Source organism: Mobula hypostoma, chromosome 8 (genome assembly GCF_963921235.1).
Source record: "Mobula hypostoma chromosome 8, sMobHyp1.1, whole genome shotgun sequence".
Taxonomy (NCBI): Eukaryota; Metazoa; Chordata; class Chondrichthyes; order Myliobatiformes; family Myliobatidae; genus Mobula; species Mobula hypostoma.
In genome coordinates, this window is record NC_086104.1 from 45,979,128 (window position 1) to 46,267,485 (window position 288,358).

Here is a 288,358-nt window from a genome sequence, read left to right on the forward strand (position 1 = left end):
AAAGCGAGAGGAGGAAATTTAAAGGAGATTTGAGGCTTTTTTTTAAACTGCACAGTTTAATGTGCATGGAACACACTATCACTGGGAGCAGATACAATTGCAATGTTTAAGAAGCATTCTGACATGCACATGAACAGACAGGGAATGTAAAGATATTAATCATGTACAAGGAGATAGGATTCATTCAGAATGGCATTATGGTTAGCAGAAACATCATGAGCAGAATGGTTTGTTTCTGTGCTGTACATTTGTTTTGTTTTATTCCAATCCATTCCAGTCTATTCTGTTCTATTCAAAAAGTTATCATACAACATTATATGAATGCTAGCAAACTCAGCATGGAATCGTTAAAGTGATCCACAGCTCATGAATCAGATCAAAAATCAGCAGCAGGGAGCGGCTCCATAAACTCATGCCCACAGTAGTAGCAGAACTCAGTGCTAAAGTGGAAAGAGATTGGCTGAAAAAGGCAGAATTCAGAACCAGTTCTGATGAAAGGCTGAAAGACTAAAATATTAACTCATTTTCTCTTTCATACTCCTTCTGAGTATTTCAAGAATCACCCATTTTATTTCAATTCTTTTATGTGTTTGTTTTCTTTTCATCTAAATAAAGCTAATAAAAGCAGTACAAAGGATAGGCTGAAAATACCTTTGGGCTATGATGACCAAAAATTGTACAAAATCTGGAAACACTCCTGGTAATTCAAATAGCATGACAATCGCATGATTAAACTATCTGCACATAACTTGCTTCTTGTTCGATCACCACTCCTGTAACCCCACTTGCCAGCCTTGCTGTAGATGAGTGTTTCCCAACAAAATCATTCGGAGTCTTTCACAACCAGAAACCCTAGATGAATCATGAGATCTGCAATCTGCTGAGGGCCAGATCAGTGGCATTTAGTCTGGCAACCAAGTAAGATACAAGAGTTCCAGGTCTGGTCTCCGGAAAGCCATCTCTTATGCGAAGTGGCAATTCTGGACCAAACTTGAATCACTGAAGGACGCTTGACAGCTTTGGAAGGACTTGAATGCTATCGCCTCTTACTGAGTGAAACAAAGTGACATGGGTGACAACAAGGCTTCCATCCCGGATGAACTCAATGCCTTCTATGTTTGCAGTGCCAGTCAAAAGTGGAGGAATCTTCGCAAACTCCCACATCCCCTGCTGACTGGGTGATTTCAGTCTCTGAGATTATCCTTCAAGAAGCTGAACCCAACAAAAGCATCCAGACAAGAGTAGTAAAGATATGATGATCAACTGGCTGGAGAGTTCTTTGATATCCTTAATAGGTACATTTAATGTCAGAGAGATGTATACAATATACATCCTGAAATTTTTCTTCTTCGCAAACATCCACAGAAACGGAGGAGTGCCCCAAAGAATGAATAACCGTTAAGTGTTAAAACCCCAAAGCCCCTCCCCAACTCTCCCTCCCACACATAAGCAGCAGCAAAGCAACAACCCTCTCTCCTCCAGCAAAAAAGCATCCGTACACCCACCGAGCACTCAAGTGCACAGCAAAGAATCAGTAAGATACAGACTTGCAGTACCCCAAAGGCTACTCTTTCACCCACTAATTCGACATACCACAGGCTCTCTTTCTCCCTAATAAGGGAAAAAAGAGCTGCCCCGTTTCACAGCGAGAGGGGAGACATAACAAAGCAACTTGCTGATTTATGGTGTTAAAAGTCTGTTGCATCGCTTTTTCCGAGCTCTGTGCCCAAAGAGCTCAGGTTTCTGTGCACATAGCCAGCAGCCAGCTCGCTGCTTAAGATCTTCTATCTCCCACGATGCATCAGGCAGTGGCGACACCGACCTTGAGTCCATGCACCTCCAGAGCCATGAAAATCCAGCACCCTGAAGACCGTTAGTCTTTCTGATCGCATCCTTGGCATATCAAAAAGTGGTCCAATATGAGGCCCTGAGAGCGGGTCCCATTCCTGCAAAGAACCAAAGTCAGCCTGTAACTCCAGGTCAGGGGACCTTGAAAGGTAAAAAAAGAGATATCAAAGACAGAAATAGAGCTGTTGCATCTGAGGTATGCAACTGCATCAAGCAGGCTTCAACTATACCGGTGCCTAAGAAGATTGCGATAACTTGCCTCAATGACTATTGCCCTTACACCCACCATGATAAAATGCTTTGAGATGTTGGTGATGAAACATATCAACACCTGCCTGAGAAGTGATTTAGATCTGTTCCAATTTGACCACCAGCACAACAGGTCCACCGTGGATACCATTTCATAGGCTCTTCACTCAAGCCTGGAATTCTCAATCAGAAAAATGCATAAATCAGGATGCTCTTTGTTGACTACAGCTTTAAATTCCTCAGTGCTATTATTTCAGAGGATTTGTCCTGGGCCCATTTTCAAAGAATGCACAGCAGCATTTCTACTTCCTTAGAAATTTGCGAAGATTCGGCATGACATCCAGAACTTTGACAACTTTCTATAGATGTGTGATGGAGAGTATATGACTGGTTGCATCACAGCCTGATATGAAAATATCACTGTCGAATGGAAAACCTGACAAAATATAGTGGATACAGCTGGTCTATCATGGGTAAAGCCCTGCCCATCATTGAGCACATCTACACAGAAAAGTAGCATCCATCATCAAGGACCTCCATCACTCAGTCCATGCTCTCCTCTTTGCTGCTGGCATCAGGATAAGGTACAGGAGCCTCAGGACCCACACCACCAGTTTCAGGGACAATTATTATTCTTCAACCATCAGGCTCTTGAACCAATGGGTTTAACTTCACTCAACTTCACTCACCCCATCAACTCACTTTCAAGGATTCTTCATCTAATGTTCTCAATATTTATTGGTTATTTACTTATCATCATTATTTTCCCATTTTTTTTTTTGTATTTTCACAGTTTGTTGTCTTTTGCACATTGGTTGTTTGTCCGTCCTGTTGGGTGCAGTCTTCCACTGATTTTATTATGTTTCTTGGATTTACTGTTTAAGCCCACAAGAAAATGAATCTCTGGGTTGTATATGGTGACATACATGTTCTTTGATAATAACTTTACTTTGAACTTTGAACTTTGTCATCTAATGTCAAGGCCCAAAGGTCCAGAATTCCGAATCTTATCATCTCAAGCTTTCCACCACTCTTTCCTCTTTTTCAAGCTCATTAAAAGCTTGCTCAAAGAGGTGGGTTTTAGTCACCCATCCTATTACCTTCTTTGAATTTTTATCAGTGTTTGTCCATTCAGGTTCATGTGAAAAGCTGTGGAATGATTTAATGCTTTTTAAGGTATATAATTAATGAATATTAATTGTCGGCCGGAAAACCCGAGATCTTTGCGACCTTCAGGCATAGAGCTCGTAAAAAGCGACAAATTGGACTTTTTAACATCGTAAACCAAAGGGTTGTTGTTCAGTCTCCCGCTTGCTGTGAAAATGAGGGACAGCTCCCTCTCCCTTATTAGGGAGAGAGAGGACCTGTGGTTTGTCAAATGCCAGATGAAATGCGATAGTCTTTGGGGGTAATTGCAAGTCTGTGTCTTTGCTATCGCCTAGCTCACGCATGTGCTCGGTAGCGGGTGCACTTTTTTTTGCTGAGGAGGGAGGGAGGATCGTTGCTTGCTGCTGCTTACGTGCGGGAGTGGGGAGGTAGGGGGAAGACTTTGGGGTTCTCATGGTTAACTGTTGTTCATTCTTTGGGGCACTTCTCTGTTTTCATGGATGATTGCAAAGAAAAAGCATTTCATGTTGTATATTGTATACATTTTTCTGACATTAAGTTGGACCTTTGAATCTTTTATTATTATAATTGTGCTGGTTTGGGTATTTCCTTCAAGGATTCTGAGACCTATCTAGTTGCATTTTACCATAGTTTGAGCAGCAGACTGAAATTGGGTGAAGGTATGATCGTCTGGAGGTGAGGATATTTTGGGGTTGGATGGAGAAGGGGCAGGTGCATGATGAGCATAGGCAGATGAATTGAAGCCAGGGATTTGCCAAGACCAAGACACAAGAGTAGGGCACATGGTAGGTAACTAAAGCTGAACCTTTAACCTTGTGAGTCAGAGATGAAACCATTACTGTTTCAAACCACAGGTCACTCACCTCGAACCCAGCAAATGGTAATCTGGTTCTACTACTGGTTTGAACATACTTTTCTTCAGCTTGATTTAAAATTTTCTGTGTCACTGGGCCAACCTGCCACCACTGTTTTGGTGGTGCCATTAGCAGAATCAGCTGTTGGCACAGTTTTTAAAAGAAGCAAATTGCTCCTCTCTGTTTGTCACAACCATGGATTCAGCAATGCAGCAGATACTGCAATTGCGCTCATGAATATGCATGTGTCAGCTAATTATTATTTCATTGTGATGGTACTTAACCCCATTCTTTTCATTGTAACACTTGTCAAGGCTTGAGAAACGCACCCCAATGTTTCGCTGCCTGCTTGCATTTGGCCTTGCCTGAGACATTGGACTGTCAAGTCAACTGACTCTGAAGGCTAGTGCTATTTGTTTTAAATTTAGTTATTCCTTTCAGCCGCAGTGTTGGCTTCATTTTCCATTTGAGAGTTTTAGTTAACAGCCCTGTTTGGCCTAGCATTTATTATTTTCTTTTCCCTCTAACTCTGCACTTGGTCCATATCTAAATGCAGTGACAGCAAGTCTCAACCACATAAAGATGGACTCAGCAGAGAGACAGAAGCTGACCTTGGCCCTGAGATTCATTGGTCAGGTAAGAGACAAGCTACGGGCAATTGAATCTGTTCTGAGTGAAGTTACAGAAGCAATGAGGCAGAAAATCTCACGCCGATAATCCCAGTCTCATTTGGAGGAATAGGTATAAACCTAGCCGCAACTGTTCAATAACTCACTGCAGACAATTGGACTCAGGTGTCTGAGATTTCCACTCTCACAGCCATCGTCCATGAGCTGACTGCAGACAGCCAGCATCAGCTGATAGCCGTTAATGTTCTTGCCAACCCAATTCAGCAGCCTCTGGCTGTGTCAGTCCCACTCCCAACATCTCACAGGTCCTCCTTTTCTGCTGCCCCGACAATCTCTGCTACTAATGCTCCCTCTCCCATGCTCGGACCGGAACTGACTCCCGCCTTCGGACCCCCACAGACTCCCGCGTCTGTACAGGAACCAAGTATTCCACCTCCAGGAAGATATTCTGGTGATCCCGTTGGCTACAGGAATTTTATTATCCAATGTCAGCTGACAATTCAAGACCAGCCTGGTCATTTTGGTAATGATACGTGAAAACTAGTGTACATGGTCAATCGGCTAGATGGACCTCACTCAGCCTGTTCAATGCTTTACCGGTCTTTGATCTTCCAGTATGGGGTCAGGAGGCTGCCCACAAATTCTTGGATTTGCACCAAGGCAGAGGAACAGTGAGAGCCTATGCAGACCCATTCCTCATACTTGCAGTAGAGATGAGTTGGAATGAGAGAGCTGTCATCACTGCTTTCCAGCAGGAGGTCGCTGTCGGGGACAAGCAAGATAGTCTGGATGACCTGATTAATCCGGCTATTCGAGTTGACGACCAGATATCTGAGTGGGGCAGGGAAAAAAGTGTTTCAAGCTTCCTATGCGCCATCTGATCACCGTCTTTCCTCAATCTCTCTCCCTCCCTCACCACCCAGCACCCAGTCCACGGAGGAGCCTATGTTCAGGAGGATCAAGAGTGGCGCAGGAGAACAGGTTCCTGCCTTGATTGTGGTGATCCAGGATATTTCTGGGTGGCATGTCCCAAGTGTCCAGTAAAAGAGGTTGCCCGTCAGCAGGTCTCTCTTCAGTCAGCTTCCCTTAATTGTGTAATGGTTGCTGCTTCCTTGTCGTGGAAGTCTCAGACCCATGAACCTAAGGCGTTTATGGACTCCGGTGCAGCTGGGAATCTCATGGACATCACTCTATTTCAAAGATGGGGAGTTCCGATTCAGTAATTAAGGGAAAATAACAACATCAAGGCGCTAGGCGGTTGACTTCTGGGCACCAGCCACATCCACCTTTCCACCTAACCCCTCCAACTGGTGATTGAAGGCAACCATCATGAAGAACTCTCTTTCTATCTGGATGACTCGCTTGAACTGCCACTGGTAGTTGGTCTCCCCTGGTTATCCCAACAGAACCCTCAGATCAATTGGTCTCTGAAAGCACTCCAAGAGTGGGGACTGGCCTGTCTGTCTACCTGTTTGGGTTCAACTCAAGCTCCATTCCATGAATTTCCTCCTGTGTCAGCTAAAGATGTGGACCTTTCTGGGATTCCAGCTGAATATCCTGATCTCCTTGAGATCTTCAGTAAAAGGAAGGCCACCACCCTGCCTCCACACCAGCCATACGACTGTGCCATAGACCTCCTATCTGGCACTAGTCCTCCCCGAGGCCGGCTCTTTTTCCTCTCTTGTCCTGAAATGGTGGCCATGGAGGAATACATCAAGGAGGCATTGGGCATGGGGTTTATCCATCCATTAACCTCACTGGCAGGAGCAGGCTTCTTTTTTGAGAGCAAGGAAGGTGGCAAGCTCCGTCCCTGCATTGATTACCGGCCCCTGAACAACATTGCTATGAAGAACTGCTAAACTCCTCCGCATCTGCATTCGAACATCTCCAGGGAGCAACTATGTTTTCCAAAACTGATCTGCACAATGCTTATAGTCTGGTTCGCGTAAGAGAAGGGGATAGAGTGGCCCAAACCACCTACATTCAAACAGGTATGGTGCTTCATGGAGTTTGCGAACCTTTATCGCTGCTTCATCCAGAATTTCAGGTCTATTGCAGCTCCTATAAGTGCACTTACCAAAAAGACCTCGGTAGGATTCCATTGGATAGATGGTTCTGACCAAGCATTTTCAGAGTGAAGGTGACGTTTCACCACTGTCCCACTGCTACAGCACCCAGACCTATCACAGCCATTCATTGTCGAGGTGGATGTATCCGACGTTGGCATTGGAGCTGTCCTCTCTCAGTGCTCATCTGCGGATAGCTGGCTGCACTCTTGCGCCTTTCTTTCCTGTCTCTTAACTAGAGCAATGATAAGGTTAGGAACTGGAAACTTCTGGCTGCCCTGGAGGAATAACAACACTGGCTGGAGGAGGCAGAGCATCCTTTCTTGGTCTGAACAGTTCACAAGGACCTCTCCTACATTCAGGATGCAAAGGTACTCAACTCTTGTCAAGCCCAGTGGGCTCTCTTCTTCACACGTTTCAATTTCATCCTCACCTATCATCCTGTCAGCAAGAATACCATGATCGACGCTCTTTCCTGGTAGTCCAACGGATCTGAGGACAATGCCAATCCAGAACCCATTATTTCTCACTCGTGTGTTACTGCTCCGATGATCTGGGGAGTAGAGGCAGAGGTGAGGGCCTCCCAACAGTTGGACCCAGGTCCAGGAGGGGGACCTCCCAGATGGCTGTTTGTCCCTGCTGCGGTGCATGGGTCACTCCTCCCATCTGGCTGGACATCTGGGAATTCAACAGACCCAGGAGTTTATAAAAAAATCATTTTGGTGGCTATCTATGTTCCAGGATATCCACGACTTTGTATCTGTCTGTCCCATCTGTGCTTAGAACAAGGCATCATGCCAGCATCCTGTGGATCTGCTATGTCCACCGCAGTGCCCCACTGCCCCTGGTCCCACCTCTCAGTAGATTTCATTACTGAGCTGCTATGTCTAATGGAAACATCACCATACTGGTCATTGTGGATTGATTTTGCAAGGCTGCCCAATCCATTGCCCCCCCCCCCACCCCCCTAAGATCCCATCAGCTCGTGAGACTGCCACACTCATGGTTCAAATAGTTTTCAGGCTCTGTGGCTTTCCTCAAGACATAATGTCTGATTGTGGACCACAGTTCACTTCCCACTTTTGGAAGGCTTCTGCTCTTTTGTAGGAGCCACAGCCAGCCTCTCATCTGGTTTCCACTCCCAGTCCAATGGCCAGACTGAGAGAGTGAACCAGGAGTTGGAGACAACCCTGCACTTTTTTGCCTCTTCCAACCCCATGTCCTGAAGTTCTCATTTGGTTTGGGCAGAGACTGCCCACAATAACCTCCAGTCATCCTCCACCGGTATGTCTCCCTTTGAATGCTGGAAGGGATTCCAGCCCCTGCTCTTCCTTGATCAGGAGATTGATGTAGGAGTCCCTGTGACTGAACAGCTGATTCAGTGCTTCAAGCACACCTGGAGACGAGCCAGGGATTCTCTGCTGCGTGCCCAGAAATAACGTGCCCGGCAGGCTGATTAGCTCTGCTGACAGGAATGGCCTTTCAAGCCAGGAGAGGAGGTCTGGTTCACATCAAGGGGCTGAAAGTCAAGAGCTGTAAATTGGCACCACACCACATGGTAACATTTGTAGTGGAAAAGGCTATTAACAAGGTGTTGTATCAATTACGTCTACAGCATCACTGAAGGTCCACCCAGTATTCCATGTTTCCCAGCTCAAGCCAGTTACTACCTCTTCCCTGGTCCGAGTCACCCCACCTCCCCCTCCTCGCCACTTGGGAGATGGTTCCTCTGGCCTATACAGTGCGGTGCCTCCTGGCATCTTGCCGGATAAGTGGTAAGGTCCTGTAGCTTGTGGACTGGGAAGGGTATGGTCCAGAAGTACTTTCTTGGATCCCGGCAAAGAACATCTTGGACAAGTTGTTCATTTGGGACTTCCAGCAGAAACAGGCCTGTGGCTCCTTAGGGGCTGTGCCTAGAGAGGGAGGCCCTGTCACAACCACGTATTTGGCAGTGCAGCAGATATGGCAATTGCGCTCATGAATATGCACATGTCAGCTAATTATTTTTTCATTGTGATGGCATTTAACTCCCTTCTTTTCATCGTAGTGCTTGTCGAGATTTGACCAAAGCTCAGCAATGTTCCGCTACCTGCTTGCATTCGGCCTTGCCTGAGAAATTGGACAGTCAAGTCAACTGACTCTAAAGGCTAGCGGTATCCATTTTATATTTAGTTATTCCCTTCAGCTGCAGTGTTGGCCTTGTTTTCTATTTGAGAGTTTTAGCCAATGGTCCTGTTTGGCCTAGTGTTTATTGTTTTCTTTTTCCTCTAACCCTGTTCACATTGAAGTCTGTGAACTATCAACCTTCTTCAGTCCTTTGCTCCACACTTGGTCCATATCCGAACACAGTGACAGTGTTATTCTGCATTTATTTTTTATAAACAGTGCTTATCTAGTCCCAGTCATGTCTTCATTAAATAAAGAAAGTACTTCTGGTCGTGGACAGTGCCAACACATTACGTTATCTATACAAGATAAGGCGGAAGTTTTGAAAAAACTCCACAGTGGTGTGTCTATGAAAAACATATGTGACTTGTATAATATTAGCTCTTTCACAGTTTATGATATAAAGAAACAAATAGAAAAGTTGCTCCAGTTCTTAGCTGACAGCAAATCAAAAATAACAGATGTGCATAATGGAAACAATGAAAACTGGAAGATGTTCACCACTAGATAAAGTTCTCATTTATTGATGTGTTTGTTAAGTTAGTTTCTGATGAAAATTTAAGTCCCAAGCAAGTCTACAATGCAGACGAAACTGCCCTATTTTGGCTTTGTACTCCAAGACAAACACTGACTACAGCGGATGCAGAATCACTAACATTTTATAAAGCATCAAAAGATTGTGTCACTGTGTTGGGCTGCTCCATGCTGCAGGAACCCACAGGTGTAAACTGTTAGTCATTGGCACTGTACTTCAATAAATTTCATTTACTTTTCATTTGTCATTTCTTTTCTCTTTATTATACAAGGGTGAGGTGATCATCAAGTGTGTTAGAGGAATTTATTTATTTAATCTAACCTAACCACCTGTGATTTGGCAAAATCACCTGTAATGCCCTGGTTAAGATTTCTGCTGCGATGCAGTGAGGTATTTTGTTTTAACAGTTTTCTGTAAAAGCAGTGTGTCGTGCTGGTAAGAGTGTTTTGGCTTCAGTTTAAGATAAGGAGTTATGTTGTCCAGCTTAGGAATGTTGTGTCAGCCAGTCAGGAGTGGGATGGCATCGAACATCTTTGAGATCTGAGCGGGAAGAGTTTTCTGAAGGAAATATTCCAGTCTGGGGTCTTTTGGTGGGAGGTACGGAGAGAAGAGCACCAGAGAAGACACCTGGAGCATTCCATCTGAAGGGGAGACCTTGTTGCAAGGAGTTCTTTGTGAGGAGTGGGATTCCAAGAAGGGAAGTTCTGAATGTGATTGGTGAGGAGAATTCAGCACCATGAATAAAGCTACTCCTAGCTGCTACAGAATGAGCTCCAATGTAAATATACTTTATAATTTTCTACTCATTTCTGGGCTACCGATAACTGACGTTCCTGTTGGTTGAGCCCAAATCATACTGACCCTAGACATGCATTGCTTATGAAAGGTGGCCTTCCCACTACTGAGTCACGTGGTTGTTAGCAGAGTCAGTTGGTGAGCCAAGTTGGTGTATGAGCCCCAGTGACAGGTTTGCACACTAATCCAGCACTGCACAGGCCCCAATCATCCTGAATTTGATCAATCCGGATAGTTATTTATTTGCTTAATCAAGATTCTTCTGCTAGCAATTTGTGGACTACTGTGGTTAAGAATTCAGCGGGCTGCAATAAATATTACAAATGAATTATTGTTATAATAAAAGTGATTAAATCATAAAACATAGAAGCAGACATTTTGAACCTCCTTGTCCATACTGACCATTGTATTTGTCTACATTTATCCCACTTACCGTCTGTGGTGTATTTTATATTTCAGTAAAATTTGAGCAAGATTTTAACTATATTGTTTGATTAAGCATTCTTTGTTTAAAAAACAAATTAGGGTTTTTTGTAATAGTATGCAAATGACATCCATCATCATGCACCCTGTCATACGTGCATGACTTGCTAAAAGTAAAAACAAAACTAAGACGTTTAACTGGGCTTCCATCTATTTTTCTGCAATTAGTTTTATGTATTTGAGTGACAAAACATAACTGTGATGATGAGAAAGTTTTAAACGAACTTGAGATGACTACCTGTCTATTGAAGAGAACTGAGATATTCCGCTTTAAAAAAAAGTGCAGTGAGATATTCGAGCTTAAAAAAGAACTGCGGCACATGGTCTTTGGAAGACATGAGACGTTTTCATAAAAAAAAGGGACAAATTCACGGGTTCATAAACAGCGAGTACTGGGTGATAATAATCATAAATAATTTAATAAAGCAGAAATGGCTGGCTATATCAGAAAGATGCACATGTTCAATTGCACAAGCAATAACTAGATATTGTATTCTGAGCAAATTGAGGTGTATTTTGAAGCAAATGGAATAGCCAATGACAAACACGTACCGTTTTTACTGAGTACATTGGATGAAAAAGCATACATTTTGCTTAGAAATTTGACTGCTTCAACTAAACCAACAGAAATTAGCTTTTTTGATATCATGAAAGTAATACAGGAACCTTTAGAACCAAAACCATTGTTGACCATAGAATGGTTTAGTTTTCATAAGTGGAACCAAAAGGAAGGGGAGTCTATTTGAGCATCTGTGGCTGAATTGAAAAGATTGTCTGAGCATTGCCAGTTCAATGATGGACTTAATGATACACTGAAAGATTGCCTAGCTTGTGGAATCCTACAAGAAAGTGTTAAAAAATGGCTCCTAACTGAAACACAACTTACATTTAAAAGAGTAGTTGAAATAGCTTTATCAATGGAAACAGCAGACAAAGACACAATTGAGTTGCAATCTAGAATAAAAGTGAGCATGAACAAAACTGCAACAACTAAACAGAAATCTGCCTGGCCGAACAAACTGTGTTACTGTTGGGACAGGGGTTTGCATAGGCCAAACCAATGCAGGATTGAAGGTGAAAATTGCAGGAAATGCACAAAATGCACATACAAAGGGGAAAAAAAATTAATGGACTGCTCAGGGAAAAGAAAATTATAAAAAGTCAAGATGCAGTTGCAAAAAGAGCACTAATTTGCATTCATTTGTGCTGTACTTACAATTTTTTTGTTTGAATCAATTTGTGAAATCTTGCTGTACGCAGTTGGCCATCTACTGTAGTTAAAACGAGTATTGTTGAGACATTGAGTCAAGCATCTAAATATTTAGAAAATGCAAAATGATTTTTTTTGATTACAAGATCATTTTTTGGTCCATTACAATGTATTTACCTTAAAACATTAAAGTTAATTCATACATTATTTACTGGCTGAATAACCTTTGGCGAAGTAACGTATGGTCTATCACTGTGCAGAGTGCAAATCTGTGTGCCTCATGGTTTTGTTTCATTATTTTCAAATATATTTGTAATATGGACACTTTACTTACTTTTACCATGCAAATAACACAGTAACAATGATTCAGTCAGGACATTCAGTCCTCAATTTGCTATTACCTGTTTTGGTAAATAATATTCATTTTAAAATATTTATCATTAGTGTTAATTAGTATTTCAATGCTCATTTGGAAGAAATAGGGAGCTTTCATTAATTAAGATTTGTTCTTTTCCAATGTAAGCATGGAGAAGCTTCTACTGTTTTATTGCAGACTCAAGGATGCATCAGTGTCTATGATTTTATTGCTAATTGCTATATCGAGTCATTTCCAATCTGTGCACATTAAAATACATGAACAACTTTCATCATGCAATACAAGTGTTCCATTGATTTACAAGATCATAAGTGCAGTATTAATTAAATGGAGAAATAAGAGTAAACATATTGAGAGGAAGAAACTCCACAAGCTAGACAAATATTCCGAGACATACCCCCAGGAGAGCCCAAAAGGAAGTGTTGGGGGGGAGGATGAGAACCCCACCAGGATGGACCTAAGAATGTCAGCCGTTGTGAACAGGTTATCAATTGCGAGTGAGAGATGCGGCAAGGTCTGCAAAAACCTGCATAGTCTGAAAATACACAAGGCCAAGATAAAATGACTGGAGGAGGAGAGAGCAACAAATCTCTCAGGATTCACTCCTGATGAGATGTAGGAGGACCCCAGCCCAGAGTCACCCCAGAGTGCCCAGAACTTCCAAACGCCAGAAACTCCCACTCCAGGCAGAGAAACAGATGACTGGTGGGTTAAATGCCTCCCACTAAACATCTGAGGAATTGCCTGCAGTTTGAGGAAAAAGTAGTCCATATCACTGAGGCAATAGCCAAGGGAGACGTCGACAGATGATTCCAGACCATGTCAATGATCCTTGTCAGCTTTGCTACTGAACGATTCGGCAAAGCTCCTACATGAACAGTAGGGCAGCCAAAATATATCTAATGTGTCAAGAGCTTCGATCCCTGACTAAACAATACAGAGAGGCAAATGAAGAAGAGGAACCACCAATTGTTGAGCTCTGTAGAATCCTCAGAAGTAAGCTTATGACATGGCGCAGGGCAGAATTGCATAGAGGACAGGAAGAGAGAGAGAGCCACAAAATATGCTGCCTTTATTGCAGTCCCTATGGATTCACCGAACAGCTGCTTGGACAGAAGCATAGGACTTTCAAGCAACACACATAAAAGTTGCTGGTGAACGCAGCAGGCCAGGCTGCATCTCTAGGAAAAGGTACAGTCGACGTTTTGGGCCGAGACCCATCGTCAGGACTAACTGAAGGAAGAGCTAGTAAGAGATTTGAAAGTGGGAGGGGGAGGGGGAGATCCGAAATGATAGGAGAAGATAGGGGCGGGGGGGATGGGATGGAGCCAAGAGCTGGACAGTTGATTGGTAAAAGGGATATGAGAGGATCATGGGACAGGAGGCCTAGGAAGAAAGAAAAGGGGAGGGGGAAGCCCAGAGGATGGGCAAGGGGTATAGTGAGAGGGACAGAGGGAGAAAAAGGAGATAGAGAGAAAAAGAATGTGTGTATATAAATAAATAATGGACGGGGTACGAGGGGGAGGTGGGGCATTAGCGGAAGTTTGAGAAGTCAATGTTCATGCCATCAGGTTGGAGGCTACCCAGACAGAACATAAGGTGTTGTTCCTCCAACCTGAGTGTGGCTTCATCTTTACAGTAGAGGAGGCCGTGGATAGACATATCAGAATGGGAATGGGACGAGGAATTAAAATGTGTGGCCACAGGGAGATCCTGCTCTCTCTGGCGGACATAGGACTTTGCATGCAGCAAACAAGAAATAGATCTACAGCTTCAAATTTCCCTCAGTGATTCGGAGAAGGAGTGGGAGCTAGCACACCATAATGCCGTAGCAGATCATCCTCCTCCTGAGTTTGAGTTCAATGGCAAAAAGCCCAGCTAGAAGGAGATCCAGGAAGTAGTCAGCTATTTCTGCACCTAGTCCGAGTGGAGTACCCTACAAGGTGTACCAGTGCTGCCCTAAGTTCCTCTAGCTGCTTTAGAAATTCCTTTGGGTTATCTTAGGAAAGTCATAGTGGTTGGGTCTCTGGCAGTGAGTCTGCCTCTGTTACTCAGACGGGAAGGGGGAAGAACTGGTATGTTGTGGTGATAGGGGATTCATTAGTTAGGGGAATGGACAGGAGGTTCTGTGGTCAAGAACAAGATTCCTGGATGGTATGTTTTCTCCCAGGTTCCAGGGTCTAGGATATCTCGAATCAAGTCCTCAGCATTCTTAAGTGGGAGAGTGAACAGCCAGAAGTCATGGCCCATGATTTAGTCCAAAGACATGGGTAGCACAAGCGACAAGGTTGTGCATAGGGAGTTGAGGAGCTAGGTGCTAAGTTAAAGGCCAGGACGTCCAGGGTTGTGATCTCAGGATTGCTACTCCTCCCTCTGCTCTTGAGGCTAGAACTAGGAAGATTATACAGTTAATACATGGCAAAGGGAGGACATAAGAATTGTGTTGGAGGGAGGACATAAGAATTTTGGATCATTGTGCTCTCTTCCAGGGAAGGTGGGACCTGTACAGAAGGAACTGTTTGCACCCGAACTGGAGGTGAACTAATATGCTAGTGGGAAGGTTTGTTAATGCCTCACAGTAGGGTTTAAACTAGAGATGCAGACAGATGGGAACCAAGGTGCCGGAACAGTTAGTGGAGAAATTGTGGAGGCAGATTATGGTAAGAACTCAGACAAAGTTAGGAATCAAAAGGGAGAGCATGATACAACAAAATCAAAAAGGGTGAATATTAGACTGAAGGTGTTGTATCTGAATGTGCCCAATATACAGAATAAGGTAGATGAATTTGCAGCACAGTTGCAGATTAGCAGGTGTGGTGTTGTAGGCCTCACTGAATCATAGCTGAAAGATTATAGCTGGAGCATAATGTTTGAAGGATATACTTTGTATTGTTTAGGCAGGAAGGCAGAGGGAGTGGCATTGCTCTGTGGTAAAAAATTAAATCAAATCATTAGAAAGGGGTGACGTAAGGTCAGAAGGTGTTGAATCATTGTAGATAGAGCTAAGGAACTACAAGGGTAAAAAGGACCCTGATGGGAGTTGTATACAAACCCCATAACAGTAGTAAGGATGTGGCTTACAAATTACAATGGGAAATAGAAAATGCATGCCAAAAGGGCAATGTTACAACAGTCATGAGGGAATTAAATATGCAGATAGATTGGGAAAATCAGGTTTGTGCTGGATGACAGGAGGGGGAGTTTCTAGAGTCCTAGGAGATGGCTTTTTAGAGCAGCTCATGGTTGAACCCTTTGGGCAAATGATCTTAAAATGATTGAATTCACCCTGAAATTTGAGGAGAAGCTAAAGTCAGATGTATAACTATTACAATGGAGGAAAGGAAATTATGGAGGCTTGAGAGAGGAGTTGGCCAGAATTGATTGGAAAAGAACACTGGCAGGGATGATGACAGAGCAGCAATGGCTGGAATTTCTGGAATCAATTCTGGAAGAAATATTCTAAAGAGATGACATATAATAGAGCAAAAATTAATGGGAAGTTAGAGGATGGGAAGTTTTTTAAAAAACAACATAAAACAATTAAAACAGTCATTATGAAGGTCAACACACACAAAAAATGCTGATGGAACGCAGCAGGCCAGGCAGCATCTATAGGAACAGATACATCGACTGTACCTCTTCCTATAGATGCTGCCTGGCCTGCTGCGTTCCACCAGCATTTTTGTTTGTGTTGCTTGAATTTCCAGCATCTGCAGATTTCCTCGTGTCTGCATTATGAAGCTCAAGATAGAATACAAATGCAAGCGAGCCAATAATATTAACGAGGATACCAAACATTTCCCCAGATCCATGAAGTGTAAAAGAGGGGCAAGAGTAAATATTGGACCACTGGAAAATGATGTTTTTAGAGGTAGTAAATCACTAGATTCTGGAATGGTTGCAAATGTCACTCCACACTTCAAGAAGGGAGAAAGGCAGAAAAATAAAACTATAGGTCAGTTAGTCTGACCTTAGTGGTTGGGATGATGTTGGAGTCGATTATGTTGAGGTCCCTTTTCGAGGCACATCATAAGATAGGTCGTAGTCAGCATGGTCTCCTCAAGGGAAAATCTTGCCTGACAAATCTGTTGGAATTCTTTGAAGAAGTAACAAGCAGGATAGAAAAAGGAGAATCAGCTAATGTTGTGTACTTGGATTTGCAGAAGGCCTTTGACAAAGTGCCACAGATGAGGTTACTTAACAAGTTGTGAGCCTATGGTATTATAGGAAATATTCTAGCATGGATAAAACAGTGGCTGATTGGCAGGAGGCAAAGAGTGGGAATAAAGGGAGCCTTTCTGGTTGGCTGACATTGACTAGTGGTATTCCACAGGGATCTGCGTTGGGACCGATTCTTTTTATGTAATATATCAATGATTTGGATGATGGCATTGGTAGCTTTGAAGAATGGTGGAAGGGCAGGAAGTTTTGAGGAAGTAGAAGAGGTACAGAAAGATTTAGACAGATTTGGAGAATGCACGAAGAAATGGCAGATGGAATTTACTGTTTAGGAAGGGTTTGGCCATGCACTTCGGTAGAAGAAATGAAAGGGTTGACGATTTTCTAAATGGAGAGAAAATACAAAAAGTGGAGGTGCAAAGGGACGTCCTTGTGCAGGATTCCCTAAAGGTTAATTTTCAGATTAAGTCTGTGATGAGGAAGGCAAATGCAATGTTAGTGTTGATTTCAGAGAACTAGATATAAAAGCAAGGGTGTAATGTTGATATTTTATAAAGCAAAGGTGATTATGATTGGAGGATCGTGAGCAGGTTTGGGCCCCTTATCTTTGAAAGGATGTGCTGAAACTGGAGAGAGTTCAAAAGAGGTTCATGAAAATGATTCCAGGATTGAATGGCTGTCATATGAAGAGTGTTCGATGGCTCTGGGCCTGTATTCACTAGAACTCAGAAGAATGAGGGGTGACCTCGTTAAAACCTATTGAATGGTGAAAGACCTTGATAGAGTGGATGTGGAGAGAATGTTTCCTATGGTGGGATATTCTAAGACCAGAGTATATAGCCTCAGAATAGAAGGGCTTCCTTTTAGAATGGCGAAGAGGAGGTATTTCCTTAGCCAGAGAATGGTAAATCTGTAAACTTCTTTGCCTCAGGCAGCTGCAAAGGCCAAGTCTTTATGTATATTTAAGACAGAGGATAATAGATACTTGATTGGCCAGGGCATGAAGGGTTACCAGCAGAAAGCAGGAGGTTGGGTCTGAGAGGAAAATTGGATCAGCCATGATGAAATGGTGGAGCAGAAACTATGGGCCAAAATGTACAAATTCTGCACCTATACCTTATGATCCTATGATCTGACATAGGGAAAAGGTCATGGATCAGTGGAAGTGTGCAGAGGGAGTTTGTGTCCCCAAAGAGGAGAACTCCCAAGGACATTGAGCAGTTGAGATCCATCTCTCTGCTCGGTATTGAAGGGAAGATATTTTTCAGTATTGTTTCTCATCACCAACTGAGTTTCTCTTCAAAAATGGTTACATTGATACATTGGTACAAAAAGGTGGATTCCCAGAGTGTTAGGTTGCCTGAAACACACGGTTGTGGTTTTCCAGGCAATCAGGGTAGTGTGCAAAGCAATGGGAGACCTAGTTGTACTGTGGCTAGACGTTACCAATGCATATTGATCATTACCACATAAGGTGAAGGAGATCAAACTGAACCTACATCATATTCCAAGGAAGATAAAGGACCTCATCCTGGACTGCAAGGGGACCTGCAGATTCAGTCTCCTCAGGAACAACCACATCAGGCTGGCAGTGACTTGAGAAAGGTATTATAACTGGAAACACAGTCTCAGTGATCCTCTTCTCCTTGATCATGAACATGCTGGTTAAGGCATTCGAAGTCGGGTGTAGAAGCTGTCTGACTAAGACAGGCATGCGGCAGCCCCCAGTCAGAGCCTTCATGGATGACTTCAAAGTGACAACAATATTAGTCCCAGGCACTATCCGCAAGGGCTAGAGACAATTATTGCATAGGCAAGGATGAGCATTAAACTAGAGAAATCCAGATCATGGACAAATTCCATTTCTCCTTGGATATTATTGTTATCCCATCAATATCTGAGAAACCAGTCAAAAGGTTGTGGAAGGTTTTTGATTGCAGCCTAAGAAATATGGCTACCATCCAGAAGACCATCAAGGAGTTAGACATCTGGCTCACCAGTGTGGACAAAGCAGGCCTTCCTGGCAAGTTCTAGATCCACCAACATGCATCCTCCACCAAATCCTCTGGCCAATGCTGGTATTGGTACTCATGTCAACAGGTGGAGCTCTTGAAAGAAAGATCAATGGCTACCGTTGAAGAAGGCTGCCCCCCCCCCACCCCACCCCATGTAGCCTGATCAGCATTGCTCTGTATGGGAAGAGATATAAACTGCAACCTCCCTTTAGTAGCCTGAATGAGAAGTTTATGGTTTCCTGTAAAGAGAATGGCTGCTATACAGATATTCCAGTGACACCAAAGTCTTGACAGCAGGCTTTGAGGTCCGAACAGGCAGGAAGTGGAAGGCTGAGGATGCAGTGGAAATCTCCATTCATGTGTGTGGACAATAATCTGGTAAGGACAGAGGCATGTGGTCAGGCAGAATGGGTAGCTTCCCTTCAACTCACTTCAACAGGACCCAGGTAGGGACAAACACAAACTGGTCCAGGAAGAGGTGTGAACAGCTGTCTAGAAAGTGTGTACTACCAAGATGGTAGGAATAGGGCAGCAGGGAGCCTGGACAAGGTGGGAGAGTGCAATGAAGTGGAAGGTCTCCTTGTCCAACATCTGGCAGCCAGAACCCCTGTGCATCAAGTTCATGATCCAGGCTGTGTATAAGGTCCTCCCTAATCCAGTGAATCTTTTTACTTGGAGCAAAAGCAGGGTATCATCATATCCTGTCTTCCCTGGAAGAGGGTTCCTGGAACACATCCTCTGCAGTTGCCCAGATGCCCCAGGAGAAGGTTGCTACAACTGGTGCCATGACCAGTTGCTGAAGGCAGTGGCTGAAAATAATTCCTTAGTCATTAACAATAGTGAAAACATCTGCCAACCCAGAAAGCCCACTGCTTTTGTTAAAGCTGGAGACCAACCACAGCCAAAGCCCAGACCACCAGCAGGCTTGCTTGCCACGATGTCTGACTGGCAGCTGAAAGCCAATTTTGGCAAGCAATTAAAGTTTCTTGACTTCATCATATCATCATCACTGAGGCCTGACATGGTCATTCTGTTAGAAACCTCGAAGCAGGTCATCATGTTTGTACTGACTTTTGAGGGCTAGAAGGTTAAATATCAGGGCAGAGCCAGACAAGGGCAGAGGGCAAGTTGTGAACCTAAAGAGGTGGGATGTAGAGGTTATGATGGCTACTCACTCTGCAGAACCTACTTTCTCATTACCATTATTGGAACGGCAAACTTACTTTCAAACATATTAGAAGGTACTCTTTTCACATTGCATGGCTTAGTAACGTAGAATTTGTCTGAAGCAGAAGATTATGGATTTAAATACAGTAATTTATCACATTCCATCATCCAAGGTCTTCTCATAGCCTTGGATTTTCCCTGACTTCAATTCATCTGTGGCTTTATCAGAGCCCCTTGTCCTTCGCCTCTTCAACTTCACCAGCTCACCTTCAGTCTAATCATGCCCCCCTACGCCACTAACCCCACAGGATGTGGAAACTAGCTCATCCCAGTCTGACGTTCCCCCACAATATCTGGATTGGTTATTTCCCCATTAATCCTCTGGAGTCCGTTCATATATCCAACCACACACCCCCAGCCACTTCTCCTAATTTAGTCCTTTAGCTTATCCTGGTTTATTCATAGACAAAGTGTCCTGAGCTCACAGTTTTAGAATTCTTGCATGAAGTTGGATGTCTCAAAGTTGCTGAAGTTCAAGTTTATTGTCATAGACACACACACCCGAGAGACAAATGCCATGAAGATTAGCTTTTGCTGCAGCACCAGTACTTTACCAGCTTATTATTTATTGTAGTGCCTGCACTGTTTTGTGCACTTTATGCAGTCCTGGATAGGTCTGTAGCCTAGTGTAGTTTTTGTGTTTTTTCTTATGTAGTTCAGTGTAGTTTTAGTATTGTTTCATGTAGCTCCATGGTCCTGGAAAACATTGTCTCATTTTTACTATGTTCTGTACCAGCAGTTATGGGTGAAATGACAATAAAGAGTGACTTGACTTGACTCAGTTAACGTCAAATTAAATTAATAGAAATTAACATTAATTGTTACTAACTGTGATCCAACACTGACCTCATAGAGAACTTGCTGAAATTCCCAGCACTTATGCAGGTAAAATCTTCTGCTGTACCTGTGGTAGGCTAAGTCAAAATATCAGAAATTTGAATCCATGGGTCAAAATATGGCGTAAAGGAATGATAGTTTAATTCAAGAAACGATTGTATCAATACCGCAGGAAGCGCTAATTGTTCTGGTGGGAGAGACTTCACTAGAATCAAACTGGGATTAATGCCCTGGAAGATTAAGTGTTCAAAACTGCAGATATGTTTGGGTTTTAACTTAAATATTGATTTGGTGATAGGTTTGGGGAAAGGGGAATGGACAGAATGCAAAAAGGTGAATATAGGAAAAACAACCAAAAATTGTGAATGCACAATTTATTTATAATCACATAAATAAAGATAAATGGATTTAATCTAATAGTTGTTACTAGTACTTGCCTGCAAGGTGATCAGGGCTGAGAACTGAATCTGGTATGGTACATGTTTTTGAAAAGGTAAACAACCAGAATAACGGGAGATGGCGAGGTAAGAAACTGGTGATGGCATTTAATCAGCAGTGACAAAAAGCCTTTGGCCTAGAGGACTGGAAAGTTCAACTAGTTTGGATAGAAGCAATAATAAGTGTCAGACTTTAATGGTGGGAATAGTCTGTAAACAATCAAGAAAGAAAGGCACCTTACAGTAAAAGTAATACAATAATCCTGGGGTATTTTGATCCTCATAAACTGGCAAATCAAAATAACAAGGTTTATCCTGAGAAATGGAATATAGATGGGTTCATAGACCAATATATTATGACCTCAACTAAGGAACAATCTACTTTGGATTTGGTCACGTAAAATGAGACAGAATTAATTAGCATTTTCATGTTAAACGATCCTGTGAGGGTAAGTAATACTAATATGATAGAATACTACATTTAGGTATGAGTCATAGCTAGAGTCTTAGTCTGAGAACATCAAACTAAAGGTTGAACTTAATGAATTTATTCATTTATCTATTTATCAAATGTATTGTACATCAGATTTGGACTCTAATTCAGCTTTATATGTGTTCTAGTTCTGGTCGCTCATTTTTTTGCTGCTACTTTTGAGTGATTTTTGAATCACGGCAGCCTGCAGATAATGACAACTGAGCTGAACTGAAATAAGCCTTTTAATTTTGTGTTTTATGCTCTTGTGTTTTGTTGATTTTTTTTGTTGCAGTTAGCACAATTTCTTTTGCGTGTCGGGGAAGGGGTTCGATGATTTTCGTTGAACAGTTTGGATCCATGATACTTTGTTTCATGGCTGTCAGTGGGGAAATTGAATTTCAGGGTTGTATGCTGCATACACACTTTGGTAATAAATGTACTTCGAATCTTTGAAAACTTAGTGATGAAATGCCTCATTGAGTTAACAACAAATACAACCTAACAATGTGATGAGGGCAGACCCCAAGTGTTGCCATACATTCCGGCAGCAACATAGCATGCCCACGATGCTCGGCAGAACACAACAAGCACCAAAAACAGCAACGAAAAAAGCCCTGTTCCTCCCTCCCACACACCCACTCATGCCCAATCGCAGACCTCCAGCCCCACGAGAGCACATCTTCTGCCTGCAATGCACTTGCGAATTCACAGACATAGGACTTTAACTTCCCCAGTTAACCCTCAGAGATTCGCAGACCCAGGTTTCTGCAGACTTCTGGAATTCTGATTAGCTTCCAGGCTTTAATCTTCCGTATTGTCATCAGGACTCGCCGATGATGACAGATTGGAATGTAAGTACACCTAAGAAGACTGGGAAATTAGATTGTAAGCTATACACGGAGATTTAAAGTATCTCATAATATTTAATGTGGACACATTCCATAAAGAACAATACTATTAGAAAAATTATCTACCTGTTGCTAGAAAAAGAAGTTAGTAATAATATGAGGCTGAAAGAAAGGGCTCAAATTTGCCAATAGTAACAGACCAAATGCATGACTGGAAAATAATGTACTGAATGATAAAATGGAATGAATAAGCTGGCAGACCTGTCATGACAGCAGAGTTTAAAAACATCCACCAGTGTATGAAATGCAAGAGAACAGTACAAGTAAAGATTGTTTTTTTTTTAAAGCTGAAATGGGAAATAATGATGAGGAATAAGAAAATGGCAATGATAATAAACAAAGATTTGGTATCTGTCTTCAAAGTTGAAGACGTTAATAGCATCCCAAATTAATTGTAACCAAGGGGCATAAACACTGAGAAACATGAGACAATTAGCATCATTAGAGAGAAAAAGCTACACAAACTGATGGGAATGTAGGCTGATATGTCTGTTTAATCTAATCGTCTGTTTCCAAGGGTTCAAAATGATGTGAAGTCAACTTCCAAAATTTCCTCAATTTTAGGGAAATGGAAAATAGGAAATGAAACTTCACTGTCCAAGATGAGAAAAAAGCAAGACATAATGAACTTCATGCCAGTTAGCCGAACATCAGTGTTTTGGAAAATGTAGTGAATCGTCTTTAAGAATATGAAATATTGAGCAAAGCCAACGTGATTTTATGAAGGATATTGCTTCTTAATAAATTTGCAGGCATTCTTTGAAAACATAACTGGCAGGCTAGATACAGGAAAGCCAATGGTATTTTGTATTTTCATTTATAGAAAACATTTATTGAGTGCTAAATGATAGGCTGATGCTATAGATGAAGGACCAGTTAATAGACAAAGCAAAGAATAATGTTAAATGAATCTTTTTCAGGTTGGAAATCTACCTGGTGGGATGACAGGGAAAACTTTACATAAATGCACCTAAGTTTGCTGATAATACAAAGAGAGGTTGAAAGTTAACTTGAGATAAGGTAATAAGTGCCAAATGAAGACTACGTTTGTTGTTTTGAGCTCATCTGAAAACCACACCTGGTCCTATGGAATTTTAAATTCTTTGTTTAAGACTCAGCAATCTTCCCTCTTGCTTTCTCCAGCATATGCAATCAGTGGCCACTCTATAAGGTACACCCGTACACCTACTTATTAATGCAAATATCTAATCAGCCAATCAAGTGTAACAACTCAATGCATAAAAGCATGCTGACATGGTCAAGAGGTTCAGACCATACATCAGAATGGGGAAGAAATATGATTGAATGATTATTGGTGCTAGTGGGGTGGTTTGATTATCTCAGGAACTGCTGATCTCTTAGTATTTTCACGCACAACAATATCTAGGCTTTACAGAAGATGGTGCAAAAAACAAAACAAAGAAGTCTTGTTAATAAGGGAGGTTAGAGGAGAATGCCCAGATTGGTTCAAGCTGGCGGGAAGTCAGCAGTAACTCGAATAACCAAACAAACAATAGTATTTCAATACTAGGAATTATTAGCATACTTGCGTCATCCATGTCAGCATGGGAAGAAGATCAACTCCTCAAGCTTACAAATGACTGCGGGCTAAAAAGTATGTTTGACATAACATCTCTTCTGGCATTCTGGATCAAAGTCAAGGCTAAATATCCTAAGAAAGCCACAAAAGCACTGAAAACATTGCTTCCATTTCCAACGTATATTGCGGAATAGACTGGACATGAGGAACCCCCTTCGAGTATCACTGTCTCCCATCACCCCTCGATGGGTCCGTCTTGTTGCAGGGAAACAAGCCCAGGGCTCCCACTGATTCAGCGATATTGGTGTGTTGCAATGATTTTATATGTTCATACGAGGAAAATACGTGCTGTGTGTTTAATATCCAAACGTTACTCAAAATGTTATGTAGTTAACCGTTTTAGAAACAAAATTGAGTGTATTAGCCACTTATAAGTGACTTATAGTTGACTTAACACCTATATTCCGGTCGTGATTAACCACCCCCCCACTCCCCTCGGTCGGCCGGTCCGTAAGAATATTGTCAATATTAAACCGGGCTGCAGTGCAAACAAGGTTGGGGACCCCGTATTATGGCCTCCATTTTCTCCCTGTTTTTTAACTTGAACATCTCGCTGCTCTTCAACAAGTAGGTAATCTCCTTGGGTTTATTTCAACTTTCCTTGTTACCACTGTTCAGTTTTGTAACTCCATAACTTATCAAAAGGAAAACAGAGGGAGCCCAGTGACAAGCAATGTGTACTTTGTCTTTACGTTTTGTTAGGCGCGCACTTATGATGTCAGAGTGTAATGACGTATGCCATTCATGTACTTTTACATATAACTCATAATGAAATACGCAAGCAAATAAAGAATGCTTAATTAAAAATGTGTTTAAAATATTACTCAAATATTACTGAAATATTAAATACACAGCAAATTCCAATTTGGTCTTAATGCAAAGCACAAAACCAATGTTGCAAACCAAAGATTCATAAAGCTTAAATGCAGAAGAACATAGCAAATAGAAGCAGGAAATCCAATCTGCACTTTGTGTCAGAACTACGACTCAATAGGACTATAGCTCACATTTACCTCTTGTTACTTTCGCAAACCAAGCCCCAAGCAGAACAAAAAGACACACTTGAAGGAAATAGAGAGTGAAAATGAGGAGTCCCTATTGAAAGTCTGCAGCAGTGGGGTGGGGGTTCATGACATGGTGGTGGCAATAGCGTAGAGGGGCCATTAAACATCACTGTCTGGAAAAATTAGGGAAGTTCCTGAAGATCTTTGTAAATAGAATAAGGACAGAAGAGAAAAACCCAAAAGAGGAAGCAATTGTACATGGTGGCAAGAATATGGATGGTATCTGAAATAAATACTACTTATTTGTTTTCATTAAGGAGAAAACCACTATAATTGGAGAATTAAAATTGGAAGAGGGATAATAAAATTTCAGAACCGGTTACCACATAAAAAAGGGAGGCTTGAGATATCTTAGTGTAATAAAAGGAGGCATAAGACACCTTAATGTGAGAAAGCTGGATAGATCCTCAGTGGCTATTTTATAAGATACCTCCTGTACTTAATAAAATGGCCACATGGTGTATGTTTGTGGATTTCTGCTGTACTTCTACTTCCAGGTTCTATGTGATCAGCGCTCACAGATGCTTTTCTACATACCACTATTGTGGTGGTGGTTATAGTTATTTGAGTTACTGTCATTACATGGTTGTTTGAAATACTATTGTTTGTTTGGTTATTTGAGTTACTGCTGACTTCCCGCCAGCTTGAACCAATCTGGGCATTCTCCTCTAACCTCCCTTATTAACAAGACTTCTTTGTTTTGTTTTTTGCACCATCTTCTGTAAAGCCTAGATATTGTTGTGTGTGAAAATACTAAGAGATCAGCAGTTCCTGAGATAATCAAACCACCCCACTAGCACCAATAATCATTCAATCATATTTCTTCCCCATTCTGATGTATGGTCTGAACCTCTTGACCATGTCAGCATGCTTTTATGCATTGAGTTGTTACACTTGTATTGGACCATATCTCCGACTTGACTTTGTTTTTGGCAGCTTGCTGTCTATGAGCATTTTAAAGTCCACTGACGTTTTAACATATATTACTCTGCACCATTTTCACATGTGACACAAAATTTCTCATTATGAAGTTCCCATATCTTCTCTTCTGTCAAAGATGATTTTCCTAAAATTGTTTATTTTCCAAACTGAATAATGTTGGATTTCATTTCGATAAACATTTCTTAATTTAGTAAAGTATATGAATAGATGCTGAAGAGCTTCAAATAATCTTCAAGCTGTGGATTCGTTTACATTGTTTATCACTTTCATTATTTGCAAGATTTTGGCGGATGCATAAAAGATGTTAGGTTTACAAAAGGTGCTGTCATAAATTTAGTGGCAATGTCTCCTATTGCTGTCAGAGTCAATCTAGATAGATGCTTATCATCTGACAACGCTGGTAACTGCAGAGCAAATAACTCCATTGCTGTGGTTACTGGGGAAAAGCATACTGTAAATAACACAGCTTCTCATCCATTTGCTGGTAAAATACTAAGTTATTTCAGAGAATCTTTTTTTCAAAATAGAAGATTCCTTTACATAAAAATTAATGTAAGTACTTGTGTATTTGCTAATATTTAAAATGTACAGTACTCGGCAAAAACCTTTGGCACATATGGAATGGCAAAAGTGGAGCACAATAGGAGAAGTGTGGGACAGGTGGCAGAGAAGGAGCCTTGAGACAATAGGCAAGGGTCATTTGATTCCAACAATTGGTTTATTGATCATTACAGAATGTTTCTCTAGTGCTTCCCACTTCTTCCCCCTCCCTTCCTTTTCTCCCAACCAAGATTCCTCTCTCCCTGCCCCTTCCTACTCCCAGTCCACAATAGAAATCTATCTCAGAATCAAGTTTACCGTCACTCAGATATGTCATGCACTACATAAAATATTTTAAGAATATTTTTACTGAATCATTGCATCTGGTCAAGGATGGTCAGTGATTAGTCATTGGGAGCAAGGTCAGATGAAAGAACAAAGGACATTTAAAAGTTGGTTTATGGTGTTGAAGGTATCCCTGAACTGGATTGACAAATAAATTCCATGATTAAAAGTGAGTCACCTGGTGTTATAGCATATTGAAATTTAGTTTTCGGTGTACGGTGTTTCTGGATTTCTTTAAAGGGAATTGAAAACTTTCAGCTTGAATGGAGATACTTTTCTTAATTTAAAACAACAAATAACACATAACATGGGTTAAAACGCAGGAAGTTTCTGGACAGGAGTTTTCAGTTGGAGTACTGCATTGATGCAACAGAAGTGTTCCCATGCCGGTCCAGCAAAAAACTTTAAAACGCAAGATATTTTTCAACAGGAGCTTCTGACTGGAGTACTGCCCAGATGCAACAGAAGTGTTCCTGTGCAGGTCTGGTGAGGAGCTTTAAAACTCAGGAAGTTTTTCAATGACACACATAAAAGTTGCTGGTGAACGCAGCTGGCCAGGCAGGGTCTCTAGGAAGAGGTACAGTCGATGTTTCAGGCCGAGACCCTTCGTCAGGACTAACCGAAGGAAGAGCTAGTAAGAGATTTGAAAGTGGGAGGGGGAGAGGGAGATCCAAAATGATAGGAGAAGACAGGAGGGGGAGGGATGGAGCCAAGAGCTGGACAGTTGATTGGCAAAAGGGATATGAGAGGAACATGGGAGAGTTTTTCAACGGGAGTTTTTGACTGGGATACTGTGCAGATGCAACAGAAGCATTCCTACGCAGGTCCTGTGAAGAGCTTTAAAAACCCAGTCTCTATAAAAGAGGGGCACTGCCTAGCGGAGTGGTCATCATTGGAGTGGTTGTCGCCTCAGTAGTCTAAGTCAGAATAGTATGGTTTTAGCTCAACAAGGCTTCGGCGAGAACAGGCGGAAACAAGGTAAGTAGTTACATTCATTCCTTATTTCTTATATCTTTTTTTCTGAATTAACTCTAGAGAGAATGGGGGGTATGTCTACAGAGCCAATGTTCAGTTCTGTGTGTCAGATGTGGGATTTCCAGGAGACTTCCAGCCTCCCCAGTGGCCATACCTGTGCTAGGTGCATTGAGATGCAGCTTGATGATCTTCGGCTTGTTCGGGAAAGTGAAGTGGTGATAGACGGGAGCTACAGGGAGGGAGACAGACAAATGGGTGACTATCAGGAAAGGAAAGGGAGGGCCCACCTCAACCATAAGTACTCCATTTTAATTACTGTGGATGGGGGGGAGCGACCTTCCTGGGGGAAGCAACAGTGGCTGTGCCTCTGGCACTGAGTCTGGGCCTGTGGCTCAGAGGGGCAGGAAACTGAAGAGGATGGCAGCAATAATAGGGGACTTTATAGTTAGGGGAACTGATAGGTGATTCTTTGGATGCGAAAACGAAAGACAGATGGTTGTTTGCCTCCCAAGTGCCAGGTCCGAGATGTCTCTCAACGTGTCCACAATATCCTGAAAAGGGAGAGTGAGCAGACAGAAGTCGTGGTAGATATTGGTACCAATGACATAGGTAGAAAAAGGGAGGAGGCCTTAAAACAGAATACAGAGAGTTAGGAAGGAAGCTGAGAAGCAGGACCTCAAGGGTAGTAATCTCAGGATTGCTGCCTGTGCCACGACCGTGGGCACAGGAATAGAATGAGGCAGCAGATAAATGTGTGGCTGAAGAATTGGAGCAGTGGGCAGGGATTCGGATTTCTAGGCCATTGGGACTTCTTCTGGGGCAGGCGTGACCTGTACAAAAGGGATGGGTTGGACTTGAATCTGAGGGGGACCAATATCCTTGCAGGTAGGTTTGCCACAGTTGCTGGGAGTGGTTTAAGTAATATGGCAGGGGATGGGAATATGTAATATGAATGTAAGGAAGGACAAGCCAATGATTGTGTACAACTGCAGACAGAGCAAAGAGTTAAGTTGCACCACAGAGTGCATAAGGGCAAAGAATGCAGGACCGAGGGTGCTATATTTAATTGCACTCAGAATAAGGTGGATGAACTCATTGCGCAATTAGAGATTGTTCGGTGTGAAGTTGTGGGCATCACTGAGTCATGGCTGAACAAAACGTCATCATTGGGAGTTTAACAACAAAGGATATACTTTGTACCGAAGGACTGTCAGGGAAGCATAGGCGATGGTGTGGCTCTATTGGTAAGGGATAGAAAGAGGTGACCTCTTAGAAAGAGGAGACATAGGGTCAGAAAATGTTGAATCTTTGTGGGTGAAGTTAAGAAACTGCAAGGGTAAAAATATATTGGCCAAATAGTAGTGAAGATGTGAGGTGGAGATTGCAAAGGGAGCTGGAAAGGGCATGTAATAAGGGTGTTGTCACAATTGTAATAGGGGACTTCGATATTCAAGAGGATTGGAAAAATCTGGTTGGTGTCGGATCGCAAGAGAGGGAATTTGTTGTATGCCTACGAGATGGCTTTTTACAGCAACTTTTGCTTGGGCCTACTCGGGGAAAGGCTATCTAAGTTTGAGTGTTGTGTAATAACCCAGATTTTATTAGTCAACTTAATGTAAGGGAACCTTAGGAAGCAGTGATCATAATATGATTGAATTCATACTGCAATTTGTGAGGGAGAAACATAAATCTCATGTATCAGTATTACAATGGAATAAAGGGACTTACAGAGGCATGAGGGAGGAGCTCACCAAAGTGGATTGGAGGGAGATACTGGTGGGGTTAAGGGCACAACAGAGGTGGCTGAAGTTTCTGGGAATAGTTCGCAAGGCATAGGATAGATATGTCCCACAGAAGAAGAAGTTCTCAAATGGCAGGGCTAGGTAGCCATGGCTGACAAGGGAAGTTAAGGAAAGCCAAGGAAAGGGCATACAAGGTAACAAATGTGAGTAGGAAATTGGATGATTGGGAAGCTTCTAAAATCAATGAAAGACAATTAAAAAAGCTATAAGAAAGGGAAAAGATGAAATATGAGGGGCAAACTAACCAATGATATAAAGCAGGATAGTAAAAGTTTTTTTGGTTATAGGAAGTGTAAAAGGGAGGTGACAGTTGATATTGGACCACTGCAAAATGATGCTGCTGAGGTAGTAACAGGGGACAAAGAAATGGCAAATGGCAGATGAACTTAACAAGTACTTTGCTTCAGTCTTTACTGTGGAAGACACTAGCTGTATGCCAGAGGTTCGTGACTGTCAGGGAGCAGAAGTGAGTGTCATTGCTATTACAAAGGAAAAAACACTAGGCAACTTCAAAGTCTTAAGGTGGATAAGACACTTGGACCAGATGACTACATCTCAGAGTCCTGAAAGAGGTTGCTGAGGAGACAGCAGATGCATTGGTCATGATCCTTCAAGAATCACTTGAATCTGGCATGGTCCCGAGGACTGGAAAATTGCAAACCTCACTCCACTCTTTAAGAAGGGAGGGAGACAAAAGTCAGGAAATTATAGGCCACCTCGCCTGACCTCAGTGGTTGAAAAAGTATTGGTGTCTACTATTAAGGATGAGGTTTCAGGGTACCCAGAGAATAATGATAAAATAAGTCAAAGTCAGCATGGTTTCTGTAAAGGGAAATCTTGCCTGACAAATCTGTTAGAGTTCTTCGAGGAAGTGACAAGCAGGGAGAACAAAGGAGAAGCAGTAAATGTCATTTACTTAGATTTTCAGAAGGCATTTGATAAGGTACCAAATATGCTTAGCAAGATAAAATCCTATGGGATTGCAGGAAAGACACTGGCATGGATAGAGGAATGGCTGACAGGCAGGAGGCAGCAAGTGGGAATAAAATGAGCCTTTTCTAATTGGCTGCCAGTGGGACCACTGGTTTTCACATTGTCTCTCAATGATTTAGATAATGGAATTGATGGCTTTGTGGCAAAGTTTGTGGATTATACAGAGATAGGTGGAGGGGTAGGTAGAGCTGAGAAAGCAATATGATTATAGCAGGACGTAGGCAAATTGGAAGAATGGGCAAAAAAGTGGCAGATGGAATAAAGTGCTGAGAAATGTATGATAATGCATTTTGGTAAAAGGAACAATAGTGTGAACTATTACCTAAATGGGGAGAACATTCAAACATCAGAGGTGCAAAGGGACTTAGGAGTCCTCATGCAAGACACCCAGAAGATTAATTCACAGGTTGAGTCTGTGGAAAAGAAGGCAAATGCAATGATGAAATTTATTTCAAGAGGAATAGAATATTAAAAGAAGGAGATAATGCTGAAGCTATATAAGACACAAGTCAGGCTGCACTTGGAGTATTGTCTCATTATCTCAGAAAGGATGTATTGTCATTGGAGAAAGTCCAAAGGACGTTCATGAGGATGATTCTGGAAATGAAGGGTTAACATATCAGGAGTGTGTGGCAGCTTTGGGCCTGTACTCATTGGAATTTAGAAGAATGTTGGGGGATCTCCCTACTGAATGTTGAAAGTAGTAGATAAGGTGGATTTAGAAAGGACTAGACAATGGGGTGACCTGTTGGGGCACTCTTTGAGAGAAGGGCAGTACAGACTGATATGACCAGAATGAACATTAAATTTTCCTGAACGCTATTGGTATTGCTTTGCTTTGGAAAGTGAAGTAGAAAACCTCAGTTTATTAAAGAAGAACAACACATAGCAAAGCAAATATAGCTGCTCCTCCTTTAATGAAGTACACTTTTGATGGCATCATTTCTGGCTTATCTGCCACCCTTGTGCCTCTCGTTGTCATTCTGGAGATGTGCAGCCCTTTCATCCCGTCTCTTCAGCTCTCCTGCTGTTTGTTGTGATCCTGGAGACGTGCATGCCTCTCCTCCTCTGTCTCTTCTTCTCTCATCTTTTTTGGTCCTGACTCTTTGATCCTGGAGTCGTGCAGCCCCGGCCTCATCCGATTCTTGTTCTCTCCCTCACCAAGCCGCTTCCCGATGACGTTTGGCGTTATCCCTTGACCATAATGTCCCCCTTCCCTTTCCACGCAGCATAATTAGGCTGACCATTTTTTTTACCCTAATGCTGGATAGAAGATACGAAGCACTAACACCAAAAGATGCTGATTATTCTTGATGATGTGGTTGGCGCTCTGCTAAATGGATGTGATATAGTCACCGCTGTCCTTTGACTGCAGCAAAAGGTTTTATGGGTGTCTCGAAGTACGTCATTACAATAAGATTTAATTATCTCTTATTGATGGGTGGCAGTTTGATCTGTCCCAATCCTGCACATGCTGATGGTGATTAGCAGAATGTGACCCCTCGAAATACAGCTGCCCTGCCCTTTTGCTCCGGTAGGTGTCGCTGCTGAGGCTGGCCGTGCGCATGCGTCAGGCTGTCACGTCCCGATTTCCATGATGGCTGATCGGGTCTTGGGTGAAAGCCAGTCTGTTAACTTTTGGCGAATGAGCAATTTTATACGAATATATAACCCTGAACTTTGCCTGCATTCTGTAAGTTAGCGCATTTTAATTTGATTTAGCCAAAAAAAGTGCTTCTATAATGCACCGTTTGCGCTAATTGGACGTCACAAACAGACAGACAGACAGACAGAGCATGAGAGTTTTAGTAGTATATAGATGTTTCCTCTGTGGGGGTATCCAGAACTAAGGGGCGCAGCCTCAAAATTGAGTGGTGACCCTTTAGGACAGAAATAAGAAGGAATTTTTTTAGCTCGGGAGTGGTGAATCTGTGGAATGCTCTGCCATAGAATGCATTAGAGGTCAAGTCCATGGGTATATTTAAAGCAGAAGTTGACAGATTCCTGACTAGTCAGGGCATCAAGGGATATAGTGAGGGGATAGGTGTATGGAATCTGGGATCAGCCGTGATGAATTGGTGGAGTGGACTTGATTGGCTGAATGGCCTAATTCTGCTCCTATGTCTTATGATCCTATGGTCTTATAACTGATTTCGCAGTTAATTCTATGTGATTTAATGGATTGGTTTCAGTTGCCTAAAGTGGTTTAGAAGAAACTTTCCAGGTTTCCATTTTGCTCTGGGGTTCCTTTTTTTCCTTATTTTAAACCCATTTTCAGGTGATTACATCGTTGCTGGTGGAAGAATTGCCTGGTTGATAAAATAAATCCCAGACCTGACTGCAGAATGACCTTTAAGTAAATACTGCATCTTGCAAATGCAATACATAAATTGCTTACAGATATTTTAAATCAATATATACTAATTAAGGAACACACACAAAATGCTGGAGAAACCCATGCTGCATCTATGGAAAAGAGTACTGTCGATGTTTTGGACCGAGGTCCTAATGAGGACTGAGAAGAGTCTCAGTCTGAAACATCGACCGTACCCTTTTCCATAGACACTGCCTGGCCTGCTGAGTTCCTCCAGAATTTTGTGTGTGTTACTCGGATTTCCAGCATCTGCAGGTTTCTCATGTTTGTGATTGATATACTAATCAAGTATTATTTCATTAACATGAGAAAGTGTGCAGATGCTGGAAATCCAAGGCAAGGCACACAAAATGCTGGAGCATCTCAGCAGGCCAGGCAGCATCTATGGAAATGAATAAATAGTCGACATTTTGGACTGAGACCCTTCATCAGGACTGAAAAAAAAGATGAGAAGTCAGAACACAAAGGTTGGGGGAGGGGAGGAAGAAACACAAGGTGACAGGTGATAAGTGAAACGGGGAGAGGTGGTGGGGTGCAGTAAAGAGCTGGGAAGTTGACTGTTGAAAGAGTCAATTTTGAAAGAGTCAGTTGACTGTTGAAAGAGATAAAGGGTTGGAGGAGGAGGAATATGAAAGGAGAGAGTAGAAGTTCATGGAAAAAAGGGAAGTTGGAGGAGCACCAGATGGAGATGATGGGCAGGTAAGGAGATAGGAAAGAGAGGGAAACAGGAATGGGGAATGTTGAAGGAGAGGGAGGGGCAATTACTACCAGTTAGACAAATCGATATACATGCCATCAGACTGGATTCATTTCATTCATGACTTTCTCTGTGAACATAACCTAGGAATGGTCAGTTCCTTGCAGATCTTAGGATCTTGCCTTGACCAAGATACTACACTACAAAACTTTTATACATAGACAACCTACAACACAATACAGGTCCTTTGGCCCACAATGCTGTGCCGAGCATGTACCTACTTTAGAAATTACCTGGAGCTTAGAAAAATAGAGGGTTATGCTGGTAACCCTCTATTTTTCTAAGCTCCATGTTGTTATTATCCTCACTCTGGCCTCTTACCCCTTCTCACCTGCCTCTCCTCCTTCCCTTTCTTCTATAGTCTACTCTCCTCTCCTATCAGATTCCTTCATCTCCAGCCCTTTACCTTTCCCACCCACCTGGCTTCACCTTTCACCTTTTAGCTATCCTCCTTGCCCTCACCCCACCTTTTTATTCTGGTATCTTCCCTCTTCCTTTCTAGTCCTAAAGAAAGGTCTCAGCCCAAAACATCAACCGTTTGTTCATTGTGCCTGACCTGCTGAATTCCTCCAGCATTTTGTGTGTATTGCAGATGATGGTGCTGTTGCTTTGCCTATGTTACATGTTACTAAGCAGGGTTTTGGAAAATGCATGGTAGGTCAGGAGAAAAGAGAACTTGGAATTCTTGGTCGCAGATGAGTCATTGGGTATATTTCAAGTGGAGATTGATAACCGTGATCTGCAAGGGAGTGAAAGGTTATCTGGAGAAGGGAGAACAACGGGGTCGAAAGGCAAAAAAACCCAGCTATGATCAAACAGCGGAGCAGAGTCATTGGGCTACATGGTCTAATTCAGCTCCAATGTCTTATTATGTTCTTAATATTATTATTAATATTGCAGACTGCTTATATTGAAATAGGCATTTCTGGTACAGACTGAAAAAGTGGGTGATTAAAAGTTGGGGAATTTAATATCAAGTCCAGAAGGCTGCAATGTGCTCAGGGAGAAGAATAAGGCATTGTTTCTCAAGCTTGCATAGATCTCATTATAATCATCTCTGATAATGGCTCAGTTTGTTCATTAGAATGAAGTGGAAATTAGGAGACCTTTCTTGTGTGCTGAGAGGGCTAATAGGTCATCCGTGCTCAAGAGGTAATTTCCTGTGGAGTCAAATCCCAAGGATCTGGAAGCAGGACTACTGGAAGTGGAATTATCTTTTAATTCAAAGAATTCATTCTTAGATATATGTGTGTGGCCTCTGTTGGTCATTGTCGACCATGGGTACTGCACCTCTGGTAGTCACTGGTTTGTCGAGCAGCGTCGACTGTAGCTATTGAGGCCGATCCTGGAACAACAGGCTCTGCCGCAGTTGCTGCATGTGTAAGGCATCGTGGAATTATTGTCCGCTGTCTGCTGTGCTCTCTGTTTTGGCTCTCCGGTCCTCAAACTGACTCAGGATCACTATTTCGCCTCGCTCTAGGTGTTGTTGAAGAGTACCTTGCCATTTGTTGCGGTCATCTGCTGTATCCTCCCAGCACTCTGTGTTGATTTTTAAGGCTTTCATGTCGCACTTGCAGAAGTCCTTGAAGCGAAGCTGGGATCTACCAACATTCCTCTTGCCTATTGCTCGTTCTCTGTAGAGGATGTCCTTTGACAGTCTACCATCCTTCATACATGGCCTAACCAGCACTGTCTGCGTTGTCTTAAAAGCGTGAACATTGTGGGAAGTCCAGCACGGGAGAGGACTTCAGAGTTTGGGACTTTGTCTCTCCAGGTGATGCTGAGGATGTGGCGAAGGCTGCGCAGTTGAAAACTATTGAGTTTCCTCTCCTGCTTGGAGTAGATGGTCCAAGTCTCGCTACCATACTGGAGGGTGTTGATAACGCATGCATTGTACACAGCAGTCTTGGTCTTTGTAGCTAGTTTCGGATTCTTCCCAGACCCGCGAGGAGAGTCAAGCAAGGATCGATGCTTCTTTGCTGATACGCCTATTGATTTCAGCATCGAGGGAGGTAGTGTCCCTCATGGTCGACCCCAAATATGTGAACTCGTGAACCACTTCTATATCGTAATTGTCGATGGTAATGACTGGTATCTCCACTACGTTGTGGTCTCAGTGAGGACATTCAGACAGCAGCTGTGATAACCACCATCAGATCGATGTATGATGGTATCAAGAAGGCCCTTGGCCCATCGCAGAGCAAGACAGCACCCCTGAAGTCATCCAATGGTGAAATAATCACTGATAAAAGCAAGCAGATGGAATGCTGGGTAGAGCACTACTCTGAGCTCTACTCGAGGGAAAATGTTGTTGCTAGCTCAGCCATCGATGCTATCGTTCGTCTACCAGTCATGGATGAACTCGACTCCGAACCAACCATTGAGGACCTCAGCAAGGCAATTGACAGTCTGGCCCCAGGGAAAGCTCCTGATAATGATGGGATTCCTCCAGACCTGATCAAACACTGCAAGAGCTCACTCCTCCAACCTTTCCACGAGGTCCTCCATCAGTGCTGGAGGGAAGGAGCTGTACCACAGGATATGCGCGACTCCAAAATCATCACTTTGTACACGAACAAGAGTATTAGGAGTGACTGCAACAACTACAGGGGTATCTCCCTCCTGAGTATTGTCAGCAAAGTCTTTGCACGTGTAACTGTGGTATGTCTACAAACTCTGGCAGAACGGTCTACCCTGAGTCCCATTGTGGTTTTCGCGCAAGGAGGTCAACTGTCGACATGATTTTCTCATTTTCTAAACTCCAGGAGAAGTGCAGGGAACAACAGAACCCCTCTATGTCGCTTTCATCGACTTGACCCAGGCATTCGACCTTGTCAGCAGGGATGGGCTCTTTCAGATTCTCCTCCAGATTGGCTGTCCCCCAAAACTCCGAGTATCATCAAGTCATTCCATGACGACATGAGGGCTACTGCTCAGTATGATGACAGCTCATCAGAACCCTTTGGTATTCATAGTGAAGTCAAACAAGGATGCGTGTTGGCCCCAACATTATTCAGCATCTTCTTCTCTCTGCTACTGAAGCACGCGTTTGCGAAAGATCTTAATACGTGACATGCTCTTTGCCGATGACGCTGCTATAACCTCGCACACCAAACAGCAACTACAAACTCTCATGGACCGCTTCTCTAAGGCATGCAAGGACTTCGGCTTACCATCAGCCTAAAGAAAACAAATGAGATGTAACATCATTACTAATTCCACCACTAGCTTTAGATGGAGTTTAATACATACTCTGAACACTCATTTAGAATCAGAATCAGAATCCTTTATTATCGCCAAGTATATGGACACATACAGGGAACTTGATACCGGTTTCCCTGAGCTCTCGCTGTACAGAATCAAAAAGCAAACAAAACAATAGCGCAAATAATTGTGAAATATATACAATGAGGTATACTTGTGTATGAACAGGTGGACTTGGTTTATAATAGACTAAAATTCAAGTGTTCATAAGATTGATGACATACGGAAAGAAACTGTTCTTGTACCTATTTGTCCTGGCATACAGTGATCTAAAGCGCCTACCAGAAGGAAGGAGTTGGAACAGATGACATCCAGGGTGTGATGGGTCTACAATGATGCTGCTTCCTCGCTTCCTGACTCTAGATGCATATAAGTCCTGGATTGAGGGCAACTTCACACCAATGATCCTTTCCGCAGCCCTGATGGTTCTTTGGAGTCTATTCTTGTCTTGTTTGGTAGCTGATCCAAACCAGACAGTGATGGACAAACAGAGAACAGACTGGATTATTCCTGAATAGAATTGAATCAGCAGCTCCTGAGACAGGTTGTACTTCCTGAGTTGACATAGGAAATACAACCTCTGCTGAGCCTTTTTTATAAGAGTGTCCGCGTTGGGTTTCCACTTCAGGTCCTGGGAGACTGTGACACCCAGAAACCCGAAGGTCTCCACAGCAGACACAATAATGTTGAGTATAGTGAGTGGGGGGGGAGTATTGCGGGGCTCCTCCTAAAGTCCACTGTCATCTCCACAGTCTTGAGCGTATTTAGCTCCAGATTGATCTGACCACACCAGAGGGCCAGTCGTTCCACCACCCGTCTGTATGCAGACTCATGACCGTCTTGGATAAGGCCAATGACAGTTGTGTCATCTGCAAACTTCAGGAGTTTAACAGATGGATCCTGTGAGGTGCAGTCATTAGTGTAAAGGGGGAAGAGCAGTGGGGAGAGCACATATCCCTGGGGGGCACCAACCATCTCCAGTTACTAAAACTCATACCTAACTTTCAAATGGTTCACTTGACTCTCACAAATTCAGCACATTCATAAGTGTCATCCATGTCTTATATTTTGCACAAAGTGCCAGTTATCCATTTAGTAATGATAGAAATCTTCTCATCATCATATTTTATCACATTTTTGATATCATATTTTCTTAGCAAACGGCAGGTGGTCATTCATCCCTTCAGTTCTATGCCACCTCTCTGAGCAATCCCATCAGTCCCATTCCCCAGAGCAGCAGCGTAACACAGCAGGTAGTGTTATTGACTGAAGGCTTCAGGGACTCAGGTTTGATTCTGAATTCCAGAGCTGTCTGCTTGGAGTTTGCACTATTTTCCTATGACTGCCTGGTTGTTAGGTTATTTTGCCAGTGCAATTTATTTTTGGTACTGTTGGGTTGTAGCAGAATCAGAATGCAGTTGATTGGTGTGTGAGAGGGAATTGGTTATTGGAAAGTAAGTGAGGGAGTGATATTGATGGGCTTGCTCTAAGAGTTGGTATGGACTTGACTGATTGACTGAAATATCAGATTTCTAAATTGTGTCCAGATCTATGCTCTACAAAGTTCTGAGTCAGCCATAAGGATAATTTTATCAATGTATAATGTTTATAGTTCCACTGTTTCTAAGTTTATGTTCCGTTTATGAGTGTGTTATTAACAATTTAACATGTTTTTTCAGGAATTATGAGTGTAATAGAGAATTGCATATACATGGAGATCTTTCAGTCCTTTGTTTTATTGCCACATGCAATATTTTTCATCTTTTCAGACCTAACTGTAGCATCCATTTTAAGAAAATTTCAGAGTGCTTATTAAGTATTAAATTCAAAGGCTATTTTGACCCTAATTACTACTACTTATTTTGTGGAATCATCAAACCACCATGAATATTTAGCTCCGTAACTTGATATAGAGAGGGAATAAATATGTATATATCAAAAATATTTCTAACTTTGCTGACATCCATTCCATAGAAGGAAAACCTGCTTTTACAATTTCCATCCAATGCAGTGGACACTCCGTTCATAAAGCACCCAAATGTGGCAGATTTACTGCAGGATTGGAAAGGGAGAAGTAAATCTGGTCAAAATGTTATCACACCAAGCAATAAATTTGGTATCAAACTGAAGTATGATAACATCATTTTGCCTAATGGAAAATATCTCAACACCTGTGAGTCAAATGAGGTGAACAGAAGAATGGCTGCAAATTGTTACAGCTCTTGAGTAGTCACCGTATCTGTGTATTCTTTCCAGGAGAGAACAGTGCAAAAGCATCTATAAATCAAATGAACTAAATTATTAACTGCAATATATTATCAGCTTATAAGAAAGAATGCTTAGCACAAAATGGGCAAAAGTAAGTAAAGAGGGGGAGGGTGGCTTCCATTTCACCTCTATTCTCCCCAAGGTCGAGTGGGTTAAGTGCATTAGGTTGGGGGAGAGCCTAACTGAATACCATTTTAAAGGTGAATAATCCGACTGGAGAACAATAATTAAGAATTGGAATTACCCTGAGTGGACTTTAATAGAAAATTGAGAAAGGCTGCAGAAAGAATATCTATTCCAAAGAGAAGGTTTGAAATAACATAAAATATACAATGTGCAAATAGATACACAGAAGTCTAGGTTTAATTTTAAATCAACAATTGCTATCGACTGAAGTATATGGGTGCTAAGCTAAACAACAATGCTGCTGCTATTATTAAAAGCCTTAAGTGATGCAGGAACTTTGAAGTTTTTGCCTCAGTGGAATTAGACCTAATGTCAGAACTTTCCTCCTCACCTTCACCTTCTCCCAACCGCCACACAGACACGCCACCTCCTATAGAAAGGGGGCAACTACCTAAAGTCAATACAATGAAAATTTCAATGGTTGATTAGAAAATTGAATTGTTAAATTATTTTGAGGAGGTCCTTCAAACTTTGAAACTGCTGTAGATCTGTTTCAGAGATGCATGCATAAAAGAGATTTGAATCATTTGACAGAAGTCTTTTCTAAGCTGCCTTTGGTTGTCTAAGGGGTCTGAGGCACTTTATTTGTTACATGTGTTCAGCACAACAAGTCAATACTGACAAATGTTCGAGTCAGATTCCTTGTCACTTCCTAAAACCTCTGTCCTCTGTTCTCTTTGTCCTTGTTTGTTCATCAGGTAAGAAGTATTCTAAAGGGAGGCTGAAGCCATTGTGGCTGACAAAGGAAGTCAAAGCCAACATAAAAGCCAAAGAGAGGGCATATAACAGAGCAAAAATTAGTGTGAACTTAAAGGATCAGAAAGCTTTTGAGGCCAAACAAGGGTTTACTTTTCTTTTTAAAATCTGTTTTTTTTTATGATCCTAAGACTACATTATCCCAAAAATAACTGGTACAGTGGATCTACTGTATCAGTGATCTGTTCATTATTTGGAGCCGCCAGCCAGGGTGTTGAAGGAGCTGGCCAACGAGTTGGAGAGGGACAAGCCAGAGCTCAGGTAAGAGAAGGAGAAGCCGGCAGTCGGCCAGGAGAAGGAGGAGCTATTAGTGGTCAGCTGGGAGGAGGAGAAGCCAGTGGACGGACCAAATAGAGTGCTGAGGAACTGAACTGTGCTGCTGCCTGCTAAAAGACATTGGAGTTGGTGCACCAAAGTAGCATGCAGTGTAATCATGAGTGACTGTCGTAGATGTTTCTCTTGTGATCACAAGACCCTGTTGGACATTGATAATATGAGATATCGCAGGTCCGTTCCCTTGTTTGATGGCGAGACAGGCGACGAGGCAGCAGCGTGGCCTTGGTTGTAGTGAGGACAAGGCCTCAAGCTGGCTTGCCTGCTGTGACAGTCCAGGTGAGGTGACGCTGGAGGCGGTGTAGTATGGAGTCTGGGCTCATTTGGGAGCTGGCCTCTCACATCAGTGCTGCCTTCCAGTGTTCGACTGGCGGAATGTCAAGTGGATTGTCAGGAGTTTTAATGTCAATTTGTATGTCACGCAGGGATTTGGACTACACATGTGTTTTCCTTGCATAATGATGTGTGTGTGTGTGTTTTCTCTCTCGCTATTTTGAATGTATGTTATGCAGCTGGATCCCAGAGGAATGTTGTCACATTCGACTGTATCCATGTATAGTCTGAATGATAATTAAACTTGATTTGATTGATCTGATTTTTGATTTTAAAAACCAACAGAAGGTAACTAAAAAAAACATAAAGAAGGAAGTGATGGAATACAAAGGTAAGCGAGCCAACAATATTAAGCAGGATACCAAAAGTTTCCTCAGATATATGAAGGGTTAAAGAGAGGCAAGAGTAGATATCAGATCACTGGAAAATGACACTGGAGAGTTAGTAATGGGGGACAAGGAAATGGCAAATGAGCTGAATAAGTATTTTGCCTCACTCTTCACTGTGGAAGACACTAGCAGTAATCGAGAAGTTCAAGAGAGTCAGGGAGCGGAAGTGAGTGAAGTTGCCATTACGAGAGAGAATATTCTTGGAAAACTGCAATGTTTGAAGATAGATCAGTCACCTGGACCAGGATCTACCCCCCAGTGTTCTGTGAAAGGTGGCTGAAGAGATTGTGGAGGCAATAGTAATGATATTTCAAGAACCAATTGATTCTGGCATGGTTCTGGAGGACTGGAGAGCAGATGCAGTGAAGACGGAGGAATTGAGAGAAGAGGATGGCATACTATACCTCTTCCCACCCTGTTACTTCTCCATTCGTCCCTTCCCACTGGTCTCCCTCCTGGCACTTATCCTTGCAAGCGGAACAAGTGCTACACCTGCCCCTACACCTCCTCCCTCACTACCATTCAAGGCCCCAAGCAGTCTTTCCAGGTGAGGTGAGATTTCACCTGTGAGTCTGTTGGGTTCATATACTGTGTTCAGCGCTCCTGGTGTGGCCTCCTGTATATCGATGAAACCTGACATAGATTAGGAGACATTTTGCCGAGTGCCTACAATCCATCTGCCAGAAGAAGTGGGATCTCCCAATGTCCACTTCCCATTCCTATTCCAATATGTCAATCCATGCCCTCCTCAACATTTACGATGAGACCACACTCAGGCTGGAGGAGCAAAACTTTATATTCCGTCTGGGTAGCTTCCAACATGAACATCGATTTCTTAAACTTTCGGTAATGCCCCCCACCCCACCCCCTTCACCATTCCCCATTCCCATTTCCCTCTTTCACCTTATCTCTTTGCCTGCCTATCACCTCCCTCTTGTGCTCCTTCCCCATTTCTTTCTTCCATGGCCTTCTATCCCTACCTATCAGACTCTCCCTTCTCTAGCCCTGTATCTGTTTCATCAATCAACTTCCCAGCTACTTATTTCATCCCTCCCCCTCCCAGTTTCACTTATCACCTTCTGCTTCTCTCTTCCTTCCCCCACCTTTAAAATCTACTCCTCATCTTTTTTTCTCCAGTTCTGCCAAAGGGTCTCAGTTCAAAACATCAACTGCACTTTTTTCCATAGATGCTTCCTGGCCTGCTGAGCTCCTCCAGCATTTTGTGTGTGTTGCTTGGATTTACAGCATCTGTAGAGTTTCTCTTGTTTGTTTATTGTTTAAGAAAGGTGGCTTTCTAATCACCGAGTCCAGTGGTTGTTAGAAGAGCCGGCTAACAAGTCAAGTTTGCACAGGAACTCGGTGAGGAGGAGGACACATTATATATCAGTAATTTGGATGATGGAATTGATGGCTTTGTGGTAAAGTTTGCAGACAATGTGAGGATATGTGGGGGGAGCAGGTAGTTTTGAAGGAAGTAGAGAGGTTTCAGAAGGATTTAGACAGATTGGAAGAATGGGTAACGAAGTGGCAGATAGAATATAGTGTCGGGAAGTGCATGGTCATGCACTTTAGTAGAAGAAATAAAAGGGTAGACTATTTTCTAAATGGAGAGAAAATTCAAAAATCTGAGATGCACGAGAACTTCTTGGGAGTCCTTGTGTTGGATTCCCTAAAGGTTAATTTGTAGGTTGAGGCAGTGGTGAGGAAAGCAAATGCAACGTTAGCATTCATTCAATTATGAGAAGTCTAGAATATAAAAGCAAGGATGCAATGTTGAGACTTTATAAAGCCCTGGTAAGGCCTCACTTGGAGTACTGCAAGCAGTTTTGAGCCTCTCATCTAAGAAAGGATGTGCTGACATTGGAGAGGTTTCAAAGGAGGTTCACGAAAATGATTTCAGGATTGAAATGCTTATCCTATGAGGAGTGTTTGCTGGCTCTGAGCTTCTACTCACTGGAATTCAGAAGAAGAGTGGTAACCTCATTGAAATCTATCAGATGTTGAAAAGCCTCAATAGAGAGGATATGGAGAGGATGTTTCATATTGTGGGGGAGTCTAAGACTAGAATAGAGGGGTGTCCATTTAGAACGGAGATGACAAAGGATTTCTTTAGCAGGACAGTTGTATATCTGTGGAACTTGTTGCCACAGGTGGTTGTGGAAGTCAAGTCATTGGGTATAATTAGTCAGAGGTTGATAGATTCTTGATTAGTCAGGGAATGAAGGAATACAGGGAAAAGGCAGGAGGTTAAGTCTAAGGAGGAAACTGGATCAGCCATGATGAAATGGCAGAGCATACTTGATGAGCCAAATAGCCTAATTCTGCTCCTTTATCTTATGGTCATATCGAATTAAATAATCCTTTAAATTCACTGATGCATTCTGTGGTCATGAATTCCACATTTTTTCCAATTTGTTGTAAATATTGTTGCTTTTGTTTGATGTGGCTGGAGACTGGATGCTTATGATGCATATTTCATTACATTTACTCACCACATTTGGGGTAAATTACTGAAATATTCCTTGTCAGTTTATTTTTCCTATAAGTTGTCATTAGGCTTCAATGTAGATTTCATAAATAGCTTATACTTCTCGGTTTCCAATAGAGTACTCAAAAATATTAGAGTGGTATTTGCCATTAGGGAATACTAAGTATCAACTTCTCCCAAAAAAAACTTCTACCACATGTTCCCAAATTAAAGATTTTATAACTGGACTGCATGCACTGCTGATTATAGTGTGTTGTTTGAATGCTTTTGCATAAAGGGATCCACTTGATGCCAGACATTGACCTGATTGGAATTGGTACCTAGAATTTATTTGGACCCAACTCAGTTTTCTGGGCTTAAAACCAAATTCTAGTCCAAAATTGAGCTCAAGCATAAGGGTTGTGTGTCATGAATGTGTGACTATTATCTGGTAGCGTACTGGTGATATGGTTAAGTATGTCACTATAGATAATTGGGGTACTGTCTGGCTGGGCATAACCCTATCTCTATATAACCTTGAGAATAAAACTGCTGGGTGCATACCTGTTGCTACATAATACGAAGGTAAAATACTGATATGGGTTGGTCCATTGCTACTAATAAATGGACCTTCAAATAGCTCTTTTAGAGAGTTGGTATAATTAGAATGGGCAGTAAAATTCTTTTGAATTTCAATTTTTGTCAGAGTCTCTCTCCCATATTTTACTTGTGTTAGATACAGTCACATCTACATGAAATTGAGGAAATTAGTCATGCACAATAATTACTGAAGGGAAGACCTTCCAAAGTTTGGAAAGTGGACAACAGCTTCTCTCTGAGAAGATATAAGCAAATTTGGAAGAAAGCTTACAACAAGACATATATCAAGCTACTGTTTATTGAATGTAGCTCAGTATTCAACAGTATAATTCTCACAGTACTAATAACCAAACTTGAAAACCTAGGCCTTTTAACTATCCTCTGCAATTGAATCTTGACTTCCTTATTGGGAGACCACAGTCAATGTGTATCAGTAATAACATCACCTCCTTGTTGACAATCAACACAAGTCCACCTCAAGAATGTGTGCTTAGCCCACTGCACTACTGATGACTGTGTGGCCAAGCACAGTTCAAATGCCAACTATAAATTCACCAATGACAGCACTGTTGTTGGTAGAATCTCAGAAGGTGATGTGGAGGCTGACGTGAGTGAGGTAGATCTATTGATTGAGAATATCACAATAACAACCTTGCAGAAACAAATTGTGAACTCCAGAAAGGGGAAGCTTGAAAAACTGCTGAATCCCCTTCTGCAGTCCACAATCAGTTCCTTTGTCCTCATTGAGGAATCAGTAGTGGAAAGGGTGAACATCTTCAAGTTCATGGGTGTCATCATTTTTGATAATCTTTCCTGGGACCAACATATTGATACAATCACAAAGAAGGTGTGACAGCACCTCTACTTCATTAGGAGTTTGAGGAGATGTGTTATGTCATCTCAAATTTCTACAGATGTATTGTGAAGAGTATTCTGACTTTTTGCATTACAGCCTGGAATGGAGACTCCAATGCAAAGTATTCCAAGAGGCTGCATATTGCAGATGCTTATAAACTGAGCCAGCTCCATCACAGGCACAAAGCCCCTCCCTCATTATCAAGGACATCTTCAAGAGGCGGTGTCTCAAGAAGTAGTACCCTCCACATCTGAGACATGCCTCCTTCTCATGACTACCATCAGGGTGGTGCTGCAGGACCTAAAGAACCATGCTCAATGATTTAGGAACAGCTTCTTCCCCTCCACCATCAGATTTCTAAACAGTCCATGAACCCATGAATACATCCATCTTATTTACTTTGCACTATTTATATACTACTTAAAATTTATACACTTTTATGTCTTTATACTATACTGCCACAAACAACGCCAGTGATAATAAACCAGATTTCAATTTTGTCAAACATTTTCATTCTTAATATTTTTTATTACACTGAGCTTGTCATCTCTTCGTTTAAATGCTACCATATTCAAGAAAATAGATTTTGCACTTTTTCAAGACTTTGAATACCTGTGTTATTCAGTATATTCTGCATCAAACATACTTGATGTATGTCATTTGCAAAGTTTAATTTGAGAGAAGAAACCACTTTAGGAAGGCATTCCACCTGGATGCCTGGTTTGCAGCTGATTATATCCATCTGATGATTCCATAGAATAGTTTACTTTAAAATGGAGAAAAAGCAATTGAAACTTGAATCTGTGGACATAGCAGTCTGAAAGGGCTCCATATTAACTCAGCTTGTCTCCTGCCAGATTTATTTTGAAATATAGCAATGAGTGAGCAGTAATTGTTCAGATCTTCACAGTCCTATACAGGATTATGAAAAGTGACAGTCATTCTCAGTTGTAAGCCAATGTATCAGTGCATTATACATTTCAAAGTGCTTTGAATAAGGATTATAGAAGTTAATACTACAGAAAATCTATGCACACTTTTTGTGAACCCATAATAATGCATTAATTCAAAAATTAAAATAAATATGCAAACTTTTTTGTGAAAGTCTGGAAAATAAATCTGTCTTCATTGTATTCATCTGTGATTTAAAAAAAGGTTGCAAATTATAAGTTGTAATAATTATGCTAATTTTTGCATTCAATTTACTCTGGCCTTTAATGCTGACAGACTTATTGCGTTTCTAATAAACTTCTGATCTTTATCCAAATCTTATTTCTTTCGTCACAGTAGCACGAATTGTGCCAACTCCCTCAAGGATTCACACTATAAATGGTTACAGAGTTCAGGTGAGTTGGATTGAGGTCAGAGGTGTAATTGAGAAGTACATTTTCAAAGCACACAATGAGGACTGTCCCAGCACACTCACGTCAGGGCTAACATTACTGGCATTCAATTTCCAGCAGGTGAATTCCACAGACTGATGAAATGACCAAGAAAATGATTGTGTAATGAATGCATTGCAGATGATTGTAATTGAATTAAAGACAGTATGACACAGATATGGACACCTGTCCAATTACAGGCAGGATAAGATGTTTACCATTGCTATTCGGATCTACATGAAGACGACAAAAATCTTTCCGCCCACAGATTAATGTAATGAAGAGGGATAGATTACAGTGGATGCTGGCCAGACAGTCACTGATATAGCTACATAAAACAGAGACGTGTGCTTGCAGAATACTACATACAGGATGTGTACTTAATATTTTAATTTGATTATTTTAAGCTGTTATTTCTACATAATAAGGTAATTTATACTTGCCAATTCTTGTTTGTTCCCTTTATAGGAAACGACTGGCTTGATCCATTTTACAAATTACAGCATAACACTAGTTGTGTGAACTTTTGCTGGCTATGAAGAACGTGCTTCATGGAAACTTTTAACACTCGAGAAAGGTAAAACAATTTGAGGTTTTGCTCACATATAAGCAAAGAAAACTAAAATAGGTGAAAAACTAAAGAATTGCAAAGCAATTTGCTGGAAAACTCCAATTTAATTTGATGACAAAGTACATTGCCAGGTCATAATTGTTCCATTTTTGGTGAGAAAATGAATCAAACTCGATACCGTTTAATGACATGCATCTTTAATAGCTGTAATGCAGATTAATGGGCTTTTTAATTGCTGTTACATTGTTCATGCAAGAGCCTCGTCGTTAATATGAGGCATCTGAAAGATTAATGAAAGCTTCTTCATTTTACTACAGCAGGGAAGTAAATCTAAAGACATTCTGACTAAAAAGAATTGATTGTACGGCAAAGTATGAAATTGGAAATCAAATGCTTGATTTCCATGAGCTTAAATTGACAAAGATTTTTTTTAGCTAAGCCTTCTTAGTACATTGGAGTTTACCACATTATTTAACACATTTTATTTAACCTTCAAGTTCATTGTTTAGGCTGCCTCTGCTGCTTAGGGGGATAAGTTTCGATTTTGCCATGATGACTGAGGATAGACTTGAATATGCAGCACATCCATGAAGACAGAGCAGACCCCTGCCATATAAATTTCATTCAAAACTGCAAATGACTTAAACTTTTAGTGCCAAGGAACAGATTCTTCTGCAGAAACATATAATAGATTTACTTTTCAGTGCTGTGAAAGAGTAATTACCATCTTTTAATCTAATTTGGACAATGCTTCTTGAGTTCCTAAATGAAACAGAGGAATGACTTTAACAAGAACATAAATGCAGAATATATTAATACATGAAAATCAATGACATTAAATGTACTAAAATCTGCATTGAAACAACTGATTAATTATGATATATAATATATTAATCTGGAAATACAGTATTTTGTTATTATTGAATACATAAGTGTAAATAGTAAGCAGAAATATTCATCAATTTGTTTTGATCCAGTCTGTCATAACTTTTGGTCATTTTTTGCTGCTCATCTTCTGTTAATCAAACAGACTAGACCATGATAAAGCAAAAAAAGATGGAATCAATGTGTAGTTGATATGTAGATATATTTATTTGGTTAATGGAGCCAGTGTTGTGCATGCAACACATGTTGTCCTTCAAAGATTAGGTTTCCTCTAATCAGTACTATTCAGAAGATATTGCTGGTTATGCTGAATTACCTAATATCATGTTAGCCTTTCTCTCTTCAGAGCCACAGGTAGACTCGACAAATATTTGTATCATGTTTGGTTTATAGTTTGCCTTTTGAACTATTATATTCTTAAGGAGCTGCAAACTGAAATTCAATGTTACATATAATCATCACTTTCTGGAAATTACTGATAGCACTGTAGTCCATGAACTGCTTGTAAAACCATAACGCAATCAGACCATAAGATATAGGAGCAGAATTAGGCCAGTCAGCCCACCAGATCTGCTCTGCCATTCCATCATGACTGATTTATTATCCCTCTCATGTCAGAAAATGTAGAGGAAGTTTGACCCAAAAGCAGAGCAGTGGAGATGATTTAGCAGTAAACAAACTTTTACTCATCAACTGCTAAATAATGATGGACCACAAAACAAGACAGAACAGATCCTTAACATGACTAGGTAACAAGGTAACTGAAGGCTAGAGCATCTGTTTGAAGCTGGCTGGTTCATATGTATGAACAAGGATTGTGGATGATAGTAAATGTGTGGCAGATGATGATTTGGAGACGAGCGGCAGGTGACTCTTGTTAGCTGTGCAGCCCTGACAGGACCCACCCCTGCCCTCCACAACTGGCACCCGAAGGCTCAGGGTGGGTCCAGTGGAACTCTTCGAAGAACAATGGATCCAGAATGAAACTGGACGGCACCCAAGACCTCTCCGCCAGGTCATTCCCTTCCCAGTCACCCAGGTACTGCACACCCCATCCACAATGACATGAATCCATCAACCAGTAATCTGCTTACACAGAACCACCTTCCACCATCCTTACTTCCAGAACTGCAAGCTCACGTGGGTTGAGTGGTCTATGGACAATGGACTTGAGGCAGGACATGTGGAAGGTGAGTGTGATCCTGAGAGACGGTGGCAGCTGGAGGCGGTAAGTGACTGGTTGATGCAGTGGGTAATCTTACAAGGGCTGATGAACTGGGCTGAGAGCCTGCAGGAGTCGGTGCACAGGGGCAAATCTCGGGTGGACAGCCAGACACAGTCCCAGGCCAGAGTAGTTTGGCTGGATGCTGATGGCAGTTAGCCTGGTGGCAGTAGGCACAGCTGGCAGATAGGATGGCCCTCCATGCCCTCTTACAATCATTCTTACAGCAGTGAACTAGGGCCCTGGCAGACTGGAACTCCATCACTGCCTCCCCTGTGGATACAACGGAGGTTGGTAGCCATGAAACACTTCAAAGGGTGAAATACCTGTGGCAGAGGAGGTGTGTAGATTGTGGGAAGGCTTGGCCCAGAGGAGATACTTCTTCCATGTGGAAGGGATAGACGGCAGCAAAACAGTGATGTAACATCTCTATTTGCTTATTGGCTTTTTCTGACTAACCACTGGTCTGCGGATGATAGCCAGAGGAGAAACTCATTGAGGTGTGGAGGAGGGAGTGGAAGGTTCGCCAGAAGTGGGTGATGAATTGTGGGCCCGGCCCAACACAATGTCCTGAGGGAAGTCATGAAGGTGAACTACATGTTAGAGAATAACGTCCGTCATCACAGTGGCTGACAGGAGTTTGGAGATAGTAAAGAAGAACCGGATAGTAAAGAAGAACTTTGAAGAACCGGTTCACCACTGTCAGGATCATGGTAGTCCCATCAGGAGGTGGCAAACCAGTGATGAAATCCGTGGTGACCTGGGACCTCAAGAGACCAGCTGGTGCTCCAGGAGTCCGGAGGGCCATTGGCTGGAGGAACTGGACTTGGCACATCGAGAACAGAGAGTGACAATCTAATCATGATGGGCCACCAAAACTGGTGCCGCAGAAAATCCAGAGTCCATCTTGCATCTGGATGGCCAGAGGAGGGTGAGGAATGAGTCCACTGGTGTGCACGGCTGCTGGCACATACGTGTGGTTACCAGGTGTGTTGGCCGGAGCAGGCTCATGCTGTAGGGCCTGGCAGATCCGGTTCTCCAGGTCCCAGACTACCAGGGCAAAGTTCTGGGAGGATTGATGATGGACTGAGGGTTGATCTCCATTTCAGTTGGGCTGAAATGTTGTGACAGGGTGTCCACCTTAGTGTTCTTTGAGCTGAGGCAGTGAAGTTGAATTAATCAGAGAAGAGGGTGCAGTAAACCTGACGTGGGTTGAGTTGGTGGATATGTTGATTGGAGATGAGATTCTGATGGTCTGTCCTGATGAGGAAGAGCTCGGTGTTTCTCATCAGCCAGTGCTTCCATTCATGAAAGGCCTATTTGATGGCGAGTAGCCTCCTGTCTCCTACCTCATAATGGTGCTGTGTAGAGTTGAACTTGCATGAGAAAAAGGATAAAGGGTGTGTCTTGCCATCCAGTCCTGGCTGGGAGAGGATAGCCTCACTGGTCATGTCAGATACATCCACATCTACGACAAAAGGTCCTGAAAGGTTCAGATGGTGGAGAATGGGAGAGGAGGTGAAGCATCTCCTGAGTTCTTGGAAAGCGTGGTGCATGGCAGCAGACCAGGTTATCCATGAGGTAGATGGTTTGGTGAGGGAGGCAAGAGGAGCCATGATTTTAGTTTAGTTGTTGATGAAAAAGAACAAGATGAGTTGTTGCTGTTTGTAAGATCGAGATCAGGGACATTCAATGACAGCACACTCATTTCCCATGTCCATGGTTATTCCTTGGGGTGAAATGACGTAACTTAGGAATGGGAATTGACAAGGGTGTGGACAGACTTTTTTTTAAACTTGCAGTACAGTTGATTTTTGAGGAGATGATGAAGGAGTGAACAGACATGGTCTTAGGGGTCCTTGGAGAAGAGAGGATGTCGTCCAGCTAGACAAACACATACATGTGTAGCATGTCTCGTAGGATTTCATTGCTGAAGGCTTGGAAAATGGCTTGACTGTTGGAATGTCCAAAAGGCAACATGACATATTCATAATAGGTAGTGGGTGTTATGAACGCCGTCTTCCTCTCATCCCTGTGGTGGATGTAGGTCAGATTGTACGAGCTCTGTAGATCCGGTTTGATGAAGATCTTTGCCCCACAGATTTCTTCAATGCACTATCCATCAAGAGGAGAGGCTAGCAGCTCCTAATAGTGATTTTGTTTAGTTCACAGTAGCTGATGCAGGGATGTAGAACCCCTGTCTTTATTTTTAACTATGATGAATCCTGCACTGGCTGGGCACTAGGACTGTTGAATGAAGCCATGCTGTAGTGCTTCGGCATTGTAGTATTTCATGTCTTGGGTCTTTGAAGTGGAGACGGGGAAGAGATTACCTCAGAAAGTGGCGGTGTCTTTGAGGAGGCCGATCATGCAGTTGTGTGGTTTGTGAGGGTGCTGATTTCCATTTTACTGAAGGCGATGGCTAAGTCATGGTATTCTTCTGGGACTTTGGGTGGTCATGCTTTTCCTCCATCTCCATGTACTTACGGGTGAAGTCAGTTGAGGTTACAGGCAGGTGGTCTGTCTGGTGGGTCCCCAACTCAGCAGTGAACTCGATGACTAGCCAAAGTATGGGTCATGGGTGGAGAGTCAAGGGTAACCCATGATGAGAGGAGTGTTGGGCGAGTTAGTAAAGAGGAAATGGATGGACTTGCAATGTTCTCCGAAGCTCGTATACACAGGCCGTGTGCACACTCCCTGACCATCCCACAGCCCCAGGAACATCAGTTAATGATGCAGAAGGGATGAGAAATAGGCTTGGTAGGGAGTCCAAGCTGCAGACATAGACCTGCTTTGCTGGAATCCTCCAGAGGTTTGTGCAAAGAGCCATTGGTGGATGGAAGAGGACAGAGAGAGTGAGTTGGGCTATGGTGTTGGAACAGCAGGCTGGGGGAAGCTCCTCATCTCTACCTTGTGGTGCCATTTTCTAGGCATGGTAGGCATTTGTTGTGTGGATGATCGGCGACTCCACAGTAATCACACAAGATGTTTTTCCACCAACACTCAAGTTCTTGGGGTTTAAGGGAGCTCTCCCTAATGGCCGGGGTTTTGGAGGCATTTATGATGAAGGTCTTGCAGCCTGAAATGGTTCTAGGAATGGAAATGAGGTCCTGGTTGAAGATCTGAAGAGTTGTTCCATGAGATACTTGTCAATTCAGAGGGTTAGAGTGATGAGGCTTTTGAGGTCATTCGACATCTCCTTGGTGGATAACTTGTTTTTCAAGCACTCCAGAAGGATGTGATAGTAATGAGCCAGCAGCTCTTCTGCTTTCCAGCTGCACACCGCTGCAAGGGTCCTGAATTCCATGGAGTAATCCAATACTGATTGTGAGCCTTGATGCAGGTGAAGTATCTGATCCACTGCCTCCCATCTACTTCCCGGACGGTCCAAAACCTGGCACAACTCAGTGCTAGAATCTTCATATTTATTGCAAGTAGTGGTCTTGTTGTCCAAGATACCAGGTCAGAGTTCACCCTGTCAAGAGAGGAATGATGAAGGTAACTTTGGTACAGTCTGTAACATACAGAGATGGCTGGAGCCTGATGTGCAAGATGCCCTGGGCAGGAAGTTGTGGTATTGGATTGAGGTCCATCAAAATGTTAAGATGCCAGAATCTGGGGCTTAGAGGGAGGAGGTTGACTAGTGCAGTGTTGCTGCATTGAGATGGAGAGTTGGTTGAAAGTGGCGAGTAGATGATCAATGTCTTCCTGCTGCTTTGGGGTCATGTGCTCCTGACGACAGATGACTTCCTTTAGCTGAGCATACTTTGCTGGGTCAATTGCTGGGGGTTCACTCATCCTGTCAGGAAATGTCGAGGACACTTGACCCAAAAGCAGATCAGCAGAGGCAATTTAGCAGTAAGCAATGTTTTACTAATAAACTGCAAAATAACAAGCCATGAGGGGTCAAACAGCAAGAGAGAATAGATAGTTAACATGACAAAACAACAAGGTAACTGAAGGCTATGAGCAACTGGTTGTGGCTGGCTGGTTTATATGAGTGAACAAGGATTGTGGGATAGTGCTGGGTTTAAATTGGTTGCGTGTGATGATTTGGAAATGAGTGGCTCATAACTACTTTTAGCTGCATAGCGACTGATCGGGGCCGGCCTGTACAGGACTTCTCCCTGTAACTTTTGATACCCTTACTATTGAAGAATCTATGCACCTCCAATTTAAATATACACAATGACTTGACCTCCACAGTCACCTGTAGCTATGAATTCCATAGATCCACCACTCTCTGGGTAAAAAAATTCTTCTTCATCTCTGTGCTGAAGGGACATCTTTGTAATCTGAGGGGGTTCCCTGGTCCCAGAATCCCCCATTATCGGAAACATTCTCTCCAAATCCACTCTATCCAGATTTTCAATGGTTGAAAGGTTTCAATGAGATCTGGGTGGCAGGGTAAAGATATGTCTCTATCAAAGAAGGTGTAAGGCGCTCCTTCATTCCGCTAGCCTACGGGTCACCCTTGTGCAAGGTGTAGCACCTGCTTAGACCCCCAATCAGGGTCACATGACACCATGGGAGCAGGTGATAGATGGTTATATGAGCAGTTAGTGCAGATCACAAGTCCTGGTTATGCGACTATTGATGCCAGGCAGACAATCTCTGAAGAGTACAGATAATGATTGAGATCACCCGTCTTGTAAAGACACAGCCCAGAAGAAGGCAATGGCAAACCACTTCTGTAGAAAAAAATTGCCAAAAGGAATCTTGGTCATGGAAAATCTATTATTGCCCATATTATATGCACAGCACATAACGAATGAACAACTATGAGATGCCCCCTCCTCATTATTTTAATCTCTTGTGACTACAGGTTCAGATGATGCTCCCCATACATTAACCCTTTTATTTCTGGGATCAAATGGTGTTAAAGTACCTGATCAAGAAATTCCATATGTACAGTATAAGTTAAGGATTTTACCATTAATATTGACAAGAACCATGAAAAAAGCTAAAAATCTAAAATAAAAAGAGAAAATGCAGGAAATGCTCAGCTAGTCAGGCAACATCTATGGAGGGGGATAAATAGAATTAATGTTCAGATCAGAGACTTTTTAACAAACCTGATTATTTAATAGGTTCTGGTCATAATCCAAGTACCTAAATTAGAGATTCCAATTTTTAAAGTGAAAAGTTAAAAAATAATATCAAGAAAAATATCAACATTTTCAACACTGAACTTTAAAATAGAACTCCCATTAAAAGAAACAATAACATGTGTAAAACGTATCTATTAAGAGGTGAGTCAGTGGTTAAAGATTCATCACAAGAGTTCAGAGAAAACAAGTATCAACAGCAAATATTGTCTGAATATTTGATAGGTTATCAACATGTGATTTCCTTGCCATGTTATTGTTGCAATATTAACATCTCAACTAAACCTTCGGTTTAGAAGTAACTGTTGTGCTTCATTGAACTGGCTTTGACAAAGGGTGTTAGACCTGCAACATTAACTCAGTACTTTTCTGCCTATCTCTCAGCTTGGCTGAGAGCATTCAACAAATGAAGCTCATACTTTAAATCAAGCAGCATCAAGTTTAGGTTGGAGCAGTGTAGGCACCAAGGATAGAAAGATCAGAGTGGCAGTGTAATGGAAAATTAAAGTGATGGCTGACTGGAAACTCAGGGTCATTTTAGCAGGCCGAATGTACGTATTTTGAAATGAGACTACCCAGTTGAATTTGTTTTTTTTTTCCAATTTTAGGGGAGGCCATATTGAAAAAAATCAGAATCGGGTTTATTGTCACTAACATAAGTTGTGAAACATTCCAGCCTCTGCATTCTGTCACTTAACACTGACTCTGTGGGCACAATGCGTATTTGTAAACATTATTTTGATACAAAGACGGCAGTAACAAAGTAACCTTGTTTATAGTGAAAGCTTTATATATTGAATTTTTAAAAAATCATTGTCAAGAGTTATTTGATGAAGTGGATCACGCACTCTTCATAGAAAAGTCCTGAATTTCTTCATTCAGGTTGATGTAATATTGTTGGCTTCTACAATAGACTTCTGAACTTCTCATCTAATTAATTCATCTTGACTCTGTTAATTGAATGGCTACGTGTTGAAGATAAAAATTTAGCTTTTTATCCTTTCAGCTCCATTGAAGAATATTCTAAGAGTATAGCAAAGCATATATGCCAACATGTCAGTTATATCACATGACAATTGCATTCCACATCCACATCACCGAGGACCTCACGTGGTCTGTACGCACCAGCTGTGTGGTGAAAAAGGCACAACAGCGCCGCTCTCACCTCAGACGGTTGAGGAAGTTTGGTATGGGCCCTCAAATCCTAAGAACTTTTTACAGAAGCACAATTGAGAGCATCCTGACTGGCTGCATCACTGCCTGGTATGGGAACTGTACCTCCCTTAATCGAAGGACTCTGCAGAGAGTGGTGCAGACAGCTCAGCGCATCTGTAGTTGCTAACTTTCCATGATTCTGAACATTTACAAGGACAGGTGTGTAAAAAGGATCATTGGGGACCTGAGTCACCCGAACCACAATCTATTCCAGATGCTACTACCGGAGAAATGGTACCGCAGCATAAAAACCAGGACCAACAGTCTCCAGGACAGCTTCTTCCACCAGGCCATCAGACTAATGAACTCACGCTGATTTGAGTGTACTATAATATTGACTGTTCAATTTATTATAAATTATTATAAATTACGATGATTGCATATTTAGATGGAGACATAATGTAAAGATTTTTACTCCTTATGTATGTGAAGGTTGTAAGAAATAAAGTTAATTCAATTCCATGATTCTAATATTACTTTCATTGCGAAAGTTGAAACATAATCATTTCTAAGATCAGTTGATGTATTTTCAAAGGCACACAGAAAAGATGAAACCTAGAATTCTTTATATTCACTTTTTGCTTTCCTAATTTCTGCATTATTTTAATATTCAGTTTGTAAATCTCTGCAATATTTGCTTGAACTGCATCACGTCTATCAAAGCATAAAACTGAGATTGACAATAGCAGGACCATGGAAAATACAACTGCATGCTAGCTATTCACCTACAGCAAAGTCCATTGATTTTTTTCATGAAGTGCTTGAAGAGTGTGATATGCACAGTCTGATATTGACATTTGGTCTTGCCTTGGGTAAGTAAATTTTGACCTGGGGCATGTAGAGTATTCATCATGGCAAAACTTCTGTTCTGGAAAATGAACTGATGTCTCTTGATGTTTGTGTTCAGGATTGATGGAGTTCATTCTCATACTGTTGCTGTAATATTAAGACTGATGCTGAGTGACCTTATTATAAGAGCTGTATCTGAAGATGCTGTTGCTAATTTTAATGCATTTTATTACAAATTTACCAAAACCATGCAGTGACTACGAAATAATAATTTTACTTATAATTGAAACTTAAATGTACTTATTATTATAATCAAAACCAAGGAACATGTGTACATAATTTTCTACTCTATTTACAGTAGGAAAATTGAAAGTACAGTTTGTTAAAATGTTGTAAACCATCTTGGACTTTAAATCAACTAAGAATAACTGGTCCATTCATTAATACAGACTACTGTTAAAATGTATTTAACTTTATGTATAATTAAGCAATGTAGGAAATATCATCATTGAAATTCACATGCAGTGCATATTTTTAGTGTTTTGTGACAGATTTTGAGAGTAAAAACAATTGCAAGATATGGTGGCCTCATTACAGCACTTGCACATAATATGATTTACAATCAATCGCTTTCTTAAGTGGGTGACACCAATTCAGAAAGCTTAAGAATTAAAGAACATAATAAACAAGAGAAAAAAGGATGCCTCAGGTCTGCTTCATCATTCAAAGCAATCATGTTATTGATTTGATTTTAACCTGAACACCACATGCCCTTACCACATACCCACTAACACCCTTGTAGTCCAAATGTCTGCCAGCCTCCAACTTGATTATATTCAATAATTCCACCTCCACAGCTCTCTGGGCAAGAGTGAAACCTCCAAGAGAAGAAATCCCTTCTAATGTCTAGACTAAAGGGGCTTCTTCTTGTTCTGAACTGGTGCCTCTACTATGGGAAACACCTATTCAATATCCAATCTGTCAATTCACCTTAAAACTTTGTATGTTTCAATAAGATTATCTCTCATTTATTTGTTATACAAGCACATCAAACCTTTGTGTGTCAGAAACAAGGATCCCTTAATGTCTTTGTAACAGAATTGTTTGTAGTGCTACCTATTAAAATAATAGGTAGGTGTTCTTCATTTGTCTTCCAAACTCCAGTAGGGTTGAGTTTATTGTCAAATGCTCAGATACATCAGACATTATTTCCCTTTCGTTAGTCCCCATTGACTCTGTCCAATCCTATAATTATTTTCTAAGTGCCCTGCTGTAATTTCCTGAATAATAAATCTCAGCATTTTCTGCACGGCTGTTGACAGGCTAACTGATCTATGTTTTTCTGTTTCTTTTCTCCATTCTCAAATAGAAGCTTTACATTTGCTATCTTCAAGTCTTTCAGAATAATACTAGAATTTATGTAAGTTTGGAATGTGATAACTAATGCATCCATTATCTCAGCAGCAACCTCCTTTAAAACCTGTATGATCAGGTCATTGGACACTCTGGATTTATCACCATTTAGTCTCATTAATTTCTTCAGAAATGCTTCTAACTGATGCCAATTTCTTTGAGCTCCTCATTCACTTCAGACCTGTACTTCTGCACTATTTCCAAGAGGATTTATGCATTTTCTTTTGTGAAGACAGACCCAAAATGTTTGTTTTATTTCTGTAGCATTTCCTTTCCTTCCAAAGTAATTATACTTGCCTCGATCTAAAGGGAATCGTATTAAATTTTGTAATCTTTTGTTTATTACCTAGCTATATAAACTCCAACAATATGTTTTTTTTTGTATTAGCCTACGTTATTAGTACTTTGCCTTTTAACAGCTAGACAATCACAAGACAAACTCATGGACACTTGCTTAGGTATACCTGTACGTAATAAAGTGGCCACTGAGTGTAGGTCATGGTTTTCTGCTGCTGTAACCCATAAACTTCAAGGTTTGATATGTTGTGCATTCATGGATGCTTTTCTGCACACCACTGTTGTCACGTATAGTTATTTGAATTATTGTCACTTTTCTGTCAGCTTGAACCAGTCTGGCCATTCTCCTCTGACATCTCTCATTAACAAAGCATTTTCACCCAGAGAACTGCCATTCATTTGATGTTTTTCTTTGTGTTTTTGCACCATTTTCAGTAAACTCTAGATAGCATTATGTATGAAAAACCCAGGAGATCAGCAGTTTCTGAAATACTCAAACCACTTTGTCTGTCACCGTCAAAGTCACTTGGATCACGTTTCTTCTCCATTCTGATATTTGGTCTGAACAACAACTGAATGTCTTGCCATGTCTGCATGCTTTTATGCATTGAGTTGCTGCTACATGAATGGCTGAATAAATATCTGCTTTAACGAGCAGGTGTAGATGTGTACCTAATAAAGCGACCACTGATTGTAAATCAGGCTACAGCTTATTAATTAGACCCTGGTACTGAGCATCATCATTTTAACAGCACTATTAGCCAAGTTTCAAAACTTGTGTCGCTACCTCACTCTGCAACTGCAATCACAGCTTCCTAATTCAGAGACCACAGTCAGTGCAGACTGGTAGTAACATCTCCTCCTCAGTGACTATCAACACAGGTACACCTCAGGGGACCATGCTTAGACCATTGCTCTGCTGTCTCTGCAATCATGACTGTGTGGTTAAGCACAGCACAAACACCATTGGTTGTGGACTACAGGAAGGGGAAGTCGGGGGAACACACAGCCGACCATATTGTGGAGTCAACAGTGGAAGGGACGAGAAGACTTCATTTCCTGGGCAATAGTATCTCACAGGATCTATCCTGGGTCCAACACATTGGTGTCTTCATGAAGAAGGCACACCAGTGGCTCTGCTTCATTTAGAATTTGAGGAGATTTGTTTTGTCATCAAAGACTCTAGCATTTTTTTTTATAGATGGACAGTTGAGAGCATTCTGACTCCATCACAGCCTGGAATGGAGCCTCTAATACATAGTACTGCAAGAGGCTAAGAGGGTTGTGGACTGAGCCAGCTCCATATGGGCACAATCCTCTCCATCACAGGGGAGATCTTAAAGATGGCACATTATGCACACTTCACATTACTACTATCAGGGAGGAGGGACGGGAGCCTGACGACCCACACTCAATGCTTTCAGCACAGCTTCTTCCCCTCTAACATCAGATCTTTGAACGGTCCAGGAACACTACCTTGTTATTCCTTTTTTGTTTCACCGCTTATTTACTTAGCATGCAGATTTTTGTAACTTTGCACTGTACCTCCACTTCAAAATAATACATTTCACATCATAGGTCAGTGATAATAAATCTGATTTTGATTATGAATTCTGAAATTTCCCAATCCTCAGGGGTTACTGCTTTTTAGTGACGTTTTACACCTTTTCCTTTGATCTATAACTATCTTTGGCTTCTGTTCACCGCCATAGCTGGACTTTTCCTGTTGCTTTTTGTTTGTCTGAAAGGGATATAAATTACTGATAACTTCTTCATTAGTTATTCAAATATTAGTCATCGTTTATTGGTAGCCATACAGTACTTTTAAAAGTAGTTTAGGTTTTCCACTTAAATGATATCTCATACCTTCATGATATACTTTATGAAAAATTAAGTCCCTAGCTTTGGATTGAACTAAATCTGTTCCTATTTTTATATAAGGACGCATTTTATTTCCTAAACTCCCCATAACCATGAACTCTTTGTCATTCACAAAATAGCTTAAATAGCCTATTCCCTTGCTGTGTCCACCACATACTGATCTTAAAGGAGCATGTTTTATAAATTCCTCATTTGGTTAGACCAGTTCATGGATGATTTAAGATCATCCATGATTTTTGTATTATTTTTGTTACTAGTTCTTCATTAGCACTACTGTTTATAGCTGTAGACAACTTTCATCAATATTTGCTTCATTATAATTTCTTTCTTCCACCCAATCATATTTAACTTTTTGGTTTTCAGAACGACGGCCCTTCCTCTCCATGAACTTTATCCTATACCTTAATATCTGAGCTTCCACCCTTTCTTTTTCATGTTGGTCATCTCTTTTAAAGGAGCCGTCTGTAAATAGCTCTTAGATTGCATCCATTTATGCCGTTACTTCACCAGTCTTGTTATAAATGTTCGATACATTCTGATACGGCACTTTATTTTCCTTTACCATTTTTCCCATTTTGAACCTAACTCATCATACATTCTTATGTTTTAAATTTGGAAATTGGTTTATTATTTTCACAAATCACTTACAACCAAGGTACAATGAAATGCTTGTCTTGCAGATCATCCACACGATCAACTTGTTACAAATTTGAGGCAGTACAAGTGAAACCCCCTGTTTTCCTTGGCTGTGTAAGTCTAGGGAAGACACATGCTGGTCCCACCAAACCTGTGAGATTGAGATGGCTTGCCCATCCCAGCCCCGGTTTGTGTGGATTCTGTGTAACTTGCAACCCTGTTACAAATTAGTACCACAAAATTACAGACAGTGCACTGCAAGCAATTAAAGAAATTATATATACGAACCTTAACTTAACTAAAGGGTTAGTAAGAAAAAGCTAAAAGAAAAGGGCCTATTTTAATTAAACAGTCAAATGTGCACAAGTTGGAGTTCAAGGCTTCACCGATATGCACTGATCCTCAGTCAAACTTGTCACCGAGCTCCATTGAATCACAGTCCCGCACCGGGTTGAATCTTACAATCAGTTTTCTCCAGCATCTTCTGTCTTCATCTCCCACTGAACAAAAAAGCTCATGACCAACCTTCCTAATTGGATGACACACATTCCTCAGCATCTCTTATCTTCACCCATAACCCAAACAGGCTGAAAGCAGAACAGACTGCTCCTACAGAACTGTTAAAATGAAATAACTACAGCGTAACAGTAAAGGTGTGAACAAGGGTGTTACACACGGTAAAACAAAAGAACATTGCCGAATAAAAATGTTATAATACAGAAGAAGTGCAGGGAGACAGTAAGGTGCAAGGTCACAACAAGATAGATTGTGTGGTCAAGATTCCATCTTATCATATCAGGGAAACAGGGAAACATGCAATAGTCTTGAAACAATGTAGAAACTGTCTTCGAGCCTGGTGGTACATGCTTCCAAGCTTTGGTATCTGTATTCTGCCCAATGAGTAGGAGAGGGGAGTTTGAGAAGGCGGAACGTCTGGGGTGGGTGTGATCTTTGGTTATGCTTTAATGAGGCAGTGAGAAGTGTAAACAGAGTCCATGAAGATTAGGCTGGTTTTCAGGATATGCTGAGCTGTGTCCACTATTCCCAGAAGTTTTTTTGCTGTCATGGGCAGAGCTGATGTCATTCGAAGGGGTGATTCATCTGGATACAATGCCTTCCATGGTACATCGATAAAAATTGGTGAGGGTTAAACTAGAAATGCCAAGTTTCTTTAGCCTCCTGTGGAAGTAGATGTACTGTTTAGCATACTTGGCCATGGTGTCAATGTGATTGGATGGACCAGGTCAGGCTATTGGTGATGTTCACTATTAGGAATTTAAAATTAATGTAGACACGAGAATATGCATGACCACCAACACCCTCTCCCTCCAAGGTCAATGACCAGCTCTTTTGTTTTGCTGGCATGAAGGGAACGGTCATTGTCATGACGCCATGTCACTATGTTCTCTTCTCCTTCCTGTACTCCAACACACCATTATTTGAGACATGGCCTACCATGGAGGTATTGTCTGCAAACTTGTAGAGCACGGTACAGGTCATTTTACCCACGATGTTTTGCCAAACTTTTAACGCACTCTAAGATCAATGTAATCCTTCCCCTCACCACATACCCTCCAGTTTTCTTTGATCCATGTGCCTATTTAAAATATCTCTTAAACATCCCTAAGGTATCTGCCTCGACCACCGCCCCGGTAGTATGTTCAACACACCCACCACTCTCTTTGTTAAAAAAAACTATCTCTGATAATCACCCTATGCTTTCCTCCAGTTACCTTAAAATTATGCCACCTCATATTAGCTACTTTTGCCCTGAGAAAAAGTCGATGGCTGTCCATTCTACCTATGTGTCTTATCATTTTGTACACATCAATCAAGTCACCTCTCATCCTTCTCCACTCCTCTGCACCCTCTCCAAAGCTTTCACTTTCTTCCTATAATGAGGGGACCAGAACTGAATACAATACTCCAAATATTGTCTAAAAAGAGTTATATAGTACTGCAATATTACCTTGTGACTTTTGAGCTCAATCCCACAACTAATGAAGTCCAACACAACATATGCCTTCTTATCAACTACCCTATCAACTTGAAAGCAACGTTTAAGGGATCTATGGACATTACTCCATGATCCCTCTACTTCTCCGCACTGCTAAGAAACCTACCATTGACCCTGTATTCTGCCTTCAAGTTTGACCAGCCAAAGTGTATCACTTCACCCTACTCCAGATTGAACTCCATCTGCCAACTCTCAGCACTGCTCTGCACCTTATCAATGCCCCGTTGTAACCTACGACAACCTCTGAGCTATTCACAACACTACCGATCTTTGTGTCGTCTCTATCATCTTCAAAGTTGAAAGTAAATGTATTACCAAAGTACATGTATGTCACCGTATAGAACATGAGATGAAGAGTTCTTGAAAATGAATCCATTAGTTGTAGAAACATTTCAATGATGGGGCAAGTGAAGTTGAGTGAAGTTATCCCTTTTGGTTCAAGAGCCTGATGGCTGAGAGGTAGTAACTGTTCCTGAATCTGGTGGTGAGGCTGCTGTACCTTCTTCCTGATGGCAGCAGTGAGAAGAGAGCATGACATGGGTGTTGGGGTCCCTGATGATCATCTTGATCACCCAGTCAAGATGGCGCTTAGCTGCGATGTTGTGGCTCAGACGTAGTTGTTTATTAGGTCCATAGGGATAACTCTGGAGGCACCACAGGGAGTTAGGGGATAGGTTAGTGTTCAGGGACGCGGATGAGTGGAATTAGAGGTCAGGGGCAGTAAATGAAGAGTAAGAGTCAGGGCAAGGAGCTGAAGTCCAGGTCAGAATGCTCCACAGTAGAAAGCCAGCAATCCCCATGGATGGATAACTGGTCAACAAGCACTGAGACATAGACCAGCCATACCTGTGGTCAATGATCAAGTTTGGTGGTGTGGAGGAAAAGGGTTAAGAAGCTGTGTAACTAGGGTCAAGGAGACTGCAAAGCAAAAAGCATTGTGTGCAAATAGAAGAACATTACGTGCTAACTCTTGTGCGATAAGGTATGAGTCTAACCTGCTGCGACCCCAGAAACAAGAACTAATGTGTTGATCTCTGCAAGATAGTTTAACTTGTAACTGCTCCTTTAAGTTTTTTTAGTGAACAGTACCATACTGTTAGTGTGGTAACATTTCTATACAATGATTGGATATATTATAATAAGTCTGCTGTTACTATGCTGAACTGTATAAAAGGATGCCACTGTAACAGGAGAGCTGAGCTGGGAGCTGGTGTAGACCAGCTCTCACTCTCCTTGGTAGCAAGTAAAATAAAGGTCCTGAAATGAGACACTGGAGTCGAGGATTCTTTTCACCTGACTAAGGTCAAATTTCCATGACAGGTGGGCTCCATGGGTGAGGGCTGGTGACCCTTCAAGTTGGCAAGTACCCTAGGTCAGCGAGTCCTGGCATCAGAGGTCCGTGCTAGTCCAGATTTTGAAGCCAGGAATTCAAAGCCCTGTGATCAGTGAGCTTTGGGGTCAATGTCGAAGGTTAAGGACCAAAGTCAGCAAGTCCGGAAGTTAAGGCCAATGGTCCAATCCTGGAGTCCGGATGTCTGGAAGTTGGACGCCCACTGTCGTTCAAGTCTGTGAGTTGGGAGCAGGCACCAGAGTTTGGAGACCCAGGTGTGGCCTATCTTGAGGTTGCCGGCCTGTCTGTGTGAATGAGTGGGTGGATGGTGGAAGGAGAAAAGAGGGGCTTGTTTTGTTGTTGTTGTGTTTTTTTGTTTTATTGCTGTTGTTGTGTTATTGCTTTTCTATATATATATATATATTTGTGTGGTTGTATTTTTACTAATATTCTCTATGTGCTTGTACATGTGAAGACTGGCCCTCAAAGCCACGGGAGTTGAATGTCAGGGCGAAGACTGGGCCGCAAAGCCACGGGGTCGCATGGACAGTGGGGCTGGTTGACAGGTGATACCGTTGAGCTGGGGGGGGGGGTTTGAACTATATACATTCATATTCTGTGTCTTTGTATTTTACTGATATTTTATATAGATTTGTTGGCTTGTGTGTGCAAGGACTGAGCATCAAGCTGCAGATTTGGGGGTGGGGAGCAGTTGTTGGGACTCTCAGTACATGATTGTGATTTGGTGTGTGCTTACAGCAACATAAGACCTTGGTCAGACCCCATCTGCAGTAAGTACTGTGTTCAGTTCTGGTCACCTCACTACAGGAAGGATGTGGATACTGCAGAGAGAGTGCAGAGGAAATTTACAAGGATGTTGCCTGGATTGGAGAGAGCATGCCATATGAGAATAGTTGAGAGAACCTGGCCTTTTCTCCTTGGAGTGACGGAGGATGAGAGGTGATCTGATAGAAGTGTATAGCATGATGAGAGGCATCGATCATATAGATAACCAGAGGCTATTTCCCAGGGCTGAAATGACTAATATGAAGGGGCAAAGTTTTAAGATGCTTGAAAGTAGGTACAGAGGAGACGTCAGGTGTAAGTTTTTCACACAAAGAATGGTGGGTGTGTGGAATGCACTGCCGGCAATGGTGGTGGAGGCGGATACAATAGGGTCTTTTAAGAACCTCTTAGATACATAGAGCTTAGAAAAATAGAGAGTTATGCGATAGGGTAATTATAGGCAGTTTCTAGAGTAGGTTACACAGTCAGCAGAACATTGTGGGCCAAAGGGCCTATAATGTGCTGTAGATTTCTATGTTCTATGCTTTATGTTCTGCTGTGTGTGACTGTTGGTAATGTATCTTTGTACCTTGTCCCCATAGTAACACTGTCTACTTTGGTTGTATCCATGAGTATTCACGTGCGGTTAAATGACAATTAAACTTGAATTGCATTTAATCAAATTGAATTGATCTTGCTTATGTTGTGAGCACGCTAAACTGACGATGCTTATAGGCTGCCCTCAGCACATCTTTAGATTGTGTTGGTTTTCAACACAAAGAATGTGTTTCACTGCAGATTTCGATGTATGTGTGATAAACAAATAAATGAATCTGAGCAACTCACACAAAATGCTGGAGGAACGCAGCAGGACAAGCGGAAAGGAGTATAGTCGACATTTTGGGTCAAGACCCTTCATCAACCTGATTTGAATCTGACATATTTTTGTCACATCTTCAAAGATTCAAACAGGCTCTTGAAGCATGACCTGCTCGTCACAAAGCCATGCTCATTATCTCTAATCAGACCATGTTACTCTAAATGCTCATCACTCCTGTCTTCTCCTCTCCAGTAGTTTGCCCACCATTGACATAAGATTTACTGGTCTTTTATTCCCACGGTTAACCTTATTACCTTTCATAAACAAGGGAATAACATTTGCCATCCTCCAATTTTCTGATGCTACTCCTGTGGCAAATGAGGATGCAAATCTCATCGCTGAAGATGCAGCAGATTCTTCCCTTGCTTCCCCTAAGATATTTCCCATCTGGCCCAGTGACTTATCTATCCTAATGTTTTTCTAAATTCCCAGCAAATCCTTTCTGAACATTGACATGATCCAGCATATTAGCTTGTTCTATGCTGTCCTCACATTTGTCAGGGTCTCTGTTGTGTATTTAATATTTCAATAATTATTTGAGTAATATTTAGAAAACATAGAAAACATAGAAAACCTACAGCACACAGAGTTCTGCCGAACCTTAGAAATTACTAGGCTTACCTAGAGCCCTCTATTTTAATAAGCTCCATGTACCTATCTAAAAGTCTCTTAAAAGACCCTATCGTATCCACCTCCACAACACTCACCACTCTCTAAGTAAAAAAACTTACCCCTGACATCTCCTCTGTACCGACTCCCCAGCACCTTAAATCTGTGTCCTCTTGTGGCAACCATTTCAGCCCTGGGAAAAATCTGACTATCCACACAATCATCTTATACACCTCCATAAGGTCACCTCTCATCCTCAGTCGCTCCAAGGGGAAAAGGCAGAGTTCACTCAATCCATTCTCATAAGGCATGCTCCCCAATCCAGGCAACATCCTTGTAAATCTCCTCTGCATCCTTTCTATGATTTCCACATCCTTCCTATAGTGAGGCGATCAGAACTGAGCACAGTACTCCAAGTGTGGTCTGACCAGGGTCCTATATAGCTGCAACATTACCTCTCAACTTCTAAATTCAATTCTATGATTGATGAAGGCCAATACACCGTACGCCATCTTAACCACAGTCAAACTGCACAGCTGCTTTGAGCATCCTATGGACTCAGACCCCAAGATCCCTGTGATCCTCCACACTGCCAAGAGTCTTACCATTAATACAATATTCTGCCATCATATTTGACCTACCAAAATGAACTACTTCACACTTACTAACCCATCCCTTCACTTCCTCATCCAGGTCATTTATAAAAATCATGAAGAGTAAGGGTCCCAGAAAAGACCCCTGAGACACTCCAATGGTGACCGACCTCCATGCAGAATATGACCTGTCCACAACCATTCTTTGCCTTCTGTGGGCAAGCCAGTTCTGGATCCACAAAGTAATGTCCCTTTGGATCCCATGCCTCCTTACTTTCTCAATAAGCCTTGCATGGGGTACCTTATCAAATGCCTTGCTGAAATCCATATACACTACATGTACTGCTCTTCCTTCATCAATGTGTTCAGTCGCATCCTCAAAAAATTCAATCAGGTTCATCAGGCACGACCTGCCCTTGACAAAGCCATGCTGACTACTCCTAATCATTTTATACCTCTCCAAATTTTCATAAATCCTTCCTCTCAGGACCTTCTCCATCAACTTACCAACCACAGAGGTAAGACTCACTGGTCTATAACTTCCTGGGCTAACTCTACTCACTTTCTTGAATAAAGGAGCAACATCCACAACCCTTCAATCCTCCAGAACCTCTCCCATTCCCATTGATGATGCAAAGATCATCGCCAGAGGCTCAGCAATCTCCCTCGCCTCCCACAGTAGTCTGGGGTAAATCTCATCCAGTCCTGGCGACTTATCCAACTTGATGCTTTCCAAAAGCTCCAGCACATCCTCTTTCTTAATATCTACATGCTTAAGCTTTTCAGTCTGCTACAAGTCGTCAGTACAATCACCAAGATCCTTTTCCATAGTGAATACTAAAGTAAAGTATTCATTAAGTACCTCTGCTATTTCCTTTGGTTCCATACATACTTTCCCACTGTCATACTTGATAAGTCCTATTCTTTCACGTCTTACCTCTTGCTCTTCACATACTTGAGGAATGCCTTGGCGTTTTCCTTAATCCTGCCCGCCAAGGCCTTCTCATGGCCCCTTCTGGCGCTCCTAATTTCCTTCTTAAGCTCCTTTCTATTAGCCTTATAATCTTCCAGATCTCTAACATTACCTAGCTCTCTGGACCTTTCGTAAGCTTTTCTTTTCTTCTTGACTAGATTTATTACAGCCTTTGTACACCACCGTTCTTGTACCCTACCATAACTTCCCTGTCTCATTGGAACATACCTATGCAGAACTCCACACAAATATCCCCTGAATATTTGCCACACTTGTTCCATACTTTTCCCTGAGAACATCTGTTTCCAATTTAATCCTCCAATTTCCTGCCTGATATCCTCATAATTTCCCTTACTCCAATTAAACGTTTTTCTAAATCGTATGTTCCTATCTCTCTCCAATACTATTGTAAAGAAGATAGAATTATGATCACTAACTCCAAAATGCTCTCCCACTGAGAGATCTGACACCTGACCAGGTTCATTTCCCAATACCAAATCAAGTACAGCCTCTCCTCTTGTAGGTTTATCTACATATTGTGTCAAGAAACTTTCTTGAACATACCTAACAAACTCCACCCCATCTAAACCCCTTGCTCTAGGGAGATGTCTATTGATATTTGGGAAATTAAAATCTCCCATCACGACAACTCTGTTATTATTACACCTTTCCAGAATCTGTTTCCCTATCTGCTCCTCGACATTCCTGTTACTATTGAGTGGCCTATAAGAAAAACCCATAAAGTTATTGACCCCTTCCTGATCCTAACCTCCACCAACAGAGACCCCGTAGACAATCCCTCGATGACGTCCACCTTTTCTGCAGCCATGACGCTATCTCTGATCAACAGTGCCACACCCCCACCTCTTTTGCCTCCCTCCCCGTCCTTTCTGAAACATCTAAAACTCACCACTTGAAGTAACCATTCCTGTCCTTGAGCCATCCAAGTCTCTGTAATGTAACCACCACATAATATCTCCAAGTACTGATCCATGGTCTAAGCTCATCGCTTTGTTCACAACACTCCTTGCATTAAAATAGACACATCTCAAACATTCGGTGTGAGCGCGTCCCTTCTCTATCACCTGCCTATCCTCCCTCTTGCACTGTCTACAAGCTTTCTCTATTTGTCAGCCAACCTCCTCTTCCCCAGTTGCTTCAGTTCAGTTCCCACCCCCCAACAATTCTCATTTAAACTCTCCCCAGTAGCCTTAGCAAACATCCCTGCCACGATATTGGTCCCCCTGGGATTCAAGTGCAACCCATCCTTTTTGTACAGGTCACACCTGCCCCAAAATAGGTCTCAACGATCCAGAATCCCTGCCCCCTGCTCCCTGCTCCAATCCCTCAGCCATGCGCTTATCCTCCACCTCATCTATTCTCATTCTCACTGTCGCATGGCACAGGCAGTAATCTCAAGATTAGTACCTTTGCGGTCCTGCTTCTCAACTTCCTTCCGAACTCCCTGTAGTCTTTTTTCAGGACCTCTTCCCTTTTCCTATCTACGTCATTGGTACCAATATGTACCACGACCTCTGGCTGTTCTCCCTCCCACTGCAGGATATCTTGGATGCGATCTGAAACATCCCGGACCCTGGCACCTGGGAGGCAAACTGCCATATGAGTTTCTTTCCTGCATCCACAGAATCGCCTGTCTAACCCCCTAACTATAGAGTCCCCTATCACTGCTGCCATCTTCTTCCTTTCCCTACCCTTCTGGGCCACAGGGCCAGACTCTGTGCCAGAGGAATGGCCACTGTGCCAGAGGAACGGCCACTGTTGCTTCTCCCAGGTAGGTTGTCCCCCCCCAACTGCACTCAAACAGGAGTACTTATTGACAAAGGGGTACAGCCACAGGAGTACTCTCTAGTGCCTGACTCTTCCCCTTCTCTCTCCTGACTGTGACCCACTTGTCTTTCTCCTGTGGCCCCGCTGTGACCAACTGCCTGTAACTCCTTTCTATCACTTCCTCGCTCTCCCTGACCAGGCAAAGGTTATAGAGCTGAATCTCCAGTTCCCTAACTCGGTCTTTCAGGAGCTGCAGCTTGACACACCTGGTGCAGATATAGCCGACTGGGAGGCTGGGAGACTCCAGGACCTCCCACATCTGACACAGACCATAGAAAACGGGCCTCACACACATACTTACTCCTTTCCGCAAATAACACAGGTAAACCTACCTCGCCTTGTCCCATTACCGTCTAAGCCCATTGAGCCAAAGCCTATGCTGCCTCTCACTCTGCTGCCTGCTCTGAACGCTGCCCGCTGGATATGGCGGTCTTCTTTTTTAACCTTTCGCGCTCTACTGGCTGATGTATTAATATTTGTTGATTAAGCGTGCTTGTTTGTTTAAATAATTCATTATGTGTTATATTTATAAATACATGAATTGCATATGTCATTACAGTACTTTGTGATACGTGCATGTGTCACTTAAACTAAACTCAAATTTAGACACATTTCAAACTCTCCCCTGACTTCCTTTGAATTAATTTAATATTTTGGGAGGTACAAAACATAACAGCTCCTGTCACTGGTGAATCCTGAAGTCAAAGAACTAATTAAGCACCTCTCCACTTCCTCTGACTCCAGGCACATGTTTCCTCTTTTATCCCTCACTCTAGTCATCCTTCTGTTCTTCGCATACATGGAGAATGCCTTGAATTTTTTCTTAATCCTACTCACCAAAGCCTTCTCAAATCCACTTCTTAAACTCCTTCCTGGCTAACTTGTAACTATCTAGTTTGCTTTCTGATCCTTGCTTCCCAAATTTAAGTAGGCTTCTTTCTTCCTCTTGACTAGACGCTCCATATCTCTTGTCAATCATGGTTCCCTCGCCCTACCATCCTTTCCCTGTCTCATTGCAACAAACCTAACCAGAACTCCATGTAATTGCTCCCTGAACTATATCCACATTTCTGTTGCACATTTCCCTGAGTTAATCTGTTCTGAATTTATACTCCCAAGTTCCTACCTAATAGCATCATAACTCACACTTCTCCAATTAAATAGTTTCCCATACAGTCTGCTCTTCTCCATGTCCAGTTTATATCCAAAATGGTGACCGTGGATTCAGATGCATTGGAGGCTGTCAGAGTGGGTGTTAAAATTTCAACCACATTCTGTTCAAAATATACGTAAAATGCATTAAATACATCAGGAAAGGAAGTGCAGTTTTTGGTGCTTCCTGACTTTGCTTTATAGTCCTTTAAAATATTTATTTACTTATTTAGATACAGCAAGGAATAGGCCCTTCTGGCCCTTCAAGCTGTGCCACACAGAAACCTCCACAGACCCCTGACCCAGCTTTGATCGTACCCTAATCATTGGACAATTTACAATGACCAATTAACCTACCAACCAGTATGATCTTTGGGTTGATGGTGGAAACCAGAGCACCCAGAGGAAACACACACAGTCACAGGGAGAATGTACAAACTCCTTACAGAGAGCATTGGGAATTGAACCTCGGTCACTGGTGCTGTAAAGCATTGTGCTATCATGCTGCTCCATGCTACCGTATGCCCTGCCAGGAGTAATGACTGGTCTGGGACTCTAATTTAGACTGGTATTGTCTCCTGATATCTTCAATAGCTTTACAGAAGTTGCCTCTTGATTTCTTGTAAGGGTCAGAGACACCTGAATTGAAAGCTGCAGTTTCTGCTTTGGAAACAGCCTGCAGTCTTCTTTGGCATATAGTCCTCAAAACACTTGCTAATAAACTCTGTGAAGGTGAAGACATGCAAATTACCGTTGGGCAAGTAAGATCAGAAAATTAAATGAATGATTTAAAGTTCTGTATAGGAGAGATGTTCTGAATTTATGGCTCAATGGTAATGGTATGAGGGGAAGAGGAGCTGTTTTGTTAGTTTAACTTGAATCAAACTGGGACCAGTGTCCCAGAAAATCAAACAATTTTCTCCTTCCTAGCAGCCTCCGATTCTATTATGCATTTCTCGACAATGTATTTTCTGCAATTTATATTTTTTTTACTTTAGCAGCATACACGAAATGTTCAAGGAACTCAACAAGTCAATCAACATATGGCAGATTTGCTGAGTTGCTCCAGCATTTTGTGTTTTGCCCAAAATTTTCAGAATCTGCAGAATTTCTTGAGCTTATTTTTTTTTAACTTTATACATTTTCCCACAACCTCCCATTCTTTCTCCTCTTCCCTTTTCCCTTTATTGTATTTAGTCTGAAGACTTCATTGGTTTGTTTTTGCCACTCCATTTCAAGTTGCCCTCCAGTCCCAAGGGAATAACCTTAACTTTGGAATCAGGTAGGTAATGCAACCTTCGACTCACATTCACTTCTGGGTTAAACATAGAACATAGAACATAGAATAGTACAGCACAGTACAGGCCCTTCGGCCCACAATGTTGTGCCGACCCTCAAACCCTGCCTCCCATATAAGCCCCCACCTTAAATTCCTCCATATACCTATCTAGTAGTCTCTTAAATCTCAATAGTGTATCTGCCTCCACCGCTGACTCAGGCAGTGCATTCCACGCACCAACCACTCTCTGAGTAAAAAACCTTCCTCTAATATCCCCCTTGAAATTCCCACCCCTTACCTTAAAGCCATGTCCTCTTGTATTGAGCAGTGGTGCCCTGGGGAAGAGGCACTGGGTATCCACTCTATCTATTCCTCTTAATATCTTGTATGCCTCTATCATGTCTCCTCTCATCCTCCTTCTCTAGAGTAAAGCCCCAGCTCCCTTAATCTCTGATCATAATCCATACACTCTAAACCAGGCAGCATCCTGGTAAATCTCCTCTGTACTCTTTCCAATGCTTCCACATCCTTCCTATAGTGAGGTGTCCAGAACTGGACACAGTACTCCAAATGTGGCCTAACCAGAGTTGTATAGAGCTGCATCATTACCTCACGACTCTTAATCTCTACCCCTCGACTTATGAAAGCTAACACCCCATAACCTTTCCTAACTTCTTTCCAACAGCTTCTTACCAACTGTGATAAGACTGCTGAACGTATTCTGACCCAGGTCTGGGCCGTACCCTCCAATATCCAGACCTGCCTCTCGGTTTTTTGCACTACCTTACTTACCCTTTTCTATTTTGTATTTATGATTTATAATTTAAATTTTTACTATTTATTATCGATTTGTACTCCAGGGAGCGTGAAGCGCAGAATCAAATATCGCTGTGATGATTGTACGCTCCAGTATCAATTGTTTAGCGACAATAACGTAGAGTAAAGTAACTACTCTATCCACCTGTGAGGCAAATTTCAGGGATCTGTGGACATGTACCCTCAGATCCCTCTGTTCCTCCACACTACCAAGTATCCTGCCATTTACTTTGTACTCTGCCTTGGAGTTTGTCCTTCCAAAGTGTACCACCTCACACTTCTCTGGGTTGAACTCCATCTGCCACTTCTCAGCCCACTTCTGCATCCTATCAATGTCTCTCTGCAATCTTCGATGATCCTCTACACTCTACACTACCTACAACACCACCAACCTTTGTGTCGTCTGCAAACTTGCCAACCCATCCTTCTACCCCCACATCCATGTTGTTAATAAAAATCACAAAAAGTAGAGGTCCCAGAACTGATCCTTGTGGGACATCACTAGTCACAACCCTCCAATCCAAATGTACTCCCTCCACCATGACCCTCAGCCTTTGGCAGTGAAGCCAATTCTGAATCCACCTGGACAAACCTCCCTGGATCCCATGCCTTCTGACATTCTGAATAAGCCTACTGTGTGGAACCTTGTCAATTGCCTTACTAAAATCCATATAGATCACATCCACTGCACTACCCTCATCTATATGCCTGGTTGCCTCCTCAAAGGACTCTATCAGGCTTGTTAGACACGATCTGCCCTTCACAAAGCCAGGCTGGCTATCCCTGATCAGACCATGATTCTCTAAATCCTATCTCTAAGAATCTTTTCCAACAGCTTTCCCACCACAGACGTAAGGCTCACTGGTCTATAATTACCCAAACTGTCCCTACTACCTTTTTTGAACAAGGGGACAACATTCGCCTCCCTCCAATCCTCCGGTACCATTCCCGTGGACAACGAGGACATAAAGATCCTAGCCAGAGGCTCAGCAATCTCTTCCCTCGCCTTGTGGAGCAGCCTGGGGAATAATCCGTCAGGCCCCGGGGACTTATCTGTCCTAAAGTATTTTAACAACAACAGCACCTCCTCTCCCTTAATATCAACATGCTCCAGAATATCATCCACACTCATATTGTCCTCATCGTCATCGAGTTCCCTCTCATTGGTGAATACCGAAGAGAAGTATTCATTGAGGACCTCGCTCATTTCCACAGCCTCCAGGCACATCTTTCCACCTTTATCTCTAATCGGTCCTACCTTCACTCCTATCATCCTTTTGTTCTTCACATAATTGAAGAATGCCTTGGGGTTTTCCTTTACCCTACTCGCCAAGGGCTTCTCTTGCCCCATTCTTGCTCTTCTCAGCCTCTTCTTAAGCTCCTTTCTTGCTACCCTATATTCCTCGATAGACCCATCTGATCCTTGCTTCCTAAACTTCATGTATGCTGCCTTCTTCCTCCTGACTAGATTTTCCACCTCACTTGTCACCCATTGTTCCTTCACCCTACCACTCTTTATCTTCCTCACTGGGATGCATTTATCCCTAACATCCTGCAAGCAATCTCTAAACATCGACCACAAGTCCATAGTACATTTCCCTGCAAAAAACATCATCCCAATTCACACCCGCAAGTTCTAGCCTTATAGCCTCATAATTTGCCCTTCCCCAATTAAAAATTTTCCTGTCCTCTCTGATTTTATCCTTTTCGTGATAATGCTAAAGGCCAGGGAGCAGTGGTCACTGTCCCCCAGATGCTCATCCACTGAGAGATCTGCAACCTGACCCGGTTCGTTATCTAATACTGGATCTAGTATGGCATTCCCCCTAGTCGGCCTGTCAATATACTGTGACAGGAATCCGTCCTGGACACATTTAACAAACTCCACCCCATCTAAACCCTTGGAACTAATCAGGTGCCAATCAATATTAGGGAAGTTAAAGTTACCCATGATATCAACCCTGTTATTTTTGCACCTTTCTAAAATCTGCCTTCCAGTCTGCTCCTTGGTAGCTCTGCTGCTTCCAGGGGGCCTGTAGAATACTCCCAATCGAGTAACTGCTCCCTTCCTGTTCCTGACTTCCATCCATACTGATTCAAAAGAGGATTCTGCTACATTACCCACCCTTTCTGTAGCTGTAATAGTATCCCTGACCAGTAATGCCATCCCTCCTCCCCTTCACCCCCCCATCCCTTTTAAAGCACTGAAATCCAGGAATATTGAGAATCCATTCCTGCCCTGGTGCCAGCCAAGTCCCTGTAATGGTCACTACATCATAATTCCATGTATGTATCCAAGCTCTCAGTTCATCACCTTTGTTCCTGATGCTTCTTGCATTGAAGTACACGCACTTTAGCCCTTCTACCTTACTACTTTTACACCCTTTATTCTGCTTCCCTTTCCTCAAAGCCTCTCTGTATGTTAGATCTGGCTTTACTCCATGCACTTGTTTCACTGCTCTATCACTCTGGGTCCCATCCCCCTTGCAAATTAGTTTAAACCCTCCCGAACCATGCTAGCAAACCTACCTGCAAGGATATTGCTCCCCCTCGAGTTCAGGTTCAACCCATCCAATCTGTACAGGTCCCACCTTCCCCAGAAGAGATCCCAATGATCCAAAAATCTAAAACCCTGCTCCCTGCACCAACTTCTCAGCCATACATTCAACTGCCATCTCCTCCAATTCTTACCATCACTGCCATGTAACACTGGCAGCAATCCTGAGAACGCCACCCTTGAGGTCCTGTTCTTCAGCCTTCTGCCTAGTTCCCGAAACTCACACTTCAGGACCTCATCCCTCTTCCTGCCTATGTCGTTGGTCCCAACATGTATCATGACTTCTGGTTGCTTTCCCTCTCGTACCAGGATGTCGTGCACACGGTCAAAGACATCCCGGACCCTGGCACCCGGGAGGCAACAAACCATGCGGGTACCTACTTGCAGGTACCTACTTCCCTAAATTTTGGTCCTTATTACCACAATATTCCTTCTCATTCCTCCAAATTGATTGGTCCTCAATATTCAACAATAAGAAGCGGTCAGCTAAAATCATGAGCATAGGTTTACGCTATAAGACAGGAGATTTAGAGTGACTGTTGAATTAGAATCAGAATCAGAATCAGGTTTATTATCATCAGCATGTGTCGTGGAATTTCTTAACTTAGCAGCAGCAGTTCAATGCAGTACATAATAACATAGAAGGGAAAAAAGTAATCAATTACAGTAAGTATATACAGTATGCAGATTAAATAATTAGGTTAAAAACAGCACAAAACAGAAATGATATAAAAAAAGGAAGTGGTGTTCATGATTTCAATGTCCATTTAGAAATCGTACGGCAGAGGGGAGAAACTGTTCCTGAACTGCTGAGCGGTCCATATTTGAGAAATATCTAAGTGAACACTTGCATCACCGAGGTCAAGAAAACTACAGCCCTGCTGCTGATAAACAAGTATAAAAGGTTGTTTGATAACAGGCTTAAAGTCTTCTTTCTGTGCTTGATGACCATACGAAAAGTTACTGTATATCCTGCCCTATCGATAGAGCTTAAGAAAGATAAATACACATTTATTATAAGACATTTGATACAAAATTCACAAAATAGAGCTGATCAATTGCACTTAAACTTGGGTGCATTTTCTCTGTGTGTTTTGACACATCATTTGAACCCGCCTTAGCGACTAACGTCCAGTGGCACTGACTTCAACAATAATGAAGTGCTTTGAGCAGCTGGTTGTGGATTGCATTAAATTCCACCTTCCTGCTATATTGGACACTTTTCAGTTTGCTTATTGCGCATATCGGTCCACTGACAATGCTATAACCTCTGCCCTCCACTCCGTCCTATTCTACCTGGAAAATGGTGCTTCATACACCAGGATGCTATTTATTGATTTCAGCTTGCCGATAAATATGATCATCTCTCAGAAGCTGGTGGGTAATCTGCCCTCATTGGTCTCAACCTCTCTCTCTGTAACTGGATCTTGGATTTCTCTACAGAAAGACCATAGTCAGTCCATGTAGGTGGCTATATCTCTATCTCCATCACGCTGACACCAGTGCCCGTCCCCCCAAGGCTGTGTGTCAGCCCACTGCTGTTCATGCTGCTAACAATGTCTGTACAGCTGGATTAAGCTCAAACCAAACCATCTAGTTCATTGAGGACACAAGTGTGATTGGCCTGATCAACAATGATCAGATGGCATACAGGGAGTAGATAAAGCAGCTTGTAAAATGGTGCAAGCACAAATCGTGTCTCAACATGGACAAGATTATAGGTATGATCATGGACTTTAGGAAGATGCATATTGACCCCTCTTCAATGCACACAAACAGCTCCTCTGTGCAGGAAATTAGGAGGACCAAGTTTCAGGGATTTTCATAATGGACAATCTTGTCGGGTCCCTCAACACCACCACTTCAGTCCAGAAAGCACAGCAGCATCTTCACATACTGAGGAGATTGAGGTGAGCAAGGTTCCACCCCCCACAACCCATACTAACCAACTTTTCCAAGAGCACCATTGAGAGTGTCCTGACCAGCTACATCACATTTGGTAAGGGAGTTGCAAGGCATCTGACCACAAGGCCCTACAAAGGATTGTGAGGACTGCTGAGAGGATGATTCGGATCTCTCTTCTACCCATCAGAAATATTTATCAGGAGCACTGCATATGCAGAGCCTTTAACAGTTTTAAGGACCACTTCCGATCTCTTTGACTCCCTGTCACCAGGCAGGAAGTACTGTAGCATTATGACAAGGTCTGTTAGGATGGGAAATAGCTTCTTTCCCAGGCTGTGACACTACTGAACTGTCTGCCACCACCCTGGTCTCATCACATATGAAGCGTCAAAAGCATTACACTGTTTACTTTTTAACTTGTGTCGTATATTCACCTTATGACAATTGTCACTCTTCTGGAAAATATTTTATTATTTGTTAATTTAATTGTGGTAATATTACTTAATGTGGTGTGTGAGTAATACATACCGTGTTGTGCACCTTAATCTGGAAGGAAGTTGTTTCGCTTGGCGGTATACAGTACATGTACATTATATGGCTGAATGACGACAAAGTTGAACTTGATCAAGACACTGTACACCAGTGACATAATGCTCGGTCTCTCTTTACTGGCAAATAGTTAACACAATGCCACATTGGCATATTCTTTAGCAAGCCTTCCATTGTTGACCACTTTTGAAAACCTTTTAATGCTATCAGAAAGCGATTTATACAAGTGATCCTTTAGTGAATTCGCTAGTTTAGACCTACGCATTTTGCACTACAATGCATATGCTCATATTTAGAAGAGTAAGTATATTGCAAATATATCTGCATATAATTTCATTTAATTTTTAAATTCAGAACAGAACTGATAAGGTAACAAAGAAATAAGTACGCTACAATTGATATACAGTAAAGCTAGCAATAAACTGACCCAAATTTTGAGTGTTAGGACAAGTTGCAATGAATTTGAATAATTATTTGCATCTAGACAAGAGGACATAAGAATGATTAACCATTTTGATATAAAACAGTGAGGAAGGAAGTGATAAATTAAATATAAGTTGCTTTATTAAGAAGAGTTCTGTATAAATATGATTAGATAAATTTCCATTTAGTTTAAATAGTATCTAAGATCATTTTCATCTTACAGCAATATTTTTCACTTTTACCTCCTGGGGTTGTTCAGGTTCCATCTATATTTTTTTCTCTATGTCGCTGTCATGGTTTAAAGCAAAGCAGCCAAATAGTATTATCACCTATTACTTTTGTTAAAAGATGTAAGATAATCTATACAAGCAATGAGCTTGTATAGATTAGCTTACATTGTGTTGGGTAAGCTTTTCATGAATAATCAGGCACAAAACAGTTAAAATCTTAAGTAAAAATATACAGTCGGCTATTGCTGCATATGAAAATTTATGCAGCAGATATGCATACAAGAGGAAAGTTGTATTAACAGTCTTTGAACACATATTCAAAATGTAAATTACTTACTAGGATGACTGGTTTGTCATGAATTATTGTCAGGTTGCATTATTACAGATAATACAATCAAATATTGAGTTATTCTCAAGTCTCTGATTTTGTATGCTTCCAGAATTAATCCAAGGTTCAAAGGGGTTTGAGTTCATCCATACACCCCACATTAAAATAGACTGACTTTGTGAGATGAATTTTGTTCATTTTTTATTTACTTAAAAGACAGTTTAATTACAAAAGAAGCTTGGCTGTCAAAAGACTATTGAGCTCTTGTTTTAGTGGCTTTCATTCACTTACTATTTTAATATTTGTTTCATGTATCCCTCTACAATGCTTTTTTATGCAAGTTATTTATTCAAATTTTCGCTGCAGCTCTATTCCTTCTTGTGAAATGTTAATATCTCAGTACCTTCCTTTTCTATTTCTTTGCTCCTTTAGCAGTCAGTGGCTGCAGGCTGTATCCTTACAGTCTGCCATCTCTTATCATTTCCCCATTCAATTCCTTTGATCTTTTATCTTTACTCTTATCCTTTTGGCTCGGTCCATTATAATTTTCAACTCTTAACATTCAGTTCTATCCAAGCATTTTCACCTTTCTATCCTTTTTCAGTTTTGTATTTGATCAGCCATAGTGTCATTCACCTTATCCTGGCTTTATCCCCATTATCTATAAAAGGAGTTATTCACCAGCGCAAATGTTATGGTGACACCACAACAGCTGCTTGCACAGAACTACTGCTTGATTTGTGGCTTCTAGTTATTTTCAATTCTCTTTCAAGTTTATGTGACTACAAGGGCACGTATGCAGTTTTCCTCCCAATTTCTGCCTGAATAGACTAATTTGTAACTGATTATCAAGCAATTTGTCAAAACATTTTCGTTTGCTCTGTGCATAATTTTCTTGCCTTTTCTGTTGAGGAAGCCTATTTCTATGAGCCAGAGATAGGGATAGGAATTGTACATTCCCCACAATTTCAGGCTTCATACGTCTTACCTTATTGTCTTAATTTTATTGTTGGTTTTCATAGCTACTAATGCCTGGAATTAATATGACTGCAAATTAGCTTGTTACTTTTAAAATCATTAATTGTGTACAATAGCAAGGAGAAATTGCTCGGGGCTTTTCAAAATTAAGTGTCTCATGGGTCCCAAATGGTCATTATATTGCCCCAGATTGTTGATCCCCAGCAACATATTCCACTGCCTGATACCACCATGATAGTGTAGTAATAATGGAATACAGTATTTCTGTATGTGTGCATTTGGATAACAATAACACCAGCAGCAAAGTTGGGGAGCTGCATTCAGGGTAACAACATTATGTTTCTGGCCAAATGATGAAGATGATTCAGTGAAATGAACCAAGTGAAATGGAGCAAAGTTCAGGGGAGCATCAAGGAAACATGGTCATAACGGAGCTGAAGAAAAGTATATCAGTCATTTCCCTCCCCTTTCTCAAACTCTATGTCTCCATCTCTGGAGACAAACTGTCGGCCAACATCTTTTATAAATCTACCGATTCCTATGCTTATCTTGACTATACTTCTTCCCACTGTCTCCTGTAAAAATGCTATTCCCTTTTCTCTTTTCCTTTGTCTCCATCGCATCTGACTCAGGATGTGTTTTTTTTTCCAGGACATCAGAGATGTTCTCCTTCTTCAGAGAAAGGGGTTTCCCTTCCTCCATGTTTGATGCTGTCCTCACCCACCTCGCCTCCATTTCCCAAGCATTTGCATTCACCCCATTTTCCCGCCACCCTAATAGTGATAGAGTTCCTTTTGTCCTTACCTACCACCCATGAGCATCCACAGCCAACACGTCATCCTCCGCAACTTCCACCATCTCCAAAGGAATCCTCAGAACCAGAATCAGGATCAGAATCAAGTTTATTATCATCGGCACGTGTCGTGAAATTTATTAACTTAGCAGCTGCAGTTCAATGCAATACATAATATAGAAGAAGAAGAAAAAATAAAATAATAATAATAATAGATAAATAAATCAATTACAGTATACGTATACATATATTGAATAGATTAAAAACCATGCCAAAAAAAACAGAAATAGTATATATTAAAAAAATGAGGTAGTAGGAATCAGATGGCAGAGGGGAAGAAGCTGTTCCTAAATCACTGAGTGTGTGCCTTCAGGCTTCTGTACCTCCAATCTGATGGTAACAGTGAGCAAAGGGTATGCCCTGGGTGCTGGAGGTCCTTAATAATAAAAGCTGCCTTTCTGAGACACCGCTCCTTGAATATATCCTGGGTACTTTGTAGGCTAGTACCCAAGGTGGAGCAAACTAAGTTTACAAACCTCTGCAGCTTCTTTCGGTCCTGTATAGTAGCCCCCACCCATACCAGACAGTGATGCAGCCTGTCAAAATGCTCTCCACGGTACATCTATAGAAGTTTTTGAGTGTACATGTTGATTACTAGATTAATCTCTTCAAAGTCCTAATGAAGTATAGTCACTGTCTTGCCTTCTTTATAACTGCATCGATATGTTGGGACCAGGTTAGGTCCTCAGAGATCTTGACACCTGGAACGTGAAACTGCTCACTCTCTCCGCTTCTGATCCCTCTATGAGGATTGGTATGTGTTCCTTCGTCTTATCCTTCCTGAAGACCACTATCAGCTCTTTCATCTTACTGATGTTGAGTGCAAGGTTGTTGCTGCGAGACCACTCCACTAATTGACATATCTCACTCCTGTATGCTATCTCATCTCGATCTGAGCTTCTACCAACAATGGTTGTACCATCAGCAAATTTATAGATTGATCCTGCCAACAAACATGTCTTTACCTCCATGCTCCCCCCCCCCCACTTCTCCCTCTGTGATTCCCTTGTTCTTTCATCCCTCCCCACTAACCTCCCTCTTGGCACTTATCCCTGCAACCAGCCAAAGTGCTACACCTGCCCATTCACGTCCTCCCTCACCTTCATTCAGTGCCCAAACAGTTGTTCCAGGTGAGGGAAACTTCACCTGCGAATCTGCTGGAATCGTCTGTTTTGTCTGGTGCTTCCGATGCGGCCTCCTCTATATTGGTGAGACCTGTCATAAAGTGAGGGACCACTTCATTGAGTACTCCACTCCATCTGCCAAAAGCAGAGTTCCCTGTTGGCCAAACATATAAAATCTGATTTCATTCCTGTTGCGACATGTCAGCCCATGGCCTCCTCTTGTGCAAAGATGAAGCCACCGTTGGATAGCCTCCAACCTGATAGCATGAATATTAGATTCTCCTTCCAGTAAAAAAAAATTCCCTCCTCCTCCTTCTATTCCCCAGTCTGGCCTCCGGCTTCTTTTCACCTGCCTATCACTTCCCCCTGGGTCCCCACCTCTTTCCTTTTCTCCTATTGTCCTCTGTCCTCTCTTTTCAGATTCCTTCCTCTCCAGCTCTTTATAACACCAAAAGACCATAAGATATAGGAGCAGAATTAGGCCATTTGGCCCATCGAGTCTGCTCCGTCATTTCATCACAGCTGATTCAATTTTCCTCTCAGCCCCAATCTCCCGCCTTCTCCCTGTATCTCTTCATGCCCTGACCAGTTAAGAATATATTAAGCTCTGCCTGAAATATACATAGAGACTTGGCCTCCACAGCTGCCTGTGTCAAATTCCACAGATTCACCACTCTCTGACTCAAGAAATTCTCCTTCATCTCTGTTCTCAAAAGACTGTGAGACTGTGTCCCCTTGTCTTAGGCTCTTCCACCATAGGAAACAGCTTCTCCACATCCACTCTATCAAGGCCTTTCATCAGTTGAGAGGTTTCAATGAGATCATCCCTCATTCTTCTGAATTATACTGAATACAGTCCCAGAGCCATCAAATTCTCTTCATATGGCAAGCCATTCAATTCACTCTTTCCTAAAACACACAAAATGCTCGAGGATCTCAGCAGGCCAGGCAGCATCAAGGGAAAAGAGTAAACAGTTGACATTTAGGGCCAAGACCATTTATCAGGACTGTAAAAAAATATGAGAAGTTAGAGGAAGAAGGTGGGGGGGGGGGTGGTGGAGGAAGAAGTACAAGTTGGTAGGTGCAAGGTGAAACTGGGAGATGAGGAATGGTGAAGTAAAGAGCTGTGAAGCTGATAGATGATAGAGATAAAGGGTTGGTGAAAGGGGAATCTGACAGGAGAGTGAAGAAGACCATGGAAAAACAGTTGAGGGAAGAGCTCTGGAGGGAGATGATGGGCAGGTAATGAGATAAGGTGAGAGAGGGAAGTGGGATTGGGAATGGGAATGGTGAAGGGGTCAGCAATTGCCAAAAGTTTGAGAAACCAATGTTAATGCCATCAGGTTGGAAGCTACCCAAACAGAATACAAGGCGTTTCTTCTCCAACCTGAGTGTGGCGTCATCATGGCGGTAGAGGAGGCCATGGACTGAGATGTCAGATTGGGAATAGGAAGTGGAATTGAAGTTGGTGGCCACTGATGATGGGAGGATGGGGTGAGGGCAGATGTGTGCGAAATGGAAGAGTTGCAGCTGAGGGCAGTGTTGGTGGTGGAGGAATGAAAGCCCCTTTCCCTCATCCTGCTCTCTTGCCACTCCACCAGGGATAGGGCTCCTCTTGTCCCCACCTACCACCCAGAAACTTCCATGCCCAGCACGTAATTCTCCATAACTTCTACCATCTGTAATGGGATCAAACCACCAAGCACATATTTCCTCCCCCACTCCCCACTTTCCACTTTCTACAGGGATCACTCTCTGTGCAACTCCCTTGTCCATTCATTCCTCTCCACTGATCTCCCTTCTGGTACTTATCCTTGCAAGCGGAACAAGTGCCATCGTTGCCCCTACACCTCCTCCCTCACTACCATTCACAGCCCCAAACAGTACTTCTAGGTGAGGTGACACTTCACCTGTGAGTCTGCTGGGGTCATCCACTGTATCTGGTGCTCCTGGTGTGGTCTCCTATATATTAGTGATGTAGATTGGGAAAGTACTTTGTCAAGCATCTACAGTTCCCTTGTATGTTCCCTGTGTTAGAAAAAGTGGGATCTCCTGGTAGCCACCCACTTCAATTCTACTTCCCATTCCCTTTCCGACATGTCAGTCCACGGCCTCCTGTACTGCCGCAATGAGTCACATTTAGGTTGGAGGAACAACACCAGATATTTCGTCTGGGTAGCCTTCAACCTGATGGCTCGAACATCATTTTTGAACTAATGGTAAATTCCCCCCTCCTTCACCATTCCCATTCCCGTGTTCCTCTCTCACCTTATCTTCTTACCTGCCCATCACCGCCCTCTGGTGCTCCTCCTCATCCCCTTTTTTTCCCAAGGTCTTCTACTCTCTCCTATCAGGTTCCCCCTTCCCCAACTCTTTATCTCTTTCACCTATCAGCTGTCCAGCTGTTTACTTCACCTCTCCCCCTCTCTTGGTTTCACCTATCACCTACCACATTGCACTTCTTCCTCCCTTCCCCTCACACTCTTCACTAGCTTCTCATCTTTTTTTTCCAGTCCTGATGAAGGGTCTTGGACCAAAACTTCGACTGTTTATCTATTTCCATGGATGCTGGCTGACTTGCATTTTGTGTGTGTTGCTTTAGGTCATTTCAAAATGTAGCCAATTGATCAAGGACTATTTTGAATGGTACCTGAACATATTTAGCCTATGGCAATCAAAACAAAACCTGGCAAATCAAGCTTTCATTCAGCTATGAAATCATTTAAAGTGGGGGTGTTTCACTCACAGTCTATGAGGTAAAAAGGCAGGAAAATCAAATATGGAGCAACGTAGCTGAACAAAGGGTGGAAGGTAAAATGGAGGAGAGTAAACAGAACGTGTGAAAGATGCCAAGCAATCAATACTTGAAAACCAGGCTAATTGCTGAATGTTTAAGGGGAAGTGGAAAACAGAAGCATGGCAAAGCACTGGTAGCAAACTGAAGAGGGAATTCCAAAAATGTGGTTTGTGAATAGGGAAAGAACAGGTGGGCCTGATCAGAGACTGTGGGAGAAAATCTTCATATATGCTGATGGCATAGTTGAGAATTAAATAAGTACTTGACATTAGTCTTCACCAAGAAAGAGTGTATTCCTGGCACCTTTATAAAGGAAAATGTAGACTGGTATTCATGCAGTGAGTGGATAGTATTGGAAGACCAGCAGTTCTTTGTTATGGTTAAGAAAGGAAATTGGAAGAAAGACGTTAGGACAATTAAGCAAGAGACTCTGGGACTAGCAGGTGATCAGTCCGGATATTAAAGACTGATATTTCATTGAATGATCAGGAACTGCAATTGCAAATGGGAAGCTGGATATCAATGTCTGTGATGGGAAGATATATCAAGCAGTCAGCTGTTGTTGGATTGGAGGTCAGACCAGAGATTGGAGATAACTGCTTAAGGGAAACAATGGGCTCCAAAGGACATCTACTGACATAATATGTTAAATGACTTCTATTATTTCATGATTGTATAACAATACAACTCATCACATGCATGAATTTAAACCTGCAATCACAAATCAATGAAAACCTGCAGACTCTGGGAGTCTGGAAGATGAAGAGAAAATCTTGTCAAGGTTCACAGAAGCTGCCCGTCCTGCTGATATTCTTGAGCACTTTCTGTTTTAAGCCCAAGATCTGTCAATATGGCTCATCCACTAGCTCTACATGAACCTCAACCCTTTAAAATGTTACATTTAAATAAAAGCTATAAACAATAGACTTTCTAGGCACATGGCATGAAACTTTAATAGAAATTTGTCTTACATTAATATGATAATGAGAGAATGTACCCTTAATCCCATAGGGATAATTTTGGATGTGTTATTCTAATGTGTAGCCTTGAGAATATTCTGATGGCAAAGAAATGGTTACAGATGTCTTTGAATCGACAGTTGTGAATCATCTTCAAAGATCCCTTGCTTTTTGGTTACAAAAATGTATTTGATGGGATAGGTGAAAGGAAATTTAGAAAGTGTGCACTATGTAGATCAAAGTTCAAAGTTCCAAGTATATCTATTATTAAAGTATGTACACATTATACAACTTTGAGATTTGTCTCCTTACAGGCAGTCACAAGACAAAGAACCCATTAAAAAAGATCAACAACCACCCAATGTGCAGAGAGAGAGAATAACATCAAATCATGCAAACAATAAAAATAACCAAAAGCATTTATGATGATCATAAAGTACACGTTAGTATATAGGTTTCTGCTCATGTACCATAGCGTGTAGAACATAGGAGCAAGCCGCTTTAGTCCACAGTGTGGTGCCGAATCAAATAACTTAGTAATCAAATGGCCCACTAAACTAATCCATTATGCCTACACAATGTCCATATCCCTCCATTTTCCTCATATTCAGATGCTTATCTAAACATCTCTTAAAGTATCTGCCTCTACCACCACCACACCGGCGCATTCTATGGACTCACCACTCTCTGTGTATAAAAACATTGCCTCTCACATCTCCTTTAAAATTACCCTCTCTCATCTTAAATGCATGCCTTCTAGTATTAGACATTGCAACTTTGGGAAAAAAAGTACTGTCTGCCTATTCTATAAATGCCTCTCATAAAATTGTAAACCTCTACCAGATTTCCCTTTGGCCTCTGCCACTCTAGAGTAAACAACCCAAGTTTGTCCAACCTCTCATTATAGCACCTGTCCTCTAATCTTGGAAGCATCCTGGTAAACCTCTTCTGCACCCTCTCCTAAGTATCCTTCCTATAATGGAGAGACCCGAACTTTATGCAATACTCCAGATGTGGCCTTATTAGAGTTTTATAAAGGTGCAACATACTTTCCTGACTTTTGAGCTTAATGCCTCCACTAATAAATGCAAGCATGTTGAATGCCTTCTTAACCACCCTACCAACCTCCGTAGCCACATTCAGTGAGTTATGAGCTTGGATTCCAAGATCCTTCTCATCATCAACACTGTTAATGGACTTGCCCTTGACAGTGTATTGTGTCTTTACATTTGACCTACCAAGGTACAACACTTCACATTTGGTAGGGTTAAACTCCATCTGCCATTTCTCTGCTTGCAATCAGTCAATTTTCCATTGTATTCTTTGCCACTCAACTTGCAGACTTCTATTGGTTGGGGTTGACTACGGATGTGTATCCCAGCTGTCTATGTCATATGCAAGCCATTTCACAAACCTGGCCGTATGATGTGGAGAGCAAGCTGTTGCCCACGCAGCAGACTCTCCCTCCCTACACAGCTAATGAATCCAAAGGAATGGCAGAGATCAGTTCAGTTTCTATGCTATCCACAACATCAACAATTTTTGTATCATCTGCAAATTTACTAATCCCCCAAGCTACATTTTCATACAGGTCATTTATATATGAAATGTCACAAACAGCAGAGGTCCCAGTACAGATCCCTGCAGAATACCAGAAGGAATCAAGGACCTCTGGCTAGAATAAGTCCCTTCGACCACCACCCTATAGATTCTATGGGAAACCCAGTTCTGAATCCAATTGGCCAATTCACCATTGATCTCATGCATTTTAATCTTCTGGATGAGCCTCCCACGAGGGACCTTGTCAAACGCCTTACTAAAATCCATGTAGACAACATCCACAGCTCTACTTTCATCAATCACCCTCATCACCTCGTCAAAAAACTCAGTTGTTCAAAAGACATGACTTTCCCACATAAATCCATGCTGGCTCTCCCTAATTAGTGCTCATGAATGCTATCCCTAAGAATTCTCTCCAGTAACTTCACTACCATTGACATGAGACTCATTGGTCTATATTTTTCAGGACTATCCCTAGTTCCTATCTTGATCAATGAAACAATATTAAATATTTGCCAACTCTCTTCACCTGTTCTAGAGGGGACACAAAGACATTGGAGCAATCTCTTAACTTGTCTCTCTCAATAACCTGGCCTATACCCCATTAGGCTCTGGGGACTTAGAACATAGAAAACCTATAGCACAATACAGGCCCTTCGTTCCACGCTGCTGTGCCGAACATATATTTATTTCAGGAATTACCTAGGCTTACCCATAGCCCTCTATTTTTCTAAGCTCCATGTACATATGCAGAAGTCTCTTAAAAGACGCTATCGTATCTACCTTCACCACCGTCGCTGGCAGCCCATTCCACGCCCTCACCACCCTCTGCATAAAAAACTTGCACCTGACATCTCCTCTGTACCTACTTTCAAGCACCTTAAAACTGTGCACTCTCATGATAGCCATTTCAGCCCTGGGAAAAAGCCTCTGACTATCCACATGATCAATGCCTCTCATCAACTTATACACCTCTATCAGGTCACCTCTCATCCTCTGTTGTTCCAAGGAGAAAGAACCAAGTTCACTCAACCTATTCTCATAAGGCATACTCCCCAATCCAGGCAACATCCTTGTAAATCTCCTCTGAACCCTTCCTATAGTTTCCACATCCTTCCTGTAGTGAGGTGACCAGAATTGAGCACAGTACTCCAAGTGTGGTCTGACCAGGGTCCTATAAAGCTGTAACATTACCTCTTGGATCTGAAACTCAATCCCACGGTTGATGAAGGACAATGCACTGTATGCCTTCTTAACCATAGAGTCAACCAGCACAGCAGCTTTGAGTGTCCTATGGACTCAGACCCCAAGATCCCTCTGATCCTCCACAATGTCAAAGAGTCTTACCATTAAATCAATATTCTGCCATCATATTTGACTTACCAAAATGAACCACCTCACACATATCTAGGTTAAACTCTATCTGCCACTTCTCAGCCCAGTTTTGTATCCTATCTACGTCCCACTGTAACCTCTGACAGCCCTCCACGCTGTCCACAATGTCCCCAACCTTTGTGTTATCAGCAAATTTACTAACCTATCCCTCTATTTCCTCAACCAGGTCATTTATAAAGTCATGAAGAGAAGGGGTCCCAGAACAGATCCCTGAGGCTTACTACTGGTCACTGATCTCCATGCAGAATATGACCCATCTACAACCAATTCTGTGGGCAAGCCAATTCTGGATTCACAAAGCAAGGTCCCCTTGGATCCCACGTCTCCTTACTTTCTCGATAATCCTTGCATAGGGTACCTTATCAATTCCTTGCTGGAATCCATATACACTACATCTACTGCTCTACCTTCATCAACTTGTTCAGTCACATCCTCAAAAAATTCAGTCAGGCTCAGAAGGCACAACCTGCCTTTGACAAAGCCATGCTGACTACTCCTAATCATATTATACCTCTCCAAATATTCATAAATCCTGCTTCTCAGGATCTTCTCCATCAACTTACCAACCACTGAAATAAGACTCATTGGTCTACAATTTCCTGGGCTATCTCTACTCCCTTTCTTGAATAAGGGAACAACATCTGCAACCCTCCAATCCTTTGGAACATCTCCCGTCTCCATTGATGATGTAAAGATCATTGCCAGAGGGTCAGCAATCTCCTCCCTCACCTCTCACAGTAGTCTGGGGTATATCTCATCTGGTCCCAATGACATATCCAACTTGATGCTTTCCAAAAGCTCCAGCACATCCTCTTTCTTTACGTCTATATGCTCAAGCTTTTCAGTCCACTGTAAGTCATCCCTACAATCACCAAGGTCCTTTTCTGTAGTGAATACTGAAGCAAAGTATTCATTAAGTACCTCCGCTATCTCCTCTGGTATCATACACACTTTTCCACAGTCACACTTGATTGGTCTTATTCTCTCACATCTTAACCTCTTGCTCATCACATATTTGTGGAATGCCTTGGGGTTTTCTTTAATCCTGCCCGCCAAGGCCTTCTCATGGTCCCTTCTGGCTCTCCTAATTTCATCCATAAGCTCCTTTCTGCTAGCCTTATAATTTTTTAGATCTCTATCTTTATCTAGTTTTTTGAACCTTTCATAAGCTTTTCTTTTCTCTTGACTAGATTTTCAACAGCCTTTGTAAACCATGGTTCCTGTACCCTACCATCCTTCCCTGTCTCATTGGAATGTACCTATGCAGAACATTACGTGAATATCCACTGAATATTTGCCCCATTTCTGCCGTACGTTTCCCTGAGAACGTGTTCCCAGTTTATCCTTCCAAGTTCCTGCCTGATAGCTTTATATTTCCCCTTACTCCAATTAAACACTTTCCTAACTTGTCTGTTCGTATCCCTCTCCAATGCTATGGTAAAGGAGATAGAACTGTGATCACTACCTTCAAATGCTCTCCCACTGAGAGACCTGACACCTGACCAGATTCATTTCCCAATACCAGATCAAGTACAGCCTCTCCTCTTGTAGGCTTATCTACATATTGTGTCAGGAAACTTTCTTGAACACACCTCACAAACTCCACCCCATTTAAACCCCTTGCTCTAGGAAAAAGCCAATCAATATTTGGGAAATTAAAATAGCCTTACGAAACCTTAGAATCATCCACCTTAGTGTTCTTTAAGAGACTACTTTCTTCTTTACTGTGAAAAGCCTTAGCATATTAATTTGTGAAACCTTCCTGGATCACCTCGCAAATTTGGCCAAACTTGTACTAAGAAGGTCTCAGTTTATATCAGGGAAGGTAACTTCCCCATCACAACAATCCTATTGTTTTCACACCATTTCTTGATCTGCCTGCACATATTTTCCTCAATGTCCTGGTGATTTTAGGGAGGAATCTCTAATACAATCCTATCAGAATGATTGCACCCTTCCTATTTTTGGGTTCTACCCAGATAGACTCATATGTCATCGAGCCTTCCATTATGTCCCCTCTGAGCACAGTTATGATATTATCCCTGATTAGTACTGCAGCTCCACCCAGCTCCCTTTTACTTCCTTCCTATCTTTTCTGAAACATCGAAACCCTGGGACATTAAGCACCCATTCATGCTCTTCTCTCAGCCAAGTCTCTATAATGGCCACAATGTCATATTTCCTTGTGTTAATCCATCATCTTTACCTGTGATACTCCTAATACTAAAATACACCCACTTCAAACTAACCATCCCATTGAAACTATTACTTTGTTCCTGCCTGTGTTTTTACTGGCCTGGACATCTACCTTCCTTTCCTTCCCTCCACTTTCTGACCTGGCATGATGGTTCCCACCCCACTGCCAAACTAGTTTAAACCCTCCCAAGTAGCAGTAGTGAACCTCCCGGCCAGGATATTAGTTCCCCTCCTGTTTAGGTGCATGCTCTTGTACAGGTCACCCCTGCCCCAGAAGAGCCTCCAATGATCCACCAACCTGAATCTCTGCCCTTGTACCATTTCCTCAGCCACTCATTCATCTGTACTATTATCCTATTCCTACCCCGACTAGCACGTAGCACTGGGAGTAATCAAAAGATTGCCATCTATGAGGTTCTGCTTTTCAGCCCTTTTCCTAACTCCCTATACACTCTGTGCAGGATCTTTTCCCCATTTCTGCCTATGCCAGTGTTCACCATGACTTCTGGCTGCTCACCCTCCCCCTTGAGAATATTCTGCAGCCTCTCTGACGCTTCCTGGACCCAAGCACCTGGGAAGCAACATACCATCCTGATATCTCTTCGTGCCATTGAATTGTAAGGGATTAGTTCCTCTGGCATCAGCTCTGAAAGGTGATACCAACAAAGATCAGTTCAGGTATCAGCCATGATTTTTGGCCTTGGTCTTGTTTATTGAGCCAAAATATTTTGGTTTCAAGACTCACCTCAGGTAACTGAGCACAAATATTTGGATTGAACCTTCACTGCAGAAGTGAGAGAGTAGCTGGGGTTGTCGTCTATTCTGATAAGACTGCCATTGCACTCTTAAGTTAATACAGGGGATAATCAAAGTATTATTTGGAGAAGGGTCATTTCCAATTGCTATTGAAGGACAGAAAAGAGGTGTTGTGAAGTGATTTGGCTTCAACTGTACTGTCTATAAAGTATTTTAGAACATTTTTAGGTTGAAATGTGGTAGAGAACTGCAAACTGTCCTTCATTTAATACTAAAGTTAAAAAGCCATTGATCAAACCGTAAAAATTACACACACTCCAAGCTATCTAAAACAGGAACTATAAATCCATGGGGTATAAAAATCATCACCTTATTGATAACACCAAATTACAAACCGTGAAGAGAGGAACACGAGGAGATACAATGGTGCAGCTAGTAGAGCCAACTACCAATAACTGTAGTTATTCAGGTTTCCATTTAACCAAGTGCATAACCTTCCCACATCAACCCTTCCCTCCCATCTACCTTCCCACCCCAATACAAGTCTCTGATTTTTTCTGGCAACCCCAAGGCATGGTTAATTAGCCTTTTTAAGTTGCCCCTGAAGTCTTGGTGAGTTTTAGAATCGAGGAGGAGTGAATAGGAATATGGGAAGAGTAGGTTAAAGAGAAGATTCATCTGGTAATGAGATGGCTTTGTGAGCCAGGGTAGACTCAGTGGACTCAAATGGCTTCCTATGTTAAAGAACATGTGAAAGTAAATTTTCACATCAGATAAAGCAAATTTCTCAGCAATTTTAAAATGCTGTAACTTATTTTGCGTAAAACTATCATACTGTGCTTTATTGCGATTACTGAAAGCTGATTAAAGTTGAACTTTGAATTGAAATTCCACAGGGGATCAACTATTTGCCCATTATAACTGTATGCAAGGTCCATGGACACATTGATGCAATGAAATAACTACATTTTACACTACCCTCCAGAGTTTTCATGGATTTTCTGTCAATGATATGGCAGATGGTCAGAACTTCAACAGCTTCATCTTTAGCACTCCTTACATATTCTTCTTTCATAAAGTATATAATCTGTGATGCGGTTAATTTAGGTACAGTTGATAATTTAAATAGCTTAATCCACATACATACATTTATATCTCAGATTAGGTCCCAATTAATTCCTCCCATTTCCTTCTACGTGTTACACTTCCTTAATTATAAGAAATTATTTGTCACAATCTTTTTTTTAAATTCTGCATTCCATAAAATGCACTATAGCCAATCATCTGGAAAAGATATCTTGAAATGGCTATAAATTATGTATCATTCTAATCTTTAGATATTCATCTGTTTATTTCATAAAATAGATCAATGAAATTCTCCAACAATAGCAGGAAATCAATTGGAAAATTGCACATCATTTATGGCCTTTATTGCAAGTTATAGTTTGTTTGACAGTAATCAACGGCTCCCACTTTGTCACAATGGTTCTCTCAAGTGATGCTATGTCTTAGTTTGGAGAGAATTATAAGTCAAACCTTTGAACCTATGTTTGATTTTGAGAGAAGATGGGGTTCATTTGCTCATTATTATCATTTGAGTTAATTGATGGATTTTCCACGACCTAATTGTAAATTTTTTTTGGTACTTATTTTTTGCTGGAGGTTTGACGTTTATCTTTAGAAGCTTTATGTATGACGCATGGCTTTGGGGTTGAACACCTAATGGGATTTTTCTTTTTTCCCACTTTCTTGCTTATAAGGGTTTTTTTTAATCACAAAATTTTTTCAATCTTTATACAATGTTTTTTTCTTGAGACATTGTAAGTGTTGTTTACTTCGATGTACTCATGTTTGTTTTGGAAAAAAATAATAAAAAGATTTGAAAAGAAACGACAGTAATCAGGTAGGTTCCATACAACACATGCAGTTTCTTGTAACACATCTACAGAAAAAGTTTGTTGATCCATTTCTAATATTACAACTGTGATCTATTTTTCTTGCCTGTAATGCTTAATTTTCTGCAAATAATGTAATCTTTGGAATGTACAAAATTGCCTTGCAATCACAAAAAGGATGGGGATAGATTGTCACAAACCGTATTACAGGAAGACATCAGGCTAATATCAAATGTAATGAAATATCCATTGATCTATAATTATTATAGGTCTATTATTTTATGCAAATTGTTTGGGGTAGTTATATAATTCAGATATGTGCATCTTGAATATAACTTTCCTCCTTTGTTTGCTCCATCTCCCACTACAATAAAGATCTATCCAATTGGATTATGGAAGTCATAAGAAATTGTAAATAATTACTTCAATCATTGTATAATTTGTAACTTGTTGTGGCTGTGCAACTACATATCAATTAAATAAAAACACACAGAAGCTGGCTTTAACTGGAGCATTCACATTGCAGTGAGAGAGAGAGTGAGGGAACTATGTGCATGCGCAGACAACAGATCATACCTAGTGATAAGGGGAGTTATTGCTCTAAAAGAAATAGGTTCATATATGATTCTTCCTCTCTTCAGGTTAATGTAACACTAAACTGTATATGTACAAAACATTCAATTTCCATTTCACAAACCATATTCAAATAAACATGTTTTCACAATAACGGTCCGTCGTCGTGGCTATCCCTCGAGGTCGAGGATGATGGTCTTCGTTCTGAAGAAGTGGCCCACAGAATGAAGATGCCTGTGCGTGTATTTGTTTAACGTATACTTGATGTTGCACTCCAAGAGGCACATGATATTTCACAAATCAACCAACTGATTCCAATGGCATGGAAACCACGATGATTGGAGTTGATGGATTTGTTGCAGCCTTCATCTGCCTTCACAGCCGTTGAGTTCAAAGTAACTTCTTCCGCCTGTTCCACCATTGAGGTCTTGGTTGGAATGCTCTTTGTCAGGGACCTCACCCTCGACCTTACCACCATGGGTGACCCGACCAGGAGCATAGCTCCAGACGGCATTGCTCTCGGGATCACAGAACCACACAAGCTTCTCCACCACGACAAGGTGACAATCCACGGAGAAGAATAACAGTCCGTAACTAGCTTCACTGTCCTAAAGGTTCAGTCTTCTGGGTATTGCTCTGTTTCTTTCAGGATAGCACCTCTAAACCTGTGGAGAGGCATCTGGTTTGTTAGGTATCTTGTCTAAGGCAACATTCTCAGTTGTCGGTGTCAAGTTGCTGTCAGTGACATGATCATCACTGAGAGGTAAGTTCAGTGGCTGTGATATGCCCATTTTGCTGGATGCAGTCAGCTCAGATGTGTTCTTTGGATGCACATCCAGTATTTAATCCACATGATGTATGATCTCCAACAACCATTGTGAATCTTGCTGTTCAATTCAATTTTGGCTTTCATGCCTTTGAATTGACCAATCCCCTTCTCAGACAACCTCACATTACATTAAGCAACTGTGACAGTCTCTGGTTAGTGCTACCGTTTGGGTTGCAGTTGCCTGTTGATGCCATATTGAGAGTTTTCATTGTGTGCCAGTCTAGTTGGATTTTTCTCAACCACTCATGTTCAAAAAGTGCTGGCCCTCCATTTTTCAACAGATAAAACTCTAACTGCTGTCTTTTCCCTCCACATGACATATTCCATAGTTAGAGATGCAGGCAGGAGATTCTGTGTCTATGAGAGAGACACCCAAATGGTATGTTGCCTCCAATGCCCCATGTGTCAGGGTTGTCTTGATTTGAGTCCACAGCATTCTGAAGTGGAAGGGTGAACATCTGGAAGTTGTGATGCATATTGTTACCAATGACAAAGGTAGGAAAAGGGAGGAAGTCCTGAAGAGAGAATATAGGGAGGCAGAAAAGTGGAAAGCAAGATCTCCAGGGTAGTAATCTGTGGATTGCTGCCCAGGTCACATGCCAGTGAGAGTAAGACTAGGATGATTTCACAGATGAAAGTATAGCTAAAGAATTAGGGCAGGGGCAGTGGTTCACATTTCTGGATCATTAAGATATCTTCTGGGGAAAGTATAAGGCCAGAAGACCATAAAACACAGGAGCAGAATTAGGCCATTCAGCCCATTGTGTCTGCTCCGCCATTTCATCATGGCTGATCCCGGAATCCAATCAAACCTATACACCTGCCATCTCACCATATCCTTTGATGCCCTGACCAATCAGGAAAGGATCAACTTCTGCCTTACATGTACATTTGGACTTGGCCTCCACCACAGTCTGTGGCAGAGCATTTCACAGATTTACTATTCTTTGGCTAAAAAAAAAAATCCTCCTTACCTCTGTTCTAAAGGGTCGGCCCTCAATTCTGAGGCTGTGCCCTCTCGTTCTGGATACCCCCACCATAGGAAACATCCTCTCCACATCTATCCTATCTAGTCCTCTCAACAGGGTGTCATGAGACTGTGAGGAAGGACAGACAGATGATAGGGAAAGTTGCAGGATAAGTTAAAGTATAACAGGGGACAAAATCAAAAAGAGTAATGAATACAGGACTGAAGGTATTATATCTGAATATACGGAATAAGGGTATGATCTTGTAGCGCAGTTAAAGATGGGCATATCCAATGTTGTGGGCATCTTATGTAGTGGGTGAAAGAAGATCATAGTAGAGAGCGTAATCCCAAGGACTTACATTGTATTGGAAGGACAGGCAGGTAGGTAGAGGAGATCACAGGTTTCTTTTGGTAAAAAATGAAATCCTTAGAAAGAAGTGACATATGATCAAAAGATGTAGAATCCTTGTGAGTAGAGTTAAGAAACTGCAAGGATAAAAAGACAAGCCTTCAAACAGTAGACAGGATGTGGGCTACTAATTACAATGGGAGATAGAAAAAGCATGTAATAAGGCCAATGTTATGATAGACATGGGTAATTCTAATATGCAGATAGATTGGGAAAATTAGGTTGGTACTGCGTCCCAAGAGTGGGAATTTGTAGAATGCCTACAAGATGGCTTTTTAGATTAACTTGTGGTTGAGCCTTTTAGGAGAATGGCAATTTTGGATTAGATTAGGGAGCTTAAGGTCAAGAATCCCATAGGAGGCAGTGATCAAAAAATATCAGAATTCACTCTGCAACTTAAGAAGTGGAAACTAACATCGGAATAAAAGAGAGATAAAAATGGAAGATGGAAAATGACTCTGGAGGGGTACTAATGGTAGAAGAAAGAAATGGCAGTTGAATTCAATAAGTATTTTCCATCAGTGTTCACTGTAGAAGACACTAGCAAAATGTCAGAAATGTGAGAATGTCAGGGACAAAAGTGAGTGTAGCTGCTATTACTAAGGAGAAGGTGTTTGGGAAGCTGAAACACCTGAGGGGGGATAAGTCACTTGGACTAGATGGACTACATCCCAGGGTTCTGAAAGAAGTAGCTGAAGAGATTGTGGAGGCATTTCTAACAATCTTTCAAGAATCACTAGATTCTGGAATGATTCCCGAGGACTGAAGAATAGCAAATGTCACTCCAGTCATTAATAAGGGAGGGAGGCAGAAGAAAGGAAATTATAGGCCAATTAGCCTGACATCCTTCCAAGAGATCCACAACCTTGTCTAGTTTGGAGATTTGCGTGCCTCAATGACCAGGAGAGCTATGCTGGCTGAAATCAGGGCATTATGCTTTGAGTCTTGAGGGTCACCCAAGCCAAACAGGTCAAAGGGTAGAGGCCAGACTAAAAGTGGTCTACCAGTCCTCTAAGTCGGGGGGTTCAACTTTGGGCTATGAATCCTGACTGGTCAAACAGAATTGTTACAGAAAGAGCAATGAAGACTCCTTTTTTTGCATCTGAGTGGCTGAGGATAGACAGAGATGGAGTACATTCATTGGTTCCCTAAACACCAGCAGGTGTAACAGACAGTAAGCAGCCTGACATCAGTGGCTGGAAAGATGTTGTAGTTTATTATTAAGGATGAGTTTTCAGAGAACTTGGAGGACCATGATAAAATAGGCTACAGTTAGCATAGTTTTCTAAAGGAGGAATCTTGTTTAACATATCTTTGGAATTCTTTGAGGAAATTGTGACAACAGAGCTTGACGAGGATGGTTTGGATCCAAATGCTGAAGTATCTGATGCAACGATCGAGACACAGTATCAAACTGGATAGAGAACTAAGCATAAAACAAATGCTAGACAAAATCACCAATAGGGTTTACGATTGAGCACTGAACCTAAATTCGGGTGCTTTTTAAATACTCAATTCTTGGTGCCCAAAACATGATTGCCAATTAGTGGGACGGTCCTGAATCTTTAAAGGGGCCATGCCAGCTATCCATATTCTGGAGAGTTAGAGTGTCTAAATCCCAGAAGCTGGCACGGTTGATTGCATGTTGTAAGGGCTGGGGTCAATATTGGGACCACTTCTTTTTATGTTACATGTCAATGAATCAGATGAAGGAATTGATGGCATTGTGGCCAAATTTGCAGATTTTATGAAGATAGGTGGAGGAGCAGTTAGAGTTGAGAAAGCAGCGTATCTGCAGAAGAACTTACACAGATTGGGGGAATGGGCAAAGAAGTGGCAGATGGAATATAATGTAGGGAGTTGCATGTTCAGGCAGTTTGGAAGAAGGAATAAAGGGATGGACTATTTTCTAAATAGGAAGAAATATTAAAATACAGAGGTGCCATCCCATCATTGAAACTTATTGAATAGGGAAAGGTGAGGATAGAATGGATGTGGAGAGGATATGTCCTATAGTGAGTGAGCCTAGGACTAGGTGACACAGCATCAGAATGGAGCAACATCCATTTAGAACAGAAGTAAGGAGGAATTTCTTCAACCAGAGGGTAGTGAATTTGTGGAATTCATTTCTGAAGACGGCTGTGGGGGCTGAGTCACTGGGTACCTTTAAAGCAAGGGTGGATAGGTTCTTGATTAGTCAAGGCATCAAAGGTTATGGAAGAAGGCAGGAGAACTGGTAGAGAGGGGTAATAAATCAGCCATGATTGAATGGCAGAGGAGACTTGATGTGTTTCATGATATAATTCTGCTCCTATATCTTATGGTCTTATGGTCTTACGTTGAGCAAGAGTATCAGTCTACCATGCCCGTTTCAATAGAGGCCAGTATTCCATATATATTCCAAGATCTTTCAGCTTCAGAATCAGATTTACTTACCACATGTTAACCTACAGTGAAATGCATTATTTGCGATAACAACCAACACACCTAGAGATGTGCTGGGTGCATCCCACCAGTGTCAGCACACATTCCAAAGCCAACGTAGCAAGTTTACTCTGCCCAGCAGAACAGCACAGAACATAACAAGCAACAAAACAACAACAACAGCAAAACAAGCCCCTTCCTGCCTCCCTTCCCTTCCTTCCATGCACCCACACATACAGACAGTCCTCCAATTCCAGAACAGGCCTCCTTTCTTCATGGTTAGGTCATCGGGCTTTCACTTCCACGCTTCTGATCGAACTTTAGTTTCAGTCTTCAATCATGCTAATGATTTTGTGCAAGGCATATAGATTCACTCCAAGCAACATTTTGATTTCTTAGTTCTCCTTGAAGGAAGTCCTCTTCAATGTATCAAAGTCACAGTGTAAGTTCTGTGTATTTCCTTTAAAAAGAAGCATACAAAAGAATTGAAAAAGATTTATATACAGTATATTTTGATAGCGTTGCAGCTTATAATTTTAATGCCACAATATTAATTATGATCCAAAGTAGCTACACTTACCTTGTTGGTTCTACTGATACGACAACCCGTATACCAAATTTGCTCCCAAGACTAAGAAAATATAAGTTTGTCTCTTCTTCCACAATACTACTGACTATCAGAAATAGCCTTGAGAGCAATTGCTTGAGTGGATATTCTAATATTCAGCCAATTGTACTGCTACCACCGGCTCCTGCAACCCAGATGCTATGTTAACCACAGTAGAGTTTATCTGCGAGCTTCCTTTTGGAAACTCCAATTTCACCTCCTATCAAAAATTCTGATGGTAGATTAATTATCTATGATATTTTAAAAAACCCTTAGACGAGGTGAGTGGCAGGAGAATTGGGGGAACTGATAGACATGCTACTTGGAAAGCAAGTGAAAGGAAATCTCTGAGAGACGGAATTGACTTAGTTGAAGGCTATTGGGCCTACAAGGTTATCCGGAAAATTGAATGATGAACCTACATTCCCTTTATTCATTTACATATTATCTAGTTCTATTTTACAGTGTTAGTTATCCTCAAAGAGTTCAGTCAGAACTGCCCTTTTCCTTCCCTATTTGAGTGTTAATTTGCAAAACTAGATGAGCCTTTAGTTGAACTTTTCATAGATCCATAACAGATATTTGATAAAATGCAACTTATAAAATATCTTTTCTATTTAAAACAAAACATGTAATAGTCAAATTTTGATTATCGTGTAATTTTGGTAGAATATAATGTGTGCAAGTCCCAATGTCTCATTTCTAAAACATGTTAAATACATTTAATTTTCTTTGCTTTTTCCCTCACCTCTTTTTTTTAATATTGGATAATAAGAGCCACTGTGCTCTATTTAATATCTCAAAAAGCTTTTGATCTAATAGAATTTGTCTTTTTAATTCTGGTAGATTGAATTAAAATTTAAAAGTACTGTATTGGGAAAACAGCTTTCATTTGTTTCTTCAAGAATGATGTGATCCTGTTAAGGGCAGTGTCAGTATTACAGTGCAACAGTTTCATGTTGTAAATGTATTATTGAACTTTTTATCCTATTTGCCATACGGTCATGAGCACCGCAAACAGGCACATGAATGAAATAATGGACCTACAATATGCAGAGAAAGAGCAGCAACACATTGAGATTCAGCTTGTGGCTACTGTAAACTGAATAAAATCAGCTTAAAGACAAATGAAGAATAGAGTCCGTGGTGAGAAGAAAAGTATTATATTTTTAACATCTAAATGGACATTACTGCTACATTAGTATATTTTAAGTGCAACAGATATTTTTAACCAATTATTGAAGTATTTTTGGATCAGTACAAAAAATAACCAGTGCTATCTGTTCAGTGTTTGTATAAAGGTAATGATTACATCTCATACAGTTACAACAGTTATGCTTTCCTCGGCTGCAATGTTTTCTGATTAACTATTGGCAAGGAATTGTATTAATGTATGGTAGCATTCTGTGTCATCTTAATACAGTTTGTACCACTCACAGATAAAAAGGGAACTTTAGTTGTGTATTTCACAGAACACAATGATGCATCTCCCTGTGTAATGCCATACTGAAATTGGTTTTAGTAGTTTAATTCAATTCAATTAAAATTGGCTTTCACCATTCGGCAATGTTTCAGCTTCATAAAACCCTAGTTAGAGCACACTTGGAATATTGTGTTCAGCTCTGGTCATCTCATTATAGGAAGGATGTGGAAGATTTAGAGAGGGTGCGGAGGAGATTGACCAGGCTGCTGCCTGGATTAGAGAGCATGTCTTATGAAGATAGGTTGAACAAACTAAACAAGAGAGCTTATGTTAGCATCAAGGAATTTAAAGCTACTGACGCTCTCCACATCTGCTCCCTTTATGAGGACTGGCTCATGGATCTTCAGCTTCTTCCTCCTGTAGTCTATAATCAGCACTTTGATTTTGCTGCCATTGAGTGAGAGGTTGTTCTGCCCCACTTGATCATATTTTCAGTCACTCTCCTATATGCTGAGTCATTACCACCTTTGATTCGGAGCTGTATTTAGCCAAACAATCATAACTATAACTATATAACAATTACAGCACAGAAACAGGCCATCTCGGCCCTTCTAGTCCGTGCCGAACACTTACTCTCACCTAGTCCCACCGATCTGCACTCAGCCCATAACCCTCCATTCCTTTCCTGTCCATATAGCTATCCAATTTTACTTTAAATGACAATATTGAACCTGCCTCTACCACTTCTACTGGAAGCTCGTTCCACACAGCTACCACTCTCGGAGTAAAGAAGTTCCCCCTCGTGTTACCCCTAAACTTTTGCCCCCTAACTCTCAACTCATATCCTCTTGTTTGAATCTCCCATACTCTCAATGGAAAAAACCTATCCACGTCAACTCTATCTATACCCCTCATAATTTAAATACTTCCATCAAGTCCCCCCTCAACCTTCTACGCTCCAAAGAATAAAGACCCAACTTGTTCAATCTTTCTCTGTAACTTAGTTGCTGAAACCCAGGTAACATTCTAGTAAATCTTCTCTGTACTCTCTCTATTTTGTTGACATCTTTCCTATAATTTGGTGAGCAGAACTGTATGCAATACTGCAAATTTGGCCTTGTACAATTTTAACATTACATCCCAACTCCTATACTCAATGCTCTGATTTATAAAGGCCAGCATACCAAAAGCTTTCTTCATCACCCTATCCACATGAGATTTCACCTTCAGGGAACTATGCACCATAATTCCTAGATCGCTCTGTTCTACTGCATTCTTCAATGCCCTGCCATTTACCATGTATGTCCTATTTTGATTAGTCCTCCTAAAATGTAGCACCTCACACATATCAGCATTAAACTCCATCTGCCATCTTTCAGCCCACTCTTCTAACTGGCCTAAATCTCTCTGCAAGCTTTGAAAGTCTATTTCATTATCCAAAACACCACCTATCTTAGTATCATCTGCATACTTACTAATCCAATTTACCACCCCATCATCCAGATGATTAATGTATATGACAAACAACATTGGACCCAGTACAGATCCCTGAGGCACACCACTAGTCACCGGCCTCCGACCTGACAAACATTTATCCACCACTACTCTCTGGCGTCTCCCATCCAGCCACTGTTGAATCCATTTTACTACTTCAATATCAATACCTAACGATTGAACCTTCCTAACTAATCTTCCATGTGGAACCTTGTCAAAGGCCTGACTGAAGTCCATATAGACAACATCCACCGCTTTACCCTTATCAACTTTCCTAGTAACCTCTTCAAAATATTCAATAAGATTTGTCAAACATGACCTTCCATGCATAAATCCATGTTGACTGTTCCTAATCAAACCCTGTCTATCCAGATAATTATATATACCATCTCTAAGAATACTTTCCATCAATTTACCCACCTCTGACCTCAAACTTACAGGCCGATAATTGCTAGGTTTATTCTTAGAACCCTTTTTAAACAATGAAACAACATGAGCAATACACCAATCCTCCGACACCATCCTCGTTTCTAATGACATTTGAAATATTTCTGTCAGAGCCCCTGCTATTTCTACACTAACTTCTCTCAAGGTCCTAGGGAATATCCTGGCAGGACCCGGAGACTTATCCACTTTTATATTCCTTAAAAGTGCCAATACTTCCTCTTCTTTAATCCTCATCGTTTCCATAACTTCCCTACCTGTTTCCTTTACCTTACATAATTCAATATCCTACTCCTTAGTGAATACCGAAGAAAAGAAATTGTTCAAAATCTCCCCCATCTCTTTTGGCTCCACACATAGTCGTCCACTCTGATTCTCTAAGGGACCAATTTTATCCCTCACTATCCTTTTGCTATTAATATAACTATAGAAACCCTTTGGATTTATCTTCACCTTAATCACCAAAGCAACCTCGTATCTTCTTTTAGTTTTTCTAATTTCTTTCTTATGATTCTTTTTACATTCTTTATATTCCTTGAGCACCTCATTTACTCCATGCTGCCTATATTTATTGTAAATATCTCTCTTTTTCCGAACCAAGTTTCCAATATCCCTTGAAAACCATGGCTCTCTCAAACTTTTAACCTTTCCTTTCAACGTAACAGGAACATAAAGATTCTGTACCCTCAAAATTTCACCTTTAAATGACCACCATTTCTCTATTACATCCTTCCCATAAAACAAATTATCCCAATCCACTCCTTCTAAATCCTTTCACATCTCCTTAAAGTTAGCCTTTCTCCAATCAAAAATCTCAACCCTGGGTCCAGACCTAACCTTCTCCATAATTTTATTGAAACAAATGGCATTGTGATCATTGGACCCGAAGTGCTCTCCAACACATACCTCCGTCACCTGACCTATCTCATTCCCTAATAGGGGATTCAACACTGCCCCTTCTCTAGTTAGTACCTTTATGTATTGCTGCAAAAAACTATCCTGCACACATTTTACAAACTCCAAACCATCCAGCCCTTTTACAGTGTGGGCTTCCCAGTCTATGTGTGGAAAATTAAAATCTCCTACAATCACAACCTTGTGCTTACTACAACTATCTGCTATCTCCTTACAAATTTGCTCCTCCAATTCTCGCTTCCCATTTGGTATAAAATAAGTTGAGCAGTGTCTCAGCACACAGCCTTGAGGTGCATCTGTGCTGGTTGTGAATGTGGAGGAAATGTTGCCAGTCCTTTCTAAATGGGGTCTGCCAGTGAGGAGATCAAGTATCCAATTACATAGGGACATTTAGTAATACTGTACCATCGGATCATCATTGTCAGTCTAAAATCAGTAATAAAGTAACTTCTAATGTGTGAAATAATTAGACCCCTTTGGTCTGTAAAGACTCTAATGAAGTTCCAGTGCAGATGATGGAAAAAAGCTGCAGAGAGTTGTAAACTCAGTCAGCTCCATCACAGATTATGATCCTTCCCAGCATCAAGGACATCTTCAAAAGTCAGTACTTCAAGAAAGCAGCATCTATCATTAAAGACCCACTCCGTCTGAGACATCCCCTCTTCTCATTACTACCATCGGAGAGAAGGTACAGTAGCCTGAAGAGACAAGCTCAGTGTTTTAGGACAGCTTCTTTCCCTCTGCCATCAGATTTCAGAACGGTCCATGAAACCATGAACATTACCTCAGTATTTCAGTACACTATTTATTTACTTATTTTTATATTTTTTCGTGAGCATTAATAATTTTTTATGCCTTGCACTGTACTGGGGTGGCAAAGTAACATGCCCGTTAGCGTAATGATTTACTGTGCCAGCAACCCGAGTTCAATTCCTGCTGCTGTCTACAAGGAGTTTCTACGTTCTCCCCATGACCATGTGGGTTTCCTCTGGATGCTCTGGTTTCCTCCTACATACACTACAAAGTCATACGGGGAGTAAGTTGGTGCCAGAAGCATGATGACACTTGTGGGCTGCCTCAGGCACATCTTCAGACTCTGCTGGTCCTCTTGACAGATGACACTTTTCGTTGAATCTAACTATGTTTCAATATACAAATAAAGCTTATTTGTTGCTTATCTGCTGCTGCAAAACAACAAATTTCATGACTTATTGTAATAAACCTAATACTAATTCTAAACAATTCCAAGCCATGCCTTATATTTGATTATTATTCCTTTATTAAAATAAAATACATTATCAACTGAAAAATTCCCAAGGAATAATGTAATATTAATTCTTTTCCATTGTCCAGTGGTTTAGCTCCATCACAATGAAATAGCAGGGCTTGCCCAATTTCCATACAATAGTAAGCACAAATGTATTAATTTAGGTAATTGAGGTTGGTTTCTTCTAAAATTCAATCTCTTCTCCAAGTCTGCTGTAAAGAATATTAATTCCATATCACATGTTATTACATTTGGTCGGTGACGGTTCTATGTTTACTCAGCTAAGAACCGGAATTATATCAGTGAAATGAAAATTATACCTCACTGGTTTTGAAAATGATAGAAAATTCTTGGTTCTGCAACTGAAGATATGCAGATGTGAACATTAAGAAAAGTCCCCACAAAGTAAAAATAAATTACTAAAGTAGGAACAAAGCAGCAGGGAATTTCTTTGGAATTTGTACTCTGACTTCAACTAAAATGCAACTGAAAGTGCTTTTATAAATATAATCCTGCTGTATTGTTGATGAAGATAATGAAATTGAACTAGAGGGAAATTCTCAGCACATAGATATTGTATTTAATGAAGGCTGTGGTTTCAGAAATATTCTCAACAGTAACAGCACAACTCTCGGGTGAAATAAAACTTTGTACTGCAAAGTATAACAGCAGAATGCTCATGTTCAACATAATGAATGTTAAAATCAGGAATAAAACATGATTGTAATGGAGTAAAATTTTCTACAATATTTTTAGTCTTCTAAGTCTCAAATGGTAAGTCAAACATGCCTTGTTCCCTTGCCACTGTTAACATTCTGCACTGACATCAGTTGGAGTTGCAGCATGTACATTCATTGGCTGTGGAAACAGTTCCCAGATCACCTTTCTCACTGCACAACTGCCATCACTTTATGTTGATGCACCAGCCCTGGCTTTCTTGGACTCAAGAAGCATACAGTATGCTGTATATCCCGTAAGCAGCCTCTACTAAGTTAGGTGTTGGGTAAATCTTTCCTGAGTGTTCAATCAGGAGGGAGCTTATGACAGAAAATTTAATTTAATATGATTAAATGCTTCAAAGTGATACTATGAACCTTTGATTATCATTGGTGAACTTAATGTAATTCCTGAGTTTAAGCAATTAAGTTAGTTACTTACATTTTTATGGACATTTCTTTATTTGCTGAAATTTAGGAATAAAGATTACTTCACATCCTTTAAACTTATAAGGTACTACTATATTTAAAAGAGAAATATATACATTTCTTTCAGAATTTGAGTAGATACAGATAGAATTATTTAATTAATCAGTATTTTATATTTCAATGCCATATGATTACAAAAGCCAAGGATTCACCAGAATTTGATATTGATTAAAGAAATTTTTTTTTGTCACACGTAGATCAAAGTGAAATTTGTGATTTTGCGTCTATGACCAACACAATCCAAGTATGTGCTAGGGCAGCCCACAAGTGTCAATGCACTTCAGGCACCAACTTACAGGCCCAAAACTTACTAACCCTAACCTGTACATTGTTAGAATGTGTAGGGAAACTGTTGCATCCAGAGGAAAGCCAAGTGGTCATGGGGAGAACATACAAACTCTTTACAGGCAGTGGCAGGAATTGAACCCCAAACACAATAATGTTATGCTGATTGCCACACTACTGTTCTGCCCACATATAAAGTCAAAAAGTTTGGATTAATAAGGATATTCAATTATATTTCAAAGTTTGCTGATGACACCACTGTTCTAGGCCGACTGAAAGGTGGTGACAAGTCAGTATATAACAGAGAGATTGAAAATTTGGCTGAGTGGTACCACGGCAACATCCTCTCACTCAATGTCAGCAAGACCAAGGAACTGATTATTGACTTCGGGAGGAAGAAATCGGAGTTCCATGAGCCAATTCTCACTGGGGGATCAGAGGTGGAGAGGGTCACCAACTTTAACTTCCTCGCTGTTATCATTTTAGTGGCCCTGTCCTGTGCAATAATGAAGGAAGCACAGCAGTGCCTCTACTTAGGAGTTTGTGAAGATTCGGCATGACAGCTAAAACTGATAAACTTCTATAGATGTGTGTTGGAGAGTATTACAGCCCGATATAGAAACACCAATGCCCTTGAATGGAAATTCCTACAAAAAGTAACAGATATACCCAATACAGGTAAAGCCCTCCCCATCATTGAGCACATATACATGGAGCTTTGTTGCTGGAAAGTAGCATTCATCATCAGGGACCTCTACCACCCAAGTTATGCTCCCCTCTCATTGCTGTACCATGACCACAAAGGTGGTACAGGAGCTTCAGGACTCACATCACCAGGTTCAGAAACAGTTATTACCTTTCAGCATCAAGCTCTTGAACTAAAGGGGATAACTTCACTCAACTTCACTTGTCCCATCATTGAAGTGTTTCCACAACCGATAGCTTCACTTTCAAGGACTCTTCATCTCATGTTCTCAATATTTATTGTTTATTTATTACTATTTCATTCTTTTTGTATTTACATAGTTTGTTGTTTTATGCACATTGGTTGAATGCCCAAGTTTGTGGTGTTTCATTTATTCTTTTATGGTTATTATTCTATTATGGATTTATTGAGTATGCCCATAAGAGAAATGAATATATGGTAATATATACAAACGTACTTTAATAATAAATTTACTTTGAACTTTGAAGATCTATTTATCATATATCAGTAGACCTAAAACACATCTGAAAACTCTTTAGGATTTTATTATATCTCACTGTGTTTAAAACAGCGGTCCCCAACCACCGGGCTGCAAAGCGCGTACTACCGGGCTGCAAAGTAACGATATGAGTCAGCTGCATCTATCCTCATTCCCTGTCATGCACTGTTGAACTTGAACATAGGGCTGCTATCTGTCCCATATTTGCCAGGACATCACGTATATTGGGCTAAATTGATTTGTCCCATATGGGACCGCCCTTGTCCCGTATTTCCCCCGCTAAGGTAGAGTGTTCCTGTGAAACCTTTCGTGCCGAAATAGCGTAAAGTGAAGAAGCAATTTCCATTAATTTATATGGAAAACATTTTTGAGTGTTCCCAGACCCAAAAAATAACCTACCAAATCATACCAAATAACACATAAAACCTAAAATAACTCTAACATATAGTAAAAGCAGGAATGATATGATAAATACACAGCCTATATAAAGTAGAAATAATGTACATACAGTGTAGGCAGGAAGATTAAGCCAAAACCGATTTGTAGGAAAAAATCGGCATGTACGCACATGCGCACGTCACATATGTGCACATCACGCATGCGCACACAGGTGCCCACGCAAGGCTTCATGGTCATGGTAGTCTTTCTTGGGGTAAACACAAGTGTCCTGTCAACACACATAAAAAATGCTGGTGAACGCAGCAGGCCAGGCAGCATCTATAGGAAGAGGTACAGTCGATGTTTCGGGCCGAGACCCTTCGTCAGGATTTGACTGCTACTTTTATCCCTTATTTGGGAGTGAGAAAGTTAGCAACCCTAACTGTAAAAGACATGTTGAGGTGAGTTTAACCCTACTTGAACATCACCCCCCCCCACCCCGCCCCCAGTCGGCCGGTTCACAAGAATATTGTCAATATTAAACTGGTTGGCAGTGCAAAAAAGGTTGGGGACCCCTGGGTTAAAACACACTATTGTAAAAGCTATATGTTATGTAAGATTTTTGAATGGAATAAACAATTTAAGTGAGTGGTAAAGCTTGTGAATCATATGTAACATTTTGGACAATAAAGGGGTCTTATATCATGCTGAATAAAAATATATTTTTAAATATAGTAATACATTATGGAATCAGATTGGTGAATCAGACAAAGACTACTTGAATCCAATGTTATTTGTCCAGACACTATTGCACATTTCATTTTCCACCATGTTTCAGTTCTCCCATCTCTCTATTTTATCAAGCAAAGAGTAGGAAAAATCAAAAAAATACCGCAGATCCTGGGAATCTCAAATGATAAATCAAAAAATGCTGGAAGTACTCAATAGGCATATTGAATATAGCCAGTGGCTGCACTTCTTGTGGATTCTGGGGAGATCTGGTATGTCACCAAAGACTTCAGCAAATTTCTACAAGTGTGGTGGAGAGCATTCAGACTGCTTGCATCAATGCATGGTACATAGCCTCCAATGCATGGTACATAGCCTCCAATGCATGGGATTGAAAGAGGTTGCAGAGACTGCATATTTAGCCTGCTCCATCACTCACACAATCCTCCCCACCATCACGAAGACCTTCAAACAACAGTGCCTCAAGAAGGCGGCATCAATTATTAAGTAGTCCCAACACTTGTGACGTGCCTTTTTCTTATTTCGACCATCGGGGAGGAGGTAAAGGAGTCTAAAGACCCATCCTCAATATTTTTGGGATAGCTTCTTCCCCTCCGTTATTGGGGGAGAGTGCAGAACAGACCAGGACACCCGCATGCAGGATACTCAATTGAACGTTATTGACAACCCTGCTTGTACAGTATGTGAACTCTTTCCATATGGGAGTGGCAAACTAAGTGGCATGGGAATACCACTATTAACTACCACTACAGCTTTCCTGTTGAAAAAAAGAAAAACTAGGTATATATTTACTGTCCATAGAACTACACAGAAATTATAGTCATTGAAATTGAGCAATTTAGTTACCTTCACCCATAGCATGTAAGTTTCCAACATTATAGCTATCTTCCTCTTTGTTTCTAATGGTCTCTCTTTCTCTCCCTTTCTCTCTTTCTCTTTCTCTTTCTCTCTCTCTTGGTTTTCCTCCTTTTTCACCAATTCCTTTTTTTAAGAACAGTCTCATTTTGTGAAATGTTTTCAACATTAGAACTCTTTTAAAAAACACTAAATCGAATGGAAGTCGGGGTGGACTACCCAGACACTCTGGCAAAGTGAGAGGATTAGTTTGCCACTTTAGTCACTTGCCCTAAGCTATTAGGCTATGGAGTATATCTCTGTGGTGGTACAAATAGATGACTCAGTCTGGTATAGATTCCTGGAAATGTTGTGCATGACAGGGAATGTTGGAGAGATTCTTGAACAGGTACATCCACCTCAGGTGAATAGTCCTCGTCATAAGGACCAGGCCACTCTATCATAAAGCAGAGCTTATTTCTTTACCAACATTAGCATTCTTTGATCCGAACAAAGCAACCAAAGTCTCAGCAGGTGCCTCTTCCTTTGGCTTAGGTGGAGTGCTCATGCAAGACTGCAGTTGTGCATGGAAACTGGTGGCATATGCATCAAGTTTACTGACATCTCCTGAACAGCATTACACCCAAATCAAAAAGGAGACACTGGCCCTTGTGTGGGCTGGTGAACACTTCATCTACTACTTGATTGGCACTATATTCCTACTTGAAACAGACCACAAGTCACTTGTCAACCTCCTCAGCTCTAAACACTTGGATGAGTTACCTCCCCGTCCGCAAAGATTCAGAATGAGACTTATGCAATATTACTATGACATTCAACATGTCCCCAGCAAATCTTTCACAACACCAGACACTCTGTCAAGGATGCCATGTAAAATTGAGTGGGCAAAAGCTGACTCTGCCTTCATGGGAGATACCAACATCTACTTAGCTCAGGTATGTGAAAACTTGCCTGCATCACAGAATAAACTGGATGAAATTCATGTTGAGTTGAAAAAGGAGCAAATTTGCAATAAGGACATGCAATACTGTGGGCATAGATGACCAGTTGTTCCAAAAGGAACTCATGAAATCGGGCCTTACTGACTTGAAAAAGAAACTCACCATTCTTGATGATTTGCTGCTAAAGGGCTCCAGACTCATCATTCCTGCTTCTATGCACACCAACATCATCAGTCAAATCCACTAAGGACATTAAGGCATCGAAACATTTTGTCTAAGAGCAAGGCAATCCATGTGGTGGTCTGATCTGAGCACACAGCTAGGAGATTATGTATAGCAATGTGAAGTATATAGAAAATTACACAAAAATCATGTTGAACTTCTCTGTGCACAGAACTCCCAGACTTTCCGTGGCAAATTGCAGGCACAGACATTTTTGAGCTGAGAAGAGTCAAATATTTTCTCACTGTGGAATACTACTCATGGAATGTTGAGGTGTCCTAGTTGTCCTCCACACCCTCACCAGCATTTATACAGCACCTGAAAGCTATATCCACTCACCATGAACTACCAAAGACACTTGTCTCAGATATTGGTCCACAATTCAGCTGCTCAGATTTCAAAACCTTTACTAGGGACTATCACTTCAAACACCAGACAAGCTGTCCACAGCACCCACAGACAACTGGAGAAGTGGCAAGAGTGGTGCAAACTGTTAAGAGTCTCTTACTGAAGGAAAAGACCCCTACAAAGCACTGCTACCTTATCACTCCACACCTCTTGTGAATGGCTGAAGTCTACAGACTGTTGATGGACTGAAGACTGATAACAAGCCTACCCGTTCTTTCTTCTCTGCTGCAACCTCACTTACCAGACCTAGACAAAGTGAGAATTTGAAACACAGCTTGAGGAAGTAAAGAGCATGCATGATCTCCGACATGGAGCAAAATCTTTGTCGCCGCTCAGGAGTGGTGAAGCTGTTTGGGTTTCAGACCAAATCACCAAATAAACCATAGTCCAGCAGCATGCACCATGGTCAGAACATCACAAGATGAAATCAGTGGAACTGGTGTGTGCTTGTGCACCTTCAAAGTCCACGAAATGTAGAGGAAGAAATAGAGTGGACTAGGACTGATAGATGCTCAGAAAAAGAACCATAGCAATAGCTTTCTCTAGTGTGAAATCTGCCTGCAACTGATGTCTTTCGGACAATTTGGTATCTAGTAGCGCAACAACATTCCTATTACTAATGGGTTCATCTCTCATATTTCCATATGCTCAGTTGTCTGACAAGACATACAATGTTGTGATGAAGTTATTAACTTTTTCATCTGGCTGATGTTTTCTGGAGTTGAACTTTGTCCTCTCATATATCACATTTCTCTTTCCTGTGAAATATTCTTTGAGTTTGTCCTGCATTGTTTTGTACTCCTTTTTCGGAGCACCTGTAAGTCCTAAAGATGTCCTCTGCATTGTCACTCATGCAACATATCAATGTGCTTCTGACGCCTGAATCTTCCGATCTTAAATCTCTCAGAGTCTGAGCCATCTCTCAAAGTCCACTGGTTTAGAGAAATCATATGTCTCAGGGGGCTTTTTTAGGTGTGTAGATATAGGTACTGCATGCATTTGCTCCATTTTCCTGTGTGTTTGTTTATTTATTATTTTATTTACTTGGACTACAAAAATCTTCTTTTCTCTCCCTAGCAGACTTCCCTGACTTTTCTGTTGTGTCTGTGTCTTTGTGCACTTCCCCAGGCTAGTGGTCCACAGATTATTAAGATGTATTCACTTTTGGGTATAGTTTGAAGGCGTTGCCTAGCAAACCTGGCTCAGCCTCATGTGCATACAATTAGCAACTAGCATAGGCGGTTTGCGTTGATAATCTATGGATATTTTGCATAGATATAGGTGAACAAAAACAGCCTTACTATAATTTCTTTTCTTGTTGGGGATCTTTCTTGATCTGCAGCACCAATTCATCAACAAGCAACCACTTCTGGCATCATGTTATGCTTGTTATTGAGGGAGAGTGCAGAGCACACCAGGATGCCAGTATGCAGGATATACAACTGAACTTTATTGACAACGGTGCTTGTGCAGTATGTGAATTCCTCCCATGTGAGAATGGCTGAGTAGCATAGGAATACCATTATTAACTATCACTACAGTCATCATGTTTCCATGATCATCACAAACCCATGAATACTACCTTGCTATTACTCTTTTGTACTGGAACACTCACAATGCGCTGGAGGAACTCAGCAGGTCAGTCAGCATCAGTTGAAAAGATTAGCACATCTTTCCCTCTCCACCCCTCTCCGCTTTCCGCAGGGATCCATCCCTCCGCGACTCACTTATCCGCACGTCCATCCCCACTGATCCCCCACCCGGCAGTTATCCCTGTAAGCGTAAGTGCTACACCTGTCCCTACACCTCCTCTCTTGCCACCATTCAGGGCCCCAAACAGTCCTTCTAGGTGAGGCAACACTTCACTTGTGAGTCTGTTGGGGTCATCTATTGCATCCGGTGCTCCCGGTGCGGCCTCCTCTACATCGGTGAAACCCTACGCAGATTGGGGGACCGCTTCATCGAGCACCTCCACTCCATCCGCCACAACAGACAGGATCTCCCGGTAGCCACCCACTTCAAGTCTGCTTCCCATTCCCATTCAGATATGTCCATACATGGCCTCCTCTACTGCCATGATGAGGCTAAACTCAGGTTGGAGGAGCAACACCTCATATACCGTCTAGGTAGTCTCCAGCCCCTTGGTGTAAACATTGAATTCACCAACTTCTGGTAATTCCTTTCCCCCCCATCCCTATTTCACATCACCTCCCTTATAGTTCCGCCTCCTTCTACTACTGCGCATTGTTCTCCTGCCAATCACCTCCCTGCTTCCCCTCCCCCTCCCCTTTGTCTTTAAAATTACTGTTTTTTTTCAACTACCAGCATTCTTCAAACCCTCCCCAAAGTTCTTCCTTCAGTCCTGACGAAGGGTTTCGGCCCGAAACGTCGACTAATCTTTTCAACTGATGCTGACTGACCTGCTGAGTTCCTCCAGCGCATTATGAGTGTTCCTTTGACAACAGCATCTGCAGATTATTTTGTATTTACTCTTTTGTACTGTTTTTTTGTAACTTACAGTAACGTTTATATCTTGCACTGTCCTGCTGCCACAGACAACAAATTTCATGAATATGTCAGTGAGAATAAACCCTGATTCTGAAAGGTCAAGCTGAAACTGTTCTAAAATAATACCTTGTGTATACTATATTTTTTTAGTGGAAGATCAGAGGAGGAATGAAGCAGAAATGCATTGCAACACACACAAAAAGCTGGAGGAACTTAGCAAGTCACCTAGCATCTATGGAAGTGAATAAACCGTCGACATTTTGGGCTGAGACCCTTCTTCAGGACTACTTATATCTAACCTGTCCTGAACTAATCACATTTTTTCATAAAGCAAGGTGCAAAGAATTAAACAACTATTGGTTAAGCATTATCCATCAGTTAACAGAATTGTCATCAGCCTGGGAGTAGCATCTGTAGATTATTTTACATTGCTGTTCACTACAGTATTGCAGTAACATATACAATAACATCAATAGTAATGGCCTGGCACTACATAGTTCTTAACATACGTACCATTTTACTGCACGTGTACCATTATTCTGCATGTCTCCCTTCGAGTATTTAACCAAACATCAATTCACTCACTTCTTCAGTCATCTTGATAGCAAACTCTGGTTTGCAGCCTAATTTTATTTATGCAGAGTGTTCATTCCTATTGCTAATAATAAGCATAGATCAATTTTCCAAACATACTTCATACACAAGTCCACATAATTATTCTCATCTCCTGTACTACTATGGTTACATTGCTATTCACAGTACAAATATTTTGTATAATATTTCCCAAACAGCAGCTTTAACCGTGAACAGAAATACAGGCTTGAGCAGTTATTGTAGCATCCAAAATTTGGTAATATGAGTGTAATTTACACACATATTATACCCAAATATATCATTTTCAATTTTAATTGCTTAAGGATTATCATCCTCGTGTCTCTGCCCTTATTCTATTTTGAGTCTTGGCTTGGTGTAGGCACTGAACCGTATCCCTTTCTTGTTCTCTCTACTGAAGTTAGAAAGTCATCACTAGAAACATAGAAACATAGAAAACCTACAGCACAATACAGGCTATTCGGCCCACAAAGCTGTGCCGAACACATCCTTACCTTAGAACTGCTGAGGCTTACCCATGGCCCTCTATTTTTCTAAACTCCATGTATCCATCCAGGAGTCTCTTAAAAGACCCTATCGTTTCTGCCTTCACCATCCCCACCGGCAGCCCATTCCACGCACTCACCACTCCCTGCATAAAAAACTTACCCCTGACATCTCCTCTGTACCTACTTCCAAGCACCTTAAAACTATGCTCTCTTGCGCTAGCCATTTCAGCCCTGGGAAAAAGCCTCTGACTATCCACATGATCAATGCCTCTCATTATCTTGTATACCTCTATCAGGTCACCTCTCATCCTCTGTCACTCCAAGGAAAAATGGCCAAGTTCACTCAACCTACTCTTATAAGGCAGGCTCCCAATCCAGGCAACATCCTTGTAAATCTGTTGCCTTCCTTCTCTTGATAGATTCTATTTGGATTTATCAGTTTTCAGCCTCCTGTACCCTGGCTATGTTGACATCACAAAGTCCATGAGACATACCGCTATAGAGTCATAAAGCACAACAGCAGAGAAACTGACCATTTGGCGCATAGTCCATGCCGAACTATTATTCTACCTAGTTTCATCAGCATGTAGCTGGACCATAGCCTGCCATTCCCCTCCCATCCATATAGCTATCCAAATTTTAATGTTACATTTGAATCCATATCCAGCTGTTCCGCTGGCAACTTGTCCCACACTCGCACCAACCCCTGAGTGAAGAAGTTCCCCCTCAGGTTCCCCTTGGATATTCACCTCTCGACTTTAACCTATGAGCTCTAGTTCTAATCTCACCCAACTTCAGTGGTAAAATCCTGACTGTATTTACCCTAACTGTATCCCTCGTTATTTGGAAAACCTATACAAATCTCCCCTCATTCTCCTGCACTCCAGGGAATGAAGTCCAGACCTGTCCAATCTTTCCCGATGACTGAAACCCTCAAATTATATCAAATTATGGCAATATCCTGGTGAATTTTCTCTGTAAGAGTCTGTAGCATCATTCGAATTTTTGATCATGTCTTCCTTTAAGATATCCAACTGATTGAGTACATGTAATGTAAGAGAGCTCAGCAGGCATTTAACCCTTTTCTCAAGGCTTTTACTCCTGTTGCAGCATCTAGAGCAGCAGATGGGAGGAGTCAACAGCTTTAGCAAATTAGATAACTGGGAGCTTGTTTTTCTTTAGTTACAGATCCGCAGCCAGATCAGCAGAGGTGAAGAGCCAGCTATTTGGACAAAGATTTTACTTACAGTTCAGGGATTATTTTTCTCCAGATGCAGCAACCAAAGCAGGAGAGGGGAGGAGCCAGCAGCTTTGAAGAAGTTGCTTCTGTTTGGCTAGGTTGCCACGCACTATGCCAATGAAGGAGTAGAGTGGCCATGATAGGAATGGAGACTTGAAGCATTGGTGAGAAGGCACAGGTGAGTGGCGGACAAGAATCAAGTAAAATTTTAATTTTATGATTAAATTTTAAAATTAAATTAAATGTCAAGTAGGGGGCCGTGCATAATCCTGATTTGATGGAGACAGACGTGAGAGCACGGAGGAACATCTGGAGAAACCTCTGAAATGCCCGCTTTGCTGCCACAGCTACTGTGTGATCCAGAATCTCCGGAGGGGAAGGCCCCGAGTCCTCGGCTTTGCTTGTTGCTCGGCGGCCGGGGCAGGGTCGAAGCACTCAGCAGAGATGGTGCTCGGTGATGGGTTTCGGAGGGCTGGTCGGAGGCTCGAAGTTTTCGGACGGACTCACAAGAAAGAGGGACATATGTAGTATATGGCAGAATTTTTGGGAACATTATGTTCAGAGGGATCTTAGTGTGGAATTTCTTAGCACCATAAAGTCAGCTGTGGTCAGGTGCTTCCAATGCATTGGCAGTTGTCGGCATCTGGAGGTTTATGGTTGGGAGAGTTTCTCCTTTTTGTCGCCTGCTATCGGGACTATCATTCCCATGGTCTGCTCTTTATCAAATTATGGTATTGCTTTGCAGTGCTGTAACTATATGTTATAATTATGTGGTCTTGTCAGTGTTAGTCTTTGGTTTGTCCTTTTTTTTGTGATATCACTCTGGAGGAACATTGTATCATTTCTTAATGCATGCATTTCTAAATGACAATAAACGAGGACTGTGTAGATAAAATGGATGTCAAGGCAAAGGAAGGCCCCTCCTGCAAGATGTGGAATATCAAGGAACTTGTATTCATGGGAATTTCACCCTGCTGCCACTCCAGTCAGACTGGGTAAAGCAAACTGGAACTGGGTTTGGATGACTTGGGATAGTGAAGGTATCGTAGAGGAGACATTTAGTGAGGCAGTCAGGTACAAGCTACAGATGGATCGATGCATGACCACCAGGAGACGTCAGGGGAGTAGGCAGACAGGGCACAATTCCCCTGTGGATATTACCCTCATTAATGCAAATACCCTTTGGTAACTGTTGGGGGCTATTGGGAATGACCATTTAGAGACCAGTAACTAGGTCAGTGAATCCATTCCCAGTACTGAGGCAATAAAGAGAAGAGTGAGTCAGGCAGAATGATAGTGATAGGAGACTCAGTCGTAAGGGCACAGATACAATTTACCATGTCTGCAGTTGCGACACCAGAATAATGCGTTGCCTCCCTGGTGCAACATACTGTTGCCAAGTTTATGGTGCTGAGAAATTCCACAATAAGATCCCTCTGAACATAATGTTCCCAAAAGTTCTGCCATATACTACATATGTTCCTCTTTCTTGTGACCTGCCAAAATGCCTCTCCTCACACTTGTCCAGATTAAACTTCATTGCCATTTCTCTGCTCAGGTTTCCAACTGATCTATGTTGTACTGTATGCGTTGACAACCTTTTTTACTAATTAAAAGTATATTTCTTTGTAAGCAGAATTTCAACAGATAATCAGTTCAACTGTTTTGGAAAACAGGAACTTCCAAGGAAATTAAAACACAGATTACAAAAGGAAAAAAAAAGATAAATCTGAATATTTGTAAAGTTGGTTGAGGAAAACGGAAAATTAATATATGTTTTTGCCTTAAGAGGGAGAAAGTTTAAAGATGCCCAAATAAAGTTTAAAGAGGCCCAAGATTGTGCTGCAAAGGAAAGTGACAGAGCAGCTGTGATAGCAAAGGACATTTAGACAGACATATGTACAGGGGGAGAATAGAGATACTATAAATAGAAAATGGTGCAGTCAGATGGGATCAGTTTAGGTTTGGATCATGGTTAGCACAGGCATGGTGGGGTGAAGAGTATATTCCTGTGCTTTACAGTTTTATATTCCAAAATTTGAAGCTTGTGACTTCTAAACTTAATTTGCCTGCTCTATGGTTTTTCAGGTGTTTGATACGCCACACTAAAATCTACTGGACAGGCGATCTTTGTCCTTCACCTTGATTTCGCATTAATAATCTTTTCTTTGGGGAAGAAAGGTCCACTTTTTGTCGTGATATAGTACGGTGGATGTCTGATGGAGTTGTTGAATCTGTTTTTCCAGTCAGTGTATTGATTTATTCAGCCATTAGTTTCAGAATTAGGCCATTATCTTCCCACCGTCGGCCCTAGTAATGGGAAAGTATCTCCTGTCTAAAGCTAGTCATTTTAAAAGAGAACACGTGGTAATCAGAAGACAGAAGTAATCTGATTCCTTGCTTTCACTGGTCATTTATTAGTGAATTGTGAGTCCTTTATCCTTGCTGGTAAAGTTCAGGGGTGGATGGAGGAGGGAGAAAGATAACTATATTGTTGCACTTTCATTAATTCTTAAGCTATGGATAGCTTCAATATTCACGAGTTACTAAATGGGAACCAAAAGGGAAACTGTTAAAAAAATGAACAATTACCTGTGCAATTATTTTTCTAAAAACACATTGTAAGTAACTGCTTGATTATGAAAATATTGCAGTCACATTACTAGGCTATCTAAAGGCTTGTACTACTGATGTGGAGACAAGTTGTGGTATTTCAATTCAGTTAATTCACTAAATTTGATATACAAAGCTGGTTTCAGTATTGGTGTTCCATGAAATCACTACGCTGTTGTGTATTATTCACTAATATCTTGGGATCAAGAAATTCTTCTTCACTTTGAACTATGCTGATAAGGTTGGATTGTGTATCTTCATGCCTTCATGCTCTGGTTTGCCTGAAGAAAATGTAAATCAAAATTGAATACTCCGTTAAAATTGACATCTGTACCCGGCTGGAGGCCCAAGAAGAGTTTATTCATCATATATGCTGGAAAAGCACGAGATCCTTTTGTGAAATCAGATCTTATTCAAAATCTGTGTTTTTTTCCACACTCTGGGAAACTCATGCATTTCATGCCTGTTAGCGAATAACTCAATCACTGTTAGTCCCTCCGGCCACCTTTCTCTCCTAAAATCACAGGTCTTCTGCAGGACTCTTGCCATAGTTTCTTTTTCGTCTCTTTAGTATAAAATGAAGTTTAAACACAAAGAATGTCTTAAATTTGTATTCAGTTGGCCTTTGAACTCATTGACATTCTCATCAAAATTGGTTCTTGGTTGTGAAGCTGTAAGTTTCCTCATGTGTGACATTATGATGGAACATAACAGTGGATGCTTTGCAGGCTGATGCACAAATGTTGGGAGGCATCTGTGTATGTGCCCGCTTTTGTGAGAATTAATGGCTACGCAACAAGTCTCCCGAGTTATCTTTATCCCCCTTGCCCTTAGATCAAGACTTTGCTCTGTTAATCTCATGTGATAATGTGTGCTGGCTGGTCCGCAAGTTCCTCTCCACAATACTAAGTTCAGAAACTGGAATTTTAGGACCCTCACAAACCACCTTAGTTGTGAGTACAAAGCTGGTTTACAAAATGGTGGTCACAGAACACCCTAATTGACCTGATTTATCATAGCTTAGAAACTTCATTCATTAAAAGTGATATAATCACTCTGAGAGAGACACATAGTCCAAGAGCTGCCCAATTCAAAAACAATGTGGTGGGTACACTTTCTTTTGGACGGGCACAGTGGAAGAGGAATACCATCCTCGCATAGTGAGTTTGCCATTAAGAGTAAGCTTGTCAGGGGACTGAATAATCCTCTTGCAGAATGAACAAATGTCTTGTGATCCTTTGGTTCACTCAGACACAAAATCATGTTTATAACTGCATACATCCTAACCTTGAAAGCTTCAGCTGAACTCACAGAGGATTTTTATAACTATTTTGGGAAAAAAACTCCCAGTCTACACTCTATTAAATGAGAAGCTGCCCACCCGGGGTGACTTCTCTAAGGTGCGAAGGAACATAGTCCTCTTTCAAGAATGAAAAGCAAGGAAGGAGTCAAGAAAACTAACTTCAACAAAGTCCTGCCCAATATATCAGCATCAGAATCAGGAGAAGTATCTCTGGCATATGTTGTTAAATTTGTTTTGCAATACATAATAAAAGCTGTAAGTTGCAATAAGAAATATATAATATAAAAATATTATTTAATAAGTAGTGCAATAAGAGATCAAAGAAAATAAATTGAGGTAGTGGACATGGGGTCATTGTTCATTCAGAGGGGAGAACCTGTTCTTTAAACATTGAGTATGTGTCTTCAGGCTCCTGTACCTCCTCCTTGATGGTAGATGGTAGAAGAGTACATGTCCTGGGTGATGGGCGTCCTGAACGATGGATGCTGCCTTGTTGAGGGGTTGCCTTTTGCAGCTGTCTGGAACTGGCTCAGCTTGCAACTTTCTGCAGCTTTTTGGGATCTTGTGCAGTAGCCCCTCCACACTAGATAGTTAGAATGCTCTTCACAGTACATCTGTAGAAATTTGCAAATGTCTTTGATGACATACCAAGTCTCCAACTCCTAATGAAGTATAGCCACTGTCATGCCTTCTTTGTAATTGCATAAATATGTTGGGCTCAGCACAGATCTTTAGGGATGTTGACTCCTCAATGAGGATTGGTGTGTGTTCCCTTTAATTGCCCTTCCAAAAGTCCATAATAAATTCATCGGTCTTACTGACCTTGAGTGCAAGATTGTTGTTGTGACACCACTCAACTAACTGATGTATCTCACTGCTGTACGCCTTTTCATTACCATCTGAAATTCTGCCAACAACGGTTGTGCCATCGGAAAACTTAGACATAATGTTTGAGCTGTGCCTTGCCACACAGTTGTGGGTGTAGAGAGAGTGAAGCAGTGGACAAAGTATGCACTCTTGAGGTGCGCCTATGTTGATTGTCAGCAAGAGGGAGAAGTTATTTGCGATTGGCACAGACTGTGGTCTCCCAGTGAGGAAGTCAAGAATCCTTTTGGTGAGGGTGGAGCAGAGACCCTGGATTTTGTGCTTTTTGATTAGCGCTGAGGGTATGATTGTGTTGGGCGCTGTGCTGTAATCAATAAACAGCAGCTTGGCATAGTTATTACTATTGTCTAGGTGGAAAAAGGCCGAGTGAAGAGCCAGTGAGAATATATCTGCTGTAGACCTATTGTGGCAATAGGCAAATTACAGTGAGTTCAGGTACTTGCTTAGGCAGAGCTGACTCTGGCCATGGCCCGGTTCTCAAAGCACTGCAGTAGATGTGAGTGTACCTGGGCGAGAGTCGTTGAGGTAGCTCACCCTGCTTTTCTTGGGTACTAGATATTCCAGGTCAGGCAAGCAAAGCACAGCCAGAAGTGTCACATCTGTTCACTACAATGAGTTAATCATGAAGCGTACTCTGCTTCCTCTACCTTTAAAGACTCAGCTGTTCTGCCTTTTTACCTCACCAAGTGTTTCATCACTGCAGTAGATGTGAGTGCAGCTGGGTGACAGTCATTGAGGCAGCTCCCCCTGCTTTTCTTGGGCACTGGCATGGTTGTCGCCTTTTTGAAGCAGGTGAGAAACTCCAACTGCACCAGTAAGAAATTGAAGCTGTCCTTGAGCATTCCTGCCAGTTGGTCAGCACAGGTTTTCATTACTCTACCAGGTACACCATCAAGGCCTGACGCCTTGCGAAGGTTCACACTCTTAAAAGATGTTCTGATGTTGGCCTCAGAGACAGAGATCACAGGTCACCATATGCTGCAGGGATTTGCACAGGTGTAGATTTATTCTCCTTTCAAAGTGTATATAAAAGGCAGTGAGCTGATCAGGGAGTGAAGCACACTGCCATCCTTGATATTGGCTTTTGCCTTGTAGGAAGGAATAGCATGCAAACCCCGCCAGAGCTAACATGCATCCAATTTCATCTTTCTCTTCAATCAGAATTGTTTTTCTCACTCATAAAATAGTCTTCCATAAGTAATACCTGGACTTCTTATATAGTTTTGGATAACTGGTCTTGATTGCCACTGATCTAGCTCTCAACTGAAAGTTCACAATCATCCACACGCATTTTGATGAAATTGTTGACAACTATGTTGAAATTGTTGACAACTATGGCGTCTGCATTCAGATTCAAAGTTTTATCCACTCCACCAACTCAAAGCAGTCCTGTAAGCTCTCCTCTGCCTCCTTTGAACATAATTCTTGGTCCTCACCACTGGAGCTGCCATCTTTGGGCTCTGCCTCTATGCCAGGAATAGAAATACAGCCAGGTGATTGGACTTAATAAAATGTGGGCATGAAATGGCATGGTAAGCGTTCTAGATGGTGGTATAACAGTGGTCAAGTGTGTTGGCTCCTCTGGTTCCACAGGTGACATGTTGGTGATAGTTGCTCAGAGACTTCCTCAAGCTGGCCCAGTTGAAATTTCCCACAAAGATAGGGAAGGCATCAGGGTGCACTGTTTTGTGACTGGTGATCACGGTACTCAGCTTCTCCAATGCCTGCCTGACATTGGTCAGGACCGGAATGTGTGCTGCTACCTGGTTGATGGCAGAATATTCCCATGGCAGATAAATGAATGACATTTGACCGCAAGATGTTCCAGGTCAGGGGAGCAGGAATGAGAGAGAAACATCACATCTGTGCACCACGATGAATTAATCATAAAGCCTACTCCACCTTCACTACCTTTAAAAGACCCAGATGTTCTGTCTTTGTGGTGAATGGTGAAAGCCTTGGGCTGCAGCATTGAGTCTGAAATGGCAAGGGTGATCCATGTTTCTACGAAGCAAAATACCTCTGTCCACCTGGTGCAGCAGTCTTGTTCTAGGTCTTCATTTTCATTTTCCAGAGATTGTCCATTCGCCAGCAGGAGAGTGGGAGTGGGTGTGAGAGAGGTCTATGGCCTCCGCATTTAAATCGTCCTACACTTGTTTGATTTTCAAAGATGCATTAGCTCACTCTTAGCTTATTGAAATCAATATGTGACTCTCGGCCCACTTCCCAAACTGATTAAGATCCCCCTGTAATCCAGCAGAACCTCCTTCTCCATCAACAACACCTCCTAACTTCATGCCACCTGCAAACTTCCTGATCAAGTCTTGTGCATTCACATCCAAATTATTTATATAAATGAATACCAAGGGTGCCAACATTGACCCCTTTAGCGCACAAATCATTAGTATCCATTCCAAGAAAAAAACCTTAAACCACCACCATCTGCTTCATACCTCTGCACTAATTTTGGATGAGTTGCAGTGTAGAAGGGGGCAACATCAAAAGGACTGAAGGTTTTATATTTGAAAACACACAGTATATGGAATAAAGTAGATGATCTTGTAGCACAATTCGGGAATTGCAAGTATGATGTGTGAGCACCACTGAGCCATGGTTGAAAGAAGATCATAGTTGGGAGCTTAACGTCCAAGGATACACATTGTATTGAAAGGACAGGCAGGTAGGCAGAGGGGCTCTGATGGTAAAACTTGAAATCAAATCCTTAGAAGGAGGTGACATAAGATTAGAAGATGTAGAATCCTTGTGGGGAGAGTTAAGAAACCACGAAGATAAGGAGACCTTGAAGGGAGTAAATAAAGTATACAGGCCTCTGAACAGTAGCCAGAATGTGGGCTACAAATTACAATGGGAGATATAAGATCCTTGTCAAAAGGGCAATGTTCTGATAGACATGGGGGATTTCAATACACAGATAAATTGGGAAAATCAGGTTGGTGATGGATGCCAAGAGAAAGAAATGGTAGAATACCTTCATGATGTCTATGTAGAACAGCTTGTGGTTGAGACCACTCGGGGATCAGCTGTTCTGGATTGGATGTTGTGTGATGAACCAGATCTGATTAGGGATTTAAGGTAAAGGAACCCTTAGAAGGCTGCGATAATAACATGATAGAATTCACCCTACATTTGAGAGGGTGAAGCTAAAGTCAGATATATCATTACTACAGTGGAGTAAAGGGAGTTACAGAGAGGAGCTAGTCAAAGTTGACTGGAAGTGGACACTAGCAAGGATAACAGTATAGCAGCAATGGCTGAAGCTTCTGGGAGCAACTTGGAAGGTGCAGGATAGAACATAGAACATAGAAATCTACAGCACATTACAGGCCCTTCTGCCCACAATGATGTGCTGACCACGTAACCTACTCTGGAAATTGCCTAGAATTACTCTACCACATAGCCCTCTATTTTTCTAACCTCCATGTACCTACCGAAGAATCTCTTAAAAGACCCTATTGTGTCTGCCTCCACCACCGTCACCAGCAGTGTATTCCACGTACCCACCAAACTGTGTGAAAAATTTACCCCTGACATCCCCTCAGTACCTACTTTCAAGCACCTTAAAACTATGCCCCCTTGTGTTAGCCATTTCAGTCCTGGGAAGAAGCTTCTGGCTATCCACACTATCAATGCCTCTCATCATCTTCTACACTTCTATCAGGTCACCTTTCATCCTCTGTTGCTCTAAGGAGAAAAGGCCAAATTCACTCAAGCTATTCCCATAAGGTACGCTCTCTAATCCAGGAAACATCCTTGTAAATCTCCTCTGCACTCTCCCTATATCCTTCCTGCAGTGAGGTGATCAGAACACAGTACTCCAAGAGGGGTCTTGGAAAGGGGTCTTATATCACTGCAATATTGATACATTGCTCTTGAACTCAAACCCATGGTTGATGAATGGCAATACACCACACGCCTTCTTAATAACATTGTAAAACTGCGCAGCAGCGTTGAGTGTCTTATGGACACGAACCCCAAGATCTCTCTGATCTTCCACGCTGCCAAGAGTCTTACCATTAATAATATATTATGTCTTCAAATTTCACCTACCAAAATGAACCACTTGACACATCTGGGTTGAAATCCATCTGTCACTCCTCAGCCCAGTTCTGCATCCTATCGATGTCCCACTGTAATCTCTGACAACCCTCCATACTATCCACAACAACCCCGAGTTTTTTGTCATCAGCAAACTTACTAACCCACCCAAACAACAGGAATTCTGCAGATGCTGGAAATTCAAGCAACATACATCAAAGTTGCTGGTGAACGCAGCAGGCCAAGCAGCATCTATAGGAAGAGGTGCAGTCGACGTTTCAGGCCGAGACCCTTCGTCAGGACTAACTGAAGGAAGAGTGAGTAAGGGATTTGAAAGTTGGAGGGGGAGGGGGAGATCCAAAATGATAGGAGAAGACAGGAGGGGGAGGGATAGAGCCGAGAGCTGGACAGGTGATAGGCAAAAGGGGATACAGAGGATCATGGGACAGGACGTCTGGGAAGAAAGACGGGGGGGGGGGTGACCCAGAGGATGGGCAAGAGGCATATTCAGAGGGACAGAGGGAGAAAAAGGAGAGTGAGAGAAAGAATGTGTGCATAAAAATGAGTAACAGATGGGGTACGAGGGGGAGGTGGAGCCTTAGTGGAAGTTAGAGAAGTCGATGTTCATGCCATCAGGTTGGAGGCTACCCAGATAATACCCAGATAAATAAACCCACCGCTTTATTTTCACCATGGATGTCCAGTCCTTATATACCCACCGCTTTATTTTCACCATGGATGTCCAGTCCTTATATAACACTTCTCACGCTCTTAAACTTTTCGATGATTTTAAGTTCCCTGGCCCCCACCGCTTTATTTTCACCATGGATGTCCAGTCCTTATATACTTCCATCCCCCATCAGGAAGGTCTCAAAGCTCTCCACTTCTTTTTGGATTCCAGACCTAATCAGTTCCCCTCTACCACCACTCTGCTCTGTCTAGCGGAATTAGTCCTTACTCTTAATAATTTCTCCTTTGGCTCCTCCCATTTCCTCCAAACTAAAGGTGTAGCTATGGGCACCCGTATGGGTCCTAGCTATGCCTGCCTTTTTGTTGGGTTTGTGGAACAATCTATGTTCTGTGCCTATTCTGGTATCTGTCCCCCACTTTTCCTTCGCTACATCGACAACTGCATTGGCGCTGCTTCCTGCACGCATGCAGTACTCGTTGACTTTATTAACTTTGCCTCCAACTTTCACCCTGCCCTCAAGTTTACCTGGTCCATTTCCGACACCTCCCTCCCCTTTCTAGATCTTTCTGTCTCTGTCTCTGGAGACAGCTTATCCACTGATGTCTACTATAAGCCTACTGACTCTCACAGCTATCTGGACTATTCCTCTTCTCACCCTGTCTCTTGCAAAAACGCGATCCCCTTCTCGCAATTCCTCTGTCTCCGCCGCATCTGCTCTCAGGATGAGGCTTTTCATTCTAGGACGAGGGAGATGTCTTCATTTTTTAAAGAAAGGGGTTTCCCTTCCTCCACTATCAACTCTGCTCTTAAACGCATCTCCCCCATTTCACGTACATCTGCTCTCACTCCATCCTCCCACCACCCCACTAGGAATAGGGTTCCCCTGGTCCTCACCTACCACCCCACCAGCCTCCGGGTCCAACATATTATTCTCCGTAACTTCTGCCACCTCCAACGGGATCCCACCACTAAGCACATCTTTCCCTCCCCCCCTCTCTCTGCATTCCGCAGGGATCGCTCCCTACACAACTCCCTTGTCCATTCGTCCCCCCCATCCCTCCCCACTGATCTCCCTCCTGGCACTTATCCGTGTAAGCGGAACAAGTGCTACACATACCCTTACACTTCCTCCCTTACCACCATTCAGGGCCCCAAACAGTCCTTCCAGGTGAGGCATCACTTCACCTGTGAGTCGACTGGGGTGATATACTGTGTCCAGTGCTCCCGATGTGGCCTTTTATATATTGGTGAGACCCGACGCAGACTGGGAGACCATTTTGCTGAACATCTACGCTCTGTCCGCCAGAGAAAGCAGGATCTCCCAGTGGCCACACATTTTAATTCCACATCCCATTCCCATTCTGACATGTCTGTCCACGGCCTCCTCTACTGTGGAGATGAAGCCACACTCAGGTTAGAGGAACAACACCTTATATTCCGTCTGGGTAGCCTCCAACCTGATGGCATGAACATCGACTTCTCTAACTTCCACTAAGGCCCCACCTCCCCCTCGTACCCCATCTGTTACTCATTTTTATGCACACATTCTTTCTCTCACTCTCCTTTTTCTCTCTCTGTCCCTCTGAATATGCCTCTTGCCCATCCTCTGGGTCACCCCCCCCCCCGTCTTTCTTCCCAGACGTCCTGTCCCATGATCCTCTGTATCCCCTTTTGCCTATCACCTGTCCAGCTCTCGGCTCTATCCCTCCCCCTCCTGTCTTCTCCTATCATTTTGCATCACCCCCTCCCCCTCCAGCTTTCAAATCCCTTACTCACTCTTCCTTCAGTTAGTCCTGACGAAGGGTCTCGGCCTGAAACGTCGACTGCACCTCTTCCTATAGATGCTGCTTGGCCTGCTGCGTTCACCAGCAACTTTGATGTATGTTACTAACCCACCCTTCTACTTCTTCATCCAGGTCATTAATAAAAATCACGAAGAGGAGAGGTCCCAGAACACATCCCTGCGGAACACCACTATCGCACCTGATTGGTCCTATTCTCATATGGCTCATTCTCTTGCTCCACATACTTGTAGAATGCCTTGGTGTTTTCCTTAATCCTGTTCACCAAGGCCTTCTCATGGCCCCTTCTCGCTCTCCTAATTTCATTCTTAAGCTTCTTCCTGGCAACCTTGTAATTTTCTAGTACTCTATCAGTACTTTTTGTAAGCTTTTCTTTTCTTCTTAACTAGATTTTCTACATCCTTTGTACACCATGGTTCTTTTACCCTACCAACCTTTCCATGCCTTGATGGAGCATTCCAATGCAAAACGCCACGCAAATGTCCCTTGAACATTTGCCACATTTCTGCAGTGCATTTTCCTGAGAACATCTGCTCCCAATTTATGCTCCCAAGCTCCTGCCTAATAGTACCATATTTCCCCCACCACAACTAAACATTTTCCAAAATTGTCTGCTCCTATCCCTCTCCAGCACTATGGTAAAGGAGGTAGATTTGTGATCACTACTTCCTAAATGCTCTCCTACCCAGAGATCTGATACCTGACCAGGTTCATTTCCCAATGCCAGATCCAGTACAGCCTCTCCTCTAGTTAGCTTACCTACATATAGCGTCAGGAACCCTTCCTGAACTCACCTAACGAACCCCATCCCATTTAAACCCCCTGCTCTAAGGAGATGCCAGTCAATATCACGAAAGTTAAAATCTCCCATCATAAAAACCCTATTATTTTTGCACCATTCCAGAATCAGCCTCCCTATCTGCTCCTCAATGTCCCTGTTATTATTGGGAGGGATCTATAAAAAACACCTAGTAGAGTTATTGACCCCTTCCTGTATCTGATGTCCACCCACACTGACTCAGTAGATAATCCTTCCATAACTTCCACTTTTTCTGCAGCCATGACACTATCCCTGATTAACAATGCCATGCCCCCACCTCTTTTGCCTCCCCCTGCCCTTTTTGAAACATCTAAAGCCCAGCACACTCTGCAGTCATTCCCGCCCCTGAGATACCCAAGTCTCTATAATGGCCACAACACCATAGTTCCATTCTCTAAGTTCATCCAAGCAGCACACTCAAAATGCTGGTGGAATGCAGCAGGCCAGGCAGCATCTATAGGAAGAAGTACAGTCAACATTTCAGGCCGAGACCCTTCGTCAGAACTGTTCATCCACTTTGTTTACGATACTCCTTGCGTTAAAAATAGACATATGTCAAACCATGTAGCGGAGTGCATCTTTGCTCTATTATCTGCCTATCCTTCCTCACAAACTCCCTACAAGCTTCTTTACTTGTGTATCAACCACCCCATTCTCTGCCTCTTAACTTCAGTTCCCACCCTCCTGCAACTCTAGTTTTAATTAAGGCATCCGTTAGTCTTGCGAGACCATGGATCCGCGCCTGGAAAGTCTTCACTCTCCAGGGCACAGGCCTGGGCAAGGTTGTATGGAAGACCGGCAGTTGCCTATGCTGCAAGTCTCCCCTCTCCATGACACCGATGTTGCCCAAGGGAAGAGCAAGGGCAAATACAGATTGGCACCAGTGTCGTCGCAAAACACTGTGTGGTTAAGTGCCTTGTTCAAGGACACAACACGTTGCCTCGGCTGGGGCTTGAACTCACGACCTTGGGGAGTTTAATCCCTCCCCAACAGCATTAGTAAACTCCCTCCACCTAACAGCACTCAACATGGAGCACTTACTGTTAAGGGGGATGGCCACAGAGGTGCTCTCCACTACCTGACACTCTCCCTTCCTTCTCCTGACAGTCACCCACTTATCTGGCTCCTGTGGTCCCGGTGTGACTACCTGCCTGTAGCTCCTATCGATCACCTCCTCACTTTCTCTAACAAGCCAAAAGTCATCGAGCTGGAGCTCCAGTTCCCTAACTCAGACTCTAAGGAGCTGCAGCTCAATGCACCTGGCACAGATGTGGCCATCAGGGAGGCTGGAAGTCACCCAGATATCCCACATCTGACACCCAGAGCAGAAAACTGGCCCTGCAGTCACAGCCACTAGTCTTAAATTAGGGAGGAAAACAGAGATATGAACGTAACTTACCTCACTTAGGCCTATCCTCGCTGAAGCCCCAATGAGACAAAACCCAACTACTATGTCTCACGCTACTCCGACGACCACTCCTTCAATGACCTGTACGCTGGGCAGTTTCTCCCTTTTATCCCGGAACTTTCTCAGTGGCCTTGCACGATGACGAGCTACTGTGTCCATGCACTTCTCCCAATCAAACCTCCCAATTGGATAAATAATCCCAAAGAAGAGGTATTCTGAAGGCAGGTTGACATAACTGCGGCTGACAAGGGAATTCAAAGCCAACATAAAAACCAAAGAGACAGCATATAATAGAACAAAAATAAGTGTAAACTAAAAACCAACAGGACGCAACTAAAAAAGCAATAAGGGGGTAAAAATGAAATACGAAGGTAAGCTAGCCAACAATATCAAAGAATATCAGAAGTTTTTTTGCAGAAATATAAAGATTAGAATAGAGGCAAGAGTAGATATTGGACAGCTGGAAACTGATGCTGAAGATGGGGGACAAGGAAATGATAGATGAACTCAATATATTTTCCATCAGTCTTCGCTGTGGCAGACACTAGTAGTATGCTGGAATTTCGAGAGTGTCAGGGGGCAGAAGTGAGTGTGGTTGCTATATGTAGGGAGAAGCTGCTTGGGAAGCTGAAAGGTGTGAAAGTAGGTAAATTACCTGGACCACATGGATTACACCCCAGTGTTCTGAAAGAGGTGGCTGTTGAAATGTGGAGGCATTAATAATGATCATTCAAGAATCGATGGATTCTGGCAAGGTTCTGGAGGACTGGAAAATTGCAAACATCACTCACTTCAAGAAGGGAGAGAGGCAGAAGAAGAGAAATTATAGGACGGTTGTTGGGAATATTTTAGAGTGGATTGTTAAGGATGTGGTTTCACGCACATGGTAAAATAGTCCAAAGTCAGCGGTCATGGAGTTTGCTGACAGACGACTGAATCCAGGTGCGTAGTAATGACAGATTCCCATGTAGAGACAGAAACAAAAGTTTATTCATAGGAATTCCAACAGAACATCAGAGATTCAACTGAGTGACACCACAATAAGAACATAAGAAACAGGAGCAGGAGTAGGCCATCTGGCCCATCGAGCCTGCCCCGCCATTCAGTAAGATCATGGCTGCTCTGTCCATAAACTCAGCTCCATCTACCTGCCTTTTCCCCATAACCCTTAATTCCCTTACTATATAAAAACCTATCTAACTGTTTCTTAAATGTATTTAGTGAAGAAGCCTCAACTGCTTCCGTGGGCAGAGAATTCCACAGATTCACTACTCTCTGGGAAAAACAGTTTCTCCTCAGCTCTGTCCTAAATCTCCCCTGAATCTTGAGGCAATGTCACCTAGTTCTAGTCTCACCTACTAATGGAAATGACTTTCCTACTTCTATTTTACATATCCCTTCCAAAATTTTGTATGTTTCAATAAGATCCCCTCTCATTCTTCTGAGTTCCAGAGAGTATAGTCCCAGGCGACTCAACCGCTCCTCATAAGTTAACCTCTTCATCTCTGGAATCAACCTGGTGAACCTCCTCTGCACTGCCTCCAAAGCCAGTATATCCTTCCTCAAGTATGGAGACCAGAACTGCACACTGTACTCCAGGTGCGGCCTCACCAGTACCCTGTATAGTTGCAGCATGACCTCCCTGTTCTTGAATTCAATCATAGAACCACAGAACCATAGAAACTACAGCACAGAAACAGGCCTTTTGGCCCTTCTTGGCTGTGCCGAACCATTTTCTGCCTAGTCCCACTGACCTGCACACGGACCATATCCCTCCATACACCTCCCATCCATGTATCTGTCCAATTTATTCTTAAATGTTAAAAAAGAACCCGCATTTACCACCTCGTCTGGCAGCTCATTCCATACTCCCACCACTCTCTGTGTAAAGAAGCCCCACCTAATGTTCCCATTAAACTTTTCCCCCCTCATCCTTAACCCATGTCCTCTGTTTTTTTTCTCCCCTTGCCTCAGTGGAAAAAGCCTGCTTGCATTCACTCTATCTATACCCATCATAATTTTATATAGCTCTATCAAATCTCCCCTCATTCTTCTACGCTCCAGGGAATAAAGTCCTAACCTATTCAACCTTTCTCTGTAACTGAGTTTCTCAAGTCCCAGCAACATCCTTGTAAACCTTCTCTGCACTCTTTCAACCTTATTTATTTATATCCTTCCTGTAATTTGGTGACCAAAACTGAACACAATACTCCAGATTCGGCCTCACCAATGCCTTATACAACCTCATCATAACATTCCAGCTCTTATACTCAATACTTCGATTAATAAAGGCCAATGTACCAAAAGCTCGCTTTACGACCATATCTACCTGTGACGCCACTTTTAGGGAATTTTGTATCTGTATTCCCAGATCCCTCTGTTCTACTGCACTCCTCAGTGCCTTGCCATTAACCCTGTATGTTCTACCTTGGTTTGTCCTTCCAACGTGCAATACCTCACACTTGTCAGTATTAAACTCCATCTGCCATTTTTCAGCCCATTTTTCCAGCTGGTCCAAGTCCCTCTGCAGGCTCTGAAAACCTGCCTCACTGTCTACTACACCTCCAATCTTTGCATCATCAGCAAACTTGCTGATCCAGTTTACCACATTATCATCCAGGTCATTGATATAGATGACAAATAACAATGGACCCAGCACTGATCCCTGTGGCACACCACTAGTCACAGGCCTCCACTCAGAGAAGCAATTCTCTACCACCACTCAAACAACAGGAATTCTGCAGATGCTGGAAATTTAAGCAACACACATCAAAGTTGCTGGTGAACGCAGCAGGCCAGGCAGCATCTGTAGGAAGAGGTGCAGTCGACGTTTCAGGCCGAGACCCTTCATCAGGACTCTACCACCACTCTCTGGCTTCTTCCATCGAGCCAATGTCCAATCCAATTTACCACCTCTCCATGTATACCTAGCGAATGAATTTTCCTAACTAACCTCCCATGCGGGACCTTGTCAAAGGCCTTACTGAAATCCATGTAGACAATATCCACTTTCCTGGTAACCTCCTCGAAAAACTCTAATAGATTGGTCAAACATGATCTACCACGCACAAAGCCATGTTGACTCTCCCTAATAAGCCCCTGTCTATCCAAATGCTTGTAGATTCTGTCTCTTAGTACTCCCTCCAATAACTTACCTACTACTGATGTTAAACTCACCGGTCTATAATTTCCCGGATTACTTTTCGATCCTTTTTTAAACAACGGAACAACATGAGCCACTCTCCAATCCTCCGGCACTTCACCCATAGACAGCGACATTTTAAATATTTCTGCCAGGGCCCCCGCAATTTCAACACTAGTCTCCTTCAAGGTCCGAGGGAACACCCTGTCAGGTCCCGGGCATTTATCCACTTTAATTTTCCTCAAGACAGCAAGCACCTCCTCCTTTTTAATCTGTACAGTTTCAATGGTCTCACTACTTGATTCCCTCAATTCCATAGATTTCATGCCAGCTTCCTTAGTAAATACAGATGCAAAAAACCTATTTAAGATCTCCCCCATTTCCTTTGGTTCCGCACAAAGCCGACCACTCTGATCTTCAAGAGGACCAATTTTATCCCTTACAATCCTTTTGCTCTTAATTTACTTGTAAAAGCTCTTTGGATTATCCTTCACTTTGACTGCCAAGGCAACCTCATGTCTTCTTTTAGCCCTCCTGATTTCTTTCTTAAGTATTTTCTTGCACTTCTTCTACTCCTCAAGCACCTGATTTACCCCCTGTTTCCTATACATTTCATACAACTCCCTCTTCTTCTTCATCAGAGTTGCAATATCCCTTGAGAACCAAGGTTCCTTATTCCTATTCAATTTGCCTTTAATCCTGACAGGAACATACAAACTCTGCACTCTCAAAATTTCCCCTTTGAAGGCTTCCCACCTACCAATCACATCTTTGCCAGAGAACAACCTGTCCCAATCCACGCTTTTTAGATCCTTTCTCATTTCTTCAAATTTGGCCTTTTTCCAGTTCAGAACCTCAACCCTAGGACCAGATCTATCCTTTTCCGTGATCAAATTGAAACTAGCAATCCCTCTAGCAATGAAGGCCAACATTCCGTTTGCCTTCTTAATAACCTGTTGTACCTGCAAGCCAAATTTTTGCGATTCATGCACAGGCACTCCGAAGTCCCTCTGCACAACAGCATGCTGCAATCTTTCACCATTTAAATAATAATCTGCTCTTCTATTATTATTTACAAAGTGGATGATCTCGCATTTACCAACATTGTATTCCATCTACCAGACCTTGGCCCACTCACTTAACCTATCTATATCCCTCTGCAGTCTCTCCGCATCCTCTGTACAATTTGCTTTTCCACTCAGTTTAGTGTCATCAGCAAATTTTGCTATGCTACACTCAGTCCCCTCTTCCAAATCATCAATGTAAATGGTAAACAGCTGCGGACCCAGCACCGACCCCTGCGGCACCCAACTCACCACAGACTGCCAACCAGAGAAATACCCATTTATACCATCTCTCTGCCTTCTGTTGGTTAACCAATCCACTATCCATGCTCATACACTTCCTCCGACTCCATGCATCCGTATTTTATTTATAAATCTCTTGTGCGGCACCTTATTGAATGCCTTCTGGAAATCCAAGTATACAACATCCACCTGTTCCCCTCTATCCACTGCACTCATTATGTCCTCAAAGAACTCCAGTAAGTTTGTCAAACAGGACCTGACCTTTCTGAATCCATGCTGCGTCTGTCTAATGGAACCACTCCTTTCTAAATGTTTCACTGTTTCTTCCTTAATGACAGCTTCAAGCACTTTCTCAACCACAGATGTTAAGCTAACTGGTCTATAGTTGCCTGTTTTTTGGCTACATCCTTTCTAAAAAAAGTGGCGTGACATTTGTTGTCTTCCAAACTGCCGGTACCTGCTCAGAGTCTGGAGAGTTTTGATAAACCTCCGCCAATTCCTTCAACACCCTGGGATGCATCCCATCAGGACCAGGGGACTTATCTACCTTCAGGCCCTCTAGTTTGCTCATCAGTATCTTTAGTGACAGTGATTTTATCTCGATCCTCACCTCCCATTTCGTCCATAACATCATTCTTTGGCATATTAGACTTGTCCTCCACCGTGAAGATCAACACAAAATAGTCGTTCAATGCCTCAGCAATTTCCTTATCACCCAATAACAATTTCTCTTTCTCATCTTCCAAGGGACCTACGTTGACTTTAGCCACCCTCTTCTGCTTTATATATTTAAAATAAACTTTTGCTCTGTTTTTATATTTTGTGCTAATTTATTTTTATACTCTATCTTCCCTTTCCTTATTTCTTGTTTAATTGTTCTCTGTTGCTTTTTAAAGTTTTCCCAATCCTCCAGACTCCCACTACTCTTTGCAACTTTGTACACATGAGCTTTTAATTTGATACTGTCTTTTATTTCCTTAGTTATCCAAGGCTGGCTCTACCCACACTTACTATCCTTACTTTTGACTGGAGTATACTTTTGTTGAACACTGAAAAATCTCTTTGAAAGTATTCCACTGTTCCTCAACTGTCCTACCAGATAGCCTGTGCTCCCAATCCACATTAGCCAACTCCTCCCTCATCCTGTTGTAGTCTTCCTTGTTCAAGCATAATACACTAGTTTTAGATCTAACTATTTCATCCTCCATCTGAATGCAAAATTCAATCATACTACGATCACTCTTTCCAAGAGGATCCCTGACTACAAGATAGTTAATCCTGCCTGTCTTTGACAAGGTGAATCATTCTCCAAACACAACAGCCCTGTGATAAGCACTAATCGGGAGTCAGCTTTAAATAATCGCGGTGCATGGAAAAACCCACGTCAGTCAAAATAAACTTGAAAAGATTAAACAGAAAGTACTCAGCTAAATTATTCCAGATAAAACAAGAATTAAGGTGCACAAGCCCATGGGGCTCATGACAGTCAACATGGTTTCCTTAAGTGAAAATCTTGGCTGACCAATCTGTAGGAATCCTTTGAGGTAATAACAAGCAGGAAAATCAGTGGATGTTGTGTGCTTGGATTTTCAGAAGGCTTTTGACAAGGTGCCACACATGAAGCTGCTTAGAAGATAAGAACCCGAGATATTACAGGAAAGTTACTAGCATGAATAGAGCATTGGCTGATTGGCAGGAGACAAAGAGTGGAAATATAGAGAGCCCTCTCTAATTGGCTGCCTGTGACTAGTGGTGTTCCACAGGGACTGTTTCTTTTTATGTTGTATGTCAATGATTTTCCATGATGGAATTGATGGTTTCTGTGGCCAAGTCGGCCAGTAATTCGAAGATAGGTGGAGGTACAGGAAGTGTTGAGGAAGCAGGGAGTTTGCAGAAGGACTTGGACAGATTAGGAGAATAGGCGAAGAATTGGCAAATGGAATACAGCGTCGGGAAGTGTATGGTCATGTACTTTGGTAGAGGGAAGAAAAGTATAGACTATTTTCTAAACTGGGAGAAAATTCAGAAATCCAAGGTGCAAAGGGACCTGGACATTGGTATTTCCAAACCAATCCATGATGCAACCAGTCAGGATACTGTGCACTGTGAATGGAAGAAGTTTGTCAAATTTTTAGATGACATGTCAAAAATATGTAATCTTCTAAGCAAATAGAGGCCCTGTCATGCCTTCTTTGCGATGGCACTTGCATGCTGGTTCCAAGTCACAGACATCATTACTATTACAAGCCATTACTATGAAAGCAAACAGCACCTTGTTTCCTGTTTCAATATTCCAGATAGAAAAGTTTGAATTCCTGTCAGGACTTCTCACATTGAATATAATTTTCATGTACCCATTCACTATATTGCACTATGTATGATGTTTATGCGTTCACTGCTCCATTAACCATTCACTAGCGCTTTGCTGAACTTTTGTTTGAAATTTAACCTAAAATAGCTTATGTTACAAACTCCAACAGATGTGTGAAATTTAAAAATGATTAAATGTTTTAAAGATTAAATTACCACCTAAAACGCAGTTAAGTTTCTAAGCAATGAATAAAGGATGAAGGATTTATTTAGCAAAACCTGGACCAATAATGTAGTGGCACTAGTAGAAACAGCAGTGTGTACATGCAAGCGAACAAAAGTTTTAAATTTTAGATTATCAGCAATTACCATTCCGAATTAGAGAATGTTAACAATGATCCTATTTTCACTCCTATCTATCCACAAGGTTATGCAAATTACAGCGTGCATGTTATGAAAAGGGCATTAATGCACTGGTGGGAGAAATTTCCACTTGTCAAGTATTGATGGTTAAATCTTCAGAACTAGTTCTTTTTAAATAAATACTTCATGTATTAATTTGATGCTAGAGCACATTTTTGGGTGATTTCTGGATTTTTGTATGAATAAAATAGACAAAATAACTTTTCCTATTGATAGTCATCTTTTAATTATAGAAAAGCTAGCTTCTCAGGATTTACATTATTTTTTTTGAGTTCTGGGAAAATAATTGTGCTAATTCTAAAAGAGTGTTCCCTAACAATATCCCATGTGAACTGACAAAAGGGACAAAAAGCAGAATGGGAGAAAAGGCTTGCAAATTACATTGTAATGTCAGAGCTTTCCCTGTTCCCATTCAGTATCCGGATTCTAGAATAAAGTTTAGCAATGGCATAATTGTGAAAGTGGATTTAAAGTGCTGAGAAGTTTTGAATAAAAGTTACTATTTTGATCTATGAACCATTTTCTTTTTTCTTTAGTTCTTAGTTGGACTGGTGCGGCTATAATGTTTCCTTTTTTGGTTACCCTTATAGGGCTTTGTTTACATGTTTAACACCCCTAATTGAAATGCTTCTCTGCACCAACCCTCCATTTATGTTATCTGGAAGAGAACGAGAAAGGCACATTCAGAGAACCCAAACTGTTCTGTCAGGACACAGGCTGTCCATATTTGTGAGACCACAAGAAAGAGACATCTTTATTCATTGCTGAATAAGTCTGCACACATAATTTTAGTGCTATCAGTAAATGTAATGGAACTTGTCTTTGTGCATTTTATTTCCATCATGGTTATATGGTACTTGCTCCTGTCAAAATTAAACCTATGCTCTTAGCATAAGAATGTGAGGTGGATGATTGATTTAATCCTCCAGGGGTATTGAGCACCTGAGGTGACCTTTATGAGCATGCGCAATGCTCTCAGTGCAGATTCTATGCCATCACACTTACAGTATTGGACAGTGCTGGTAAGGCAGCAATGTGCCATATTATTCTAAGACACAACATGGAAATGCATGTCCAGGCATTTGTACTGGGTGTCAGTACTCCATATTAGATGTGAGAAATCTTGTACAAATCATTCTTGAAGCAGAATTCATGAACATTCTTAAAAGAGAATTAGACACCATGGAGTTAAAATTTATCTCTGCCTGGTTTTGCAGTTAGAGTCATGCTTTGAACATCAACTGTATTCACCGTATACGTTTACATTAGGAATTTGCTGCGGTGTGTTGGCGCAACATGAAACAAAAAAAATCAACATTCAACAATTATGAAGATTATATAAAAAAAGTTAGAGCCTAAATGTGCATAAATACATAAATAACCTACACACTTACAATTAAATGGCTTTATAAAAATTAGGCAAAATATTGATGCTCTGGAACGTGAATGTTGAAACAGTGCTAACTGAAGAGCTTTTTGATGACGAGCTGGAGGAGAGGGGATACATTTTTTCCTGAAGTCGGTATGCATTTCTATGGTTCTGAGGGTATTCATTACCAAGTTGTGATTGAACCAAGACACTCGCTTTTTTACTTCCTGGTGGTACTTGGATTCATTGCTTCTGGTGATTAGTCAAATGGTAGTGGTGTCATCCACAAACTTTGTTAGTTTAGCTGATAGATCACTGGAGACACCATCATTGGTGTATAGAGAAAATAGGGGAGGGGAGAGAACACACTCCTGTGCCTTACCAGTGCTGACGGAGTGTGATGTGCTTGTCTATTTCACACACTGCCTCCTGTGACAGGTGAAGATTGTGATCCATCGCCTGATGGAACTGGTATGTTAAGTTTGGAGAGTTTCTCCTGCAGAAGCTCAGGAATGATAGTGCTGAGGGTTGAACTGAAATCGGACAGAATCCTGGTATGTTTGCACTCCAGTCTATTCTGGGGTTGGCCAGCAGGGGCAGACATAGCTCCCTAATGGCTTTTCTGAACTCGTTGGACTCTCTTGTTATTGATCATTGACCGCACATGTTCCCAATTAACATCTGTATTTAAACCCTGCTTCCTGTACCTAACTTGTCTTAATCAATGATGTCTTCACAAAGGTACTAGTGGATATAGGTAGGTTACTGTTTGTGGATGATGGGGCCTTGTGGAAAAGAGGCAGGAACATGGACCATATAATCAGGAAACTACAAGAAGCAATTGATGAAGTGGTGGAGTGGGGTTATGATTGGGGATGTAGATTTTCAGTAGATAAAACTCAAACTGTATTTTTTACCAGGAAAAGGGTTGAGGTAGGAAAGAAGTTAAGGATGTATGGGGTTGAATTAGAAAGGGTTGCATCATTTAAATTTCTGGGAGTTATATTTGATTCATGATTAACATGGGCAGACCATATCAGGAAAGTTGAGGAGAAATGTAAAAAAGTAATAAATGTGATGAGATGTTTGACTGGTAGGGAATGGGGAGCAAGTTGTTCAGCTTTGAAGAGAATGTATGTGGCTTTAGTAAGATCTATATTGGATTATGGAAATATAGTATATGGATCAGCAGCTAGGTCTCTTATAAGGAAACTGGATGTGATTCAGGCGCAGGCCTTGAGAGTGTGCAGTGGGGCTTTTAAGATGTCACCAGTGTCAGCACTACAGGTAGAAATGGGAATAATGCCTTTGGAACTAAGAAGGATGCAACTGATGGCAAAGTACTGGGCTAACTTGCAGGGGCACAATGATTCTCACCCTACTAAAGGAGTGTTGCAGGAGTGCTGGGAAAATGGGAGGTTTCAGAGGGATACCTTTAGTTGGGTAGGGAATGATATTGTGAAAGAATGTGGAGTATTTGACCTGAGGATAAGTCCTTCAGTAGTTTATCTGGTTGTAGCTCCATGGAAGCTTGTATGGCCTGACATAGACTGGCATTTGTTAGAGGTAAAAAGGAAAGAAAGATATAAAACAGATTTGGTAAATGCATTTAACTGTCATGTGATGGAAAAGTATTGTGATTATTCTCACATTTATATGGATGGTGCAAAGGAACCTGAAACAGGAGTGATAGGGTTTGGGGTGGTAATACCAGCAAAAGAAATTGGAATCAGCAGAAGAACATCTAATAAGTTAGGGGTGTTTACAGTGGAGATGCTGGCAGTGTTGGTTGCGTTGCAATGGGTGCAGAAAGCCAGACAAGCCAAAGCATTGATATGTTCAGATTCATCCTCAGTTCTAGCAAGTTTAAGGTCTTTTCACACAAACAGTCGGCAAGATGTACTTTATGAAGTCCTTCAGTTAGTTACACGAATTGCAAATCAGGGAGGTCAGGTAAAATTTCTATGGGTTCCAGCACATGTAGGGGTGAAGGGGAATGAGAGGGTGGATGAGTTGGCAAAGAGGGCGTTAAAGAAAGAAAATGTGGAAATGCACATTAGTATCAGTACAGCAGAGGTTAAGTGTGTAATCTGGGAAAAAGTCAACTGAATGTGGCAAGAAAGATGGGACAGGGAGGGGAAAGGGAGGCATTTATATCAAATACAAAAGAGTGTTGCAGTTACTAGGGTAGGTAATGGAAACAGAAGAGAGGAAATTGTGTGGACTAGGTTAAGGCTGGGGCATTGTGCATTAAACAAAACATTGAAAATGATAGGGAAACACCAGACAGGATTGTGTGAGGAAAGTCAGGAAGAGGAGTCAGTAGAACATGTAGTTCTGAGTTGCAGGAAGTATGGGATACAGAGAGAGATGATGAGAAATAAATTAAGGGAGTTGGGGATGCAGGAATTCACATTAAAAGGGTTGCTGGGCATGGGTGACAGAGCACAAGTCCGGGTATTTTTAGCGTTTTTAAGGGGTACAGGGTTTTTTTATAGAATATGATGAATAAACAGGAATAGGATACTAGGATGGTCAAAGATGGGAGGGTGAAGTGTGTGTGTGTGTGAGATTCTGGAGCGGAGGGTGGTGGTAATGCACCATCAAGCTGGATGCCAACCGCTGTAAAACAGACAGACCGACCTAACTTGTCTCAGTCTTAAAGTGTGATCTTGAAAGTTGCAAGAGCCTTGTGTTTTTTTTAAAGTAATTACGTGTGTTTTTTTAATGTCTAGTTATTGTCTGCCATTTCTGGATCTATTTGTGCATCAAGATTTTGGATTATTGAATATATGTTTGGATTGCTGGATTTTGGAGTTGGACTGGTGGCCTGTTTTTGCCCATGCTTGCTTTTTGCTCATCTTGGCTAAAAGAAAGTAAACCTTGCATTTGACTGGTTTTCCAGTTTTAGTGAATGTATTTGATAGTTTTGATTACCTTCTCCAGCTTGTATGTGGCCTTTCTGAGCTCTGCTTTATCTTCACTCGTGAAGGCTTCCTCCTTCAGATGCAGCGGCAGAAGCTCTGCATTGAACTAGGGTTTATTATTGCTGAGACTGCTGACAGTATTAATGGGGATGCAAGCATCTTGATGAAAGCTGATACAGGAGGTATGTGCCACTTTAAAAGTGGCCATTCAGGTCATCTAAACAGTTTAAACTTTTGTTTATTTTTTAGCATTCATTAAGGATCCCCATCACTCAGGCAGGGCATGTCTGCTTCTCATTGTCACCATCGGGGAGGAGATATAGAAGCTAGAAGACACACACTTAGTAATTCAGGTACAGGTTCTTCCCCTCCGCCATCCAATTCCTAAATGGACATTGAACCAATGAACACTTTTTATTATGTCTGTTATTGCATTATTTTTAATTTAGCTATTTAATATACATATATCTTACTGTAATTGTTTTTTTCCATATCGTGTATTGCACTGCTGCTGCTAAGTTAACAAATTTCATAACATATGCTGATGATATTAAACCTGATTCTGATTCTAAAATGATTTTGTAATTTAAATGTGTAGTTCAGCAAAACTATCCATGCCACTCCATTACAAAATTAACCAACTCTTCTGGGCCATAATAAACAAGTTAGAGTTTATTGTTACCAGCTTTTTCTAATTAAGGCTGTACAACTTTAATATTGATCATTTGGTATTTAAATTAACAAAGTCGCTCCATGTTTGTTTGGAAAATGTTTGAGGTGCTATCAATGAAACTGCACCTTTCAAAATTGAGCAATCTCACAATTTCATTAAAGGCTCAATAAAAGTGGGGAAAATATATTCCTCAAACAACAACAAACGACAGGAATTCTGCAGATGCTGGAAATTCAAGCAACACACATCAAAGTTGCTGGTGAACGCAGCAGGCCAGACAGCATCTCTAGGAAGAGGTACAGTCGACGTTTCGGGCCGAGACCCTTCGTCAGGACTAACTGAAGGAAGAGTGAGTAAGGGATTTGAAAGGGGGAGGGGGAGATCCAAAATGATAGGAGAAGACAGGAGTGGGAGGGATAGAGCCAAGAGCTGGACAGGTGATAGGCAAAAGGGATACGAAAGGATCATGGGACAGGAGGTCCGGGAAGAAAGACAAGGGGGGGGGGCGGGGACCCAGAGGATAGCCTCCAACCTGATGGCATGAACATCGACTTCTGCTAATGCCCCACCTCCCCCTCGTACCCCATCTGTTACTTATTTTTATACACACATTCTTTCTCTCACTCTCCTTTTTCTCCCTCTGAATATACCCCTTGCCCATCCTCTGGGTCGCCCCCCCCCTGTCTTTCTTCCCGGACCTCCTGTCCCATGATCCTCTCGTATCCCCTTTTGCCTATCACCTGTCCAGCTCTTGGCTCCATCCCTCCCGCTCCTGTCTTCTCCTATCATTTTGGATCTCCCCCTCCCCCTCCAACTTTCCTTCAGTTAGTCCTGACGAAGGGTCTCGGCCTGAAACGTCGACTGCACCTCTTCCTAGAGATGCTGCCTGGCCTAAAATATATTCCTCCTAATTTTGTATGGGGAGGAGGGGGAACGAATACATAGGCCCCAAATTATCAGTTATTCATTAAGAATTTCCTGGTTTACCTTCCATAAAATAGGAAGCAATATGAATTTACAATCTATACACAAACAAAAACAATGTATATTATGAGGGGAGTAATTTTGTTTGAAGTTAAATCTAACCACTTAATATATGTTAGATATATTTTACTAAGAAACATTTTTTTACTAAAGGCTCTTGCTTTGGCCTGCAGATCCTATTTTGTAGCTTGTTTTCAGGGATATGCCATTGAAGTACAATGACAATCATTTCAGGATGACGTAGCACAATTCTGGAAATTGCACTTGGTATTCCCCATTGTGGCTCAATTATACTCCTGTGCAATGGTGTCGCTTTCTCTGAAAGAATCTTTTAGAATATTGCAGTGTTTTTTGTTTGTCTGTTTTTTTTTACTGGATTGCCAGAAGAGTGAGACACAATTCAGGGACAACCAGGTTTTACTATTATTTTTCCAACTGAGTTCCTAATTCCTGCATTTATCTTGATCATAGATCCAGGCCTCAAATTCTGAACCCTAAAGTTCCTGACCTTGTTGCTTCTTCCCACTCCCCTTCACAACATCCATGTCAGTTTTTTATGCAAGTTTCTGATTCACTGTCCTTGAGGTTCCAATCCTTAATCCAATCATAGACATAGGAACATTTGACCCAATATTTCATCATGGCTGATCCATTTCCCTCAATCCTATTCTCTGGCCTTCTCTCCTTAACCTTTCATGCCCTGACAAATCAAGAACCTGTCAACCTCTGTCTTAAATACACCCAGTGACCTGGCCTCCACAACAGCCTGTGTCAATGAATTCCTCTGGCTAAAGAAATTCCTCTTCATCTCTGTTCTAAATGGGCATGCCTCTATTCTGAGACTGTGCCCTCTAGTCCTAGACACCCCCACCAAGGCGAGTACAGGCCCAGAGCCATCAATCTCTCCTCATAAGATAACCCTTGCATTCCCAGAATCATTCTTGTGAATGTCCTCTGAACCATCTCCAATATCAGCACATCTTTTAAATAAGGGGCACAAAACTGCTCATAATACTCCACATGAGGCCTCACCACTTAATGCCTCAGCATTGATTTTTATATTCAGTCATTTTGAAATGAATGCTGACATTGCATTTGCCTTCCTCACCACCAAGTCAACCTGCAAATTAACCTTCAAGGATTCCTGCATGAGGACTTCCAAGTCCCTCTGCACTGTGGATTATTGAATTCTGTCCCCATATAGAAACTAGTCTATGCTTCTATTCCTTTTTCAAACTGTATTCCATCTGCCACTCCTTTGCCTATTCTCCTAATCTAAATCCTCTTGCAGCTCTTCTACTTCCTCAACATCCCCTCCACCAATCTTCATATCATCCAGAAACCTGACCAAAAAAGCCATCAATTCCAACATCCAAATCATTGACATACAATGTGAAAAAGCAGTCTCAACACTGACCCATTGTGGAACACCACTTGTCACCAGTAGCTAATCAGAAAAGGCTTACTTTTACCTCACACCTGCTAATCAGCCAATGCTCTATTCATGCTGGTAACTTTCCTGTAATTCCATGGGCTCTTGTCTTGCTAAGCAGCCTCATGTGTGGCACATTGTCAAAGGCCTTCTGGAAATCCAAGTATACAACCTCCACTGATTCTCCTTATCAATTGACTCCAACATCTTCCCAACTACTGAGGTCATGTGAACCGGACTATAATTTCCTTTCTTCTTGCCCCCCCTGCCCCCCTTGAAGAGTGGAGTGATGTTTGCAATTTTCCAGTTCTCCACACCCATGCCAGATCTATTGATTATTGTAATATCATTAGAAATGCCTCCACAATCTCTTCAGCTACCACCTTCATTACCCAGGGTTGTAGCCCATCTGGTCTAGGTGACTTACCTACCTTCATACCTTTCAGTTTCTCAAGCTGCTTCTCCCTAGTAATAGCAACTGCACTCACTTCTGTCCCCAAGACCCTTGAACTTACGGCACATAGCTAGTGTCTTCCATAATGAAGACTAGTGCAAAATATGTATTCAGTTTGTTCCCCATTATGACCTATTTAGTGCCATTCTCCAGTGGTCCAATATCTACTCTGACCTCTTTTACTCCTTGTATATCTGAAAAAAAGACATTTGGTATTATAGTTTATAGTTCATCTTTCCCCCCAAGGGTTTTTAGTTGCCTTCTGCTGGTTTTTAAATGTTTTCCAATGCTCTAACTTCCAAATAATTGTTGCTCTATTATATGCCCTTTCATTTGCTTTTATATTGGCTTTGATGTCCCTTGTCAGCCACAGTTGTCTCATCCTCCCTTTAGAATATTACTTCATCATAGACATATGAACTAAAGCACATGGCCACTAACCTTTCTGGCTCTGAGGGTTGATCAAGCAGACAGTCCTGGTCCAAATGATCTCAGACACTATCCTCTCAACCCAATTTTTAACTTTGACCTTCTTTGATTGCCAGCCTGAATCCAACTCGAAGCCTTCACCCCTGACCTGCCCATCTTCCTGCTTTATTTGGATCCAGTCTTTAAACAGAGCAGGATATCCTCGAATAGAAGATGAGCTATGCCACAGAATTTGCAGCAGTGCTGTGACTGAAAAGGTCATTATTGAGGGATTACCATCCAATCTGACACACCCATTTGAGTGCACTAGAATTTCTAGGTAATTATTCCTGAGTTCAATGTGATTAATTGATCTACAGTGGATAATTTTTGTGGTTCCAAATCAAGATAGTCTATATGTAAACATTGCTTCTGAATCTGTATATGTGTTTAAAAAGACTTGTGTAATTTCAAGCTCAGATTCCTTTTAAAACATTATTGGTGTTTCTCAATCCCAGTGATATTGATTCTCAATGAATCTAGTGATGAATAATGTGTGATACCACAGATTTATTTACTGAGGTAACTTACTTGTTTATCATACCTGAAGGTCTAACCTTTCTGGTGTTTAAAAAAATAATGTCGAAGGTAATGTTTATTCCTTATAAAGGTGCAAAACTACAACTAAAATACTTAATCTATTTATACATCATAAACTGTACATGTTGGAGCATTGAATAAGATGTCACTTTACTAGTTACAAAACTAGCACTAGTCATGTTTACATAATATAAATCAATCAAAAATTTCAAAGATGCTATTATTATCTCTTGTCTACAGTCCTGTGTGTTGGATACGGAGTGTGTATGTGGTGTTTGGCAATTTCTGTTCTTCTATGAAATAACAATGTTCTCTCTGCAAAGCAGAAAATAAAAGCAAATTGCATAAATGTGAAAAAGAATTTGCAGGATAGAGAAAAATTGCTTAAGGAAGGGACTGAACTAGAGAGTTGTTCTGGTTTGGCATGTACTGATGGACGAAACAGCCAGCCTACATGCTCGAACCATTTCCATGAATACCCGATAAGCATACCCAAGCTTAACTTTTTAATGAAATATGGGATCCTCATTCAAATGTGCGACTAGGCTGAATTCATCTCTCATGTTTGGCAAAAGCCTTATAGGCCGGATATAAAGTTTATCTGTCCCTCAATGCAGGGTGATGTAAACTATGTTGGACTCAATGGAGAGACCAGCAGATCAGATGCACAAATATCTATCTCCATAGTACTCAGGACTTGGGTGCAACAGTATACAGGACACGAGTCATGGTCATGCTTGACTCTGCCGAAAAGCACAAGTATGTTTGAGACCAGTTACTTCATATCCCCTTTTGACTGACTTCAGTTTAAAGTTGATTATTTCTTTTTATCTAGCAAACTAGAATTGACCTGTCATACTGTTGGCTTCAACAATATGAAGAACAATAATATGGAATTTTATTGCACTTTGACAGAGTACACCATCCCAATTCACTACACAAGTTGCAGCATAATGAGATAATAAGACACCTGGAGGCTGGTTTTAAGAAATATTTTAAATGAGGAGAAAGAAGTGGATGTGCAGAAAGGTTGGGGAATGAATTGCAGAATACAGGAGTGGGCAGTTGAAAATATGAGAGGTAATGATGTGATTTTTGTTTGTTCATTTTTCTGGATGTGGCCATCATTAATAATAATAGGGCTGATTGCTCATTGCCACTTCCCAGAACTGTCCCAGTCCTTCTGGTGAATATTGTCCAGGGCATAGATTCAGCAGTGGTGAAGTGACATTACATATGTGTCAGGATAGTGTGCAACTTGGAAGTAAATCTGCAAATGGTGCTGTTCTAATGCACTTGCTGCCCTTGTCTTTCCTGGTGGTAGTGGGTGTGTGCTGTTGCTGTATCCCAGGTGAGCAACTGCAGTGCATGTTTAGAGGGTACATGTCAGAACTATGTGTTGGAGACAGAGCATGTCCCTTTAAATTCCATGAGGTGCCCCTCCTGGAGGCTGCTTCATCTTAGATGGAGAGCTGGATGATACTCATGAAGCAACATTCAACCAGATAAGTAAAGAGCATTCTGTTGTACTCCTCACTTGCATTTTATGGAAAGGCCTTGGAATATTAGAAGCTGAGTCATTAGTTACAGGATAGCCTGAATCTAAACTGCTCTTGTAGCCACAGGGTTTACCTAACAGGTCCAGTTGAGTTTTTGGTCAATGGTGACACCTCAGGATATTGACCGTAGGGTGGTGATGCCATTGAATATCACTGCTAGGTAGTTTAGACCCTCTTGCTCAGGAGATGGTTTTTGCCTGGCATTTTTTTGATGCAGATTTAAATTCCTTGGGCATTGAAGTTGCATACGCCAGGTTGCTCTTCATTAACAATAGCTCTGCATTCAATACTATCATCCCCTTAAAGCTCATCACTCAGCTCCAATACCTGGGTCTCGATACCTCCCTGTGCAAATGGATGATTGATTTAATCACTGGCAATGGTGTCTCCTTCACACTTGCCATCAGCACATGTGCATGACAAGCCTGCAAGTTTACACACTGCTTTAATAATTTTATACATGTGATGATTGTGTGTCTATGTAAAGCTCCAATGCATATTTAAGTTTGCTAAAGATACCACTTTTCTGCCCAAACCAAAGGTGGTGATGAATTGGCATATACGAGGGAAATTGAAAATATCATTGAGTGGTGTCACAATGATATTCTCTCATTTAACATCAGAAAAATGAAAGAGCTGTAGTTGACTAAAGGAGGAAGAAGCCAGAGGTTCATAAGTCAATCCTCAGGGATCAGAGGTAGAGAGTCTCAGTTTAAATTCCTTTGCACAAACTTATCAAAGGATCTGTCTTGGGACCTGCATGTAAGTGACCTATCAGGGTGCACATTTGGCTGGGTTAAACTCCATCTGACATTTCTCTGCCAATATCTGTAACCTGGTCTATATCCTGTTGTATTCTTTGCCGGTCCAATCCCAGTACAGATCCATGCTGAACACCATTAATCATAGATATCCAGCTGAAATAATTCCCTTTGACCACTACTTTCCATAGGTCCCTTGCATCTTAATCTTCTGGATGAGCCTCCCATGAGGGATGACTTACTAAATTCCATGTATACAACATCCACAGGTCTACTTTCATCAAACACACTTGCCACCTCACCAAAAAATCTCAAACAAGTCAGTAAGACATGACCTGCCCCACATAAAGCCATACTCCCTAATTAGGCTATGGCTTTCCAAATGTTGGTAAGTCCCATCCCTAATTCTATAGTCACCAGTCTATAGTTTCCAGGACTATTCCTGGTTCCCTTCTTGAATGATGGAACAACATTAGATATTCGCCAGTCCTATGGAAACTCACTTATGGCTAGAGAGAACATGAAGATATTGGTCAAGGTCCCAGCAATTCTTCTCTTGCCTCTCTCAATAACATGGACTATATCTCATCAGGCTCTGGAGTTGTATCCACCTTAATGTTCTTTAAAAGACCCAACACTACTTCCTCTTTACCTCAAAATGCTCTAGCATATCAATACTCTGATCAGCATATCAATACTCTGATCGCCATATCCTCACATTCTCCTCCTTGGCAAATACTAATGTAAAGTAGTCATTAGGGATCTCATCTATATCCTCTGTATCCAAAGCAATTCTTTGCTCCATTATCCTTGAATGGTCCTACCCTTCCAGTAATTATCCTCTTACACTTGATGTACAGTATGTATAAAATGCCTTGGGATTCTTTTTAATTCTACTCGTAAGGGTGTCATGGTCCTTCATAGCTTTCTTAATTCCCTCGAGTTCTTTTCTGGCTTCTTTATAATCTCCAAGGACTCTTTTGATTCCAGCTTCCTAAGGTTTTCATACTTTTTTCTTGACTAAATTCACCTCTGTTGGCATCCAAGGTTCTCATACTTTGCCATTCTTGTCCTTCCTTCTTACAGTAACATACCTGTCCTGTATTCTGTGTAGGTGGCCTTCAAATACCTGTCCTGTATTCTGTGTAGGTGGCCTTCAAACACCCTCCATGTATCAGATATGGACTTGCACATAAACAGCTGTTCCCAAATAGCTCCCTAGTTTATGTCTAATGATGTCATAATTTGTCATGCTCCAATGTAATACACAAGGTCTATACCTATCCTTATCTATGGCTGTCTTAAAACTTAAGGAGTTATCATCACTGTTTCCAACTGTTCACCCACTGAAAGGTTGGTCACCTGGCCAGTCTCATTACTGAATGCCAGGTCCAATACAGCCCCACTTTTTGTTGAACGATCTATATATTGGTTTAAGAAGCACTCCTGAATGCACCTAACAAACTCTGCCCCACCTAAACCACTTGCACTCAGAAGATCCCAGTTTATGCTTTCTTATAGGTTCCATAGATTCTTTTACATTTTTTTCTTCTGTAAATGGCTGCAAAAAAAAATCAAGGTAGTACTGTATATAGTGACATGCATGTACAAATGTACTTTGATAATAGATTTACTCTGAACTTTTGCTCATCATTCCTTGTCATATTATTGTCCAATATCAGTGCTGGCAATGCTTTACTTGCTGAAGAATTGTGTAAACAATTGAGCTTATGCAAACAACTCTTTTACTGACCTGATGGAAGAAAAGTCCCTTCCCATTATGCACTATCCCAGCTCCATCCCCACTCCCACCATCTATATGTGGGCATCTTCTGTATGGTATCTTAAACTCTAATTTTCATATGCTATTATGTAAAGCATTGGATGGCACCATATTTCAAGCTGTGTGAGAATGATAGAAGGATATATTTTCTATTAATTGTGTAGAAAACTTGCCGAATTTCACTATCTAAGTTGATGAATGTCATTTACCCAAGGGCGTTTAGGTTTTCCAGCACTTGTGAAACTGAGCCAGTTACTTCAAATTATGAAGAGAAGGTGATTAAATGTTCCCACAAAAAATAAATTGAATTAAGTGTCAAATGCCATATTGAACATTTAGAAACTTCTGGCACTCATTCATGGTAGAGCAATCCTTGGTTGGTTGAGCAACTCTGGAATTGTTTTTAATTGTATCTCCTGAGTAGGTCCAGTTTAAAAATAGGTAGATAATTTACCAATTTAATTCTGACTTTTAATGAATTGCAGTCAGCAGGATACTATTGGTGGGTGAAGCCCTGCATCCTGAAATTTAAGTAGGGGCATTTTTGCATCAATAAGACTTCAGTACATTTCTAACAAAGGATATGAGTGGTCTTTCCTGTTTCGAAGAACAGGTGGGGGCAGAAAAGATCTTTCAGATAGATCCCACCCATCAGTTTATCCCACTCAAAATGTGAATTGTACAACTGGTCATTAAATATGCCTCAGTTACTTATATAGAGGCATTACAAGATTAAGTGCTGTGATTATCACTGGTTTTCCAGATCCATCTCCGCCTAATTTAGTAAAGAGACCTGAAACAGGATTTCTGTTTGGATAATGAGTCTAAAAACCTTTTAACAAACCATTTTTTTGCAGCCACTTTGCAACAACCAGCACTATGGAATGTTGCAGAAATGCAATGGCAACTGGGACCATGTCTTTGATTAAGTATATCCTAATTAATTAACTTTATTAAAATTCAGTGATTTTTGCCATGGCATAGGAATAACCTTTTTTAATTATTGAGGGCTAAGAATTCCTGGGCACAAGTTCGACATTTACGTTGTTTTGATTGTCTTCCGGTGCTCTAAAGTCTATGATATCATTGAGCAGATGAAAATTGGCATTATTGGGCAGTTCACATCAGAATGCATGATCTCAAGTTCATGTGTACCACTGACCACTTCCAATTCAATTTGTTGCCATTGCCTGTGCTTGACCATGTAGACTGGTAGTTAATGTCATCTGTTAAAGGTATACTTACAGTACTATTGGCATTCTTTAAGCTACTAGAGGGTTCTGATTGAATTTCTGTAAATTTTCAGACTTCTCAAAGTGTTCTTTTTCATCATGCCTAATTGTGAATGGAAGTAAAAAGCGGAAGTCGCTCCAAGAACATCGTTGCCACGCAGCATATGAATGCTTAAGTCAGGGTTGAGGTGAGGGAAGGGGAACAGTTATCTAGGTTCCATGGAGGTTGAGCCTAGACCACAGTACTGACTTGGAGCAGGTTATCCCTACAATGAGGAAGGTTCTACCATATCTACTGTACAATTGCTTACAGCAATGCCTGGGTCTGCCAGATAATTTGGAGCATGTATGAATTTGTGTCCACAGACTCTCAGGAGTCAGTGAGGACCTAGAAAAATCTGATTCACTCTTCTACGGCTGAGGAGGCCACTCGTGGTTCTCGCAACCCTTTGGTAAATCTGAATTATCAAGTTGATTCCCAGGGTAGGCAAATTCCTGCTCTATAGAGCCTTGTTTCAGTTCTCAGGATCAGCCATGTTCTTGGGTCTTTTTGCAAGTCTTGGAAAACTTATGGGTGGTGATCTCGTATGCACATTCTGAAGAATATCTGATTTATCTATCTGTCTGATGGCATGAGAGTCCAGTGGATGCACTACCTGCCTGCTCTCAGCATGTCAGGGTTTTTTTTGCTGCAGCCTCTCACTGTCAGGCACTTTCCTCACCAATGAACCCAAACCTGTCTCCTTGATGACAAGTGCCAATAGGCATCTTGCAGTCTGCAGCTGGCCTATCTAGGGTCTATCATGAGCTCACTGAGAAGACGTGTATGTCTTGGTGTCAAGTTAAAAGACAACCTTTCTGTAGCCATGTGGTTTCCCAAAGGGAGCATTGTTGTAGTGTTGAAGTTTCCAAACTGACAGGGAAAATGACAAAAGTAGGTGATTATTTTGATCCTTTTTAAATGTTTCCTTTAGATCTAAACATTTGTGCATTGAAGTAATTGTGGCATTTGTCAGTTCATGCTGAGTGAAGCCATTTAATTTGACTGACTATAAATTCTGCTCAGGTTTTTCATCTCTCTGTTCCTTGCCCTTGCTTAACCAAGGTAGGTAGGGAAATTTTGTGCTGCTGTCACTACAAATGCAAGATAAATGCCATGTAAATTGATGCAACTTGTATTGTCATGTGCTGCACGAGTATGTGGTCTCATTCTTGTGTGATCCTTAAGCGTACTTTGAATAAGCTGCATGAAATCATTTGAAGGAGGGACAGAGATGTCAAATGGACTGCAGTGTTCAGGTCTGACTGCAGTTTCGAATGAGATTTTAAGCTTCAGAATGTATTTCTTGATCAAATGACACAATCACCATTTATAGTTCATGCCTGAATATTGCGTTGAATCAAGAAGGCACTTTTAAGAGCAGCTCTGCTACTGTATATTCTTTTATGAAATATCACATGCAGTATTCAGCTGTAGGATAGAAAACAAAATAGGAGCAGGTATAGGCTGCTGGGCTCTTTGAACCTACTTTGCCAAACAGTACAAGCAAGTTTTAGATATATTCCTGCTCCCTTGTCATACCTCTAGATGCACATTGCTTCCAGAAATATATTTATTTCCTTAAATATATTCAGAAACTAACCTTTGAGAGCAAATTCTGCAGTTTCTGAGTAAAGTGATTGTTCCCTTCTCAGCCCTAAATCTCTGGCCTTGCAACTTGAGACTGTGGTGACTCATTTGACACCCCAGCCAAAAGAAATATCATTCAATATCCAGTATGTTATATGCAGTTCTGTTGAAAAAAATTATTTGTGTCTTCAGTGAATTCGTATTTGTTTAATTGTTCTGCCATTATTCTAACCCAAGGACATCATTCTAGGAATTCCTCAGGGTAATATCCTTAGTCCACCAATCTTCACAAGTATTTCACGATGTTAAATTCCAAGCACAATTCCGCAGCAAATTAATCAGCTTATCCATGTATGCATGCAGTAAGATTAAGACAAAATTCAATCGTGGCCTAATAAATGGCAAGTACCAGTCATGTCAGAAAAGGGCCATATAATGACCACCATGATCAAGATCATCTTGACATTGAATGACATTACCATCGCCATCAATGTCTTGGAGGTCAGCATTGATAACAAACTCCAAAGTGCAGATATGAACGAGTGACTCACCACCTGACATATCAAAATTATTTCCACCATTTACAAGACACAAATCAGAATGGTGATGAAATACTCAGTGCTTGCCAGGATGAGTGCAATACTTAAAAATCTAAGAAGCATGGCACAACACAGACAAAGCTGCATATTTAATTGGCATTCCATTAAGTTCCCTAAAATTCCTTCCCTCCGTCACCAAGGCTCAGTGGCCACAGTATCAAATATCTACAAAATGCATCGCAGTGCCTCCCAAACACACAAACAAAGAAGGAGAATGACAGCAGGTGCAAGGGTACACCACCACCCTCAGGATCCCCACTAAGTTATACACAATTGTGATTTAGAAATAAATCATGGTTGCTGATCTAAATCCTAAAACATCCTGCTCAACTGTGCACATGTGCAGGCAAGTGTAGATTCACATGTACATAAGCACACAAACAGTCTGACTTTAAGTTCACTGCAATTTTTCTGTCCTACTCTTGCTGGATCAATCATTTCCTTTGTCTTTTTCTGGTGAAACCATAACTATTTCCAGTTCACAAACCTATACTCTACCTGCTAATCTTACATAACTCCTCTTTGTATCAAACAATATTCCTATCTACTTCTGTCAGCCATAATTGATCTTTCCATTTGGCAAGAAGGTTTAACAATTGTAATTCCTGTATTCATTCTTTGATCACCTATTTCAAATGATGCCTTTCAATGAAGCTCCCCTATCTATTTTATCTACTTCACTCTTCACACGTTCAGTGTTTCCTTTGCTTAGATTTAGGACCTGAATTTCAGATTGAAATACTTTTTGAATCATAATGAAGAATTGTTTCCATTACAGTCTCACATCTTGAATGAGTCACACAGAAGAATATCGACTAATCTATTCTTCATGCACAAAACACATCTCTAGTAATAATGACAAGAACTTTTAAAGGCATTTGCTTTGGGAAGTTTGTCATAATGGTAAAATCCTTTGCCCAATTTGCTTATTCCTGCAGGCAGAATGCAATACAGACTAAATCTCCTCCTCTAGAACAGGGGGCAGTAAGGAAATCCCTACTTGCATTGGTAAGCAGAAGGCTGTGACGTGTAGCATCTGTCAGCAGCTGTGGTTAGGAATGGTTCCTGGGCTAGGAAGCTGAGAATAAGGGTGACCTTGACTTTGAGAGAGCAGTGCAACAGATGGGAGAGCTTGTTTCTGAGGTTTGGTGAGAATAAAAATCTCAGCAATAACTACTTAATGGAAATAAAACCAGTATAAGTATTTTTTGTCAAAAGTTTAGTCAGTAATGTGCCTTCCATTAAACCCTGGGCAGAAAAGACCTTCAGTGATGATTCCTTCATTGTCTGTTTTATACTGTGGTGTGCTTTGGAGAACTTCTAGGCAAATCTCCATTATGGTAGTTTTTACTGCAGAATAGTGTTTGCAGGTACAAAACAAATGCTCAGCCTTCAGAGAAGCTGATAATCTGCAGTGTTCTATGCAACCATCTTGCTCTGAATGCAGTCTGAGTGTAAATAGCCTTTGAAACGGCACTGTTTTTGTACAACTGGCCTTGGTAAAAACTGGTTGGTTTGTGAGTAAACAATTATCATTTTTTCAGACCAATATTATTAGGTGTTCTACAACAATTTATATTTTAAGGAATCATGGTGAAAATATATTAAATGCAAGCAAACACAGAAATCTCATTGAGAAATGAAATGTTGATGCTGCTGATGGATCCCAATACAACCAGAAACATGAAAAATTGCTCAATGCTTCTTTCACAGAATTTTCACCAGTAAAGTACCATGCTTCAACCAATAAAATAGTTTCCATTTCAGAGAATTATTTGAGGAAATTCCTAACTTGGAATACTTTATTCACTACTGGGCAAATATTCATATATCATCTAAAAACCTAATTTCACTTTTCAATTTTTTTATTTGCATTTAATCTCCCTCCTAAAATTTGGGAACATTTGATCATCCAGTTTCTACTAAACATGAGAAACCTGACATGGCAGCTCTATTTTATGCACAGTAATCAAGAAAGAAAAAATTGTTTGGTATAGGCATTAGATGATGAAAAAGTATAACGACTAAACAGAAACCATCACTGAAAAATTAAAATATTATTTATCTTAACAAAGTTTCTAAGTATTTAGTTAAGCACAGAAATTTTTAAATAGCTTATTTCTAACTACTAGAGCTGTCAATGATGTCTATATGATTAGATTTTTCTGCATTATTTATAGATCTGCTGTGGTTTTTGTATATTTTTTCCTCTTTCATCCAACCTACTTTTAACCATAATTGATTTAATACAATATTGAATGATTTGAAAGCATTCTTTGATGCTGAAAAAAAAATTGTTAAACAAAAGATAATGATGTATATAATAGCTGAAAAATATATTGCTGATAAATACAATTATGTTAACAGTTTTCCCAATGCTTTGTAACCACATTTATTGGCAACATATTTTACCCAGAGTGAAATGTAATAATAATCCCTTCCTGGCTTGTCTTGTGTCACTCCAGAAATTTCCAGAACACATCTTGGAGTTATTCATCCCTGCATAGCAATGGTGACTCCCATCTCAGTAATGCACCAGATGGTATTATTTTGCATGCCATGAAGATGATATTTGACCAAGCTGTCTTAAGAGTGACCATTGCTAGGAACTTGCAAGACAATTAAGTTTTACTTCATTTGTGTTTTATGAACAGAATAATGCACCAAGATCTCACACACAGAGACACACACACACACCCCTTCAATTCATTTGCTTGCATATCACATGATGCTAACTTGAACTCTGCATCTCTAATTTTCTTTCCTACCACTTGAGGTCCAAATCCTGAAATCCTCAATTACTAAGTGCAGGAAAAGGTGATCTTGTGTCACAGTAAATATAGTTGATACCTCATAGTTCCAATGATCCAAATTAAATCCTGACCCTTGATGCCATCTGTTTTGGGTTTGCGCATTTTCTCTGTGACTGTGTGTGTTTATTTAGAGTTTCCCCCCACTTCCCCAAATTGGGTTGATGAGTTAATTGGCTACTGTAAATCATCCTTGGTATGTAGATGAGTGGTGGAAAAGGGGGAAACTGATGTGACTGTAAGGAGAAGAAATAGGTTAGGAGATAATTAGAGTAAGAATAGGTGTTTAGTGATCAACATGGAGTTGGTGGGCCCAATGACCTTTCAGTGTGAAATATTTTTCTGTGATTCTGTTACTCTGGGAGAGTACTGCTGAGGTAAAAGGCCAGAGTTCTGCTGTTATTGAAAGTTAGTGGAAGTACCAGAGAAGAATGACTAACTTCTATTTCTACAACCCTCCAATGCTAATTTCCTTTGATACTTCCTTAGAGTTTCAGCCATACTCTAAATCTTTGATCTTCTTCTGCCCCTCTAATCCCCAGATGTTTAAATTCAACCTCTTCCAATGATCCCATGCCCTGTTCCTCTCCCAATTCTTCTTGAGCCTTAATCTCTATCACACTATGCTCTCCTACCTACTTACCCTTGCATACCTCAATCCTTGCTCTTTAGCCAATTTGTCACAAGGCCTCTCACTCCATATGCCTGTGCCCTCCAAAACCTAAGCCTCTGCCCCATCTCAGTGATGCATTTTTTTTTACCATGGTAAGGTATAATAATCTTCAGCTTAAATGGAGAATAAAGGACCATATTTACATGCACAGGAGAAGGCAATCTGAAAGAGAAATACTTTTTCCTGTGTTTCATCTATTTGCATCATGGCTGCTCAGGATTTCAGCTTATTTTTTTTTATTTTCTTTGTCTCATCTTTTTTTCCTCCTACATTCAGGTATCAAGAATATGACCAATTTATTCAGTTGTCCAGTGCTGTTTCTCTTTTATCTTAGTAATATAAAATCTCTGCCTAAATAAATACTCATAATAACATTCATAATTATCAAGTAAATTAATTACTTGAGGAAAAAATGAATTTTGAGTTGTAGCATCTTAAGAAAGCTATTATTTTACATAACAGTAAAGAATAAAACTTAATTTTCAAGTATATTTTCCTCCTCTCAGACAAACATCAGAGGAAGACGGGAAAAATAAGTCAGTCTAATACTGCTATACCTGAAGAAAGTACTGTCAAAAAATGTTCCTGCTCCGATCTTCGACATTTGACTCCTTCAACGTCTCATGGATAACACCAGAGATACCAAATGGTAGGTGATTTTTTTTTTGCCTGAAGTTAAAAACATGATTAGCAAAGGTAAATTAATATTCTAGATGACAAGTTATATGTGGCACTTAATTTTTAATGACCATTTTAGCACCTAAAAAACTCCTGAGATAGCATCATTTTATATAGCTTGGATATTGCAGTCATTTAGCATGTAGTATTTAAATGGCTCAAAAGTGCTCCCTTTTGACAATTGTGGGGTACTGCATGTAGAAAACATGCATGCCAGCAACTTAACAACACAGATCTTTGCTTTCCAGGTCCGTATAACCATATATAGAATGTGTTTGCTTTTAAGATGTCAAGCTTTCAATGAAAGATCATTGAGTTTTTTCTAGTATGTGCAAAGTGACACTATTGTGATAAAATCCTAATTATGAGCTTGATTCAAAGGGTTATTCTTATTTTTCTTGAATCATGGGGTATTTTCTTTCCAATATGGGTGCTAGAGCAGAAAAGTAAGTTTGCTTGTTTGGCTAACCTCACAGGATTTTGAGATCAGATCAGCCCCATCTACAGATGAAGTAAGCAACACATGAGGGGCATAGTGAGGGTGGAAAGCTATGCAATATAAATAGCATTTGAAAAGAGCTATGCAGATCTCTCAGAAATTTAGTTATTTAGGGGGAAAGCAGTTCCAGCCCTTCTAACTGACGGACACGTACTTAAATCAACATTTCAATCTCTAAAATAAATTGTTAGACAAGCCCAAGTGGAAAAACATTAAATATGAAGGTAAGAACAAAAGTTTTTCTGAATGATGCACAGCAGCTGATATTATTGTTGCATGAGATCACTGTAACAAAACTTAAGCCTGTTTAAGACATCAAAGCATAATGGAAGCTTGCTTACTATGCTCAGTCAGGAGGTAATATAAAATATCTGCATTGCCCAGGTTGACTTGCCAATAGGAATCACACACATTCAAGAAGCTGGTAAGAAAAGACTGCCCTGTAGTTTTTTTTTTGCCAAGTAGATTGATAAAATATGAAATGCATGTGTATGGCGCCTCAGTTTGTTGTCTATTTGCTGCTAGGTCATGCCAAGTTCTCACTTAGCCTTACAGCACTTTCATTACTTATCATGCGTAACCATGCTCTACCCAGGCACATGTTCAAGCTGAAACTTGCAACTAGCTTGGCAAGCTTGCATCTTTAACCACTGTTGCAAGCAAAGTTGATTGCTCACTGATGAACAGAATGGGTTACTTGCTGGTCATTTTGCAGCTCCTTTGAGGAATATCATCATATTTTTGCAGGGAGAGATGAAAAGTGTAGCTGTATTAGCCATTTTCCTGTTGCTCTTTGTTTCCATTTTGATGGATATTGCTGATGATGTGTGTGACAGCTTGGGAGGAACCAGAGACAGATTTGCTGAGCAAAACGGGAAATCTTTCCAGACACTAGTGTTGCTATCAGTGTTCATCAGGTTTACTGCATGTTTTCTTGAATCTAATTAGCCAGGTCATCCCTAAATTTGGCTTGCTGCCCAAACTCGTTGTCCGCAATTCCTTTACAGAGTACAGAATACCAGCCAAGTTGAGTCATCTAGTAAAGCAGAACAGTGACGACTAGGCCTTGAGTGGCGTAACAAGTCTTGCCTCCAGAGAGCTTTGATAGTCTCTTGCTGTCAAAGGGCTTTGAATTAGTTTTAAATGACAATTTTAAAATGTATTTAAGAAGACCTAATCATTTAAAAATTATTATTTTTAATTAAAACACCTTAAAGTACTAGAAATTAATAAAGGTATGAAAATAAGTTAATAACTTACCAGCACTTGCCTTGAAACTCAACCTTTTCACTTGAATGGAATTGCAAATATTATGCTTCTTACACAGCTATCCTGGGCTACAACTAAGGGGTCTGATATGAAATGCATTTGGCCCACATTCTACTACAGGTATCACTGGTGACTTTAGCAACAGAGCCTGGAACAGATTTCCAGATTGTACACTCTGTCCACTTTTCAGAGTGCAGATAAGCTAAAAAGAAAATGGAAATTAAACTTGCTGACCCAGAAACTGAAAGTTTCCCATTAAATTTGCATGAAAGTTTTTTTAATAAGAGATTTATCCCATATAAAAGCTCTGCTAATTTTATATTGGATGCTGGGGTGGCCTTCATTGGAACCTGGAGAACGGTCAGTCGTGGGTATGATGGATTTTCTAGCTCCAAAAGCAGGTGGTTACCCTGGTGGGTGTTTGTCTGCTGTACTCATGTTAATTAGCTGTTTACACATCCTCAGTACTACTGATACTGTATTGAGTGGTTTCATCTTGAGTTTTTGGTTAATATCATACAGCATGGAAATAATATCTTTCATCCTACTGAATCCATACCAACTATCAACCATCCAGTTATGGAAGGAAGCCAGAGATCCCAAAGGAAACCAACACCGTTACAAGGAGAATGTTTAAACTTTATAAAGACAGCACAAGATGTCATGATTGAACCCATGTTTCTGCATTACATTACACCACAGTACAGGCCTTTTGACCCATAATGTTCTGCGGACCTTTTAACCTACTCTAAGATCAATCTAACCCTTCCCTCCCACATAGCCCTCCATTTTTCTTTCATCCATGTGCCTATCTAAGAGTCTCTTAAATGTCCCGAATGTAACTGCATCTACCACCACGCCTTGCACCATGTTCCCTGCACCTCCCACACTCTTAAAAAGCCGATCTCGGACAGCTTCCCTATATGTTCCTCCAATCACCTTTAAATGCTGGACAACATAGTATCAAACCTTATCACCTGCAATTATATGGTAGGAGTTCAGATTTTATCTGAAAGCTTGAATCCTGTTGACTACATCTGAGGTTGCTGGAAAACCTCAGTTATCTTGGCAGCATGATAGCAAGAAGATTCAAATTCATAAGGTTTACTTGTAAATCCTAGCCTGATTCTGGAACTATCAAGAAGGCATTGCTGTATTGTGGGAGGAAACAATATCAGATAGCACAAATGTTTGAGTCCTCCGTTAAGCTGATTAGTTTTGAGAAGGAGAGCTTGATGTATAGAATGCTTTAGCTCTCCTTTCAAGGGTCAGAGTAGTCCTGCTTTTTCTGATCCCATCTGGAAAGTTTTATTTTAATTACCTTACTTTCTGATCTTAGTTCTATCTTCCTTTAGAGCAGGGGTCCCCAACCTTTTTTTATGCCATGGACTATTCAGCAAGGGGTCCATGGGATGCTAGGTGGGGAACTCCTGCTTTGGAATATACCATAAAAGCCAGAGTGGTTTCCCATTACTGTTAAAATACAATAGTTATCCCTAACTCATAATTAGAACCCAGTCTAAATATTTATCCTGCCATTAAGAATTGCAATCTAAGATTCTACAGAGAAATATAACAAAAAATAAGAACAGCAGTGTGTTAGTCCCCTAAGCTTTGTGGGTTTCTGAGACATTACTTTCTAACATACAGTACTATGGGGCATCACCTGGACTTAGGAAGATACAGAAAAGCTTGATCAAATTCTGATATAAACTGATTGTGTTAATGGCTTGAACAATAATGCACAGAGATATTTAAAATGAAGAACACTGAAATGGGTTATTTTGTTTTACATTTATTGGTGTTTACATTCCAAACAAATGATTGCACTGATCTACCCAGCAGTAACAGATCTTCGTCTAATCTTTTTCTCCTCTTATATACATGAAACAATATCATGAAAATCTTTTGTAAACTAGTCCAGATTTTACATCTCTGGAGAAAATCGTAAGTAGCTTTATAGTGGATCTATCCTCAGCTTCCTGCATTAGAAGTACAAGTGTGAAAATGGAACATGCAGTACTTTCAACACCTAAAATCATTTGAATTTCACTGGTGTGAAATGAATTAACTGGGTCATTGAATTGTACTTAGAAGGAAAAATTGCATACACATTACACGTAGAGGAACCTATATCTACACAATGAGTGCACACCAAAGAAGTTTGCTAGTGAAGCAACCTTTCATACGATGCTAACAACTGAATATGTTCACTTCCATAAAGCAATTAATTTGGAAGGATTATATAAAACAATGGGCCAGAACATGCTAGATTGCTAGAGGATGATTGTTGGTTTTAACAATGAAGTATATTTTAAAGTTTGTCACAGAAGATTCTCAGTGATAGGAAATTATTTGTATGTAATAAGATAAATCTGATTACATTAATTTGTAATTTATTGGTAAACAGTTTTATGCACTGATTTTCTTACAAATACAAAAATATGCATTTAAAATTGTTTTGTAAAACAAAGTTAATGTCAAATTTAAGTTTATTGTCAAATGAACAAAAACATGTATGCATATGTGCAATGAAAAACTGACTTGCAGCAGCATTTACAAGAGAAACATGAATTAAACATAAATTATACACCATTTTTGTCAAGGAAGAACACAACTAGAACAATGAAGTCCACTTTAGTGAAATGTGATGAAAGTGGTTTTAGTGTGCTATATTGAATTGCTTGTGTTTTCTTTTCCCACTCAGTTCAAGAACTGAACAATTGATGGGAAGCAGCTGTTCTTGAACATGGTGGCGTTGATCTTCAGGGTAACTCCTATCCAATGGTAGATGCCAGATGGTAGCTTGGCCCAGATGAGGGAGATCATTAAAGATGGATGTTGCCTTCTGATGGGAAGCATGTGTCTATGATGTATTGAGCATAGTCCACTACCCTTTGCAACCTCTTGCATTCCTGTGCATTTCAATGTCTTTACCAGACCATGACACAACCAGTCAAGATATGTTCAGAAGTACCTTTGTAGAAGTTTGTTATTGTTCAGTATCAAGCTCAACCTCTAACTTAAAATAAACAAATGAAAGATAAAAATTACAAAGAAATAATACACTTGTTTATTTTCAGTTCATAATTGATGTTTACAAAATTCTGTAATTTTAATTTTGAATAATTCATATAAGATTAATATTCAAATATGTAATATGATTATAGCAACCTTGCAATGTTCTTCCAAATGAATTAATATCTAATACTAAAGATCAAGGAGCTGGATTCGCTCAGGACCATGCAGGAGGCTGCAGACTTCATAGTTGATTTACTGAGGTGGTCACGTCCAGAGTGCAGGCTTCAGATAGCAGATGAGTGATCAGCAGAAGAAGTAAGAGTAAGAAGTCAGTGAAGGGTTCCTCTGTGGCCATTCCCCTCAGTAACAAGTATCCCTTTGGATACTGCTGGGGAGAGGACCTGACAGGGAACAATAGCTGCATCCAGGCCAATGGCAGTATTACTGGCTCTGTAGCTCAGCAGGTAAGGGTAAAGTCAGACAGACTATGGTGACAGGAGACTTGATATCTAGGGGGATGGAAAGGAGATTCTGTGGCCGCAAAAGAGATGCCAGGATGGTGTGTTGCCTCCCAGGTTCTAGGTCCAGGATGTCTCAGAATGGCTGCAGAATGTTCTCAAGAGGGATGATGAGCAGCCAGAGGTCGTGTGCATATTGGCTCCGATGACATAGGTAGAAAGGGGGAAGAGCTCTTATGCTGAGTGTCAGAAGTCAGGGAAAAGGCTGAAGACCAGGACCTTCAAGGTAGTAATCTCTGGATTACTCACAGTGCCACATGCTAGTCAGGGCAGGAGTGGGATGACAGTACAGAGGAATGAATGTCTGAGGATCTAGTGCAGGGGGCAGGGTTTCAGATTTCCAGATCATTGGGATCTCTTCTAGGGAAGATATGACCTGTACAAAAAAGACTTGTTACAGCTGAACCAGAGGGGGACCAATATCCTTGTGGGCAAGTTCACTAGAGTTGTTACGAAGGGTTTAAATAAAGTCATCAGGGCCATGGCAACCAGAGTGATAGGGCTGAGGGTGGGCACTTGGAATACAAGTCAGTGCAATGTGTACTGAAGCTGAGGATGAACAGGCAGGCGATGGGGCAAAATTGCAGTCAGTGGGATGAACTGAAGTGTAACATGGGGACAAAATCGAAAAAGGTGATGAATATGGAACAGGTGTTAAAATCTAAATACACATAGTATACAGAATAAGGTAGCTAATCTTGTTGTGCAGTTAGATGTTGGTAGGTTTGACATTGAGGACATCACTGAGGCATGGCTGAAAGAAGATCATTGTTGGGAGCTTACATTCAAGGATACAACTTGTATTAAAAGGACAGGCAGGTGGGCAGAGGGATGTGGTGGCTCTGTTGGTATACAAATCCTTAGAAAGACTTGACATAGGATCAGATGATCCTCATAGGACTTATATACAAGTTTCAATGGGAAACAGGCATGTATTAAGGGCAATGTTATGATAGTCATGGGGGGGATTTCAATATGCAGGAAGAATAGTAAAATTAGGTTGGTGCTGGATCCCAAGAGACGGAATTAGTAGTATCCCAAAGAGATGGTATTTTAGAGCAGCTTGTGGTTGAGCCCACTAGGGGAAAGGTAATTTCGGATTTGATGTTGTGTAATGAACTGAATTTGATTACGGAACTTAAGGTAAGAGAACCCTTGGGAGACTAATCATAATATGATAGAATTTATCCTGCAGTTTGATTAGAAAAGATAGTGAGATGTGTCAGTAAAGGGAATTAGAGGCATGAGAGGGGAGTTGTCCAAAGTTGATTGGAAGAGGACACTAGCAGGGATGACAGCAGAGCAGCTGGAGTTTCTGTGGGCAAATTGGAAGGTGCAGGATAGATGCATCACAAAGATGAATAAGCATTTTAAATGGAGAATGAGGCAACTGTGGCTGACAAGGGAAATGAAAGCCAGCATAAAAGCAAAATGGAGGTCATATAATGCAGCAAAAATTAGTGGGAAGTTAGAGGACTGGAAAGCTTTTAAAAACCAACAGAAAGCAACTAAAAAAAAAAAGGACAGAAAGGATAAAATATGAAAGTAAGCTAGCCAATAATATCAAAGAGGATATTAAAAGTTTTATCAGCTATATAAAGAGTAAAAGAGAAGCAGGAATGGATACTAGACTACTGGAAAATGATGCAGGAGAGGTAGTAATGGGGGACAAAGAAATAGCAGATGAATTTAAGTGTCTTGCATCAGTCTTCACAGTGGAAAGCACTAGTAGTATGCCAGAAATCCGAGTGTTGGGGGAAAAAGTGAGTGAAGTTACTATTACTGAGGAGAAGGTGTTTGAGAAGCTGTAAAGTCTAAAGGTAGATGAGTCACCTGGACATGATGGACTACACCTCAGGCTTCTGAAAGAGACCATAAGATATAGGAGCAGAAGTAGGCCACTCACCCATCGAATCTGCTCTGCCATTCAATTATGGGCTGATCCAATTTTTCCAGTCATCCCCACTCCCCTGCCTTCACCCCATACCCCTGGCTAATCAAGAACCTACCTATCTCTGCCCTAAATGCACCCAATAACTTGGCCTCCACAGCCACTCGTGGCAACAAATTCCACAGATTTACCACCCTCTGACTAAAGTAATTTCTCCGCATCTCAGTTCTAAAACGACATCCTTCAATCCTGAAGTTGTGCCCTCTTGTCCTAGAATCCCCTACCATGTGAAATAACTTTGCCATATCTAATCTGTTCAGGCCTTTTAACATTCTAAATGTTTCTATGAGATCTCTCTCATTCTCCTGAACCCCAGGGAATACAGCCCAAGAGCTGCCAGATGTTCCTCATATGGTAACCCTTTCATTCCTGGAATCATTCTTGTGAATCTTCTCCAAACCATCTCCAATTTTAGTATATCCTTTCTAAAGTAAGGAGCCCAAAACTGCACACAATACTTCAAGTGTGGTCTCATGAGTGCCTTGTAACACCTCAACCATCACATCCCCGCTCTTATATTCTATACCTCCAGAAATGAATGCCAACATTGCATTCACCTTCTTCACAACTGACTCAGCCTGGAGGTTAACTTTTAGGGTATCTTGCACAAGGACTCCCAAGCCCCTTTGCAACTCTGCATTTTGAATTCTCTCTCCCCATCTAAATAATAGTCTGCCTGTTTATTTCTTCCACCAAAGTGCATGACCATACACCTTCCAACATTGTATTTCATTTGCCACTTCTTTGCCTATTCCCCTAAACTATCCAACTCTCTCTGCAGGCTCTCTGTTTCCTCAACACTACCCGCTCCTCCACCTATCTTTGTATCATCGGCAAATGTAGCCACTGATCCCTTAATTCCATGGTCCAAATCATTGACATACATCGTAAAAAGCAGCGGTCCCAACACCAACCCCTGTGGAACTCCACTGGTAACTGTCAGCCAGCCAGAATAGGATCCCTTTATTCCCACTCTGTTTTCTGCCGACCAGCCTATGTTCCACCCACGCTGGTAACTTCCCTATAATTCCATAGGCTCTTATCTTGCTAAGCAGCCTCATCTGTGGCACTTTGTCAAAGGCCTTCTGAAAAACCATGTACACCGTGTCAACTACATCTGCTTTGTCTACCCTGCTTGTAATTTCCTCAACTAATTGCAGTAGGTTTGTCAGGCAGGATTTTCCTTTCAGGAAACTATGCTGGCTTTGGCCTGTCTTGTCATGTGCCTCCAGGTACTCCATAATCTCATCCCTAACAATCGATTCCAACAACTTCCCAACCACTGATGTCAGACTAACAGGTCTATTGTTTCCTTTCTGCTGCCTCCCACCCTTCTTAAATAGCAGTAGCATTTGTAATTTTCCAGTCATCCAGTACAATGCCAGAATCTGTCCATTCTTGAAAGATCATCATTAATGCCTCTGCAATCTCTCCAGCTACTTCCTTCAGAACCCGAGGGTGCATTCCATCAGGTCCAGGAGATTTATCCACACCCAGACCATTAAGCTTCCTGAGCACCTTCTCAGTCATAATTTTCACCGCAAAAACTTCACTTCCCTGACACTCTTGAATGTCCGGTATACTGCAGATGTCTTCCACTGAGAAGACTGATGCAAAATATGCATTCTGTTCCTCTGCCTTCTCTGCATCTCTCATTACGCCATCTCCAGCATCATTTTGTATTGGTCCTATCTTCTTTACCCTTTAAAAAAAGCTTTTAGAGGTAGCTGAAGGCAATAGTGATAATCTTTAAAGAATCACTAGATTCTAAAAAGATTCTGGAGCACTGGAAATATCACTGCAAATATCACTCTAGTCTTCAAGAAGAGAGTGAGGCAGAAGAAAAGAAATAATAGTCCAGTTAGACTGACTTCAGTGGTTGGGAAGATGCTGGTTTCAGAGTACTTGGATTCACATAATAAAGCAGGTCATAATCAGCATGATTTCCTTAAGGGGAAATCCTGCCTGACAAGTTTGTTGGAATTCTTTGAAGAAATAACATCATAGACAAAGAAGAATCAGTGGATGCTGTTTACCTGGATATTCAGACAAGGTGCCATACATGAGGCTGCTTAACAAGTTAAGAGCCCATGGTATTACAGGAAAGACACTAGCATGGATAGAAGATTAGCTATTTGAGTAGGAGACAGAGTGGATTTTAGAGCAAATTATAGTTAAGCCCACTATGGGAAAGCCAACTCTGGATTGGATGTTGTGTAATGAACCAAATACCAGATTTAATTAGAGACCATGAGGTAAATACAGGCAGCCTGCTCTGGTTGGCTACAAGTGGCACATGGTGTTCTGCAGGGATCTGTATTGGGACTGCCTCTTTTGAAGTTGCACATCAACGATTTGGATGATGGAATTAATGGCTTTTAGGCCAAGTTTTCAGAAAATACTAAGAAAAGTGGAGGAGCAGGTAGTGTTGAGAAAGCAGGGAGTCTCCAGAAGGACTTGAATAGATTAGGACAATGGGCAAAGAATTGGCAGATAGAATATAAGCAGAGATGTGTATGGTCATGCACTTTGGTCGAAAGAGTAAGGGCATAGATATTTTTCTAAACTGGGCGAAAATTCAGAACTAAGACATGCAAAGGGACTTAGGAATCATCATGCAGGACTCCCCAATGGTTAAGTCGCAGGTTGAGTTGGTGTTAAGGACAAGAAATGTAATATTAGCACTAGTTTTGAGAGGTTTAGAATATAAAAACAAGGATGTGATGCTGAGGCTTTATAAGGCATTGGTCAGACTGCACTTAGAGTATTGTGAGCAGTTTTGGGCCCACTGTCTAAGGAAAGATGTGCCAGCATTATAGTGAGTTCAGAGGAGGCTCAGGAGAATGATTCTGGGAATGAAAAGATTTATGTATGAGGAGTGCTTCATGGTTTGAGGCCTGTACTCACTTGAGTTTAGAAGAATAAGGGGGATCTCACTGAAACATATTGAAAGGTCAAGACACAGTGGATGTGGAGAGAATATTTCCTGTAGGGGATCCAAGGGCACAGCCTCAGAATAAAGGGATGTCCATTTAGAACAGATATAAGAAAGAATGTCTTTAGCCAGAGGGTGTGAGTCTGTTGAATTCATTGCCATGGACAGCTATGGAAGCCAGGTCATGTGTATATTTAAAGCAGAAGTTGATAGGTTCTTGATTAGCCACGGTGTCAAAGGCTGATGAAAGCCTAATTTTCCACAGGGAACTGATGAAGTGGATGGCCATAACTAGGTCCAATTTTGTTGTCAGCAAATGTGATTTTATTCACATGTGAACAAAAAAGTGATTTTTAAAAAAAACCTCCAATGGCAATAAGTAAGAGAGTGAAGGGCCAAAGACTTTTAAAGGCCTGGGTTTAAAGGTAATTAAAAGATGAAGAACATACACCAAATATAATAAAGTGATATATTAATTTTTTTCTAGAGGATTAGAATTCAAGTTATCCTTCAACTAACCCTGGTTTGACAATGCTACAGATGAAAAAGACTGGGGCCACACCTAAGAAAAGCTATTGGGAATCAACATGATAATGCAACCAACAGAAGTTTTACACTGCAGTTCTTTATTTTAATGCTAATAGCATTATAATTACATACAGCAAAGAAAAGTAAATGAATGACTAAACTCAGTCACCTGGAGCCAAATCTCCAAAGAAGATTTTCAATGAGGAAAATTCTGATGGCAATGAGGAGGTGTACAATAAATGAGACAGATCAGCTGTATAAGTGGTGTTGCAAAAACAACCTTGAACTTAACACCAGCAAGACCAAGGAATTGTTGGTGGATGTCTGGATGGGAAAATTGGAAGAACATATACCTGACCCCCTCCCTCTTCAGTCCTGATGAAGGGTTCCGGCCAGAAACGTTGACTGATCGTTTTCACGGATGCTGCCCAACCTGCTGAGTTCCTCCAGCGAGTTGTGAGGGTTACCTGACCCCCTTGGAGGGTGGAAAGGGTGAGTAGTTTGAAGATCCCTTGTGACAACATTTCAACGGATCCAACAAATTAATAAAATCACAACGAAGGAGAGTTGGTATTTCAATAGAAGTCCCATGGAGAGCATTATAACTGGTTGCATCACTGCCTGGCATGGAAGCTCTCCTGCACAAGTTTTCAAAAGCTGGCGGCGGGGAGGTGGTTTTAGGGTCAACAATTCCCATCACGGACACAATCCACCCAACCACTGAATCCCATCTCGGTCACAACCTTCCCGTCCACTGAGTCCCGTCACGGACACGACCCTCCCCACCGCTGGGTCCCGTCATGGACACGACCCTCCCCACCATTGAGGCTATCTTCAACAGGTGATCCTCAAGAAGGTGGCATCCAGTACTAAGGGCCCTGCGACATGCCGTCTTATTGTTGCTATCATCAGAGAGGTGCTATTGGAGTCTGAAGACACCCACTCAGTGATTCAGGAACAGCTTTTTCTCTTTCATAATCAGATTTGTGAATGGTCCATAAATCCCTGCACGCTATCTATTAATATTCCTTTTTTGCACTATTTATGCTGTAATTATAGTGATTTGATGGCTTTACATTGTTAAATAAGAGAATGATAAATCTAATTCTGATTGTGATGATGTTGCTAATCAGCTGTCAAATGTGCATCAAACTAACCTAACAAAAATGCATTTTCACAATAATTTTATATAGTATTTGGAAAAAAATTACGATTTGAACCATTTTTCATAAAAGCAATCACGTGTAGTTCTGGGCTACACTACCAGTGAAGCTGAACTTGCTTAATTCTAAATGTCAGAATTGCAGTGTAGCCCTATTCACTGTGCTCCACATTCACAACTGGCATTCCATCAGATTCAACAGAAATTTTTGTGAGCTGGGGCCTGAGGAAGTTCAGACTTTCCAGCCTTCTTGAATAGAATGAAATATATTTGGAACATAGCTCACCAATATCAAATTTATATTTCTGAAAAAAATGCCAATTGCATGAGAATTCTGGATACTTAATTACTGAATAAATGAGAGTTTACTATCTATCTTCCCTCAATCTAAATCTTTCCTCCCTTTCTGTCAACTAAACAGCCAATTTTTATATATATATATATTTATTCACTTACAGGATGCGGGCATCGCCAGCTAAGCCAGCATTTATTGCTCATCCCTAGTTGCCCTTGAGAAGGTGGTGATGAGCTGCCTGCTTGAATCCACTGCAGTCCCTGAGGTGTAGGTACACCCACAGTGCTGTTAGGGAGGGAATTCCTTGATTTTTGACCCAGCGACAATGAAGGAATGGCGATATGTTTCCAAGTCAAGAAGGTGAGTGACTTAGAGGGGGATTTCCAAGTGGTGGTGTTCACAGATATCTGTTGTTCTCGTCCTTCTAGATGGTAGTGGTCGTGGGGCTGCCTTAGGAACTTCAATTCTACACTTAAGCCTAAATCATTAGAAAAGACAGAACTTCCTCAGTTTACTCAAAGGAATATATGTTTGGAAACTTTTTTATAAAGTGAAACTGTGTAAGCAAATAAAGTTGTGTTAAATGTTTTGTATGTATTTCAGTTCAATGCATCATGGTGGATGTCAAGAGGTGCACTTTTTTAAAGTGAAAAGTAACTTTTAAAATTGAAGATATTCCTCAAAATAGCAATGACATTATAGCAGAAATTTGTATTTCATTCATAAATTAAGGTATTTCTGTATTATGATAATCATGAGACTGAGCTCTGCAGTCCTACTTATCACTGTCTTCTAATCACCTATCAGCCATTACCTAATGTTTCCTGCCTTTGGGTCGATTTTGGATCCAATTTGACACTGTCCCTTGCATCCCAGGAGCATTTCCTTTTTAGAACAGTGAGCCATGTGACACAGTGTCAGAATCCATGTAAATCACATCTGATGCACCGGCCTCATCAGCCCACTTACTCATCTCAAAGAATTCATCAGGTTAGTCAAACAGGGCCTTTTTTACAAATCTGTGATGAACCTGCCATTAATTTGTGACTTTCTAAATGCAGTTTATGATGTTTCTTTGAATGGATTTCAATAATTTGCCCATAATTAAACTAATATTTGAAGGGAGGTGAAATTTATAAAGTTTTTGGAATATTACGAAGTGACTTGATCCCAGTCTTCAAAATATTAAGCTGATTGATGGGGAGAAACTATTTTATCAGTTTGGAGAACACTGTGTCTAATCCATTTTGCTCAAAGTTTGTTGGGATATTTTGACATCCACCCTGATTAATTACTATGGATTCACAAGTTTATGTGGACCAGTGAAACTTAGTACAACATCTGCAACTCCCTTCTTATAAATGGATTTTAAAGTATTAGATAATTTACATTTTATTAATTAATATGGTCAACATAACTAATTCCATTCTTTTTAAGTGCTCATAATTTCACTTGTTTTTAATGATTATTTAATAGTTTGTTAGTTGGGGTGTGTTGTAAGACAATTTTTTCATTTTAATATTTTAATGCCTCCATAGTGAGGACACTTCCCAGCAAGTTGATGCCAAGCAATTGTGAGCAGTTATTTTTGTCCAGCAGTGAGAAGTGTGAGTGAACTACTGCTAGTTAGAAACTCTAAGCTGTGCATGGAATCAACACTAACTTCAAGGCAATATAACCTTGAGGAGATCAGGTGAAGTAGTGATTAAACACAGTTGTAAATAGAGAAAAGTTTCTGTGATTTGTTAATGAATTGAACTTCTCACTTGGTTCTCTCTCCAAAAGTCAGGTACTTTATTTAAATGGATAATGTAAAATTTGTAGGAGGATTTTATTCATCTAACTTAATCTTTAGGAGAATATGCTTCATTTAATTGGTGCATAACATTCTCATGAAAGAAAAAATGTAATTGCCTATCAGATAATATTTACACAGAATTAATTGGCATGTATTATATAATAGGTTTACTGTTTATAATTATTTTTGTCTTACTGACCATAAGTACTGTCATATCCTTATTTGTGAATGGAAAATGTCTCTATCTTACTTATATTCAATCCTAACATTCTAATACTTTGGAGTCTCTACACCTTTCGAGTTTAAGTTTGTAATGCAAAAGGCTATGCGTTCCATCCCCTGGTGAGTACCTCAATTTAAATTCGCCCAGCATACAGAATGTCAGATGGCAGTGGATATCTGAAATATAATGATTCATATTGGTCAATACAAACCATCTGGCAGTGCATGACATTTTATCAAATGCCATTCACTGCTTGTTAAATAGTGGTTAGATTGTACTTAGTACTTGGCCACTGTTCCAAAGTACTTTATCAGCAATTCCGCAGAAAGCTACGATCTTTTATGAATATAATATCTTGGAAAAAAGGTGATTTCACATATAATTACTCTTGCTAGTTTTATATCTCTTTATTTCTATGTATATGTAATTTTAATCTAAAATATTACCATAATACGGCTATAAAACAAATGTAATATAAAAAGAAACGTTTCCTTACTCTTCGCATACGCTTCTTGTATGATGCACTTTCTCAGACAAAAGGTAGGTTTGCGAGCGTCACTGGGAAAATGGAAGGACATTTAGTGGTTTTGACCATTTCATTTTCCCTCCCTTGTATTTAACAAAGATAATTTTATATATGAATGAACATTTTCATGACAGAAGCAAAAACAATAGTAAGCATGCTGATTGTAGGTAGATCAGTATTTGACTGTGTTCTATGAGGTGGAAGTAACAAAGAAGGAAACAGTTCTCTTGTGACTGGCATTTTGTGAATAATGCCAACAATTCATTATTTTTTCATGCATGGAAAAGGGCTGAAGTTCTAGTACTTGGCTGCAGGTTTTGGGAGGGTGAAGCATAGATTCTCCAAAAATGTATTGGAATTTACATGTATGTTGTTAGGATTGACTACACAAAGTACCGTTGTTTCCTTGAGCTCAGAAAATTGAGGGTGCTAAAATAGAGCATTGTACAGTACAGCACAGCACAGGCCAGGGCATTTGGCCCAGGATGTTTTACCAATCTTGATCTCTATCTAAATGTCTTCCTCTTGTGTATCATCATTATCTCTGCATTGTCAGGAAACGCAGAGGAGGCTTGACCCAAAAGCAGAGCAGGGCAGACGATTTAGCAGTAAACGATAACTTTAATAACAGACCACAAAATAACAAGCCATGGGGCCACAAAACAAGGGAGAACAGAATCTAAACAACAAGGGAAACTTTAGATTCAAGATTCAAAGATTCAAAAAACTTTATTGTCATTCTAACCGTACATCAGCTCTGCAGGGCAGAATGAGACAGTGTTTCTCAGGAGCAGTGCAATCAGAACAGAACAAACGCAACACTAAATAATAAACATAACAATAAATAGTAAAACACAACAAGCACATGTCAGTTAAAATCAAGTTATAAGTGTCCAGTGCAAGTTAAAAGTGTCCAAAGCAGAGTCAGGTAGAGCAGCTATTTAGCAGTCTGACTGCCTGTGGGAGGAAGCTGTTTAGTAGCCTTGTGGTTTTAGTTTTGATGCTCCTGTAACGCTTGCCTGATGGCAGAAGAACAAACAGTTCATGGAGAGGGTGTGAGGGGTCTTTAATGATGTACCGTATCTCCCCTAACCACCCTCTGTGAGGCTTTTTTGTCGACAGCACTGCAGCTGGAGTACCAGGTTGTGATGCAAAAGGTCAGCACACTCTCAACCACGCCTCTGTAGAATGTAGTTAAGATGTTAGTGGGGAGTGATGCTTGTTTAAGCTTCCTTAGAAAGTGCAATCTCTGCTGAGCCTGTTTCACAATCCCAGTGGTGTTCCTGGAACAGGTGAGATTGTCCGAGATCTGCACCCCAAGGAACTTGATGTTTTCCACTCTCTCCACTGTGGAGCCGCTGATGCTGAGGGGTGTGTGCTCAGGCTGAGATCGTCTGAAATCGACGATCATCTCCTTGGTTTTGGTGACATTAAGCATCAAGTTGTTATCCCTGCACCAGCTCTCTAGGTGTTTGACCTCATCCCTGTACATTGTTTCATCATTTTTTCTGATGAGCCCCACCACTGTGGCATCATCTGCAAAATTAATGATCAGGTTCTCCTTGAATCTGGCTGTATAGTCATGTGTTAGCAGTGTAAACAGCAATGGGCTAAGCACACAGCCTTGTGGGGATCCAGTGCTCAGTGTGATGGAGTCAGACGGGGAGAGTGAAAGCTAAGAGTAACTGATAGGCCCGACAGGGCCACTCCCACCCCAACCCCAACCCCCACCGGGCCGGCCCCAGATGGCTCAGGACAATTCGGATGTGTCCTGTGGAACTTATGTTCTGGAGGTGTAGGCTTAGTTGAGCTGACTGGTCCATAGACAACCAGCTTGAGACAGGACACATGGAAGGTAGGTGTGTTCCTGAGGGATGGTGACAGCTGGAGACAGTAAGTGACCAGATTGATGCCATGTGTGAACAAGAAGGGGCCGATGAACCAAGGCAAATGCTTGCAGGAGTCGATGCACAGGGACAGTTGGGTGAACAGCCAGACACGGTCCCCAGGCTCGAGTATTCTGACTGGTCACCAATGGCAGTTGGCCTGAAGGCAGTAGATGCGGTTTGGGTCTAGGATGGCCTTCCATGCCCTCCTCTAAGCATTCCGGCAGTGGTAAACACCAGGAGGATGGAATACATAGCCTTTTGCAGTACAAACTTAAACTTAAAAGGTATAGAGACTCCAAGGTATTCTAATATTAGGATTGAAACTAAGTAAGATGGAGGAGTTTTCCATTCACACAAGGGCAATATTGGTACTTGTGGGGGTTCTTGGAGATGATGAGGGTGTTGTCAAGGTAGACCAATACATACCTGTGTAGCATGTCTCAGAGAGTCTTGTTAACAAATGCCTGAAAAATGGCTTGGCTGTTAGAAAGTCTGAAAGACATCACCAAGTATTCATGGTGGCCAGCGGGTGTCATGAATGCTGACTTCCACTTATCCCCCAGGGAATGCAGATCAGGTTGTATGCACTCCATAGATCCAGCTTATAGAAGATATGGGCCTCGTGGAATGTTTCGAATGTGCTATCCATCAAGGATAGAGGGTAGTGGTTCTGGGTGATGTTTTTGAGTCCACAGTAGTCAATACAGGGATGAAGACACCCATCTATCTTTTTGACAAAGAAGAACCCTGCACCAGCTGGCGGCTGGGATGGGTGGATGAAACTGTAGTTCTTTGGCAATGTAGTCATTCATGGCTTGGATCTCAGGAGGAGAGAGAGAGAATAGATGGACTTCAGGGGTGCCGGTGCCCATGAGGGGGTTAACCACGTAGTCGTGCGGTCTGTGAGGTAATAGGATGCTGGCATCCCTTTTCCTGAAAGTGATCACTAAGTTGTCATATTCCTGTAAGAGTTTGAGGTTGAGGGTTTCCTCTGTGTCCATGGATTGATGGAGTGAATGCAACGGAGATTGCCGGAAGGTGATCTGACAGATGGGTCCCCAACTCAGCAATGCACTAGATGATAAGGCGAAATGAGGTCTGTGAGTGAAGAGACGGGAGTAACCCAGGTTGAGAGGAATGTTGAGTGAGTCAGATAGGAGGAATTGGATGGACTACCAGAGAGGGTGGTGAATCTGTGGAATTCTTTGCCACAGATGGCTGTGGAGGTTCTTGATTAGTCAGGTCATCAAAAGACATGGGGAGAAGGCAGGAGAATGGATTTGAGAGCGATAATTAATCAGCCATTATTGAATAGCAGACATGATGGGCTAAATGGCCTAATTCTGCTTTTATCTTATGGTCTCCACCGCACATCTATAGAAGTTTGTTAAAGCTTTAATGATATGCTGAATCTCCGCAAACTCACAATTCACACTCCTGTTCAGCTTTATTCCGTATGGAAATTTGGAAATATTACATTTAATTCCCCCCCCTAAATCATTAATATGCAGTATATTATAAATAACTGGAGCCCAAGCACTGAATTCTGTGGTACATTGTCAGTTATTGCCTGCCCCTTAGAAAAGGATCTGTTTATACCTGTTTGACTTGGTCATTACTAAACTTAGGCTTAGTCCTGTCAAAGCTTTTCAAGAGCTCCACTATTATATCTTTAATCACAGTCCTTAGCATTTTTGACACTTAGAATATCAGGCTAAGTAGATAATCATTCCCTCTCTCCTTTAATAAATTAATGAGGTTCTGTTCCCCATCATCTTTTCTAATATCATTTCACTACTAGTATTCATTTTGTATTATTCCTCCATCTCATTAGACCCGGATTCCCTACAATGTCAATAATGACCTAATTTGTGAAAACAGAACTTGTTCAGTTGATCTGCCATTTCTGTTTTCTCAGTATAAATATCCCTGTTTCTTATAGTTACAGACCTACATTTGTCTTCATCAATCCTTTTCTCTTTCCTAATTTATACTAGTTCTTATGGTCCATTTTTGTTTTCAGTAAACTTGCTCTATTTTTGTCACTTCTGCTTCTTTCTTGTCATTGGTTCCTCTTCTTCCTTTTACCTTCAGAAGTTCTATATCCATGCCAATCCTCCCTAGGAGCACTGACAATCAATCAGCCTTGGACTTTGGTCAAGATCCTGTGTTGGAACAGCTCATTCTGCTTGTACTGGTCTTTCCTCTCACAGAAGTGTTTCCAATGTCCCATGAAGTTAAATTTGTTCTAATTGTCTGTTCATATATCAGTATGCAAGCACGTATATTGGAGCATTAGGCCACTTGGTGTTCCAAATCTGTTCCATCATGTAATAAGCCATGGCTGGTCTAATGGTAACTTCAACTCCACATTTCTATTTTTCCTTAGTAACCTTTCACTCCATTGCTTATCAAATATCTATCCACTTTAACATTAAAAACATTTGAAGAGTCTCTGCCTTTAGAAAAGAAAAGAGGTTCAAAGATTCAAGACCTTCTGAGAAGGAAATCAAGACATTTCATCTTTGTCCTAAATGGGTAGTCCCTTCTTTATAAACAATGATAGCTAGTTCTTGAATCTCCCACAAGATGAAGCCTCATCTCAACTCTGTCACTATCAAGACCTCTCAGGATTTTGTATATCTCACTCTTTGAAACTCCAGTAGATACAAACCTAGCCTGCTAATTCTAATGTTTTCATTATTCTTGTCCTTATTCCCCCACTATCTCTACCTTGCAGCGGGTGTGTACACACAGAGTGAGGTATGTCTTTTGCAGTGTCAGACTTCAGTATCTAGGTGCTATGTGAGTCATACGTAGCTTTACTTTTACTTTATTTGTGCAGTGGCAAGCTTCCATCCTGGAATTTTATGAAGCTGTTGCCAAGCAGTTGTAGCTTACAGATTGTGACTTGGGCCAGTTATAAACCTTCATTGCATGGTACCAACCTTGTAGGGTTTCCTTGTATCTCACTGCTGCATACTCATCCCCCTTGCGCTGTGTGTGACTGTTGGTACTGTGTTTCACACCTTGGTCCTGGAGAAACATTTTGTTTGACTGTATTCATGGGTATTCATGTATGGTAGAATGGTAATTAATTTTGAACTTTAAGTAAATCTCTCTGCTGTGCTACAAAGTCAAGATTTCACTATTCCCAACGATGACTTTACTATTACTAACTATACCCATACATTAGTACAATATTTTATGGTGATTAATATCCTGTTTTAATGATAATGGTTCCGTAGCAACTGTCAGTGTTGCTACAGCATCTTTTCTAATTCTTAAATGGGTAGTCAGGCTAAAGTTGTAATGAAGTAAGGCAGACCTCCCTTATTTTAGATGTTCAAGTATAACAAAGTAACTTAAGCCTAATTTATTATCATAAAAGAGAAAGCTCAAATAAATCACACAGAATACTGGATAACAAGTCAGAAAGATTTCAGGGCTCATGATTCATAATCACCGCTTGATTGTTGCTGTTGTCAGGGGAACTCTGAATTCTGACTCACTCGTGAAACCACCTTAGGCAATGGCAATGTTTCCAGTCTTGGTTGAAGTCCAATGAAACGAGGGTAACGCATCCCAATAAATACAAGTTTCACAAGCGTAGAGCAACCACAAAACAGACAAACCCTTTGACCTTCTGTTCTTATACCATTAATTCAGTCTGGTTTCTTTCATTCAAACAACACAGCTGTCCATCAACACCGTGTTCAGCATGCTCTCATAAATCAATTAGACACTTTAATGGTCACTCTTCATCGATTAGTCCACCAATGTTTTAGACACAACATTCTTTGGCCTTACAAAAGAACATTAATATTACATATAAGCAATAAGCCCAAATCCAAAAAAAAGAATCCGTCAACGCAAACACGAGGAAATCTGCAGATGCTGGAAATTCAAGTAACACGCACAAAAAGTGCTGGTGAACGCAGCAGGCCAGGCAGCATCCATAGGAAGAGGTACAGTGGACGTTTTGGGCTGAGACCCTTCGTCAGGACTAACTGAAGGAAGACTTAGTAAGAGATTTGAAAGTTGGGTGGGGGGGAGATCCGAAATGATAGGAGAAGACAGGAGGGGGAGGGATGGAGATAAGAGCTGGAAAGTTGATTGGCAAAAGAGATACGAGGCTGGAGAAGGGAGAGGATCATGGGACAGGAGGCCCAGGGAGAAAGAAAGGAGGAGGGGAGCCCAGAGGATGGGCAAGGAGTTATAGTGAAAGGGACAGAGGGAAGGAAAAAAGAGAGGAATAAATAAATAAGGGATGAGGTAAGAACGGGAGGAGGGGCATTAACGGAAGTTAGAGAAGTCAATGTTCATGCCATCAGGTTGGAGACTACCCAGACGGAATATAAGGTGTTGTTCCTCCGACTTGAGTGTGGCTTCATCTTGACAATAGAGGAGGCCGTGGATAGACATATCAGAATGGGAATGGGACGTGGAATTAAAATGTGTGGCCACTGGGAGATCCTGCTTTCTCTGGCGCACAGAGCGCAGGTGTTCAGCGAAACAGTCTCCCAGCTTGCGTCGGGTCTTGCCAATATATAGAAAGCCGCATCAGGAGCACCGGACGCAGTATATCACCCCAGCCTATTCACAGGTGAAGTGTCGCCTCACCTGGAAGGACTGAGGCCCTGAATGGTGGTGAGGGAGGTAGTGTAAGGGCATGTGTAGCACTTGTTCTGCTTACAAGGATAAGTGCCGGAAGGGAGATCGGTGGGAAGGTATGCGGGGGGGGGGGGAACGAATGGAGCCAACTTGACGGGCACTAAGAAAAAATCTGAAAACCTGCCTCTCAAAGTGGCCACAGACTTTTAGTTATTATCAGATTTCCTCATGTTAGTGGTGCTTGAGAATAAGAAAGAATCTAGCTACAGATATTAACAGATCTGAAGTGTTTCTCTTCACACTGCTCTATATTGGCTATTGTTCCTCTTCCCTCTCAATCCAAAGCACTAACTTACACATTTTGCCTCCATGGATCCTGTTTGACTGACTCAGTTTGACCAGTATTCTACTACTTGTTTCAAATTTCAGCATCTGCAGTTTTTTTTTAAATCTTCAGTTTAATCGGAAGCAGGATCAGAATCAGCATTGGCATTATTAATTGTCAGTATATGAAACATACCGGTATTGATTCGGTGCAGAGCATAAAACACAGGGCTATACCATAACAGACAACACAATAGTAACCAACAATTTACAAGACAATAGTTCAAACAGCCACGAACAATCAACCATTAACAGAACGGTCACGTATGCAAACATCAATAATCAAACTTAAATAAATTTCAACCTATGAAGAGATTCATCAACTATCAACAGAACAAGGGGAGCAGAAAAGATCATTCAACAGGTATTGTGGAGAGGCAGTTAGGGTGAGATTTGCTGGATAGCTACAGGAAGGAAGCTTCAGAGATGACATGCAGTCCTGGTGGTTATGGACCTGTAGCAACTCCTGGCATGCAATTTCATAAAGAGGTGACTGCTAGGACGAGTCGAGTCAGTAGTAATTTTTCCATCTGTGTTTTTTGCTCTAGCAATGACCAAGCCTTTTAATGTTGGTAGCTGACAGCCAATGGTTTTCTCTGCTGTGTGGACAACTAGCTGCAACCTGGACTTGAAGGAGGTGGCAGAGGGACACCAAATGGTGATAGCGGTGGTCACAACATTCTCAATGATGGCTGAGTAAAATTTTACCAGGATATGCTCTGAGATGGAAGTTTCCAAAGTTGGAGTAGGAAGAGCAATCTCTGCTGGGCGTTCCTAGTGATGAGCGTAACCCGCTCGTTCCACTTCAATGTATTAGTAATGGTAATTCCCAGGAATTTCAAAGACTCGACCATAGTTGAGTCTGGTCGTTAATGTGCTGTTTATCCGTATATTGAAGTAGGCATGTTTTTTTTCCTGAAATGTGACTGCAGTTTTTCATTCCTGTTGTCAAACTATTACATTTGTTAACTTAACCTGATCAATTCTAGGTTAAAGCCCAAACCCTGGAATCTGTATCAAAGATTGTGTCACTCGCTGTGATTATTAAAGAACTCAATTGAATCAAATTAACTGGACACCTCCAAGCCAACAGGATTTTTGACATTGTCTATTATTTTAATAGGACTTTTTAAATGTAGACTGAAGTAAGCACAATAAAATAAAAGCTTCTTTCCTGCTCTTGCTTTCAAAAATAAGACAATTAAACAATTACTCACCAAAATAACAGTATATTCATAAACATATCTCTGATTCTTGAACCTTGTATATAGCTTTGAAAGTCCTGCTGTTAACTGCAAGCTGGGTAAGTAATATGCAATTTCCCAAGAATCCTTAATACTGGAGAAGGTCATGTGATTCTCTTACACAGTAGTTGATAATTCCAATTACTTCACTTCATAACTGATGTGTAAATTGTTGGTAATTATTCACTCAGTTGTATCAATTTGTTTTGCATGGTGTGCGGCCTTGTACCTACCTTGAATGCCAAAACAGGACAAAACTAAAAGATGCCATGGGGTGGGAGCAATCACTCGAAAGGAAGCAAAGTTAAAACATTTTTAAAATACTCTTCTAAAAAAATTGAGATCAAATTCCATTTTCATTTAATTGTTTACCCCAAATTCTAGCCAAGGCAGAGGTACTTGGTGCAAACAGTTAAATGAAAGCAGGTTGACTCTAATAGGTTGGCTATATCAGGTTTTATGTCCTATCAAATAACTTAGTGCTCATACAATTGGATATCAATGGGAAATCATGTGTTTCCCTTGGTATTTTATCATTATTGTTAAGTTTTATATTTTAAATGTTAGTTGCTGACAATCTTGCTAAAATAAGAGTAGGTTCCACAGACAGGAATAATAGATTTTGTTGCTGCTCAATTGTATACTGTGAGAAAATTTCTAGTCAGCTAAGCCAAACTGAAGTAACATTTCCATTCTTGGCTCAAACCTGTAAGGATTAAACCAAGCACAAGTTAATCCTACATTACCTCATTATTTATTTTGTCATATTTTCAGCAACAGTGCAATAGATCTTCCTGTAGTTTCTAAGGCTTTACTCAGAAGTAGGATAATTTTTTTCTCAACAAATCAATTATCAATGCAGTGGTGAATTCCAAGAGTACAGAATGACAATATGAATCTTTGCCATGATTTACGAAAAGTGGGCTACAGCATTCTGCCATAGGGGCAACGTAAGCTTTAAAGACTTTAAGGACGTCATTTATATAAGTATGGTCAGGTTCTTTAAATAATTTGCAATGATCAACTAGCTTCATAGCTGCTTTTATCAGAAGGTTGTCTAACCATGAATGAGATGTAGTTATAAGCTTAAAGCAACAGGAAGGGGGCCATGCTATTTATCTAGCATTAAAATGAATGGGCAGTGTCGTCTCTAATGCTTGATGCTTGTGGGTTGAAATATTTAGAACACTATTTAATTTGTGCACACACACAGACTGCAGATGCTGGAATCTAGAGTATCAAGTTGATAGAGGAACACAATAGGACAAACAGGATCTTGAGCAGAAAACTCAATGATTCATTTTCATTCATAGATGCTACTTGACTTGCAAATTGTAAGCAATCACATAGATTGCTTACATCCACCTCAAACGTTAGTTATCAATAAAGAGAGAGTATGGATATCAAGAAGATCACTCTGGGTAGATTTGAGGAAATCAGAACATTAGATATTCAGTGGTTTCAGCTGATTTCCTTTTGGCATTGGAGAACATGTTTGCAGAATATTTGTCTAAGGATGTAAGGATCGACAAAAGGGTAGAAGTGGAAATAAGGAGTGATTATTTTTTCTTTAATGTACCTGAAGTAAATTGTATCTGGTACAAAGGCTATGAATTTTTCCACAGTTGCACTTGAGCTAAGAAAAGAGTGAGCAATTTCAAGTTCCTGGGTATCAACATCTCTGAGAATCTATCCTGAGATGAACGTACTGATGCATCACTGACAGACTGCATCACGGGGGTGGTGGGGGGGGGGGGTGGCTACCGCACAGGATTGGAAAAGCTGCAGAGGGTTGTAAATTTAGTCAGCTCCATCTTAGGTACTAGCCTACAAAGTACCCAGGACATCTTCAAGGAGCGGTGTCTCAGAAAGGCAGCGTCTATTATCAAGGACCTCCGGTACCCAGGGCATGCCCTTTTCTCATGGTTACCATCAGGTAGGAGGTACAGAAGCCTGAAGGCACACACTCAGTGATTCAGAAACAGATTCATCCAATTCCTAAATGAACATTGAACTCTTGAACACTACCTCACTCTTTAAATATATATTATTTCTGTTATTGCACGATTTTGAACCTATGCAATATACGTATACTGTAATTGATTTATTTATTTTCTATATTATGTATTGCGTTGAACTGCTGCTGCTAAGTTAACAAATTTCATGACACCCCCCAGTGATAATAAACCTGATTCTGATTCACTGACAAAGAAGGCATGATGGCGTCTAGATTTCATTAGGAGTTTGAGGTGAATTGGTATGTCACCAAAGACACTTCCAAGTTTCTACAGATGTACCGTGGAATCTAACTAGATGTACTGTGGAATCTAACATTGCCATCTGGCATGTAGGGGGTTTGGTAAAGAATCGGAAATAGCTGCAGAAAGTTGTAAACTCAGCCATCATAAGCACTAATTTCCCCAGCATCCAGTATACCTTCAAAAGGCGATGCCTCAGAAAGGTGGCATCCATCACTAAGGATCCCCATCACCCAGACTTGATCTCATCTTATTGCTGCCATTAAGGAGGAGATGCAGGAGCCTGGAGACATACACTCAAAGTTTCAGGAACAGCTTTCCCCCTCTGCCACCAAATTTCTGACCGGTCAATAAAGCCATGAACACTTCCTCAATCATTTTTGCCCTCTCTTTTTGCACTACTTTTTATATATACTACTTATTGTAAGTTACAATTTTTATTACTATGCATTGCAATATACTGCTGCCACAAAACAACAGATTTCAAAAGTTCATAAGTTCATTTATTATCAATGTATACAACTCTGAAATTTTTCTTCATGGTATATGCTGCTGATATTAAACCTGATTCTGATTCTTATTGACTTAATTCTAAGGCTACCCACTTGCTTTGAATTTTCTGTGGAATGCACACAGGAATATTTGTTAAGTTATTTATACCATTTCAGCACATTGACAACCAGAACCAGGTACAATACTTACTGGGGTCACAAGCATGCAAAGTAAACAGGTAATTATGTTCATAACAGATTTGGGGTCAACAGTTGATGCAGCTTCAACTCTTATTCTCAATCTACCTAGCAACAGGAAGAACTATTTTAAACTCACTTGCACCATTTAAAGGAATTGTCTACTCCTGTAAATTTGTTTCAAATCACTTCATTGGGTTGTTATTTTCTGAAAATTTCTGCTATATATTTGCGAACTTTATCTGTTTCTACAGGGAATTACAAAGTGATCTTTGCAATCTATTGGAAGACAAATTACTGAAGTGCCTTACTACAAGGCTCAATGGCATTCACGGCCATTGTGTAGTATGAACTTGCATCGCTGAAAGGCATTGCTTTCAGGATGCAATCTGTGCTTTCACAGCAGGGACTTTTACTTTCACTATTGCACCCAGAAGGTGAGTGGATTCTGCTCATGTTGCATTGGAGCTAACTGGCATTTTGACTACCACTGCTTCCTGTTCAATGCCACATTGGATATAATGTTTAAGCATGGTTTAAATGTTAAAAGTATATTCCGGGTGAGTTTGCCGGTAAAGACCACTCAAGGGAGACATGCACTTTGCTCCAAATTGGCTATTGCTGAACATGAGCATTATTTCAACTTCACTCTGCCTAAGAACCCCTGTGACCTATCATTTGATGAAACTGTCTGACATTTTTGATAGGTCACAGGGGTTCTTAGGCAGAATGAAGTTGAAATAGCAGTCATCTCTCTTCATTGTTCGCTACCAATCCCTAACCACAATGCTAATGACTTTATTACATATACCAGTGTTGTCAGTCAAGAAGGTGGAAAGTTCAGGAGGGGTAACCTGATTGAATCATTGTTCAAATGCCTGATTTTTTTTATTTGCAGACTTCAGGCCCCAAGAAATGAAGACATTTGTAACTGGCTCCTGGGCAGACTAGAGCAAGAGCCGGACATGTCTTCACAAGCTGTCAGTCAAGATTGTCAGCGTATGATCAACCTGAAACATGATTCCAATTGGGTAGAACTGGACTATGTCAATGCAGTTTCCAATGGTCACAATGAAGGCCTTTGTGATCCTTCACTGTTTTCTAAGCAGTGAAACACAAGAACAAGGAATTTTTGAATCCATAAAAATCTGCAAGGAATTTGATGGTCATGTTCAAAGTAGACTTTGCCCCCAGGAGAAGGTATATCAATGTATTTATCAATGGTTGGTCAAGCTACAACTCAATATTGTGTCAGACATCACTATTATCTCCAAACACACATGGCAGGTATTTGGGTCCCCTGAGGTAAAACAGCATATCATCCCACTGACAGTGCATTAGGTGGAACACTCCAGCTGATTGGTGAGCTGCACTGCTTGGTAAAACTGAACGGTAACCAGGTTAATGATGTGTGTCACCGCACAGACCAGCCAGATTTGATTGTCCTTGGCACTGACTGGATGGACCGGTTTGATCTCTGGAGCCTCTGAGGTCTGCTCAAAGACATTGGCTATTCAAATCAGTTAATGCCATACCACCATCAATAAGTGACACTGTACAACAAGGCTATGCAGCAGTGATTTAGAAAGGTTCATGTTGCTGCACCAAACTGCAAGTTGATCTGAATGTCCTTGACATTGACTGTATAGACAAGCTTGAACTCTAGAACATCCCTCTGTAGGAAGACATTGGCCATTTAATCATGTCAGTCGATACCATACCACCATTAGTACACAAAAGCAATCAACAGCATTATGCAGCACTGACTTAGGGAGGTTTGGGTTACTCCACCAAATTGCAACCAGAACTCCATCTCCATCCAGATGCAAAGCTAATCTTCTTTCCCAAAATGCCAGTACAATATGCTGCCTTACCAATCCGTGGAGCAAGAACTAGATCGACTGCAACAAGCTGGTGTGATCAAATCTGTCAACTACTCATATTGGGAAGCTCCAACAGTCATTATTCAAGAAAGCCAATGGCTTTGTGTTGTGAGGTTGTGTACAGACTTCTCAACTGGTCTCAATGCGGCTCTGGAGAAATAGCAGTACCAGCAGATTACTTTGCAAAATTGAACCATTGTCACAGTGTGAAGTTGGACTTGTCTGAAGCCAGCCTCCATGTCAAAGTGGCAGAAAATTCACCATTACATCTTATAAAGGGATGGTTTACCTCTTCCATCTGCCTTTCAGGGTAAATTTTAATTTTCCAACAGCTTGTGGACACCATACTGAGTGGTATTGATGGTGTTGTTATTTACCTTGATGACATCATTGCAATGGGCATGGATCAGACAGAACAATGCTAAATGCTGAATCATGCTTGAACATACTACAAGACTTAGGATTGTAACTTCAAGAAGAAAGATGCAACCACCTGATATATTGAATTGATATCTGGGATTCATTATAGATGAGCTCTGTTGTCACCCAGATCCCGAAAACATCACTGCTGTCTTAAAGATGCCTCAACCATCAGATGTCAGGTCTTTATGATCATTTTTGGGTATGATCAGTCATTATTTGGCGTTTCTCCCAGAAAAATGCGCCGGTGCTACGTGGATATGGTCCAAAGAATGCCAAGAGGCTTTTGACCAGGTGAAGACTATGCTGTCATCCAACCTTCTTTTTATGCATTTCAACCCAGAGTTACTAATCGTCACCATGACAAATGTGTTCAACTACAGGGTGGGAGCTGTCATATCCCATATATCCTGATGGTTCCAAAATATCTGCTATGCATACAGCCGGATCACAGACCACAGCAGAAAGGAACTATGGACAAATTGAGAAGGTAGCCTTAGGAATCATCTTTGCTGTGAAGAAATTCCACACACCCTCCTTACTGATCATAAGCCATTGTTATCATCTTCAGGCATAAGAAAGGCATCCCAGTGTATTCAGCTAACCTTCTATAAAGATGGACAACAATGTTATTAGGCTACGAATTTGAAATCAAATGCATGTCGACCCAGGAACTTGGTCAAGCAGATGTCCTCTAAAAACTTGTGAACCAGCAGGTTGCTGCAAATGAAGGAGTAGTCATGGCTGCAATTTTAATAGATTCTGAAGTTCACCAGGTTGTATGGGATACTGCTGAAGATCTTCTAGTCATGGTCAATAAGATCAGAGCAGAAATAGCTGCAGACCTCTTCACCGTAATTTCCAGATACCTTATTGATGGATGGCCAGTCAATGTTGAGGAAGATGTCGTGCCCTTTTACCAACGTCATATATCACTCTCTACTGTGGACTCCTGCTTAATGTTTGGAGATAGAATAGTGATTCCACAAACATCTTGGGCATCATGATAGGTTAGCGGTTAGCACAATGCTTTACAGTACAGGTGCCCTGGGTTCAGTTCCTGCTGCTGCCTGCAAGGATTTTGTATGTTCTCCCTGTGACCATGTGTGGTTCCTCCAGGTGCTTACGTTTCCTCCCACAGTCCAAAGACTTCCTGATTAGTAGGTTATGTGATCATTGTAAATTGCCCTATGATTAGCCTAGGATTAAACCAGGGGACTGCAGGGTGGCACAGCTCATAGGGCTGGAAAGGCCTATTCTGTGCAGTATCTCAATGTATAAATACATTTCACCCTTGTTTGCTTTTGGCTTCTATTCACTTAGTCTGTTAATGCATGGGAAAACATAGACTTGCAGAATGCAGAGAGGGACATATGTGATCTGGCAGATTTTTTTTATCTTTTCATAATTTAATATTTCACACATTAATCATTCAATTATATGCATTTTATATATTGGAACACCACCATCCCTGAATGATACATTTAAGATTGAAATATTGGTCTTCCCCAATGGCTCAGCAAGTTAAGCTGGCAAGGGAATGATCCTTGCAGTCCAAGAAAATTCAAAGTTTGATTGCTAATCTGTTTTAAATGATCTGATCTCAGATAGGGCAGGATTTGAAGCTATTAATTATCTTAGCTCTCTGGGATTAGACTGGGGAAGATCAGTAAAGATATCTGTCCCTGCTTTTTGCTCACCAAACCTGATAGAAAGAGTACACAGGTTGATTGAGATTAGTCATGTATCCTCAAATTCCAACATCAAATGGTCTCCAGCCAGTCAATGAAAAAGCTCACATATGGAGATATGCAACTTGGGTGAAGTACTTACTATCAGGTGAGCAGTTTCTTTTACCCATAGCTGCCATTAAGGGTAAATTCTCACAGGAAAAAAAAAGGGAAAGCTGAGTGGAAAAGGAGAAAGAGAAATGAAAAATGTATTAAAAATTTGTACCCAAAAAAATAGATGGACTAAAGTCAGAGTTAATAGGTCTAGCACTTGTATATCATGTTTCTTAAAGTGAATGTAGCAGCTGAGTGTGTATTTTTTTTAACCAAACTACTGAATAATAAAAACATTTGAAGTTTTGAATTCTTTTTGAATTTGGTCTTGTCAATATTGATCAGCCAATTTCAATTATGTGAAATGCCCTTGAGGGTTCTGTTTCAATGGCCTTGGTTTCTGATTATGCACACATTGGCATATTTAAATTACTTTATTAGGCAGTATTGAGTGAAAGCATAACCAACAAATCAAATTAATAAATGGCACTATTATGACATTAGTCACAGTTGCACTATTTTGGAAATTCCAGATCAAGTCAGGATTGAATTCTGTTTGATGAAAATGATAGTATCATTTTTAAATTAGAACACAAAAATTACAAGAGTACATAATTCCAGAATTCCTGTGAAGCTTTGGTCTAGCTTCATGGACGAGTTCTAAAGATGAGAGGGTTCTTTCCTGTTGAAGCTGAGTCTATAATCTGATAAAGATCAAAATGATGGCAGTATCATTTTCAGTTCCAACACAAAGAAAAAATGTGACGGTTGTAACTCAAAATTGCTTCACAGAATTTTGTAGGTTAGCGTGCTGGATGATAACCTTTATTTTTGAAGTTACGCTTGGGTGAATAAAATAATCAATACAACATTTAAAATATCAATGTGATTTGACTGGAAAACACAGATGTAGACAATAATGCTGGTATTTTGTTGTTGCTGTACATTTGTCAATGAGAATGGTCAAGGATTCCATGGCAAACGGAATCCATGGATTCTATGACAGTATGAGAAGGTCAGGGGCATTAAACAACCTCACTGCTTTTATTTTATCTTCTTTTAGAGTAAAATCTTGCATGTTATTCAAATAAAAATGATCCATAATTGCCAATTGCAAATCATTCAAGAAGTCAAACTGAACTAATACCAATGCTATCAAATTGTTATTATTGCAATGTTGAGGAATACAGTAAGTGTCTGGATTTGAGAGGATTGCATGATACAGAGCTTTCAATAAATGTACAAAATAGGAATGTGACACTCCAAGAAGGGCACACACAATCCTCGAGAAACATGTTTAATTAAAAATCAAATTGGATTATCCCCTATTGAAACTGACCTGTGATGTCATGTGTTCACCCTTTAAAGGAGAACTGACCACCTGAATAAAGTTACAGAGCAGATTGAGCAGCACATAGCCATGGAAACATCGGCACAGAACTGGCAACTGGCAACTCTCTTCCATTTGTGGTGTCTTCAATACCTAAATGGAGATCACATGCACAAAGAGTTCCTTTCCATTAAGAGATAGGAATCCACTGTGCAGAAATAGTGTTGGTAAAAAGATGAGGCCACAGAGAATGCAGCCTGATAAAATGCTCAGATGCCCTGAACCTCGTGATGCAAGAATTTGAATGCCTCGCGCATTAGATTCAACTCCGACGCAGACCGTCCCAAGCCCAGCTGTGAAAGGACGGTTGGGCGTAGGGCAACCTCATCCCGTAAATCCCAGTGCAATAGAAATAACAACAGAAGCTCCAAAGATCTCATCCCTGAGAAGGGAAGAAGAAGATGGGTTACACCTGGTATAACATGACAGACTGGCTCAGAACAGAGGATTCTGGTGAGCTGTTGTTGGCAGCCTTTGCCTCAGTTAGGGGTGAGTGGTTTAAGCAAGTAAGAACACATTAGATTCAGGCCAATCAAAATAGCAAGGAATCCCATCTGTCAATAGCTACACCACTACATGTGCATCATTATCAGTAGCACAACTATCTACCTAAACCTTGCACCTTACACGGACTTAGCAACTATTCACTTATAGCAACCATATTATTTGTACACATTGTAACACTTTCAACAGTCCCTCTCTCCCCCTCTCCCCCATCACCCCTCTGCCCTTTTCTCTCCCCTCCTGCCCTTCCCTCTCTTCTCCTCCTCCTCTCCCCCCTGCCCGCCTTACAATCAAATACGCTGACCACAAATCAAGCAGGGTGATGAAAAAAATGTGATTTCTGTAACCATTTGTTCTGAATGAAGAATGATGATGATAATCATTTGGCTGCTATGGAGCTACTAGTCAGCAGTGGATCATGGAAGTCATTGAGAATGAAAGTATGCTGATACCTGATCCCAAAGGAATGAGAATTCATGATTCCTGCATAGAGTGGTATGCTGAAAATTATGATATTTGACATAAATTGCCCTCTGCTCTCTTAAATGACCCCCAGGTGAAACGGTTAAGGATGAAAATGGCTATCACTTCTACAGTAGATAAATCCAGATACTGCTTCACTGCCAGAGCTCTCATAATTTGTAGTAGATCTCAGTCACTCCTTTATGTATTGTTGGAAAAAGTAAAAAGGGGGGAAAAAGTAATTTTTTTTATATAAGTAGCTGCCGGAGGAACCTTGATGAAATAAGCCCTCTGCCCCTCCTTAGACTCCCTCTGGAAAATACTTCCCCTGGGTCTCCTTCCTCTTCCCTTTCTCCTATTGGCCACTATTCTGTCCTATCAGATTCTTCCTTCTCCAGCCCTTGACCTTCCTCACTCACTTGGCTTCACTTATCACCTTTCAGCTAACCTCTTTCCCCTCCCCCCACCTTCTAATTTAGGCATCTCGTCCCTTCCCACTCAGTCCTGAAGAAAGATTTCAGTCTGAAACATGGACTGTTTCCTCTTTTTCATAGATGCTGCCTGACCTGCTAAGTTTCCTCCAGCATTTTGTGGGTGTTGCTTTGGATTTCCAGCATATGCAAATTTTCTCATGTTTATGATTGCCATTGGCTATTCTCCTCCTGAATTTGACTGCTGGACCATTGCTCAATAATCAGCTATAAAATTCTAATTGTGGTGTCATTCTTCATCCAGTTTTACAGCAAGGCTTAGTAACATTCTAGTTGTATATTGTTTCCTAGGATGTTTAGGATGATTGGTTTGTTATACTTTTTCTCCATTTCCTTTTTGAACTTTCTATCACTTTGTCATATTTCTTACTGCCAGCAATGTTTAGTTATTGGCAAATGTTATTTTTATGACTTTTAATTTGTTCATTTTGATTGAATATGAAACTTTACACCTAGTCGAAAAACAGATAAAATCAAAGAGTTTTGATTTTCCATGAAATCAAGTTTTAGAGTGTACCATTAAATATGGAAAGGGTGAGCATCATTTCCAAATTAAAAAAGGACACCGGTTTCTGAAATTAAACAATGAGTTTGAATTTTTAAAAATATATAAATAGGCTAAACTACACAGATAACATTTAATAGGCAAATATGAAATGCTCTATAATCAAAAGCAAAAGATTTGAACAAATGGACTGTGAATTTTGTATATAACAAGTTTTTTAAAAGCCCTAAATGATTCTCTATTGTAACTTCGATCACAAAATATGACTAGGAACTCATCGCTCTCATAAAAGCTAAAGTGGATCTTGATCCAATGCTTCAACGTGCATGAGCACCTACAAATGAAACAAATACCTGGATGTATGCTTGTTTCATGCCTTTCCATGAGCAATGGATTTCTCTCCCTTGCCAATTTGAATTAGAGGCATACAAGTAGTACCTGGGATAAATGCCTCATGTCTTACAGGGACTTATCCTTCATCCCCTTTTTTTAAAGTTATCCTCAATTGTTCATGCATTCAATGGGAAATGGTTTGGAAGAGAGTTTATTGCAATTCAGTTGAAATGATCCATTATTGTTAGTAATTTTCATACCATAAGGAAAACAAGCCTATTTGGTTAATGAATGTTTTGGGCATTTAGGCAAAAATAATTAAGCCACTGTTCTTATAGTTCTGCAATAGTTGTAAATCCCACGCCCCTTTGGCATCATTTCTTAAGATTTAGGGTGAAAGTATTAAAATCATTCACTGGCCACTAGTGTAGTGGCATCTGCACTGGACTTTGAGACAAGTGGTCCCAGGTTAGTCAGAGGCTTTTTCCCAGGACTGAGATGGCTAGCATGAGAGGGCATGGTTTTAAGGTGCTTGGGAGTAGGTACAGAGGAGATATCAGGGGTGAGTTTTTTACGCAGACAGTGGTGAGTACGTGGAATAGACTGCCGGCGACGGTGGTGGAGGTGGAATGATAGGGTCTTTTAAGAGACTCCTGGACAGGTATATGGAGCTCCAAAAAATAGAGGGCTATGCATGACCCTAGGTAATTTCTCAGGTAAGGACATGTTCAGCACAGCTTTTCTTTGCTTCTATGTTTTTATGTTCAAATCTGGCTTGCTCCTTGCACTCTTTCCATACGGGCTGGGTTGAGCATCAAGCTTGCAACTCATTTAAAAAAAACAGAAAAATGCTTAAGAAACAGGGAGGTTCCCACCTGATGCACCACAAGACGCGGAAAGGAACAACAAACATTGAAATCTTTGTTTGTCAAACCATGCTTTGTGACCAGCAATGATGCAGAAATTACAGTGAACTGCACATCTCTACAGGCAGGTTAGAAATTCAGGGCTGTGTTGTTCTCAATTGCCACTGGTGATCAAAAGTTATTCTGAAATTTCACCTGTCCCATCTGCAGATTTTCACAATGCCCTACTGTGAGAAACATGATGTTCTTCGTTACTGGCATGCTGCATTTCACAGTCTGTCATTCGAGGCATGTAGGCTCCAAGAAAAGGGCAAGTCCCACATTGCACAATATTTCTTTCTACCCTTTATGTCTAGGGCAATATGCAAGTTACAGGTTCCCTTTATATGATTAATCTGAACACCACTCAGTGCATCTTCAACCTCCCAAATAAATAATTATTCGATGACTATCTGAATACATAGTCTCCATTTTTGCAAATGGAACTGTTTAATTCTGCAAATAGTGCAAATACTAAACAGGTCAAGCCACATCTATGGGAGGAGAAATGGAGTTAACGTTTCACGTTGAAGACCCTTTATCACAAATGTTCTGATGATGGATCTTCAACCTGAGGTGTTAACACCATTTCTATTCTCTTAGATGTGGCTTGACCTGCTGAAGATTTCCAATAATTTCTATTTATATTTCAGAAAATGCACTAGCTTCTCTTTACTTAATTGAAAAGGCGGTAAGGGATCTGAAGATACCCAAGCTTCCAGGAAGTTTGCAATTCAGGTACTCAGTTTCATGGACATATGATATACATCTGAGAGGAGATCCATGGGAGCATCTCAGATCATTGCATAATTTTATAGCAAGACATCTTGCTATTTAATGTCAATGATTTTATATCAGCATCTGTGAATGTAAACACTTCCCTCTGCATTTATGCTTCAGGATTCTCTGTGGCTTTGCTACAAGGAAGGGAAGGTGTGCTCCTTTCACTAGCCTTCCTTGTTATTCTGCCATGTTCCCCCTTTCTTTCCGGTCCTGGTGAAGGGTTTCAGCCCGAAATGCCGATTGTTTATTCACTTCCATGGACGCTGCCTGACCTGCTGAGTTCCTCTGGCATTTTATATGTGTGTTGCTTTGAATTTCCAGCATTTGCAAAATTTCTTGTGTTTATGATATTTAACATTTCTTTTGAACAGCAGCACATCTGATAATGTAATACTCCTTCAGCCTTTGCAGACAAACTTTAATGTCGATTTAAACCTATAACCTTCCAACTTTAAGCAAAGGCACTACCAAATGTGTCAAGCTGATGGTGTACACTTTTCATGGCCCTTTTGGGCCATCGGTAGTGCAGTGCTTGAGAGAAAAATGAGTAAAATTGTGCCTTGACTGTAATTGAGGAGAATCTTTTTGAGAACTGACCTTTACAAAAAGCTGGTGCATCTCTTTAATTGTAGCAGGTAATTTGATGTATTCTTCTGTACCAGTGTGACATTTCAGTTTCCTACACTACCCTCTTTATAAGCTCGCTGAATGAGATTGTCTAATTAGTACCAAATCATAGGTAGTTTTGTGCTGTGGATTTATGTCCATTGGGAGCCAGACTGCTGTGCCTGAAACTCATTTCAATTAGCACATTTAAAAGTATTCAGAAAGACATCCTTCCTATTTTTCCAGATCCTAGAAGTCAAACAATAGTATTCTAACCTAATGCACTATTCCCCTTAGTGTTACATAAAAGGCAGTACACCATATCATAATAATGTTTAATCAATTTCATGAAAAATTAATTCTTTGGTATTGGTATTTGTTATGATTTGTAACTTCAAAAACTAATTGAAAGAAAAACATGGGAGATGGGGATAACATGTCTATTTCGTTTGCCCTTAGTGAGGTGCTCACATACGATGTGACGGCATAATGACATATACTATTCACATCCTTCTTATCTACGTGTATAATCGATAATGAATTATGTAAGCAAACAAAATATCCTCCATCAAACAATATACGTACAATATTACTTAAATATTGCTGAACTACTAAATGCACTACACTGCTCCCTGCTTAGCTATAAACTCCAACTCAATATAGAATGCATCTTAACTCAAATATATAATGTGTTGCTCTCCAGTCATCTTATAGTCTCTAGTCATCATTAAATTGTCCTGTTCAGGCCTAAAAATTTAATTCCTGTGGAGGATTTCTTCCTGACGGGGGTGGGGAGGTCACTCTGCGTGGCAGTGATACTTGGGGCTGTAAAGCAATCTCAGGTTCTGGGGCCTCCTTCATGGTGGTTGTACATGTTGACTCTGGGACCGCAGGAAGTGGTTCTGACAGCTCTGGACATCTTTTTTTCTCTAACAGTTGACTATATTCTCCTCAATTGATTGATGTGTTGTCTCCAGATGACATCAAGACGCAATCTCCACTGTGTAGGAGAGTAGTCCAGTTCTGTCCTTAATCTTTCCAAGTACCTGCTCGTTACAGGAGCCCTCAGTTTGACTCAGCTGTTGGTCCTGCGTACTCCTTCTGAGATTGATATGCAAGGAGGAATTTGCTGAACTGCCGTGTCAGTGTCGTGTGTTCTGCTGACAATGCTCACAGTACATTCTTTAGATTCTGAACAAGCCTTTCTGCCAAGCCATTTGTAGCTGGGTGATACAGTGTAGTTATAATATGGGCAGATGTAATATATCTTATTCCATTAATTTTAAGCAGTAAGTGAAATTGTCCCACAACAAACTCTGGTCTATTGTCACTGAGGGTTTTGGGACACTAGTCCTTGACAAGAGGCTTCTCAACACATCGGCAGTTTGCAAGGCTGTAGTGGAGGCTACTGAGAACACTTCTGGCCACTTTGTAGCTGTATCCACTACTACCAAGAAATTTGTGCCCATGAGTGTCCTGGCAAAATCCACATGAATCCTCTGCCAGGGCAATGCAGTCCAATACTAGAGATGGAGAGGAGCTGCTCTCAGCATCTTCTGGATGGGATGGCATCCCAAACAGTGCATGACAAGCTGCTTGATCTGCTGATATATTCCTGGCCACCTGATGAAGCCTCAAGCCAATGCTTCCATTTTGACCTCACCTAGATGACTAGCATGTACGTCCTCAGCTGACGGACACTTTAAATCTCAATCCTAACATAAGGCAACCCCTGTCAAGGGCAAGTTCATCCCAGTGCTGATAAAGATGGGGGAACTAGAATTTCTGTTGCACATTTCAATATTCTGGGTTGCCATGTAAACCTGAGACAGTGTGGGGTCTTTTCTGATTTCTCTTTGGATAATTTCTGCCGTAATAAGGACACTTTTGATTTGAATGAAGAAGAATACGTCAAGCGGAGAGTCGTCTCAGGTATTTCCTTTTCCAAGGGTAAGTGATACAATCTATCAGCATTTCCTCCTGAATTCAATCTTGTAATTGTGTCCTCCAAGAAAAACGGCCCATCTTTGCATTCATCCTGCTGCTATTAGTGGACACTCTTCTGTGGATTGAAAACGGACACTAGTTGTTGATGATCAGTAATGAGGGTAAACTTTCTCCCATACTGGTTGATATGTTTTATACTCCAAACTAGACCCAAACCAGACAGATTGTCTTGTATGTCAATCTGTGTTTAAATTTTTTTTCTGCAGCAGTAAGGGAACATGTTGCAAAGGCTATGGGCATTCACCTCCATCATTCAAAACATGTAGCATGACTGCAGCTGTACCATAAGGCGAGGCATTACATGCAAGCTTCACTGCATGATGTGGATCATAATGAGTGAGTACAGTGTCTGATGTCACCATTTCCTTTGCCTTTTGGAAAGTCACCTCACACTGCTTTGTCCATTGACATGTTTCCTGATCAAGAGTAATGAATTCAAGGGATGGAGCACTTTTGCCAGATTTGGCAGCAACTTGTTACAGTAAATGACAAACCCTAAAAGGGACCGCAACTGTTACACATCCTCTGGTTTTGCAGCATCCACCAGTGTTTGAATTTTCTCAATACACTTGTGTAATTCTTATGTGCCAATGATGTGACCAAAGCAAGTGATGTTTTGTTTAAAGAATTCGCAATTGGGTTGTGCTCTGAGCCCATAATCTTCTACTCTTTTTAACACTGCCTTGAGATTTTGGCAATCTCCCTTGTCATTCTTACTGATAACAATGATGTCATCCAGGTAACACTGAGTGCCTCATCAGCCTTGCAGCACTTGGTTAATAGTTTTCTGCCAGAGTGTGGTTGCAGATGCTTTAAATAAGCTTGATTTAGCAATCAAGCCTTTGTGAGTGTTTATATTGAGAAAATTTTTGGACTCTTCTTTATCTCCATCTGTAGGTAGACCTCAGCTAGGTCCACTTTGCTGAAGTGTTTCTCTCCAGAAAATATGGCAAAGATAACCTCTATCCTGAGTGGAGGCTATGATATATAACTAGTACTGGGTTGATGGTCCTGACTGACGAATCCATTTTGGCTATTGAGACATCTGGCATTGCCCATGGGCTCCACATAAACTTGGAAAGAGTTCCTTCAGCCTCCATGTGATCCACCTCAATGTCTACTTTATCATAGATGGCAAAAGGAACCAGTTGGGCTTTGCAAAACTTGGGTGTGGCATTTTCATTTAACACTATTTTACTCTTGATATTTTTGAGTATTCCATTGCCATCCTTGAACACTGCTGTGGCATCATCCAATGTCCTTCTTAATTCACTTTCAGTTGACCTTATTGCAGGTGATGTTGCATGAAAATAGTGGACGGATCTCCAATCAAATTGTATTTGTCTCAGCCAATCATAACCCCACAATATAGTTTTTAACTGCATACAAGCCCAGTGTGGCTTTTTGGTTGTTGTATTTCACTGTTACAAATGTCATTCCCACAGCAGTTATCTTGTTTCCAGTCACAAACAAGAGAAAATCTGCAGATTGCTGGAAATCCAAGCAACACACGCAAAATGCTGGAGAAACTCAGCAGACTAGGCAGCATCTATGAAAAAAAGCACAATCGACATTTCGGGCTAAAACCCTTCAGCAGGACTGGTGGAGAAAAACGCTAAGGAGTAGACCACCTTTCAAATCTACTCCCCAGCCTTTTTCTTCACCAGTCCGGCTGAAGGATTTCAACCCGAAACATCAACTGTGCTTTTTCCATAGATGCTGCCTGGCCTGCTGAGTTCCTCCAGCATTTTGTGTATCTTGTCTCCAGTGTAGCTTCTTAGTAGGATATCTGCAGCCTTCAGTTCAGTATCTTTGAAATGCTATTCAAACATATTTCATGGAATGAGTGAAACAGTCAGTGCCCAATTCCATTTTAATTAAATTGTGTTCACTCCTGATGTAAGCATATTGCTGGTCTCCTGTTAGTTTTCACATTGTAAGTCTGAAGGTTACTCAGTCCTGTGTCACTCTGATCATTATCTATTTTTTTCATCAACAGCATGTGGATTAGTGCTCTTTCTGAAACTGCAACTTGACTTTTTATCTTTTTCTTTTCCTTGTGCAGTCCATTTATTGTTGTCTACCTGATGTACTCTTTTATATCACCTACTTCTTTGCATTTTCTGCAAGTTTCATCTTTAAGCCTGCATTGATCTGGTGTATGTGAGCCCCTACCACAATGGTAACACAATTTCTTTGCCCAGGTGGGTTTATGATTAGACATTGAAATTTTTTTCATGCTCATTTTTGTTCCTGACTGCAACTCAATTGCATCTCTGGCTGCTGTTTCCTTTGTTACAGCAAATAGACCTGCTCTTTTAAATATGATTTGTGCTCCAGTTAGGGGCCATTTTTGAATGCTTTCTTGTAAGATTACATAAACTAAACAATTTCTCAGTGCAACGTTAAGCTAGTTACTGAACTGACAATGCTCGAACAATCTCCTCAATTCAGCATGTAAAGGGAAATAGACTCCCCTTTCTTTTGATTGCACTTATGAAGCTTCTGCGATCAACAACGGTTTCAGTTCTAAACGTTCCTGCATTACATTCACAATATCATCAAAGCTCATGTTGGTTGGATTGGTTGGAGCAGTTAGCTTCCAGGCAAACTGTGTACTTTTCCACCTGTGGGACTCAGTAACACTGGCGCTCGCTTTTCATTGGCTATTTCTTCTGCTTCAAGATACTGCTCAATCTGTCTAGCATACATGATCCAGTCACCTGTCATGCAGTCGAATGACTCTATCTTTCCAATGTAGCCAGCCATTTCTGTTTATTATTTATTATTGATATTATCACCATAATACTAAATGTTTATGAACTTGTAAATTTCGTCTACCTTTCTTTAACTCAACTGTTTCTCTGTCCTTTCGAAGAAAGATATGCTGTGCTTTTTTTTTTCAACTTGAACATCTCTCTCCCCTTGTGAAGGAAAGAAAATGCTCTTGCTCCAACAGGTAGGTAATCACCTTGGGTTTGTTTGAAAACGTATTCATTGCCACTGTTATATTTTGTAACTGCATAAGCTAATGGAAAGAAAGGCATGGAAGATGGGATAAACGTGTATACTTCATTTTACTTTTGTGAGGTGCTCACATATGACGTGGAGACATAATGATGCATGCTGTTTATGTACTTTAGCATATCACCAGTAATAAATTCTGTAAACAAAAAAAGAATGCCTATATTTAAATACACTACAGGATTGGTTTATTATTGTCACATGTACTGAGATACAGTGAAAAGTTTGTATTTTTCAGGGCTGTATGACAATTTTAATGATTTGATACCAATAGGACATATTGTTTATTTAAGTAACTTATCACATGTTTATTTACCGTGTCTAAACTTCTAGAAGTAATAGACAACATCAGTGGCTTGTATTTGGTGTCTCTTATCTAGTAGTAACACACCATGGCATCTCAAATGAGTAACAGCAAACAAAATCCACAGAAGGATATGTTAGGGGTAATGACTTGCTCACTCAGAGAAGTACTGTAGCTATTGAACAATTCAAGAGACTTATTGAAAGATTTTCAGAGCTTGGACAAAGACACAGAATTTGGGTTTGAAATAAAAAGCTGGCATTGAATAATCTAATAACCAAACAAACTTTGCTCATCTATTGTTTACAGGTTCCATTTAGAATTTGATGCTTTGACCATTGAAAGTATGGCTGCATTTGATTAATATTGTGTATGTTTAGAGAGCAGAACAACGCTCCAATAGTAATAGAGATAGCCCAGTAGTAACAGGGATATCAAGGAGCAGATAGGGAAACAGATCCCGGAAAGGTGTAATAATAACAGAGTTGTCGTGATGGGAGATGTTAATTTCCCAAATATCAATTGGCATCTCCCTAGAGCAAGGGGTTTAGATGGGGTGGAGTTTGTTAGGTGTGTTCAGGAAAGTTTCTTGACACAATATGCAGATAAGCCTACAAGAGGAGAGGCTGTACTTGATTTGGTATTGGAAAATGAACCTGGCCAGGTGTCAGATCTCTCAGTGGGAGAATATTTTGGAGATAGTGATCATAATTCTATCTCCTTTACAATAGCATTGGAGAGAGATGGGAACAGACAAGTTAGAAAAGCATTTAATTGGAGTAAGGGGAATTATGAGGCTATCAGGCAGGAAATTGGAAGCTTAAATTGAAAACAGATGTTCTCAGGGAAAAGTACAGAAGAAATGTGGCAAATGTTCAGGGATATTTATGTGGAGTTCTGCATAGGTCTGTTCTAATGAGACAGGGAAGTTATGGTAGGGTACAGGAACTGTGGTGTACAAAGGCTGTAATAAATCTAGTCAAGAAGAAAAGAAAGGCTTACAAAAGGTTCAGAGAACTAGGTAATGTTAGAGATCTAGAAGGTTATAAGGCTAATAGGAAGGAGCTTAAGGAGGAAATTAGAAGAGCCAGAAGGGGCCATGAGAATGCCTTGGCAGGCAGGATTAAGGAAAACCCCAAGGCATTCTAAAAGTATGTGTAAAGCAAGAGGATAAGATGTGAAAGAATAGGACCTATCAAGTGTGACAGTGGGAAAGTATGTATGGAACCGGAGGAAATAGCAGAGGTACTTAATGAATACGTTACTTTAGTATTCACTACGGAAAAGGATCTTGGTGATTGTAGTGATGACTTGCAGCAGACTGAAAAGCTTGAACATATAGATATTAAGAAAGAGGATGTGCTGGAGCTTTTGGAAAGCATCAAGTTGGATAAGTCACCGGGACCGGATGAAATTTACCCCAGGCCACGGTGGGAGGCAAAGGAGGAGATTGCTGAGCCTCTGGCGATGATCTTTGCATCATCAATGGGGACGGGAGAGGTTCCGGAGGATTGGAGGGTTGTGGATGTTGTTCTTTTATTCAAGAAAGAGAGTAGAGATAGCCCAGGAAATGATAGACCAGTGAGTCTTACTTCAGTGGTTGGTAAGTTGATGGAGAAGATTCTGAGAGGCAGGATTTATGAACATTTGGAGAGGTATAATATGATTAGGAATAGTCAGCATGGCTTTGTCAAAGGTAGGTCGTGCCTTACGAGGCTGATTGAATTTTTTGAGGATGTGACTAAACACATTGATGAAGGAAGAGCAGTAGGTGTAGTGTATATGGATTTTAGCAAGGCATTTGGTAAGTTACCCCATGCAAGGCTTATTGAAAAAGTAAGGAGGCATGGGATCCAAGGGGACATTGCTTTGTTGATCCAGAACTGTCTTGCTCACAGAAGGCAAAGAGTGGTTGTAGACAGGTCATATTCTGCGTGGGGGTCGGTGACCAGTGGTGTGCCTCAGGGACCAGTTCATGGACCCCTACTCTTCGTGATTTTTATAAATGACCTGGATGAGGAAGTGGAGGGATGGGTTAATAAGTTTGCTGATGACAAAAAGGTTGGAGGTGTTGTGGATAGTGTGGAGGGCTGTCAGAGGTTACAACAGGACATTGATAGGATGCAAAACTGGGCTGAGAAGTGGCAGATGGAGTTCAAACCAGATAAGTGTGAAGTGGTTCATTTTGGAAGGTCAAATATGATGGCAGAATATAGTATTAATGGTAAAACTCTTGGCAGTGTGGAGGTTTCAGAGGGATCTTGAGGTCTGAGTCCATAAGACGCTCAAAGCAGCTGCGCAGGTTGACTCTGTGGTTAAGACAGCATAAGGTGTATTGGCCTTCATCAATCATTCAATTGAATTTAGGAGCCGAGATGTAATGTTGCAACTATATAGGACCCTGGTCAGATCCCACTTGGAGTACTGCGCTCAGTTCTGGTCTACTCACTTACAGGAAGGATGTGGAAGCCAAAGAAAGGATTCAGAAGCGATTTACAAGGTTGTTGCCTGGATTGGGGAGCATGCCTTATGAGAATAGGTTGAGTGAACTCAGCCTTTTCTCCTTCGAGCGATGGAGGTTGAGAGGTGACCTGATAGAGGTGTATAAGATGATGAGAGGCATTGATCGTGTGGATAGTCAGAGGCTTTTTCCCAGGGCTGAAATGGTTGCCACAAGAGAACATAGGTTTAAGGTGCTGGGGGGTAGGTATGGAGGAGATGTCATGGGTAAGTTTTTTTACTTGGAGAGTGGTGAGTGCGTAGGATGGGCTGCCGGCAACGGTGGTGGAGGCAGATACAATAGGGTCTTTTATGAGACTTTTGGATAGGTACATGAAGCTTAGAAAAATAGAGGGCTTATTGGTAAGCCTAGTAATTTCTAAGGTAGGGACATGTTTGGCACAACTTTGTAGGCTGAAGGGCCTGTATTTTGCTGTAGGTTTTCTATGTTTCTATGTTTCACCTGAGAGGATTATAAGGCTGTAAGAAGTTACTGTGATTGGGCAGGGTGTAGCCATGGAAGGGTTCAAAAGTGAGAAAGAGAATCTTTTAACAGAGGAATTGCTTAGAAAAGCAATAGACGAACACAAAGTAGCTGATAAAACTAAGTTTATATCTAGAATTTCCCATTCCCTGAGACAGTTATGGAATGAGTTCTGGAATAAGTAGTTTAATATCGGTTGTTCTTCCATAGTTTCATCTGGCTAAATTTAGGACAGAATGTGCAGAAATTATTTGCTGAACAGTGAATTGCCCATGCAATGATGTGCTACTTTTATCACATTCTAGCTTAGAAAAATAGTCAACTTCTAAATCTGAAAAAATGCAGCTCTAAATCCCAACCAGACACAGAATTGCAATGGTTTGCAAATCAAGATCAGTCTTCAGAATTTCACAGTGTAATTATTATTAATACTTTTAAGAAAAGGTGTTCAAAATGTCAAGTACGGTCGTTTATTTTCAGATGCTTTTAACAAAATTGCTAAGTTAACAATTCTACTGCCATAAAACTCAGTGACAAAATATTTCTTTAAACTGTTAAAAGCCCATTCCCCACTTTAAAGTAAAATAAACAAACCAATTTCTAAACTCAGCCTTTACTGAAGCTGGAGTCTCCCTTTGCACTTTGAAATATCCTGCTCTGAAGCACTTGTAAGATTATGAAGTGTGAGACCGATGATCAATTTGAAAAGTAGAAATGTTTTGGCCAAGTCCACAACAGAATAGCAAATTCAGCTAGGGTAGCAAGGTGAATAATGCAACAGCCATGTACCCTTGTGTTTAATCTTGCATTGTTTTTTGCACAGCAAAATTTTGCTTGCCTGTAATTCATGTCATCTTCAGTTGTCAGAATGTCCCTCACATCATCAAAATAGTATTAAATGTTATAAGCTGAGCAGCAAGAGAACTTCCAAAAGTCAGAACCCTTTTATAGAGCAGTGCTTATAGAAAATGGATTCTGTTCTCAACAGAATTTTCTTTCACTTCTTTCCACTGAGAAGTTTACTGATTTCTCCCAGTGGAATCGGCTGGAATTTATCGGTTCATGGTTGGCAGTCACAGATTAAGGTAAATGTCGATCTGTAATGACCCTCTACATGTTAGTATTGCAGTAAAGCTGGGCTTTTATGTCAAAGATATCGGAGAGGGAGCTATTACACATGACAGGGGTGATCAAGGGACTCCAGACCAAGGCAAGCATTATTAAATATTGACTACTTCTGTGATTTATGTAGAGCTTGAGGAAAAAAGTGACTTTTTAACCATTATATATTCTTCAGCATGGAAAACCATTCATTTATCTTATGGTGGAAACAAATAAAGCATTTTGTTTTCATTTAAGACATTGTAAATTGCAAATGCTTTGATGTTATTGTTAACAGTTTGCTGTCTAGAACATTACCAGATGACTGTTCTTTTTACTTATATATACTGTGTGTGTTAAAAGTACACCATGAATACATTATACAAACATTGTCATTAATTATTTCTGATTCAGTCCTTTTATTTTTGCATGAGCCTTTATGCACTCAGAGAATGGCCATTAACAAATTTGGGCTGTTTTTATATTGAGTGATTCCACACAACACTTTTCATTGCCATCATTTGAAATAATACATACACCTCCAGCAATAAAAGCCCCAGAATATATTCACATGTCAAATAACTTATTCTAGAAGGTTTACAGATTCATTTGTGCTGAAACATTGTATTTTACAGTGGAATAGCATTTGACAACATGGACTTCGCTTTGCATGATTTCTTCTGGCCTGTTCCAGCATGCCATGAAAGCAAATAAAATAGCAATAGTGTTGTTAATGCAGGGGTTAAACTATACCAATTCATTACATTGAACAAACTATTTATTGCATTCATATAAATCAGCTTTATAACACGCTTTGATTGTTCCCTGGGTCAGCTTTTCCAAGTTGAAATCAATAGGAGTGCAAGTGACCTAATCAGTCTATTTTTTTTATTACAGATTCAAGAACCAGGTCCACACAGTAGCATTCAACTATTCCCTTTCTGATTAGTTCCTCAACAATGACTCCTAAATTCCATCTGACTGCCATCAATTACCAACATAAATAGAAATTACAGGCCCAACAACAGGCCATTTGGCCCAACACTTAGTTCTAGCGCTTATCTTCTAACAAACAGTTATCATAATTTCATATTAAAATAAATATCCTGTTCTCATGTTGCTTATTAATTATTGCTTTAGTTCCCTTAGTCTATACTTAAAAGTTACCAGTTTTTGTTTCATTGATTTATTTAGTCTGCCAGTGCATTCAAACATCACACAACCCATTGTGATGTTTTTTTGTCCTGCTCACTGTCTTAACTTTATTGTCATTTCTGTCTCCCTTTGCTCTAGGACCCTCAATCACTGCTAACATTAGAAGGATTAAAATCAGTTTTTAAAGTTGTATACTCAGAAACCCATTAAGCTTTGCTCTGCACCAGACCTAGCTGAGGGATTACCTCAAAATGGCTTCATACTCTTGGCTAAATGAGATTTCAGAAAGTTCCATTGTCCACTTAACAAGAAAACTTCAGACATGGTTTCAATTTGAGAGAAGCTTAAGTCTATGTGTGAGTGAATCAGCAGGAGGGGGCATGAGTGGACAGGTAGTTTACAAACCTTCAAACTTCCATTGATCAAGATTTCAACAAATGAGTAATTATTTTCTTCATAATCCCAGATTGTTTTATTTACTTTTTATTGATGCATAAGAACCGTTTTCAGCTTTTTGAAGGGGTACTTTTCCAAGACAAAACTAAGTGATACTTGAGCAATTTAAAATATTCTGGTTTGATCAAAATTCAGCTGAATATCTTTAACATGTTTTGGCTAGAACTCCGCCTTCCACCCCTGTTAGGTTATAAGAAAACTTTTGCTCCAGGATGAAGCTGCCTTAGGCTATCCTTATCTTTACCAAAGTGAAATACCATGCTCACTGTTGCAAGTACAGGACTCTGGCTCCACTCTTCATAGAAATCTGAGGCCAAGGGAGAGGCTGATACATACAGTAGTCTCGTGCACCTGCTGTATCATCGACTTGTGAAATCCTGTGCTTTCATCCAAATTAAAGGGCCCACAATGTAAATGGAACAGTTCATTGCGCAGCATGAATTATGCGTAAAGTAAAATGTAAGTTTCCAGGGAGATCCTTTCTTATAAATAGCTCCTAATTTTTAAATGTACCAGGAAGAAAATTGCTCCATTGTCCCAGCAGTCTTCTCATGTTGGAAGTATCCATGACATCACAGAATCACAAAGGTTTAAAAACTGATGGAGACCATCTGGCCTAATAAGTCCATGGCAGATTAACATAAAAGTAATTCAGTTTGTCCCACTCTCCTCTGCCCACATCCACCCAACCATGGTCTTTGATTATTTTTCTTTAAAACATTGCCTTTTGAACACAATAATTGTTTCTGTTTTCATGACTTATTTAATGGTACGTTTCAGATTCTAACCAATTAAAACTTTTGAATCGTTTTTGAATACTTTGCAAATTGTCTTAATCTTGTTTCCTTTGATTTTTGATCCTTCTACCACTGAGAAAACTTTCTCTCTACCTACCGTGTCTGGAGTCCTCATAAATATTTATTTTTCATGATCAGATCAGTTTACAAACCCCTATCTCAAGGATACTTTATTTGAGAGTTTCCTCACCCCTGGAATAGCTTATGGATATCTCTTTTCCATCCTTTCTAACACTTTCAGATCTTTCTGAAATATGATGTCTAGGGCTAGATAGAATGCTCCAGTACACAACATTAGTGAGACTACATTTGGAGTATTGTGTGTCAGTTAATTAGTCATTGTAAATTTTTCTGCAATTAGACTAGTTCTAAATCGGGGGATTGCTGGGCAGCATGGCTCAGTGGGCTGGAAGGGCCAATTCCACGCTGTATCTCTCACTAACATAAAATAAAATATTGTTCTGGCTCCCACACTATGGGAAGGATAGGATTGAGCCAAAGGGCACAGGAATATTCACACAGATGTTGCTTGGACTAGAGGGCTTGAGTTATAAGCAGAGATTTGAAAGGATGGGTCTGTTTTCCCTAGAGCAAAGGAAGTTAATGGATGATGTTATAAAGCTTTATAAAATTATGAGAGGCATAGATAAAGTAGATAGTCACAATCTTTTTGAGGCGAATGGAATTAGCTTGTCCAAGTCATTAATATATGTCGTCCCAGAGCCATGTTTTCCTCTAATCCAAATAATAGCTGTTGTTAGTTATAATAGCCCTTCATTACTACAGGCTCAGTCCAGAACGAGACGGGCACTTCTATATCGGTCTGCGTACCATGGAGCAGAGGACATTTCACTGGCCCTGGAAGAATTTTGAGGGGTAAGTCTTAGAAATATTTTGCATCGATGATATATAAAAATAACTTGGCAGGATAAATTTAAAGAGATCAAAGGAATCTGTTGCCTCTTTCCTCTAATCAATGTGGATGAGAGAGTAATATTTTATGACATCTCAGAGCATGCAAGAATTAGGATATGGAAATGGCTGGTGCTGGTACCTGCGTTTCCTATTCTAATGAGGCTACTTCTTAAAAACCTCCAGTGTGGTTTCAGCGTAAGAACATTGTTTAAAAACTTAATTCTGGTGTTTCTGTTTTCGGATTACTAACTCAATGCCATATTGTTGCTGGACAAAGCACTTTTAAAGTATATATGTATTTCAGTTTTTAGATATCTAAATTTATTGTGATAGATTTATTGTGATAAGGTGGGAATGTGAAATATTACAAGGCCTAGCTTTAAGGTGAAGCGGGAAAGTTTAAAGGAGATTTATGAGGCAAGTGTTTTTACACAAAGTGGATTAGACACCAGGAACATGCTGCTATGGGAAGAGGTGGAACCAGGTACAATAGCAATGTTTAAGAAGCAATTAGATAAGCACATGAACTGGCAAGATATGGAGGGATATGAAGCAGATGGGATTAGTTAGGATTGAATCATGAATGCACAAACATCATGGTCTGATAGACCTGGTCTTATGCTGTGCTTTTTCTTGTTTTATGAAAGTGTAGGGGTGTCCCAATGGCCAAATTACTCTGTTTGTAGATCCTCAGAGAGGAACTAGCAGAAGAGGTAGATGTGCGCGATAAATTGTCAGTATCTTGAGGCTCTTCACCACACATCTATTCAGGACCAGAAGTAAAGGCATCATTTGAATAAGTGTAGCAATGTCTTCCAGAACACAGATGATCCAGTTGGTGACAGTGAAGATAACAGCTTTAGCAGCTGAGATCAGTATCACCTTTTCCAATCTTCAGTGAACATCTGCATCATGTAGGGCACTGAAACATAGTTTACCAGCAGATTCATTAGTGTCTTTTAAAACACAGTCAGCAGCAGGGAAGCACAACGTTATTCAGAGATATGGTACCATTCACTGTATTCATCTAGCCAGACATGATCTTATATCTATGACTTCTCATAATAAATAAAGAAAAAGTCACTTACATTATGAAGGTGCAGCTGGTTTGCAAACAAAGGATCAGAGTTATGCATGTGTTACCTTTGAACATGTGGCATGATTGCTTCTGTGAGTGGCAGTTAATGGTATCAACATTACTCGAAAGGATACAAACACCACAGATGTGCCACTTGGGTAGCAGGGATATCCACCCCAGTGAAACTCAAGGGCAGTACTTGAGAAGAGGTAAAGCACAGAACATATTTCCTTTAGAATCTTAGTGCTGTCCAATAACATGATTCCAAAGCAGAGATTCAGATACCTTAATTGAACAAGATGTTTGTTATAAAATAGTAATCTGTTGATTTTTGGTTGTTACTGGAACATACAAAACAGTACAGCATGGGAACAGGTTTTTGAGCCAATGATATTGTGCCAAACTGATTCAGCAAATGATGCCTAATTTGGCTATTCACTTCTTCCTGTGTATGGTCCCTCAATACCCCTCCTTTCTCTGAACATTCATGCGCCTAAGAGCCACTTAAATACCTCATTCCTGTCTACCCCTTCCACTACTCCAAGTAGTACATTCCAAGCACCCAACACTCTCTGTGTAAAACAAACACAAAAAAAGTCTGCCTGTACACCTTCTCCAAACTTGTCCACCTTAAATGCATATCCTCGGTAGTAAATATTTTAACTCCGGGAAGTAAGACCAATTTCCTACTATTTCTATGAGTTTAATTATTTTATAACCTTTTATCAGGTTTCCACTCTGCTTCTGTCACTCCAGAGAAAACAGCTCCAGTATGTTCAACCTCTCCTTATAACTCAATCCATCTCCAAAGTTTCCATATCCTTCTCCAAATGGGGTGAGCAGAAATGAAAGCTGTTTTCCAAATGCGGCCTAACCAGAGCTGACGATCAACACTGGCGCACCTCAGAGGTGTGTGCTTAGCCCACTGCTCTACTCTCTATATACATATGACTGTGTGGCTAGGCATAGCTCAAATACCATCTACAAAGTTGCTGACGATACAACCATTGTTCTTAGAATCTCAGGTGGTGACTAGAAGGTGTAAAGGAGTGAGATATGCCAACTAGTGGAGTGGTGCCGCAGCAACAACCTGGCACTCAGCGTCAGTAAGACGAAAGAGCTGATTGCGGATTCAGGAAGGGTAAGACGAAGGAACACATACCAATCCTCATGGAGGGATCAGAAGTGGAGAGAGTGACCAGCTTCAAGTTCCTGGGTGTCAAGATCTCTAAGGATCTAACATGGTCCCAACATGTTGATGTAGTTATAAAGAAGGCAAGACAGCAGCTATACTTTATTAGGAGTTTGAAGAGATTTGGCATGTTAACAAATACACTCAAAAACTTCTATAGTTGTACCGTGGAGAGCATTCTGACAGGCTGCATCACTGTCTGGTATGGAGGGGCTACTGCACAGGACCGAAAGAAGCTGCAGAAGGTTGTAAATCTAGTCAGCTCCATCCTGAGTACTAGCCTACAAAGTATCCAGGACATCTTTAGGCAGCGGTGTCTCAGAAAGGCAACGTCCATTATTAAGGACCTCCAGCACCCAGGGCATGCCTTTTTCTCACTATTACCATCAGGTAGGAGGTACAGAAGCCTGAAGGCACACACTCAGCAATTCAGGAACAGCTCTTCCCCTCTGCCATTCGATTCCTAAATGGGCATTGAATCTTTGGACACCACTTTTTTTAAATATATAGTATTTCTGTTTTTGCACTTTTTAAACCTATTCAATATACTTAATTAATTAATTAATTAATTTGTTTATTTATTATTATTATTATTTTATTTGTTATTATTTTTTTCTCTGTTGGATTATGTATTGCATTAAACTGCTGCTGCTGTTAACAAATTTCACGTCACATGCTGGCGATAATAAACCTGATTCTGATTCTGATTATAATGCTGCAACATAACCTCTTGCCTCTTGAATTCAGTACCTTAACTAATAAAGGCAATCATATCTTTGGCACCCTATCAACTTGTGTGGTCACGTTCAGGGAGCTATGGACTTGGGACCCACATCCCTCTGTACACCAACACTGTTTGGGGTCCTGTCGTTAACTGTGTACTTTCCCTTTACATTTGATTTCCCAAATTGCACCACTTCACACCCCCCTGGATAAAATGCCATCTGCCACTTTTCTGCCCTTGTCTTCAACTGATCTATATCTTGCTGTATCCTTTGGCAACCCTCCACACTTTCCACATCACTGCTCCACTGTGATAGCATTATCCATAGAAATCCTAAGAAGACATCCCTGAAATTCCCTAACCCAGTATTCAATAGATGCCCAGTGAATAAATGAACATGTCTGGTAATAGATTTTTTTTCGAATTTAAGTGGATTAGGGTATCTGGGAGTAAAGGTGGAAGTGTATGAATGTCTATGATCTTACTTAATGGTTGGATATGTTTGAAACAGCATTTAACAAACTGATTATATATCTCATGTGAAGGTAGACCATTGTAGCACTTCAAGGCCAATGATCAGGGAGTAGGCACATTCTGCATAAATGATTGCATAGATTAGGTGATCCCGCAGCAGTGCACATAGCCTGGTTGTGGACACTTCCATTGATTTCTCCCTTGCTAGCTATTTAACATATTTTCAATTACTCCATGAATGCTGATGTTGATCTTTGAAAGAAATTAGTAAGCAACTGTCAAATACTAATCTCTGAGCTCAACCGCTACAGGAGCTCTCTGGTCCATTTATTCTTCCTAACTTCCTCATGCTTCACCTAATGTGCTGTCCTTGAACTCTCAAGCTCACCTCAGAGTGAATGTTTGGGTGTTATGAGTATTTATTTGAGGTGATGGCTGGATATTTGGAAATTGCAAGGTATTTGAGGCAATGCACTGAGCCTTGCAGCTTCTGCGCTTTACTCATTTAAAAGAACAGAGAGGCTTCCATACCGCTTCAAAAATATTGCAGTATGTTGATGTGAAAAGCTGCAATATTCAAATGTGATCAATTATGGTATTTTTGTCTTCGGGTCCTTGAGCTTTGAGTTTTATCCTACTCAGAGACTTGTGCTCATAATTTACGTTGGAAGTCCATGCAATATACAGTGCCTTCAAGAAGTATTCAGTCCCCAACCCTTTGTTCATATAAATGAGTATTACAACCAGGGATTTTGATCAATTAAATCGATATTTCTTATTTGTGAATCACATGCTAACTTTTTCACAGTACAGCCCCCAAAGAACAGGGAATATTGTAAAGCATGAAAAATAAAAATACAAAAACTGAAATGTCAGCTGTTCAGAAGTATCCATCCCACCTTGCTCAGTGTTGAACCAGCTCTCACAGCTATTACAGCCAGTAGTCTAATCACAAACAGGAGAAAATCTGCAAATGCTGTTAATCCAAACAACACACTCAAAATGGTGAAGTAACTCAGCAGGCCGGGCAGCATCTAGGGAGAAGTGTATAAATGACGTTTCGAGCTGAGACCCTTAGGCAGGAGTGGAAAGGGAAGGAGGTAAAATGGCTACATCTGCAGTTCCATAGAAAATTGTTGTGTGGAGATTAGTGGTTATGGTGGAAACAAATGACTCAATGAGAACAGAGGAAATGGTCTCTTCAGAATTCTGAATGAGAATAGGAAGATGTGCCTGGTGGTAGCAGGTGTTGGAAACTACGGGGATGATTTGTTGAATGCCAAGGCTGATATTGAAGAATGAAACTCTATCCTTGCTCTGGGTGGGAGAAGAGGGTGATTACAGATGTATGAGTAGGAGTCTTGTGAACTGTAATGGAAGGGAAATCACCTTTGAACTAAAGGTATGGGAAGCAGCATTGCAAGAGTTTAAGCAACAAAGATGGAGAAGTGTGGGCGAAGTCAAGATGGCGCTAAACAGCATCTCCTTTGCTTGCATCTTCAGAAACAGCTCTATTTCTATCTTTGATATCTATTTTTTTTTCTCCTTTTCAGGGTGTGGTGGGGGGGGGCGTGTTCGGTTTAAAGACCCTGACCTGGAGTTTCACTCTGACTTTGGTCCCTTGCTGGAATGGGGCCCTCTCTTAGGGCCTCACGACTGGCCACTTTTTGATATCCCAAGGACGCGGCCTGGAAGACGAGCACACATTCAGGGTTTCAGTATTTTGTGGCTCTGGGGACATGCTGATTCTAGTCTGGTGCTTCCGACTGAGACGTTGCAGGAGAACATGGAACATTGGGAGCGGCAGGTGAGCAGCAGGGAGTTGTGTGTCAGGAGAACTACGTCTTTTTGGTGCCGACTCTCTAAGCACAGAGCTCAGAAAAAGAAACGCAGTAGACTTTTAACATTGTAAATCAGTGAATTGTTTGTTATGCTTCCCCTCTCGCTGTGAAACAGGGATACCCCTTTTTTCCTCATTAGAGAGAGAGCGAGCCGGTGGTATGTTGAATTACCTGGATACTGCAAGTCTGTATCTTTATTGATGTTTTGCTGCATGCTTGAGTGGAGGACGCTGCTGCTTCTTTGCTGGTGGGGGTGAGGGGTGGAGCTGGTTTGTTGCCTTGCTGCTGCTTGTGCGTTGGAGGAGGAGTTGGGTGCTTTGGGATTCTAATATTTTAACTGTCATTCATTCTTTGGGGCACTCCTCTGTTTTCATGAACACCTGCGAAGAAAAAGAATTTCAGGATGTATATTAGAAACACAGAAACATAGAAAACCTACAGCACAATACAGGCCCTTCAGCCCACAAAGCTGTGCCGAACATGTCTTTACCTTAGAAATTACCTAGGGTTACCCATAGCCCTCTATTTTTCTGAGCTCCATGCACCGGTCCAGGAACCTCTTAAAAGACCCTATTGTATCTGCCTCCACCACCATTGCTGGCAGCCCATTGCATGCACCCACCACTCTCTCTGTGTGAAAAAACTTACCCCTGACATCTCCTCTGAACCTACTTCCAAGCACCTTAAAACTGTGCCACCTCATGCTAGCCATTTCAGCCCTGGGAAAAAGCCTCTGACTATCCACACGATCAATGCCTCTCACCATCTTATACACCTCTATCAGGTCACCTCTTATCCTCCATCACTACAAGGAAAGAAGGCCGAGTTCACTCAACCTATTCTCGTAAGGGTTGCTCCCCCATCCAGGCAACATCCTGGTAAACCTCCTCTGCACCTTTTCTATGGTTTCTATGTCATATTTCTCTGACATTAAATGTACCAATTGAAATGAAAGCAAGTTGTGGGTGGGAGTGTTGTCAAGGTAGCTGTTGGCGTCTGTAGATTTCTGGTAAATACTCCTGAGACAGATTCAGTAGTGAACAAAGGAAGGTTATTAATGGATCACACAAAAGTAAAGGCAGGGTAGAAATTAGCAGCAAATGTGATGAAGTGTTATAGTTCTGTATGAGAGCAGGAATCAGCATTGACGTACCAGTAAAAGACAGAGAAGTGATGGGGGGGGGGGGAGGTCAACCTAAACATGGAATGGTCTGCGTGTCCTATAAAGAGAATGGTATGTTAAGCCCATTTGAGTCTCCAGTGCTGCATCTTTGATTTAGGGGAGGAAAGCAAAGGAGTGAAAAGAGTTTTGTTCAGTCTGAGAACTCATAACACAAAGGAGGTTGGTGGTGGAAGAGAAGAGATTGAGCCTCTTTTTAGGGAAGAAGCAAAGGGACTCTTAGGCCTTCTTGGTATGAGATGGAGATATAGAAAGACAATATCCAAGATGAAATGTGGCAGATGAGTCAGGAAACTGGAAACTTAAATCTGTGGAGAACTTCAGGTGTTTTGTGGATGTACATCACAAGAAATTGTATAAGGAAAGATAGAAGAGAGAAAAGGCAAGAAGAAATGAATTTTGTGGTGCAACTGCTGGAAATGATGTGTCGCCCAAGGCATTGCTGCTTGTGGACAATATAGAGTGCATGTTGGAGAGACAATGAGGTTGTAGGCAGTAGAGGGAAGATCTCCAGAGAAAATGAGATGAGAGACTGTTTGGGAAACAGTAGGCTGGTGTTGCATGGTAAGGTCTCTGGAAGAATTGTGCGAAGACAGAGCTGGAGTTCATCTTCTGCAAAGTAGAGGTTATTTTCCTAAATTACCAATGCTCTTTTCAGGACAATTATTCACAATGTTGATGTTGGTCCTCCATAAGCAGAATGCCACAAATTTAATGAAAAGGTACAGGTCAGTCTGAGTAATTAACAAGAATTAAGATGATCAATGACGGTCTACTGAAGGCAGTAGAAAATAACCATTATTTTCTACTCCCAGTTCTATGACAAATGAACATGCAACCCCAAGGAATGTAAAACATACTACATGCCAATCAAATGAAGATGGGGTTGTCCCAAAATAGTTACTTATATGGTTGTTATTTGTGGAAGCTTGCTGTGTCTGAGGGAGAATGTCATGTAAGTTTTGCCTTAGAGATGGTGCAGGAGAGAGTGGAGTAGGATACATGCCAGCTGAGGGTTTGTCACTGAATTCTACTTCTCTTCCTACTATACTTTGTATTATTTGGCACCATGAAACTTACTTAATTCCCACTTGATTTGAAGTGCCAGCTTCAGAGCCAGTAGCATTTGTCACCCTGTCCCTTCCAACTTCAATGTCTAGTAATTTAATAAGTTCAGAAAATTACACGCATACGTTTCAGCCAGTCCACTCTGATATCTAATCATGTGGCCAAAAGGATGCATTCTACTTGAGAAGTTCAGCCAACTGCTAGTCTGTCTTAGTATTTATCTGGCATGAGCTAATGGCCAAGAGATTCTCCCACTACTGGAATAACCAGCTGTTTCATTCATTACTGCAAATCAGATCGAATTGAGTGGAGATGCTGGTAGTTAGGTAAGACCAATAAAATCCAGCTTGGTAAAGGACTTCATATTATGTTCACACCAGCATTACGAAAAACAACAGACGGTATTGACAGACAATTAAACAGAATAGGATTACATAATGTTTTCTCATTTGCTCTAATTTTATCATGTAGTGATTTTACTCTTCGCAATGTTTGGAAGCAGCTTTTTATATAACGATATGAGTAAAAGTAGAGAATTCGCAGTACAGAAAACAAGGATGTGAATAGTTTTATAGGTTGCTGTTAAAGATGTGATCAATCTGTTTTTTCTGCACCACCCTTGAGGGATATTGATAAAAATATGGGGAAAGTAAAATGGATTAGTGTAGCATTAATATAAAGGGGCGGTTGGTAGTCAGCACAAACTCACTGGGCTGAAGGACCTGTTTCTGTGCTGGTCTCTCTATGACTCCACAGCTAACCACATTACAAGTTACACACATCAAAGTTGCTGGTGAACGCAGCAGGCCAGGCAGCATCTCTAGGAAGAGGTGCAGTCGACGTTTCAGGCCGAGACCCTTCGTCAGGACGAAGTTAGTCCTGACGAAGGGTTTCGGCCTGAAACGTCGACTGCACCTCTTCCTAGAGATGCTGCGTGGCCTGCTGCGTTCACCAGCAACTTTGATGTGTGTTGCTTGAATTTCCAGCATCTGCAGAATTCCTGTTGTTCACATTACAAGTTAAATTAGTCCTGATTTTCATTAGTAAAACAATATAATCATTTTTAAGAGAGAAAAGTTTCAAAGCTGCAGCAGTTATGATTTCATTCTTTATCTGTTTTAATAATTATTCCATCAGTTAGCTCACCTAAAGATCTTATAGATATCTTTATATCAGTTTTCACACCTTCATGTAAAGAGTGAAAACCGATATAATGATATCAAAAAGAGGATGACTTTCCAATTCAAGAAATACTGCATAAATGGCTCAAAATAACCAAGAGTATGTGACAAGTGACCTCACAACAATGAAGATACCTCGGGGGGGGGGGGTTAAACATTGTAAAGAGGAAGTTTTTTCTCAGCTGTTTGTAAGGTTATAGCTGTTCCCTGTGTAAATTCTGCTTGCTTCTGTAAAACAGCTTATCAGCTAGAAATGAAATATACTGCATTGAAAAATGCTGCTAAAAAATTCACTGATCATTGAAGGGTGTATATAAAAATAATATTGACATGATGCACACAACTTAATCTGTTAACACTCTAGAAGTCAAAGCTCATAATAACAAGTTTAGAATTTTGCTTCAAATATTACACCTGAAATTCACAAGGCATTCATAAATAAACTATTTTTATTCATTAAGCTTATTTTATGTCACATTAAGCAGAATTCTAGGTAAGCTGTTTGTGCATTCCTTGCTGTGAACAGATGACTTGTAACTATCTTCCTGTAGTCTGTTTCCAGATATTAGTCTGGACTCAGTTGTAACATTCTTGGCTGAGTTAGAAAGTTGTGAATTCCAGACGCACGCAGAAAACTTGATCATGTAATTTAAGCTGACATTTCAATGCAGTAGTGAGTCAGTGCAACAACATTGAAAATGCTGGCTTTTCAGGTGCAATGTTTTACTGACGATTGGTCTGTCTTTTCAAATAGATAACAAAGAATCATTTTTATCATTGGAAAAAGGAAAAGGAAATTCTCATTTTAGCCGTGAACCTTTTAACCATCAGAATAAAATTATATTAGCTTATGTTTTATCTCTTTGTTGCTTGTAAGATTTTTGTCTGTGCCATCTACATTACAACAGTGACCACAATTCTAAAGTACTTCATAAACTTTAATAAGATAAGATTAGCTTTAATTGTCATATGTACATCAAAACATATAGTGCAATGTGCTGTTGGCGTCAATGACCAAGAACGTCTGTGGAGATGCTAGGGGGGCAGCCTGCAGGCAGCATAGCATGCCCATAGCTTACTAACCCTAATTGATATGTTTTTGGAATATGGCAGGAAACTGGAGCACCCAGAGGAAACCCACACAGTCCTGGGAAGAGTGCAAAATTTCCTTACAGACAGCGGCAACTCCATGAGTAATTTTTATTATTATCATTACATTGGATGCAGCTCCCAAATAATCCCTCTACTTGTGTCCATACATAGCTTTCCACAGAACTGATGCCCAACTCCCTGATTCCCAATCACCCTTATCTCCTTCATCACTGGGCCTGACTCCCCTTACACCCTTCCCTAAGCCATCAAGGTCTGACTCACACCCCGACTCCTAATCAGTCATCTCTTCCTACCCTACACCATAATCCACAGGCCCTGAAGCCCTGATCACACAACCCTAACCTCTTCCACTACCCTAGCCCATGATCATCATGAAACCCACATTCTGCATGTGATTGATGTGATCCCAGATTTCCAATCAGCATCCAGTTCTCATCAAACCTTCCACTATCAGCATTTCCACTTATCTTGCTGCATTTCCACTTATTAAAGTGTGACAAGTCCTAGGAACCCTGAAACTCCTAGACTGTAATAGCAAGGGTAAATTTCACTTTTGGAGTCACCTTGAAAATTTTGAGCTGTTTCGCTCTGCCCAATATTGTTACAGTGGGTCATCCTCATTTTTACAGATTAAAATGGTGTTCTGCAGTACATACTTAAGCAGCAAGAATTGATGTTCATTCTTGGAATCCCCATTTGTAAGCATAAAAGATCCAAAAATGATGAATACTAAAACAACTTGCCTAAATTAGTGAGGCCCTCAATGTGAATCATAGAGATTTTTAACTGATTTTCTTCTGTCAAAATATACAATTTTTTTTCATTTTAATACACACTGTAATTGTGTATCTTACAGCATTGAAGTACCCTTTCTGTGACCTATTTGGTAGTTTAAGCTGCAACAACTCATTGACTAAATAGGTTTTAGTTCATGCATTCTTCCAGTTAATGAACTGAAAATATAGTAATACAGATTAACACGTAAAATTGTATGAAAAAGGCATATGCCATATGGCTGAATATGTGTGTTTAAGGGGAGTTAAATTAGCACTGGGAGATGTAACATACTCTATAAAGAAAATCACTTACCTTACCTTTTTCACAATCCATAACAAAATGATTAATAAATGAGCCGATATAAATGTGAGCAAACTGGGAGCTTTAAATAATTGCATCCCAGTCCATTTTATGTTAATGTGCATTCAACTATAATAGTATAATTTTCTGCTTTTAAAAGTATTGTCAGCATAATTCAGGTTTCAGTAGGCTAATTTAAATTGCAGAAAAGTTATTGAGCATTGCAAATGGTGTGACTTTTAAGCACACTAAGGGGTATATTTTCTTTTGAATGAAATTAAAGAAATTCTTTTACCAAATTTGAGGTTTATATTGACAATTTAATGAATACATTACTTATAAAGGCATTAGTCATTTTTAACTATATAGGTGAGCAAAATAGACTCTTAACTGAAGGTAAGACTGGAATGGTCTCAGTAGTTTGGAGAAAATAATCTGTACACAGTGCACTGGAATGGTTAAAATTCTTTTTATCAGTCCATCCTTTATAAATTGCAGAATGATCAAAAAGGGATGCCACAACTCTGCATATGATTGGATTGTGGAATAGCAAGCTTAAGTCACGTTTGTATATTTATGAGCAAGAGACCTTTGGACAAATGGTCTTGATGTGTGTTGGTATAGACAGCAGTAAGGAATATTGTAACATGTTCAAATGCAGAAGAAAGGCATATATAAGCATATAAATTTTAAATATACAGAATTGGCTTAGTTCTTAAAAGTATTTTGCAGTTTTAGTGAAGTCTGGTCAAACCTGCCCTTGTTACATCAAAGAATCGTATAAAAATCGAAAAGAGAATGAAAGAACATAAAAGGGCATAGTTTAAACTGATTAGTGACAGTATTCATATCCACATGGTAGAAAGAAAATATTTCACAGCATCCCTTCTTTTCATATTAACAGGAAGCTTTCTACACTGCTGTAGTTTAAACTGTACCTTTTCAAACAATTTCTGTTCCTTGTGAGTATTGTCATTTTATGCATAAAGATGCAATATTTCAGTCAGTCCAAATTTTATTTTACTGATTTTAAAGCTGATTCACCACATATTTTATGCATGCATATTTAAAAAAATATTGAAAATGCTCTCAAGATTTCCCTTTGGTGATAGATCTTAGCCCCATGCAATGTGCAGTTTCTGTTTTTTTTCAACAATTTTCCTCTATTCCTCTTAGATTCTGCTAATCTAAAAAACAAGGAGCTAGAAATATCTTCACACCACTACAAACAAAACATGTTGTGCAGTTGAAAATCAGGCTAATCTTGTCACTAAACACTTACAAATGCATTCTGGAAAGAAATTCATCTCCTATTTTTTCATTGAGATTTTTGTTCTCCACTGTAACATTTTTTCAGATAGTTAACAGTGATACAACACGCAGGGTTAGCCTATGGTGAGATTTTCAATTTTAAGTAGAAATTCTTAACTACTCGCAGAGTAGCCAGTTTACCAACCTTGTTTACTCAGACAGAGTGCTGCTTAAAGGAATAACACTTAAATTATAGATCTCAGTGAGGACAAAGAATGTAACCTCTTATGGCGTCAAATACAACATCTCAGTGTATACCTTCACCGTATTGTGCTTGGAGGTCAGGTGCTTGAACATTGATGAAATCCTGGCAAAATACCCCAGAAAGTCTCTCCATTCATTTCAAAGTCCTCTTTACCTCCTATAGTAAGTGAACAGTGAAAGATCTTTGGCAAGAAGAAATTCATCCCTGGAAATAAACCTCTGCAGCAGAAAAAAATACAATGACACCCTATAGTATATATGCAGTGTGTTTAGTTCTACCAAACAAGGATGAATTTCTAGGCAGATATATCCTCAAGCTGCGCTTGAATCTTCTGCAACAACCTGTTTATTTCTTGTTGTTAAGAGAGGGCATTAGGTCAAGTACTGTTCACTGAAATGCTTTCCATGCTCATTAATGAGCTCTGGCAAGCAATTTATGTGAAATTTAGTGCCTTAACAATCCTGCAGGTAGCTGTTCCTTCCAAAGGCATTAACATCCCCAAGAAGCTGTTTTGCGCTTAAACAGAGTCTAAAAGATGCTTAAGCTAAAGATCCTATTTGGACCACCAGTGGCTTATTAGCACCTGAAGGAGCAATTGAAAATTGATACGTTCATCTCTGTTCCTTTCCCACTTCTTTCTGTTTCTTCCTTTCTTCTGTCATTCTCCTCCATATTTCTACACCTTCCTTGCCCTCTTCCCACCTTCATATTTTCCTTTTCTCTGCTTCCTATTTTCACTCTTAATACTCAGTTCCTTGCTTAATTCCAAGTGTTTTTCCTTTTTCTCTTCATCTGCTCCTCATCTTCATCCTTTTCTCATGATATTTCTGTCTCCTTCCATTCTTCATCTTCATTGCTTCCTATTTTTGTCCCTTTTATTTAACGTCAACAATACAAAGAAGAATAGTTAAACACATTTTCTACCAAACTTTGTCCTCTTCTGATTTGTTGAACTATTGATTGAATCCAACAAGTTTTTAACAACCTCTTCAATCACAAAATCAAGAAGTGATATATCTATGTTATGAGAGATCTGATAAATGATAACTTTGCTCCCAGTTAGGTTATTATTGATAGGAAAGGCTCTTTTGCTCAAAGTTTATATGTGAATCATCAAACTGCCACAGAGCTTCCTTGAAGGCACTTGCAGATTATTTAAGGAGTGATTAGCTGCTTACTGATCCTCCAGATGTCAGTTTCTGCTCTAGATCTGAACTGTTTTATACAGTTGTTGAATTTATTGAGGACAAACCAATGATTTAGTTTAAGAGCGAAAGGCAAAAAAACAGTAGATGCTCAAAATCTGAAATAAAGCCAGAATATACTCAACAAGTCAGGAAGATTCTGTGGAGAAAGGAAAACAAGGTCAACATTTCAGGTCAATGGCATTTCATCAGAATCTTTACCGGTCCTTAGGGCTGGAGAGAAAATTTAGAAAGGGAAGCGAAGAATCTAGCTGTTGTGAGCCATCAATGACATGGTTAGAACAATGCAAAACCTTCTGCAGAGGGGTATAAAGAGTGAAGATCTAAGTAAGTAAGTGGAACCACAAAAATATTAAATGTAAAAAAAAAACTGGCTGAACCATGTGTAAATTAGCATAAAATTAAGAGATGGAGAAACGACACAAAGTACTCGATAATTGGAGGTGATGTGGCTTAATAGGAAGTAAGTAAAAAGTTAAGCAGAGCACTGGCAGATGGAATTTAATGACAAGCTCAAGGTGATGCATTTTGAGAAGTCAGATATGAGTAGTATATGACAGGGTGCTAAGGAATGTTGATGAAGAGAGGGACCTTAGGGGATTGAGTCCATAGTCACTGAAAGTGTCAACACAGGACACTAAGGAGATGAAGAAGGCTTATAGTATGTTTGCATTCATAGGTCGAGGCATATAATATAAAGGTTGGGAAGTTATATTGCAAATTTACAAAATAACATTTGAACCACGTTTCCATATTTTATATAGCTCTGGTCATCACTCCAAAGGAAGGATGTGTTGAAGAAAGTGCTGAGATTCACCACGATGTCACCTGAATTGGAGGGCTTTAGAAACAGAGAGAGATCCAATAGGCTGAATTGCTTTTCCTGGAATGAGGGAAACTGAGGCATGACCAAATAGAGGTATTAAAATTATAAGAGAGATAGATAAAATTGTTTTCCTATCTTAGAGCTATCAAAAAAAAACTTAGGTTTAAGGTGAGAGGAAAGAGTTTAAGATGGGAATTAAGGAGAAATTTTTTTTTTTACACAGAGAATGATTGGAATTCACTGCCCGAAAGGGTGGTGGAATCAGATCCAATCATTATACTTAAGAGACAGTTAGACAGACACTTAGAGCCTTAAATTAAGTAGTGGTTATGGAACTATCAAGCAGGGGAAATTTTAAAGAGAAAAGCCCAGTTAAGAGCACACTGTGGCAATGTAGATAATGATAAGCAGAATGTGTCAGTATGGAACAGTGAATACAATAATAGTGGAACAACAAATAGAATCAAAATTTCAAAAAATGGAAACAAATCAAAACTAAAGGTTCTCAATCATGATAAATTAGTGACACAATGAGATGTATGGTTATGATCCAAAAGTCATTGCAGAGTCATGAATGTAAGGATGTACTTGTTTTGAATTTCCTTTAAATTTTCTCCACCCTCCCCCACACACACCCCTGTCTACCCAATACCTCCCCACTGCATGCATGGCTTCACATTTCTAAAATTCAGGCCTACTTCCTACTAGTCTTTAGAAAATTTCTGACCCCATAATTTTATTGTCTTCGATTACATCAACCATGTATTCTTGCTTATGTACCTCCAGCAATGTGGGTATTTCATAATTGTAGAGCTTAACTTAATTGGTAAAATTAAATCACTTTGTACTGTATCAGCAGTTGGAAATTATTATATTTAATATGTTGGCTATTCATATTTGACATACATTTCATAAAATGCTTGATAAACTTAGCAATTAAAGTTACTACTGAACAAATAATTAATCAAGATATTATGCTCTTCAATGGCTGGTCACCACTATTTGATCCCTTTTGATCACCATTACCACCCCCAGCTCTCTCTGCATTTACTGTTGTAGTAGAGGCATCTTCTCTCACTTTCTCATTTCCCATTCAAATTATTCCTGCAAGTGTAGAATGTCATCATGTTTAGTCTTACATAACGTGTAACTGTATCCAATCTGCCTAAACGTTTGTTGCCCCATTGCTCCACTATATTATGATATCACCTAATCATTGCTGTTGTTCCCGTGTTCAGAGCCTTTTAGGCTGCAGCAGCTATGGATACAAGGGATGAATAAAGGTCTTCTGATCATCTTTGCTATTAGCACAAAGGCAATGAAATACATTCACATAATCCAGCAGTAAGGGGATAATATATCATCAGATGTTTCTTCCTTATTTACATCCACAGCAATATTGCATGGAGTAACTTCACACCAAAATAATCAACAAGTCGGGCAGCATCTGAGGAAAGAAAAGTTCATATTTCATCACAAAGATTAGATTATGAGAACACTCAGTCCTCGTTTATTGTCATTTAGAAATGCATGCATGCATTAAGACATGATACAATGTTCCTCCAGAGTGATATCACAGAAAAACAGGACAAACCAAAGACTAGCAATGACAGAACCACATAATTACGACATATAGTTACAGGAGTGCAAAACAATACCATAATTTGATAAAGAACAGACCATGGGTACAGTAAAAAAAAAGTCTCAAAGTCCCAAGTTGATCGACTCCCGAGTCCCCGATAGCAGGCGGCAAAGGGAGAAATTCCCTGCCATAAACCTCCAGGCACCGACAACTGTCAATGCATTGGAAGCACCTGACCACAGTCGACACTGAGTCCGTCCGTCTGAAAACTCCGAGCCTCCGACCAGCCCCTCCGATACAGCCTCCCGAGTGCCATCCTCTGCCGAGAGCCTTCCGTCCCGCCTGGCTGCCGAAACAAGCAAAGCCGAGGATTCAGGGCCTTCTCCTCCGGAAATTCAGGACCACACAGTAACAGTGGCAGCAAAGCGGGCATTTCAGAAGTTTCTCCAGATGTTCCTCTGTACTCTCACGTCTGTCTCCATCAAATCAGAATTGTACACGGTCCCTTACTTGACAAATAACAGACATCACCACCGAAATGGCCGCGTGAGCTGCATTGCACCGCCATCTTTTCCTCCCTCATGAGAGATGCTTGCATCTTTTTCGATCATTTCTTTTCTTTCTCCAAGAACCCTAGTGAATATCAACACATTATCAAAGCATTTCCTCAAAATTCCTTTTATCCAGGACTCGAGATCCCACATGTGTCAGGAACAGTGGTGCAGCTCAAATTTCAGCAATTAAATCGCCCCAGTGTGAGTATTACAGATTGGATCAATAACGTCAGCAATTGTTACAACAAAGTTCCATTCCATCCTAGATCCACCCCAAGGGCCTCGCTGATAAGTTGAAAGCTTTTTCTCCTTTGCTTAGAAATGGGACATAATACAAATTGTAAAGCTTAGGTTAGCTGAGGAAGCAGAGAATGCAGTATTAATGTAGAAGGGCTCCTTCTACCTGTATATGATGCAATCCCCAAGGATTACCCATGTCACAATCAAGCACATAAAGCTGCCACTATACCTGTAAAATGTTATTGTTTTTTATCTTATGTTGTTTTATGAATAAATTGGAGATTCAACCTCAGCTGTTGAAATAATTGCTCATTCTCCTCGAGGCACTGTGCGGAAATGTCAGTGAATGTAGTTGAATGAAAGGCAGTGGAAAACAGATGAGTCATAAATGCTGATAGAAAGGGCCACTTGCACATCAGTAACATATAACCACAATGACAAGCAGCCGAACATTTGGCACTATGGACATTTTGTTTCACTATTAGCTGAATGTCCCTATTCAACCAAGGGACACAGAAGATTATATTCCATTCAAGAAGCCGATCTTATTGTCAAAATACTATATTCATATTTATTATTTTAATATACCCATTTAAACCAGGGATGGTCTAGTGTTGAGTTAAATATGCTACATTTTGAGAGTGTATATTAATTACTGATAAAGCAGAAAGTTGAATCAAAACCAATTTGATTTTAACACTCACATTTAATTAGAACATATTTGTACTAGTTTTCAAAATGTTATTGAACTGAATTTTGCTGAGGTGGGAGCTGCCTGCACAGGAATCCAATTGACCCACATTTACTTTAGGTAGAGAATGGTCTCCTGAATCTAATAGTTAGCATTCATTTTGAGAGAACTAAAATATAGAAAAAAGGATGCCGCTTTGTAAGGCATTGGTCAGACTACATTTGGAATATTGTGACAAATCCTGTTCCCTCTTCCCCGTTTCTAAGGAAAGACATGCTAGTCCTGAAAAATGTTCAGAGGAGGTTCACCAGAAGGACTCCATGATTGAAATCTCACAAGGAGCATTTGATATCCCTGGGATGAGGGGGGAATCTCATGAAATGGTATTACATAGAACATAGAATAGTACAGCACAGTACTGTACAGGCCCTTCGGCCCACTATGTTGTGCCGACCCTTAAACCCTACCTCCCATATAACCCCTCACCTTAAATTCCTCCATATACCTGTCCAGCAGTCTCCTAAATTTCACTAGTGTATCTGCCTCCACCACTGATTCAGGCAGTGTATTCCACGCACCAACCACTCTCTGATATTCCCCTTGAACTTCCCACCCTTTACCTTAAAGCCATGTCCTCTTGTACTGAGCAGTGGTGCCCTGGGGAAGAGGTGCTGGCTGTCCACTCTATCTATTCCTCTTAGATATTAGATCCTGAGTTGCTGAGATAGAAAGGATGTGGATAGGATATTTCCATTGGAAAGAAAGTGTAGCATCCAATGGCACAACATTCAAATAAAGGGGCATTCTTTTAAACTGAAATGAGGAGGAATTTCTTTAGCCATAGGGTAGTGAATCTGTGGAATTTGTTGCCAAGAAGGCTATGCAGGCCAAGTTTTGTTGTATTTAAGACAGAGATTGATAGGTTCTTGATAGGTATGGGGGTTAAGTGATATCAGAGAAGGTGAAAGATTGGGACTGAAAAAAATAAGTCAGCAGTAATTGAATAGCAGAATAGACTTGATGTGCTAAATAACCTAATTCTTTTCCTATATTGTATGGATTTATGATTGGGATGATGCCAGGATTAGTTACATTGAAGGGTCTGAACAAACCTTACATTTATGAATCTGTTGAGAAAGTAATTGTCAGACAGCAAAGCCATCATCAGGCTATGACATTTGTCAATGCTGTTGCCATCTTGCATTGCTTCTAAATCCCCACAATGCACAGAAGCTTTGAAAGACGACCAAGAATGAAATTAACAATTGAAAAAAGATAAAATGTAATCATTTAAAAAGAAAAATACCCAAAATAGTGTTGAAATAATTAAAAACAATAATAGTAAATTCAAATTAGGCAAAACATGGTCAACTTGTTCTTTACCTTGAAGACATAAAATCTTTATTCAAGTAGGTGAGTTTGGTTATTTTGCATCTAGTCTGAACTAGTGCAGCTTCTACAAGCAGTTTCAATGTTTTTGGCAATGCAAGTGAGTTTGTTTTCCACTGCCAAACTTCATGTACATACCAGCAGCAGCCTTATTGACAGACTCACCAGCAGGAATGCACTATGTAGCTTCTAGTAGAACCCTGTCATGGTCCCGACCATTAATTCCCCATTTTCTCCTAATTCCCTTTGATTGTGTCATTGTCCCGACCATTAATTCCTCATTTTCTCCTAATTCCCTTTGATGGTGACATGCCTGGTTCTCATCGAGACCTGCAGCATAAAAACCCCGGCTTTGCATCCACTCATTGCCAGATCGTTGTTTAGCTAGTGTGGTAATTAACGTTCCCTGCCGCTTAGGATTGTGTCTTCTAAGTTTTACTTCAGTACCAAGGTTTACCTGGGTAACTCTGTCTCTCCGTGTCAAGATAACGATTCTATGTTTTACTTCTGTACCGAGGTTTACCTGTGTAACTCCGTCTCTCCGTGTCAAGAAAAGTATTGTCTGCCGCTTGCCTTTCTACGCTCCATGTCAAGCTAAGTTCTGCCTACCTCCTGCTTCCCTGTTCACTCTCCTGTTTGCCGTTCAGCTCCAGCTACTCCAGCCACTCTCATACCCTTGTCTGCATCCTAAAGCCCAATTTTCACTTCTGCGCCAAATGTATGCCGTAGGTACCGCGCACCCTATGCCATACCGTACGCCGTAGGGTGACGTGCAGCTCCCCAAAAATGTAACTCGCGTGTCACGATGATGCAGATGGCAACAACTGTGATTGGTCTGCTTGGTAGCATCGCATTTCCTCCTACACATTTCCGATTGCTTTTCTCCATCATGTCTGTACACTGATGTGAAATAAATGGTTGGCGACGATGAACCAAATCGTCAAATCTACCTGCCGACATCCGAAAATATTTGAAATGCATTTTCTCGTCCATGTCTCTCACGAAGAAATTCAACACAGTGGCATAGAAACCCCACTGCCAACTAGTGTTTTGGTGGTGAGTTACAGAGTGACGCAGACACAACTACGCATACTCGCTACAGCGTAGGGCTACGCAAAAGTATAAATCAGGCCTACAGCGTAGCAATCTCCGTGCAATTGTCCTACATTTCGGTTCGCCCTGTCCCGTGCAACAAATCCAGCAGCCCCTCAGCCATTATTTTACTCTATTGTCTGTATATCAAATGATTGAAATGATACAGTTCAAGTATGCAAAGCCTAGTTTTAATCATCATAGCTTAAACTTGTTACAGAGACTGATCTTCATCCCTGTTATTGATACACTTATTGCATGGGTTTTAATGACGATAGATAGCATTTCTTTGTCTTCAAAATGTTTTAGTTCCTGGTGAATTAGTGAGCTTCACATCTATCATATTTGGGCTTAGATATTTGATTGCTCTTTCTTTCAAAATTATGTGATTGAAAAATCTTCTTTTCTTTCCAGAAACATAATAATGACCACTCCTGAGTAACTTTGTATCTGCTGGAAATTCAGCATGGTACTTCCCAGTGTGAATTGCATTTGTGGTGATGTGTTTGCTGAACATTGTGAGCTTTGCTATTTTCAACTAGTAGAATAGCAGCAAATAAGATCTGATCAATTGGTTTCCTCTGTTCTCTATGTGATTAAATGCCACGCTGAAGAATATTGGGCAAAAGTTGATTTTTTACAAAATAGAGAGAGTACAGAGAAGATTTACTAGAACGTTACCTGGGTTTCAGCATCTAAGTTACAGAGAAAGGTTGAACAAGTTGGATCTTTATTCTTTGGAGTGTAGAAGGTTGATGGGGGGACTTGATAGAGGTATTTAAAATTATGAGGGGGATAGACAGAGTTGACGTGGATAGGCTTTTTCCATTGAGAGTAGGGGAGATTCAAACAAGAGGACATGAGTTGAGAGTTAAAGGGCAAAAGTTTAGTGGTAACACGAGGGGGAACTTCTTTACTCAGAGAGTGGTAGCTGTGTGGAACGAGCTTCCAGTAAAGTGGTAGAGGCAGGTTCGATATTGCCATTTAATGTAAAATTGGATAGCTATATGGACAAGAAAGGAGTGGAGGGTTATGGGCTGAGTGCAGGTCGGTGGGACTAGGTGAGAGTAAGCATTCGGCACGGACTAGAAGGGCCGAGATGGCCTGTTTCCGTGCTGTAATTGTTATATGGTTATATGGTTTTAGTTGTAGAATATAAAATGTCATTTACAGCATCGAGTCTTTTAAATTTGGAGACATTGGAATGTGGCATTTATTTTCTGAATTGTGTTCTTTTTACACGAGAAAAAGAGGCTTCCTGTGTTGTTTCATTTACCACTATCCAGCACACAGCATATTTCACCTGATTCTCTCAATATCCAAAACAATTACCAATCCTCTTTAGATTATGTGCAACTATTGGCCATCTGCAATCTTCAACAGGAAATTCTAAAGGTTCACCAAGCCCTCTCCCAGGTGAAGCATTTCTTCTTCTGTCTTTCCTGAATGGACAATGCTTTATTTTGAGACCATAATCCCTCATTTTTAAATTCCAGTGAGAGGAATCATGAATTCCCCATCAATTTGACAAGCCAGATGAAAACTATATATAATTTATTGGGATTATTTAGTGTTCCTTCAAATGCATCAATCTGTTTAATCTCTGTATATAGGGAAATTACCCCCACCCCTTCTGTACTCCCCCTATTTCAATTATATCCTACCTTGGAAGGAAAGATGTGACCAGCACTCAATATACCAGATGCCATCTCATTAGCGCTCCATATAATTCCTCTTGTATTGTAATAAAGACCAATGTACTATCTGTCTTCCAAATTGAAGAAAAAGAAGATTAACTTTATTTGTCACATGTACATCAAACATTAAAACATACAGTGAAATGCATCCTTTGCGTTAACGACAAACACAGTCTGAAGTTAATGTTGGGGGCAACCTGCAAGAGTCACCATGCTTCTGACAACAAGCATTCCCAGAACTGATTATCCTTACCCTAACCATACATCTTTGGAATATGGGAGTAAAGCAGAGAATCTGGAGGAAGCCCACAGGATAATGAGGAGAACGTATAAACTCCTTGTAGAGAACGGTGGGAATTGAATGCAATCGATGATTGCTGGCACTGTAAAAGCTTTGCACTCACCACAAGCTATGATGCTGTCCCTTTGCTTGCCATTCCTGCATGTTAATTTTCAGTGATTTATATTTCATGGTCCCCACGAGCCTTTGAACACTAACAGCCTTCAGTGTTCAGCTTTTTCAAACAAAACTTTGTCTTTCAATGCATTAGTTCAGCTCAGCCAAGAACTGTTTTACACAATTTCTTCATTTTGTATAGTGTTTAATGTTTCAATAGGTGTTTTATTCAGCAAAAAATGAAATGAATGTTACTTAAAACTGAATATTAAAGTGACTTTCATAAAGGATAATATTAACTAACTTACTGCATAATTTATAACCTATTTTATAAACCTGAGTGTTTCATCTTTCCCTTCCACAAACATATCACCATTCTACCCACCTGCCAAACCGTTCTTCTTTTGCTGTTGGTGGGTTCTGGAATAGTTCCTTTCTCTACGATGGTGGAAAAAGATTTTCTTGCTGGATCATCTCTGTAATGTATGGATTAATTTCTTCTAGAACAATGACTCCCCTTAGCTCTACTTAATGGACAATGTGAATTGGTTTCTGTGAATGCGCATATTCTCTCATTCTCATATTCTTCTCTCTCTCTCTCTCTCTCACTCACCCCCCCCCCCCCTTTGTAACTAACTCCTTAAAAGCCAGCTAGGAAGATACAAAATCACTTGAGCTAGTAATAGCTGAAAGATTTAGATTTCACAAAAGGAACCAGTCAAAAAATGAACGCATTTCTGAAACCATTGCAGAACTGCTCAATACTGTGACTAGAGATAGACTTTTTGATGCATTAAGGGACAGGCTTATATCTGACATGCAAAGTCAAAGCACTCAAAAGAGGCTACTATCAGAAAGAGACCTAAACTTAGAACGGGCATTGACAATTGCAATATCATTAGAGACTGCAGCAAAGGATGCAGCAGAACTACAGAAAAAGAGTTTAGCATGTGAAATGCATGAAGTCCCTGAATGGTGCAAAAATCCAAAAATGTTATCAATGTGGCAATTCCTCATCTCCACATGCGTGCCTTTCAATCACAATGACTGTTGGTTCAAGGAAAATGTTTGCAGAAAGTGTCAGAGACGAGGTCACATTAAGAAAGTGTGCAAGTCAGACAAAAAGCACAAAGAAAGAAAAAACAAGAGTGAAAAGTTTTTCTTTTTTCAATATTTTTATTAATTACTTGTATAGACAAATTCAAAACACATTATGATATTATGGAAACAGAAACAAGATTGAATTTCCTCATAACTAGGAAATTAACCATAATATTGAAAAGGTATATTTTATTTGAATACAAAACCAAACAAATGCGAAAAGTGACTCAAAGCACAACTGAATCAGACAAAACAGAGTCTGACAAAGGTGAGCTGCTATGCCTAGAACTGCATAGCATTACTGAAGCAGACTGCAAAATCATATGAATCACAATAGATGTATCTCATGTAAAACTGAAAATGGAGCTGGATACAGGGTCAGCTTTGTCGCTAATTTCAGAAGAAGAACTTTTCATTCTGTGACCCAGCAGGGATGTTCCACACAGGATTGGTAGACCATTTGCTGGTAACAAATTCTGAAATACAAAGAGAAACAAAGAATGACCCGACATAGTCAAAAGTCTATGACATCATCATGCAAGGGTGGCCAGCTTATGGTAATCCTATGTACCCAGAGTTCTCAGGGTCAAAGAACGCTGCTATGTGGATCTTGTGTTGTGGTTCCCTCCAAATCGTGCACCAGAGTGTTAGAAAATCTGCAGGAAGGACACTTGGTGAAGGACACAAGATGAAGACCCTCACCCAGAGCTAAGTGTGGTGGCCAGGAATAGATAGACAAAATAAAGACTTGGCCAAAAGCTGCTTGGGATGTCAAAAATTTCAAAATGCACCCCCACAGGCACCATTATACTTATGGCCATCTTCACCATGCCAAAGAGTACATATTGACTTTGCTAGTTCATTCATGGACTCCATGTATCTGATTGCTGTGGACGCTCATTCACAGACAGTTGCCAAGTAAATCAGCGTGGAGCTTCAAGATTGGACAGGATGTGATAACTGCGAAGACAAGTGGACACCCGGTAGGATAGCTACAAGAAGTGGGCCACTGATGTACACAGTGGATGTTGGAGAGTTGAATTGACTTTATTTCTTACATCCTTCACATACACCAGGAGTAAAAATTTTTACGTTATGTCTCCATCTAAATGTACAATCATAGTAATATATAATAATTTATAATAAATAGAACAGTCAATGTAATAGAGAGTACACTCAAATCAACCGAGTTCATCAGTCTGAAGGCCTGGTGGAAAAAGCTGTCCTGGAGTCTGTCGGTCCTGACTTTTATGCTGCGGTACCACTTCCCGTGTGGTAGCAGTCGGAATAGATTGTGGTTGGTATGGCTTGGGTCCCCAGTGATCCTAGGGGCCCTTTTCACACACCTGTCCTTGTCCTAAATGTCCTGAATCATGGGAATTTCACTCTTGTTTTTGATTTAAAAAATGATGTATTGTGTTTTTACAACATCACATCAGCTGTAGTCTCTTCATTTTTAGGTTCTTTTCTTCTTCTACAGAACTCCTAGGAGTGATGTGGAGATTCTCATGGTAAAACAAAATCATAAGCACGGTTAAACAATATACAGTATCCCAAGAAATTTCAGTGAGAAAGGAGAATGAAATAGATGATAATTGTATACTGTGGAGGAAACTACCAGCTCTGTCCTGCTGATTCTGGGATAATGGGCCCAGCTTCTCAAATACAGATCTGGTCACTGAGGAAGGTCCCCATTCCTGTCCCAAGTGACAGACAGCTGTAGTGTGTGACCTTGCCCTTTCAGATTAAGTTTTTCAATCCACCTGTCCTGACACATAATTGTGCCTATGACATTAAACTTGGCTTTGACAACTTTCAAGCAACAAACTAAAAGTTGACCCAAGATGTGGCGACCTTATTTTATGAACATGGATATTGTTGCCTGCTGCAGTGGGGAGGGATGACATGCCACAGGTTGGCTCTCACTGAGTGTGGGAGGGGGAGGCAGGGAGGAAGCAGATGTCACTTTCTGGTTGTTGGTGAGAGTAGGGAAGGGAAGTCTCATGCTTAAGTGCTCATGGTGTTGCACTCTTAGATTCAGTAGTTGCAGCATGCAGAGCTCTTATTTTCACATACCTTGTGAGATAGTATTTGTTCCTATACTGCTTCATAGTGTGTGGGACATTCTTAATGTCACAGAGCAATACAAAATGAAGCAAGGTCTTCTGTCCAACTGCTCCATGTCAACTACTGCATGGAAATTAAGGAAGGGAGATCCAGTCAATTATAGGCAGGAGCAGTGGTTATACAGTAAAAGGAAATTTTCGATCAGAAACTGAATTTGAACCTCATGAATTGCAAGTGCATCCTTTATAGAATCTCACAGCTCAAGTTGCAGGGTATAAAGTCCTAAAATTGTCTAAAGAGTAAATACAACAGAACCAGTCTTGATATGTACCAACTCTAATTATGTTAGGAATGTGGTAAAAAGAGATCTTTCCATCTGGTCAGTTACAGGATGGAGAACACACAGAGGTAAACTACTTACACATTTGTTGACGTGGAAACATATTTTTGAATTATTATTGACTTGACCATTGGCACAGTTGATACACATCCTGGGACAAACTGTCAGCCACTTACGCAGCTATGTTAATAAGCTGGTCATTGAACAAGTTATACGAATTCAAGAGAAAGCAAAATAACCTTGCACGAAAGTTTGGAATTGATAAAGAAGGAACTGGGTCCAAGAAAGCAAATTCCATAAAAATAATTTTGATCATAGTTTCTGTCCAAGATGGAAAAATCCTTGTCTCATTACCCGGGTTTTCAATGATAGGACTGTGGTTAACAAGACCAGGAGGGGAACCAAGGCTGTAAGTATAACTGTTTCCATTGTTAGCATCAAACCTCCCTCAGCAGGATTTATTCCTCCAGAACGAGTAGAACCCTTATACTAGACGAGTACATGGGTCCCCTACACCCTGACAGGAAGGGAAGAGAGATATATTAAAATGATAAATTACGTGTTTGGATGTAAAAAGAAACAGGAAAATTCCTGTTCACTTGACGAAGATCTCCTAAGATATATTGCCCAGGGATAATACACCCACAATATGTTGTTGTTTTAAGACCAAGAAAGACTCAAACTCCAGGAAAAAATTGATGCTCTTCCGATACTTAACTTTTAATATTTGAGCTTCTCATAATATTATTCAGTACTGCCTTACTTACAATTTGATATTTAGCTAAGTCACATTTAATACAGAAATTGTCTCATCTGGCTCAGGCACCCCTAAACTTAATGATTCTGAGAACATTAGATAAAGAATATCTGCAAGCAATGATGATTTTAATTTAAATATCATCAAATGACCCTTACCCCTTGGTCATATGTGAACTAATACACTGGAACCCTTAATACTTGCCTCTGGCAAAGTGATTGTTCCCGTCCATTTAAACATTCTCTCTAACTGCATTGCAGATAAAATGAACATAGGATACATGGGAAGGCAAAGAATCACATGCAGAAATGATTAATCGCACCCTAACAAAAGTGCAAGATTCCAGATATTGGAGGTGAACTAACAGAGGAATCCCCTGACATGGATCCCTCCATATTTGAAGTAAAGTGTAGATACTGTTATGTCATTGAAAGATCCAACTCATGGAAACATGCCACTGAAACCATTAGACTAAAACATTGTGAAAAACTAGTTTTTAATGAAAACTCTTCTCCAGTATATAGATATCTTATTGCACTCTCCCTTTATGACCAACAGTATATGAACATACTTGCTACAAAGATTTAAAATGTTTCCATTTCTACAACTATGGCAACATTCCACTCCATTGTTAAATGTCAAGGTTACATGACAAATTTTCTGCATTTTAGATTATATTCTAAATGGTTCTGTGAAGCCCTTGATCTGGGTTTTTACATGGGACAATAAAATGGAAAGATGCACTGAAGCACACTGCAAGATCAAATGAAAATGTTTTCCTCCCTGATCAACCGAAACTGAGATGTCCAATAAGCTTTTTAGATGCACTATTGTATCTATCCAGATTTCCTATTTGCTCTTAATCAAGGAGTCGAGAATAGTTTGTGCTGTGGTGTAAGCAGTACCTTGCAACAGAAATTAGTTCTGACCCATTGGTGTCCTTATGAATCCTATTAAATTTCTGATAGAATTTGACTACAAGTTGAAAAACAGGGTAAGCAAGCCTATGACAAATAATGCTGTTGGAGACCAATTGATAACCTTACTCCCCAAACAGAGAATTTTACATAGACAGATCAGCCTTCAACTATTGCTCTGTCTTCGGTCACATGGTATTATCATCAACAGGCGACATAAAAAACAAGTCAGGTACTGCAGGTCTGCCCTACTAGTGAGTCCCTGGATAGGGGGGCAGCTGGACTTATTGCACACTGTGTTGCAGACTACTTCAGCCACCCAGGGAAGAAGGCAACTGTGACAGTGCACAGAGGCAGAGTCTGGTCCAGCAGATGGTGTGGGGCAATTTTAGATAATAGACGATAGGTGCAGGAGTAGGCCATTCAGCCCTTCGAGCCAGCACTACCATTCACTGTGAGCATGGCTGATCATCCACAATCAGTACTCTTTTCCTGCCTTCTCCCCATATCCCTTTACTCCGCTATCTTTAAGAGCTCTATCTAACTCTTTTTTGAAAGAATCCAGAGAATTGGCCTCCACTGCCTTCTGAGGCAGAGCATTCCACAGAACCGCAACCCTCTGTGTGAAAAAGTTTTTCCTCAACTCCGTTCTAAATTGTCTACCCCTTATTCTTAAACTGTGGCCTCTGGTTCTGGACTCCACCAACATCGGAAACATGATCCCTGCCTCTAGTGTGTCCAATCCCTTAATAATCTTATATGATTCAATCAGATCCCCCTTCATCCTTCTAAATTCCAGTGTATACAACCCCAGTCGCTCCAATCTTTCAACATATGACAGTCCCGCCATCTCGGGAATTAACCTCGTGAACCTACGCTGCACTCCCTCAATAGCTAGAATGTCCTTCCTCAAATTTGGAGACCAAAACTGTACACAATATTCCAGGTGTGGTCTCACCAAGGCCCTGTACAACTGCAGAAGGACCTCTTTGCTCCTATACTTAATTCCCCTTGTTATGAAGGCCAGCAGGCCATTAGCTTTCTTCACTGCCTGCTGTACCTGCATGCTTACTTTCAGTGTCTGAAGAACAAGGACACTTAGATCTTGTAGTACTTCCCCTTTTCCTAACTTGACACCATTCAGATAGTAATCTGCCTTCCTGTTCTTGCCACCAAAGTGGATAACCTCACATTTATCCACATTAAACTGCATCTGCTATGCATCTGCCCACTCACCCAACCTGTCCAAGTCACCCTGCATTCTCATAACATCCTCCTCACATTTCACACTGCCACCCAGCTTTGTGTCATCGGCAAATTTGCTAATGTTACTTTTAATCCCTTCATCTAAATCATTAATGTATATTGTAAATAGCTGCTGTCCCAGCACCGAGCCTTGCGGTACCCTGCTAGTCACTGCCTGCCATTCTGAAAAGGACCCATTAATCCCTACTCTTTGTTTCCTGTCTGCCAACCAATTTTCTATCTATGTCAATACCCTACCTCCAATACCATTTGCTCTAATTTTGCACACTAATCTCCTATGTGGTACCTTATCGAAGGCTTTCTGAAAGTCCAGGTACACTTCATCCACTGGCTTTCCCACGTCCATTTTCATAGTCACATTCTCAAAAAATTCCAGAAGATTAGTCAAGCATGATTTCCCCTTCATAAATCTGTGCTGACTCGGACCTACCCTGCCACTGCTATCCAAATATTCCGCTATTACATCTTTTATAATTGATTCCAGCACCTTCCCCACCACTAATGTCAGACTAGCTGTGATTGAAAGACCCTGTTGGACGTTGGTAACATAGAATACTGTGAGTCCAGTTCACTGGGAAACTATGTGGCCTTGGCTGAGGACCAGGATGGCCTTCATGCCTCGAGGTCGCCTGTTGGGCCACTGAGGAAGGAGATACCAGAGCTGGCTGTGTGCCACTGGATTCCGTGCCAGGATGGAGACTGGCCCCTCCATTGATGCTATTCTCCCGTGTTCACTTCCAGGTAGACAAGCTGGATTGCCTTTGTCTGCCACTGCACTGTGTGATATGAGAAAGTGCTGCAGAAATGTGGCTCCAGAACTATATCTACACATCACCTATCTACAGGCCATGACACTTATAGACTTGGGCTCCTCAGAAAGAAGAGATATTGGTGAGGTTTTTTTTAAAACTGTGTATATTGTGTTTTGAGATCATGACAGGTAGTGAGTGATGTGTAACCCAGGAGTTTGAAACTGCTTGCAGTTTCCACTGCCTGCGATGTAAAGGCCGGGGGGGGCGGGGGGGGGCTGTAAGTTCTCCTCAAGTTGACAACGATTCTCCTTGTGTTGTTGACATTAAGGAAGAGGTTATTTGCCTAGCACTCAGCCTCTGTAAGTGGAGATTGTTGGTGATGAGCCCCATGACTGTTGTGTCATCAGCGAACCTGACGGTGTAATTGCCCAGATATTTGGCCATGCAATCATGTGTGGGCAGAGTGTGCGACAATAGGGTCAGCGCACAACCCTGAGGGTCACCCATATTGCGGACGATAGAGAGAAACGAGGAGCTGTGCATCCTGACTGTCTGAGGTCTGTTCGTTAGGAAGTCCAACACCCAGTTACACAGTGGTGTATTTAGGCTGAGGAGTAGGAGTTTGTTCACCAAGGTCTGTGGGACAATAATGTTAAATGCTGAAATAAGATCTAGAAACAACATTATGACATAAGTGTCATTATTTTCTAGGTGTAGTAGGGCCAGGCGCATGGAGATTGAAGTCTTTGAAGATTGCTTAGCCACAGTATAACCTCCCTTTAGTGATGGTACCCATAGCTATCTATATTGGATAGGCCCCAAGATCTTCATCTGAGTTTAGAGTTTAACAACCCAATGCCATCACAATCATCCCTGCTAGTCCCAATTGACCATGTCTCCTCTATGCAGCTATGAAATTCCTCCTAGATTTGGTTATTCTACCCACTTCAGGCACTTCATCTGGTCACTCATCGAAGTATCACTACCCTCTCTGTAAAGAAGTAAACAATTAGGTCTCCTTTAAATTTTTCTGTTCTTATCTTGAATCTATTCAATATATGTATACCGTAATTTTTTTTTTACTTATTTATTTATTTTTTCTCTCCTATACTAGAACCGACCCGTCCCTCGCCTCTGGTCCAACATCGTGACCTTTTCAATCTGGCTTGGAGCTTAAGTTGTTCAAACATCAGGTTGTTCCTCGCTCCCAGCTCCGCTTGTTTCCACCAGGCCTCACGTTTGCCTCCTCCTCCCTTATAGTCAAATGATCAAAATCTCTTTGCAATTCATTGTAACCTGCTTGACTATCAACAAGAACTAGTAATTTAATACCATCAGCCAACTTGCTAATCATGCCATTTACATTTGTATACAAATTAATTACATAAATAGTGAATAACAGTGGTCCCAACACTGACTGCTGGGGCACCCTACTAGTCACAGACCTCCAGTCAGAGAATCAGCCTTCAACCATCACCCTCCACATCCTATTGTGGAAACAGTTCTGAATCCACCTCGCTGTTTCCCCCTGAATTCCATGCGACTTAACCTCCCAGATCAGCTTGCCATGCGGGAACTTGTCAAAGGCTTTATGAAAGTCCAGTAGGCCTTACTGATGTCTATTGGTGCTGGAGGTGATCTCTGCCACATTTGATGGGTTTGGTTGACTGTTGCACTGAGTAGTTCTCTGCCTTAATGGTAATCTCCCCCACTAAAATTTACGGTTCTCTTTTAGTGCTTTTGTCCGCTCACACTTTTCCATTTTTCTACCTTATGATTGTAATTGTTTTGATAGCATTATTAAAAGTTCCAGTAGTATGGTGTGGACTTTGTGCCACTCCTTTTAAGGATCAGTGTTCTGCAAATCAGAGTTGTGATGCAAAAGAGGGACATTTGCCCGTAATTACAATAATACCCATTTGGCTATAATTACCATAATGCCCATTTCCCCATGGTTTTAAATATGACATGCCAGCTTTTAAGTAGGGCAGCATTAGGAAAACTATATTTCTGAACTGCTGTACAAAGAGAGCTGTTCAATATTATGATGCTTTAACTACTTTTAAAATGAGTATTACTGCAATCTTAATGCACTGACTTCTGAGCAAACGAATTTCTACTTCTCTTGAGATCAACTTCTTCCAAGTATGTGTTTCTGGATCATTCCTTATTTTTGTTTATGTGAAGGGTGTTGTTTCATGGCTTTGATTTCTCAATCTTGGTATATATTGAGCTGAACATAAAGCAGTTTTTTTCTACTGAAGTAAGAAGTTATTTATTAATTAAGATTTGCTACTCATTAAGTAGCATGGTTCCTATTTGTGTTTGAAATACCTTTGGAAAGAATTAATTCTTGAGGTTTTATACTTATGTTGAGTAAATACGGCAACACGTTCAGTGTTTCACTGCTTATTCACAATGTGGTTGCCACAGGTTCACATGGAGAAAGGAAATAGTGTATTGACATGATTTGCTTAGTTCAGGGAAACGAGTAGTTTCACTGAGTAGACCCAAATGTTTCTGTGAAGATATTATATTTTCTATATTGATTAAGTGGCTTTTGAAATCTCTGAAGTGCAGATCACCTTAGTTCAAGAAGAGTTAGACAAAATAAGGTCTTCACCAAGCCTAATAAGTGGTTTCCTGTATATAACAGACAAACAATATCTAAATCTTCAAATTTCCTGTAATAATTTCTCACTGGCAAAAATATGAACCTGCAAATCCTTTGCAACAATGGAAAGCCATGTGAAAGTGTCAGTGCCAAATGTTATGTCAATTACCTTTATATGGACCAGCTGCGACAAAAACCACTAACATGGAAGGTTTTTCATTGCATAACCAAAGGTCCACTGCTACATAGAATAAGTAAGTACTTGTGGAAAAGCTGGCTGTTAACTGAAGGTGGTTCACAGCACTGCTCTACTTCATCAGCCTTGGGGTTAGAATGGCAAATGTGGATTGAGTGTCAATTATTGTGGGGTCAGGACACAAATGATTTGGTGGTGGCAATTGGGTGAATTGTGATTAGCAGCTGGCAGGGGTTTGTTGGATTGAGCTGCTGGTTTTGTGATTGGGGCCCAGGTGTTGTGGGGTTTGTAATCAACAGATTGGGCACCGAGGAGTACAGAAAAGAGGCTGCCTTGTTGGTAATATTTATTTTGTTGAAGATTCAAAGGTGTACTGCTTGAAATTATTTCTGAGTGTCAGGCTCCAGAAAACATCAGAAGCTTGGGTAGGTTACCATTAAAAATCAATGAAACAGGCCTTGTCTGATATGAAGCCCAGCAGGAACTATATTTTGTAGAGCTCCTTTGGCTCTTACTATGCCTGCTGTCTGTTAACTACTCCTCTCCAAGAAGAGTAGAATTTGTGATAAGTAGATCCTGTAGCATTTGGACAAGGATTGTTAGGAAGGGAATCAGCTTCTTCCCCCAGGCCATAACTACTGAACTCACTGCCACCACCAGGTCTCATCATGTATGAAGCTCTAGTAGTCTACTGTATACTGTTTACTTTTTGACTTGTGTCATAAGTACACTATTATTTGTTAATTTATTTTAGGTAATGTTTCCTCTGTGTTGTGTGTGAGTTACTTAATACCCCTGGGTTCTGAAAGAGGTAGATTCTGGAATGGTTCTGGAAAATTGCAATGTCACTCCACTCTTCAAAAAAAAAAGGGAGAGAGAGGCAGAAGAAGGGAAATTGTAGACCAATTAGTCTAACCTCTGTAGTTGGGAAAATATTGGAATCAATTGTTAAGGATGTGGTTTGGGGGTACTTGGAGGCGCAGGATAAAATAGGCCAAAGTCAACACAGTTTCCTTGAGGGAAAATTTTGTCTGAGCAAATCTGTAAGAACTCTTTGAGGAAATAATAAGCTGGATAGCAAGATGTGTATATATATATATATATATATATATATATATTACTGTAATTTACTGTTTTTGTTATGTATTACAATGTACTGCTGCCACATAACAAAAATTTCACGACAAATGTCAGTGATATTAAACCTGATTCTGATTTTATATTGTACATCAATGAATCAATATCAATGATTTGGATGACAGAATAGATAGCTTTGTGGTCAAATTTGCTGATGATATGAAGATAGGTGGCGGGAAAGGTAGTGTGGAGAAAGCAAGGTGCAAGGATGTGGCAAATGGAATATAGTGTCGGGAAGCATACAAACATGCACTTTGGTAGAAGGAGTATAAGCATAGACTATTTTCTAAAATGAGAAAAAATCAGAAATCCAAGATGCAAAGGACTTGGGAGTCCTCATGCAGGATTTTTCAAAGGTTAATTTTTAGGTTGAGTCAGAGGTAAGGAAGGCAAATACAATGTTAGCATTCATTTCAAGAGGACTAGAATATATAAGGAAGGATCTAAAGCTAGGGTTTTGTAAGGTGCTGGTGAGGCCTCACTTGGAGTATTGAAAGCAGTTTTAGGCTCCTTATTGAAGAAAGGATGTGCTAAGGGTTCAGAGAAGGTTCAGAAAAATGATTCTGGGAGTGAAAGGTATGAGGAATGATTGATAGCCCTAGGCCATTACTCACTGGAATTTAAAAGAATGGGAGAGGGGTCCAATTGAAACATATCGAATGTTGAGTGGCCTAGATAGAGTGGATAGGAAGAGGATGACTCCTCTGGTAGGGGAGTCCAGAACCAGAGGGCACAGCCTGAGAATAGAGGAAGTACATTTAGAACAGAGATGAGGAGGAATTCCTTTAGCCAGAGGGTGGTGAATTTGTTGTCATGTGTGATGTGGAGGTCAGGTCATTGGATGTATTTAAGATGGAGGCTGATAGTTTCTTGATTAGTCAGGGAATAAAAGTTTATGGGTGGAAGGCAACAGAATATAGCTGAGAGGGAAATGAATCAGCCAAGATGAAATAGCATAGCATTGCCAATGGCCTAATTTTGCAGCTATGTCTTATAGTCTTGTATGTTCTGTGTTGTTTACCTTGATCTGGAGGAACATTGTTTCTTTTGGCAGCATTCATGAGCATGGTTGAAATGAAAATACACTTGAACTTGTCGTTTATCTTTGAAGCCTGTTTCATCATTCATCAAGCATATACTTGATCTTTTACCTCAACACCATTTTCCAAATTGCCCTAAATCCAGAAATACTGTATATCAATCTCTGTTTCAATTAGATCCAGTGACTGATCCTCCATAGCCATTTGTTGTAAAGAATTTTCTCACCTCATTCCTCAATGGCCTACCCTGATTCTACCATTGAGACTAATCTTCTGTTGATGTACTTTGCAGAATACGTAACAGTACTTGCATTCACAGGGTTGGCATACTTCAAGTACAATGGTCAAAATTAAGCAACATCAGCTGTCTTTGTTCATTACTGTCTTGCAATAACTGTTAATATTTGATTCTGTAGGTTCTATTGTAATTATGAGGTATATAATATAACATTTGCTGTAATTCAAGTTTGTAATCCATATTCTAAGATTTTGTAGTTACTGTTCCATTCGAAGTCAATTTATTTTACCCCTGGATGAGACCAACTATCTAAACTATAGCTCAGGTGGAATGAATTGATTGTTTTGCTGATCTTTTAATTTACCAATAATTACCACTGGTAATTATTAAATACATGTCACTCCACACCTTTAGGATATTATTCAATTTCTTTAATTTTGTATGTTGCTTGCATTCATGGCTGCTAGCTCAAGTTCCTGAGAATGTTTAAATTATAATGGTTAATTTAAACCTGAAATTCATCAGAACTTTCCATTTATCTTTGCATATTTCAAACAATTATAGAGCTACTCTGACCATTCTGTAATTCTGGGGAACAGTTGAAGCACTCTTGTTAACAAACTCAGTAAAATTGTATCATCATCAATTTGAGGAATACTTTTACATATTAAAATATTTAAAAATGACTGTGGTAACTGCTAAGGGATCATAAGGTTTAGTTTGCTGTTTGTGCATTGATTTTCAGTAAATGACAGTTAATTTTTGATCAATTCATCAATTTTTCAGAAGCACACAGTTAGCGTTTCTAATTTTGTTCTCCTGCTGAGGTGTTTTGCCTAGTGGAAACTCTTATCAGAAAGGCATACATATGCCTTTTTCTTTCTCACAAACTATTTAAAGAGTTTGGAAAATGATACACAATTCTGGTCGTTTTGTAACATCTGTATTCGCAGTCAAGGTTATGCAGTATGCAGTGGGCATGTGAAATCAAAAAATTAAAAAGTGTCACATATATGGAAATACTACCAAAAAGGGGAAAAAAGCCAAATCATGGTGAAAAATTGCCATTAGCTTCTATTTTTAATATAACTATAAATACATAAATCTATTGATATGGATGTAAAATTGAAGAGATTATGTTAGGAGAAAGATGTAGGAAGCTTTGCTTTATTCATGATTGTTTTCTGATATGATGAACAGGTTAAATGAACAGGGGAGTAGTCTCTGTGGACTAGAGTTACCAACTTGTAAGCAAAAGGTTGCAGTAACATCGTGGTTAACACAACTATTACAGCTTAGGGTGTCAGAGTTCAGAATTCAAGCCCGGCATTCTCCGTAAAGAGTGTGTACATCCTCCCCATGGAATGTGTGGGATTTCCCTGGGTGCTCCGGTTTCCTCCCACAATTCAAAGATGTACAGTTTAGTTGGTTCACAAACACGAGAAAGTATGCAGAGATCTAAAGCAACACGCACAAAATGGTGGAGGAACTCAGCAGGTCAGGCAGCATCTATGGAAAAGAATAAACATTTGATGTCGCAGGCTGAGGACAACCCTAATGAAGGGTCTCAGCCCGTAATGTCGACTGTTTACTCTTTCATGGATGATGCCTGGCCTGCTGAGTTCCTCCAGCATTTTTTGTGCCAGTTAGTAGGTTAATTGTTCATTGTAAATTGTCCCATAATTAAGCTAGGGTTAGATCGAGGGTTGCTGGGTAGCATAGCTTGGCCAGAATGGCTAATTCTGTGCTATATCTATAAATACAAATTTTAAAAAATAACGAAGGTATTGGATTCAGTCATACAAGTGATAAATGAGTCAGATTGTGTTGTTTTGCTGTTGATACTTCCAGAGAGACTCAACATTTCACTGCACTGACTCCCTGCTCCTCGTCTGGACCCAGCACTGCTGCTGCATGTGGCCAGATGCACTTTACCACCAGCCCCTCAACTTTATGCTGGGTAATGTCAAGTGACTCACTTTATTTAAACTAGTTGTTGACTTTGATTGAATTAGTTAATATTAACTGATTTAATAGATTTTTAGCATATAAAGTTGTTTTCAAGTAATTTTATCCTTTTAATTAGTAACTCCATTCAAACTGTTATAAAGAGCCTCTGATCATCAGAGATCTTTCAAAAGCAGTTAAAAAAGCCATGAGCAGCAATGAGCTTCGAAAGTCCATCATCGTGGTCAGGGACTGAGCCTCAGAATCAGTCTCCTGAACCCCAGCTACTAGTCAGATTCGTTTCTCCATTATGGGACAACAATAGCTGCAGGGTTTCAAGCTCAGTTTGATGCACAAGACCACAAACATAAACAAATCGGCCAATTCTCGTTGCTGACATAGAATCCCAAATGATGAAAGGTTGGATCAGAGAATTCAATATAAAAAAAACATTTATTTGGCGTTTCCAAGTGGAAATTTATTTGGGACAGCGTATTTCTACACATTGCTGAGATACAGCTTTCTTGAACCTTCCCAACTGAGCCTGGTAAATGTGGTACATGCTATTTATTCAATTCTGCCCCTCAACCTATAGCAATAAGATCAGTTGGAACAGAAAATGCTTGAGTGTATTGTAATTTCCTTGAAATGTGCTTTATCCCCTGTATCTTTCCCTATAGACCCCCAGTTGTTCTCTTTTTTTACACCTCCTTCGGTTGCATAATACTAGCAACACGTGGATTGGCATAATGTTCTATTCTGGAAAACCTCATGCCACTTAACTCTTTTGTCTGCTTCCATAAACCTTGTTAAAATGTATCATTTCAAACGAAGTTTGAAAGGCATCTCCTTCTCCTTATAGTCCAACATCTATTCTGTTTTTTCTTTTATGTGTAATTTTGGTATTGTTGCTATTTATTACTTTGCTGTCATTGCGTGTTATTTCAATCTGCAGTGACTGCTCAATTACTGCCTTAACTAAATCTCATCTACACACTTCTCTGATCTCTCTGTCAGCCGTGTCTTTCTTCCCTTGTTCTTTGATTTCTGTCTTAGCGTTCTCACAACTCTCTGATCATTATCCTAGTTACATTCTGCTGTGACCTAGCATACTGATCTTTGCCCTGACATTAGACCATCAATCAGAAGTGTCACTGATTGCAATCCAGCACAAGGATAGCACTATATATTGATCTGGTGGATAGCAACTTCTATCCAACATCTTGCAGTTGCATAAAAAGACCTCCCAGTGAAAAGCAGATTATTAAAATGTTCATTTTCTTGATAGAACTACAAATTTATTCTAAGGGAGAAATATGAGTGTTTTCAATATTAAAGACCCTGCACAGAGAAGAGATTTAGTTTTTTTTTCCAAATAAAACTACTGCAATTCTTAATGTATTGTTAGGAGATAAGGATATGGAAGGGGAGTAAGAGTACTACAGAATCAGGGAGGAGTTATATAAGATTCATCTGAAACCTCGGTAAAATGTTGTCACTCTCTGAATACTTGGGCATGTCTCAGTGGTACTTCATGTCACACCAAGATTCTGGAATGTGTTAAGAGATTCAGCAACAAATTGTACACACCGGGTTATAGCACTCTATGTAAGAAATGGAAAATTCAAAGAAAGCTGTTTTATAGACAAGAGAGATAGCAGGTTCTGGAATCTGGAGCAGCACACAAGATGCTAATGGAGTTTAGGTCAAGCAGCACTTAAGGCAGTCAAAGGTTTGGATCCAGACCCTTCACCTGGACTGAAAAATATATGGAGGTAGCCAGTATAAAAAGGTGGAGTAAAGAGCCAGCCAATGATACTGTCAGTGGCTGGGTGAGAGTGTAGTCGAAAAGCAGGGCAGCAGTGAGAGGCACTTTCAAAACTCCAATCAAAGAGAGGACGCAAAGGAGCAGCTTTAAGGGAGGGTCTCACAGAACTCCCCAGAGAGGGAGACAGTGAGAGAAGATCTCGTAGAGCTCCCCACAGAGGGAGAGCAGTGAGAGAGGGTCTTGCACACATTTTGCATACTTGGGTACTACTTTCTCCTGCAAAAAATTAAATTAACCTAGAACCAAACTTTTCTCCCATGTAATCTAAATGCTGTACTTGCTTCCAATGACAGTATGCTATTTATTAACTATAGCTCAGCATTTAACACCATCATTCCTACACGTCTGATTGCAAAGCTACAGAACTTAGACCTCTGTACCTCCCTCTACAACTGGATCCTCAACTTCCTAAGCAGAAGACCACAATCTGTGCAGATTGGTAATAACATCTCCACTTCACTGACAATCAACACTGTCACACCACAGGAACGTGTGCATAGCCAACTGCTTCACTCTCTCTACACCACGACTGTGTGTCTAGGCATAGCTCAAATGCCATCTGTAAAGTTGCTGATGATACAAACATTATTGGAAGAATTTCAGATGATGATGAAAGGGCATACAGAAGTGAAATATACCAGTTAGTTGAATGGTGTTGCAGCACTCAATGTTAACAAGACCAAAGAGCTTAGTATGAACTTCAGAAAGGGTAAGATGAGGGAACACAAACCGATCCTTGTAAAAGGATTAGATTTGGAGAAAGTGAGCAATTTCAAGTTCCTGGGTGTCAAGATCTCAGAGGATCTAACATCCTGGGCGTAACATATAAGGAAGGTTAAGCAGTGATTATCTCATTCAGAGTTTGAGGAGATTTGGTTTGTCAATTAAAAGACTTGAAAACTTCTACAAATGCACTGTAGAGAGAATTCTGACTAGTTGTATCACCCTTTGCTATGCTGGGGGTTGTGGAGGTGCTACTGTATAAGACTGAAGTTGCAGAAGCTTGTAAAATTAGTCAGTTCCGTCATGGGTACTAGCCTCCATAATATCTAAGATATCTCAAGGAGCGGCGCCTTAAGAAGGCGGCGTCCATCATTAAGGACCCCCACTACCCAGGACGTGCTTTGTTATCATTGTCGCACTTGGGAAGGAGGTACAGAAGCCTGAAGGCACACACTCAGTGATTCAGGAACAGCCTCTTCCCCTCTGCCATCCGATTCCTAAATGGACATTGAACCCTTGAACATTACCTCATTACTTTTTCATTTCCTATTTTTGTACTACTCATTTTAACTTAACTATTTAATAGACATGTACATACTTACTGTAAATCAGTTTTTTTGCTGTATTTATCACGTATTTCATTGTGCTGCTGTAAAGTTAGCAAATTTCATGATATGTTAATGATACTTTATACTTTATTGTCGCCAAACAATTGATACTAGAACGTACAATCATCACAGCGATATTTGAATCTGCGCTTCACACTCCCCTGGATTACAAATATTAAATATTAAAAATATTAAAAAATAGTAAATATTAAAATTTTAAATTATAAATCATAAATAGAAAATAGAAAAATCGAAAGTAAGGTAGTGCTAAAACAACCGAGAGGCAGGTCCGGATATTTGGAGGGTACGGCCCAGATCCGGGTCAGGATCCGTTCAGCAGTCTTATCACAGTTGGAAAGAAGCTGTTCCCAAATCTGGCCATACGAGTCTTCAAGCTCCTGAGCCTTCTCCCGGAGGCTGAAGAGGGAAGGGGCAGAGGTCTTATAAAGAAGGTGGGGGGAGAGTGGGAAGGAGAAGGCTGGTAAGTTCCAGGTGAAAAACCAGTAAGGAGAAAGATACAGGGGTGGGGGAGGGGAAGCATGGAGGTGATGGGCAGGAAAGGTGAAGGGTCCTGATGAAGAGTTCCGGCCCGAAACATTGACTGATCATTTCCACGGATACTGCCCGACCTGCTGAGTTCCTCCAGTATGTTATGAGTGTTGCTTTGACCCCACCATCTGCAGAATATTTTGTGTTTACAGCTCAAGATCACCTACTATTTTTTTATTGTGCAGTATAATCTTGCTAAAATCATTTCTTTTAATGTATGTTTGCTTTTACATTTCTAAAATGTTTCACCCATTTGCCAATCCACCATCCTTTTCCGTCACTTATTAAAGTTGCTCGAATCGTACTGACCTACACGTTCTGTAGATTCTCAGTGGACTTTAATATCATTTTTTATCGATATGGAAATCAACTTAAGTCCTAGTATCCCAATTGCTGGCTGTTCTTGCATCCCAATGGTGTGAAAACATACATTTAGCCTTTCAGAAAATCTGTCGATCCATTTCCATTTCCATTCATACAGTGCTTACTTTTGTAACTTTGTCATATTATTAAATATTATTTGAAAATCTGTACCTTCAACATTCCTCTCGATCTCTTTATCTACAGTCTCTGTTATTTACTTAAAATAATATTTCAATTATTCAGACCTGTTCTTTACAGACTTCTTACTGTTTTGAACAGCTTGTGCCTTTCTAAATGTTCCCTAATTACCTGCTATGAGTTATTCTCACAATCAAGGTAGATTAAATTGGCTATAATTTCCTGCATTATCCCCTCTGTTTTCCAGAACCAGGATGTAGGGCATCCTGCAGTCTTTTGTTATAAATACCATTCCACATCATTGGTGAAAAATTGTGGTGATTGGTTCAACTGCCTTTTGCCATAGAGTCACAAAGTTATATGGAATGGAAAGATATCATCCAAGGCAACCTAGGAGTCAGCTGAACTAGTTGTATTTGCCCATGCCTCTGCTTCCTCTAAACACCTCTTATCCATGAACCTGTCCAAATGTCATTGAAGTATTGTAATTGTACCTCTTCCTCTGGCAGCATGTTCCACAGAGTTCTCCACCCCCACCCCATGTGAGAAACTTCCCCTTGGGTCTTTAAACCTTTCCTTTTTTTGCTTTGAACCCTTGCCCTTCAGTCTTAGATTAGCCCAGGTCCTGGGATAGAGATTATGACCATCCTCCTTGTCTATACACCTGTCACATGATTTTATAAGCCCCTATAAGGTCACCCCCTCCCCCATTTTTCTACATTCAGCAAAAATGGTCCCTGACGATTCCAGTCTCTCCTTATAACTCAAGCTGGCCATTCCTAAAGTCATTCTTGTGAATCTTTTCACATCCTTCACACCTTAATCATTTCCTTCCTATAGTATGGTGACCAAAACTGTACAGAACACTTACCAACATTTTGCATAGCTTTTACACGATGTCCCAAATTTTGCGCTCAGTGTTCTGACTGATGAGGGAAGTCTGCCTTATGGACCTTTCACCGCCCTGTCTAACTGTGTGACTGCTTTCAGAAAACTATGCATTGTAGTCCCATGTCTCCCCATTCTACAACACTCCCTGGGCCATGCCATTCTCTATATATGTCCTGTTGAACATGCATACAGAGCAGTTACCTTCCATAACTTTAAATGATTCTTTAATTTTAGTGTTAACTTAATTATTCTTAAGTAATTCTTTTGAAATATAATACAATTGTTGTACAAAGATGATAATACCAGAAGCAATAATAGTTAAACTCTTTTTGCACTGTTGCATAATGATTGTAACTTATGATGCTAGCATGGATAGCAGTGTTGGTTGTCAGAAGGATGCAGAGAAGCTTCAGGGTGGTATGGACAGACTAATGAACAAATAGAATATAATGAAATAGAATATAATGTTGGAAAAATGTGAAGTCATTCCCTTTTAGTAGAAGAAATATAAAGGTTGTATGTTTTATTTAAATGGTGACAGATTGAAAGGAGTTAGTGTTCAGAGGCACCTGAGTATCCTTGTACATGAATCATTGAATGTTATCATGTTATTACAGCAAGCTATTTGACAGGAAAATGCTATACTGGCCTTACAATAGAAGTTTTAAGAGTAGTATTAGATAAGTTCTTGAAGAGAGCAAATCTGAAGAATTATGTACAGGTTTGGCGTCTTTTCCAAAGGGGGTAATTGAGAGCTCAGTAAGGGTTCACCCAGATCAAATCCTGAGATGACTTCCTTTTCCCCATGTGGATAGAATAAGTAAACTGCACCTTTACTATCTTAAGTTTAGACAAATCGAAAAGTAGTTTCATTCCCACCACCTCCCTCAATTAGTTGAATTGACCCTCAAAGTTTTAATTTCTTCTCTTCCCCCAACATAACTATTGGCTCACTGTGCCATTCTTTATGCAGCATCCATTGGCTGTTATCAACCCATCTGAAACTCCATAGCCCTCACCTGATAAATTATCATCACATGAACTGTGTACAAGACTCAAAACCTACATGTACTGGCGACAAAAGGGAAAGGCTTTGCTCTTCATCAGCTGTGCAAGGTTGTTGTCACATAATATGATTATTATCAAACAACAATTCTCAACCCTGTTGGTTCCAGTAGTTAACCTTTTCAAGTAGATGTGGAGTTCTTCTAAGATCCGTCCCTCTTTTTGTCAAGTTTTTACTGCTAGATTTGTGCATAGGAGCTTGCAATTCAATGCAACTGGGCACACTGGGGTGTAACTAAATTTAGTAATCAGAACATAATCTAATTTTGTACATTTAACGATGATATAAATAGTAAATAGATCTTCTAGTTGAAATGTAACATTTTAAAAGAAGCCTCTACCATGAAGTATGTAAGTTTGTTTCTGTGCTTTTTCACACTATGATTCTGCGTTCATTGAGTTAAAAAGTTCTATCAATCACATACATTCTATTGCCAAAGTAAACTGCAGGTACCAGTACAGAATGTGACTTTGTATCTATACATACGTGAACTGAGGCATAGAAGCTTTTGTCTACTGCCCCCCTCCTCATTATACTACCCCTCATTATTCATCCTTTCCAGGCTTCCAATTGCACATTGATCTCCAGCTCCAACTCCTGCTCGCACACCTATCCACATTTATGACAGCGTCTCCGGCTGCTTATCTACCTAAACTCTCCGAGCTCAGCGTCAGATGCACAGCTAGCTCCCATGTCAGCTGTACCTGCAGACACCAAGTTTGATGCCTGTGCTGCCTGCACACTTCCTGATCCCTGGGTCCAGTCTCAGACGCATCACATTCCTGCCACACTATTTCTGTAATTAGAAGACCTGAAGGAAAGCAGTAATGGATAGAAATGCAAATTTGTTAAGTACTATTTGAGATTTTGTGACATTCCACTCTGCTTAAAAATCTATTTAAAAAGTCACTTATTCTTTTTACTTAATCTCACTAAGATAAGCTTGAGTCCACATTGAGAAACACTGCTGTAATCAGCCTTATTATCAGAAAAATACTTAACATGCCTTTCTTGAGAGTAAAGAGTTTGTAGCCAACATGCCAACAATGGAGATTTTATGCATATTATATAACTGAATATTCTGCAGTTTTTCCTTTTGTTTATAATTTTTCTTGCAGAATATACATAGGTATTTTAAAAATGAGTTGTTCATTGTACAAACCCTATTTCCAGAAAAGTTGGGATATTTTCCAAAATGCAATAAAAACAAAAATCTGTGATATGTTAATTCATGTGAAACTTTATTTAACTGACAAAGGTACAAGTAAAAGATGTTCAATAGTTTTACTGACCAACTTAATTATATTTTGTAAACATACACAAATTTAGAATTTGATGGCTGCAACACACTCAACAAAAGTTGGGACAGAGGCATGTTTGCCATTGTGTTACATCACCTTTCCTTTTAATAACACGTTTTAATCATTTTGGAACTGAGGATACTAATGGTAGTAGATTTGCAATTGGAAATTTTGTCCATTCTTGCTTGATATAAGACTTCAGCTGCTCAACAGTCCGTGGTCTCTGTTGTCTGATTCTCCTCTTCATGATGCGCCATACATTTTCAATAGGAGATAGAGCTGGACTGGCAGCAGGCCAGTCAAGCACACACACTCTGTGTCTACAAAGCCACGCTGTTGTAGCCCGTGCAGAATGTGGTCTGGCATTGTCCTGCTGAAATAAACATGGACGTAACGGGAAGAGACGTCGCCTTGATGGCAACATATGTCTCTCTAAAATCCTAATATATGCCTCAGAGTCAATGGTACCTTCACATACATGCAACTCACCCATGCCGTGGGCACTGATGCACCCCCATACAATCACAGATGCTGGCTTTTGCACCTTTCGCTGATAACAATCTGGATGGCCGTTTTCATCTTTGGCATGGAGAACGCGATGCCCGTTTTTTCCGAAAACTAGCTGAAATATGGACTCATCTGACCATAGCACATGGTTCCACAGTCTTTCGGTCCATCTGAGATGAGCTCGGGCCCAGAGAACTCGTCGGCGTTTCTGCATAGAGTTGATGTATGGCTTCCTCCTTGCATAATATAGTTTCAAGTTGCATTTCTGGATGCAGCAACGGACTGTGTTGAGTGACAATGGTTTTCCGAAGTACTCCCGAGCCCAGGTGGCTATAATTGTCACAGTAGCATGACGGTTTCTGTGCACTTTTCAATCTTATTTTAACTCTGTCCCAACTTTTGTTGAGTGTGTTGTAGCCATCAAATTCTAAATTTGTGTATATTTACAAAATACAATTAAGTTGGTCAGTAAAACTATTGAAAATCTTTTCTTTGTACTTTTGTCAGTTAAATAAAGGTTCACGTGAATTAACATACCACAGATTTTCGTTTTTATTGCATTTTGGAAAATATCCCAACTTTTCTAGAAATGGGGTTTGTACCTCATATGTTGCAATTTTATCTGAAGTCTGTTTTCTTGTCAAAAACTATGTTCTAACCTCCCACCTTTCTCTATCAAGCTGAGACCTTATGAAGATTCTGTGCTAATTTTCGTAGAAAAGTTGGAAGTTTTAAACTAATTTAGGAAACTAATTATATAATTTTCTGTTGTACATTTATAATTTAGAGAATGAGCTACTTTCATAAGTTTTGGTGACACATGTGGTCCTAGTTTGAGTCCTCCTTAAGTGAGAGTTGCCTGCTTAAATGCAAGTGAATTGCAACATGCTATGAACAATATAGACTTTCAATGTTAGAGCGTTTGTACATAATGCATTATTTCATGGACACTGAGAAATTAAACAATCATGTAATATCTGCCATAACAAGTATTTACTATGTGATATATAGTTATTCAGATAATGTAAAAAACTAAAAGGGAAGTAAAATAAAATTTGCATTTTTCAGGCTAGCCGTAGCACCTGTAACAGCTAAAAGCTCAGTGCAAGAGCTAACAGTGCCTAGTTTTCACAATGTTATTAAACTAACAATAAAAACAAAGATCATCTTTGCTTCCCCATACTTGAGAGATCCTATGTAGGTCCGTTTTCAAGCAGCCAAAAACATTACAATCTGTCCATGTAAAGCATCAACTAGAGATTATGGCATATTACAGAGTAGCAAAGATTAATTCCTCTCTTTGATATGGACATGTTTACAGGTAACTTAAACTCTCACTGCCTATATTCCATATGGAAAGTAAAAACTATTTTGTTATTTGAATGCATATGGTATTGTGAATATAAATTAAGTTTAGGGCAAGGGATAACAATAGTTAATCAAAAAAAGCTTTACATGCAGAAATGCAATCTGGGAAATTGAAAAGGGTCTTTTTTATCAACCTTATCATTGTTTTAGAAATGATCATTGGAAATTTACATATGACCAATTTAACAGTACACCTTTGAAGATTTTTTATGGAATTGCATTGCAGGTGATCCCTAGGATTTATTTTTGGTTTGTGGAATATTTTAAATCCATTCAGCATATGTTCTCTCCAGTTTTCTCTGCTCTAATTCTTCCATGCTTTTCGACAGCTCCAGATGGTCTGCTGCCTCCAAGGCTCTCATCTGCCACTCTGACCAGTCTTTAGGTTGCCTGGTCTGCACCAGCTCGTAACAATGCTCCAGGCTTGCCTGGCTTCCAGCTTCATATAAGGCTCTATAATTCTGCTGGTGATGTTTCAGTGTATGTGGTATACATAATGAAGATATATTAATCTGATTATTACTTTTCAATTATTGAAATTACTTTTTCATTGGTTTACACTTTAAATAGATTTGTTTAGATTCTGCTAATAAGAATTATTTAGTTGACATTATTTTATGGGCTATATTGCATTTTTAGTTCCAAACAATTATTAAAACACAATATTCTATTTAATAATACCACTTTAAAATTATGAATTTAGATTGATCATTGACATTTCCCCTGAACTATGTTCAATGTTAGAAGAATGCAGCAATAAGGTATAATTTCCCTGGTGTGGTTGATCACAATGTGAAATCTTTCCGCTTGTCTGTTAATTGAACAATATTTTCTCAATTAACTTAGTTCTTGGGCACTCTTGTAGAATTATCAATGCCATGACAGTTTTGAGCCCCATATCTCAGAAAGGATCTGTTGTCATTGGAGAGAGTCCAGAGGAGGTTCACGACGATGATTCCTGGAATGAAGGGGTTAACATATGAGGAGTGTTTGGCAGCTTTGGGCCTGTACTCACTGGAATATAGAAGACTGCGGGTGGGAACTCATTGAAACCGACCGAATGTTGAAAGCGCTAGATAGGGTGGAAGTGAAAAAGAAGTTTCCTATGGTGGGCATATCCAGAACTAGAGGGCATAGCCTCAAAATTGAGGGAAGGCCCTTTAAAACAGAGGTAAGAAGGAATTTTTTTAGCCAAGGAGTGTAGTTTTGTGGAATGCACTGCCACAGGCTGCGGTGGAGGCCAAGTCTGTGCGTATATTTAAGGTGGCAGTTGATCGTTTCCTGATCAGTCAGGGCATCAAAGGTTATGGCGAGAAGGCAGCTGTATAGGGTTGAGTGGGATCCAGGATCAGCCATGATGGAATGGTGGAGCAAACTCGATGGGATGAATGGCTCAATTCTGCTCCTATGTCTTATGGTCTTAAAGATGAAGGAGCTGAATTAAGCCATACGGCCCATCGAGATCGAGTATGCTCTGTCATTTGCTCATGGCTGAGCCATTTCCCTCTCAACCTAGTTCTTTGATTCGCTGATTAACCAAACACCTATCAACCTCCACTTTAAATATACCCAATGACTTGGCCTGCACAGCCATCTGTGACAATAAATTCAACAGATTCACCAACCTCTGGCTTAAGAACTTCCTCCTCTAAGTGGATGCTCCGCTATTATGAGGCTGTGGGAAATATCTTCTCTTCATCCACTCTTTCAAGGCCTTTCAACATTCAATAGGTTTCAATGAGATCACTCTCATTCTTCTAAATTCCAGCGAGTACAGATCCAGAGCCATCAAACACTCCTCATATGATAAGCCTTTCATTCCTGGAATTATTTTCATGAACCTCCTTTGAACCCTTTCCATGCCAGCAATTCCTTTCTTAGATATAGGGCCCAAAACTGGTCACGATACTCCAGGTGAAGCCTAACCAGTGCCTTATAAAGCCTCGGCATTACATCCTTATTTTTATGTTCTTGTCCTCTCAAAATGAATGCTAATTTTGCTTTTGCCTTATGACTGACTCAACCTACGTTAATCTTTAGGGAATCCTGCATGATGATGCCAAAGTCCCTTCGTAGCTTGGAATTTTGAATTTTCTCCCCATTTAGTCTACAATTTTATGCCTTCAACCAAAGTGCATGACCACACAGTTCCCTACACTGTATTTCATCTGCCACTTCCTTGCCGATTCTCCTAATCTGTCTCACTCCTTCTGCAGTCTCCCTGCTTCCTCAACACTACCTGCCCCTCCACCTATCTTCATATCATCTGCAAACTTGGCCATAAAGTTATTAATTCTGTCACCTAAGTCATTGACATATAATGTAAAAAGAAGTGGTCCCAACATAGACCCCAGTGGAACATCACTAGTCACTGGCAACCAATCAGAGAAGGCTCACTTCATTCCCAAGCTTTGTCTGCTGGCGATTCGCCTATGCTCTATCCATGCTAGTATTGTTTCTATAATGCCATGGGCTCTTATCTTGTTCAGCAGCCTCAGGGGTGGCACATTGTCAAAGGCCTTCTGAATATCCAAGTGCACAACATCCGCCGATTTTCTTTTGTCTATCCTGTTTCTTATTTCCTCAAAGAATTTTACCAGATTTGTCAGGCAAGATTGTCCATTAAGGAAACCATGCAAACTTTGGACTATTTTATTGTGTGTCTCCAAGTACCCCAAAACCACATTCTTAACATCCCAACATCTATACATCCAACATCGATTCCAACATCTTCCTAACTACTGAGGTAAGGATAATTGGCCTATAATTTCCTTTCCTCTGCCTTACTCCCTCCTTGAAGAGCAGAGAGACATTTGAAATTTTACAGTTCTCCAGAACCATGCCTTAATTTATTGCTTCTTGAAAGATTATTGCTAATGCCTGCACAATTTCTTCAGCTACCTCTTTCAGAACCCTGGGGTGTAGTCCATCTGGTCCAGGTGACTTAGCTACTTTCAGACATTTCAGCTTCACAAGCTCCTTCTCTCGAGTAATAACAAATGCACTCACTTCTGCCCTCTGACATTCTGAAGCTTCTGGCATACTGCTAGTGTCTTCCACAGTGAAGTTTGATGAAAAATACTTATTCAGTTCAACTGCCATTTCCTTGTCCTGCAGTACTATCTCTCCAGTGTCCTTTTCCAGTGGTCCGATTTCTACCCTCATCTCTCTTTTACTCTTTATATATCTGATAAAACTTTTGATATCCTCTTTGATATTATTGGCTAGCTTACTTTCATAGCTTACTTACTTTATTGCTTCTTAGTTGCCTTCTGTTGTTTTTAAAAGTTTTCCAGTCCTCTATCTTCCCAATAATTTTTGCTGTATGTTGTGACCTTCATTTTGTTTTTATGCTGGCTTTCACTTCCCTTGAGCAGTATGGTTGCTTCATTCTGCCTTTAGAATACCACTTTTTCTTTGGGATGTATCCAACCTCAGCCTTCCAAATTGCTCCCAGAAACTCCAGCCTTTGCAATCATCCCTACTTCTGTCCCCCTCCAATCAATTTTGGCCAGCTCCAATTCCCTTTTCTCCACGGTAGCTTTCTCTCCCAAATTACAGGGTTGATTCTATCATTTTATGAACACTATCTTCTAAGGGTTCCTTTACCTTAAGTTCCCTTACTAAATCTGGTTCATTGCACAATACCCAATGCAGAATAGCTGATCCTCTAGTGGGCTCAATCACAAGCTGCTCTAAAAAACCATTTTGTAGGCATTCTACAAATTCTCTCTATTGCGATCCAAAATCAGCTCCAACTTGATTTTCCCAATCTACATGTGTGTTGAAATCCACCTTGACTATCATAACATTGCCCTTTTGACATGCATTTTCTATTCCTATTGTAATTTGTTCCCCACATCCTGAATACTGTTTAGAGGCCTATATATAACATTTTCCAATCATATGTCACCTCATTCTGAGGATTTAATTTAATTTTTTTTACCAAGAGTCATCGCAACACACTGTCCACCAGCCTGTCCTTTCAATACAATTTGTATCCTTGGATGTTAAGCTCTCAACTATAACCTTCTTTCAGCCGCAACTCAGAGATGCTCACAACGTCATAACTGCCAATCTCTAACTGCACTATTAGTTCATCTACTTTTTTCTATATACTATATGCATTGAAATTTAATACGTTTGGTACTCTATTCATCAATGTTTTCAATTTTGTCACCCTGTTACACTGCAACTCATCTACTGACTGTAACTTTGTCCTATCATCTGCCTGTCCTTCCTGACAGTATCACTACACATTGCCTCAACTGTATACCAACTGCCCCATCCACAGCGCTATTACTCAGTTTCCTATCACCCTACCAAATTAGTTTAAATGATAATCTATTACTTTGAATAATATATCCTCTTATAGGGTAACTTTTTAAAAGATGAATAAGTAAGGATTACTGTCCACATCAGCTTTGAATTTCAACTATGATTATTATTTAAACTATGCAAAATTCAGTTGGTCATAATTTCTTTTTGAGTTCTGTGCTCAAATATTGGGGGTTGTTTTGCCATATTCTGTGTGCCAAGCTGTAAAATCAGCTGAGGAGCAGACTAAAGTCCAGAAGATGCTCTGTTCCAATTCAACATGGGAATCAGTCAGTGTTCTATATTTATAGAATAAGTAGATTTGAAGCAAGCAGTGCTTCGTCATTGATCGTAATATTTGGCCATAGAACTGGATCAGCATCTGATCCAGCAGAAGGTTCATTACCATTGAGATGGGTGTCATGATGGGGAAGTGTTTAAGGATGGAGTTGGATGACTGTGAATGATGATGAAGGTAGACAGAGAGAGGAAAGAGGAAAAAGAACAGATGGATCTACCCAAGCAACACACACACAATGCTGGAGGAACTCAGCAGGCCAGGCAGTAGCTATGGAAAAGAATAAACAATTGACATTCCAGGTTGAGCCACTTCATCAGCAGATCAGGCAGCATCTATGGAAAACAGTAAATAGTCAACATTTTGGCCCAAGACCCTTCATCAGGATCTATAAGTCTTTATTTTTTGTTGTTGTTTGTTTTCTTTATCCTTTTTATTATTTTATTCTTTTTTCCTGCCATAATGCATTGTAAGTCTGCAAATATCTCCTGCTTTGTAATATGAATGTCCTCCAAAACATCTCCACTTGTTTCCATTATCTCTTGAGCAACCATGATTTTCTCCTCAGCGAATACCAAGGAGAAATACAAGTTTAAAAATTCTACCTATTTCCTGGGGCTCAAAACATGGGTTGCCTTGCTAATTTTTAAGGGAGTCTACTTTCTTCCTAGCCTGAGTTTTACTCTTAATATCAATACAGAACCTCTTGGGTCTTTCCTTAGTCTTACCTGCCAAATCCATCGCATGTGTCTTTGCTCTCCTGATTTCCACAACTTTATAAACAAGAGATTTGTTGATCCCAACCTCTGAAACCCAATGTATGCTTCCTCCTTTTTATTCATCACAATATCTCTCATCAGCCAAGGTTTCTAAACTTTCCAGTTTTACCCTTCTCCTTAACAGGAACATGCTGTTAGTGGACACCACACACAAAATGCTGGTCGTGCCGAGGGGTTTCGACCCAAAACGTCGACAATGTTCTTTTCCATAGATGTTGCCTGGCCCGTTGAGTTACTCCAGCATTTTGAGTGTGTTGCTTGGATTTCCAGCTTCTGATTTTCTCTTTTCTGTTACTGGACACTTGCTTTCACATTCTTTAAAGCCTCCCAAACAAGCTCACTCAATAGGCTTCTGCCAGATCTTGTATAATTCCTCCGAAATTAGCCCTGCTCTGATTTAGGACCCAAACTGCAAACTTGTCCTATCTTTTTCCAAACTGTCTTAAATCTGATAAAGTTATGGTTACTAGAGCCAAAGGACTCCCTGACTGCTCCTTCATTTACTTGCCCTGTCTCATTCCTCAAGAGGAGTACCAGTATTGCACGCTCATGAGGGACCAGTATTGCACTCTCTGTTCATTAACTCAGGAACTTTTTCTGGACGTGTTTCAGAAATTCCACCCCATCCAGGCCATTAACACTTTGGCTTGCCCAGTCAAAGCCATGGACATTAAAATTTCCCACAAATACAGTTCTATTATTCTTACAACTATGAGCAACTTTACTACATGCCAATTCCTCAACTTTGCACTTACTATTGGAGTGCCTATAATACAATCCCACTAGAGTGACCCTCCCTTATTGTTTCTAAGTTTTCAATGTATGGTCTCACAGGATGATCCCTCAGGCATCTCATCTTAAAGTACTGCTGTCATGTCCTCTCTTATGAAAAAGGCAATGCCCACTCCTTGCTTACTTGTACCTCTGTCCTACCTGTAGCATCTATATCCTGAAATGGTGAGCTGCCAGGCCCACTTTTCTCTTCACCATGTTTCTGTTATGGCTACAACATCCCAGTACAGTACTATGCATGCTCTGAGTTTGTATGTCTTTACCTGTTAATCCTTGAGCATTGAAATAAATTCAGTTTAACTGAGAATTCTTTTCCCTACCTTTACTGTGTTCCTGGCTATCCTGATTACTAGACGAGCTCTTAGTGGCTACTGCTTTGCCCCATGACTTGCTTCTGTTCAGAGTCCCACCCCACTATCAATCGAGTTTAACCACTGCCATCCTTCACGACCTGGATCAACACGTTGACATAATTTGCAGCCTTGCACGCTTCAACCCCTCCCGGTCCACGTTTCAATTAGAAGTGTGATTGCCATGTGAAACAACAATAGAAATGTAGAAAACCTACAGCACAATACAGGCCTTGCGGCCCACAAAGTTGTGCCAAACATGTCCCTACCTTAGAAATTACTAGGCTTACCCATGGACCTTTATTTTTCTAAGCTCCATTTACCTATCCAAAAGTCTCTTAAAAGACCCTATCGTATCTACCTCCACCACCGTTGCCGGCAGCTCATTCCACCACTCACCACTTTTTCCATAAAAAAAACTTACCCCTGACATCTCCTCTGTACCTACTCCACAGCACCTTAAACCTGTGCCCTCTTGTGGCAATCATTTCAGCCCTGGGAAAAAACCTCTGACTATCCACAGAATCAATGCCTCTCATCATCTTATACACAAAAACAACCTCAGCCATGCAGCATTAGCAGATTTTTTTGCAAGGATGTGGGTCCCTCTCTGATCCAGAGCAACCTATCTCTATTGTATAGATCAGCTCTACACCAGAAGTTATCCCATTGGTCCAAGACCTTGAATCTTCTGCAGGAAAAAGTGATTAATATAACTAGGTAGCTTCATCGAATGATTTGGGTTGAGTGGCCTATTTCTGAACATAGTATAAAAGAACTAAATTGAATAATTATAGTTTAACAATTGAAAATTTGTAACTCCTTTCGAAGGATGTGCCAGTGACTTTTTAATTTAAAATATTTGTATTATATTTCACTGTAATAAGACTATTATAGAATTTGTATTATATTGTAGAGCTGTCTGAATAGTGTAAATAGAACATAAATTTGCTCATATTTAGGTAGATAGCAAAAATGCATCTTAAAAGATATCACGATGTCTAATTCCATTTGCAAAATAATACCAGATGGGGAAATACTTTATAGCCATTTCTGAGAAAGTAGATAAGTGCTGTAGATATGTGCAGGTTTTCTGAAATATACTTGTTGCATTTTATTGTCTATTCATTACAGCATGTTCAATTCATCCATAACCATTAGCTCCTTTTAGCAACAGGTCATCTATTTACAACCTATGAGATCAGCCTGATTGTTTCCAATGGATATAGTAACATGGTGACATCAGAATGCTTTTAAGTATGTTGTGTGCCGTAATGATATTGCAAAATCTTTGGAAAAAAATGTCATGTCTGAAGATCGTAACAGTGTGGTAGAGATTAGTTTAAACTATTCAGTAGCATGGAGACATCAGAATACTCTTAAATATGTTGTGTGACATTTTGATATTGCCATATCTTTGAAAAATTAGATGTATGAAGATTGTACAGTGTGGTAGAGATTATTTTAAAATATTCTGATTTTTTTCATATAATTTAAAAATTGATCATTGCTATGGACTAATTATCTCAGATACTCTTGGAACACCAGCTTGAAATTCATTTGGTCAAAAGGAAAATGGTGCATTATGTAAGTTTGGATTATCCCAAAGAGAAATTTCGTACACACTTATGAGTGCCTGAGTGTTTTCAAGCCTGTTGACAGTGGCACTTTTGTTGTCTCAATGAACATTTTGTACAGACTACATGTTTTCTGTGCTCACTGTTCATCTCCTATTATTCTCCTATCATTACAGTACCTGCTCATTCAATCGCAATGCTACCCAGCAATGGGAAGGTGTTGCTTGCATTACCACATGTCATTTTGACAAATTGCAATGCAGTTTCACTGAGAGGAACATGTAATGCTGTTTCACAGATCTTGTAATTTCTCAATCTTTATGCAACTTCCATAATCAGTGTTATGATGACTCTCAATGCTAATCCATTGCTTTTGGAAGATAACAATGAAGAGAAAATGTAATTGATTATCATTGCTCATTATAGGAATAAAGAGCTACAACTCAATAGATCTATGATATATTTATGTGTCTTACTCCATTTCAGTATCAGGTTATTTTTTTAATGTAATTCTATCAATCCAAGTCTTAAGGCAATGGCCAGGAATTTCTAAGCATAACTGCTGTTGTTAATCATTAGTACTCTGCGCGTTGATAGCAACTTCAGAATTTCAGTACATGTAGAGCTTACTGCTGTTAATTCTTAGTACTCTATGCAGTTGATAGCAACTTTAGAATCTCAGTACCTGCAGAGTTGACTGCAAAAGTCCCAAAGTTGCTGTCAATGATTCAACACAGCTTCATAAGTCTTTCAAGCAAAATAAGAATCAGAATCAGTTTATTATCACCGGAATGTGACATGAAATTTGTTAACTTAACAACAGCAGTTCAATGCAATACATAATCTAGCAGGGAAAATAATAATAATAATAAATAAAATTTAAAGAATAATAAATAAACAAGTAAATCATTTACATACATTGACTGGATTTTTAAGTGCAAAAAACAGAAATACTGTATATTTTTAAAAAAGTGATGTAGTGTCCAAAGATTCAATGTCCATTTAGGAATCAGATGACAGAGGGGAAGAAGCAGTTCTTGAATTGCTGAGTGTGTGCCCTCAGGCTTCTGTACCTCCTACCTGATGGTAACAGTGAGAAAAGGGCATGGCCTGGGTGCTGGAGGTCCTTAATAATAGGCACTGCCTTTCTGAGACACCACTCCCAAAAGATATCCTGGGTACTTTGTAGGCTAGTACCCAAGATGGAGCTGACTAGATTTACGACCTTCTGCAGCTGTTTTTGGTCCTGTGCAGTAGCCTCACCATGCTAGACAGTGGTGCAGCCTGTCAGAATGCTCTCCACGATACAACTATAGAAGTTTTTCGAGTGTATTTGTTGACATGCCAAATCTCTTCAAACTCCTAATAAGGTATACACACTGTCTTGCCTTCTTTATAACTACATCGATATGTTGGGACCAGGTTAGATCCTCAGAGATCTTGACACCCAGGAATTTGAAGCTGCTCACTCTCTCCACTTCTGATCCCTCTGAGGATTGGTATGTGTTCCTTCGTTTTACCCTTCCTGAAGTCCATAATCAGCTCTTTCGTCTTACTGACGTTGAGTGCCAGGTTGTTGCTGCGGCACCACTCCACTAGTTGGCATATCTCACTCCTGTACGCCCTCTCGTCACCACCTGAGATTCTACCAACAATGGTTGTATTGTCAGCAAATTTATAGATGGTATTTGAGCTATGCCAAGCCACACAGTCATGTGTATATAGAGGGTAGAGCAGTAGGCTAAGTACACATCCCTGAGGTGTGCCAGTGTCAATTGTCTGCGAGGAGAATATGTTATCACTGATCTCCATAGATTGTGGTCTTCTGGTTAGGAAGCCAAGGATCCAATTACAGAGGGAGGCAAATGAAGTGATTGCACTTGAACTAAGATTTTTTTTGTGTGAACCAGCCTCACTGCAAGCTACCCTGGAAGTTCTTTGCTTATTGAAATCTGGTCTATGAATTTACAATCATTCATGAAAGGGCAATTTCTTCTCAACAAAGTATTTGTTACAAAAATCTCATTTTAATATCTGAATATTGTGTTACCTTTATGAAAAGTTTAAGATAAATAATTTAGCATTTAATTACACAATTTATTTTTCAGTTTCTATTTTAATCATGTACTACAGTTTTTATTTTGCACTCTCTGCAACGTTTAAAGAGCTAATTAACAATGTGTCTTGGATCCTTGATTGAAAATTTAACTTGATAGCATCATAGCTTCATGAGATTAAGGATGACTTTGAAGTTTTATAGCAGGTATCACAAAAATGGCAGTTCTTAATGCAAACTTTGTTATTTTTGGGAGCGAAGGGCAATATGTTTCTTTGCAAATTCCAGATCAATATCATGCAATTTCTCTTCTGACTTTACACACTACAGTTTCAAACTGTGCCTGCACTTAAGTTGAGGGTTGTTCTCTTCAGAGAGCAGAAAGCGATGTTTTAATCCATAAATTACTCTCCTTGCATTAGTCTGCTCTGTTACTGATCTATTATTTTTGGCACTTTGCTCATCAAGAAAGAAGTTGCTCGATCCTAGCCCCACCCTTTAACTATATCTTTTCCTGTCTTCTGCAGAAACCTATAAAGATGTAAAACTTGTCCAGTGGGAATAGTATTTGAACTTGAGTTTCCTATAGACTAATTAATCATTTTTATTATGCTCCCTGTAGGTCTGCCTAATATTACAGCATGTCTTAAAAAACATATTAAAGTAACAACTTGTCTTTCAGCATTTCACTGTTATTAATTTTCAAGAGCACAGTTGAAACACAATAATAAAAAGTGTAGCTTATATTAACTGCTGCTTCCCCTGATTGATTTGTCATTAAATAATACTTCTACACTCAAAATCAATTATCTCTTTCACATATTTATTCTTCAGAGAATTTTGTAACAACCATTCAAAGCGCAGAATATTGTAACTGACTGCGTTCAGAGAAGAAAGTGAATGGGAGTTTGTATGCTTTCTTATACTGAAGCACAAACAAAGAAGGTTCTACTTCTAATTGCTAGAAACCACATTTAATAGGATCAAAGCTTATTAGCTTGATGCAATGAGTTATTGAATTTTTAAGACCAGGATCTTTTGATCCCTGGTCTTGACTGAGTTATCTCAATTAGTTCGATTGCAGGGATATTATAATTGCTGTACACGTGTTTTGATTGGGGAAAATCAACCTAAATTTCTGCTCCTGATCACTATGCATATGTTTGAATGTCTAGAAAAGACTAAATGGGTTTGACGATGGTGCCTCCAGAGTCAATATTAATTGTTAAAGCTTATAGTGGAATGCCGGTCACTTGGATTTTATCATGGTGATTGAAACCCATAGAATCATGTCCAACAAGGGAGCAACAATTTCCGAAGAGGATAATCTGTGGTGATGAGACTTAAAGAAAACATAGCACCTTAGTTCTGTGTTCATTGTGCTTGTCAAATACTTTGCTCTGTTGTCCTCTGATCGTCTAATGGCTTGTCTTGTACCAAAAATTTTCCTCCTAGATTCGGAAGCCTGTAAGTTGGGCACTCTGGGTGCTGATTCTCTTTTCAAATATGACATTCCACACTCCAGAGCACAGTTGTAGTGTATAACGCTAGATACTAAATTGGCAGTATTGCAATGCATTATCAGTGTTGCAATAGATTTGCACAATGGAAGTATACTTACCATTAATTATGCTTCATTCAACATTGAATATTAACTTGACACCAATGCTGCTAAATGAGAGCTCAGCAATGCAGCCATCTCACACAGCTGAGTATGTTTAATTAGATTTAGAAATTCCACCAGCTTTATATAAAGGGATCATCAGTTATTTTTAGGTTATATTGATCACATTGAAATAGTTTTCAATAGCAATCCATATTGTATAGTAGTTCCAGTTTTTTTTATTCTTCCTGGAACTTACATAGAATCGAGCCTCAGTAGCTGAGAAGTTTGTTTTGTTAGGTAGTTTCAAAATCATTCTCTTAGCAATGGAGCATGACAAGGAAAGTTGCTACAGTTAGAAGTTCCCACCTGCTTCAAAAGGGCAACAAATATACCAGTGCCCAGTAAGAGCAGTATGAGCTGCCTTAATGACTAACATCCAGTAGCACTCACATCTATGGTGATGAAGTGCTTCGTGAGGTTGGTTATGGCTAGAATCAGCTCCTGCCTCAGAAAGGACATGGACCAACTGCCATGTATCTATCGCCACAACAGGTCTATGGCAGACGCAATCTCACTGGCTCTTCACGCAGGCTTGGATCACCTGGGGAACACACATACCTATGTCAGGATGATGCTTGCTGACTACAGTGTTTTTAACACCATCATTCCTACAAGTCTGATTGAAAAGCTCCAGAATCTGGGCTCCGTACCTCCCTCTGCAACTGGACCCTTGACTTCCTAACTGGAAGACCACAATCAGTGTGGATTGGGAAGAAAATCTCTATCTTGCTGACAGTCAACTCTGGTGTGTGCTTAGCCCACTGCTCTGTAATCTCTCTGCACCCATGACTGTGTGGCAAGACACAGCTCAAATGCCATCTGTAAATTTGCTGATGATCCAACCATTGTTGGCAGAATCTCAGATGGTGACGAGAGGCTGTGCAGGAGCAAGATCAACCACCTCATTGAGTGGTGCCATAGCAACAACCTTGCACTTAACATCAGTAAGACCGAAGTGCTGATTGTTAACTTCAGAAAGGCTAGGACAAGGGAACATGATCCAATCTTCATAGTGGGGTCAGAAGTAGAGAGAGTCAGCAACTTCAAGTTGCTGAGTGTCAATATTACCAAGAGCCAAGCCTGGACCCAGTATATCTATGCAGCTACAAAGAAGGCAAGACAGCAATTATATTTCATTGGGAGACTTGGTATGTTACCAAAGCACTCTCAAATTTCTACAAATGTACCATGGAGAGCATCTGAACTGGCTGCATCACCGTCTTGTATTGAGAGGCTACTGCACAGGATTGAAGTAAGCTGCAGAGAGTTCTAAAATAAGCCATAAGACCATAAGATATAGGAACCCAATTAGGCCATCTGACCCATTGAGTCTGCTCTGCCATTCAATTATGTGATCCTTTTTTCCTTCTCAATTACAGTTCCTGGCCTTCTCCCATAACCTTTGATGCCGTATCCAATCAAGAACCTGTCAAACTCTGCCTTAAATACAACCAATGAACTGGCCTCCATAGCTACAAGTGGCAACAAATTCCACAAATTCACTACCCTTTGGTGAAAGACATGCCTCCACGTCTCTGTTTTGAAAGGGCACCGCACTATCCTGAGGCTGTGCCCTCTTGTCCTAGACTCTCGCACCTTGAGAACCATCCTTTCCACATCTACTCTGTCCAGGACTTTCAACATTCAAAAGGATTCAATGAGATCCCCCTCTCATTCTTCTGAATTTCAGCGAGTACAGACCCAGAGCCATCAAACATTCCTCATATGAAAACCCTTTCATTCCTGGATTCATGCTTGTGAACCTCCTCTGCATCCTCTCCAATGAAACATCTTTTCTAAGATGAGGGGCACAAAGCTGTTCACAATACTCAAGGTGAGGACTTACCAATGACTTATAAAGCCTTAGCATCACATTCCTTGCTCTTGCATTCTAGACCTCTTGAAATGAATACTTACATGGCATTTGCCTTCCTCACCACCGACTCATCCTGCAAGTTAACCTTTATGGAGTTCTGCACAAGGACTCCCAAGTCCCTTTGTATCTCAGATGTTTGGATGTTCTCATTTAGAAAATACATTTATTTCTACTACCAAAGTGCATAACTGTGCATTTTCCAACATTGTATTCCATTTGCCACTTTCTTGCCCACTCTCCTAATCTGTCTAAGTTCTTCTGCAGCCTACCTGTTTCCTCAACACTAGCTGCCCCTCCGCCAATCCTTGTGTCATTTGCAAACTTGGCAACAAAGCCATCTATTCCATCATCTAAATCATTTATATACAGCATAAAAAGATCTGGTTCCAACACCGACCCCTGCGGAACACCACCAGTCATTGGCAGCCAACCAGACGAGAATCCTTTTATTCCCACTCGCTGGATCCTACCAATTAGCCAATCCACTAACCATGTTAGTAACTTTCCTGCAATACCATGGGCTCCTAACTTGGTAAGCAGCCTCATGTGTGGTACCTTGTGAAAGGCCTTCTGAAAGTCCAAATATACAACATCCACTGCATCCTTTTTATCTATCCTACTTGTAATCTCCTCAAAGAATTCCAACAGTTTCATCAGGCAGGATTTTCCCTTAAGGAAACCATGCTGACTTTGTACTATCTGGTCCTGTGTCACCAAGTACTCCATCACCTTATCCTTAACAATTGACTCTAACATCTTCCCAACCACTGAGGTCAGACTAACTGGTCTATAATTTTCTTTCTGCTGCCTTCCTCCTTTCTTAAAGAGTGGAGTGACATTTGCAATTTTCCAGTCCTCTGACACCATGCCAGACCCTAATGATTTCTGAAAGATGATTTCTAATGCCACCACAATCTCTACCACTACCTCTTTCAGAAATCTAAGGTGCAGCTCATCTGGTCTGGATGACTTGAGTACCTTTAGTTCTTTCAGCTTTTTGAGCATTTTCTCTCTTGTACCTGAACCCACTTCTCTTCCTTCATACACTACAGCATCAGGCATACAGCTAGTGTCTTCTACAGTGAAGACTGATGTAAAATACTTATTTAGTTCATCAGTCATCTCCTCATCACCAGCTATTATTTCACTTGCCTCATTTTCTAGTGGTCTAATATCCACACTCATTTCTCTTTTATTTTTAATATACTTCAAAAACATTTACTATCCAGGGAGGGGTAGCACCTCTGGTGGGGGAACATGTTGCGGCCTTTTCAAGGCGGTTAGTCCACCTTTGGTCCCCACCTGGCACTCAGCTCTCACCTGTGGCTCCCCGTAGCTGTTTGCATGCGACAGCGGCCACACCCCGGGCAACGGCTTCGACAAGCCGGCTAAACCAGGTGAGGGTAGCCAACGGGTCTCAAGCCCTCGGTGAGATCAGGGAGTTGTCTATCCCAGCATGCGAAGACAGACTCCAGTGGATTGAGCGGACGAGACCAATGGAAGGTCCAACGGTCAAGAAGGCGGTCTCTGCAAACGTCGTGGAACGTGTAGAGCAGGACAAGACACAGAAGATGTCCTGGTCATCCACTGTGCCTAGTCCCATCTCCAGCCATCTGGACTCTGTCTTGCCACTGGATCCAGATGGGAATTGGGAAGAGAGAGTGAGGCTGACGCTGCGCAACTCTCCCTCACTTAAATCCAAGTCACACGCTAGTCTCGACACCATCATAATGGTGTCGAGGTCCTCATCGTCGTACGATGGACGAACAACAACAACTATCCACCTTGATATTATTTGCAAGCTTGCTTTCATATTTTATCTTTTCCCTTCTAATGATTTTTACTTTTAGTTGCTCTCTTTAGGTTTTTAAAAACTTCCCCATCCTGTTTTCACACTATTTTTTACTTTGTTGTATGCCCTTTTTTTTGCTTTTACAATAGCTTTGACTTCCCTTGTTAGCCACAGTTGTACTATTTTAACATTTGAGTATTCCTTCATTTTTGGAATACATATGTCCTGCACCTTCCTCATTTTTTTTCCCCTCAGAGATGCACATCATTGCTGTTCTGCTGATATCCCTGCCAGCAGCTCCTCTCAATTTACTTTGGCCAACATCTTTCTCATACCACTGTAATTTCCCTTACTCCACTGAAATGTTGCTACGTCAGACTTTATGTGGGCGCTAGCCTTCATAGTACCCAGGTCACCTTCAAGCAACAGTGCCTCAGAAAGGCAGCATCCATCATTAAGGATCTCCAGCACCCAGGACGTGTCCTCTTCTCATTGCTATCAGCAAGTAGGAGGTGCAGAAACCTGAAGGCACACATTCAATGAATTAGGAACAGCTTCTTCCCCCTTGCTATCCGATTTCAATGGGCATTGAATCCATGAACACCACCTCACTACTTTTTTTATCTGTGATTTTTTTGCACTACTTAATTTAATTTGACTATTTAAAATATATTTACTGTCATTCATGTTTTTCTTTTTCTCTCTATTATCATTGTACTGCTGCCACAATGTTAGCAAATTTCACGACACATACGGGTGATATTCAATCTGATTTAGAAATGAGCAAACAGCGCATGGAACAGAGGGAAAAAAATACATTGAAGAGTGGAGAAAGTGAGAAGGGGAGAAATCTCACCCAGTGGCTAAACGCAGCCCACTTCAAAGCACTTTCTTCCTCAAACCACATCAGCAACAAGGCTTGAGATTTTTGTGCCTCAGTAGGAATATTTTACTGAGATATGCTACATAACTAGCCATAACTCCAACTGCTAAATTGTGTAAGGATCACTTTCCCAGTGACAGGTTATAGTCATGATGATACAAACATGCATATGAATAGAATTGGATTATCTGCACTGTATCCCTGTTTGCTGCACAAAAAGGCCCGTTAAGTGAGGACAACTTCATTACAAACCTCTCCTGCCAGTGACAGCAGGCAGTGCAGTCTGGTTGAGCTCTGAATATTGCAGAATTTACCTCAGCCCATTATACTTAAGATTACTCTTGCATTACATTTCAGAAGTGACAGGTTGACTAGGAAAGGTTCCACTGTTACAGCTTGAAACAGCTCTGTAGTCATATATAACACACATCAACTTCTCAGTATGCAATCTAGCAACAATTGTTACACCTTCATTCTGCAAAAGTCTATTTTCCCCATCTGCATTTGAGTTGCTACAAAGAATTTTGAAAAAAAAACAGTAGCTGGTGGCAATAAGATTATTGAAGTTATTGTTTAACCTTTAAGTACAACAACAATATAATAAAAGTCACAATGACGCATGTGATCTATTAGTGCAGATAGTCAGTGTGTTCAAATATCAATAGTTCTATCTTAGCAAGAGAAGTCCTGCAGTACTCAGCAGAGAGGGCCTTGTAACTTTGGTCCATTTATATATTATATAACATTACACTCAGGTCTTCCATACCATCATATGTTCAAATAAGGAAATGGAGATATACAAAGCTGATGGGAAGCTTGGAGGGAGCCTTTCTGGCTGAGCTGTCCATGGCCAATATATACCGCATACTACAAGCTCCATCTTTTCCCCTTCACAGAGTTCCATCTTGCTACTCATCACAGAATTCACTTCATCACAGCAACAAAATAAAAACCAGCACAATCTTTAAATAGAATAAAAAATTGAAACAGACAAGTGGTAGTCAAAATTAACTAAACATCCTTGTGTAATCCATTAGTGTCAATCTTCTGTGTGACTTCAACTGTGCTAGTTCTGCCAAGTATTGCCCTCCCAGTGTCTGAAGATTAACAGTAAGATATAGGAATAGAATTAAGCCATTTGGCCCATTGAGTCTACTCTCATTTCATCCTGGCCGATCCAATCTTCCTCTCAGTCCCAGTATCCTGCCTTCTCCCCGTATCCCTTCATACCCTGATTAATCAAGAATCTATTAATTTCTGCCTTAATTATACATAAAGAGTTGGCCTCCATAGCCACCTGATAAAAGACTGCCAGTGTTTAGATGGGAAGACTGCATTGACATTTTAGGATGACTCTGTGCTTTAGCTTGGCTTTCACAGCACCATGCTGAGTTGCTTGGATGACATTCAACAATGTGGTTGCTGGTAGATGTGCAGTGATGGAATTACAAATGTTATCTTGAAAGAGGACACAAGATTTCTGCTTTATAATGCTACTCTCCCAGCTTGGGTTGCAATCACTGCAAGGTGACTTCTTCCACGTGGATGCTTGCAGTGTGATGCTGGTAAAAATGGAAACGACGAGTTCCAGGGTTTGCACTTGTTATTGCAGGGAATGGCCAATGGAATACTCTTCATTATCTATCACCTCCTCATTCTCCAGTATGAGCCAAAGACTATCCAGCTACCACTCTAGTTCCCTAACACAGTCTATAAGGAACACTTGCAGATATAGCGATCAGGGAAACTGGATGTCTCCAGCTCTCCCACATCTCGCATGAGAAGCACATCACTGACCTTGGATCATTTTCACATCTTTATTCAGGCACAAATGAAAAAAGAAAGAGAAACTTGACAGAAGACTTATCCTAGCCTCTGCATCTCCTCACTTAAGCTTCTTGAACCAGAGCCTTGGTTCCCCACTCTAGATCTGTCCACTCATATTATGGCGACTGCACAATAATCCAATTCATCACGTCCAGCCTGTTTTTTTTTAATCTGGAGCTTGCTCCTCACAAGTAACTGCTATGTTAAATAGGCAAGTAGATTGTAATAGTAACTGTGTGGAGCAGACAAATTTTAGAAGAGCTTCAAAGTGAACATCTGGTATCGCTAAAATGAAAGCAAAAGCAAGTACTTTGATATACTGCTAACTTAGAAAATATATTATTCATAAGATTGCGCAGCCAAACCAGGAACAATTCCCTAAATGTTAGAAAATACAATTAATACATTTTCAATGATTACACAATGATTATCTTGATAAAAGGATTGACTACTTCTTAGTGCACACTGATAGTCATGACACAGTGGTGTAGCAGTTAGGACAACATTATTACAGCTCGGCGTGTCAAAGTTCAGAGTTCAATCCTGGCATCTTCAGAATGCAAGGGTTTTCTCCAGGTTCTCCAGTTTCATCCAACAGTTCAATGATATACTGGGTAGGTTAATTTGTCATTGTAAGCTGTCTCATGATTGGGTCAGGGTTAAATCGGGGTTCTTGGGAGTTGCGAGGTGGCACAGCTTAAAGGGGCAGTAGGGCCTCTTTCACACTGCATATCTCTAAATAAAAAGAAACTGATGTAAAATTTTAAGGGCCTTTTATCACAATGCTTCATGGATAAATTAAGGTTGATTTCCTCGTGTCCTGCCTTACAGATGACCTAATTTCATTTATTTCCATTGGATGATCTTATTTAGCAAAATGGGGTTCAATACAGACTTATTTCATCATGTCTTTCAGCGTCATATAGTGGGGCACAGAGATCAGTAAGAATTGTCAAAAGAAACATGGGAATACCACATAGATACTCACTTAATAATGAGAGACCAAAGAGCAAATATTTTGCTCAATGACAAAATAACACCACATATATTAGCAGACTTTTATCTTCCTGAGCTGCTCATGTGTAGTAGATTCAGAATATGATTGCGCTTAGCTCAGCCAAATCTTGAGGAAAAATAGAAAAACAGAAGCAGTTGGGACTAACAAAATTATGAATCAAACCACAGGAGGCAACATTTTTAACAACGTGAAAAAGTTTTTGTGTTAACACCAGCTGACAAATCTGATGGTTGGAAACAGGATGTTTGAGTAATGGTTGAAATGTACCATACAATGAGATATTCTCTAAAGAGAAGTACATTAATTCACTTAATTCCAGCAAGAAAATATCAAATATTCATATAAAGATTTGTGTGTTCCAGAAGTTGGTCTACTGGAGGCAATGGAACAAGTGACATCATTGTGACAAAGTGACAACTTCCTCGGGTCAAGTACTGGATAAATGGTAGCACTGCACTCACGAGGGGATTATTCAGATTCAGAAACCTCACCAACAGGTGAAATCTAAAAACCATGGGTACGTGCACCACTCTTTTTAATTCATTTATGTCAGTGAGGTCTATGATGTATGTGCATGTGGGCAGAGTGGTTAGTGAGTTGAATAATCAAGTTGCACATATTCTACCTTCTCTCCATGTCTCTGATTCTCAATAGTATAAAATATTATCTATTCTTAGAATGTAATATGTATATAGGCATATAGATTACATTTTTTCTAAGCAATGTGATTAGTCTTTCTGGGCTTGCTCTAAATCAATATTTGTGTATTCACTTTTGACTTTTTTGAATGATAAATGTAACCAGTGACTGAGTTATTTGATTGCTTACTTATCAGTACTATTGTGTGATTTTTGCCATCCTTGTACAGTAATATTTGAAAGGATGTTTTCCCCTATTCACTCTATCATAACATACAAAATTGCACGTAAGGAATAAATTTGGTATTTCAAAATGACTAATGAACAATCTTTCCCCTCCAACCCTTTGGTAAAACGCTGTGGAACAGGAACACCAACGTGTTTTCAGCATTAAGAGTGCAAAAAAGATAATCAAAATTAATTAGAAGGACCATTCCTTCTGATCTTTTCAGATGTATGTCTTCCTGTAGCAAAATCTGCAGGAATGCTGCAGTAAGATCTGAGAGACAATTTCACAGTGCCGTTTTGAGAATCTCAGCAAGATACAGATATGTTGCTGGACTCCATGTGGAGTCATGCAGCAGGTGAATAGCAAGATTAGTTTGTGTGGAAATCTGGTTTATTGTACAGAACACTGTTGATTCTGATTGGAAATGCCACCATAATTAAGCTGGAGAGTATGGTTCAGCCAAAGTTGAGGAACAAAAATTTATGTTTAATCATGAGAAATATTTATGATGTAACTCTATCTAGAAAACGATAAGGAAAGCTATTTCCTACTTGGAGGATAGAATTACTAGACTGCAAAGTTCACAGGTGATTATTTAACACATACTTTTTAAAAATGTGTGAGATTTTTTAAAAGATAAAAATATGTTATAGTAGTATTTTGTTATTCTTAAAACAGAACACACAGAAACTGGGTCAAATTTTGCTGATGCCCACTGGCAAATTAGAAGGCAACCAATAACATTCATTCATACATGTAAGTAATCCCACACTTTCATAGACATGCTACATGTCTGGGACTGATGGAGGGATGGATGCAATTACAACAGCAGCTAGTGTTCTGGCACGGGATTCTGCATACGTTATAACAGGGGAATCCTATGCTCATCAAATCAGGTGTATGATTAGGGACCCCATTTATCTCCATGGGGATTCCCAGCCTGCACAATTGGGCAGATAACATATGTTAAGATTATTTTCATTCACTGATTTAATATGTTTCAATTATCTTTATTCTTTTAAGTTTTTTCAATATTATTCAGATCACTTTGAATAGCTTTTAAATTAGTTTGAATATCAGAGATATTTAGAAACAGAAGTCAAAACTCTGTTCCCAGATTTTCTCTCAAAGACTTTCAAAGACTTTCAGGTCTTGTAATGGTTAATTTTAGATAAATTTTCCTATTTAAAAAAAAACCTTCATTGTTGATTTGATAACCACTAAAGTAGTGAGTGTTTGTAATGATTTTCTTTAATACAAGCAATTTGCTTAATACAAGCAATGTAAACTGCAATTTTGTGGGCAATAATTGAGAGATTAAATAAAGTCATATTCTGTCATTCAAGACAAAAGTAAAAGATCTTATTGCACAAGTTTGCTGTCTGTTTAAGGTGAGTGGAGGAAATTTTAGGAGAGATGTCAGAGGGCTTTTTTTTAAGAGATACTGGCGGGTGCCCAGAATGCACTGCTAGGGGTGATAGAGGCTGATACAATAGGTACATATATGAAACTCAGACTCATGGAGGGTTGGAGTGTGTGTAGAAAGGTAAGATTAAATTGATTGTGGAGTAGGTTTATATAGGTCTGCACAACATCATGGGCCAAAAGGCCTGTACTATTCTGTACTATTCTATTCTGTTCTGTTCTATGAAAACCAGGTGGATTATGTTCAAATTGCTGGCCAAGGTTTATCACCAGAACTTATGCATTTTTTGGGAACATGTTTCAGTTTTTTCATCATTATAACAACAATTACATTAACACTTAACTACTTTTGGATGCTTCAAAGTAATTTGTGCAAGAAATTTTTTTTTATGACTTGGACCATCAGTTACAGATGTAAAAATTAGATGTTTCCTATGTTGAACTCTGCAACCGTTACGGTACTTTATTGAAATTAATGCTGCAAAATTACTGTCTTCAAAGACAATTAGAAGATTATAGTATTTGTTCTTATGTAGTGTCATCCAAATAAAACATGTTTAACTATATAGCTGCTGAAAGTTAATTTCAGATATATAACTCCAAAGTTTGCAACAGGATAGCTGGAAATGCACCCATATTATTTTTAGCACAAAGAGCATCTTTTGCTGGATATCTCAGATCTGCTATCTTTAATCATGGCCTTATGGATTGGGGAGATTTGTACTCATACAATAAGTACTAGATCAGCAATTTTGGGGACAATAATGAATCAAAATTTCACTGAGAATAAGGAACTGAATGAAGTTGGTTAAGAAAACAATGCTGATGAGACTCAAATCCCAAATCCCAAGGTACCAATGGTCTGTACCTCAAAACTTAGAAAGAGATGGCTATAGAGTAGTGGGTGCAATCATTATTGCCCTTCTAAATCATAGATCAGAAGAAGAAGAAGAACAATACGTAAATTCATATAACTATGTATTGCATGGTTAGCATAAATTTACTGGGTTGAAGAGCCTCTTTCTGTACTGTATGACAATATGACCACAGTCAATTTAGATTTATACAAGGGAGATTATGTCTATTGGAGTTCTTTGAGAATATAACTAATAGTTTAGATATGAGAGAGCAAGTGGATGCAGAATATTTAGATGTTAAGAAGATTTTCAATAAGATCTCACAGAGTAAGTTCGTTAACAAGCATAAAGCATAAGAAATTAGGAAATATATGCTAGCATGCTTGGAGAGTTTGCTAGCAGATAGAAAGTGGTGTGGGAATAAGATCTTCCACAGTTCAACTAGATGTGACTATCAGGCCCAGCCATCTACAATCTTTATCAATAATTGGGTTAAGTGGGCCAAATGTCATATTTTCAAGTTTTCAAGTATTGTCACAAAACTAGGTGTGATTGTGATTAGGGAGGAAGAGTTGAAGAAGCTTCTATTAGATACACCTGACAAGCCATGTGAATAGGCAAGAGTATAGCATGTGGAATATAATAATGAAAGTATGAGGTCAGGAAAGCAGAAGATATTTAAATGATGATGGATTGGGAAATATTGGTGTTTAAAGGGTGACATTGCATTCAATTCATTGTGAACTAAAAGCCAGGTGAGGTAAGCAATCAGGAAATGACCTTTATTATGCAATCATTTGACACAGTAAAATTGGAAACATGTTTTACATTAATCATATAGATCCTTGATGAGGCCACACTTGGAGCAATGTCTACAGATTCAGCCTTCTTACCTCAGAAGGAATTCTTTTGGCATAGAAGGTATCTGACAGAAATTCACCAGGATAGTTCCTGGGATAATGTGTTTGCTGTGATAAAGACCAAGTATCTTAGGACTCTATACTTCATCATTTTAAATAATGAGAGGTGATCTTACTAAAACTTACAAAACTCTTAAAGAGTGTGACAGAATGAATGCAGGGTGACTAGGGTGTCTTAGCCAGAGGTCACTATCTTAGGATATGAGATAGGACTTTTGGACTGAGATGAGGAAAAATTCCTTGAGACAGATGATAGTAAATCTTTGAGTTTTACTGTCCTGGAGGGCTGTGCAATTTTATTCAATGCGTTCATCCCAAATAGATTTCAAACCACTTTGGATAGTAAGGGAATTAAGGTTTACGGGGATTGTGCAGGAAATGGCACAGCAAGAGATCCGCTATAATCTTGATGGTTCAAAGGGCAGTTAGTCCCCTCTGTAATGTATTGTGTGAGTATTCGTAGCATCAGCGTGCTATGATGTCAGGACGTGGAGAAGTAAAAATGGAAGTCTAGTGAATAAACATGGTTGTTCAATCTACAGCAGTGTCCGAGTCACATCAATATTACATGGTGTCAGAAGAAATTGCGAAAAAAAAAGGAAGAGAAGACACATAAAAGATGTCACAGTTACAGCCACCATCAAGTTTAAGCCTACAAGGTAATCTTGCTGAGAACTGGAAAATATGGATCCAGAAGTTTGAGCTGTTTTGCACCACTAGCGGCGTAGCTGAAAAGACGGAGAAAGTGCAATGTGCTACGTTTCTGCATGTGGCGGGAGAAGAGGCAATAAAGGTTTGCAAGACGTTTGTCTTCCAAGATGATGAGCAAAATAAAATTAAAGTGTTGAAGAACAAGTTTCAAGATTACTGCGAACCGAGAAATAACCTATCGTACATCCAACAGCGGTTTTTCACGAGGGCTCAAGGACCAATAGAGACCATAGATGCCTATGTAACAGATTTGAAGAGCAAGGCAAAAGACTGAGTTTGGACAACTGCATGACTCTTTAATACATGACAGGATTGTGTGCAGCATACGAGATGATCAAGTGAGAGGCAGGCTATTGAGAGAGGCGGATCTTACATTAGAAAAGGCGATTGATGTTCGCCGTGCCAGCGAAATCACATCAAGTCAGGTTAAAGTGCTCAATGAAGAGATTGAAGTGCACAAAATAAAAACTGTGAAAACTGACAAGAATAGGACAAAGCCAGCTCCACAGGATGATCAGAAGGAAGTTAACTGCAACAGATGTGGCTATAAACATGGATACAGAAAATGTCCAGCCTTTGGTCAGACATGCAAGTTATACCAGAAAAGAAATCACTTTGCAAAGATGTGCAAATCAAAGGAGCACGCAAGGAAAATGCATGCTGTGGAACGGAGTGAGGGCAACAGTGACATGTTCATTGGCACAGTTGAAGTGGAAAAGGAGGTATGCATCAAGAATATTGACAATGCAGAGATGGAGGATGAAGATGATTGGACTCACGATCTGATAATAAACAGGAGGAATGTGACATTTAAGCTTGACACTGGGGCAAAGTGCAATGTAGTGTCAGCAGAAACATTTAACTCTTTGGACATCAGAAGAAGACTGAGAAAATCCACCTGCAAGCTTGTTGCATATTTCGGCCACAAGACAGCACCACTGGGCAAAAAAGCACTCTCCTGTGTGTACAATGTCAAAAATACAAGATCGAGTTTGAAATAGTACAGTAACATGTTCTAGCAATACTAGGCAAAGCAACATGCACAAAGCTAGGCCTGGTGAAGCAAATCTATGGTGTTGAAAAAGAAAATGACATTCTCAAAAACTGTGATAACTTGTTTTCTGGATTAGGATGTTCACCAGGGAAACACCATATTCAGATTGATCCAACTATTGCACCAGTCATGCATGCCCCGAGAAAGATTCCAGTAGCTCTCAGGGATCAAGTAGCGGAGGAGCTACACAGAATGGAACAGATGGGAGTCATAACAAGACAAATAGAACCGACCGACTGGGTGAATAGTATGGTGACAGTGGTCACAGAAAAAAAGACGAAGATTTGCATGGATCCACAAGATCTCAACCAAGCCATCAAAAGAGAGCACTATCCGCTGCTCACGGTTGAAGAGGTTGTCTCCTGCATGCCTAATGCAAAATACTTTCCAGTATTAGATGCAAATCAAGTTTTCTGGCAGATCAAGCTGGATGAAGAAAGTTCCAAATTATGCACTTTCAACATGCCCATAGGGAGATACCGTTTCCTGTGTCTACCCTTTGGGATTTCTTCTGCATCAGAGGTATTCCAGAGATCCATGGCACAAATAATTGAAGACCTGGACGGGGTGGTCAACATCACTGATGATTTGCTGATATGGGGTGACACAATTGAGGAACATGATCAGAGACTGAGGAAACTCCTGGAGAGAGCACGTGAGTACAAACTAAAACTGAACAAAAGTAAGTATAAGATCAGAGCTACAGAGATCAAATACATAGGTCATGTACTCAGCGCTGATGGGCTAAAACCAGATGATGAAAAGGTCAGAGCTGTGGTACAGTTACCACCACCCAAAGACAAGCAAGAACTATTGAGGTTCATGGGCATGATACAGTATCTTGCCAAATTCATTCCCAACTTATCAGAGGTCAGCACTCCACTCTGAAAGCTACTGGAGAGCAGCACTGAATGGCATTGGGAAGACAAACAAAAGAAAAGTTTTGACACATTGAAGCAGTTGGTTACCAACGCACCAGCACTCAAGTTCTATGATGTCAATAAACGGGTGACGATGTCTGTGGATGCCAGTTCGGAGGGAATAGGAGCTGTTATACTGCAGGATGGGAGGCCTGTGGCGTATGGATCATGAGCGGTTATGGACTGTCAACGCCGATATGCTCAAATCGAGAAGGAATTACTCGCCATAGCTTATGGGTGTGAGAAGTTCTACCAATATGTATATGGCAAAGAAATCCAGGTTGAGAGTGATCACAAACCATTTGAGAGCATCTTCCAAAAGCCACTCCACCAAGCTCCTTTGAGGCTGCAAAGGATGCTTCTCAGGCTACAGAGGTACACTCTCACAGTCACCTATAAGCCAGGAAAAGAACTGTACATTGCTGATGCTTTGAGCTGTGCTTACCTCAAAGATCAAAAGGAAGAGTTGCTAGGAAGAGAGCTGGAAGTCAACTGGGTTACACCTCAGCTTCCCATCTCTGAGGAGAAGTTGAACATGTTCAGGAAAGTGATTGCAGATGATCCTGAAATGCAAATGCTAAGAAACATTACAATGAATGGATGGCCAACAGAAAGAAAAGATGTTCCAAAGGAAATGCAGAAATACTGGACATGTAAAGAGGAAATCAGCTATGCATGAGGACTAATGTTCAAAACGGCAAATCTCATTGTACCAAACCTAATGAGACAGGAAATGCTCAACAGAATTCAGGAGTCACATCTGGGGATAGTGAAATGTAAAGAAAGATCAAGGGACATTCTCTATTGGCCAGGCATATCAACTCAGATAGAGGACATTGTGTCTCAGTGTGCTGTCTGTAATGAAAACAAAAACAGCAATCCAAGAGAGCCTCTGCTTCCCCACCCACTACCAGGAAGACCATGGGAGAAGATTGACACAGATCTCTTTCACTACAATGGTGCAGAATATCTGCTTTGTGTGGACTACTATTCAAAATATCCGGAGATCACCAAGTTAAGTGACACGTCCAGTCGAGGTGTCATTACCACAATGAAGTCAACATTCGCAAGACATGGTATTCCAGATATTGTCGTTGGTGACAATGGTCCACAATATGCCAGTGGTGAGTTCAGAGGATTCTCAGAAAGCTGGGAATTTCAACATGTTACTTCCAGTCCAGGGCACGCTCAGTCTAACGGACAAGCAGAGAGAACTGTACAAACTGTCAAGAACATGCTCAAGAAGGCACAAAGCAGCAATGGTGACCCTTACATTGCTCAGCTTGAATACCGCAACACACCGATTGAGGGTGTGGGGTTCTCTCCTGCGCAGCTGTTGATGGGACGTCGTCTGAAGTCCAAACTGCCAACATCCACAACTCTACTGACTCCTGAAGGTAATGCTCAAGTACATGACAAGCAAAATTACAAGCAAATAAAGCAAAAGAGCTACTATGACAGACATACAAGACAGTTGCCAGATCTGCATATAGGTGAAATTGTCAGAATACAGAGAGGAGACATTTGGCAACCAGCTGTGGTTGTGAACAGACATTAGCAACCAAGATCCTTCATAGTTCATACACCGGCTGGAGGAGTCTACAGGAGGAACAGGAAGCATCTGCTGAAGACAGGTGAGAGGGAGTTTCCACGTACAGATGCACAGGACATTTCCACATATACAGACATGGAAACAAACGACACCAAGACGGATGCAGACCACAAAGACACAGAGGTCACTCCCAGAGACTGACACTGATGAAGGACAAGCACAGTCACAGTTATATCACACACGGGCTGGGAGACAAGTCAAACTTCCAGCTCGATACAGAGACTAGACATACATACAGTCTCACACAGTTTGAGGCAAAGTCACACATGTCATAAGTTCCAAGGTGTGAAATAAAATGTTTATTAGTCTATGTTAGTAAAAGAAAATACACTGCTGTTAGTGTTGTAAGATACAATGCAGAATACAGTACAAGAAGGTAAGATTTTTATTAGTTTATGTCATGGTTGTTGCACTGTAAGAAGGGCATACCTAGAGGTATTGTTTTGGCAATTCACAGTGTTGTAAAAAGAAAAAAAATCTTGAGAAGGAGGATGTACTGTATTGTGTGAGTATTCGTAGCGTTAGAGTGCGTATGACGTCAGGACGTGGAGAAGTAAAAGTGGAAGTCTGGTGAATAAACGTGGTTGTTCAATCTACAGCGGTGTCCGAGTCACATCAATATGTCACCCTCATGCCGCTAATTCTGAAGCCTGCCTCTTCATCACTGCTGCAGCTACCAGACTCCTATGTTGTTGAAATTTGCTTTGGCAGCAATTCGGAGGGAAGACTCCCGTCTGTCAAGATGGTGGATAGTTTGGTTTCCATCATAAAAGCTGATGCAGCATAAAAAATGCACAAAAAGAAAAAAAACAATAATAAAAAGCACAATAATTATAAATACATAAGACAGGTTGTATACATAAATGGTCATAATATGACATGAGGTACAGGAGCATCTGCAGAGCAGACTCAATGGGCCAAATGGCCTGTTTCTGCTCCTATGTTTTATGGCCTTATCATTTCCTGTCAATCACTTTATAAAGTAGTGGTGGTAGGGATGTGATAGGGTGCATTAGTGGGTGGAATTGTTGATCAACCTTTCTACTTGAGGAAAGTAACTGCTTTTGATCTGGTGGTCCTGGAGTGGATGGTACGTAGCCATCAGCAGGATGGGTGGGATCCTTAATGATATGGCTGGCCTATTTCTGGTACTGCTCTGTATATATGTCCTTGACTGCGGGTAGGCTGGTGCCAGTGCAGTGCTGGTAATGCATTCGGCAGTTATCCATGGCTTTTTCTATATAAATTAATGAGTCTGTGCAACTGAGAACTTGCTTGAGTTTCGCAGCTTTTCTTCTCAAAAATGCTGCAATGGCATAATCAAAGCAGTCAATGATTTAATTCCAAGATCTTGGAAATTAAACCAAATAGTATCACCACTCACTCAAAGCTAATGACCACATATAGACTCAGAAATGCATTCAAGGAAGAATGTGAAAAGCAATCTGCTGTATTTTTGAAAATGGCCAAAGCACTGGCTTCTCATTTCAAACAATGCCAAGGGTGATTTTTTTCTATCACATGGTAACAATGGTTCAGAATATGTGGCAGGGACTTTATAATTAAACTACTGAACTCGCCATTTTCAACATGGAGTTGGGCCCAACTTAGCTGACAAAAGTTGCCCACACAGTCATTTTAGAAATAATATACTTTGATTTCATTATTCTAAATGTAAGACTGACTTTGCCTAGTGACATGATCTCGAGGGTGGCATCCCCTACCCGGCCAAGCTTTAGCACTCTTGTTTGGGTGAATGCTGTGTGTTGCGTCCCCTGTGCTACATCAGTACCCCGAAATAACATTCAGTCCACATTGTGCGGTTAAACTATTAAGATTTTATATTTAAATATGGGGTTAGTAGAGAAACAAAAGAAAAGGAAAACAAATAAAAGGCGCCAATAATCTCATAAACATGTCCAATGCACAAACGTTGCAGCTCACGGATTCCCTGTCGCTGATCCTCCTTTGCTCATCGTCGACCCCTGGGCACCTTCTTTCCCAAGCCCACGCAAACTAACAGCTTTCATGCAAACGGAAAGAATAACATCTATCCCAATTGGTTAGCAAATGAATACAAGTCCCATTATCACTAATTATAACCCAAACATGCTGCGACAGAGAACGTTACCTCATTAGTTAACATTACAGAGAAGCCATTTTATTATAACACTACGAGAAGTCATTTTATTAGCCTGAGCAAGTAACATGAAATAAGAAACCTCTTACACTCTCCCCCCCACCAAATTTAGTCATGTCCCCATGACTTTTAAATAACTCGCCAACCCTTCTTGCAGACACAAAAACCCAATCCAGGTACAAGCAGTGACATTGCTCCCCAAACAGTAGACCTTATGCCCTGTTCCCCAGGCGCTACATAGACCAACCTATTTGGGAGTCTCCTAATTCTCCAAGACCTCCGTATCCCCTCACCTAAACACTTCAAACTCGGACACTAATAGGGGTACCTCGGGTCTGCATGCCAAGTCCTCTCTTAATCTCTTACTCATGCCCCTACTACAACCCGGAACCTCCTGTCCTGGGTCCAGGCACCCCTGTCTCCTTCAGGGTCCTGCAGTAACCCAGGCTGCCCACAGCTAGCCCACCCCCCCCCGACTCAGTGGGAGAAGGGCCAGAAGTATCTTCATCCAACAAGGGGAAGTTGGCGAAAGGCAGCATGTATCACACTTCCATCTCATCATCCGTCAAATCCAAATTCTTCCCCTTTTCCTCGATTTATAGCTGCTGGTTGGTTCTCTCCATGCTGGAGCACTTGGCCTGGACTGCTTCTGTAGCCTCTTCAGCCTCCTGTATTTGAGACAACAGCTTCTTCTTGGACTCCTCCAACTCTCGCCACAGTCACAGCAGTTCTGACTCACACTTCTTGGCCATCTCAATCTGGGACACAGTTACTCCACCAGCTTCTTCCACCCTGACCAGAAAAGCAGCAGTTAAAGAGTGTTCAGCCTCCAGTTTAGTGTTCACTGAACTTATCTCCAGCTTTTTCCTCCTAATGTCTTCTTCCAGGTCAACTTTCAGTGTTTCCACTTCATTTAAACTCTCGATGGTCATCTTCAGGTTCCCTACAAGCTTCTGCTTCCCTCTTCCGAGATCTGTCTGCAAGTGCTTCACCTCCTCGAAAGTGTCATCAAACTCTCCTCTCTGGGCTCTCGGTTTTCTGTTGGCCTTAGTCAGACAACTTTCTTTGTCTTCCCCAAATTGCAAGTCTTCCAACTGGTTCTGGATCACTTTCTCCAGTCTCTGCTGGGAATTCTATCCCTCCGTCTTCACTTCAAACTTGATCGCATAGACACAGTCACTCACGAGCTGCAACCTTCGCCAGACCTGGCACGTGTCCAGAGAAAGCTTTAACTCTTTAGTTCTCAGCTGCTCCTGCAACAGCCTCACTTCATATTCTTCCGAGGCAGATCCAAATACTACGAGGTCATCCAAATACACCAAACTCCAAACAATTCCACATCCCCCACTGTCTTCCTCATGCCCCGCTGGAAAGTTGCAAGGGCTCCAGATATGCCCTGGGGTATCTTTTCGGACTGGAAGCATCCCAGGGGACTTATAACGGCCGTCTTCTCCTTGTCGGCCTCAGGCATCGGAATCTGGCAACATCCGCTCCTCAGATCCTGCGCATTAAACCACTTCACACCACTCAGACAGACCAGTGTGCCTTTGACCCTCGGGACTGCATACTGGTCAGGTATGGTGCGCCTATTCAGGGTCCTATAACCCACACACACGCTGCCTGTGTCCTCCACGTCTGCAAGGGCCAGATGCCGTGACCCCTTTCTCACCAAGGTGTCTTCAGCGGTCAATTCCCCGCCCCCCTTCAAGGTATGTCGGAGCGTCCACTAAGAGGGTCTCACCCTCAGATACTTCCCCCGGGCCATACCACCATCGGCTCTCGTTTAAATTCGGTACTGACCCAATGCTGCTACGCACATCCTCGCAAGCAGCTTGAAACACTGGGTACACAGACAATGCCCCCAGACAGCTCTCACCCGCCTCCTCCTGGCAGGCCCCCATGCGCCTCCTCACCAGAGGGGTTTTGGTCCCCCTCCAGAATCGAAACACTGCCCGTCTCAACAGTGTCTAGACACATCAGCACTAATGATTCACAAACCTCAGACACGCCTACCTTGGCCTCCAAGTACTCCAATTTCACTGACCAATAATCATCTTCTGGGTAATCCCCAGCAATAATATTCCGACTTTCCAACGCGTGGAATGGTGTCAAGGGTAAATGCTTCAAATACCGGTTGTAAAATGAACTGTACAACAACTTGACCTGTGCCCCAGTGTCAAGGATGGCCTTAGCATAGCTTCCCTCCACCCGTAACGACACAATGAAGCGTGGTCCCACTAAGCCCTCAGAATTAGGGTCTTTTTCTTCTTGGAGTTCCTTGGTACATTGCTGGGAACGTGTTTCCCCAGAGACCCCAAGCCGTTCCCCCACTGGGTCTCCATTAAGTTTCCCGACACACCTCTGATCAGCAGAACAACTGAGGGAGGGGCTAATCCCCTTAACTGATACCCCTGGCACCGCAAGCAATTTATCTGCCCCCCTAGCCAGAGAAGATGCCCTGAAAATTTTCCCCCAATCTCCTGACACAGGTATGGAAAGCGCCCCCCAGGTGCTGCATTTTATTTCCAGTCAAACCAAACGCATTTTCCCCTGCTTTCAGATAACTGGTAGCTGTCGCTATGGGGTAATTGACCCTGACAGTTCTAACACCGTCACCAGCCTGCCTCCTCAAACTTTCAAGCAATCCCTGCCACTCTCCCTCAACCAAGCACTGCCACTCACCTAACAACTGAGATCTGCTCCGCCCACATCTTGTATGCCTCCTCCCCCTCCCCCCTGACAGTAGGGACAGCCCATGGCCCCGCCTCACCCGGGGCACCACTAGACACTGGCAATCCCACTTCCGTGATGTCAGTGCTAGCCTGCGCTAAAGAAAGGTCTGAGTCTGCCATTTTATCAACTTTTTGCTCTACGATTTCAAACTTGCCATCTGCTTTAACCATACTCAAAAATCGAATTAACAATTCATCCAAGGTACAAATATCCACCCCACTCAGCCTGTTACTAACCCCAATCCCACAGAGGCATATGTGTCTAACCGCAATCCCACAGAGACACACTAGCACTGATTTAAACAGGGCGAACATGCAGCACCCTGCAAAAATCCATATCCTGGACGAGCAACCCACATTGTAAGACTCGCTTTGCCTAGTGACATGATCTCAAGGATAGCACCCTCTACCTGGCCAAACGTTAGCACTCTTGTTTGGGTGGATGCTGCGTGTTGTGTCCCCTGTGTTACATCAGTACCCTGAAATAACATTCAGTCCACGATGCGCGGTTAAACTATTAAGATTTAATATTTAAGTATGGGGTTAGTAGAGAAACAAAAGAAAAGGAAAACAAATAAAAGGCGCCAATACTCTCATAAACATGCCCAATGCACAAAGATTGGAGCTCACGGATTCCCTGTCGTTGATCCTCCTACACTCGTCGTTGACCCCTGGGCTCCCGCCCAGCGGGTCTGGCAACCATCTCCTCAAGCCACGTCTTCTCTCTTCCTCCTCTTTGCACCTTCCTTCCCAAGCCCACGCAAACTAACAGCTTTCACACAAACAGAAAGAATAACATCTATCCCAATTGGTTAGCAAACGAATACAAGTCCCATTATCACTAATTATAACCCAAACATGCTGCTACAGAGAACACTACCTTATCAGTTAACATTACAGAGAAGGCATTTTATTATAACACTACAGAGAAGTTATTTTATTAGCCTGAGCAAGTAACATGAAAGAAGGAACCCCTCACATAAAATTTATCTTAAGTTGTTATCAGCATACATCAATCCCATTAAATTACTGGGATGCAGTGACATTTGCTGAACTATGATTACCTTGTACGTGTAAGATACTAGAATTTAGTGGATTATTTAACTATAGAGACATCACAACTGAATCCTATATTTGCGCAGATACAGTCCAAGATAAGTCATGGGATCATGAAGTTAAACTAGAATCTCGAAATTCTATTTCCACCCCTGGCCCTGAGATCTAAAATCAATTTCAGTATGTTCATCATGGCTATGCTTATGTAAGTACGAATAACATACCCTCCATGTCAATACTCAGTAGAGTATCCACTTAACTGGATATCAGGGATCACCCTGATTTACCTAAGGGATTCATGAAATTATTCCCTCTTTTTTTTTAAGACATTCCTTTCTAAGTTTCTTTTCATTACTGCCTGTTTGCTCCATGAAGATCAATTTATACTAAACTTTGCAAGTTCACATTTGGACCAATCACTGTACCATCTCCACACTCTATCCAAGCATCCCCCGATTCAAACATCTTGCAACATTTTGACTTCATTATTCTTGTCCCCATCTTCAGATCACTCCACTATTTCAGAATCAGGTGTATTATCACTGATACATATCGTGAAGTTTGCTTTTTTTGCAGCACTACTACAGTGCAATACATAAAAAATTACAGGTTACTATTGGAATATATAAAATATGGATAAATATTGTGAAAAGAGAAAAATAATGAGTTCGTGTTAGTGGATTCATGGACCATTCAGAAATCTGATGGTGGAGGGGAAGAAGTATTTCCTAAAATATCAGGGGTCTGTCTTCAGCATCCCATACCTCCTTCCTGATGAAGTAATGAGAAGAGGGTATATCCTGGATGATGAGGGTCCTTCGTGTTGGATGCACAACCTTGAACCGTCACCTTTTGAGGATTCCTTTCATAGTTGGAAGGCTAGCGTCCTTCGTGGAGCTGACTAGGTCTGAAACACTGGGTGTGCCTTCCTTGTAATTGCATCAATATGTTAGGCCCATAATTAATCTTCTGAGATGTTGATCTACAGGAATTTGAAACTCCTCACCTTTTCCACTGCTGACCCCTTGATGACCTATCAACTTTCCCTTCCTGAATGAGGGGAGATTTGATAGAGGTATAAAAAAATTGAGGGTATAGATAAGGTCAATGCAAACAGGCTTTTTACACTGAGGTTGGGTGAGACTATAACGAGACTTCATGGGTTATGGGTGAAAGATGAAATGTTTAAAGGGAACCTGAGGGGGGAGCTTCTTCATACAGAGGCTAGTGAGAGTGTTGAATGAGCTGCCAGCACAAATGAGACCACAAGACATAGCAGAATTAGGTCATTCAGCCCATCGAGTCTGCTCTGCCATTCCATCATGGCTGATTCTGGATCCCACTCAACCCCATACACCTGCCTTCTTGCCATAACCTTTGATGCCCTGACCAATCAGGAAACGATCAACTTCTACCTTAAATATACGCACAGACTTGGCCTCCACCACAGTCTGTAACAGAACATTCCACATATTCACCACTCTCTGGCTTAAAAAAAAAATTCCTCCTTACCTCTGTTCTAAAAGGTCAACCCTCAATTTTGAGGCTGTGCCCTCGAGTTCTGACTACCCCCACCATAAGAAACATTGTCTCCACATCCACCCTATCAAGTCCATTCAACATTCTGTAGGTTTCAATGACATCCCCCTGCATTCTTCTAACTTCCAGTGAGTACAGGCCCAAAGCTGCCAAATACTCCTCATATGTTAACCCCTTCATTCCCAGAATCATCCACATGAACCTCCTTTGGACTGTCTCCAATGACAACACATCGTTTCTGAGATATGGGGTCGAACGTCGTTGACAATACTCCAAGTGTGGCCTGACAGGTGTCTTATAAAGGCTCAGCATTATCTCCTAGTTTTCATATTCTATTCCCCGTGAAGAAAATGCCAACATTGCGTTTGCCTTCTTTACCACAGATTCAACCTGTAAATTAACCTTCTGGGAGTATTGCACGAGGACTCCTAAGTCCCTCTGCACCTCTGATATTTGAATCTTCTCCCCGTTTAGATAACAGTCTGCACTGTTGCTGCTTTTACCAAAATGCTTTATCATACTTTTCCCAACACTGCATTCCATCTGCCACTATTTTGCCCATTTTTTCAATTTGTCTAAGTCCTGCTGCAATTGCATTGCTTCCTCAACAGTATCTACCCCTCCACCTATCTTTGTATCATCCACAAACTTTGCCACAAAGCCATCCATTTCATTATCTAAATCACTGATAAACAATGTGAAAAGTTATACTCCCAGTACTGACTCCTGAGGAATACCACTAGTCAAGGGCAGCCAACTAGAAAAGGACCCTTTTATCCCCACTCATTGCCTCCTGCCCATCAGCCTATCCATGCCAGTATATTTCCTGTATTGTCATAGGATTTTATCCTGTTACACAGCCTCATGTGGCACCTTATCAAATGGCTTCTGAAAATCCAAGTAAATGACATCCACAGCCTCTCCTTTGTCCACCCTGCTTGTTACTTCCTTGAAGAACTCTAACAGATTTATCAGAACAGATTTCCCTTTACAGAAACCATGCTGACTTTGAGTTATTTTATCATTTGTCTACAAATACCCCGAAACCTCATTCTTACTAATAGACTCCAATACTTTCCCAACCACTGAGATTAGGCTAACTGGCCTATAATTTCCTTTCTTTTGCCCTCCTCCCTTCTTAAAGAGTATAGTGACATTTGTAATCTTCCAGTTCTCCAAGACTTGCCAGAGTCAAGTGATTCTTGAAAGATCATGACTAATACATCTGTTATCTCTTCAGCAACCTCTCTCACAACTCTGGGATGTAGTCCATCTGGTCCAGGTGACTTATCCACCTCAAGACCTTTGGATTTGCCTCACATTTTTTCCTTTGTAATAGCAATGGCACTCATTTCTGCTCCCTGACACTCACCAACTTCTGGCACACTGCTAGTGTCTTCCACAGTCAAGACAGTTTCAAAGTACCCATTAAGTTCATCTGTCATTTTTTTGTCCCCCATTACTACCTTACCAGTATCATTTCCAGTGGTCCAATATTAACTCTCACCTCCCTTTTACTCTTTATATAACTGAAAAAACTTTGGTATCCTGCTTTATATTACTAGCTGGTTTGCCCTCTCATTTCAGCTTTTCCCTTCTTATAGATTTTTAGTTGCTTTC